Source organism: Arvicanthis niloticus, chromosome 24 (assembly GCF_011762505.2).
Source record: "Arvicanthis niloticus isolate mArvNil1 chromosome 24, mArvNil1.pat.X, whole genome shotgun sequence".
Lineage (NCBI taxonomy): Eukaryota > Metazoa > Chordata > Mammalia > Rodentia > Muridae > Arvicanthis > Arvicanthis niloticus.
The window spans coordinates 28,386,918-28,670,560 of NC_133432.1; the positions used below are offsets into that span (position 1 = coordinate 28,386,918).

At 43.5% G+C, this 283,643-nt stretch overlaps 13 protein-coding genes and 1 pseudogene across 29 annotated transcripts in view; 7 read left to right on the top strand and 7 right to left on the bottom strand.

Moving 5' to 3' along the window:
* Window positions 1–5,422, bottom strand: part of Mblac1 (metallo-beta-lactamase domain containing 1) — a 17,452-nt gene extending 12,030 nt beyond the window's left edge. The window contains exon 1 of the mRNA XM_076923378.1: window positions 3,435–5,422. Coding sequence (XP_076779493.1) covers window positions 4,214–4,969 — 756 coding nt within the window. The 5' untranslated portion in view covers window positions 4,970–5,422 and the 3' untranslated portion in view covers window positions 3,435–4,213. The remainder of the gene's footprint in view (window positions 1–3,434) is intronic.
* Window positions 5,423–10,144: 4,722 nt separating this feature from the next.
* Window positions 10,145–16,279, bottom strand: Cnpy4 (canopy FGF signaling regulator 4). Its single transcript, XM_076923379.1, has 6 exons — window positions 16,068–16,279; window positions 13,255–13,381; window positions 13,063–13,159; window positions 11,832–11,954; window positions 11,091–11,208; window positions 10,145–11,007 (listed from the first exon to the last, which is right to left on the bottom strand). Exons 1-6 carry the CDS (start codon window positions 16,201–16,203, stop codon window positions 10,874–10,876), a joined length of 735 nt encoding a protein of 244 aa, XP_076779494.1. The 5' UTR covers window positions 16,204–16,279; the 3' UTR covers window positions 10,145–10,873.
* A 233-nt stretch (window positions 16,280–16,512) lies between these two features.
* On the top strand, window positions 16,513–25,274 carry Taf6 (TATA-box binding protein associated factor 6). 3 transcript variants are annotated; one of them, XM_076923384.1, is made up of 15 exons: window positions 16,513–16,639; window positions 19,321–19,536; window positions 20,090–20,176; window positions 20,294–20,447; window positions 20,638–20,694; window positions 20,820–20,939; window positions 21,330–21,475; window positions 21,555–21,632; window positions 21,746–21,847; window positions 21,955–22,137; window positions 22,657–22,731; window positions 22,833–22,958; window positions 23,926–24,099; window positions 24,273–24,470; window positions 24,738–25,274. In XM_076923384.1, exons 2-15 carry the CDS (start codon window positions 19,381–19,383, stop codon window positions 25,116–25,118), a joined length of 2,037 nt encoding a protein of 678 aa, XP_076779499.1. In that variant the 5' UTR covers window positions 16,513–16,639; window positions 19,321–19,380; the 3' UTR covers window positions 25,119–25,274. The 3 variants fall into 3 exon arrangements, with proteins under 3 accessions (XP_076779499.1, XP_076779500.1, XP_076779501.1); XM_076923385.1 differs by having other exon boundaries at window positions 16,590–16,725; XM_076923386.1 differs by lacking the exon at window positions 16,513–16,639 and adding an exon at window positions 16,929–17,044.
* Ap4m1 (adaptor related protein complex 4 subunit mu 1) lies at window positions 25,205–31,828 on the bottom strand. The gene is made up of 15 exons (XM_076923387.1): window positions 31,585–31,828; window positions 31,396–31,484; window positions 30,938–31,044; window positions 30,765–30,861; window positions 28,973–29,083; window positions 28,809–28,889; window positions 27,906–27,968; window positions 27,759–27,825; window positions 27,614–27,667; window positions 27,402–27,508; window positions 27,210–27,304; window positions 26,742–26,786; window positions 25,947–25,997; window positions 25,740–25,851; window positions 25,205–25,639 (listed from the first exon to the last, which is right to left on the bottom strand). The coding sequence occupies exons 1-15, from the start codon at window positions 31,826–31,828 to the stop codon at window positions 25,415–25,417; spliced, it is 1,548 nt and encodes a 515-aa protein (XP_076779502.1). The 3' UTR covers window positions 25,205–25,414.
* A 24-nt stretch (window positions 31,829–31,852) lies between these two features.
* On the top strand, window positions 31,853–39,756 carry Mcm7 (minichromosome maintenance complex component 7). 3 transcript variants are annotated; one of them, XM_076923381.1, is made up of 15 exons: window positions 31,853–32,104; window positions 33,424–33,503; window positions 34,375–34,539; window positions 34,619–34,743; window positions 34,816–34,996; window positions 35,274–35,411; window positions 35,895–36,044; window positions 36,225–36,339; window positions 36,427–36,558; window positions 36,745–36,828; window positions 36,939–37,332; window positions 37,606–37,689; window positions 38,281–38,449; window positions 39,201–39,310; window positions 39,456–39,756. In XM_076923381.1, the coding sequence occupies exons 1-15, from the start codon at window positions 32,074–32,076 to the stop codon at window positions 39,655–39,657; spliced, it is 2,160 nt and encodes a 719-aa protein (XP_076779496.1). In that variant the 5' UTR covers window positions 31,853–32,073; the 3' UTR covers window positions 39,658–39,756. The 3 variants fall into 3 exon arrangements, with proteins under 3 accessions (XP_076779496.1, XP_076779498.1, XP_076779497.1); XM_076923383.1 differs by lacking the exon at window positions 31,853–32,104 and adding an exon at window positions 32,522–32,609; XM_076923382.1 differs by lacking the exon at window positions 31,853–32,104 and adding an exon at window positions 32,774–32,988.
* Window positions 39,757–40,340: 584 nt separating this feature from the next.
* Cops6 (COP9 signalosome subunit 6) lies at window positions 40,341–43,382 on the bottom strand. Its single transcript, XM_076923388.1, has 10 exons — window positions 43,235–43,382; window positions 42,904–43,026; window positions 42,588–42,719; window positions 42,130–42,218; window positions 41,972–42,034; window positions 41,531–41,578; window positions 41,064–41,178; window positions 40,889–40,981; window positions 40,693–40,793; window positions 40,341–40,594 (listed from the first exon to the last, which is right to left on the bottom strand). The coding sequence occupies exons 1-10, from the start codon at window positions 43,374–43,376 to the stop codon at window positions 40,454–40,456; spliced, it is 1,047 nt and encodes a 348-aa protein (XP_076779503.1). The 5' UTR covers window positions 43,377–43,382; the 3' UTR covers window positions 40,341–40,453.
* A 4,518-nt stretch (window positions 43,383–47,900) lies between these two features.
* Window positions 47,901–61,311, top strand: Znf3 (zinc finger protein 3). Of its 4 annotated transcripts, none has more exons than XM_076923411.1 (5): window positions 47,901–48,010; window positions 50,962–51,084; window positions 52,608–52,699; window positions 53,167–53,293; window positions 55,305–61,311. In XM_076923411.1, exons 2-5 carry the CDS (start codon window positions 51,030–51,032, stop codon window positions 56,348–56,350), a joined length of 1,320 nt encoding a protein of 439 aa, XP_076779526.1. In that variant the 5' UTR covers window positions 47,901–48,010; window positions 50,962–51,029; the 3' UTR covers window positions 56,351–61,311. The 4 variants fall into 4 exon arrangements, with proteins under 4 accessions (XP_076779526.1, XP_076779527.1, XP_076779529.1 ...); XM_076923412.1 differs by lacking the exon at window positions 47,901–48,010 and adding an exon at window positions 51,171–51,277 and having other exon boundaries at window positions 50,967–51,084; XM_076923414.1 differs by lacking the exons at window positions 47,901–48,010; window positions 53,167–53,293 and having other exon boundaries at window positions 51,049–51,084.
* Window positions 61,312–66,773: 5,462 nt separating this feature from the next.
* Zkscan1 (zinc finger with KRAB and SCAN domains 1) lies at window positions 66,774–112,232 on the bottom strand. 5 transcript variants are annotated; one of them, XM_076923403.1, is made up of 7 exons: window positions 112,080–112,232; window positions 104,414–104,926; window positions 103,846–103,996; window positions 101,022–101,113; window positions 100,614–100,740; window positions 96,719–97,550; window positions 66,774–67,757 (listed from the first exon to the last, which is right to left on the bottom strand). In XM_076923403.1, exons 2-7 carry the CDS (start codon window positions 104,837–104,839, stop codon window positions 67,142–67,144), a joined length of 2,244 nt encoding a protein of 747 aa, XP_076779518.1. In that variant the 5' UTR covers window positions 104,840–104,926; window positions 112,080–112,232; the 3' UTR covers window positions 66,774–67,141. The 5 variants fall into 5 exon arrangements, with proteins under 5 accessions (XP_076779518.1, XP_076779515.1, XP_076779514.1 ...); XM_076923400.1 differs by lacking the exons at window positions 96,719–97,550; window positions 100,614–100,740; window positions 101,022–101,113; ... (1 more) ...; window positions 104,414–104,926; window positions 112,080–112,232 and adding exons at window positions 74,318–74,510; window positions 75,272–75,986; window positions 80,616–80,708 and having other exon boundaries at window positions 66,774–67,986; XM_076923399.1 differs by lacking the exons at window positions 96,719–97,550; window positions 100,614–100,740; window positions 101,022–101,113; ... (1 more) ...; window positions 104,414–104,926; window positions 112,080–112,232 and adding exons at window positions 74,318–74,510; window positions 75,272–75,986; window positions 80,597–80,690 and having other exon boundaries at window positions 66,774–67,986.
* Window positions 112,233–138,514: 26,282 nt separating this feature from the next.
* Window positions 138,515–145,604, bottom strand: Azgp1 (alpha-2-glycoprotein 1, zinc-binding). Its single transcript, XM_076923416.1, has 4 exons — window positions 145,436–145,604; window positions 142,620–142,880; window positions 140,582–140,857; window positions 138,515–139,095 (listed from the first exon to the last, which is right to left on the bottom strand). Exons 1-4 carry the CDS (start codon window positions 145,494–145,496, stop codon window positions 138,752–138,754), a joined length of 942 nt encoding a protein of 313 aa, XP_076779531.1. The 5' UTR covers window positions 145,497–145,604; the 3' UTR covers window positions 138,515–138,751.
* Window positions 145,605–145,653: 49 nt separating this feature from the next.
* Window positions 145,654–170,827, top strand: Gjc3 (gap junction protein gamma 3). Of its 6 annotated transcripts, XM_076923420.1 has the most exons (5): window positions 152,339–152,806; window positions 153,830–153,905; window positions 167,172–167,264; window positions 167,350–168,134; window positions 168,923–170,827. In XM_076923420.1, the coding sequence occupies exon 4, from the start codon at window positions 167,351–167,353 to the stop codon at window positions 168,125–168,127; it is 777 nt and encodes a 258-aa protein (XP_076779535.1). In that variant the 5' UTR covers window positions 152,339–152,806; window positions 153,830–153,905; window positions 167,172–167,264; window position 167,350; the 3' UTR covers window positions 168,128–168,134; window positions 168,923–170,827. The 6 variants fall into 6 exon arrangements, with proteins under 6 accessions (XP_076779538.1, XP_076779535.1, XP_076779534.1 ...); XM_076923418.1 differs by lacking the exon at window positions 167,172–167,264 and having other exon boundaries at window positions 152,340–152,806; XM_076923422.1 differs by lacking the exons at window positions 152,339–152,806; window positions 167,172–167,264 and adding an exon at window positions 155,872–156,035.
* Window positions 170,828–188,212: 17,385 nt separating this feature from the next.
* Window positions 188,213–195,345, top strand: Or2ae1 (olfactory receptor family 2 subfamily AE member 1). The gene is made up of 3 exons (XM_076923417.1): window positions 188,213–189,286; window positions 190,978–191,137; window positions 191,533–195,345. The coding sequence occupies exon 3, from the start codon at window positions 191,549–191,551 to the stop codon at window positions 192,485–192,487; it is 939 nt and encodes a 312-aa protein (XP_076779532.1). The 5' UTR covers window positions 188,213–189,286; window positions 190,978–191,137; window positions 191,533–191,548; the 3' UTR covers window positions 192,488–195,345.
* A 14,011-nt stretch (window positions 195,346–209,356) lies between these two features.
* Window positions 209,357–242,118, top strand: LOC143437995 (cytochrome P450 3A13). The gene is made up of 13 exons (XM_076923404.1): window positions 209,357–209,650; window positions 211,807–211,900; window positions 213,345–213,397; window positions 215,308–215,407; window positions 219,395–219,508; window positions 219,724–219,812; window positions 221,221–221,369; window positions 230,562–230,689; window positions 231,960–232,026; window positions 236,360–236,520; window positions 237,756–237,982; window positions 240,733–240,895; window positions 241,720–242,118. Exons 1-13 carry the CDS (start codon window positions 209,580–209,582, stop codon window positions 241,813–241,815), a joined length of 1,512 nt encoding a protein of 503 aa, XP_076779519.1. The 5' UTR covers window positions 209,357–209,579; the 3' UTR covers window positions 241,816–242,118.
* A 14,057-nt stretch (window positions 242,119–256,175) lies between these two features.
* Window positions 256,176–259,898, bottom strand: LOC143437997 (serine/threonine-protein phosphatase 2B catalytic subunit beta isoform pseudogene; annotated as a pseudogene).
* Window positions 259,899–267,319: 7,421 nt separating this feature from the next.
* Window positions 267,320–277,390, top strand: LOC143438251 (cytochrome P450 3A25-like). The gene is made up of 5 exons (XM_076923946.1): window positions 267,320–267,345; window positions 268,594–268,693; window positions 275,449–275,562; window positions 275,787–275,875; window positions 277,258–277,390. Exons 1-5 carry the CDS (start codon window positions 267,320–267,322, stop codon window positions 277,388–277,390), a joined length of 462 nt encoding a protein of 153 aa, XP_076780061.1.
* Window positions 277,391–283,643: the final 6,253 nt, after the last annotated feature.

Here is a 283,643-nt window from a genome sequence, read left to right on the forward strand (position 1 = left end):
AGTCACTTTCAAGATGATCGTTAACTGGCGTGAGGAGTAAGGGGGACTGTGGAAGTAGACGACCATTTGTGAAGACATCTATAGAGCTAGCAGGGTGTTGAGAACATGCCTGCTCCTCTTCAGAGGACCCACATTCTATTCCCAGCATCCACATTTTTCTGCTCACAACCACCTCTGACTCACAATCCAGCAGTTCTAACAGCCTCTTCTGGTTTCCATGGGCACTGGTGAGCACATGCATGCACACAAAGACACATGCACAGGCACAGGCACAGAAATAATACATTCTTAGAGAATAAACAAATAAATAAACAAAAACAAATCAAAAAAAAAAAAAAAAAAAACAAAAAAAAACAAAAAAAAAACTAGCTGGGTGGTGGTGATGCGCCCTTTAATCCCAGCGCTTGGGAGGCAGAAGTAGGTTGTTTCTGTGACTTTGAGGCCAGCCTGGACTACAGAGTGAGTTCTAGGACAGCTAGGACTACATAGAGAGACCTTGTCTCAAAAACAAAGAAACAAAAAACAAACCCCAGAAAACTTCCTCTTGCTGATTCTAGGATAAGGAAGTGGACGATATAGGAGGGGGATTTCTTCTGGGTTTGGGAGTCCACAGGATTTACAGGGATGGGAAAACAGGACCAGCAGGGAACAAAGTTAAGAAAGTCTGCCCTCTAGTGGCAGTCTCTGTCTGCTCTGGCCAGTGACAGGGCTCTGGCCTGTGAGGTGTATTTGTACTTGTGCAGCACTGGGGGTTGAACCTAGGACTGTGCACATACTAAGCAAGCGTTCTACCAGTGAGCTTCGTCTCCAGATGAAGTGGCCCAGGCTGTCCTTGAACTCATTCTGTAAGGTGTGCAGCACATGGATGCTCTCAGATTCTTACCCGAGGATAACTCATTTCTCAAAGGAAGAAAACTGGCAGGTTTTTAGGGGTTTTCTTGTTTGCTGTTGCTGTTGTTTTTGACTTATCTAGCATGTACAAATCCCTGTGTTTGACTCCCAGAACCACTTTATTAGCAAAGTGAGGAGGCATACAACTAATTCCAGCACTCCAGCATGGAAGGTGTCTCAGGGTTTCATTGTTCTGAAGAGACACCATGACCAAGACAACTCTTATAAAACGTTTAATTGGGGCTGGATCACAGTGAGATCCTGACATGGGTGCTGGGTATCAAACTCCAGGGTCAGAGGTTTACTTCATTATCAACATGACAGCACACAGACATGCTGCTGAACTACGAGTTCTACATCTTGATCCTCAGGCACCAGAAGGAGACTATGTGCCACACTGGGCATAGCTTGAGCACAGGAGACCTCAAAGCCCACCCCACAGAGACACACTTCCACCAACAAGCCCACACTTGCTGCCTTTTGGGGAGAGACAATAATCTCACTGTGGAGCTCAGGCTGAATTTGAACACATGATCCTCATCCAGCCTCCTTAGAGCTGGGATTACAAGCATGAGACACCAGGTGCTCCTTATTCAGAAAAGGAGAATACGTCCTTTTTCCATTGGTTGATAGGAAGTAAATGTGTGGTCTTATCCAGAAGCCAACTCAACAGGTCCTGGCCTGGGAAACCCTCGGGAGCCAGGTTCCCTAGGTCTGGCTGACTCCCTACGTCAGTGGTCACTGTTTCTCGACTACTATTTAGTTCATTCCTGGCTTTCTTAACCTGTTGGGTTTTTGTTTTATTTTGTTTTCTCACCATAAAAAAGAGGTAACAATAGTGCTCTTATCATAGAGCTCACAGAAGGGGTGAAGGTTTGTATATGTTTGGCCCAGAGAGTGCACTATTAGGTGTGGCCCTGTTGGAGTAGGTGTGTCACTGTGGGTGTGGGCTTTAAGACCCTCATGCTAGCCGCCTGGAAATAAGTATTCTGCTAGCAGGGATGGAGAGATGGCTCAGAAGTTAAGAGCACTGACTGCTCCTCCAGAAGTCCTGAGTTCAATTCCCAGCAACCACATGGTGGCTCACAACCATCTGTAATGGGATCTGATGCCCTCTTCTGGTGTGTGTCTGAAGAAAGCAACAGTGTTCTCATATACATAAAATAAATAAATCTTAAAAAAAAAAAAAAAGTATTCTGCTATCAGCCTTGAGATGGAGATGTAGAACTCTCAGCTCCTCCTGCACCATGCCTGCCTGGATGTCTCTATAATCCTGCCTTAAAGATAATGGACTGACCTCTGAACCTGTAAGCCAGCCCAATTAAATGTTGTCCTTATAAGAGTTGCCTTGGTCATGGTGTCTGTTCACAGCAGTAAAACCCTAAGACAGAAATGGAAAACAAGAAGGGTTTCCTCTCTGTCTGTCCCCAAGTGCTCCAAAAAAAAGTGTTGACAAAGGGCCTGGAGGCAGGTTGGGACACCACTGTGAAGAGAATCACAGCCACAATGATAGGCCATGCTGGAAATTGAAACTAGTACTTTGTACTCACTGGGCAAGCACTGGATTGAGTTACCTCCCAAGGCCCTGTGGGTCTCCTTGCTGCTCAAATGGGTCACACTGTTGTGGCTCAGGGAATTACAGCTACTGTTCTGTCACCACGGCCACCCTTCTCTCAGATCCTCTGGGAGGCAGCCTTCTCCTCGTTCAGTTCTTTGGTCACACACCTCAAAAGCTGCATATGGTAGCTTACCCTGTAATCAGAGCCACCAGAGGATTGAGACCAGAGAATTGAGAATTTTGAGGCCAGGTGGGTTACACAGAGAGTTCTAGGCCAGCCTGGACTCAGAACAAGATGGTCTTGAAAGAAAAGGAAAAGAGAGAAAGAAAGAAAGAAAGAAAGAAAGAAAGAAAGAAAGAAAGAAAGAAAGAAAGAAAGAAAGAAAGAAAGGTGTGCTTAGTAGCACTCCTCTGTAATTCCAGCACTTAGGAGGTCGAGGCAGGAAGATCAATCAGGTCGTCCTCAGCCATATGGCAAGTTCAAGGCCAGCCCACTACAAAATACCCTAATCTAAAACGAAAACAAAAAACGAGGGACCAGAGAGATGGTTCAGCAGATAAAGGTAATTACTACCAAGCCTGATGACCTGAATGTACCTTCAGAACCCAAATGGTTGAGGGAGGAACCAACTCTTACAACTTGTCCTGACACCCACAGATGGATAAGCCACGGCTCCAATGTGCACGCACACACACACTGCGAAATACATGGATGTAAGAAATAAAGAAGCAAAGTCTTTCAGAGGTGTTCCATGCTCTCTCAGCATCAAGCAGCCGCTCTCTGCCCAGCTCTCTCCTCATCCTACATATATATATTATATGTCACAACCTATAATTATTTGGTTGCTACTATTATGGTTGTCTTGTCTGTCTCCTGAATGGAATGTGACTTGTGTAGGGGGTGAGGAACTTGTCATTTGCTCACTATAGTGGTATCACAAGATCTACATCCGTACTTGAGACATTACAGATGCTAATTACTCACCGAGTGAATCAATGAATGAATTAAACTCAGGTGACAGCCAGATGGGGCAGCACATGCCTGTAATTATGTAGTCCAGTATTTGGGAGGTGGGAGCATAAGAATCAAGAGTTCAAGGCCAGCTTCAAAGCCAGGCTGAAGTACATTGAGAATGTCTAAACAACAACAAAAAAAAAGTCAGGTTACTAAGGGGTTATCTCTTATGTCTAGAACCTTCTCGCCAGCGTGCATCCTAGGACAAACAAGCTATCGGCCACACTGTTCCTCTTTTGCAGCATCTGGTTACAATCCCAAAGATTACTGCAATCAGCATTTTGTATTTACATCAGTACGGTAAAACTTCCGGTCTACTTTTATTTTTGAAGGTCCTAACAAGAGTTTAAGTCAGGATGGCTCAGCAGGTAAAAGTGCCTGCCGCCGCGTCTGACAACCTGAACTTGATCGTGGGGACCCACAGGATGGAGGGAATCGACTCTTCCAAGGAGCCTTCAGTACTCCACACACACGCATATCCAAACAAATATTTTAACTATTTGTTTTCCTGCATTTTTACCAAGGCTCATGGAGGATGCAGAGCTGAGACAGTCCTTCGTCCTACGGTTGCAATGGTAAAGGTGACTGATGCAAGTCATTCTGTCCTGTTTGGAAGCTGCCTCCTGGAAAGCTGCACCTTGCTTGCTCTGACTGTCCTCTGAGTCTCCCGGACTAACCGACACCAGTTCCTCACTGAAAGGGCTTTGCTGATGAGAGTCCAGTCAAGCGACCTCCTTGCCTTCACATATCTAATCCTCCGAACTTTTCACTGCTTCCCTCACCACTCGAAAGGGAGCTCCGTGACCAGGCACCACCACATCAGCCACGCTCAGAATCCTCTCCCGGCTCCGCTGCTGAGCTACTGGGTCTTCGCTCAGGGCCTGCCAGGAGTCCTCGTCACCAAGGCGCTCGAACACATCGCCAGCCACCACCACAGTGCCCAGGCTGGTGCCCTCCACTACGACGCTCACGTCCCGCTGTCCCCCGTGGCCCGGCGTGGCCCACACCTGCAGTCCGGAGCCCAGTATCAAGGGCTGCGTTTCACACAGCCCATGGGGCAGATAGAGACCCCCGGGAAGGCAGAAGTCATGGGAGATTAACAGAGCTGCCTCGGGAAACAGCCCTAGGTTCCCGATATGATCCGAGTGCCCGTGGGTCCCCACCACCAGAGTCACGTCTCCGGGGGCCACGCCCTGAGCAGCCAGGGCTTCCAGCAGCGCATCCCGAGCCCAGGGTCCCCCGGTGTCCACGAGGATGGGGCCACGCACCGCCTCCTCCAGGGCAGTCTTAGCGCCGCGGTCTGCGGGTGGGGCCAATCGGTGGCTGGAGTCTGAGGCCCAGCCCCGAGGCAGGACGAGAGTCACCGTGCCATCCGCACGCACCGCGTCGCCGGCTCCCTGTGGCTCCGCGTAGCCGCGCAGCAGAACCGCCACCGAGTAGGAGCCGCTGGGCGCCAGCAGAGGGGTCTCATCGTGCAGCGGCTCAGTGCGCACCGGACCGCTCATGGCAAGGGAAGGAGATATACCCCGCCACGGGCGTCTGCCCAGTCGCTCCGAAATCCTACGGCAAGCCCCGCCACTCTTTCCAAGTCGCAACTCGTTGCCACCTTCCCCCAGCTCTTAAAGTGGTATCGCCCTCCACCCCTGCTGAAGATGGTGTCGCCCAACTGGCTTTCCCACTTCAAGACTTCCTAGATTCTTTTGGTCAGGGTCCCCCTTAGGTTTATAGTCCGTAAATCCTCACGCATCCACATTTTAAAGATATCTTTTCCTTCTTCATTCTACCTGTTGTCTACTTTGAAACTAAACTATCGCTCTCCTTAAATCTCTCTCTCTCTCTTTAAAACTCTGGGAAAACTCAAAAGGCGAAAAACCGCGAGAAATTTTGCCCTTTATGGGCTTCCGTACAAACTACGGCGCCTGAAGTACTAGCCACGTTGTCTAACCGTAATCTTAATCCTGTACAGTCCACGTGTGTTACACTAACTTCCGAGTTTTTTGTTTTCTATTTTTCAAATGCAGGGGCTCAAGAAGCCCAGGATGGTCATGAACTTGCTTGCTACATAGCCGAGGAAGACTTTGAGGTTTTTTTTTTTTTTTTTTTTTTTTTTTTTTTGGTTTTCCGAGACAGGGTTTCTCTGTGTAGCCCTGGCCATCCTGGAACTCACTCTGTAGACCAGGCTGGCCTCGAACTCGGAAATCCGCCTGCCTCTGCCTCCCAAGTGCTGGGATTAAAGGCGTTCGCCACCACCGCCCGGCTGGCTTTGAGTTCTTGATCCTCTTGCCCCGACCTCCAAGAGTTATAAACGTGTACCGCCACTCTGGATTTACAATCCTAGTGCCACAGAGGTTTTCCCAAACCCTGTGGGGAGCCCACAGAAGGCGCCTATCATCCTTACAGCCATCTTGAGCCATATACCCTGACAAAAGACTTGTTTACAACAGCTGAGCACACTCTGATAACATCTTGCTTTAGATACCCAGGATTTTCCCTTGGGTGTGTGAGACTTAAAGCTGTATGACTTAAGGGGGTGACTTAGAGATCAGATTTAGAGACAAGACCAGCCAGTGGTGGCGCACGCCTTTAATCCCAGCACTTGGGAGGCAGAGGCAGGCGGATTTCCGAGTTCGAGGCCAGCCTGGTCTACAGAGTGAGTTCCAGGACAGCCAGGGCTACACAGAGAAACCCTGTCTCGAAAAACAAACAAAAAAATAGAGACAAGACCTAAGGGCATGACTTAAAGGTGTGGCTTAGAGGCGTGGCTTAGAAGTGAGACATATAAAAGGCGAGAGGCAGACAGAAGAGATGATTATTAAGTATTAGGCCCAGGGAGTAGGCACTTGAGATTCGAGACAGGCAACTATTATTAGGCACTTAGCACTTGGAAGAAGTAACTTGAAACTTGGAGGCACTAGGGACTAGGAACTCAAGACTTGAGACTTGGACTAGGAAGAGAGACTGAAGAATAAACGGAATTGAATCACACTCTGTCTGGTCTCCATTCTTCACATATGTCCTCGCTCTCCTTGCTGAACCCAGATCCGCAGACCGGAGCTGCTTGGGGCAGTTCGGGATCTGAAAATTCAGAAGTGAAAAGAAAGTGATCACTGTGGGAATCTGCCACATCTAGAAAGGTATGTCATGTTAATGAAAATGGGGCAAGAAATAAGTCAGCCTGAACTCAACTCTGTTTTTATTTTGTTGTTTGCTGCTCATGTGTTAATTGTCTGCTTTTGTTTCATTGTTTGAATGCTGTCTTTCATGTTCAAAATAAAAAGAAATGTATATATCCGAAATTAGAATCTAAAATACAACCAAAGGTTAATGACGATTTGTCAGAGCCAGATTGTGCTGACCTAGAGGAAGAGGCAGCCGAACATTATAACCCTGAATGGCCCTCTTCCGGAAGACCCCCTCCCTATGCGCCTCCGCCTCCAAGTGATCCCACAATGGAGATGGTTATAGATCCCAGATGGGAGTTACAAGAAAAAATATCTGTTCTTAAACAACAAGTAGAGTTAGAAAAGGAGTATCAGGATTTAGTTAATCAGCTACAAAAATTAAAGACAGGGACGATGTCTTGAGAGGTAAACTGCGAAAATCCACCGGCTCCTTGTGTTCCTCAACCAGGAGTCCAAAGGCAGCCCCTATCACCTAGCTTAAGATTAGCCACAGATCATCCAGAGAAGGGAGACACTGAGGCTTTCCCTGTATCAGAGACCAGAGACAATCAAGGGATTGCTTGGAGACATCACACAGGATTTAATTTTCAAATTATTAAGGAATTTAAAAATGTAGTATCACAATACGGTGCCTCTGCTCCCTTTACTCTTGAAATTTTAGAGTCTGATGCAGAGGAGTGGCTGACTCCTAGTGATTGGAATACCTTAGTGAAAGCAGTTCTTAGCAGTGGTGACTATCTTATTTGGAAATCAGAGTATCATGAGAATTGTAAAGAGACAGCTAGGAGAAACATTCAGGCATGCAATGGTTGGTCCTTTGATGCCTTAGTAGGAGAAGGGCAATTTGCCTCTAGTGATAACCAGATGCAATACGACCCAGGCTTATTTGCTCAAATTCAAAATGCAGCCATGAAGGCTTGGCGTAAACTCCCAGCAAAGGGAAACCCTGGTGCATCTTTAACAGCAGTCAGACAAGGACCTGATGAATGATTTTCTTATTTTGTTCATTGATTAATGACAACAGCAGGGAGGATTTTTGGTAATGCAGAGGCAGGTTTAGATTATGTGAAACAACTTGCATATGAAAATGCCAATGCCTGCCAAGTGGCCATTAGACCCTACAGGAAAAAGACAGACCTTACAGTGTATATCAGATTCTGTTCTGATATAGGTCCCTCCTACCAACAGGGCTTAGCTATGGCTGCTGCCATGCAAGGACAATCAGTAAGAGATTTTTTGGCTAGTAGAAACCAAAAGGCCTGTTTTAAATGTGGCAAGCCTGGACACTTTGCAAGAGATTACAAGGCAGAAAATGAGTTAAGCCAGAGACAGCCCAGAAAACAGCCTGGGCTCTGCCCACGTTGCAAACGTGGAAGGCATTGGGCTAGTCATTGTATGTCTAAAAGAGACGCACAAGGTAACACCCTTTCCTATGATCAGGGAAACGGGAACAGGGGCCAGCTCCAGGCCCCGAACCGACACAAGCCAAAACAACAGGCTTATGGAGCAGTCAGTGTCCTATCAGCAAATACCAATCCCTTTCTGAACTTAGTCGAGCAACAGCAGGAAGCGCAGGACTGGACCTCAGTTCTGCCACCCACACAGTATTAACCCCAGAAATGGGACCTCAGGCTTTACCCACTGGAGTGTTTGGACCACTCTATCTAAATGTGTTTGGCCTGATAGTGGGAAGAAGCAGTACTACTATGCAGGGACTACAAATTTTTCCTGGAGTAATAGACCTAATGATTATCAGGGTGAGATTAAAATAATGTCCACGGCAATTCAGAATATAGTCACCATTCCTACAGGAAAGAGGATAGCTCAACTACTGTTACTTCCATTGTACCCTACTAATCACAAATATAAGAATCCTAAAAGAGGGAATCAAGGCTTTGGTTCCTCTGATGCATATTGGGTACAGCCTATAGTTAAACAAAAACCTATGATGAAAATTTGGCTGGACGGAAAGACATTCCAAGGCTTGGTTGACACAGGAGCTAATGTGACTATCCTAAAACAAAGCGATTGGCCTGCCACCTGGCCTCTGACCCCAACCTTAACCAATCTAAGGGGTATTGGCCAAAGTCAAAACCCATTACAAAGCTCTAAGGTGCTGACATGGAAAGATAAAGAAGGTAATATAGGGAATATACTACCCTAAGTTATTCTGGGCCTCCCCATTAATCTCTGGGGCAGAGATCTGTTATCCCAGTTGGGATTGATTATGTGCAGCCCTAATGAAGTAATCATGGCTCAAATGGTAAACTCTGAGCTTTCCCCAGGGAAAGGATTAGGAAACACTTTTACCAGTTCCTCATTTGGGCATAAATCCAAAGGGACTGATACCAAACAGTATATACTTTTTACTCCTCTGATAGAGGTAGTTATGTGTTGCCCTTAAAAAAGAGTATATACTTACGATTCAGGCATTGTTAAGTCTCTTGTCTCTCAGGTCCATGCTGTTCAACAAACTGATGGCTTTTGTCTATCTTGAGCCATATACCCTGACAAAAGACTTGTTTACAATAGCCTACAACAGCTGAGCACACTCTGATAACATCTTGTTTTAGATACCCAGGATTTTCCCTTGGGCGTGTGAGACTTAAAGGTGTGCGACTTAAGGGCGTGACTTAGAGATCAGATTTAGAGACAAGACCTAAGGGCATGACTTAAAGGCGTGACTTAGAGGTGTGGCTTAGAAGTGAGACATATAAAAGGTGAGAGGCAGAAGAAATCAGTAGGAATTAGGCATTGAGGAAGAAGACACTTGGACTAGAGAACTCAGAAGAAATTATTATTAGGTATTAGGCACTTGGAGGAAGAACTTGGAATTAGACATTAGGCACTTAGCACTTGGAAGAAGTAACTTGGAACTTGGAGGCACTAGGGACTAGGGACTAGGAACTCGAGACTTGGACTAGGAACAAGAGACTTGGAGAGAAGGAGACTGAAGAATAAATGGGATTGAATCACACCGTCTAGTCTCCATTCCTCCGTGTTCGTCCTCACTCTCTCTCTTGCCGAACCCCAACCCGCAGACAGGAGCTGCTTGGGGCAGGCTAACAAGTTAGTCCCCAAGGCTTTTGGCAGTGCGGGTCCCAACATTGACAGAGCGGTCCCCAACATTTTGGCCCCCCAACGTGGGGCAGCTTGGGCTGCAACATTCTTGACGCCCAACATGAGGCAGCTCGGACCACTACCAGCATCCTTGGGTTGCATAATTATAAGAACACCATTTAGCGGTGGTGCACGCCTTTAATCCCAGCACTTGGGAGGCAGAGGCAGGCAGATTTCTGAGTTTGAAGCCAGCCTGGTCTACAGAGTGAGTTCCAGGACAGCCAGGGCTACACAGAGAAACCCTGTCGGGGAAAAAAAAAAAAAAAGAAAGAAAGAAAAGAACACCATTTGCTACTAATAGAAAGCAGGCCAATAGCCCCACTGTCTGAGTGCTCTGTCATCTATAATATATGCATGTTTGAAATGGGACTCAGCTGATATACATATAAAAGGTTTAATAGCAATATAGAAAATATGGCACCCGTGAAATAGGAAATAGGCCACATGTCTACCCCACCTAACCCCCTCTCTTCCAGCATCCTGTTCTTGTTCACAGATTGATGTAAACAACCTCCTATTTGCAGTGTATATTGATTGGTTCTTGAGAGTTCCTTTTTGGCTTCTTATTTTGAGACGGAGTCTCATGTAGCTCCAGTTGGTCTTGAACTGCCACGTAGCTGGATGATATTCTGATATTCTGCCTCCGCTTTTCAGGTGCTGAGATTACAGGGGTATGCCACCATACCAGGTCCAACTCCCATCACTGTCCATATTAGGCAGGCATTCTACCAACTGAGCTACATTCTAGCCCTTCTCTGGCCTCTGGAAAGGATCTAAAATAGACCCTTTAAAAAAGCAAAGCAACTTTTCCACAGCCCATACCACCACTGACCAACTGATGCAGGTGAGGATGGGTGAGACGTAGAGAAAGGTTTCAATACTGTCACCACACACTTGCTCAATTAAGTGGCTGCAAGTGGCTCATCTCTGAAGGCAAAACTTGCTTCTGCTTCTCCCCCCTTCTCCTCTCATGTTGACATTCTGCGTCTCCAGGATCATGGCTGAGCTCATACAAAAAGGACAGTTAAAAGCCTTGGGATGGGGAAGGGAGAGCTCAAAAGTTTAGAAAACGCTCCATGACCCATCCTTGGGGTTCAAAAGTAAGGGTCAAAGATCTTCTGGGTCATGCTTGGAATTGCCTGAAGTCTTGGTTGTCTCCTCTTCCTCTTCCTCCTCCTCATCTGCCTCCTCCTGCCCATCACTGATCTTCTCCTTTCCAGTCCAAGTTTCCTGTAGACAAGCTAGGTAGAATGAGAAAAAAACAATCTCAGTGTTAATGCAGGGAGTCACTGGGAAGCTGGGAAGGGTCTACCGTTACACTTACCAGTTTCAGAGGCTGGGAGCACATGACGTTCGCAGAGAAAATGCTGTAGGGGCTGCTCCTGATGGTGGAAGTACCAGTCTCCCACAACATCTTCAAACTCTTCCAGCATCGTCTCACACTGGTAAAGAAGAGCAGGGGGAGTATCTGCTCTGAGGGCGTTGGAAGTCACCCCACCCCCTTAAGAACCTTTCAAGGGGCAGGGAGACGAAAGGTTACACTTGGCTTTCTAGACGTGTGATTCTCTTTATTCAACATTTACTAGTATCTGTTACTATCTAATATCTCGTATATCTACTCTGCTAGGTGGTAGATGCCTATAATTCCAGTTAGGAGGTAGAGACAAGAAAGATCCTGTACTTAAGCTCATTCCCAACCACACAATGAGTTACAGAGCCAGCCTGGGCTATGTGTAATAATCCTGTCTCAAAACCTCAGCACCTCTGAGATTCTAACCTGTAGAGTGGGAACTGGTATTCACACCTGTGACATGAGAATAAAACGAGGCAGTAGCTGGAAAGTGTGTGGCCCAGAATCCAGGTCACAGTAGGTGCCTTAGTATGCACTGGTAGATATTATGAGCCGTACAGTATTACTTCTTGATATGTTTTTGGGCCTGCTTTTATAAGGGGCATAGTCCTTAACTCTTTGTCTTCTCCCTGCTCATAGGTAGTCATCTGCTAACATCAAGTCCTGGGATTTAGGTCCTCTCACCTTCCTGGGCAAAGTGGTATCTTATCCTACCTGCTTCTTGAGGAATGTGACTTCCACGCTGGGCTCGTCCCACAGCTCCAAAGGGATTCCCAGATCCACTTTCACTCCCTTCTGTACCAGGCCTTTCAGTGTTGCCATGGTCTGACTTTGACCCTGAGGGATGGGAAATTTGATCTAAGTCCTCATCTCTTCCGGCATCACCACATCAGCCTCATGAACTACTGAAGACTCTGCAGTGTGTTCTATGAAAGAGTCCAGCCACAGTAAGGGGATACTCCAGATTTAGGAGACTAGCAGTTGTTCCTTGAGGATCTTGATTGATATAGATCTCTGTTTCTGAGAAACAGGGCCCTGGGCTTAGTTGGTAAAATGCTTGCGGACCTTAGTTAAATCCCCAGATCCACATTAAAAAACAAACAAACCGGGCACTGGAGAGATGGCTCAGTGGTTGAGAGCACTGGCTGTTTTTCCAGGGGATCTAGGTTCAATTCCCAGCATCCACATGGCAGCTCACACCTGCCTGTAACTCCAGTCCCAGGGAACCTGACACCCTCACACAGATATACATGCAGGGAAAACATCAATGCACATAAAATAAAAATAATTCAAAAAATTCAAATAATTCAAAAAGCAAAAACCAGGCACGGTGGCATGAATTTACAATTGCAACGCTGGGGAAGATGAATCAAAGCAGACACTGGGGTTCTCTGAGTAGCTGGCCTATCCTGCTTGGTAAGTCAGTAAGCCAGTGAGACCCTGTCTAAAACAACTTAGGTGGGAGTAGCAAGGTATCTCAGTGGGGAAAGCTGATTGCCACCAAGCCTTATGGCCTGAATTCAATCCCCAGGACCCACACTGAGAAAAGAGAGAACCAACTCTCACAAGCTATCCTCTGACTTCAGTAGGGCACTGTGACACATTCACACATAAAGTAATTATTGGGGGAGGAAAATAAAAAGGATCTCTGTGTTGTGATACACACCTTTAATCCCAACACTTGGGAGGGAAGACAGAGGTAGGCAGGATCTCTGAGTTTAAGGCCAGCCTGGTCTACAGAGGACAGGTCGGGCTACACAGAGAAACCTTGTCTTTAAAAAATGAAAACCAAACCTAACCACAAAACCAAGGTGGATGGCTCTGGGAAACAACACCCAATGTTGTTCTCTGTCCTCTCTACATGCACACATACACATAAAAGCATATATAAGGCTTTTGGTGCAAAAGGAAAACCAAGCAAAGCCCTTCCTGGGAACCATCTGACCTTGGCGTATCTCAGTGAGCCCTTGCGTTCAGCATGAACATTGTAATCCAGGATCCGCTCACACAAATTCTCCAAAGCCTCTTCCAGCCTCGTCTCACTGTGGGAAGGAGAGAAATAAGACTCCTTGATGTTTTTGGGAACCCTGCAGCTCCTCTGGGCTCGGTTAGGAGGTGGATCAGCACAAAGACTCACGAGAGGCTGTAAGGCACGTGTCTCTTCCTCTTGCCCGTGTCTAGCACCTGACCCAGCTCCAGCACTTCTCGGGATCGGCCAGTTCGACTCAACTCTTCCTGTAGCTCCATGCTCAGCAGCTTACACACTGTTAGTAAAGAGATACCCAAGGGGGATGAAAAAGACAGGCAACCACACCAGCATCCTTCTGCTCTTGACCAGAGGCAGCCAAGCACATAAACAAGTACTCTGGAGCCAGAATGGTTGGAAGAGAATACTGCCTCAGTCTCAGGAGCTGTGTGACACTTGCTGTGTCTTAGCTTCTTCAGCTCTGATATGGGGATAAGACTGTGTCCCTTATTGAGGTGTGATAAAGATTTAAGTGCATCAGTATATGTGAAACCTGAAATCCCTAGGGTCATGTCTGGTATATAGTGAGCACTGTGTAAGAACTTGGTATCACTCTGATTTTATTTATTGAGCTACTTTCTTATGGAACTAAGTGTATAGAGAGCATAAAACCCATCATGACTTGTCCGGGAAACGGTGCTAGTACAGTTTGGAACTGACAATGACCATACAGGGTTACAATCCAGAAACCTGTTTTCATGCTGGGTGGTGGTGGTTCACACCTTTAATCCCAGCACTTGGGAGGCAGAGGCAGGCCGATCTCTGAGTTTGAGGACAGCCAGGCTACACAGAGACCCTGTGTCTGAAAAACAAAGTAACACCTTGTTTCTAGGGCTGGGGAGACTACTCAGCAGGTAAAAGAACCTGCTACCAAGCCTGAAGGTCCATGATGGAAGGAGAGAACCAACTTCTCCAGACTCTCCTCTGACCTCCACTTAGTGTACTATGAACATGTTTACCTACACACATACACAACCACATACTACACCATGACACATGTACACAAATGTAGTTTTAGAATGAAAGCAACTCAATCATCAGGAAATGCAAAATTCATTCAAAGGTCACTTTCTCTACGGTAATTTCAAAAGGGTGAACATATCCACTGCCCTTCCCAGTATCTGACCTGACACATGGTAGTTTGTCAAAAGTCTCCTACAGAAATGACAAGTAGACAGGGATAAGTAACAAAAGTGCTTGCACTGCTATGACCTGAGACATGGGCAGGCCCTCTTCTTCCAGGGACTTACAACACAGCGGGTGACAGGAGACATTTAAACTGGGTCCAGGAGAATGGGTAGGAGCTTATCAAATATAGAAAGGAGGGAGGGGGAAACAGCCAAGAAAAAGACAAGGGACACTCACTGACTGCGAGAAGTTGGGTGTGTCTGAAGCACAGTCACTTTTAAGAATGGCGTATGAAAGCATAAGAGGGTACAGACAAAACAGCCTGATCTACAAATTCCAGGACTGCCAGAGCTACACAGAGAAATCCTGTCTCCACCACCGACCCCCTAAAAAGACTCCTAAAAAGGAGAAGAGTGGGGACACAGATGAGAAAGGAAGTAAGAGATGAAGTCATGACTAACAATGATAATAATATGTTGTTGGGTGTAAGGTGAAGCTATTGTGAGAATAAATTATAAAAATGAAATTTTAGGTCTCGACATAAAAGATTCTTAGGTTCAGCGTTTCAATTTACACTCAAGTGTTAGCTGCCCCTGGGGTGCATCCCAGGGACTCCAACAAAGATTTCAAAAGAACAAAGGCCCCAAGATAGAGGCAATAAAACACCTGGGTAAACAGTTACTTAAAAGAATTCTCCCAGAGAGAGATACAGATGTAAATTGGGAGTGAGATACAGATGTAAATAGGGACGGAGACTGGGAAGGAAACCAAGCTTGAGAACGGATGTTAAAAGTCAGCCTGGGCAGTGGCAGAGGCAGGCAGATTTCTGAGTTCGAGGCCAGCCTGGTCTACAGAGTGAGTTCCAGAACAGCCAAGGCTAACAGAGAAACCCTGTCTCAAAAAACAAAACAAAAAAGTCAGCCTTTGTAGTTATTGATTAAGAAGAGGTAAAACTGCCTTTATGAGCCTTGTGAATATTGGTATAAAAAACGGCCACAACTCTAATTCAGGACTCTCTTTTGTCTGTATACAGGGCAGTCCTGGTGCACCAGTATCAGTATGTGGGTTCTCTGGAGGAGCGCGTCACTTGGTTTTGGATACTTAGAGTCCAACACTATAATGAATACGAAGAAAAAGTTAAGGCAGGGGACCACAGGATATTTATTCAATGACCTGGCTTCCTCCCCATTGGGGGTAGGGTAGCGGGAGGACATTTACTAATGCAGCCAGAGGCCGTGCAGCTTGTTGTAAAATCTCTACAGTGCATCCCATCTGCAAAGCCTCACACGGGTGGACAACTTCTTAATGGTGTGGTGTCTCCATCTTTTGTTTATGAGCTTTAGCTGGAGACTTACTCACCTTTAAACCCCTGAAGGGGGTCATCAGGCCTGTAATTTGCGAGCGTCTCTGCCAGGGCGGGGCACAGTATGTCTATAAGGGTTGAACCTTACACCCCACCCATGCAGGTTGCCCAGATTTTTAACAAGGAGGGAAACGCACTGAGGAAGAGGCTCCGTAGAGGCAGCGTTACAGCGCTTGAACTACAATTCCCACAATACATTGGGGCCCGAGTCCGCAAGAAAAACCTAGCTCCTTCTCGATGCCGCCTGGGAAATGTAGTACCACTTTAACCCTGATTCCGTCCCTCATTCCCATTCAAGTGTTACCAAGCTCCAACAGAACCTCTTTCAAGACAGTAGAGTGAACCATCTATCCTAGTCCATTTGATTCAGCCTAGAGTTAGAGAGGCAGAAGGTAACAAAGAGATGTAAATAGCAACTGCTCTATTTCTGTACCTTCGCATTTGCTGGGCAAGCGTTCTGTGTCATCTTCCTCCTCTTTTGTCGTCCCAGACCAAGCACCGTACGCTGCCAGGATGAAAAGCAGTATTTCCAGCCGCACAGGTCCCATGACAAAACGCAGTCCACACATACAACCACCGTTTGCCTTCAGACCAACTTCTGGAAGGCAGCGGGCTCTTTAAATTTAGGCGCAGCCGGCAGCAAGCTTTAAAAAAAAAAAAAAAAAAAAAAAAATTGGACCAGTCAGCGCATGCTCAGTGATAGCCCAAAAGTGGGTGGAGCGTGATGGCTCCAAGGCCTCCCCGCCTCAGTTTTGTGGCGCCTCGTGAAGGTCCTGACAGCTGGGTAGTGAAGATACAAATTGAAGTAACTAGAATAGAGTAATATGATCTTTGCACATACACGTATAATGTAATTTTTATATAATTTCAAACTGTGAATCGATATGGCCTATTTTGATATAGGGAAGAGCAGTGATAAGTTCTTGGCTTCTTCCAGGACCTACTCCTGCCAGGGGGCGGGGCCAAGATGGCGCCGAGCGCCGGGTGAGCGGCGCTTTAGCAGCGGTGAGAGGCTTTTACTGCTCCCGATGCTTGGCTGGCGGGGGAAGGTCTGAGGTGTATCCGGGAGGAGACCCTTTGAAAGGGCCCATGTGAGGACTGGGAAGAGGACGGTTGGTTGTGTGTCCGTGCTCGTGGGGACCCTGTGCGTGATTGCACTGGAAGGATGTTGGGGAGATGTAGTGGATTGTGAACCTCCTGTAGCGCTGCCCGGGGAATCTTCGAATCACTTCCCTGCTGAGAAAAATGATACACAGATATAGTTCAAGTTATCCGTCCTCTGAGAAGTCTTCCTGTCGCTTCCACTGATCTGAGAAACTCCCGAGGCTGTTAGAGTGTTTTATGAACCCTTAGCGGCAAGGGTACCGCAGGGGACTGGGACCCGACTACTTCTTGTATACCTGGCACCAGGTACAGAGTATGTGCTGAATAATTGTATTTCCTGTAGACAAGATTTAACAAAAGCCTGAGAAGACTTGGGATGAAAAGAACCAGTCCCTAGCACTCAGTTCTGAACACTCTTGAGGTCGATCTTCTCATATCCAGTGTCAGGCAAGCTCCTTTCCTCTTGACCACAGAGTAAACTCCAAGCTTGAGTCTGTGTCTTTTTCATTTTGGTAATTGTTATACCATTTATTGAACACTTACACCTTTAAGACTTAAAATTCATATATTTAACAATGTCTTAGGTATCAATCTAGGCACCAGATAGGTCAGAGAACATAACAGACATATTCCTGTCTACTGGTGGGGTCAGGATGATAAACAGGAAGAAATGATAGCCCGGCTTAGTGGTAAACAGCTTATAAGGCAGGAGAATCTCCAAATCAAGGCCACAAAATGAGTTTCAGACAAGCCCGAGACCCAGTTGTAGAAGTGTTGCTTAACATGTGAAAGGCCTTAGATTTAATCTAGAGTGATTGGTATGTGCTTGTAATCCCAGCACTTGGGAGGTAGAGGCCAAAGGACCAGGAATTAAGACGAGTGTTTTCTACACGGTGAATTTGAAGCAGGGTTGGGGTGGGGGTGTGGGTGGGGAGGGTGCAGGAGACCTGCTCCTAAAGAGAGGTGGGTGGAATCAGGTAGTCAGCCAAACACATTTAGGAAAAACATAATAAAAACTATAAAGCATGTTCGTCAGATTTAAAGGACAGCAAGGAGGAGGATGTGGCAGGGTAAAGTGGGAGAAGGAGGGACGTGATCAGAGATATGAGAGAAAAGAAAGGAAAAAAACCACTAGACAGGAACTTATTGCATAGCTCAGACTGGCATTGGCATCAGACTTGCTATCTTCCACTTTAGCCTCCAGAGTGCTGGGATTACAAGCACATACCAATCACTCTAGATTAAATCTAAGGCCTTTCACATATTTAGCAACCCTTCTACAATTGGGTCTCAGGTCCATTAACTGAAGTTCATTGAAACTAGAAGTGTTGATCCCTACACCTGGACAACAGACAGATCTTGAAAGGAGGGCCTTGGAAAGGTTTTATGTCAAAGGGGAACCATGATAGGAAAGAACTAGTTACCCAGTTTGTATTTTGACAGACCACTTTGGTTTTAAGGAACAAATGCAAACAGGGTAAGAAGGAAATAGGAACGCCTTGTCCAGGGACTGAGTTCAGCAGGCGATAGGTGATGGGGTCTGGTTGTGCTGCCTAGTAAGTTTTAAAACAGTGCTGGGAATCAACCCCAGGCCCAGTGCATGCTATGTACCTCACCTGAGGCACATCTTCCAGCCCTTACCTGGTGGATTTGATTCAAGCATCCAGATAAGAATGAGTTATGCTGGATGTGGTGACACATGCCTAATAGTCCCAGCACTTGGGAAGTAGCAGTACCAGGAGTTCAGAGTCATTTTTAGCTACATATGGAGTAAGACACTAGCCTAGGCTACAAGAGGCCCTATTTCAGAGAAGGGAGGGGGGAATGCCTGCCAGAGAGAGAGAGAGAGCGCCTAAGCCTGGCAGTGGTGGTACATGCCTTTAATCCCATCATCCAGGAGGTAAGAGGCAGTCGGGGGATATCTGAATTTGAGTTCAGCCTGGCCTACACAGCAAGTTAGTTCCAGGTCAGCTGGGGTTACACAGCCTCTGGGCGGAAAGGTAGGGGACGAACTGGTCTGGAGGTGTAGCTCAGTTGTTAGAGGATTTCCCAGCACCACAAAACTGGAGGTACATGGCTATAATCGTATAATTAGGAAGGTAGAAGCAAAAGAATCCAGAGTCATTACAGAGATTAACGTGTGGCTACAGAAATCCTGTCCTCAAAATTAAGAGCAAACAGGTTTTTTTTTTTTTTTGGTTTTTTGAGACAATGTTTCTTTGTGTAAGCCTGGCTGTCCTGGAACTCACTCTGTAGACCAGGCTGGCCTCGAACTCAGAAATCCGCCTGCCTCTGCCTCCCAAGTGCTGGGATTAAAGGTGTGACCCACACTGCCTGGTGCAAACAGATTTTCATTGGGGATGTTAATACATGCCTATAATCCCAGTACTTGAAAGGCAGAAGCAGGAGGCTGGAATTGGAACTGTCAGGGCTACATAGTGAGCCCCCGTGTCTAAAAGAAAAAGGAAAGACCAAGCTGTTGTTTGGTAGCTTTGCTTTGAGGGTGAGCTGCAAGCAAGAAGGGAACTCAGACGTAGGCTTTGAATTGTTTTCCTTTTTATCTTCTTCCATCCCACTGTCAGGATCTCCGTCTCTCCACCCTGGGGAGGCATCCTTCCAGGGACAGGAGCTGGAATTCCAGCATGGCCGAGGAGAAGAAACTGAAACTCAGCAATACTGTGCTGCCCTCTGAGTCCATGAAGGTGGTGGCGGAATCCATGGGCATCGCTCAGATTCAGGAGGAGACTTGCCAGCTACTGACAGATGAGGTCAGCTACCGCATCAAGGAGATTGCTCAGGTAACTCTTTTGTCCAGCTTTGTGCCAACAATCCAGCCTACTGTGTAACTAAGGATAGCCTTAAACTTCTGACCCTCCTGCCTCCACCTCCCACTGCTGGGTCTGAGGTTCTAATAATACCGTGTCTTGTTTATGTGATGCTGGGGATTGAATTTCGGTCCCTGTGCATGCCAGGTGTATGCTTTACTCACTGACCTATATTCCTCAGGGTCTTAGTTTTTTTTTTTTTTTTTTTTTTGGTTTTTCGAGACAGGGTTTCTCTGTGTAGCCCTGGCTGTCCTGGAACTCACTCTGTAGACCAGGCTGGCCCCGAACTCAGAAATCAGCCTGCCTCTGCCTCCCAAATGCTGGGGTTAAAGGCGTGCGCCACCACTGGAAGTCTTAGATTAATATCTCTTCTCAGCCTTTAATCCCAGCACTTAGAGGCAGAGGCAGGAGGATCTCTTAAGTTGGAGGCCAGCCTGGTCTACATAGTGAGTTCCAGGAGAGCCAGGGCCACACAGAGAAAACCCTGTCTCCAAAAACAAAATCTTTTTTCCTCCCCACGTCCTAGGATGCTTTGAAGTTCATGCACATGGGGAAACGGCAGAAGCTCACGACCAGTGACATTGACTATGCATTGAAGTTAAAGAATGTGGAGGTGATTTGGAGGGGCTTAAAGGAGACAGGCGGTTTTAGAGTGGGGAGACAATGCATGCGTAGCCATGCCTCCCTTGAGCAGTTTCTCATGTCTTTCTCTGTCTCTCTCCTGTTGTAGCCACTGTATGGCTTCCATGCTCAGGAGTTCATCCCTTTCCGGTTTGCCTCTGGTGGAGGCCGGGAGCTGTACTTCTATGAAGAAAAGGAAGTGGACCTAAGTGATATCATCAACACCCCTCTGCCTCGGGTGCCTCTGGATGTCTGCCTCAAAGGTGGAGGGAGAGTAGAGCTGGGTGCCCAGGGAGGAGGGGAAGGTAGCATGTGACTGGGAGGAACTTGACAAGAGAAGAACCCTCCAGTGTGTGAGTGGCAAGGAGACCAGGAAGGGGCATACACCTTCCTTCCTACAGGGTCCCTCCCCAGTGTACACACCCAGAACTCAGCTTGACATCTTCCTTACAGCTCATTGGCTGAGCATTGAAGGCTGCCAGCCAGCTATACCAGAGAATCCACCCCCAGGTAAGATTTCCTTACCCAGATCTCTTATTCTCTTATTGCCCTTACTCTCCTTCCCCATCCCTGGTCTTCTAGGGCTCCTCCTACCTTCTCATCACTCCTGCTGTGACCACTTTCCTTCCCACCAGCTCCCAAAGAGCAGCAGAAGGCCGAGGCCACAGAACCCCTGAAGTCAGCAAAGCCAGGCCAAGAAGAAGATGGACCCTTGAAAGGCAAAGGTCAAGGGGCAGCTGCAGCTGACGGCAAAGGTCAGTACCCTGGCCAGGCTCCTCCCTGCTCTTGTCCCAAAGCAAGATGGTCCTCAGTGAAGTGGGTGAGGTCAGAGACAAAGGAACCTCAGAAAGGCCCAGAGCCTACAGAAGGCTTGCATGTTGTGGTGAGGGTTTGTCTTGTACAGAAGCCTCTTCTGAAGCTTATTATTATTTTTTTTGATATGAGTACAGTTGATATGTGTACAGGTGTTCGTGTGTGCAGGCATAGATATTTGTGCGTGTGTGTCTGTATAGGCTGGAGGATCGTCTTAGCACTCAGTCCTCATGTACTATCTACCTTGTATTTTTTAAGGCAAGCACTATACCGATTGCGCTGTCTCCCCAGGCTGAGTTTTCTTTTTCAAGTCTGTCTCCTATATCACACAGGAAAAGAGAAGAAGGCGCCTCCCTTGCTGGAGGGGGCCCCTTTCCGCCTGAAGCCCCGAAGCATCCATGAGCTATCTGTGGAGCAGCAGCTGTATTACAAGGAGATCACGGAAGCTTGTGTGGGATCCTGTGAGGCCAAGAGAGCGGTAAGCCCGCCCTCCAGCTTCCTGGAACAGTGTTTTTCTACAGTAAATGGTCCCAGCTAACTCATTGCCCCTCCCACAGGAAGCTCTGCAGAGCATTGCCACAGACCCGGGACTCTATCAGATGTTACCACGGTTCAGTACCTTCATCTCAGAGGGGGTGAGAGAACTGGGAAAGGCCGGACCCATGATGAGGCTGCAAGAGAGGGGGATGGCAAGGGAAGTTCACCTGAGGGGTCTCTCTGCACCCATCGTCAATTTTTCCTCTCCTAGGTCCGTGTGAATGTGGTTCAGAATAACCTGGCCTTGCTCATCTACCTGATGCGTATGGTGAAGGCTCTGATGGACAACCCCACACTGTATCTAGAGAAATACGTGAGTGTTCTTGCCTACCATCTTTTCCAGGGTCAGGGACCCTTCTGCCAACCTTACCACAGGAGGTCTGGTATCAGAACTGGCTGACGGAGCCTGGTCTCTCTCAGGTGCACGAGCTTATTCCAGCAGTAATGACCTGCATTGTGAGTAGACAGCTGTGCCTGCGGCCGGACGTGGACAATCACTGGGCACTCCGGGATTTTGCTGCCCGTCTCGTGGCCCAGATCTGTAAGCATTTCAGCACCACCACCAACAACATCCAATCCAGAATCACTAAGACCTTTACCAAGGTAAGCGCCAAAGGTGGATCAGATGATGCACATCACCCCTTTAGGGCTGTTCGCATGAAAGAGGGAGCGTCACCCATCTGGCGTGGAAATGCTACCTGGAACATGGGGCAGAGACTGGAGCCTTGGAGATTGGGCCCAAGGGACTTGAACCTCTATTTCTTAATGCTTTGTGTCTATAGATGATGTCAATCCTTCCCAGTTAGCCTTGCTCTCCCCGCCCCTTTTTTCCAGTTTTGGTTCTTTCCAGACAGAGTTTCTTTGTATAGCCCTGGATGTAGTCCTGGATCTACTCACTCTGGAGACCAGGCACTGGCCTCCTACTCAGAAATCCACCTGCCTCTGTCTCCCAAGTGCTGGGATTAAAGGCGTGTGCCACCACTGCCCGCTCTTGAGGATGGTTTTAAACTTCGAATCTTCCTATGTGCCAAGATCAGTCATGTACCACCAGTTATGTAACAGCCTGGTTTAGCCGTTAGCCTTTCTAAACTTTTTTATCTGGGATTTTCTTTTTCTCTACAGAGCTGGGTAGATGAGAAGACTCCTTGGACAACTCGATATGGCTCCATTGCAGGCCTGGCCGAACTGGGACACGATGTTAGTCTCCAGGAAGAGCTGGGAGAGGGGCAGTTACATGCGGTATGGGAGAGGCCTTGGGTGACTTTTTAGCCTCGGATTCTCCCCTTTCTTCTCACCAGGTGATTAAGACATTAATTCTGCCAAGGCTGCAGCAAGAAGGGGAACGAATCCGCAGTGTCTTGGATGGACCTGTGCTGAGCAACATCGACCGTATCGGGGCAGACCATGTGCAGAGCCTTCTCCTGGTGATGAACCTCCACCATACCTTCTCCTTCCCACCAGCCCACCCTCAGCTCCCACAAACACAGCTACAGTGTTTAGCAAGCACGAGGCACATCTTACTCTTTTACTCTTGAGAGGCTGGCACTATTGTGCATCCAGAAAGCTAGGCTCAAACAAAAGGTCTTGACATCCTGCTTGTCTCACTCTACGGCTCACTCTGCACAAGGTGAACACCATATATGACATGACGTATCTATGAACACCAGATATGTTGTCAGCAGACACAGCAAATCCTCTTCGCATCAGTTGATCATTATGGAAGGAAACAGTCTTTTATGTTGGAATTTGTTGACTCCTATAGATGGGATCTTGCTGTCTAGCCTTGGCTAGCCTGGAACCTGTAAGGTAGACCACACTGGCCTTGTGGCCATCCCGTTACCTGTCTTGAGTGCTGAGATTACAGGAATGCACCGCCACACCCACTGAAATCATTCCTTTTTATTTTTAAAATCTTTTTTATGCTTATGGATGTAAAACATGGGTACAGGTGCCCATGGAAGCCAGAGGAAGGTAACAGATCTGGAACTAGAGTCCTAGATGGTTCTGAGCAACTACCCTGTGAGCTCTAAACCTCTGAGCTACCTCTCCAGTCCCCCTATTCTTGAGCTGCTGAGAATTGAACCTAGGGCCCTATGCATGTTTATAAAGCTCTCTACCAATGAGCAGTTTCCTCCTTGGCCCTCTTTACTTTGAGATATGCCACCTGCTCAGGCTAGCCTGGAGTTCTCTATGTAGCTCTGGCTAGCCTAGTACTCAATGACCTTCCTGCTTCAGCTCAAGTGCTGGGACCACAGGCATGAACCACGACACCCAGCTCTGATACATTCATTCCCTTGTAGAACCGTGGCTCTTCACTGTGGCTCTGACAGTAGTGGAGGACTCCCCTCACCTTTGGGAGGGATACCAGCCCTTACTTTACCTTCTCTACAGAAACACTGTGCCCCAGTACTGGCGAAGCTGCGCCCTCCGCCTGACAATCAGGACGCCTACCGGGGAGAGTTTGGGTCCCTTGGGCCCCTTCTCTGCTCCCATGTGGTGAAAGCCAGGGCCCAGGCTGCTCTACAGGCTCAGCAGGTCAACAGGACCACACTCACCATCACACAGGTCAGCTGCTGAGGGAGGAGGCTGACAGGAAATGGACAGGGACCCAGGTTTGGGACAGGACTTGCCAGCAGTCTCAGGGAGCTGGACCTCACTCCTACTCCCAATGAAGAGCTACTAAGAGTGGCCGAGGTCTGCCTTCAATGTTAACATTTTCTTCCTGTGTCTCTTCATAGCCTCGGCCCACACTGACCCTCTCACAGGCCCCTCAGCCAGGCCCTCGCACCCCTGGCTTATTGAAGGTCCCTGGCTCCATTGCCTTGCCTGTCCAGACACTGGTGTCTGCAAGAGCTGCTGCCCCTCCTCAGCCTTCTCCTCCTCCAACCAAGTTTATCGTAATGTCCTCATCTTCCAGTGCCTCATCGACTCAGCAGGTATGTGGAGCCATGGTGAGGGATGTGAGGAGCACCCTGGGGAAACCTCCAAGTTGTGACCTAATCCCTTCAGGCTCAAACTCAGAAGGCACAAGAGCCACTTATCAGGATCTTGGAGGCCTCAAGCTAGCAGCAGTCTTGACCATTCATTCACTGGGGACTACAAGGGAAGGTGGGAGCAGAGGGCATGGGTCAACAGCAGGTACCTGGAAAAGGATTCTGGGGGAACTAAGAACCATGTGACCCCAGGCCCTCCTTTCTCCCTAGGTCCTGTCCCTCAGCACCTCAGCTCCTGGCTCAGGCTCTACCACTACCTCTCCTGTCACCACCACGGTTCCCAGTGTGCAGCCCATCGTCAAGCTGGTCTCTACTGCTACCACTGCACCCCCAAGCACAGCCCCTGCTGGTCCTGGCAGTGTTCAGAAATACATTGTGGTCTCTCTTCCCCCAACAGGGGAAGGCAAAGGAGGCCCTCCTTCTCATCCTTCTCCAGTCCCCCCTTCAGCATCTTCACCATCCCCACTTGGGGGCAGTGCCCTCTGTGGGGGGAAGCAGGAAGCTGGGGACAGTCCCCCTCCAGCTCCAGGGACTCCAAAGGCTAACGGCTCTCAGCCTACTGGACCTGGCTCTCCCCAGCCTGCTCTGTGATATTGTCACATGCGCTGACCTCTCTTCTGCAGATTCCTACACACACAAACAACATGTGAGGGATGAAGGAGGAAGAAGGAGGAAGATGTTTTCCCCAGTGACTTTTCTTTTTAGATACTGTACAGTAAGTTCCTCGAATAAAAGTTGGATTTGTAAGTTTGTGAGCCTCCCTGCATCACAGATGGGGTGAGTCCGTGGAACCTTCCTGTCTAGATCCAAAGTCACAAGAAAGAAAATGTCTTCTTCCCATTCAACTGCCTGCTAACGTTGCTGTCCATATCCTTGTTTGGGGAGCTTCAGATCCGAATTACATAGGCGTTGCTGTGGCTTAGATGTCGAACCCACTTGTGAGGGTTGGCATTACCACAGGCGCTAAAGGACAGTCTGAGGAATCGAACCTGGAGGCCAGAGCATGTGTGCCGAGGGAGTTCAAAGGAGAGGCTGGCAGGACCCAGCCCCAAGGGGGGTGCTGAGGGAGAAGGCCCATGCCTGGGAGGTCCCTGCGAGCCAGGGACATCCATCTGTAAGTGAAACAGTCAGAGAAGACGTGAGGCTAGACAGCTCCCCAGCAGCAGGAGGACTGGGCTGGAGAGAAGGGGTGTGAGGATCAACAGCACATACCTGGAAAAGGCCGGAGAGCTGAGAGCCTCCTTGTACCCGGGGCAGATCCCAGTGAAGGGCTCCTTCTCCCAGCTCTGCCTTCTGATCTGGGCTGCTCAGTTCCTGAGACAGGCTGGATGGTGGACAGGGAAGATGCTGAACTAAGTGGCTACTTCCTAGGTAGAGCGGAGGCTCTACCCAGGGAGTCTTCCCAGCAAGCATGCTGACCTGACGACCCCTCGAGGCAGGGGAAGGTGCAGATGAACGTTGAGAGCTTGGCTGTGAAGAGGAAAGGGAGAGTCAGCCCCAGGCTGGCAGTGTCTTACCCTGAACCTTTCTGTTTGCACTGTTCTTGAGACAGTCAAAACAGCTGAAGATGACTTTGAACTTCTGATTCTCCTGCCTCCGCTTCCTCCAATGCTAGGATTACAGGTGTGCAGCACCACACTGGCTATGTGTTGCTGAGGATCGAAGGCAGGGCTCTGTGCATGCTAAGCGAACACTCTGCACACTCACCAATATCCCCCAAGCCCCTTCTCTATTCCTCCTTAAGAGTTCAGCACAGATGCATTCCGACCTCTGACCCTTCCCCAAACACCACAACCTCTGACTCAACTGGAATTTAAAGTTGGTGGATGCAAATGACTGGTTGTTTTGAGATGGGGTCTCACTTCACTGTGAAGCTCAGACTGGCTTCACAACTGGTGAACCTTCTGTTTCAGTCTCCCATCTGCTGAGATTACAGGTACACACCACACACTACAAAGCTTTAGTGGACCCATCTGGAGGAAGAATTAGCAGGTCCTTGGGCCCATTTTCTGTCCCATACAGCTGAACTGGACTTGACTAACCCCCACTCTTTTTTGTGTTTTGTTTCCTGAGACAGGGTCTTATGGAGCCCAGCCTGGCCTCTCAACTCCCTACATATTTGAGGTTGGCCCTGATCTGACCCTTCTATCTCCCAAGGGCTGGGATTATAGGTGTGTGTCACCATGCCCAATTTAACCCAGCTCCAACCCTTACCTCTTTGGGGGCAGGTCACACCGTAACTTGAGGTAAACCTGGAGCCTGGAAAGGGTGGCATACAGTTACATCATATCCTATTGGCATCCCCTCACTGCTAATCCAGGGCCTCCATGGGACGAGACTGGGTAAATTGTACCCCAAGAAGGAAAAGGGCTGAGACCCATCCCAAACATCAGCCTAGACTTCCCAGCCTGTATCCCATCATCCTTACCACCACCCTTCAACCTGTATCCCATCATCCTTACCACCACCCTCCAACCTGTATCCCATCATCCTTACCACCACCCTCCAACCTGTATCCCATCATCCTTACCACCACCCTCCAACCTGTATCCCATCATCCTTACCACCACCCTCCAACCTGTATCCCATCATCTTTACCACCACCCTTCCACACTAAGCCCTGGGAATACCAATGGTGTTGTGTTAGTTGGAGTAGTTCTAAAACAAAGGAAATAGTCTCACCGGCCTGAGCCTTGGTCCCATTGTACAGAGGGAAAGAGCCGGAAAGGGAGTGGTGAGGGGAGGTCATCAGAGAGCTGGTATCTCATCACAGTCAGCTGAGGCCAGAGAGGGACAGGTCAGCTTGGTCTTGCATTGGTCCTGCCTCCCTCCCCTTGGTGGATGGAATACATCGGGATATACCCTGAACCTGACCTCGCCCTGAGGTGGCTGCAGGCGGAGGATCCGATGAGACTCAAACTCATCTAGATTGACAGAGCTATGGAATGACACCTCATCAACTCGAATCCCTGGCCCGTAACCTGCCAAGAGAAGGAGGCAGTTCTGGCCCATGTTTCAGGAAAGAGACGAGACATTTCCAACTTCTCTCTATATTTTTTGAAGGGAAAAACTCATGCTCTCCTTACCTCTCAGTTCTGACTTTCCAACGCAAAATTCTTCTGTCAAGCCAATGCATATCTCTGCGGGAGGAAAGGACATGAGAAAAGAGATAGCAAATACCACCATACACATCACAAGACGCCTGTACCACACCTAACCACTGGTCCTCACCAGAACCACTGGGAAGGAAGCTCTTGAGCCGTATCTCTCCTTGGACATCCACCTTCAGCAATGACCCCTGGAGGTGGAAAGAAAGTGAAGCTCAGCCTTCCCCAAGGAGCACAACCTTCAAGTCCAGGAGCAGGAGCCCACACTTACATTAGATGCAATCAGTACAGACAGCCTCTCCACCACATCCAAAAACACCTCATTCTTTTGGCTCTAAGAAAGAGAGAATTTGAGTTACGGAGCTGAACACCTGTTTTGTTTTGGTTTGGTTTTTTTTGTTTGTTTGGTTTGGTTTGGTTTGGTTTTTTGATTGAGACAGGGTTTCTCTGTGTAAAAGAGCCCTGGCTGTTCTGGACTTGCTTTGTGGACCATGCTTGCCTCGAACTCAGAGAACTCTACCTGCCTCTGCCTCCCAAGTGCTGGGATGAAAAGCATGAACCACCACACCCAGCCTGAAAACCTGTTTCTAAATGGACAGGCAATGACAAGCATGGTGACACATGCCTGTAATTTCAGCACCTGGGAAGCTGAGGCAGGAGGACTGCCATGAATTCAAGGTTGAAGGACCAAAGGAGAGCCTGTCTCAAGAACAGGAAAAAAGTGTCACATAAATATGATGATCTGAGTCTGATCCTCAAAATCCATGTGAATGCCAAGGTAATATAGGTTATTACAGGCAACCTATAACATACACACACTAGGGAGGTGAAGAGATGCAGACCCCTGAGGCTCACTGGTAGGCCAGCAGCCCCTCCTAGTCAGTGGGATCCAGGCTACTGAAAGATCCTGTTTCAAAGGAGGTGGATGGCAATCCTGAGGATGACATCAAAGGCCTGATCCTTTGGCCTCCACACAAAAGCATGTTCTACACATACACACATGCATAAAATAAGAGGCAGATGAAGAAACAGGAGAGTTGAAGTAGAGTCCTAGGATGGGAGCCCAGGGGTAAAGGAAAGAATACCATGTCAAAGGGCGTAGAAAGATAAGACGAATTCTTAGGGTCCTAGGACAAAAAAAATTCAAGTCTGGCTTCACCGATCCTTCCCTTACCTGGTCAGAACGACTGGACAAGACGGGGCGGCTAGCTGCACTGCTTGGAGCCACTCTGTTCTGCTGTGTCTCTGCCCCAAACTGTAAAGCACCCAAGGCAACCAATATTCAGCTTTGATGCTCACAGCCAACCATCCCACCCCTCTTCTTTCCCAGCTACTGACCAATCCAACACTGCTGAGGTCAAAGAGACTGAAGGGTTTGCTGACCACAGCTTCGGTTTGGATGAAGTTCCTCAGCATCTCTGTGGATGTAGTCTGCACATAGCCATAGTCCTAAAGGACGGAAGAGTTAAAATGGTGTGGATGTAGCCTCCCAACCACGAACTCCGTAAGAAAGGACATTTCTTCATGGTAGCACGGACTAAAAGAACAAAGGCCTTGGGGGCTAGGGAGATGGTTCAGTGGGTAAAAGGTTTGCTGATCACGTGTGTGGACCTGAACTCAATCCCTGAAACTTAAGTAAATAAGAAGGTGGACATGGCCGGGCAGCGGTGGCGCACGCCTTTAATCCTAGCACTTGGGAGGCAGAGGCAGGCAGATTTCTGAGTTCGAGGCCAGCCTGGTCTACAGAGAGTTCCAGGACAGCCAGAGCTATACAGAGAAACCCTGTCTCGAAAAACCAAAAAAAAAAAAAAAAAAAAAAAAAAAAGAAGGTGGACATGATATTCTGATATTCAGCATCTATAACTCCAGTGTTTCCATTCAGAGATGGGAAATAGAGACAGGAGAATCCCAGGAAGCTCGCAGGCTAGTTAGCTTAGTGTACATGCATTGGAGAACAAAGAGACCTTGCCTTTTTCTTTCTTTGTTGTTTTTGTTTGTTTGTTTTTATTTTTCTCAGGACAGGGTTTCACTGTATAGCCCCAGCTGTCCTGGAACTCACTCTGTAGATCAAGCTGGCCTTGAAGTCAAGAGATTCACTCACCTGCCTCTGCATCCTGAGTGTGCCACTATGGCAACCCTGGCTGGCCTCCAACTCATTATGTAGGCTGGGAATGCCTCAAAAATCAAAGTGATCCATCTACCTCTGGATGCTGGTATATTAAAGGCATGGACTTGTCTTGAACAAGGTGGAAGATTAGGACCAACACTGGATATTATCCAACAGGAAAGAAAAGGACACACACATGGAGACAGACAGACAGACAGACAGACAGACATCCTGTGAGATGGCTCTGCCGGTGCTTGCTACCAAGCCAGCCAAACTTAGTTCAATCCTAGGGACATAGACGGTATGCTAGTTGGGAACAAGCAAAAGAAATTTATTCTAAATACTATCATTTTATTCTCAGACTCCACTTAATCATAAGAAGAAACTAAATTCAAGGCCCTAGGGGAGCTGGGGACTTCCCAATAGCTGAACAGCTTCTGTTATATACAGTTGTCTGGGTCTAGACATCTTAGGGACAATTTGTACACAGTTGTCTGAGTCCAGCCATCTCAGGGACAGCGTGTAAGGGAACAGTTGTTTGTGTTCGGACACCTCAAGGACAGCTTCTCCATCTGCTGGCAAGATCAACTAAGCTCGTGTTCCCAAGCCCAGAAAACTACTCCTAATCTGATTGTCGAAAGCTCCCCTTGCTCAACCCCTTATGTCAAAATATGATTGGACAGTGATACAGCTCACCCACTCCCCTTCACTTTGAAGTGTCATTCTTTAATATGCTAGGCAATTTCTCTTCTGGGTCGTAGTTCATTTCCCGAGTCTGTTCTACAGTCCTGATCCTCCATCAGTATTGGCATGATTTCAATACGTTTTTGTTATTTGCATTGACCTAGTGCTTGAGTTATGGTAGATTTATGGTAGATTTAAGCAGACCCCACAAGTAGAAGAGATCTGACTCCAGCAAGTTGTTCTCTGAACTCCACACATGTGCAGTGGTGTGGGCAGATACATATATACACACACCAAAAATGTACACACTTTTAAAAAGAAGGAAGTTTTGAGGCTTACCAGCACTTCATCCAAGAGTTCGTAGACAAGCGCCACATTGCGTGAGATGGTTCCCTCATTGAGTGAGCCACAGTAGTCACCCAAGAGGGTGGCTAACCTAAGGAAACAGCAGATTATGTGTGAATAAACCTCACAGGCCCTCCTTCTTAAGTGCCTGTCCCAGCCCTACTCACCTGGAAAGTAGCTCCAGGAGGCTGAAAGGAGTGACGTTTTCTGAGGTTGTGGCCACCAAATAGAGACCACTGTGTCTGATGTGAATGAAATGACGATCATCGTGATACTAACGCAGAGTTGAGGACAGAGGCATTAGCAAAAGACCAGAATTGTAGTAATGTAGCCTGCAAGATGGCACCCTGAGGTTTCTACTAGTAACGGTAGGAAGTGTGACTCTGGGCGATCCCTGAGACCTAACGTGTAAAGGTAGTATCTATCTCTCAGAGTTGTTGACAGTCGAGAGATGGAGGTGCAAGGCTCTGTATCTGGCTCCTTGTTAGTACTCAATACATTTATCTTGGAGAAACGAATCCTCCCTCCCTTAAAGGTTCCTACCAAGCTGCCCTTGACAGGGAGAGATGAGGCACCCACCCACCTCCACATTTCTAAGCCCCTACTCGCCCGCCACAGTAGTTACCATGACAACCGGGGACTCGCCTCCAGGCAGTCCCGTCAGCTTCCGGTAGAAGAGCTCCGCCACATCACGACCACCACTGTCCCCTCGGACTAGCCAGGTGGAAAGATAGTTAAGGAGCAGGCGACACAGACTGATCTGGGCTCGATTTCTACCCAGCTACCTATCCCGTCTTCCCGGGTCAAAGGATACAGTCTTTATAGATGAGCGTATCCCCCTTGGAGGACAAAATGAAGAACTGGGAAATCATGGCCGTTCCGGAGGTTAGACGAGAAGACGGTGAAAGTTGAACCCACCCCGCCTTGCAGACACGGAACAAAAGGCCGCACGGAGGCTGGCGCTTTAAGAAACACTCCTCCCACACACACTCGCGAGCATTAATTTCGAACCGCGGGAAACCGGCTGTCCAACCCTCCAGGATCTGGCTATCTTTCATCGACCCGCCCTCTCGCCCCCTGTCATTCAATCTAGATTCGTCCAGTGATTGGTTAAAATTAGGGGCCCAGCGGTTGGGAACACCCGTCTCTGATTGGCCGGTTCTTAGCCGTATGGGTCACATGGGTGAGGACGTTTCGCGCCAATTTCGGTTGGACGGCTACATCCCGCCGCCCGCTCGTTTTCTGCTTCCCGGGAGTGAGCTTTCTGAGCCCTTTGAGTCCTGCCGCACCGTCCTCGGCAGCGATGGCACTTAAGGACTACGCGATCGAGAAAGGTGATGCTCGGGGGATGGGGACGGCGTCCTCGGAGGGAAACTTCTCTACCCACACCTGTTGAGGGGAGCTGGAGTCTTGGAGGGAGCCGGGATCTGTGACTCCGGGGACAGGCGAACGGAGCCTGGAATAGGCAGGGCATTAAGGGTGGAGGGAGCAATCCTGCTTGGAAAAGGTGATGTGGTGTCATGGAGAAAACCCAGTGGAGGGCACAAAGAGGGGCTGCGCTCGGGAGACACCGGATGGCGTGGAACCTTCTATACATGGCCTGAGGGACTGGGTTACTGGGCCAGACTCTGCGCCTTGGGGCGCCAGCGAATTCCCGCGTCCACTCGAGACGCGACGGAATCCAGAGGCGGGGCTTGCCAGACCGCTACGCGCCGCGATTGGCTGTTTTCGGCCGCCCTCCAAGCGGAAGTAGAGGCGGGCGGAAGTGGCGCTACCCGATCGAGGGACTGTGGTGTGTAAACAGTGTCCTTCCGCGCAGTGGCATCGGAGATAGCTGCTGTAGGTAGGGGCGTGCCTGGAACTGTGAGGCTGGGCGCCTGGCGGTGAGAGGTGGCAGTGTGGTGGACCCGAATGGCCCTTTGACGTTCTGGCCAATCCCCGCACGGCCACCGGTCTCGGGCGGAGGAATCCTGGGCTGTGAGGCGGTTGGAATCGGGGCCCATGTGCTTCTTTGTTTACTAAGAGCGGAAGCAGTGGCGGGAGCGGGGCGTGGGGTGCTGAGGAGGCCTAGTGGCGGACGTCCTGGCGGGAGCCGAAGAAAAAGAGTTGTGCTGGTAGAGACAGAGGCGAGAGTCTTACGTCGATTGTGAGCGAGCTGAGAGAATTGAAGAAACTTAGATTCCTAGCAGAGAGTGGAGTTCTCTTGGGGGAAGGTTGGGTAAGACTCTTGTAGCTGACCGGAGACCCATATTCTTCCCCTGTAAAAACAGACTTGTGAAAGGAACACTGCCTACTTTGGGGAGAACTTGGGAGACTTGTTTTGAATGTTCATTTAACTAACTAGTTCATAGGTCCCTGTCTTAAATGAAAGTGAGTTTCATAGGTTTCCGTTAAGAGTTTGAAATAAAGAATCCAAAAGGAAGAGTGATTGTTTTTTTTTTTAAATTTTTTTGTTACATCATTGTGTGTGTGAGCACGCACGCGTTTGCACGGGCATATCACAGCTTACAGGTGGGTGCTGGACATTCGCAGGACTCGGTTCTCTTCCCACCTGTGGTTGGGCCCCGGGGATTGAACGCAGATCGGTAGGCTTGGCAACAGTGGTCTTTACACATCACTGTCCACAGATTGGCCTTTTACTTTATATTTGTAGAAAAAGTTAAGAAGTTCCTGAAAGAGTTTTATTATGATGATGAGCTTGGAAAGAAGCAGTTCAAGTATGGGACCCAGTTGGTAAGTCTCAGGAGATGGGTTCTGGGGAGTGGAGTGGCGTGTAAGAACCTGTATACCGAGTTCTACCTTGTTACAGCAAGTGTGGCTCTCTGTGAATGGCTTGATTTTGATTGATTTTATGCAAAGGTTGGGTTTTTTTGTTTTTGTTGTTGGGTTTTTTGTTTTTTTTTTTTTCCTTTCGGGTTTTCTTGGCTGTTTTAGTTGTGTTTATTCCTGCATGTTTGTGCTCAAATGGGCATGCCATAGCATGTGTGGAGGTCAAAAAAGACAATGTGTAGGAGTCTGTTCTCCCACCATGGGTGTTCTGGAGAGCAAGCTCAGATCATCTGGCTAGATGGCAAGTGGTTTTGTTTTTTTGTTGTTGTTTTTTTTGTTGTTGTTTTGTTGTTTTTTTGTTTTTTTGTTCTGGTTTGGTTGGTTTTTTGTTTGTTTTTCGAGATAGGGTTTCTCTTTGTCCTGGCTGTCCTGGAACTCTCTGTAGACCAGGCTGGCCTCGAACTCAGAAATCCGCCTGCCTCTGCCTCCCAAGTGCTGGGATTAAAGGCGTGCGCCACACTGCCCTGCGATGGCAAGTGTCTTAACCTGCTGAGCCATCTTCCATTCCTAGCTCTTGGTTTTTAGGGGTAGTTTTTTTTGTGGCACAGACCAGCACCAAGAACACCTTATGTGGTTACATAGCTAAGGTTGGCTTTGAGCTCCTTGTTCTGTTGTCTTTCAAATCCTAAATGCTGGGATTATAAACACCTACCACAATGATGGACTGTGTTTTGTTCTTTTCCCCTCTGGAGGTTGGCCAGTGACTTAGAAGAGCTTTTGTGGGTGGGGTGAACTTGACCCTATAAAGGGTTACTATCTTTTCCTTCCCTTCCAGGTTCATCTGGCTCATCGGGAACAAGTGGCACTGTACGTGGACCTAGATGATGTAGCTGAAGATGATCCTGAGTTGGTCGACTCAATCTGCGAGAACGCCAAGCGCTACTCAAGGCTGTTCGCTGATGTTGTGCAGGAGCTTCTGCCTGAGTACAAGGAGAAGGAGGTGGGCGGCTGCTTTCTGAACTCCTGCCTAGTGCTGTTTTCTTTTCCTGGCTTGGCCCTCACTCTTCTCCTCTTTTTAGGTGGTGAATAAAGATGTTCTGGATGTTTACATTGAACACCGGCTGATGATGGAGCAGCGAAGCAGAGACCCTGGGGCAGTCCGGAACCCCCAAAACCAGTATCCTTCTGAGCTCATGCGTAGATTGTGAGTATCTTTGTGGGAAAAGGCGGGGACTTGCTCTCCAGGGCCTTGCTGACAAATGTTTCTTTCTCTTAGTGAGTTGTATTTCCAAGGCCCAAGTAGCAGCAAGCCTCGAGTGATCCGGGAAGTGCGAGCTGATTCTGTGGGGAAATTGTTAACTGTACGTGGGATTGTCACTCGTGTGTCTGAAGTCAAGCCCAGGATGGTGGTGGCCACATACACTTGCGATCAGTGTGGGGCAGAGACCTACCAGCCAGTAAGTATACAATAGGGAAAAGGAAAATACGCCTGTATTCTCTGCCCTTGAAATAAATAATCTGTTCCACTGATTACAATCTTAATCATTTTCTCCCAGGGTTTTGCAAAGGTTGTTTTCCGTATTGTTTTTTAATTCCTTGATAGTGATTTGATCTCTCTGGTGTTTTGAGAAAATTTCAAGGGGTTCCTAATACTTTCAAAATGCCTTGACACAACAGAAATGATTCCTGTGGTGATTATAAGACTTGATTTCCTGTTTCCTTTCTTGTTTCTAGATCCAGTCTCCCACCTTCATGCCTCTGATCATGTGCCCCAGCCAGGAGTGCCAGACCAACCGCTCAGGGGGCCGGCTGTACCTACAGACTCGTGGGTCCAAGTTTATTAAATTCCAGGAAATGAAGATTCAAGAACACGTGAGTTTGGGGGTTATGAGTTCTTCAGCTGGTTATGAAATTACAGGAAGATTTGGAGAGAGATTTGAGAGATTTACCTACAATGTTTTTATATTTGCTCTTTTTTTTTTTTTTTTTTTTTTTTTTTTTTTTTTTTTTTTTTTTTTTTTGGTTTGGTTTGGTTTGGTTTGGTTTTTCGAGACAGGGTTTCTCTGTGTAGCTCTGGCTGTCCTGGAACTCACTCTGTAGACCAGGCTGGCCTCAAACTTTATATTTGCTCTTAATCAGAGATTCAGGAAGTGGTTTAAATGAATTTTTTTCTAGCTGGGTTGGGAGGAGGGTAAGAACCCAGCTTCCTTCCTGAAGTCTTCCAGGTTGGGCTGGCTGAATCTTACCATAAAATGGGCCTCTTCCAAGTGATGGTCAGTAGGATCAGGTCTGCTCTGCCTCACTTTTCTCCTGTGTTCTGTCTTGCCGCCCTCCCCCGACCCCTCAATCTCTTAGAGTGACCAAGTTCCTGTGGGAAATATCCCTCGTAGCATCACAGTGGTTCTAGAAGGAGAGAACACGAGGATTGCCCAGCCTGGTGATCATGTCAGCGTCACTGGTATCTTCTTGCCAGTCCTGCGCACAGGTTTCCAACAGATGGCACAGGTGAGGGTGTTTTGAAGTGAGGAAATAGCTGCCTTTTACACCTCAGCCACCGACTCAATCTTCACACCCTCAGAAAAGTAAAACCAGTGAGATGGGACTTTTGGTTAAACAATTCTCAGGGAATCTGGTGATGGGGAATTTAAAGGGAATGCACCTGTATACCGGCATTCTTCTGCCCAGGGTTTACTCTCAGAAACTTACCTGGAAGCCCACCGGATTGTAAAGATGACGAAAAGTGAGGATGATGTCTCTGGGGCCGGAGAGCTAAGCACAGAGGAGCTGAAACAAATTGCAGGTGAGGGCCCATGAGCTCAAGTTGATAGTTGACTTTTTATCCTAGCTTTTGTCCTGAAGAAAATGCTAAGGCTTAATTTTTTTGTAGAGGAGGATTTCTATGAAAAGCTAGCTGCTTCTATTGCCCCGGAGATCTATGGTCATGAAGATGTGAAGAAGGCACTGTTGTTGCTCCTGGTGGGTGGTGTGGACCAATCTCCTCAAGGCATGAAGATAAGAGGTGAGAAGGACAAGTCTTAGGACGGCAGAATTCTCAGGAGGGTGAAAAGGTATCCCACAGATGTATAAGTGACAACTTAGGAGATGTGGTGTGGACTTTAGGAAGAGAACCAGCTCTCGAGTGCTCTTCCCTGTGGTGGACAACTTGGGTAGAGACTATCACTCAGTCGTCCTTCTTGTTTGCCAGGAAACATCCACATCTGCCTTATGGGAGATCCTGGGGTGGCCAAATCTCAGCTCCTGTCTTACATCGACCGTCTGGCGCCCCGAAGTAAGTATGGGCAGGCATGGACTTGGTATCTGATTACATACAGGGCCTCTGGAAGGCAGTTCTGGAGAAAGCAGTTCTTTTCTTCAGCAGTTTGCTATTTCTTTTTGCAGGTCAGTACACAACAGGCCGGGGTTCCTCTGGTGTAGGGCTCACAGCAGCTGTGTTGAGAGACCCTGTGAGTGGAGAACTGACCTTAGAGGGTGGTGCCCTGGTGCTGGCTGACCAGGGTGTGTGCTGCATTGATGAGTTTGACAAGATGGCTGAAGCTGACCGCACAGCCATCCATGAGGTTATGGAGCAGCAGACCATCTCCATTGCCAAGGCAGGAATTCTCACCACACTCAATGCCCGATGCTCTATCCTGGCTGCTGCCAATCCTGCCTATGGACGGTATAACCCTCGCCGCAGTTTGGAGCAGAACATACAGCTTCCTGCTGCTCTGCTTTCTCGATTCGACCTCCTCTGGCTGATTCAAGACCGGCCGGACAGAGACAATGACCTCCGGTGAATGAAGTATATAGCACCCATAGAGAGCCCATTTTAGTGACTTTGGGACAGGGAAGTAAAATCAGAAAGCCACCACCTTGTCTGTACAGACACATTAAACACCTTTCCTTGTCTGCAGTTCATAGGGGAGATAGAAGGTTGGAGCTGAGCTGTTGAGGGTTTCTGGGAGGCCTATTTGCCATGCTTTGGAGAAGAGGTGGGGCTAAAAGGGGATAGTCAAAATCTCAGGGTGTTAACAGCACTAAAGAGTGTTGCCTGTCTTCTCTCCAGGTTGGCCCAGCACATCACCTATGTCCACCAGCACAGCCGGCAGCCCCCTGCCCAATTTGAACCTTTGGACATGAAACTTATGAGGTAGGAGGGGTGAGGATGGGTGTGTCTTGGGAGTATTCATGTGTGGCATTGTCTTATGCCAAGTGTGTCTGCAAAGCTTTCAGTCTTGAAAGACAGTGTATTTACCAACTCTTTCAAAGTAGCTGAGCCTGAGAATAGTGAACCTGGATCTCACTTTGTAGCTTAGCCACACGAGGCAAGGAGCATCAGAAACTTTCTGGTTTGGGGTGACAGCAGCAGGCCTTATATAATCCCAGCTACTGTGGAGCCTGAGACAGGATATAGAGATGTCTCCCCTCACCCATATAAAAGAACCTTCCTCACCACCCTTGTCCTGTCCTAGGCCATGTTTGCTTCCGTGGCACAGATGACTCAGCACCTCGCTGATCTGCAGGTTTCTAAGTTGATTTTCACTTTGTCTCTGAAATCTGTCCCCTTGTGTGACAACTTCGGAGGAGTTAAGTTAAATCCTCTGAATGCAAAAGGGACTTTGGAGAAGTCCCTCAGTTATGCCTAAGCAAATAGCTGTCTACGTGTAGCATAGAGTATTTAGTGAGGCTCTCCTATAGAGCATGCCTGCCTTCCATTTTCCCATGAGCCTTGTTTCCACAGACGGTACATAGCCATGTGCCGCGAGAGGCAGCCCACAGTGCCTGAATCTCTGGCTGACTACATCACTGCAGCATATGTGGAGATGAGGCGAGAGGCCCGGGCCAGTAAGGATGCCACCTATACTTCTGCCCGGACCCTGCTGGCCATTCTCCGACTTTCCACTGCTCTGGTAAGTGCTGGGTCCCTGACAGCTGGAAGGCTGACCCTTGCCTGCCACCTCACCTAATGGCCCTCAAGCTGCCTCCTTCCCTCCCACCAGCCCTGCTGGGACTAAAGTGCTGACAGTGCAGATAGTGGTCCTCTCTGTGCTACCGCACTGTGGGTACTTGCTGCTCCAGCAGGGCACATGCAACGCCCACGGAGGGAAAGGTTGCTTGCTGCTTAAATCCATGAGGGGTGGAAGGACTTGAATTCCTGATGTCCTAGACATGATCTTAGAAATCTCGATTCTGTCCTCCCCTCTTGGACCTTAGTCATGGGGGCTCCAAAGTGCTGTTCGTGCAGGTAGTGTAATTACCTGACCTACTGCTGAGCTAGCACTTCCCGAGCCCCCAGGACACAACCTCTGGCAGTGGCCCTAGCTGAGCACCCCAGGCTCCATTTGTCACGATGGGATGGGAGCCTAGTGGAGTTCAGAAGGGTCTGGTCTCCCTCACAGGACAGCTGAACACCCACCGGGACTGGCCAGTGTTGAGAGGCGGAGACTTGGGCAATTGCTGGACGCTGCCCTGGGCATTGCACTTGTCTCGGTCTGACAGTGCCGGCCCAACACTGCAGATGTGGGGGGCAGGGAGGAGTCCCCATTTTTGTTCTATGAGTAGACAAATGTGGCTTGCCCGGGCTTGAAGCTGGAGCAAAGATCCTTTACTTCATCCCCCCCCTCCCCTCCTGTCCCCATCTTTTCCATGCCTTCCCCTTAGGCTCGCCTTCGGATGGTAGACATTGTGGAGAAGGAAGATGTCAATGAAGCCATAAGGTTGATGGAGATGTCAAAAGACTCCCTTCTAGGTGAAAAGGGACAAACAGCTAGGTGAGTTGGGCCACTAGACTTAATTGAGCTGGTCACTACCTTTTGGCTTCTACACACATACAAGCTTGCCCTCAGGATTTTGATGCTGATTGCTACTGTTGTTTGTAGCCTTGCACCTTAACCTTTTTCCATCCATGTCTTTCAGGACCCAGAGGCCAGCAGATGTGATATTTGCCACAGTCCGTGAATTGGTGTCAGGGGGGCGGAGTGTCCGCTTTTCTGAGGCTGAACAGCGCTGCATATCACGTGGCTTCACACCAGCCCAGTTCCAGGCAGCTCTGGATGAATATGAGGAGCTAAATGTCTGGCAGGTTAATACGTCAAAGACACGGATCACCTTTGTCTGACAGCCAGTCTTTAAAGCCCTGCTGGATGCCCCCAAGAGGAAGATCTCATTTTCCCATGCTGCACTTATTTTATTCTGCCAATAAAGTGTTTTGACTGCCTCTTGCTTGCGCTTGGGTTGTCAATAACTAAGGTGTGGCAAGGACTAGATGGAGTCTGTAGAGTTCCTGGTACTTTGTCTGTCTGTAGTGCTGAGCCTTACTATATGCTAGTTAAGCTGGGAGGTACAAGGCCTTGGGTCCACTCCTTGAGATGTTTCCATTATGGACATTTGGTTTGGTAGGCCCCCCACATCTATTGATGACATGGGAGGTGAAGGACACAGAAAGTTGCACCTGGCACAAGGCCTTGGTGGAAGGTCTAAGGGTGAGGCACACATCACCCCCCCTTGCTACCTTCAGGATACAGAAAAGCAAGTACTTGAGTTGTCTGTAATTATAAAGACGGCCTTGGAATCCCTCCCCTTCTATATGAAAAAACACTTGCCATTTCTGTGAAGTTGGCCTATGTAAGTTGATGATCACAGAACACGATGAACTGGAAGGCAGCAGGCTGTCCTATCACATCATTGAAAGGTGCATAGGTTGTTCAAAAGTGTTGATAAATGGGTCCTGCCTGAGTGAAGCTGCCTTGAAAGAGTTCAGGTTGAGAAAGCAGTGTGCCTGAGAGGACAAAGCCACGGAAGGGCTGCTAAGGGGCCGCTCCTTTATTAATGAGTAGTTTCTCTAAGGGGAATGTGGTGCTCAGGCCCAGGAACAGTTGCCTGAGCCCCATACATCATCCCTTCCAGAACCCTCATCAGAAAAACAGTCCCCGCATTCGCCTGCCGATGCCTTGTCGGTCGTAGAGGACGTTGAACTTGTTCACAAACTGGTTCATTGTGTTGCACGTTTTGGTGATGGTGCCGAGGTAGGCCATGAGCCCCACGTCATTGCATTGCTGAGGGAACAGAAAGAACCAGTTCCCCAGGGGTTCCTCATGTCAGCCAATGAGAGGTGGTGGGAGCCCCACCTCCCCATAAGGGTGTTAACACTCACATCATAAAAGTCTGTCTTGAACTTGTCAGTGCTGAGAACGGGAAGACAGTGACACAGGGCATAGGCCTCCCGCAGGATCTCATGGTTGAAGGGAACCTCGCCTAGGGGCACAATGAGGCTGCACTGATGTGGATGCTGTCACTTCTCCAGGAGGGAGGAAAAATGGTTAAAAGTGACTGAGAGGCCCCTCTCCTACCTGCTTCCGAGGCCTTGACGTATTCTAGAATGAGCTTCACACGGCTGTGCAGCATCTTGATAGCACTGTGCTGAGCTATCAGGTGTTCAGCCACTGCAGGGGAACAGGGCAAATGAAAGGCCGCATGTGGCCACACCCAACCCACACCTCCAAAGAATGAGTGCACCTCCCTTACCAGTGGAGTTCTCTCCACTGCCCGTTGCTGTCATCCGGGCCACATGGTCTACACCGATCCGTTCAGCTTCCTCGGTGGCCAGAGTGTAAGTAAGCTCAGCAAACAGCATTGTGGCCTGCAGAGTAAAGGGTTCTCATACAGGGAGAGTCAGGAAACAGGGCTGGGCAGATGACTCAGTAGGTAGAGCACTTGCTCCACAAGTCTGAGGATTTGAATTTAGAGCCTCAGAACCCACATTAAGTGAGATGTGGTAGCATGTGTCTATAATCCTGGAACTCCTAAAGCAACATGGGAAGTGGAGACAGAATCCCCAGAAGCTCACAGGCCAAACTGCCTGGCAAACAAGAGATCTGTCTCAAGGTAGAAAGCTAGAGTGGACACCAGGGTTGTTCCATGCCTGTGTACATGTGCACGGCATGCAGGAAACAGGCTAAAAGCAGGATTTAAAGGCTGCAGGTAAGCATTACCTCTCCATTGATTATATCGATGACAGACTCAAAAACGCTAACAGGAAGCTGTAAAAACAGACGAAGACAAGAGAACAGCTCTTACTAAAAGCAATGAATGCACTTGACCTTACAGGCTTGCCAGGCTGGCCTTGAACTCACAATCCTCAATGCACTTGACCTTACAGGCTGGCCAGGCTGGCCTTGAACTCACAATCCTCCCGCCTCAATCTCCTGAGTACTAAGATTACAAGTGTTATCACCACATTTAGCTCACAATCTTCTCCCTCTAATTTCCCCCAAGCCAACGTTACAAAAGGAAACACCACTGATGGGCGTAACCAGCATCGGGGAGCTTCAATTCAAGCGTGCTCTAATACACATGATGTCACAGAGTAAATCAGAGGGGAGGATAGTGGCAGATGATCATGACAAAGGGGACACAGGGTCAGCAACACTCACATCTGTGTGCTTGGTCATAGGGTTCAACTTCAGAAAGAGAGGACTCTCAATTATCTCGCAAACCTAGAAGATAAGGCAAGCCCAGAAAACGTCAGTACCTCCTCTTCCCTTAACCTTCTGTTCTCTTCCCAAACATGCACACATTTGAGCTTTCATACCTGCTTATGGACGTGGATGTCTGAGGGGTCAGGTGGCCCCCCTGTGGTATACCAACCCAGAAACTCCAGCTCCTTGAAAACCTGTTTAACTGAAGAAGAAGAAGGGGCCAGAGTAAATACTCCTTTAAACCTCTCTTCCTTAGTTTGACGGACCTGGTGTGTTTCCTTACTGGCTCTTCCCTCCCTCCTCAAATTTTGGGTCAGTTTAAAATAACTACACCTTTCTATTCTCTCGTCTTTCATCCTTTACTTGCCGAAAATAACCTTGAACTTCTGACCACCTGCCTCTATTTCCTGGGTTATATGGTACTGAGGACTCAACTCTGGGCTTCCTGAATGTTAGGGCAAGCACTCTACCCCACTGCCCTACATCTCCAGGCCTTTTATTCTTTAAGACCAAAACCAAACCAAACAAAAATCCTCCCACTTCTTCCCACCCACTTCTGTTGCCCTCTCACACTGCTCCTCCTTGGTATAATAATATTCTTTGTCGATGATAATCTTTTCTTCCACGGTGTGGGACAGCAGCTCAAAGGAGTTCATCACTTCGATATTTCGCCCCTCTTGCCTTCCGATTAATGCCCCAATCACTAAGGGGAGAGAGCAGAAGCACAATAGGTGAGGAACAAGCATCAAAAACCTTTCCGGAGACTCTGAAGTCAGTGTGAATCAATGACTGGGGAAACAGTTAATTTGAAAGAAAGGGGAGGAAAGGGAAAAGTGATTGGAGGAGATCTCCAAGAGGAGATTTTGAGATTTACACACAACACTCACCCTGCATAGGCCGCCCCTCCTGGGAGCGCATGCGGATCCAATGGTCTGAGATGTTGAGGATGACAAGGGGATGAAGAGCGACGGAAACACTCCCAGTCACTCCGGAGGCCATCACGCTGGGGACTGTTAAAGGTGAAAGAAAAACATAACGGGTGAGAGCTCGGGCCCACACATTCTCCCCCTAGACATGGGAGCAGGGGACCGGCAGAGCCGGGCCGTCCATCCCTACCCTCAAGTTATCCTGGGAGAGATGTCGCTTCTCCCAGGTTTAAGAGGTACTCAAGACACTCCGCAAGGGCGACTCCAGAAGTCGCTCCGAGCACCCCGTTACCTGCTGCATCCACCTCCATGCCGCTGCTGCCTCCGCTCCCGTTCGCCGCCGCCGCCGCCGCAGCCGCCGCCGCCATTTTCCCCGCGCCCGCCAGCCACGGCCCGCCCCTTTCCTTCCCGGCTTCCGTTGGCGAGGGGTGCATGCTCAGTGTGTACTTGCTGCCGCTAGTGGGCGGGGCGTCTGCCAGTACGTAATAGCCCAGGGTGCTCGGTGTGTTGTGTTGTGTTGTATTGCTGCTACCGGTTCTCAAACGCAGAGAAAACTGCGATCAAAAGGAGGAAACGCTGTAAAGGGAACGGGGAATGCAATTTATTCAGGACATAAAACTTTTCATGTTGCATATAATCTATAGGGACTCGGTCACTCGTTTGTTGAGATAGGGTCTTACTGTGTTGCCCAGCTGGCTGGGAACTTGCTATTCGTTTAGGCTGACTTTAAACTCACAGAGATCTACCTGCCTCTGCTTCCTGAGGGCTAAGTAAGATTAAAGGTGTGCACTATGCCCAGCATGCCTTGCTTTTAAACCGGTGTACTGAGGATCTAAACTCATGTCCTAACACAAGGCAGGCACTTTATCTGATGAGCCATCTCCCCAGCGGATTACTCTTTAATCTGTTCAGCTCCTTCAGTTGAAGAATAGCGACTGCTATTGGGAGGGCTTGTGGCCCACGCCTTTAATCCCAGCCCTGGGGAGGCAGAGGCAGGCATATCTCTTGAGTTCTGGTCTACAAAGTGAGTTCCATTACAGCCAAGGCTACACTGAGAAACCCTGTCTCAAGGAGGGGGGTTGGGGGAAAAGTTACCTTGGCCATGGTGTCTCTTTACAGCAATAGAACAGTGATCAAGACAATTATCTTTCCTACTTGGATCAATAACTGAGGATAAGTGACCTGCTTAAATAGCCAAGAAAGAGTATTTGGTTCACAGTCATTCATCTGGGGCCAATAACAGCCATTTGATTACTGGTCACAGTCACTGAAACGTGTGCACTGATTGACAGTAGTCCTTCCACTAGGGGAAGGGCTCCCTTCCTGTCAAGGTAGAAATGCTTTCAGTTTCGTTGACATTTCACAGAGGCACACGACAGCAAAACATCTGGTAGCAACTGTGTCAGACACACAGGGGAAGCTATGTCTTAGGAAGACTGGGAAACCAGCTTCAGTCTTTACACAGCTGTCTCAAGGCTTCTGTTGTGTGTCCCAGATTGCTGGTGTTGGTCTAAGGGTAGTCTGGCTAATTTTGAGACTGATAGTCCTTTTCCTCAGGGCAGCCTGGACAGTGAGAAGGATGGGTACAATAGATGAGACTTAGGGAGTCAAGTCTTCCTATTCCCAATATCTTTGGTTACTTATAGGAAGATAAACATTGAGAGCTTTTATACTAAAAACTTAAAATCCATTAGAGGAAAAACAAAACAAAGAAAACGTCATCATTAATGTTAATAGCAATTTACCAATATGTTTAAGATGCTAAAACACCTGTCTAGAGCTCAAGAAGAGAGCTTCTTGAGCTTCTTCTGTCTTTTTTGTTTTGTTTTGTTTTGTTTTTTGTTTTTTGTTTTTTGTTTTTTTTTTTTTTCGAGACAGGGTTTCTCTGTGTAGCCCTGGCTGTCCTGGAACTCACTCTGTAGACCAGGCTGGCCTCGGACTCAGAAATCTACCTGCCTCTGCCTCCCAAGTGCTGGGATTAAAGGCGTGCGCCACCACCGCCCGGCTTCTTCTGTCTTGAAATGATTTTTTTTCAGATTTTAATAATGTGTAGAAAAGTCAGGCAGTGATGGTACACACCTTTAATCCTAGCGCTCAGGAGGCAGAGGCAGGCAGATCTCATGAGTTTGAGGCCAGCCTGGTCTAGCAAATGCCAGGACAGCCAGAGGTACACAGGGAAACCCTGTCTCAAAAAACAAAATGATAATAATGTATAAGAGAACACTTTTGTTTTTTACTCTGTGTGTGTGTGTGTGTGTGTGTGTGTGTGTGTGTGTGTGTGTGGTGCATAGGTCAGAGGACAACTTGCAGGAGTTGGTTAGATGAAAGCTGTCAGCTGTTTATAGGCTTTCAAACTTGGAAGATGTGTCTGTAGAGTTTGACAGACTAACTAGAACCCTAGTAGTGTAGACAGTTTGAAATGTTCCTGGTCCAGAGTCTGATTACAAAAATAGCCCCCTAAACAGCCCACTTCTCTGTCAAAACATCTTGTGATTTAAAATCTAAACCTGTAGATTTAGAATCTATTACCTAACAGACTTAAAGCTTCTACCAACCAAAAGCTAAGAACATCATCAGATAGCATATGAGGGCCTGCAGAAAAGCTTGCTCCAGCTTTCTGTAGCCCTCTCTCCTTGATGTACCACCAATGTGTGTTTAACTTGCTATAATGTGTGACTTTCATTGTTCTGTAAAACTGTAGCAGTACATGAAACTGCTTTCATGTGGGAACATGGAATTTGGGGTAACCTAAATCTACACTCCTGGGATCATGATCACTCAAATAAGACTTAGAATAAATCACCTCTTATTCCCATTAAGTGAGAGATATGGTTGTGTGTACATCAGTAACAAAGGCTTCCATTCCTAGAGCCATCTCTCCAGTCCCACAAGGAGAGCATTCTGTGTCAATCAAAATGTTTGAGAGCCCAGCATGGTAGTGCACAGCACTAGGGAAGCAGAAGCAGAAGGCTCTTTGTGAATTCCAGGCCAGCCTGGTCCACATAGCAAGTTCCAGGCCAGCCAGAGTTTCAGAATGATACCCTGTTCAATGAATTAGTTGACTAATTAAAAGATTTTATTTGAAAATGTTAGACTTGGCTCAGGACTAGTCGGGCCATGCTGACTTGCAGAACCCCTTTCTCCACCCTCATAGCTGCTGTAAAGAAAAAAGACATGCACCATCCTGTGAGTCTGCAGTCCTCACTTCCCCTAAGGCAGTGCACCAAAACCCAGCAATCGGCAGTTACAGGTGGCATATCTCATATGATGGACACATATTAGCTAAGGAGCCAAACTGTTCCTCCTTCCCCTTGGAGCTAGAGTCATAGGTGGTTGTGAGCCTACAGACATTGGTAATGGGAAGTGAACTCCAGTCCTGGAATAACAGTACACGCTCTTTACTACTGAGCTATCTGTCTAGCAGGTACTATTGACTATTCTTCAATGACATGGAATGGGGTTACCTACCTCTCTACAACCTGTAAGATGCAATATCACCCCTCACTCCTGTCAGTGGTCTCCCTGGCTTGGAATCTCTTCGCAACTTCCAGCATGAACTCTGTAGCTTTTTTTTTTTTTATTTTTTTTTTATTTTTTTTTTATTTTTGAGACGGGGTTTCTCTGTGTAGCCCTGGCTGTCCTGGAACTCACTCTGTAGACCAGGCTGGCCTCAAACTCAGAAATCATCCTGCCTCTGCCTCCCAAGTGCTGGGTTTAAAGGGATGCGCCGCCACCACCCGGCGATCTCTGTAGCATTAATAAGTCTTAGAATAAATTGTTTACCTCCAAACCACAATCCGCCTCAGGGCTCCTCTTGAACCTCAAACGTGAGGCTTTATAGGAATTTCATTTTAAATGTGTGCTTGTTAATAAGGTAGTTAATTATTATCGTTTGTTTTGAGACTGAGTTTTAGTCTGTAATCAAGGCTGGCCTCAAACTTTTGACTATCCTTCTGCTTCAGGCTCTAAAGCACTGGAATCATAGGTGTGTACCTCCAGGGTCATAAGTGCTAAATCATTATGTGGGACATCTCATATAGCCCAAGCTGGCTTTGAACTTGGTATGTACTGAAGAATGAACTTGAATTCCTGATCACCACCTCCCAAATGCTAGGAATACAGTACCGAATCATATTGTCTGGTTTATGCAGCCCTGGGGATGGGGACCCAGGGCTTCAGCCAGGCTAGTCAAGCAATCTAAAAGCAAAGCCGAGGGCTGGAGAGTTGGCTTAGCAGTTAAGCGTACTGGCTGCTCTTCCAGAGGGCTCGGGTTCAATTCTCAGCACTCACACGGCCATTCGTTACAATAACTCCAGTTCCAGAAGATGTGACGGCTTCATGACCTACATCTGAGTCAGGTGTACATACATACATACATACATACATATATACATACAAGCATGGAAAACACTCACTAAAATATTCAATATTAAAATATTAAATATTTAAATAAATATTAAATCTATTAAAATAAATCTTTTAAAAACTGAGTACCCATGGTGCGCTTTTATTTTTTGTTTTGTTTTGTATTGTAGACCAGGCTGGCCTCGAACACCACAGAGATCCTCCTGACTCTGCCTCCCCAGTGCTGGGGTTAAAGGCATTCACCACCACCACACCCGGCCCATGGTGTACATTTATATTAATGGATTCTTCAAGTTTCTTATATTTGCTACGGAGGTTTGGGTGATGGTGTACTACTCTCAAAGCCACTAGAACTTGTGCCCGGAATTTCCTGGACCTCCCGCTTTTTCAAGGACTAAGCAGCGTCTCTTCCAAACCTGGCCAGCAGGCGGCGCAGTCTGGTGCGCTTGTTTTCCCAGCACGCCAATCTTCTTGGAGTCAGAGAACCATCGAGAGATGAAGACCTCCCATTTTCCTAGAGAGAGCAAGTGGGCGTTTGCCTTTCGGGTGTTGTAGTGGGTGGTGAGAAAGGTCGACCCGGAAACGATATGGGGAGGGGCAATTTCCGTTCTTTGTTCTGTTCTCGGTTGTGTAGGTCTGTGACAGGGTCCAACAGGACCTGTTTCGTGTCCGGCCCCCTAAGTCTTACGTCCCTGTCCCCAGGGTGAGTGGGGCCATCTCCCGGACTCGCGGTGAGGTGGAAGCTGTGGTCGCTGGGAAGGGGGTTGGTGTTCACACGTCCGCGGCCCGCGGGGATTCTGGGCCCACCTTCCTCCTGCAGTCGCTGTCCAGCTCCGCACCCCCAGCTGCACGCGCGCAGCGTGATCCCGAGTGTCGCATAGCGGGACTCCGGGTCTGCTTGTGTGTCTCCTACCGTCCCCAGCCCCAGTGCCTAAAATTCCCAGCGTCGCTACGGAGGTGTCCCTCTCTTTAAAACAGCCGATGACAGACTGCCACCATAACTTGGTACTCTCGGTGCACCGATTTCTGTGCTGGCGGCAGGAGAAGGAAGTTTTTCCTTAATTGGATCGGAGAACCGGAGAGTGACAGTAGTTCTGGGTAGCAGTGAGAACTCGGGCTTGGGAGGAGATACGAACCCTGTTTCTCGGGGACCTCACCAACATCTCATATCCTATGCATATGGATAGGTTTTTAGTTTACTGCCTGATATCCTTTCGTGGACAAGCTGGAGCAGGCTCCCTGCGGAAGTGGCTAAGTATGTCACTAGCCATACTAGTGAGAACCTAGATGAACACAGAGAACCTTCGGTTCTTTTCGGCTCTCTAGGATGTAGTGAAAAGACAATATGTGATGGTCTTTGATGGTAGTTACTAGCATATTCCTTTCACCTCCATACCTCTTATGTGTCTATATTAGAAATAAACTAAACATGATTTTTCCATTTTGACCCCTTAATCATTACAGCACCAGTAGCACCTAAAGCAGTAGTTCTCAACCTTCCTCATGCTGTGACGGTTTAATGCAGTTTCTCATGTGCTGACCCCCAACCATAAAGTTATTTTGTCGCTACTAAAAAAAGCTATTTTTTTTTTTTTTTTTTTTGCTACTGATATGACCCGTAATGTAAATATCTGTGTTTTCCAATGGTCTTAGGTAACCCCGGTGAAAGGGTCATTCAACTTCCAAATGGGTCGCGACCTACAAGTTTGAGAAACACTGACCTAATATGAATTTCCAGGAATTAGCCAAATTGGCTTACTCACATCGGTAATCCCAGCACAAAGGCAAATGAAACAGGGGTATGAATATAAATTTCGAGGCCGACTTGTACTATCCAGTGAATTCCAGGCTAGTCTGGGCTATACCCTGATTCCTACCCAATAAAGAAAGACCAAAACAAACAAACAAACCCCCCAGAACTGAACAAAAGGTGCTAAGTTTCCAGTCATTGCTGCTTTAATCTCACAGGCAGTTACTCCAAAGAAGAAGGAAAGGACCGAGGAGGCGAGGCCTCTCTTGACCTGTGCTTACAGTCAGGTGGTCTTTCTTGGTCCCCAGGAGCAGCTTGAGAGATTAGGGTTAACGACAGGGCATGGGGAAGGCCTGTCCACACCTGGATGGCAGGTGAACAATTTTATTGTTTGCTGTTTTTGAGACGGATCTAACTACATAGCCCCGGCTGTCTTTGAACTCTATGCAGACTAGGGTGGCTTTGAACTCAGATCTGTCTACTATGCCTCCTAAGTGCTAGGTTCAAAGTCATGCATCATCATGCCCAGCTTTTAAGTTGTATGTGTGTGTGCGTCTCTGTTCCTTCGAGATAGAGACTAGGCTGGCACTCAGAATCCTGTCTCAGCCTCTCAGGAGATAGAATTTCAGGCCTGTGCCACCCATGCCAAGTGGTTGGTTCACTTTTTTGTTGTTTCAAGACAGTTTATCTCTGTAGCCCTAGCTGTCCTGGAACTCTCTGTAGACCAGGGTGGCCCCCAAGTTACTGCCTGCTTCTGTCTCCTGGGTGCTGAGATTAAAGGTGTGTGCCACCACTACCCAGCAAAATATTTTAACGGCATACTTTTTTTGAATTTTTATTTTAAATGTATAGGTGAATTGCCTGCATGTATGTCTGTCCACCACTTGCATGCTGTGCCTGGTGCCTGAGAGGCCAGAGGAGGATATCATGTGCACCAGAGGGTGCGGGGAATTGAACTTTGTTCTTCTGGAAGTACAGCCAGCACTCTAAATCACTAAGCCATGTCTGCAGTCCCTCTGATTAACCTTTTTTGCTGTTGTTTGTTTTTTGAGACAAGAGTCTTCGTAATAGTCTAGCTGGTTGACCTTTAAAAGGAGTAATTTTGTTGTTTTTGTCCTTTTTGAGATGAGGTCTCATCTCAGGTTGTCCTATTTTATTTTATGTATATATCTGTGTACCATGTGCGTGTAGTGTCCCCATAGGACAGAAAATGGCATCAGATCCCCTGGGACTGGAGTTGCAGAAAGTTGTGAGCTACCAATGTGAATGGTGAGAGTCAACCCCTGGGTCCTCCGGAGGGTAGCCAGTGCTCTGAACCACTCGTCAGCACTCTGGCCCCTTGTGTCTTCTGTGAGGCAGGATCTCATATAGAGCTAGAGGAAGCACAGCTGGGGTTAGTTTTTTAAAACTGTCTTTTAAGATAAGGTTTCTTTTTGGAATTTGAAGTTCCAGATGTTATAAGTTGCAATTTAGGTGCTACGGATTGAACTTCCGTCTTCAGGAAGGGCACCAAGTATTATTTTTAACTGCTGAGCCATCCCTCTAGTCCCAAGGAAAAGTTTCTTATAGCACATGTTGGCCTTGAACTCCTGATCCTCCTGCCCCCGCCTCCCTAGTCTGAGATACCATACCGGGCTCGGATCCGTCATTTCATTATGTAGAATGATAGCCACCTCATTGTTAACACTTTTTACTCAAAATGTTGGGTGGGTGGGTGGAGCAAAATTTGGAAGTCTGGATTTCTTGTATGGCCTCCTAACAGGGAGGAGGTGCCATCACTCACAGGAATCTAAAGGAGTAGTCCTGTGTGTTTCTTTTCACTGTTCCTGGGTATGGAAGTTCAGTTCCCTCCTTCTGACATCAGGAGGCATTTTAAAATCCGTTTTGATTTCTTGCTTCTGCAGTCCTTCAAAACGTGCCTCCTGCTGAGCCTACAGCTAGCAGACCAGTGACTAGAGCATTTCCCCAGCCCATGGAAACCCAGGCAGACCATGCGTCTCAGGAACCTCTGCCCCTGTTAGAGAGCGGTAAGGCACGGGGTGGGGGCGGGGTGGGGGCATTCTCATCGCCTTCTGTTGTTTCCTTGTTTGTGTTTTGTTTTCCTTTGAGACAGGCTCTCACTTTGCTGCCATGACTGGCCAGAGACTCACTATGTATACTAGGATGGTCTGAATGTCAAAGAGATCTGCCTGCTGTGTATCCTGAGTGCTAGGATTAAAGGTGTGGGCCAGCACACTTGGTTTGCTTGTTTGATTTTTCAGACAGAGTCTCACTATATAGCCCAGGCTAGCCTTGAATTTTCCAGGTTCTTGATTTGTGTCTGGAGTGTTAGGCTTAAACTGTTGTGTTTTATGACATTTTCATACCTTTTTTTTTTTTTTAAACATTAAAGGGTTTTGGGGTTGGAAAGATGGCTGACTGGGTAAATGTCTTGCCACAGAAGCTTGAAGACATGAGCTTGCATCTCCAGAACCTACATTAAAGTCAGATGGATAGTAAGAATATAATCCCAGCATTCCTATGGGGAGATGGGAGCTAGATAGGAGGATTCTCAGAAGTTCACAGCATGGTATACATAGCAGCCAGCATGGTATACATAGCAGAAAAACCAAAGATACCCTGTCTCAAATAAGGTAGTAGACGGGGACTGACACCTGCGGTTGTCCTCTGACCTCCACAGGGCATGCGTGCATCCACACGCACACAGACATTGCCACCTCCATCCATATACAGAAAAAAATTCCCCAAACATTAGAGAGTCTTGTGGGAGATATGACATACTAGGTATGGACCCCAGGGCCTCCATGTTAGGTAAGCACTCAGCACTGAGCTACAGCCTCGGGTTTCAACTGTAATGTCTGCTGATCCCATGTTTCCCAGGAAACAGCTTGTAGGGTCCTTTTCATCAGATCTGGTTATACGTAGTGGGCTAGGCTCTAGAGACAAACACTAAACTTTCAGCTGATGAGGAAAGGCATGTGGTCAGGTTCAGAGCTAGGAAACATCTCTATTGTATAAAGATTTGATCTGCAGATGGAAAAAGAGGTGTGGCTGTCATGTTTTCTGTCAGAGCTTGAGGGAAGCTGCTTACTTTTCTCTGCTTAAGAATCCCTTAAAAGACTTTGCAGTAATGGAAGGGAAATGAGAACATAACTGGTTTCTGGCCCAGCTTGAAGAGAGGGGAGCAGTGGGTGGAGAGGGGAGCGGTGGGTGGAGAGGGGAGCGGTGGGTGGAGAGGGGAGCGGTGGGTGGAGAGGGGAGCGGTGGGTGGAGAGGGAGCGGTGGGTGGAGAGGGAGCGGTGGGTGGAGCTCAGGGAGCGGTGGGTGGAGAGGGAGCGGTGGGTGGAGCTCAGGGAGCGGTGGGTGGAGCTCAGGGATAGAACAAGTGCTTATCATGCACAAAGTGTGGGCTTGATCCCCAGACCCACCAAGAATTTAAAAAAGAAGAGTATGGCGCTCATGAAAGGAGAGACGGGGCGGTTTGGTGGGACATGTGACCATGGGTCAGAAAGCAGGTAGATTGACTCCTGGTCCTGGTATTGTACTTCAGCTCTTTCTTCTTCAAAAGTCCCTTCCTTTCCTGACAAGGACAGTCTGGGGGACGAGATGCTGGCTGCTGCACTTCTAAAGGCCAAGTCCCAGGTAAGTCATGGTTCCCTTCATTCTTCCCTTGTCCTTCTGGTGTCTCATCAAGTGCCCTAAATTCTAATTCTGTCCATCAAGACCACAGACCTGGGGCCAGTGAGATGATTTAGTGCATAAAGTGTCTGTTGCCATCCTGGGAATCCAAGTTCAATCCCTAGTAGCCACATGTTAGAGAGAACAGACTATCTCAGATTGACCTCTGACCTCCATATGTGTGCAGTAATACCCTTTCCCCAAATAAATAAATGTTAATAAAAATGTACTTCCGTTATGGACTCTTGGAAGGCAGTTACGTTCATCACTGTTCCTTCAGTGCTGCACCCTGTTGTGGAAGTTCATGCTGGCATTGCTGCAACCTCTGCCCACATCACAAAGAGTCTTATCAGCCCCTTCCCGGCTGTTGTTTGGTCTTACCAGTCCAGATACTTGCAATGTCAGCATGTGTGGCCATGTGGCTGTTTCAGGAGTTGGTGACATTTGAGGATGTAGCTCTGTACTACATCTGGAAAGAGTGGAAGCGTTTGGAGCCTGCACAGAGGGACCTCTACAGGGGTGTGATGCTGGAGAATTATGGGAACGTGTTCTCACTGGGTAAGCGCATGGGCATCTCAACAGAACACGCTGCCTCTCAGCTTCACGGTTGGCTAGTGGCAGTGTAGTCTTCAGTTTCTTTTACCCACATGGAGGCTCACAATTGTTTGTAACTCCATTTCAGGGGATCTGAAGCAATCTTCTGGGCTTCCAAGGGCAATGAACACACACTTGGTGTGTGTGTGTGTGTGTGTGTGTGTATACACACACACAAAGAATAATATTCATAGAATCATATACATTAGAAATGAATAAATCTTAAAAAAAAAAAAAAAAACTAGTAATGGTAAGAATAACTCACATTTATAGGGTAACTTGTAGTGTATTAGGAGGTCTCACAGATACCTTGCATTTACTCCTCACAGTAACTCCATAGCTGAGGAGTTAGTATTTTCCTCATTTTATAGGTGTGCAAAAGCAGGCCTGGAGGGTGGCTCGGTAGTTCAGAGCACAGCTGATCTTCTGGAGAGCTTGTGTTTGATTCCCTGCAGCCACGTGACAGCTCACAGCCTTCTGTAGCCCTAGATCCTGGGAACCTGATGCCCTCTCTGGCCTCTGCAGACACTAAGCATGCACATGATACACATACATACATGCAGGCAAAACACTCATATATGGAAAAAGCAAAAAGACCATTAGAAACCAGCTGGGTATGGTAGCATAAACTTGTCACCTCAGCACTTGAGAGGTAGAGGCAGGTGGACCAGCTGTTATATGTTCACCACGTAGTGGCTTTGAGACCACCCTGGGCTACGTGAGACCCTGCCTCCATCAAACAAGCAAACAATGAACTTAGATACCGTCTGCATGATGATAGAGCTGATGCATGACAAACCTTGAGCTCCAGTGTTTTTTCTTGTTATTTATGTCTACGTATGCATGCATGGAGGTATTCCTTTATCTGAGACAGGGTTTTACTGCACCCTAGGCCAGCCTGGAACTTATTAAGTAGCCCAGGATTACCTTACACTGTATAACCAATCCTTCCACATCTACCACTCTAGTGCTGCGGTTGTAGGTGTGAGCCACTACCTTTGCCTGAGCCTCATTCTATTAACACCAAACCTGGTGCTTTAGCCCTGTGTTTTCAGGACTTAACATGTCACAAACAGACTTGTAAAGGATTAGTATGTCGGCATTCTGGAACACGTAAGGGGTGCTCCATGTCTAAGTGAACACTAGAGCTTTCGGTTCCTCTGTTTTGTTAGATTATTCCAAGGATCCACTCTTTTGTTGATGAGCTTATGTGCCCCTTGTAGAAATGTATTGTTAATCAAACCTGGGTCCGCTGTAAGGGCAGCAAGTGCTCTTAACCTTTGAGCCAACTCCTTAGCTCCTCTTACCTAATATTTGTTCCCAATAAAGCAGGCCGTCTCCTCCCACCTCAGCATGTCCTTGACTTCCTCTGGGTTCACATCTTTTCTTGCCAACTTTGCCTTCTCCCTTTTTTTTTTTTTTTTTTTAAGATTTATTGCCAGGCAATGGTGACGCACACCTTTAATCCCAGCACTTGGGAGGCACAGGCAGGCAGATTTCTGAGTTCGAGGCCAGCCTGGTCTACAGAGTGAGTTCCAGGACAGCCAGGGCTACACAGAGAAACCCTGTCTCGAAAAACCAAAAAAAAAAAAAAAAAAAAGATTTATTTATTTATGACTACACTGTAGCTATATTCAGATGCACCAGTAGAGGGCATCAGATTCCATTACAGATGGTTGTGAGCCACCATGTGGTTGCTGGGAATTGAACTCAGGACCTCTGGAAGAATAGTCAGTGCTCTTATCCACTGAGCCACCTCTCCAGCCCTTTGCCTTCTCCCTTATTCCTTCTGTTTCTTTAGCCTATTTGTCTTAACTTTGCTTTAGTTATACAAACAACCTGAAAGGCCTCTCTTCAGGCCAGCAGAGGGACGTGTACTTTGGGCACTATAAATGTCAGTCACATGATTATCTGTCCTCTGACTTGTATTTTCTCACAAGTAACATATGATACATTTCTTTTTTAATTGTGCTAGATGGTGATTGCAAAGCTGGAACTGATCAAGTAATCTCTGAAGGTATGGCGTCATGTGAGATGATACTGGGGCCATTCCAAAAGGATGTTTCTCAGGGTCTTAAGTTTGAAGAAGCCTATGAACAAGAAGTCAGTCTGCAAAGGCAGCTAGGGAATTCCTCTGTTGGAAGACTGAATGGGAAAATCCAAGAGTTTCGCCAAGTGAGAGTTGAAGAAAAGCTCACCCATATGGGAGGAAGAAATGAGAAGTACAGTGAGTTTGGGAACAGCTTCACTGTGAATTCCAAACTTACTTCCCATCAAAGACTTCCCATGGGAGACAGACCGCATAAGTGTGATGAATGTAGCAAGAGTTTTAATCGAACTTCAGACCTCATTCAGCATCAGAGAATTCACACTGGAGAAAAACCATATGAATGTGGTGAGTGTGGAAAGGCCTTCAGCCAGAGCGCACATCTTATTCAGCACCAGAGGATCCACACTGGAGAGAAGCCTTATGAATGTAAGGATTGTGGGAAGAGCTTCAGTTGTAGCTCTGCCCTCATTCTCCATCAGAGGATCCACACCGGCGAGAAGCCCTACGAGTGTAGCGAGTGTGGGAAAGCCTTCAGCTGGAGTTCAACCCTTACTCACCATCAGAGGACCCACACCGGCGAGAAGCCCTACGCCTGCAATGACTGTGGGAAGGCCTTTAGCAGGAGCTCCACCCTCATTCACCATCAGAGGACCCACACTGGGGAGAAGCCCTACGAGTGTAGCGAGTGTGGGAAAGCCTTCAGCCAGAGCTCACACCTCTATCAGCACCAGAGAATCCACACTGGAGAGAAGCCCTATGAATGTATGGAATGTGGAGGGAAGTTTACCTACAGTTCTGGCCTTATTCAGCATCAGAGAATCCACACAGGGGAGAATCCCTATGAATGTAGCGAGTGTGGGAAAGCCTTCAGGTATAGCTCAGCGCTTGTTCGCCATCAGAGGATTCACACTGGAGAGAAGCCTTTGAATGTAATGGGTGTAAAGCAAAAATTCTCTCAGAGTCTCTGCTGAATTAAACACCAGAGAATCCACATGAGAGAGCCATGAACCACTTTCCTCACAGCCTGGGTCTAGAGTTCTTGCCTTACCTGTTTTAATAGGACCAATTTAGGGTCTGTCCCACCTCAAACAATTCACTTAAGGTGGAGCTGACTGAAAAAGCATCCTGGAAATCAGCAGGATTTCCCAGAAGTGGATACCAGTCTTAAAAAAAAAAATGTGAGGCAAGTAGTAAATTAAGCACTGGGAACAGAAGGAAGCTCGGCGACTGGTTACCCCCTTTTGGGAAGGGGTTTGCACTAAACCAGTTTTCTCATACCAGAAGAGCCTTTCTTTCCTAGGTAGGGATGGATGCTTATTTGCAACAAAATTCCAATGATTTCACTAGCTGGAGTCAGCCTGGTGAGCACAGAGGCAGAGGGAAGAATATTCTGAGACATCATATGCTCTGAGAAGAGAAGCAGAGGCTGCATTTCTCTTCCTTTTCTTTTTTGTATGTGAGACAGACTCTCACTGTAGCAGCCCTGGCTGTTCTTGAATTCACTATGTAGACCAGACTGGCTTTGAACTCAGAGAGACCTGCTTGCCTCTGCCTTTTGAGTGCTGGGATTAAAAGCGTGAAAAGCGCAAACAACTATTCTGAGCCCCCAGGGGCTGTATTTCAAAAGCACTCTTCCTAATCCAGCGTTAATACTGGACAAGGAATATGCTGCTTTGGTAAATGATTCCATGAATTCAGGAAAATTGGTGCTGATGGGCTTATTTTATTGGGGGGAAACAAAAAAAAAAAGACCCCATCAAAAGGGTTTCTGTAATGACTATCCTTTAGGCTCTTGGAACCTTGTAGGATGTTCTGAAGAGCAGTCAGGCAGTGCTGTAGCAGACCACGTATCTTCCCTGTGACATCACTGACAGGGAATCTCATAGGAGCAGTAAAGAACCTGAGGTAGATCAGAAGCATTTAGACTGGCCTGACTCCTGTCCTTTTTTAAACTTCCTATTCCTGTGGTGAAAAGTAATTTAATGTCAACCTCTAGTTACTAGATGCTCTCAGGGAACTCACCTCCCCCGCTTGTCCTGCCCTCTCACATATAACATCTGGCCTCAGTATCTGGACCTCTCTGTATTCCACCTCTGACTTCAGCTACTTCAAAGTACACAAACAGTAAAGTCAGAGAGGGACTGAGGTTTGAGCTTTGCAGCAGGGCTTCTCCTGGGTTTGGGTGGTGCTCCCTGAGTGTTCCCAACCCAACGGATGGCTTTCCATATTTCCCCATCCCTGCCCATCCTGTAGCATAAATGAAATGCACTACTGAACAGAATAGTTTTCAGAAGGGAGTGTTTTTGTATGGGAGTCACACTTGTGTCAGTTAAAACAGCACAGTGACTGTAAATGGAATCCTAAAGTGAACTTTGAAACTTCTCTTTGATAAACTTTTTTTTTTGTCACAAACTTGTCACACACAGCTCTCTCAATCTCTTGTAGACACTGTTGCAGACTATATAAATATATGTAGCCATCTTTATACCAAATTCAGGGCCTAGCTGTAGATTATCCTGTGTCACGGTGTAATGTCTAAGAATGATGCCGAAAACTAAAACGGTATCCTTGGCTCTTGTGTAGCAATGGGTAAATTTCTCCATCTTGGCTTGATGTTTTTGGAAGGATATTACAGTCATGGAAATCAGTAGGCTAGGAATGTTATGAAGAGATTAACATGAAGATGGCCATGAACTCATTTTTTTTTTGTAGGAAATTGTGCTGGATCATCTAATATTTGTTTTTAATTTCACAAAATTATAGAACCAACCATCCAGGTTCCTTTGTCATTTGTTGCCAGGCCTGGTGGTTCAGGCCCTCATCTCAGCTTGGGAGACTGACAGAGGAAGATCACAAGTTCAAGGCTTGCCGGCCTGGACTACCCTGAGTTCAAGGCCAGCTCGTAAGCAGTCCGTTTCACTGTTGGTCATTCTAATTACTAGAAATTAAACCGAGCCAAATTCTGCTTCCTTGTCAGTTTTACAATTAGCTTCTAGTTCTGTCTTTCCAAGCAACACAAATTTTTTTTATCAAATAAAAATTTAGAGAATATTTTTCATTCATAGCAAAATAAGGTGTATTTTTTCCCCTCTGCTGGAGATTAAACCGTGTCTCATGCTGGCAAAGAATTGTGTACCTGAGCCTAGATGTTTTTAACATTTATTTTTGGTGTATGTATACATGCATGCACACACATATCATGGCATGCATGTGGAGGTCGACTTGTAGGAGTTGGTTGTCTTGCCATGTAGGTTCCAGGGATGAAGCTGAGGTCACCAGGCTGGCAGGGGCAAGAGTCTTTGAGCCATGTCTCTGATCCAGGAAGGGTTTTTATTTTGTTTTTGTTTTTTGGGTGGGTTTTTTTTTTTGTTTGTTTGTTTTTGTTTTGTTTGTTTGGTTGTTTGGTTTTTTTTTTTTTTTTTTTTTTTTTTTGATTTGTAGAGACAGGGTTTCTCTGTGTAGCCCTGGCTGTCCTGGAACTCACTCTGTAGACCAGGCTGGCCTCGAACTCAGAAGTGCTGCCTCTGCCTCCCAAGTGCTGGGATTAAAGGCTGTTTTTTGTTTTGAGGTGTTTTTTTTGTTTTGTTTTGTTTTGTTTTGTTTTTGAGATACATTTTCTTTGTGTAGCCCTGGCTGTTATAGAACTCACTTTGTAGACCAGGCTGGGCTTCAATTCAGAGGTCTGCCTGCCTCTGCCTATTGAGTGCTGGGATTAGAGGGGTGCACCACCACCACCTGGGTGGTTTTTTTTTTTTTTTTTTTTTTTTTTTTTGGTTTTTTTTTTGAGACAGAGTTTCTCTTTGTAGTCCTGGCTGTCCTGGCCTCACTCTGTAGACCAGGCTGGCCTCGAACTTTTTAGCAAACAATACAAAAACAAAAAGAAGAAAAAAAGTTGTTTTACTTTGATTTGTGTTTGAGGTGGGGGTGGGTCTTGCTATGTAGCCCAGGCTAGCCTTGAACTCAATCATACTGCAACCTTTTCACATTCTGGTATTACAGGTTAATCCATCATGACCAGTTAAAAGATAGTTTTAAAAAGCTCTCCAAGGACCTATTTATGTAAATTACTTAGACAGTTGGGGTTCCCACCACCACCACTTTAAAAAAAAAAAAAAAAAAAGCCCAAAGGCCAGAGACATAGCTCAGTTTGTAGAGTCCTTGCTGAACTTGTTAAAGCCCTAGGTCTGAGCTCTGGCACTTGTGTCAATTGGGCATAGCTTACTTCTAACACTGAGGAAGGTCAGAAGTTCAAGGTTATCCTTAGTTACATGTGTTTGTAGCTAACTAGAGCTATGTAACCTCCTCCCCAACAAACCGTAGATTTTTGCTAGGTACATTATTTAAAATGTCAGTGATGAATCAGAAATTGTATAGGCTCAGAAATTGTATAGGCTATCCACACAAAGACGATTGTGGTTACCAGAATAGTTTGTCCTAAAATAATAATAATTTTGCTTTTTCTTAAAATTTTGTTTTTATTTATTTTCTGAATTATAGGCCTGAGGAAGCTGTACAGGGACACTCGATCCATGGAGCTGGAGTTATAGGCAGATGTGAACTATCTTACATGGGTTCCCAAATGCCAACTTGGATCTTGTAGAAGAACAGTATTTTAGTAATTGTTCTATTGCTGTAAGGAGACACCATGGCCAAAGCAACTGTTATAAAAGCAGGCACTTAATTGGGGCCTTACTTATAGTTTTAGAGGGTTAGACCATGACCATCATGGCAGGAAACAGACTGGAGCAGTAGTGAGAGCTTTGTATCTTGATCTACAGGCAGCAGCCAGAGAGGGGTTGGGGGTGGGGTACAGAGACAGAGACCAGAGATAGACAGAGAAGGGAGAGACTGGTCCTGGGATTTTGAAACTTCAAAGCCCATTTCCAGTGACACACCTCCTCCAACAAGGCCACACCTAATCCTTCCCAAACAGTTCACTGGGGGCTGGGCATGCAAGTATATGAACCTATGTTACTGGGGGCTGGGCATGCAAGTATATGAACCTATGTCACTGGGGGCTGGGCATGCAAGTATATGAACCTATGTCACTGGGGGCTGGGCATGCAAGTATATGAACCTATGTCACTGGGGGCTGGGCATGCAAGTATATGAACCTATGGGAGCCGTCTCATTCACATTCGACTATGAGCCACCTGTCCAGCTTGAGGAGGATAATGAGGACCAACTGCCCATTGAGGCAGGTTGCAAACATGGGAGTTATTCCAAATGTATTGTGTGAGTCCTTCTCATCCCTACAGCTTCTCAGTCAACATCTGATCCATGCCTTCTTCCATATTCTCATGACTCCTAAGTTGGCCTTAGCCTTTGGTTCCAGCTTCACAGTGAATCTCTGCAGTCTCCTTTCTCCATACACTCCCCTACCTACATGTATTAGTTACTGTATTGTCATCACAACCAAATAACTGACATGGATAAAACATTATCTGTGGGTGAGCATTAATCTTGGCTCACAGTTTCGCAGATTATAAAATCTGTGAAAGTGTACACACTCTGCTTTTCCAGGTTATTCATTTATTGTACAAATTGAGTATTACACAATGAATTGACATGACCTCTCCAGATGTGGAACTTAACAGATGAGGTCAGACATTTTATAGCTGGGGACTTTTTAGACTTTAACTTGCAGTATAAGACCATCAAAGTATTTCCTCTTGTCTGTGGTCAATACACAATTCATTCTAACTGTGACACTCTAAGAATCGAAATACAGGGGGTTTGAGATATGGCTTAGTGATTAAGAGTACTTGCTGTTCTTCCACAGGACTTGAGTTTGGTTCTCAGTACCAACTGGGCCGTTCACAATCACTTCTAACTCTAATGCTGGGGATCTGATGTCCTCTTCTGCCCTCTGTTGGTACCTGCACACATGTAGTGGACACATACACAAATAAATTTTAAAAGTTGAAACATCTTTTAAGAATTGGACTTGGATATCTGTTTCTGGCTCTGCCATGACTTCAATGACTTAAGGCTTCCACGAGAGGTGGTAGAAGATATCACTTACCGAGTACAGTTGATGTTAGTCCCTGGTGATCTCTGTGATGCTGGAATCTACTTCTCACATCTGAACAGGTAAGATTTCAATAAACAAAGTCCTTTGCCTAAACCACAGATCCACAGCTGATGACCTCAACAAACCCAATTACCTGTCCAGTGTGGCCAGAAACCAGTCGAGGCTGAACATCGTGGTGGTGGGAATGTGTGGAGAAGGCTGTTCCCTTCATGGCAGCCAGGGAAAAGACAAGGAGTCTGAGACTGGGTATCCTCTAGGGATGGATACTACTACCCAGCTAGGTTTTATCTCCTCCATGAGGAGCTCCAAGAAGAGGAGACCAGACATTGCAACACATGAGCCCATGGGGAGTTTTCACACTCATATTGTAACATTGTGTATGAACTGGATGGCAGTATGTCAGAATATTTCTGTGTCTCCTTCCCTGGAAGAAATGCACAAACTTCTTTAAATTTATGTATAATTATTTCTCGTGTATGTGAATCACGGGAGGTCCCTTTTAGAGGCTAGAGGACAAGTTTCAGAAGTCTTGGTCATGGAGTCCTTCACTGTCCAGAAGTCTAAACTCTATCATGCCACAGGGTTGTTACTTTTCTTCATTTCTCAGTCTTGCCTACTTGCCTGCTCTCTTTTTTTTCTCGCCTGTGTAGCCCTGGCTGTCCTTTGTAGACCAGGTTGGCCTCGAACCCAAGTCTCAAGAGATTGGACTGCCTCTGCGTCCACCTCCCACACTCTAGGACTAAAGGCCTGTGCCAGCACATCGCTGCCCAGCTCTACTTCCCTGCTCTTACTCTCTTGGCCCCCTTCCCTTCCTCACAGCCTTTATCCCCCCACCCCTCCCCTCCCTTCCACATTGCTTTGATGATACAAAAGCACCATAGTTACAGGAATACCATGTAACGCCTCTTCCTGGGCGTCCTCCCACTCTACCTACCCAAGGAATTCCTGTGAGAGCCTTACCATATGTTCATTTATTTTGTCTATGGGGACTGAACCCAGCCTCATGAATGCTAGGCAAGGGGGCTTCTACCGAGCCATAGAGCTTTCACCAGCCCCTTAGTGTTAACACAGGGTTTCTGGAACGGACTGGCCTTGAACTGTCCGGAAGATGACCTTGAACTGATCTCTCCTGCCTCTGCCTGGGCAAGCTTTGCTAGGTCCTGCGATTGCTAAGCAGGTACTCTTATCACCTGAGCCCTGGCACCATCACTCCCACCTCACACTTCTTCCAATTCACTGCGCACACCAGCCTCCATCTCTACCAAGTTAATAATGCCCCCCAAGCTGGCTCTGCAGTTACTGCATGGCAGTATGTGTCCTTGTGCTTCCCCCAAGAATGCCTATCCTGCAACCATGAAACCAGTATTCTATGTGTGACTCGGTCATTGTGCTGGGGTAATTTCCCCCTTGATCTTTAATACTGTCCTACATGACTGTGCATTACTTTCACAGTTGGAAAGGAATAGTGGTAGTGTGTACTTAGGATACGCATGACCTGGGTGCAACTCCCAGCACCCAAATTACATATCAAGAAGAACAGGGGCCACAAAGTGGGTGAAGCCACTTGCCATGCGGTTCTGACCTTAAGTTCAGTTCCATGAACCTGTGTAAAAGGTGCAGGAAGCAGTGTACATTTGGGACCCCAATAATCTTAAGGCAAGGCAGGCAGCGGTGACAGGGAGAGCTGCCTAGAAGCTCAGTCTGGAATAGAGACATCCTGCCTCGATGTAAGGCGGAAGGCTGGAACTGACTCCTGGAAGTTGTCCTCTGACTTCCTGACAAGTGCAAACCCTTACTCACACATACATACTTACAGGAAAGAATAGGGGCTGTAGCTCAGTTCACAAAAATGCTTGCTTTGCAACCATGAAACCAGGCTTCTATCTGTCTATCTGTCTCTAGCATAAACTAGGTTTGATGGTTCATGCCTGTAAGCCCAGCACTTGGGAGCTGAAGGCAAGAACTTGAGTCACCTTTGAACATAATAAGTTCAAGGCCAGTTTGGGCCATATAAGGTACTGCCAAGAAATTTTAATAACCTAGGCAGACATTAGTTTGTGAATTTTACATATCTGTATTATATGTTTATTAACCAGTTTCTGCAAAAAGTGTAATACATCTTACCACAATTGTGGATTTGTTACTCTTAGTTATCCTGTACTTTTTTTTTTTATTATATATATATGTGTCTGTGTGTACTACAACTCATGCTTGCAGGTGTCCATGTAAGCCACAAGAGGGCATCAGATCCCCTAAACCTGGACTTACATGCTGTATGAGTGTTAGGAACCTAACTCAGGCTCTCTGAAAAGGCAAGGAGTGGTCTTAACCCTTTAGCCATCCAGGACCTTTAATTTTATTTTTTAAATTATTGTATGTCAGGGGGACACATAAATCCTATGTGGAGGTCACAGTACAGCTTTCAGAAGTCAGTTTTCGCCTTTTGTCATGTGAGTCCCAGGGACTGAATTCAAGTTGTCAGACTCAGTAGATAAGCGCCACCTCACTGGCCTTCTGCCCATCTTAACTTCTGAATATATACTATTTTGTATATGTGTGCATGAGTGAAGGCATATGTGTAGTGGTCAGAGGACATGCTTTGCAAGTCAGTTCTTACCACCTTGTTGAGACCCCAGTGCCCATCCCCCACTCCCCCTTTAAGGTGAGGTTTCTCTTCTGTTTCTGCCCTAGGCTAGCTTGCATATGAGCTTCTGGACACTTTGTCTCTTTTTCCTATCTTGCTGTAGATACTGAAATTACAGATGGGTGTTACCCCATTAGACTCTCTACACAGGATTCTGGCTGTCAGAGTTGTACAGTGATTGTTTTTACCCAGAGTCAACTCCTTCACCACGTCTTGCTTATCTTTTGAGGCCAGCCTGCTAGATACGTGCTGCTCTAAAAGTAACATTTTCCTGCTGCACTGTCTTTGTCTTTGACATTGTCTTGTGATCATTTTGTGAGGTATTAATAGACCTGCAACAGCTTCCTTTGGCTAGTATTTATTGTGTGCGCCCACATATGCGTGCGCACGCGCGCGCGCGCGCACACACACACGCACACACGCACACACACCACTGCTTGAAGTTCAATTCCTCTGTGGGCCTCTTTTATCAGGAAATACAAACAAGAAAGGTCATCATTCAATGTACTGAGTTTAAGGGAGGATACCCAAATACACTTCTCCCAAGTTACTTTAACAGTAAGAAAAAGCCAGCTTTTATTTTCAGTGTCCCACTCTCCTTATTTGGCTGGTACATGACTTTGTGTGTGTCTTAACCTGCTCCTTGATTCAGAAGAAAAAGATGCCAAGTTCAGAGAATGGAAGCTGGGAGCTCTTCAGAAGAGCCTTATCAAGACAAGTGGTCATGGTACTGAGGTATGGGAGGTGTGGGAGTGACTAGAGAGCCTTCAGTTCTGCAGGACAAAGGGAATATGACAGACTTCTGGGGGAAGGAGAGCTAAGTACCACAGCCTGGTGGCATGACCTAGCCTACATATCAGGAGTCACAAGCTGAAAGGCTATTAGAGGAAAGTTAAGGGCGGAGATGATTTAGTGGCTAAGAACATGTGCTGCTCTTGACAGAAGACCCAAGTTTGGTTTCCAGAACCTCCATCAGGGAGCGCCGAACTGCAGTGGATCTCCATCAGGGAGCACCAAACTGCAGTGGGTCCCATACCTTTGGTTTCCATAAGCGCCTGCTCTCATGTGCACACAGATATACGCATAATTAAAAATGCAATTCTAAGAACAAAGTAATGTCAGACAGGGCATGGTGGTTCACACCTTTAGTATCTCAGAATTCAAGACGCAGAGGCAGGAGGATCTGTTGAGTTCAAAGCTAGCTATGGTTCAAAGCTATGGTTTACATAAGTTCCAGGTCAACTGGAGCTGCATGGATCCTGCCTCCTCAAATCATCACCACCACTACCACCAACAAATAATGATGGAGTTAAAATTTAATATTGTCAGAGATGGCTCAGTGGTTAAGAACACATACTGTTCTTACAGAGGACCCGAGTTCAGTTCCCATCACTCATGTCAGGGGGCTCACAGCCATCTGTAACTTTTCTTTAAAAAAAAGATTTATTTATGTATATGAGTACTCTATCTGCATTTATACCTGCATGTCAGAAGAGAGTATCAGATCCCATTATAGAGAGAGAGTTGTAAGCCAAAATGTGGTTGCTGGGAATTGAACTTAGAAAGAACCTCTGGAAGAGCAACCAGTGCTCTTAAATCACTGGAGCCATCTCTCCAGCCCCATCTGTAACTTTATTTCCATGGGGAATCTGACACCTCAAGCCTGCATAAGCACCTATATGTAAGTATGCTTAACCTGTGCGTGTATACACACATTAAAAATTCAATTGTCTTGGGCCTGGGTATAGGAGCATGGAGAGGGCTAGTGCCAGGCCACAGCAAGCGTATCAACTCTTGTCCACAGAAAGGTGATGGGAAGAGGCGTGGCTCGATTGCTGGGATGTAAGTAGAGGTATGTAGTAATTCTCAGGCCTGGCGCTCCACAGGAAACTCTTATTACCCAGTTCTTAGTATATCAAGGTTATCGATAGGGATAAGCAAAGTCACAATATGGAGACCAGCAAGCAGCAGAAGGAAGGAGAGCAGTTGGGTTTCTAGGCAGCAGTGGACACAGGAGCCAGGAGATGTTTACCACTGCACAGGCCACATTCAGATTTTTCGGGGAAAGATTTAAGGTAATCCTGTTGGGTTTCAATTTCTGGAGCTTTCAGAAGAAAGCTGACTGCGGAGAACTGATTTTCATAGACGCTGGCATAGACGGATTAACAAAACTCACAGGCTGACAAATGATCGCAATAATGAAAACGTGTGCTCCTTATGTCAAGACACAGCACAGTGCAACTGTTAGGCACCTGCTACCCACACTCTCTAATTTCTCACACACGCTCACAAGTGCCAGGCTGGACACAGTTGCTCTTTCCTTCTTTTCTCCGCCTTCCCCTCCCTTTTCTTTCTTTGAGACATCTGGCCAGCCTGGCACTTATGGCCCCTCTCAAGTGTTGAAGTGTACCTCCAAGCCTGGCCAATGCTTTACCCAAAAGAATGTTCAATAACTATGGCAGTGATAGCTTTAGTGAGTAAGAAGCCTGCCACTGGGCCTGACAACCTGAGTTTGATCCCTGGGACCCACATGCTGGATGGAAGGAGGAGACAATCTGCATCTTTAAAGCTTTAAATTTTGGGGGTGGAAGTTGTCCTCTGGCCTTCACACATGTGCTAGGGCATATACACACACTCATCCACTCACCCAATAAAATTTAAAAACAAAGTTCTATAACAACATTATTTATCACAATAATAGTCCTGAGGCATTACATGATGCTACACGTTTATTCTGAATCAGACTGTTCAAGGTGGCTCAATTCTTTACAAACTACAACTGTGAAATACATGTTAAAACAGTTAAACAATTTTAATGTTTCTTCCTTAACTATACTGGACACACAGTACACTGGGGCCTGGAGTGTGAGGAGGGACTGCTGGTCGAGGTGACCAGTGTGGAGCTCCTTGCTCTCTGTACACCTCCTGTCTGCTCTGTCCATCACTGTGGAGCTCTCCCTCCAAGGCACCCCTTGATGACTAGAGCAAAACCTACTATCAAACATCAAATGTATTACAGAGCTTCTTCCTAGCATTCACATTCTAACGTTTACAACAACGATAACAACAGACGGGAACAGACAGTTACTGTACTTCTCCCTCTCCAGTGTGGACTCTCTGATGCTTGGAAAGATTTGACTTGCTACAGAAGGTTTTCCCACAGTGGTTACACCAATAGGGTTTTTCGCCAGTATGAATTCTGTGATGCTTATTAAAATTTGAACTATGGTTGAAGGCTTTGCCACACTCCTTACACTTATAGGGTTTCTCCCCTGTATGCAGGCGTTGATGGGAACTGAGACCTGCGTGCTGACTGAAACTCTTCCCACACTCATTACACTGATAGGGCTTCTCCCCTGTGTGGATACGATAGTGTCGAATGAGGCTGCCCTTTCCACTGAAGGCTTTCCCACAGTCTTTACACTGATAGGGCGCCTCTTCTGTGTGCATCCTTTGATGTTTAAGGAGGTCTGAGCTCTGCCCAAAGGCTTTCCCACACTTACAGTCATAGGGCCGGTCCACGAGGTGTGTTCGGTAATGAAGGGTAAGGTTGGAGCTGTGGCTGAAAGCCTTCCCACACTTTGTACACACATAAGGCTTCTCCCCAGTGTGTGTTCTCCGGTGTTTAGTGAGGTTTGAGCTATTGCTAAAGGCCTTCCCACACTCTGCACATATGTAACGTTTCTCTCCTGGGGCAGGCCTAGTAGATGCTGGTTCTGCCCCTTTCTTGGAACCTGTGTCTTGAAGAGAGGCTTTTGTGCCTCTCTCCCTTTCCAGGTTGTTGGCCCACTGCCTTTCTGACCTCGATCCATACTTATTGGCAGTAATCATGGGGATGATGTTTCTTTTGAGTCCATCTGCATGAGACTCTTCTTCAGAACTTCTCTGCTCATCTGCTGAGTCCTCCTTCTGGGGATTCGACTTAAAACCTGCAAACAGGTGGGTTAAGGGTGTGTTAGTTGTTCCTGTTCTGAAGCAGCAGCTGTCCAGGGAAACAGGGCCACCAGGTGAGGTAGTAGAGGGGTCTGAAAGGATGATGGATGTGTGAATGGCTCTAACAGCAATAAAATAAAACCACTGTCTCATCTAGTTTATGGTCTCATTCACATGAGACCCCTGCCTCCAGTGTCAATCACCTGATTATTTTACAATTCACAGTCTCTAGAAAGGCTGTTCCCACTCTGTCCTCCTGTATGCTTGGAAACAATTACGCTGGAGTATTCTCTGTGACTTCACATTTGCTTCTGCAACATACTCAGAGAGAATTTCTGGTTTGAAGGGTTCCTCAGTCACGAAGATAAAAAAAAGAAAGTCAGAGCTCAAGTTCTAGCAGGGTAAAGACCAGGTTTCAATGCCTTAGGGATGACTGAGCTCCACTCAGAGCTCAGGCAGACTGGCCAGCTTGCCCCTGTGGCCCGTGCTACTGGCTCACTTCTTCCTGTCCAGCATACCTTCTCGGGGCATGTAAGTCTCTTTGAGACTTTAAGAAAGGCTGTTATTGCCAATTCCTCTCTCTTAAGAGCACTTAAAAGTCTTTTTTCCAAACTGCACACTAAAACTTTAGTGGTGCAGACCTTTTATCCTAGCACTTGGGAGCCACAGACAGGCAGATCTCTGGTTTTTGAGGCAGCCTAGTTTACATAGTTCCAGGCAGGTAGAGACCAAAACAAAAAAAACAAGACAAAAACAAACAAAATCAAGCCAAAACCAACTCACAAACACAAAACAAAATAACCAAAACAACCCCACGACAACACAACAACAAATAGCCTTATTTCCAGCTCTGGTAATATTTCTTGGCTCTCCACTTTGTGTAGAACTGACAAGTGACTAAGAAAAGGGCAATGAATGGAAGACAATTTACCCTATTTTAATTTTTTCTTCCGACTGTCATAATTTTATTAAGTCTTTACATTTAAATACAATTCCATTGTGTGTGTACACATTTTCTTTATCTGTTGACTCCTAGGCTGGTTCTGTACTTTGGATATATATTTGGGAACAGAGCTGCAGTAAAATTAGCCCAAGTCTCTGTGGTATCCTGACTTACAATCCTCCAGATAGGAAGCAGAGTATGGTGGTACACATCTCAAATCCCAGCACCTGGGAGGAAGTGGAAACAGGACCAGAAGTTCAAGGTCACCTTCTCTTACAAAGCACTTTTGAGGCCAGTAACCTTCTTTAGTTAAGAAAATAATTTTTTGTGTGTGTGGGTATTTTGTCTACACATATGTAAGTGTGTTGCACGAGCACCTGGTGTTTGTGGAGGCCAAAAATGGGTGCCAGATCACCTGGAACTACAGTTCTGGATTGTTTGAAGCTGCCATGTGGGTGCTGGGAACTGAATATGGTTCCTCTGCAAAAGGAGCAAGTGATTGTAACTGCAAAGCCAACTTTCCAGTCACAATTATCCTACTCTTTAAAAAGATTTATTTTTATTTATATGTGTGTCTCATTTATTATGCCCATGTATCTGCCACACATAAGTGGGTGCCTGCAGGGGTCAAAAGAGACCAGTAGGTCTCTTGAAGTGGGAGTCACAGGCAGTTGTGAGCAGCCTAATGTAGGCACTGGACTGAAGCTTTTATCCTCTGTAAGAGCAGCAATTGTTTATCTACTGAGCCATCTCACCATGAAGGAGGAAGGAGATACCATGGGTTAAGAGTCAAGAAAACATGGCCCTGAGGGCTGGCCAACTGGAGTTAAGAGCAGCCCAGATGAAATGTAGTAAGTAATAACTCAGGGTTATCAATAGGAAAGCAGATTCTAACAGCATGGAGGGTAGATATCTGCCCAGCTCTTGTGTGTTTTCCCTAGGAACTAAATGGTCAAAAGTGGGATAGAAATCGCTGGATTGGGATTAAAAATTTCTACAACACTCCAGCCTCTAATTCCTATCTATAAATGTGAAAATGTATCTTGGGTCCAAAATCTATTGACAGTGGTTCAAGGTGTGGTCGGTTAGGAGTATATGCCTATCAGCGATCTATAATCTTCGCTCACTCATGTGGTGTTGGCAAGAGCAGGGGTTTGAGTTGGGAGGTTGGCCATTCCAATCGGAATCAAGTTTCAAAGGGTCAGAATCTCAGAAGGAAGAGGGGACAGAAGTAAGTGGCACAGAAAAGAAAGGGAAAGAAGAGAACAGACTGAGGTAGAAGACAATGATTGTATTCTAAATGAAACTGGGGGCTGTGGGGTAATGATTTAACCTGCAAAAGGTTGGGTATCTTAGGGTTTCATTGCTGTGAAGGGACACCATGACCAAGGCAAATCTTAAAAACAAAAACATTTAATTGGGGCCAGTTTACAGTTTCAGAGGCTTGATCCATTATCATCATGGTGGAAGCATGGCAGTGTGCAGGCAGACATGGTGCTGGAAGACCCATGAGTTCTACATCTTAATCAGCAGTCAGTAAAAGGGGACTGTCTGCTGGAGGAGGCTGATTCCACACTGGGTGGAGTTTAGGCATAGGAGACCTCGGAGCCCACCGAGACAGTGACACACTTCCTCCAACAAGGCCACACCTACTCAAACAAGGCTACACCTCCTAATAGTGCCACTCCCTGTGGGCCAAGCCTATCAAACTATCACATTCCACTCCCTGGCTTCCATAGGCTTGTAGCTACAGCATAATGCAAAATACATTTAGTCCAACTTCAAAAGTCCCCATAGTCTAGCTCAACAATGTTTAGAAGTTCAAAGTTCAAAATCTCTTCTGAGACTCATGAAATTCTTTAACTGTAATCTCTTACAAAAATCAAAATCATAAAATAGATCACATACTTCCAACATCACAGGATACACATTACCATTCTAAAATGTCATAGTGAGAAAATACAGACCAAAGCAAGACCAAAGACCAGCTGGGCAAACTCCAAACTCTCCATCTCCATGTCTGATTTCCAACTCCGTTCCAGCTTTGTTGACCACAACACAATTCTTTCTCCTGGTCTGGTTCCACCGCCTCCATGTTAGCAGCTTTCCTTGACAGGTACCCCAAGGCTCTGGCATCTCTACATCACGGAGTCTCCAGTTCTGCCCTCTATAGCACTCTAGGCTCCGGCTGACTCCACCCCACTGCTGCTTTCGTCCTTGGTGGTCGTGCCATGCATGGTACTGGCATCTTGAATACACTAGGGTCTTCTGTTGCAACTAGGCATCACTTTGACCAATAGCCTCCCATAGGCTTTCTTCCTGGTGACAAACCTCAACTTGTGCATGTTCCCTTTAGTCCAGGGCCTTCAACTGCAACTCATGCTTCAGTTTCACCAATGGTCTTTCCTTTCTCAGTTTGCTATGCTTGATCAAGATGTTCTTCATAAGAGTGAATAACATGACAGAGCCTATGCTAGACTTTTTTGAGATATCCTTTGTCAGTCCAATTAATCTGGATCTCTTCACCTTAGCCTCTGGCAGACTCTTCAGACATGGGCAAAAGGCAGCTACATTCTTTACCAAAACATCACAAGAACAATCTCTAGGCAACATAGTAAAATTCTTTTTCTCCGAAACCTCTTGAGCTAGGCCCTCACAGTTCAAATCACCCAACCCCACTGTGTTCTATGTTCCTACTTGTATGACCCATTAAGCTCCACTTGAAGCATTCCACTGCTTTGCTAATCCAAAGTTCCAAAATCCACATTCCTCCAAACAAAAGCATGGTTAGGCCTATCACAGCAATACCCCAGTCCCTGGTACCAACTTCTGTCTTAGTTAGGGGTTCATTGCTGTGAAGGGACACCATGACCAAGGCAATTCTTATAATGGCAAACATATAGTCGAGGCTGGCTTATAGTTTCAGAGGTTCATTTTTCATCATGGCAGGAAGCATGGCAGTGTGAAGGCAGACATGGTGCTGGAAGACCCATGAGTTCTACAGCTTGATCAGCTAGCAGCAGAAAAGGACTGTCTTCTGGAGGAGGTTCTGATTCCACATTAGGTGGGACTTAAAGGCATAGGAGACCTCAAAGCCCACCAGACAGTGACACACTTCCTCCAACAAGGCCACACCTACTCAGATAAGGCCACAGCTCCTAATAGTGCCATTCCCTGGGCCAAGCATTCAAACACATGAGCCCATGGCGGGGGGGCGAGGGGGCTAACCTACTCATACCACCACAAAGGGTGTTCCTTCTTTTTTGAGGGGAGACAGGGTCTCACTCTGAAGACTCTCCTGGAACACACTAAGAATATAACAGTCACCCAGGCCTTAGTATAACTGATGCCATGATGGAAATACCATTCAGGCTTTAGAACTCAACACACATGCAGGAACACTTGCCAAAACAAGAACAAAGATGCAACCCATTAAAGTCTATAGTTCTGCCCAGCAGAGGTGGCGCACACCTTTAATCCCAGCACTTGGGAGGCAGAGGCAGGCAGATTTCTGAGTTTGCGGCCAGCCTGGTCTACAGAGTGAGTTCCAGGACAGCCAGGGCTACACAGAGAAACTCTGTCTCGAAAAACCAAAAGTCTAAAGTTCTAACAAAGTCCCTAAATGTACTAACCTTGTTTTTTGGCTGACTAACTGAGGGGTCAACCCAAGATGTGGGTTTTTTTTATGCTTAAAAGCATACCCTAAGAAAGGCTAGGGACTGCACTTGGGTCTGTACCTTAACATAAAGATGTTTTCTTGGCTTGAACCCACTTCTCAGTGGTCTTCTCTGGTGGATATCTCACAAAGATAGGTCTAGAGTGACTTTAAACTCATGGCAATCCTCCTGCTTCAGACTTCCAAGAGTTACCAGTTATGATTTTGGTTTTCTTCATGTATAATTACAGCCTATGGAAGCCCCAGATAACTAGGAGATGGTATTAACAATTCTACACAACGAATCTAAACAGTGAAAAAACAGCTTAGGGCTCAAAGACGCTTGCCCCCGCCAGCCTGGTGACCTCAGCTTCATCCCTGAGAGAGGATACTGCTCCTAACTGCTAAACCACATCTCCAGCCCTAAGAATAGCTTTTTGTCTGTTCTGTTCTTTTTGAGACAAGGTCTCTTTATACACCAGTGGCTGTTTTAAAACACACTCTATAGACCAGGCTGGCCTGCCTAGAAATCATACCTGCCTCTGCCTCCTGAGAGCTAGAACTTATGCCTGGCACAAGAACATATTTTCAACAGGGCTCAAAACAAGGGAATTTCAAGTATCTAAACCACTGTAAGCAACTCAGGCAATTTCTCAGGGCTATGGCTCTGCTCATGAACATACTGTATCCATGAAAACTGGTAATAACAAGATTTGAAACAACAAGATTTGAAACAATATATTTGAAACTATATTTTCATGAACATGTAAATCTGATTATTCTTTGCAGATATTTTTACTCCATGTAAATGAAACTATAAGAGCAAAAGAGCAGAAACTACCAGTCTAAAATAAGTCTGTTGTGCAAATCATAATTTGTGAAGATCTGAACTAGGGAACAGCTAGTTGCCCTAATGTCCTTTTTTTTTTTTTTTTTGAGACAAAGTTTCAAGAAACCCAGACTGGTCTTGAATTCTCCATGTAACCAAGGCTGACCCTGAATTTGAGTGCTAGGGTTGCAGGTGTGCACCACCACATATGATTTCAGTGGTACAGGGGTAGAACCCAGGGCCTCCTGCATGCTACTCCAGCCCTCTACAGAATGAGCTGCATTTCCAACCCCTAGCCTTTAACCTCTGAAGTCTGCAGAGGTTAGAAAAGGTTCAATCTTTTCCAGACCCAGTCTGTCCTGCTCTGTATCCCAGGAAACTACCTTTAGGCCTAAACACTTTTCATGTTGTCTAGCTGTGCTTGAGTCTGCTAGTGGGTACACCAAAAGATGTGAGGGCAGGGACAGTCTAACAATGAGGCTATTCCATTGTCTCTTTATCCAATGGCAAGACCTGGAGCAGGGCTCCTGGCATGTGACTCTTTCCTTCCCTAACAAGGCTCAGCTCTCGTCTGGTTCTGGTAATAACAGGTTTTCTTTTTGGGCCCTTCAGGCTCACAGGCAGCCACACCTGGCCACTGTCGTCCAGCTTAGTGCTACAGTGGTTCATCCAACCTGCCCATATCTCTCAATCCGTCTCATTCCTGTTTAAAACTGAGCTCACTCTGCTCAACCCTCTGCAAGCATGTTGTCTGGCCTAGTGCTGAGAAACTGTCTGAGGCAATAGGGTTTAGGAGAGGAAAGTGCATGCCTTCTGCCTCTACCAGCCAGGTCAATCTAGATAGAGGTTACCTCTCACCTAGAGTTATACATTTCTCTGAACACTCAGAGGGGTCCTTACCTTGGCGCTTTCTTGGATCCTGAGTGAAAACCTCCTCCTCACCAGTCTCCTGGATGTACAGGGGCCCCCAAAACTCATATTTAGGGCTGGCATCCACGGGCTGGGTCTCAGTACTGCTTAAGGACTCCATTGCAGTTCCTGAAGTTGACATTTTCTCCCAAGACTGCTTCTGTTCATTTGGAGGAGATGAGACCTAGAGACAGTAAGAAATGGCTAGGTGTGTGCACAGCTGATTCAAGAATGAGAAAAATCTCAGGCGAGCTATGCAGAACTTTTAGGAGAAGGAAAACACCCATCCCACTTGGTTCCCAAGGTTACTTCAGGATAAGAGCAGGCAATAGGGAGAAAGATGATCTAGCTCCCCAGAAACTTACTTCTGTCTGGTTAATCTTGTTGGACAGTGTTGAGTAAGTTTCTGCTTTCTATCCTATAGGAAGGTAAACAACTTAAACTAGCTTCAGGAAATCCCTGAAAACAGACCAGATTTACTAGGCCCCTTCCTGCCAGAATAAGCAGTAACAGCTAGAGTTCCTCTGGGACTAGGAACAGAGCTGCAAAGGAGATGCAGACCAGCTGATTCGCCTGAAACAGGATACTCTCCAACCTGTTGAGCTGTGCATATGCTCCAGTTATCCAGCTGATCTGTGCTCTGTCATAAATGCTGGGTAGGCTTTGATGATGCAGCTATCTTTGAGTCATTTCTGCTCCTGTAAGTAATCCTTCACCCATATTCCTGTTAAGTAACCCAAATAAACCCCCCCAAAAAGTCCAAGTTTACCAAGCTGGACTTCGGTGGTATCTGTTCAATCTGCCACGGATTCCCTATCTGGGGTGAGCAGATGTGTGTACTGCATCTCCCCAGGGACAGTTTTGCACACAAAGAAGAATAAGCCCCAATTCCTGCCTAGGATGTTATGTTCCAGGTCTCCTAGCATCTGATGGTCTCCCGCCCACCTGTAGTCCTGGCTCATCCAGTTCTTGTTCTAGGTCTTCCAGGAGAGTGACAGCCTCCTCTGCGCTCTCAGGGCAGTGCTGCTGTACCCAGGCCTGGAGCTCTCGAGGCAGGATGGTCAGGAACTGCTCCAGAACCAGTAGCTCTAGAATCTGCTCCTTGGTGTGGATCTCAGGCTGTAGCCACTCACAGCAGAGCACCCGAAGCTGGCTCAGTGCCTCTCGGGGCCCAGGAGTGTCATGGTACCCAAACTGTCTGAAGCGCTGTCGGGATAGCTCTAGGCTAGGGCGGCCTTTGTCCTTCTCTTCATCCTCTTCAGCTTTAATGGTTGAAGGTCCCAACTGCTCAAGAGTATCTCGGTACCCAAACTGCTTGAAGCTCTTACTGGATAGCTCTAGGCTAGGGCGGCACTTGTCCTTGTCTTCATCCTCTTCAGCTTTAATGGTCGAAGGTCCCACTGGCTCAAGAGTGTCATGGTTCCCAGACTGTCTGAAGCGCTTACGGGATAGCTCTAGGCTAGGGTGGCACTTGTCTTTCTCTTCATCCTCTTCAACTTTAATGGGTGAAGGTTCCATAGACTCCTGAGGTGGCCTGGGGCCCAGAACTGTGGCCATGCCCACCACCTTGGTCATCACACAGATTCCAGAACCAGCAGGACTCTTAGGAGTAGACCTGGTGCCTTTGGATTTCTGGTTCCTAATGTGCCACACTTCAAACCTACAAAAACATAGTTGCCATAAAATTATCAAAAAATAAAATATGTTTTTCTGGTCTTTATCACAGGGGCCACCAGACAACTACTAAGTATTGTCCAGAGGTGGTAGGATGGCTCAGTGGATCAAAGTGCTTGCTGCTAGGCCTGGTTTGGCCCTTGTGACCCACACAGTGGTATATGAAAAGAAACAACTTGTGCAAATTGTCCTCTGACCACCTATGCAACACACACAGATATATATATATATATATATATATATATATATATATATATATATATATATATATATATATATTTAAAAAAAACAGTTGTTCAATAATGTCATTTATAGGAAAATGGATGGAAATGGAGATTATTACATTAAGTAAGATAAACCAAACTCACCAAAACAAGCACATTCTCTCTCCTACGTAGAATGTGAAGAGTGGGACTAGACATCAAAATAAAGGGATGTGGAAAGGGCAAAAGGAGTATGAGGGTGACAAGAAAATGAACTGAGGACTGAGTATAATTAAAGCAGTTCTACGTGTTGTGATTATGTTAATAAGAATATATACTTATTCTTACAGAAGAATCAGAGCTCAGAGCTAGAAGCTCAGAGACTGTACTATTTGGAAGGATTAGAAGGATTAGGAAGTGTGGCCTTGTCGGTAGAAATGTGTCATTGGAGTGAACTTTGAGGTTTCAAAAGCCCACACGAGGCCCAGTGTTGCTCTCTGACTACAGATCAGAGTGTGGCTCCCAGCTACTGCTCCAGTGCCTGCCTACATGCCACCAAGCTTCCTGTCATGATGATAATGGACCTAACCTCTGAAACAGTAAGCCAGCTTTCAATTAAGTACTTTCTCTTATAAAAGTTGGCTTAGTCATGGTGTTTTTTACAGCAATACAAGAGACTAAGAAGGTATGCATGGAAATATCATAATGAAGCCTATTACTTTGTACAAGTAATACATACAAAATTAGTAAAGTATATATTGTTTGAAATCACTCTGGAGTCAGCTAAGTAGATCCTACTTTCACTTGACTGAGATATGTCCATTTTCCCTAAAAGTGGCGTAATTTTAAAATTAGATCTTCACCACAAATACTGTTTCACATCTTACTATATAGGTATATTCGTTTCTATGATTTCAATATCTAAAACTGTCTGAACATAAAAAAACTAGACTAGTCAAATGACTGTGGTTATCAGCATGAACATGTATGTTCTAGTCTGGAATTATCTAGCTTATTACAAATAATGGAGTATAAGAGTTGGGAAGATAGTTCAAAAGTAGAGTATTTGCTTTGTGGAGACAAAGCTTTGGGTTCTACCCCTAGCGCCAAATAAATAGATGAAAAAAATTTTAAAAACAAAAATAGTGGAAACCTAATTAGGATGCACACTGAACTTTACCTGACTTACTTTAAGAACAACATATTCTTTTTTTTTTCTTTTTGGGTTTGGGTTTATGTGTGTGTGTGTACACGTATGTACAGGTGAGCTTGCTTGTGTGTGCATATGTATGTAGGCCGAGGTCCTCCTCCATCATTACTCATCTCACTGTTTTGAGACTGGGTCTCTCACTGAACCTGGAGCGCATGGACCAGCTATGCTGGCTGACTGGCCAGTGAACTCAGGTATCTGCCAGTCTCTGCCCTTCTCGTACTGACATTTCAGGTACAAGCAGACATATCTGGGCTTTTTACCTGTGGGCTCAGTCACTCACACTTGTAAAGAAAACACTTTACCAACTAAGTCACTTCCCAAATCCCATATTCAAGTTTCTTTTATGTGTCTTTGGCTGAAATTAAATTTAAGTGTGTGTGTGTTGTGTGGTGCGTCACACACACACCATCGTGCATTTGAAGAGGTCAGTGTGGGAAACCCTAAAGCTACAGGCATTTGTGAACTGCCTGACATGAGTCCTGGGAACCAAATTTGAGTCCTTTGCCAAGAGCAATACATATTCTTAACCACTGAATCATGTCTCCAGTCTCTTCCCTTTGTAATTAATCAATTGTGCAGGGGTTTGTGTGGAGAGGTACGTATGGCATATGTACAGAGGTTAGAGGTCAAAGCTCTCAGTTCTCTCCTTCCACCATGTGGGTCCCAGGGATCAAACTCAGGCCAACATGCTTGGGGATAAGCACATTTACAGGTTGATCCATCTTTGTGGCCTTGCAGTTAGATTTTTTTTTTTTTTTTTTTTTAACCTATAAGAGTACCCTGTAGCTGTCTTCAGACAAACCAGAGGACATTGGATCCCATTACAGATGGTTGTGAGCCACCATGTGGGTGCTGGAACTGAACTCAGGACCTCTGGAAGAACAGTCAGTACTCTTAGCTGCTGAGTCATCTCTCCAGTCCTAGATTTTTAAAATTTATTTATTTATGTATGTGAGTACATTGTCACACTCTTCAGACACACCAGAAGAAGGCACTGGATCCCATTACAGATGATTATGAGCAACCATGTGGTTGCTGGGAATTGAAATCAGGTCCTCTGGAAGAGCAGCCAGTGCTCTTAACTGCTGAACCTCCCTAGATTTTTTTGTTTTTAACGGAAGAGTAGGTGGGAAAGACAGGGTCTCACTGCATAGCCTTGGCTGGCCTGGAAGGCACAAGAGATTGGCCTACCTCTCCTCCTGAGTGGTGGAATTAAAGCTGTGTCGCCAAGCCCAACATTGTATATGCTTAGAGTTATTTAGTCTAACAAAGACATATATTGCTGAAAAAAAATTGGGAGAAAATTTCAATCAAAATAAGTGATGCAAACAAAAAATGCTTGAAAATATTTTTCTTCTAAGTTTTGAACATTTGGTATCTCCCATTTGATACCTTAGAATATCTTCTGACTAACTGAACATCTGCTGCTTGACCATTGGGTGTGCCCTGCCTTCTTGGAGCTTTCTACTTAGTTGGAGAAGAGAAGCAAAGAAATGTTTCAGTCTCTCACTCGTGGGAGTCTAAAGATATTTAATAAGAGAATGCATAAATAAATTTTTTTTTGGTTTTTGTTTTTTCGAGACAAGGTTTCTCTGTGTAGCCCTGGCTGTCCTGGAACTCACTCTGTAAGACCATGCTGGCCTTGAACTCAGAAATCCGCCTGCCTCTGCCTCCCAAGTGCTGGGATTAAAGGCATGTGCCACCACGGCCTGGCTGTGGTATGCACACCTTAATTCCAGGGCATGGAAGGTAGAGGCGGGGGGAATCTCTGAGTTAGAAGCCAGCATAGTCTATGAAGAGTTCCAGGATAACCAGGGCTACACAGAAAAATCCTGTTTTGAAAAATAACGACAACAAAAACCCAAAAAACAAAGCCATCTAAAGGTTTAGCCCAGCTGGCAAGATGGCTCAGTGGGTAACAAACACAAACTGCTGCCGGGTTTGTATTTATATAATGGAAGGGAAGCACGCAGCTGTGCCAATTGTCCTTTGACTGACATACACAGAGTAAAAAATAAAAACCTAACTCTCACAGTCTAGCAGCAGAAGCATACAATCTATTCAAGACAGGGTCACTTCCCAATTTTCCCCTCCTTTATGCGAATTCTGCAAAGTTTATAAGCCCCTCCCCCCGACTCCCTTAATCTGCCTCAAATCCATTCTGTGCAAGACGAGGTATAAATAAAACTATCACAGATTGTAGCAAATGAACAGCAATTACTACCTAGACACTCTGCCCTTAGACACTCTGTACTTAGAAACTCCAAGGTGAAGTCGCGGTGGCGCATACCTGTAATTACAGCACTGAAGAGAACAGAGACAAGAGCATCACCAATTATACACCAGCCTAGGCTACACAGAAAGACCCCATCCCAAACTGGGCAAACTATTTTTTAAAATTAAAAAAAAAAAAAAGCTTCTAGGCAGGCCAATAATTCGGAGGAGCATTAACTACTGGGGAGATCTAATAGCTAAGAAATTCTCAAGAGTGAGCCAAATTCTGCATCATTTCAATAGCCCTGAACCAATACTCGGTTTCTCTTCAGAAGCCTTCCAGCACTTGAAAAAACAACTTTCGTGCGTTGATTTTGTTGTTGTTGCACAGTTCTTTTAAGTGTCCCCTTTCAACACAGATATCCAACTATATCATCCACCAGATAAATCAATCACCTTCCTATCCTATCTATACTCGGTTTACAAACGATAGTCTAAAAAAAATCTTTCCAGACTTGAGCAAATCCTTGTCCTGTGCACACAAAGCCCAACGGGACTAATTCCCGGCCTGGATTGGACATTACCCAAGATTAATGAGATTCGAGTTTTCACAGGAGATTTCTACCCTTGGGCTTATTCTTAACAATTAGTCCTGAGTTTAGATCTCAGGGCAAGAGCTCGGGAAGAAAGAAGGCAGTTTCCGTCGGGTAACAGACAATAACAGAGAGACCAGAAAAAGCGATTCCGGAAGCAAAAGAAACAGGGTTTTGTTCCAGGGAGCCCTCGGGGGTGGAAAAGCCTTTCCTTAGAGCGGCGCCTACAACGGCTGGGCTGGGCGGGGCGCTCCTCCTCAGACAATCTCCCAGAACCACCACGAAGGAATTCCCCGAACCAGAACCACAGCCGCTAAACCCGTCCCGCCCTCTCTAAACCTTTCGGCCAACGCTCCCCGACCGCTAGGCTAACCTGGGATTCGCAGGCTCACCGTGACTCAGAACCGCTTTGGAGCCTGGAATCCTCACAGCGGCTGAACGATAGCACAACCGGAAGTACGTCAGAGCCCCGCCCCGCGGGAGGGGCGTGGTCGCCCCTCTAGGAATCTTAGCGCTCTCGGTATCCCGATTCACCCTCGAGACTGCGAGTGTCCTAGTTGTGGTGTTTCCCCCTCCCCCTTTTTCTTTTTTATTCTCGTTCTCTCTTTCTCCTTTCCCCCTCTCCCTTTTCTTTCTTTCTTTCTTTCTTTCTTTCTTTCTTTCTTTCTTTCTTTCTTTCTTTCTTTCTTTCTTTCTTTCTTTCTTTCTTTCTTTCTTTCTTTCTTTCTTTCTTTCTTTTTTTGGGGTGGGTGGTTTTTGGAGTGTTATGTGGCCCTGGCTGCCCTGGAACTCACTCAGTAGACCAGGCTGGCCTCCATCTCAGGGATTCACCTGCTTCTGACTGTCGAGCTCTGGGATTAAAAGTATGAGCTCCTACTGCCTGGCTCCCTTTTTGTTTTTGAGACAAACATGTCATTATGTAGCCCTGGCTGGCCCACAGCTCTGTGTATACCAGGCTGGCCTTGAACTCTATAAACAATCCGCTTGCCTCTAGATCAATGAGTGAAGAGCTTGCTATACAAGCATGAGGACCTAAATTTGGATTTCCAGCACCACATAAAAAGACTATGGTACGTGTGACCGAGTGCTGGAAGGATCCCTGTAGCCTGTTGTCTGGGCAACCTACCTCAAGATCAGTGACAGTCTCAAAAACAAGGTAGAGAAGCAAGACACCTGACATTAACCTCTGGTCTTCACATGTTTGCACACACACACACACACACACACACACACACTTATGTACATAAGCACTGTATTAGTCAGGGTTCTCTAGAGTCGCAGAACCTAGGGGATGTCTCTCTCTACTGAGGGAATTTATTGAGATGACTTACAGTCTGCAGTCCAACTACCCCAACAATGGTCAGCTGTGAATGGGAACTCCAAGGATCTAGTAGTTGCTCAGTCCCACAAGGCTAGGTGTTTCAGCTGGTCTTCTGTAGAAGATTCCAGCAGATGTGCTGGCAAGTAAGTGCAAGCAGGGGAAGAAGAGAGACTTTCCTTCTTCCAATGTCCTTATGTAGGTCTCCAGCAGAAGGTATTGCCCAGATTTAAGGTGTGTATCACCGTGCCTGAATCTGGGACTTGTTTTGTTCCAGGCTGACCTTGAACTCAGAGATCCCCTTGCCTTAGTCTCCTGGGATTAAAGGTATGTGCTACCTTGCCTGGGCTTAAGTTTTTCATGGCCACTATGCCTCGAGATCTCCATGCCAAGATCCAGGTCAGAAATTTGTGTCTTCCAGCCTCAAGATCTGGATCACAGCTGAGCCCTCCAATTCTGGATTGTAGTTCATTCCAGATACAGTCAAGCTGAAAACCACGAACACAAACACAGAGAACAGTCTGCCTGACCTCCTGTTTATATATGAAGAAACCAGACACAAGCCAGTGCGTACTAGAGTGTTAATTCATAGCAAAGCTGAGACTAGATTTTTGATTCTCTATTTGTGTATGTTTGTTTTATCACTATAGATTTTTCTTTCAGATCTGGGGATGGAACCCAATGACTTATGCAAGCTAGCACTTCTCTCCACCACCATCATTTCCATATATATATATATATATATATATATATATATATATATATATATATTTTTAGAGCTGGGTGTGTGGGTACACAATTGTAGTTTTGGAGGTTGGGTGGCCAGATGTTTAAGGTCATGCTCAGTTACATAAATTCCAGGCCAGTTTGGCCTACATGAGACTCTGTTAAAAAAGAATTAAAACCAGGGCTAGAGTGATGGCTTAGTGCTTACCAGCACTGGCTGCTCTTCCAGAGGTGCTGAGTTCAATTCCTAGCCCCTGCAAGGTGGCTCACAACCATCTGTAATGAATTCTGATTCCCTCTTCTGGTGTGTCTGAAGACAGAGCACTTACATACATAAAATAAATCAACAAATAAAGGTAAAACCTAAAGCAGGGAAACAATGTGAGGTGTGACAATAAGCTGTTCATATCATGTTAAATCAAGTCGTTTCATGATGATCCGTTCTTTTTATTTTCCATTAGTACAACCACGACTGTATAACAAGAAAGGAAACAAGTAGAAATTAGTTACTGTGACATGCATTTCCTGTTCAGAAACAGTCTGATTTCCAGTGAGTCCACTGAACACATACTTCTCAAGGATGTGCACTGTATCAGGTATGTATTATGACACAAAAATTTACAAATGGCAAATACACAATTTGGGGAGCTGGGCAGATGACTCAGCGGGCAAAGTGCTTGACAAATATGTGAGTTACTTTTCCATTGATGTGATGAAACACCACAACTAAGGTAACTTACAGAAGGAAGGGTTTGTTTTGTTTTACAGTTCAGAGGGGTAAGGACCCATTATGGTTGAGAGGCAGCAGGCCAGGCTCGTCAGCTAGGGCAGCAAGCTGAGAGCTCACATCTTGAACCTCCAAGCAGGAAGCAACAGGGCACACTGCACATCATAAGTCGCTGGACTCTCAAAATCTATCTTCTCCAGCAAGCCCGCACATCTTAAGCCCCCCTAGCCTTTGCCACTAAACAAGGACCAAGTATTTAAATGCCCAAGATTATGGAATACATTTCATTCGAACCACCTCTAAGCAAGCCTGACCCTGACTTCATCTACCCAGAACCCACAGGAGAGCCAGATACAGTCACAAACATCTCTGTAATCTCAGCACTCCTATAGAGACTAGAGGGATGAAGTAGAGACTGGAGACTCTCTCAGTACTTTCTTGCGGGGTAGCCTTGATGTACTTATAAAAAGATAAAGAGAGGAGGGGATATGTTCTATGGAGGTGTGGTGAGGTATGGGGAAAGGAGTGCTTCAGCGGGCCCATGCAAAGGCATCCCTTCCCCCTGAGGGACCAGCCACACGACAGTATAGTATAGAATAGTTTATTCAGGGCATGGGGAGGGGAGTTAAGAGGATAGTAGAGGCAGAGAAAGGCAGAGAGAGAGAGAGTAGAGAAGTAGATGCCTGCCATGAGGATGTGGAGAGAGACGGGGAAGGGAATAGGGAGAGAGGGGGGAAGGGAAACAGGGAAAGAGCAAGAGAGGAACAAGAGATCTAGAGAGTGAGGTGGGGGGTGAGTAACTGTGGGGCGGAGCTTAGACAATGCTAATGTACAGTGGGAAATTTAAAAAGAGATCCTGTGTCTATGGAAGGTGAGGACCACCTTCCTTGACCTCTACACTTGCAGTTTGGTGTATGTTGGTATTTACACACAGACACACACACACACACACACACACAGGGGTGGAGAGAGAGAGAGAGAGAGAGAGAGATCTTAGCAGGCTTATAAATGAATGATTACAGATGCAGTCAGTGATGAGGAAGAGGAGCCAAACATTGCTGACTGAATGTGTTGTCTTGGGTATCACAGGCTAACCTCTTATATCATACCCTTATTCTTGCTACAGTGACCTTTTACTCCCGTTTCCTTGGCCAAGAGCTACTGGTTGTATTAGCTGCTTATCTTGTTGCTGTGTCAAAATACCTGACAAAAACAACTTAAAGAAGAAAGGCTTTTGTTTCTTCCTAGCTTTGCTGTTGTTGCTGCTGCTGCTGCTGTTTTTTGTTCAAGGGTTTCTCTCTGTTTAGTTTCTCCATGTATCCCTGGTTGTTCTGAAACTCTGTAGACTAGGCTGGCCTTGAACTCACAGAGATTCCGTCTGCCTCTCTTCCCCAGTGCTGAGATCAAAGGCATGTACCCTTCCACCCAGATGCAAGGGTTTTACTGTCATAGTTTGAGGTTGTGGTCACACTAAATTTACAGTTGAGAGACAGAGAGATGACTGGAAGAGCATAGTGCCTTTTTTCCTTTTCCAGCCTGTGAACCCAGCCCAGAGAAGGACTGCCCACATTTAGAGTGGGTAGTCCCATTTCAATTAATCTAATCTAGATAATCCCTCACAGAGAGGTTTGTTTCCATAGTAATTTAAAATCCCATGAAACTGACAATCATGATTTACTATCACACTAGTCTAGAAAAGAGTTCCTCAGTTGTAAAAATGTTCTTCAAATTAGGCAAAACCATGCTTTTTTATATTTTTAATTAACTACTCTTAATCTGTTTGTGCCATGAAAGGCATAGTTTTTGTTTTGAGATGGGGTCTTGACATGTAGTATGTGCCGGTTTCATGAGCTTCTCAGTGTCCTGCCTTAGTTTTAGGAGTCCTGGGATTTCTGGCTTGCACCACCACTCCAAACCAGACACCATTGGTAGGTTTTAAATGCCTGAGATGTTTTTTTAAATGCTTTAAAATGTCCGAGAAGGGTCTGTGGCTTAGTGGGTACCAGCGCTTGCTACAGAAGTATGAGGACCACAGTGTGACTCCTCAGCAGCCACATAAAAAGCCACAATGGCCATACAGGAGCCTGCAACCAGGTCGAGTGAGAGACTGTCTCAAGGGAATAAGGTGAAGAGCAGCAGAGCAGGACACCTGAAGTCCTTGTCTAGTCTCTGACTGCACACACTGGCACAAACATTGCACACACCACACTCACATTTACATTTGGAAAATTAGAATTACCCTAAAAATCCCCTAAAGCACTCCATGATAATGTCTGAAAATTGTTTCTCAGCCTTGGATTATAAAATGTAAAATGTGGACTGGAATGTGTTTGGAAGGCGAAGACACAACCAAACCTGATGGCCTAAGTTCGATCCCTTGGTCCCACTTCCTAGAAGAGAACCAATGTTTGCAAATTGTTCTCTCCGACCTACACACACACACACACACACACACACACACACACACACACTTGGGGATTTGATTTGTGATTACATGGGAATTTGCCTGGCCACTGCAGGTCCCTGTTCACAGTTGTTTTTTTGACTGGTCAATAAAGAGCCATCGGCCAATGGCTGAGCAGGGGGACTTTGAGGAAGCACAGGAGAGGGAGAAAGGAATCATCTGGGCAGAAGGAAGACAGGGGATACAAACATGAGAGCTATGGAAGCTAGAGGATCAGCCATGTAAGAAACAGGGAAAAGCCACCCCAGGGGCCACTCCCCCACTGGGTCTGGGTTTGTAGAGATAAAGTATAGGTTTTAGAAAGTAATAACTCAAGATACCAGAGGGGAGAGTGTGTCAGCCACTTGGAGGTTCAAGAGTGGCCCAGCCATTGAGTTAACTTAGGGCATATTAAAAATAACTCTAGCTGGGCAGTGGTGGCGCACGCCTTTAATCCCAGCACTTGGGAGGCAGAGGCAGGTGGATTTCTGAGTTCGAGGTCAGCCTGGTCTACAGAGTGAGTTCCAGGACAGCCAGGGCTACACAGAGAAACCCTGTCTCGAAAAAACAACAACAACCAAAAAAAGAAAAAAAAAAAGAAAAAAAGAAAAGAAAAGAAAAAAAAATAACTCTAAGCATTTGTGTCTTTCATTCAGGGACTCCAGAGTGTTGGGGTGGCTTCAGCCAGACAGTAAAGAGCAGATTAACAGTTTACCGCTACACACACACTTGTAATATAGTTTTAAAATGTGGTAAGCTTTGAAACTTGGACTCATTTCTATGACTTCTGGACTCTCCCACGGTTCTCTATATCACCCTGTTCTTTATTGTCTTCAGAGATTATTTAATTCAACAAAGAAGATGGATTCCCTTCCCTGTGTCACAGAATTCCAGATAGGGAAAACCCAGCAATGTTTACTGCAGTTCCTGACTCCCTTCTTTTCTACTGAGGTGAGTTCTAGCCTCTTCCTTTCCTCCTCCCCCACTCCAAAACAAGCCTTCTCTTCCCCCCCTCGTCTTCTGCTTTCCCTTCCAATCATCCATTCCCATATACTCCAGGTTCTCAGAATATAGTCCAGACTGCCTTCAAACTCACAGTTCTGTTCACCCTCTGAGGGCATGGATTGCAGGTGTGCTCCATCTCACACCCAATGGTGTTTTCATGTTGATCTCCAAGATGGTTGTCTGTCTGACTGTCTTCTTTCTCTTTCTTTCCTTTCTTCTTTTTTCCTCCTCACCCCTTGAGACAGGGTTTCTCTGTGTAACAGCTCTGGCTGTCCTGGAACTCACTTTGTAGACCAGGCTTCCTCAAACTCAGAGATAGATCTGCCCGACTCTGCCTCCCAGTGCTGGAATTAAAGCATGTGCCACCATACCTGGAAGTTAGTTGTGGTTATTTATTTGTTTATTTAATTTATATGAGTACACTGTAGCTGTCTTCAGACACACTAGAAGAGGGCATCGGATCTCATAACAGATGATTGTGAACCACCATGTGGTTGCTGGGACTTGAACTTAGGACCTCTGGAAGAGCAGCCAGTGCTCCTAACCTCTGAGACATCTCTCGTTTTTGTTTTTTGTTTTTGTTGTTTGTTTGTTTTTGCAGCCATATGAATGTTTGGTCAGTAGGGGTGATCAAGATTCAGTTTCTCTTAGATGACAGTAAGCTTCCCATTCATGATCACTCTGGTCTAGTCCGTCCTGTAGTTTCTAGGTGGGTGAACACAGGTGCTGGGAAGCTTCCTCAAAAAAGCATGACAGCCCACCTTATACCTTGCCCCATGCATGTCTTCACCTGGCTTGTTCACTTCCCTCCTGTGGTGCTAAGTAGTTTTATATCAACTTGACACAGACTAGAGTCATCTGAGGCTACGCCATTGCAGGTGGGTACACCCCTGGGCTGGTGGTTCTGTGTTCTATAAGAAAGCTGGCTGAGCAAGCAACTCTTCCATGGCTCCTGCTGCCTCCAGGCTCCTGTCCTGGCTTTCCTCCAATGGACTGTGATTTGGGACATGTAAGCCAAAGAAACCCTTTCCTTCCTAAGTTTCTTGTGGTCATTGTATCTCTTCATAGAAATAGAAATTAAGATATTTATATTTTTATTTTTTAAACAACTTATTTTTGTGTGGGTGTTTTGCCTAAATGTATGTTTGTGCACCTCATGTGTGCCTGATGACTTTGGAGGTTAGAAGAGGGTGTTGGAACCCTCCAAACTAGAGTTATGGATAGTTGTGAGCCACCATGTGGGTGCTGAGAATTGGACCTGTGTTGGTTTTGTTCATTTGTTGTTGTTAACTATTTTATTGGATTTTTTTAAATCTCTACCTCTCTTCCAACCTTTATTCCACCCTAACCCCTTCCAACCCCTCAACACTAGGTAGGAGAGAAACTAGGGGTTAGAGGAGAAAGGGGGCATAGATCTTTCAGTCAATAAAGTAACTGCTTCCTGCTGATTATGGATGTTGGGTTTCTTGGGGCAAGTCCAATCTTTGTCATCAGGGTATCTCCAACTTCTCTTTGCTCAGAAACACTTGACAAACCACAATAACAGCAAGGAGCAGCAGCCTCCACAGGCCTTCTTGGGGCTCTCCCATTTATACCCGTCTCCAGAGTTAAAAACTCTCTGAAGCTGGCAAATATCACTCCCCTGCTAGTGCACGAGGCAAATCATAATCACCTGCTGTGAAGCAGCCTCATATCCCACACCTGGGATTCAAACAAAAACATATTCATATAACACAACTGGATTTTTAAAGAAATCAAAATTCTCACTATAGACCTGTGTTCTCTGGAAGAGCGCCCGATACCAAATGAGTCATTTCTTTGAGCATTGTCTTATTATTTTAATAAGCCAGTAAGTAAAGCATTCTCTTGAGTGCTGTGAGCCATTCTAAGACAGAAATAATGGCTGGAGAAATCACTGGTTAACAGCTAAACAGCTAGCCAGAAATGCAGGTGTAAACTGGAGCCTCCTGTCTGGCATTTGAAGTAAGGACAGTTTTGTACTGAGCCCCTCAGCCTGTGGGGTCTACACTCTCTTCATGTTGTGTCAGAATTGACTTGACTTCCAGGACATTGTCATAGGTGTTCAGAGAACTGGGAAACCAAACCAATCAACCACCAAACCCGACATCTGGTGACAGAAGTGTCCTAAGTAGAAAGTCCCTCTTTTGAATTTGAGATGGCCGGTCTGGTCTAGAATCTGCTCTGTAGACCAGGCTGCTCTTGAACTTGCAATGAATCTTGGCCTCCTAAGTGCTGAGGTGTAATGCTCAACTTTTTTTTAAAGATGTTATTTTTGTTTTGCCTGTATGTATGTATGCATGCATGCATGTATGTATGTATACCACATGTGTGCCTGGTGCTGTTGGAGGCCAGAGAGGGCACTGGGTCCCTTGAAGCTAGAATTACAGGCAGTTGTGAACCTCCATGTTGGTCCTGGGAACCGAAATTAAGTCCTCTCTAAAAGCAGCAAGTGCATGTCACTTCTGAGCCATTTCTCCAATCCGTGTGTGTGTGTGTGTGTGTGTGTGTGTTTTGCCTTTTTGCTTACTCCATCACAGCCCTGAAAAGAAAGCAAAGCAGGAGCAGGTATACTGACTCAAGGAGTATGAAACCCATGCAAACCAAGATTGAAGTATGTTTATTTTTTATTTTTTTATTTTTTTGTTTTTTTTCGAGATAGGGTTTCTCTGTGTAGCCCTGGTTGTCCTGGAACTCACTCTGTAGACCAGGCTGGCCTCGAACTCAGAAATCCGCCTGCCTCTGCCTCCCAAGTGCTGGGATTAAAGGCGTGTGCCACCACCGCCTGGTGAAGTATGTTTAACCTCATTCAAAGTTTCTGAATAGGATGAACAAATCAATTATTTAAATAAGACAAAGTAAAAAAAAAAAAACCCAAATATTAATTTTGTATTAGAATTTAGTGGATTGTAGTTCTACTTTAAAAAGTATTTTCATTTGTGTGTTTGTGTGCACATACCCTGAGAGGCCAGAAGAGAGTGTGGGAACCCTGCAGAGCTGAAGTTATAAGTGACCATGAGTTGTCTACATTGGTCCTTTTAAAAAAAAAAAGCAAGCACTTTTAAATCAATGAGTCACTTCTCTATTTAAATGAGACAGTAAAAAAAAAAAAAAAAAAATCAAGATTGAATTTTACCCAAGGTTAGAGAGTAGAAGTTGTAGTTTTTAAACTTTGGGCCTGTACCCAACACCTGCATTGGGTATGTGCTCAGATACACTTGTGCTTGCTGATGTCAGACCACCTGGGCATCATTTCTCAAAAGCTGTCCACTTTTTTTTTTTTTAAATTTCTGACACTAGGTCCCTATCTTGGCTGGAACTATTAAGTAAGTCAGCTGGCTAGCCAATAAGTCCTAGGAATCTTCCTGTGTCTACCTTCCCACCCCACATCCTCTACTTCAGTTCTTCATGCGTGCATGGCAAGCACCGACTGAGCTATCTCCCCAGCCCTGAAAACCTACCTGTAACATACAAAAACCAATCACCAGTATTGCCTGTTGGAAATATCAAGTTATTATTAAGATTTATTTATTATGTATACAGCAGGCCGGAAGAGAGCACCAGATCTGATTATAGGTGGTTGTGAGCCACACCATGTGGTTGCTGGGAATTGAACTCAAGACCTCTGGAAGAGCAGCCAGTGCTCTTAACCTCTGAGCCATCTTGCCAGCACAGCAGGTTATTCTTTTACTGAGATCCAGAAGGCAACAAAACATTTGCTATGTATCTCCAGTTTTATTTTTTTTTTCCTAACTTTACTACTTTAACATCTCATTGGATCTTAGATGCACAAATTCTTTTTCCTCTTCTCTCTCCAGGATCTCACATAGCCCAGGCTGGCCTCAAACTTACCACATAGCCAAAGATGACCTTGGATTCCTGATGCTCTTGCCTCTACTGCTGCAGTGCTCAGATTACAGGTGTGTGCCAGCATACCTGGTTTAGATGGTACTGGGGATGGAACTCTGGATTAAAGCAGGCGCTCTACCAACTTCACTGCCAGCTGAGCCTTCCATTTCTCTCTTGAAATTGAGATCTCAGCAATGCTTACAGGTCTCTAGCTTTAAGGAAAACAAAACAAAAAACCCCAAAGACCCACTTTTTCTCCTAAACCCATTTACTAAAAGGAACCTTTGTAGAAAAACGAATGAGGATTTAATACAAATTCCACTTTAAAATTATTTATTGAACATCTACTAAGCATCTGGACTCTTCAGAAGCTGGTCAAATCAAAGATCCACTTTTTAACAGCAATGATTTTAATCCTGCTGGCATACAAAGTTTCTTCTTTGGGTCTAATTTATTCTAATATATGCCGGGAATAGACGAAACAGGATGGTTTATCTATAGCCTATGGACAAAAAGACAGTGCCTGAGTTAACTCTCTCTATAAATTTAGGCTAATCATGTTGACCTGGTTGTAATAATCCTTAACTGAAAGTTTATAAAAATACACTCAACTTAAAATTTTGCTTGCACAACCACCCTAACCCTTAACGCTCGCATTCTTAGGACATTTTTTTTTTCTGTTTAATCACAATATTCCTCCTGTGAGAACGTAAGAACTCTTTTTGGGTGGGGGCAGTGCAGAAGATTACACCCAAGGGACTTGCATATGCTAGGCGATCGCTCTCCACTCCTGAGACACAGCATAGCCACCCACTAGTAGGGTAGTCTACAAATGCTCTATCTACTGCTTAGGCACACTCCAACCCCTCACCAGAGCGTTCTAGGCAAGAGCTGCACCACGTCCTGGGGTCACTCACATTCATGAGGTACTCTATGTAAATGCTCTTAAGTGAGCCACACCCCTCACTGAGGGATTCCAGGTAAGTCTCACATCCCCAGTCCAGCTAGGGCAGACTGGAAACTTCAAGCTGTTACCAATTAAGATGGAGAGGAAAGTGAGCAAGCACCCGCCCAACCCGCAACCAAGCTTCTCTGGCCTCAGCAACCCTCTTAGATCACGAGGCTGCTAAACCTTCCTTGGCCATTCTCTTGTAACATGCTGGAGACTACAGGGTAAATAAGACTCAGTGTGGCTGGTTGTCCTTTTGTGGACCAACAGGACTCAGCCCCAGTGTCAACTGGAATGAAATCCAAGTTTTGGTCCAGCCTCTTCCAGTCCTTCAGAAACCTCAAGAGTGCTTGTGAACAGAGACCATTTCAAGGATCAATTAATTTGGCTAATGCTCAAGTAATTTGAGTCACTTTTTGTAAGTGGGTTTTATCACAACCTCCCAGATTAAACAAAGAAATCAACTCTTAATTTCACAGCAGACTGTGACTTTTTTCACAGCAGACTGTGACTTTTTTCACAGCAGACTGTGACTTTTTTCATTTGGAACCACAGCTTAGAGCTGAGTAAACTTCACTTGTCATTTTGCTGTTTAGAATATAGAATATTATAGGGAAACATGGGATTGGGGGTATCAACTAGGAAACAAAACCAGGTAATAAAAAACTACTAGAACATTAGTATTATGGGATATCAAAACAATTTCCCAAACTTATGTTTGACCTGCAGTACTGGTGATGGCTTACCTTACCTATAACTTCAAGTTTGTTTTAAGACAGGTATTTTCAGACATAAAAAAATATGAATAGCAAAACTAACAGTAGTGTTTCCATACTAAGAGCAAAGCCTGGATCTATGTTAGGAAAACTTGTCCAACAATGCTCATTGCTTCCAGTAGTAATTGAAATAAAAATCTACTCTGACTTCTATGAAGTGATCTATTTGTATCATTTAAGTTTGCCTCTCTGGTTCTATATTTCATACACAGGCCTTTGTTTCCCTAATGGGAAATAACTGCACATTCCTATTTCTTTGGAGACAGGCTGGCTGTGAACTTGTGATCTCCGTTTCAGCTTCCTAAGTGCTGGGATTAAAGGAATGTACCACCATGCCTGGATCCCTTACACATACACACATACATAGTTATGGGGGGGGGGTGTTTTTGATAGGATCACTTCAGTTCAGGCTGGTCTCAAATCTGCTATGTCACAGAGGATGAATTCCCAATCTTCTTGCCTCTACTTCCCCAGTGCTGAGATTACAGGCATGTGCCACTGTATCCTTTCCATGAAGTGCTGGGGGAACCACAGCCCTAGTCCTTCTTCAGACTTCTGAGAGTTGCTCATAGTGGGACACAGAAAATGGCTCTTGTGGCAAGCTTGCTGTCTTGAGTGTCTTAGCAATGTCACTGCAGTGACAAAAGGAGTCTTCCATGAGGATGGCAAGATGAGCCTGGTTAAGTTCCCTTTTGATAAGCAGGTCAGCATTGCCTGCTGGAAATAAAGCTGGAAATTCTAAGATAAAATCTTAAATCAACAAATATTCGCAGCTATGAATTTTCAAACACTGTCTCTTAAGCACAAATATACCAGAGATTAGGGAACAAGGAGAAGACCTTGCAGGAAAGCAAAAGCATATCTTGCAATGCTTTACAGACTCTGAGATAGCTCCTCTTCCCTGTAAGACTCACTTGTGTTTCCTGGAAAGTAGCCCTTCCTGTGGACAGAGTCCTTACTTGTCTAAGCACAGAGGATTTATGATTGGGAAAACAGAATTATGGCACCACGGTTCACAGAATCTGGGCAGACTAGCCTTTCTGGTATACTTCCTAGCCTCTGTTGATTATGTATTTCCCCAAATATATTAACAATGGAGAAGACCCTCAGTCCACCTCCAAGCCAGAGCCCGCCCATTCCCTTTGAGTGACAGAGACCAGGCAGCTTGGAAGGGGCATGTACAGTTCCACTTTAGTGTTCTAATGAGCTCTTTTCACAGACTTCTCAGTTCAACAAACACCAACCTAAGAAGTTTCCTCCACATCCCTAGTTCTGAGACCTAATCATGTTTATAACCACAGTTTCTTAATTAATCCAAAACTTCACTTTCTCCCCGCCTTCCCTGGTAATGGGTTCTGCTCAATGGACTGGAACACGTTTATGAGGAATATAAAGAATGACAGGAGGGGTGAGAAACAAAGACACACTGACGTTATGGCCTACAAAATACATCGAGGTACTGAATGTTTACGGTTTGTGAGAAGATGTACGTTTTTGCTGTTTCTTTAGCATTCCCCACACTTGGGTTCTCCTGTGGATCCTCTGGAGTTAAGATTGAGCTCTCCTGGCAGTTTCTGGAACTTATTGCATGACTGCAACAGACCAGATTTCCTGTCCAAAGCAATGAGTACTATGAAGCTGACCTCACATAAAGAGTTTATTTACAGTGTAACCTTTGCCAGGTGTCACACTCAGACTAGGTCGCATTCTGGAATCAATTCTCTGATGTATGTAAGGCATGGACTGCCCCACATATTCAACATGTCAGTCTCTCTACACACATTTAACAGTCTCACGTCTAAGCCTTTAATAGTAAGTGCTTTACATATAAGGTTGTCTCACATCTATGCTTGCCTTGCCTGCCAGGCTGAAGTAGAAAGTTCACAACTTGAAGAATCTGACTTTTGTCATAAAGTACATTTAGAAAGTCTTAAAAGTTCCATCATGTCAACTGGCATGCTGATGGTTAACTAGAAAGCACTCAGGCCATTCATTAGCCTGAGCACTAACCAACATGTCACCATGTTTGACCACGATGCAGTGACATTGCTGAGCATCTAAGAAATTTGGATAACCACCTATAGTCTGATTTCTAAGTAAAATATATCTTCAGATGGTTGCTGCCTCCAGGACTGCATCTGTAGAAGATCTGAAGCCATCCCAGTGACTAATAGTAAGATGTCCCAATAAAATGGGAATCAAATGAGGGATGGGAACACAGGTCTGTCTTAATTTCACTTAAGAACAAAGAGTAATGGCTGAAGTATGTCAGCATGTGGTTAATTGTCTGTGTATATAAGCAGCCAACAGGGAAATGACCAAAGTCCTTTCTTGGGATCAAAGTCAGTATCTGGATGTGCTCCTGGAGTCCTGTACCTTATTTCAGTGGCTTTTTTTTTTTTTTTTTTTTTTTTTTAAAGCAGGCCAGAGATCTCACACAAAAGTCTACCATCACTATGACTCAGTCCTTTAGGAAGAACCTTAAAGCATCTCTCTACCTCCACCTCACTCCAGAAAGTGAGTCAGGTGCAATCTTCAGAGTAGCTCTGCTGATTTTCAGCTGGTGGATAGAATACTCACAGGCAGCACTAAGCAAACAGCTCAGATGCCACCAGAGATGTATGATTGGTCTAAGAAATAAAGTCAAACGGGGACCAGTGATTGCTTGTAGGATTCTAGTTTGACCTGGAGCAGAGGCCACAGATGCCAACCTAATGAGACCTGCTGCTACTGTCTCTCACCAACTTTTGCTCCTGGCCAGCGAACAACTGGTGCGAGATGATTTTAGTTGTTTCTTGAGGGGAAAATCTCAAACCATATGTGGGGTATCCATGTCAAGTCTTCAAGTTTGTCTTTAGCTTATGTTTCTAGGGCTCTGTAGGGCTGTCCATACTATCTCAATGCTTTCTTGAATAAAGCTGTCTGTTCAAGTCCCCAGTACCTGCATAGTTTGATACTTGGGTTCTCCTGTACGTGTCATGTCTCCATCAAGAGCTTCTGGCAAGCCACCTGCAGAGATGACAGGAAAGGCTCAAGTCCCCTAACCTCACTTCCTCACTTTAGTCTTTCTTGAAAACTAGGAAAGACACTGTGTGTTATTAAATACACTGGCACAACCAACCACACCAGTGCGATGGTGAACTCAGCGCAACAGGACATCTTCAGTTACTGCCGGCTAATGATGACAGATGCTTCTGCAAGTTTCTGGTTAAACGTGGGGGAAAAATGCTCCCTTTAACTTTCCCTTTCTCTGAGAAATAAACAAAACAAACAAATTTTAAAAACCCAACAAAAAAAAAATCAAACAAAAGAACAACAACAAAAACCCATCACATCTTTTGAACAGCATTAGCTAAGTTTTGAACAACTCAGCAAGTGCTCAAAACACCACTATTCAGCAGCTAACTGAAAAGAACTCTGGCCAAGAACAAGGGCTTTGCTGTGGAATGATGTCACACAAACAAAAACTTTATAGTTAGTGTTCATAGTTTTCTTCTCTAAGTGCATGACAAGCATCACTTCTGACATTCTGTGGTATTTACTTACTGATCCATATTGCAGTCTCTGCAGGTAACTAACCAAGCTTTTATATTTAGGACAAAAATAACATTGACCTCAGAATACGTTATAGCATGGCCTATAGGTCTGAAGGTACCATAGTTCAGGTACTCACATGATTCACAGACTCTATCACAAATATGATAATTCTGTTAGAAGTCCGCCATAAGGAGTGCCTTGAGTGTGTTTACTACTACATCCAGTGCTGTGCTGTCAGGAACATAACTCTATTTCTTGACAACTGAAGCATCTTTTTTGGGGGTGGTGATTGATAAAAGCTTCCAACACTGAATGATGAAGGATGAAAACATAATATACAATCAAGTGCTAACTTGTGGAGAGCTCATTCAGGAGTGCTAGAGTGCTTTAAGGGATATTGAAGAGGCAGAGAAACATCCTGAATTGTTACTATTTCAGTAGGACTGATGTCACTGATGAGGGCAGGCTCATCCATATTTGTTACAGTCCTTGGAACTATAAACTGGTGCATATGCCCTCTTTCAGAAAGAGATAGAAATCTTTGGTTTGATTCTGACCAGCACAGTCCTAGATTTCTATAGCTTTGGCAGGCTACCAGTGATCAGATACACAACCTTCTGGATATATAACTTGCTCGAGCAGCATGTCCCAATGTAGTTTTTGTACTTAACTATCTCTCTTCATTGAGAAATACAGGTTGTCTAAGTAGGGTTTGTTTGCAGCAAGTGGCTTAACTTCAGTATATTATTCACAGAGCTAATCTTGACTCATTAACTACATGGTGTGGTTGCTGGGAAGCAACCTTAAAGGTATACCCATTATTAGAAAGCTTGACGTTTTACTGTGTGTGCTTCTATCTTGAGTGGAAGAATATCTACATGACCAGCTTTCTCTTGCAAGGACTTTAAGAATTACATGCCTACAGACCACCTGAAGGCAGGACACGGTAATGTAACTCTTAGGGATCCTGAAGTGTGACTTCTCAAACAATCTGATGGTGCTATTACTTTTCCCTCGATGGGCACATAGGTCTGACATAATTCCAGAAACAAAAGGGGGGAAATGGCTTGATGACTCACTCCTGCTTTACACACAACTTTTCAGGAATGCTCCAAAGGCATCCAGAGAGGCTGGGCTGTATTCTGACGCTCTTTCTCTGGCATGGATTCTATGGTGCAGTGTGAGGGTTGAGCTCCGGGTGAAGGCCTTGCCACACTTAGTGCACTTGTAGGGCTTTTCTCTGGTGTGAATTCTCCGATGCAAAATAAGATATGAGTTTCGGTTGAAAGCTTTTCCACATTCACTACATTCATAGGGCTTCTCCCCTGTATGGATTCTCTGGTGCTTCGTGAGGTCTGAGCTCTGGCTGAAGGCTTTGCCACACTCGTTACATTCGTAGGGCTTCTCTCCCGAGTGAATGCGCTGGTGCAGGATGAGATTCGAGCTATGACTGAAGGCTTTGCCACACTCACTACATTCATGAGGTTTCTCTCCCGTGTGGATTCGCTGATGAAGGACAAGGTTTGAATTGAGACTGAAGGCTTTGCCACACTCATTACATTCATAGGGTTTCTCTCCAGTGTGGATAATTTTATGGCGGATAAGGCTTGAGCTTCTTGTGAAACATTTCCCACACTCATCACATCTATGAGTCTTTGCTCCCGATGGAACCTCTTCTGTGGTATTATTAAAGTTTGCACTCAGGCTGAAGCTTCTTCCCAAACCTTTACCCTTCTCCCTTGGGCCCCTCTCTCCTGTGGTGGGCTTTTTTTCCTTGGCTGTAGGTGGCCCAGGCTCTTTCTTCTCTTTGCCAGTTTTCTCTTCAGGATTTTTCTGTTGCCTTTCGATTACTCTGCCCTGCTGTTCCCGCTTCTCTCCAAATTCCTTCTGGAATCTTCCTGCAATCTCCCCATGTGAGGTGGAATCTTCTTTGACTTCAGCCTTTGAGGTTGACTCATTCCCATTCCTGTTCTCAGAACCTGACATGATAAATAGAAAATAAAAATAGCATCATTATCTTTGAATGCAGGTGTTCATACAGTGACATTTTCTATGAAGCTTCTATATACCTGGGAGAATGCCTTCATAGTATTAAAGATAAAAGTAGAAAAGGGGAAAAATTTAACAATACCAGGAAGAAGAGCTGGGATGAAAGTGGAAAAAAATCATGGTATTGGTAAAGAGCACAGAGAAGGCCAGGCAGAGCGGTGCATCCACAGTGCTGCACAGCCAGCACTCAATAGTTAAGGCAGGAGAATCACCAGCGATGGACCAGTTTGGGCAACACAGCAAGACCCATCTCAAAAGAAAACGACAAGAGTCAGAAGAATTCGAATAAACAAGCATGGTGGGACTTGAACAGAGAGACTTACGGAAGGAGAGGATAAGGAATTGAGAGGCTTCTGGGGTTGTTCTATTATATGGCACCTGATAACTACTTTGAAATAAAACATATTTAGCAAGTCACAGCTTGGCATGGTGGTACATGCCTCTAATCGTAGCACTCTGGAGGCAGAAGCAGGCAGATCTCCTGAGTTCAAGGCCAGTCTGTTCTATATGGACTTCCAGGACAGCCAGGGCTACACAGAGACTCTGTGTCAAGAAAAAAAGGCAGCACCACTAAAGGTTTAATTCCAGCATGAGAGGAACAGGCAGACAGATCTCCATAAGTTCAAGACCAGCCAGAGCTACACTATGAGACCCTGTTACAAAAATAAATGCAATAAGAAATAAGTCATGTTGCATTTCCAGCAAATACTTGTATATATTACAAAAAGAGAACAGGCAAGTCATTCTGAGGAATTGGTTAGTGCTGTTCGCAGAAGGAAGGAAAAGCAGACCCTCCCAGTTCTGTCATATTTCCTCAACAAGGGCATAGTTAGCAGGTAACAAGGAGCCCTGCACCTGGTATTACAGGCCCCTTGACATGGAAGGCAGTGTTCCTTTACCAGAACAGTACAGAATGGCCTGAGTTCATGTAACAGGGAGGGGTGAAGGAGCTACCTGGGGATTCATTACCAAAATAGATAAAATCTTCACCAACTGACAGTTGAGGCTTACAGGAAAGAAACAATTCCCAAGACTATAATCAGAAGTACCAGCAAACAAATTTTACAATGTAGAGTTAATCTCTACATTTTAGTGACCAGCATATTAAAATACTAAATTTTCCTATTCCCTGCTATACCCCATTGGAAAAAAAAGAAGAAGAAAAGAAAACAAACCTCCTGGCATGGTGGCACATGCCTTTGATCTCAGCACTTGGCAGCCAGAGGCAGCCAGATCTCTGAGTTCAAGGCCAGCCTCATCTAAAAAAGAAGTTGAACCCTGTCTCAAAAACAAACAAAAAACCCAACAAATACAAATTTTTTGTGTGCATGGATTTTTTTTGCCTGCACACATATATGTGTATGTTAACATGCCTGGTGCCTGTAGAGGTCAGAAGAGGATACTGGATCTCTTGGATCTGAAGTTACAGATGCTTGTGAGATACCAAGTTGGTGTTGGGAACTGGATATGGGTCCATTGTTCTTCACTACTGAGCTATCTCTTACACCCCTCAGCAAAATCCTGAAACATTTATTTATTCATTTAGTATTTAGTGTGTGTGTGTGAGAACCATGATTGCATGTGTGGAGGCTAGAATACAACCCATGAGACTCGACTCCCTCCTTTCAACATATGGATCCTGGGGACAAAGTGGTTGCGGGGCTCGGCAGCAAATGTCTACACCTACTGAACCATCTCACTGGCCCTGCATTTTGGTTTTAAGAGAAGACTCTAAGAGGGTCTGCGACATCCCATTCAGTAGGCTCCCGAAGGCTGTGACCAGAGGAACTGGTTATAGCTAATGTTTGACTTATGGATGGGATCATCATAACTACTGAGCCACCTGCAGAGAAGAGAGAGCTGCTTGACTTCTTCTGAATTCCAAACAAAGGCCCTTGATCAGCTACCTGCTAGACAGTTGTTTTTTCTTTTTCTTTTTTCGAGACAGGGTTTCTCTGTGTAGTCCTGGCTGTCCTGGAACTCACTCTGTAGACCAGGCTGGCCTTGAACTCAGAAATCCGCCTGCCTCTGTCTCCCAAGTGCTGGGATTAAAGGTGTGCGAAACCACTGCCCGGCCAGACAGTTCTTAAGAGTGTTTAATCCATCTGTTTTTTTTTTTTTTTCTTCAAAGGTTATAGCAGTGATAGCTTAGAAGTGAAGACCAGTTCTTAATTTCTATTCAGTACAAAGCACAAGAACCTAAAAACCATCCCCCCCTTTTATGCCTCTTTCTAAACCAAACCCCAGCTTCTCCATGCCCGCGCTGCTCGTCCTCCCTCTGCCCACCCAAGGTGGAGTATTTCTTTGCTATGAAATTTTCTACTACTGCACATATCTTTGGGCTTCTTGGTGGCACTGTGTCCTAGGACTTAAGATCTAGGAGAGATCCATGCAACAGTTTCATAAGCTGGGTAGGATATTTATCTAGCTGATGTCCTTTGAGTTACTTCATTCTTCTTACACTCTCAGCACTAAGAGTTCTTCATAGAAGATCACCATTGGGTTTGGACCCGGGAACCAAGTGCAAGGCTATGGAATCACAAAGTGCACATTGAGCAATCTCTAACAGGATAAAGGCAGACATCCAAGGATATCTTGGTAGGTTTAGGAACATGGTAAAAAAAAAAAAAAAGGTATCTGTGTGTGTGAAGGGGAGCTGGAATTGGACTGGTGGCCAGTTTGCCTGGCTTTCTATCTCTACTAGGAAAAGGAGATTTCCCCCGACAGAGGTAAGCTGAAGTATAATGCACCAGAGCAGAAAGAATCCTCCCAGGTAACCAGATGGTTGGAGAGCTGAGAGAGACTTAGAGCAGAAGATCTGATTTCAAAGAGCAGAAATTACCTAGATACCACAAACCTGCCAGGAATCATAGAGTTGGAGTGCTATGCCTGGAAACTCAACAAACACAAATGTTTTCCCTTACTAACCAGCACAGAAGCAGGAAAAAAAAAAAAAAAAAATCTTAGCAGACAGAATTCTGCATCAGTCTTACCCTGGGAAAACACATTCCCCAAATTCATCTGCCTGCTGTCCCTATTCAGATTCCTCCGAGCCAGGTTCTGACATCCCCATTCCTCCAGGATGAGGGACACGGCCATGTCCTCGATCTTCACCATTGCCTGAAATAACAGGAGATCCCCATACTCAGCTCCCTGTAGCATCAGGGACAGTCTAAGGTCAAAGACAGAGCTGAGGGCAGGACTGTGGGACACTAGGAGAGAACATGTGACCAACCCTGATGGACTGAAGGGGTTATAGTGAAACAATCCTAACACTGAGAGGAGTGGGCTTTTTTGTGGGCTGGGTACCACAAGCAAGTGACCTGGCTGAGGTTCATAAAAGATGCTCCAGAAAGTGGCAAATCTAGGGTCACAGGAGGGAAGAGGGGCCCATGGCTCACCTGGGAATCTGCGGTCAATAGTGCAGATGCCATCGCCTGGTCTCTGGGATTCCCCTCATGATGAGGGGCAGGAACGTGGGTGGCAGGGAGAGCTGAGAAGGAGAAAGGGGCTGTGAGTAAAACCAGCTCTTCTCTGAGCTTCCCTCAGCGAAGAGTTCCGGCCATCTCCTTCCTACAGCAGTGTATCACTGCTTGATATAAGCTACTTAGAAAGATAGCTCCACAGGACACAGTTGACAGGAAGCGAGACTTGAGTTTCCTCAAGACCATTACTCTTCTATCTGAACCTCATGGAGCTCATAAAAGGGTCCTTAAGACCACCAGGTCCAAACTTTAAAAGGAGAAAGTGAGGCCCTGAAGAGGTTGATGACTGTGTACTGTCAGTTTAGAGTGCTAGGTAACTATTCTCAGCTTTAGAATCAGTAGCTGCGGCCTGGCTTGTACTTTATTTCAGTGCAGGAAGAGCATTGGACTCCCTTTTTTGCCGACACTTGTGAAGAAGATGTCTTTAAGCTCACAGAACACTGAGAATGACAGGGAAGAAGGGGATGGCCTTCATACTTCCACGTACATTTCTACCATTCTGACCCTTGTTTCCCTGTTTGGTCACAGTTATTGTTTAGTAAAACACACACTGTTCAAATGTTGATGAGACGTGCAGATGTAGAAAGGTTTGGGTCAACACACAAAAGGCAGCCATTAGCACTGCAAATGACTACCAACCATAGGCTACGAGTAACGAGAATAAAGAAACGCAACTGTAAAATTAAAATTTCTCCTTTTCCTTCCTTTGCCAAGCATCTTAGATTTGGAAATGTTAATGACAGACAGAGGATGGGTCCGAGCTGCCAAAAACCACAGAAACAGACCACTTAATCACTGCATCTTCTACCTGCTACTACCTGTGAGGCAAAACACAGACAAGAAGACCACCCTAGCACTTAGGCCTTCTCAGAGTTAGGAAACAAGATAGAACAAGATAGAGAGGAAATTGAGAACAAATCCATTCAATAACAATTTTGAAAATAACAACCCTATTTGTAGTCTTTAAAACCATTTCCCAAGCTACCTGAAGCAACAATATGGGGCTTAGATCCTGAGTGTCCTCTCCTCTCCAGCCAGCACCCAATGATACCACAGCAACTTGTGCTTGTGGAGAAGGAAATGGGCACAGGTGCAGTTAAACCTAGACAGTAGCTATACGTGTCTGCTGGCTGGCTTCCAGGGTGCCTGGGAGAGAGAACGCCACTGTAAGCTTGACCTCTAATATTCCTCTTCTAAATGATCTCACAAATAAAGACACTGGTGAAGGAACATACTTTAACTTTTTTGTAACTCTTTTAACAAACTTAAAAAGAAAATAGACTCTGTGTGTGTGTGTGTGTGTCTGTCTGTCTGTCTGTCTGTGTATTGGAGTCCAGAAAAAGGCACCCCTGAAGCAGGAGTTACAGGCAGATGTGAGTAGCCTGACATAGGTGAACCTCTGGTCCTCTGTAACAACAGCAAGATCTCAATTGCTGGGCCTTTTAGCAATTGTTCCCATATGCTATATAGCTGCTTCATTTTAAATTCTGATAAAATTATTGTCTATTTCTGTAAAGTGGCTGGAGAACCGACCTAATGCAACAGATTTTTATAGAAATGAAACCCGAACTATTACTCTTCTCATTTTCTGAGTCTAAAAGGGGGGTCGTTCTCATTCTCTTCCCTTTGGAAGCCTGAAAAGAATGGTATAAAACATTTTATGCCAGGAGGTGGTAGCGAACACCTTTATTCCCAGCACTCTGGAGGCCAAGGTGGGTGGATCTCTGAGTTCCAGGCCAGCCTGGTCTACAGAGTGAGGTCCAGGACAGTCAGGGCTACACAGAGAGACTATGTCTTGAAAAAAACCAAAAACCAATGATACGTATGAAATCTTTAGGAAGACTTAAGACTCCTACAAAAATAATTTAAGAAACGCTAGCTAAAGTGTTTCAGAACCCAGGCTGGAAGCTAGGCCTGGTGGTATACTCCTGTAATTCTCGTACTCTGGAAGCGGAAGCAGGAAGACTGTGAGTTTGAAGCCAGCCCTGGGATATGTAGCAAGATCTTGTCTCAAAAGAAATCATTCAAGTTGGAAATAATATACCACTTGTTCTAGTCCCCTCCATTCAGAACTCTGCGGGACATCTGGGCTGCACACAGCTTAACACAGGATATAATGTTCAGTGAGTACATGGTGCACAGTTCACTTACCTCCATAGTAAACACTCAGCCTAGTATTGCTCTGTGAGCATAAAACCAAACAAGTGTGCTGCTCTGTGGAGTTAGCTGGTGACACAGAAAGAGATACCTATACCCCTATCTTGGATCATTTACTTTCCCACCTTTTTTTTTTTTTTTTTTTTTTTTTTTTTTTTTTTTTTTTTTGGAGATATGGGCAAGGTCTCATCCCCTCACTGACCTGGGCTGCCTGGACTAACTTCAGACTTGCTGTGTAGATCAGGATGACCCTGAAATTCTGAACCTCTAATCACCAATGTCCTGAATGTTACAACTGTACACCACACTTGCCTTTCTGTTTTTCTTTTGAGTCAGAGCCTCACTATGTGGCCATGGCTATCCTAGAACACATTATGCATACTAGGCTGTCCTTAAACCCAAGAGACCTATCTGCTTCTGCCTCCAGAATGCTGGGATTAAAGGACTGTATCACTATGCTTCATTTTATGCAGTGTTGGGATAGAACCTAGTGCCTCATGTACAATAGGCAAGTGCCCTACCAACTAAGCCACCTCTAACCTTAACATTTACTTCTTTTCCATAAGTGAACCCAGCTTCTTACCTCGGGATGATAAGAGACGAGGCTTCCTAGATGAATGCTTGAAACGAGACTGGGCAGCTTTGTGATGGTCAAAGCTTGAGGACTCCTGAACTGGATCCAAAGGCACCACACCCCTGGCAAGCATCTCAGGCCCATGAACTTGTCCTGGAACCTGAGGAGAGAAAATGTTTTCTGAGTAAAACTTCTGATTGGCCTTGAACTCATAATCCTCCTGCTCTAGCAAGTGCACGGATTAGAGGCATGAAGCACTGAGTCTGCTCCAACAAATCACTTTTAAAATAGGAGTTAGAAATATTAAAGAAAAGCCTCTAAGTATTCCAGTGAATGCTGAAAGGAGGAACCCCACCACTCATCCTTTCTACGGTCAGCCACTGAACCTGAGCCTCACAAATGCGATGCACATGCTCTAGAAACGAGGGAGCTAGTTTGCCACGCCCCCAGAACTCTTTGAAAGAGTTCAGGAGAGCAATAGGCAAAATCAGCTGTTCCAAACACGCCCCACACTCCCCGCTGAGCCTACTCCTAAGTCTGTGGCCTTCTTACACTCACAGGTGTCATATCTTTTTACCTGTTGTCCAGACAGATCAAGTTCCAAATCTTCTAGAAGCGTCACAGCCTCTTCCCCACTGTCAGGCCGGTACTCCTGCAGCCAGACTTGCAGCTCTTTGGGCAGGATGGACAGGAACTGCTCCAGTACCAACAGCTCCAAGATCTGTTCCTTGGTGTTGACTTCGGGTCGAAGCCATTGATGACAAAGTTCCTTCAGTCGATTCAGAGCTTCTCGAGGCCCAAAAGTGTTCTGGTAACAGAAGCGCCTGAACCGTTGGCGGAATACCTCTGGGTCCGGTGGTGGCGTCTCCTGCCGGCTGGAGTCCTGTCCCCACACGTGGTCTTCCTCATCTTCTTCCTCTACCTTCACAATGACTATACCATCTTTCTCCTGTGCAGCCTGTGGAGACAGACCCGTGGCTTCCCTTGACTCAGCAGTCATCATTCAGGCTCAGTGAACTGGTGGGGTCCAACAGGGTCAGGGTGCAGTTTCTGTCCTAGCAACTGTCTTCTATTGGTTTCTGCACTATTCCTAAAGTTTAAAAAAAAAAAAAAAGTGGGGGGGGGGATAAGAATTAATAAAAATTGGCCAGGAAGCAGAGCAAAGTGGGTCCCTGGGCTCAAAGGTCTGCCAGTCTAGCATTCTCCGTAAACTCTAGGCTAGTGGTAGACAACACCTGAGGAACAACAAACACCCAAGGCTGTCTGCTGGCCCTGTATGCACCCACACGTACATGAGAATGTGCACATGTTGGGTACATGCAGTAACCCGGGCTACTAATCCTTCATATAAGGGAACACATGAAGACGCCAAGAATGCCTCTAAAAATAAAGGAGCAAACCACTATAGAGCTGCACTAGCCTTGATGTCACTTCTAATATTAAGTTGGAACTAGGGGCTGGAGAGATGTCTCTGTAGTTAAGAGTACCTGCTGTGCCATCGTGAGGACTGGGTTTAAATTTTGGCTGCCACATCACAAGATGTGAGTTGTAGTTATCTGGCATATACGTGGACAACAACAGGCACAAATAAGCCTTCAAAAAACAAACTTGGAACTCTTTTCTAGCTCGTTTAAAAATTCTTCCAAATGAAGAATACCAATGGAACTTTGTCTTTTATTTACGTTTAGCATACATGCACACATGCACTCCTCTACCATAAAAAGTGTCCTGGGGATTGCGCAGGCTGTCAGGGTTGGTGGCAGGTATGTTTACCTGCTGAGCTACCTCCCTGGCTTTGAACTAAAGTCTTTAGTAACAGCAAACTTCAACTTTTTGGTTACTCTGCAAAAACTAGTTAGGGTTTTTGGAAACCTTAAATGTTCCGTGACACTTTAAATCTTACACTGGAGGGGCTGGGAGATGGCTCTGTGGTTAAAGCTCTAATTGCCAAGCCTGAGGAGACGAGAAATCTTATACTTGTTAGGGGCACTGTGACTGGATTTGTCTCCTCTACGATTAAAAGTAGGGGCAATTAGGTGATTAGCAATCCCTATCACCACGTTTGTTGTAACACGATCGGAAGTATTCAATAAATGTTAGTCGCACTAAGTTTTAAAAAATCATGGAAAATGAAAATAAACTTGTGGAAATCTGAATTTGATAAATACCTAGCATGGAGCATGCTTCCTGAATTGCTGCATGAGAACTGCAATCCTCCCATCTGCACCTGCTGGGCTTCCAAAGCACTGTCTTTACTTCTACAGCCACCAAAACCAAGTGTCTTGGGGCCAGGAAGATGCTCAGCGGGTAAAGGCAGCCGCCATTAACCCTGATGATCTAACAAGATGCTTGGGACCCGCATGGTGGAAAGAACAGTTTCCTGAAAGCTGTTCTCTGACCTACTCCACACATTCACCTGCATGCACACAAATAAATAAATTAACATGACTTAAAAAAATTGAAAAGCCCAACAAAGCAAAAGGTTGACCATCTATCTAACTGTTTCACAGTGAGTTAAATCAAGAGCTTTTTAGGTTAAATTAATTTTTACGTTATAAAAGGCTGGGAACCAAACCCAGCGTACACGCTAGTGCTCTACTACTGACCTAGATCCTCAGAGCAAACCAATACTTTTAAACTAGGAAAGCATCTATAGTTTTACAGTTCTCACTTAAAAAATACTGATTAGATATGGTAGAAATGGGATCATGGACTGTAGTGTAGTGACAATTTTGGAGTTTTGGGTTATTTAAAAAACAGAAATATTGGGGCTGGAGAGATGGCTCAGAGGTTAAAAGTATGGCTGCACTTCCAGAGCTCAATTCCCAGCAACCATCTACAGTGAGATCTGGTGCCCTCTGCTGGCCTGCAGGCATGGATGCAGGCAGAATGCTGTATGTATAATAAGCAAATCTTTAAACAAGAAACAAGAATATTATGAGGATGGTTTTGTTTTAGTCCCAGGTATGGAATATGGGGCTGCTTTAGATTGTCTACAGCAGCTATGATTTGACTTATATTCAGCAGAAGTGTGACACTTTTCGCGGACTGTGTGATGTTTGGAATTCTGGGGACCTTTCAGAGGCCTTATAAATGCTAGGGCATAAAGAGGTGGTGTGGGCTGTTGGTTGTGGTTTGTTATTTAGTATTTGCAACAGAGAGACAAGAAGAAATCCTGACAGTGAAGATTGGCCCAGGGAACTTGATGCCCTAATCAGCGGGAAGTAGTGTAATTTTAATATTGTCCGCTTTTTCTCCTCTATTGTTTTTTCTCTCCTATCCAGTGTTAGGAGGTTGAAAAGGGTGGAAAAGGAGTGGAAGAAAAAAGAACCCACAAAGCAGCCAAAGTCTGGCTTCCAGTAGTAATATATAAAACATTCAGAACAAAAGAGGTATGCAAGTTTTTGTGACTAGGTTTAAACAATTTTATTTTAAATATTTATGGGTACTCATACATACTCATACCACAGTGAGCTACTGGAGGCTAAAGGTCAGCTCTTGAGATTTTCCTACTGTGTGGGTCTGGGGACTGACCTCAGGTCCACCAGGCTAAGGCAGCTGAGTCAAGGCACTAGCCCTCAGTGGCAGTTTAGACAGTCTCTTCCAGATGCTGTTGTTCTCAGTTGTTTCAGTTCAGTGGTGACCTCTTTGCAACCCCCCACCACCACCACCACCACACACACACAAAGGTCAGTGTAGCATGCTTTGAAGGTGACTCTGGTTTCTCTCAGTTACTGTCAACAAATCTCTGATACATACTATTTCAGCTCAAGGGTTCCCACCTTCAGGACACATTCTCTATTCCAGTTCTGCTGCATGCTTCCTGTTAGCGGTGAATTCCCCTTATTTCTAGTTACCTCAACCCAAGCGTGGGCCAGGACCAACGGACTTCACTCTTCCCGTGAACAACTCCCACTCCATTCATTAACTCTGTCGGTCAATGTTTTACTCACCCTTCAAGATGTGCATTGCCTTCTGATTAGTCTAGCTTAAACAAGGAGATGGGAAGGTGAACTATACACATGGGGAGAACCACTTCTGCTATTTCAGTTCTCCCTCCACTCTCTTCTTGAACACTGAGTAAGTAGCTCAGGAAGACATTCCTCTAACATCTCACCTGCACAGGCTTAAGGTAATACCTTGCCTTCTTTGACTCTCCCTCCTCATATGCACTGAGCCTCCAAACACCAGAGTGGATGATTAAGACAGGGTCATATTGTGTGGCTTGGCAGGCCTCCAACTCACTAGTGGCTAAGGATGATCTTTAACTTCTGATTCTCCTGTCTCCACCTCCTGAGTGCTGAGATTACAGGAGTGAGCCATCATACCTGTTACAAGCAGTGCTGGCCCAGGGCTTCATGGACGCCAGATGAACGCTCTACCCACTGCCACATCCACAACGTCCGAGTAAAGTAACTTTGTTCATACTTACTGTCCAATCTGAGCTCAAGTCTAGCTTCTTGGTTCCCCACCTCTATTTGATCCCTATTCACATAACAATCTACTCGCTACCTTACTCTCATTATTTCTCCTAAAACTTTATAGCCCCAATCAGTGGATTCCATTTCATTTCCACTTTCCCTTCAAGCTTCATTTCCCATCAACCTCTGCACTCCACAAACCCTTCCCCATTCAGCAAAATGACTCCAAACCCAGCACCCCAGTCATGCTCTGCCTTGGCAAACCTAAGCTAAAGTGCCATGTGTCCATCAATGCTCAAGAACATTGTAAAAGGAGAGTAAGAGCCAACATTTGCAGGTGCCAAATATTACACTCATCACTTCCCTGGACCACATACCAACAGTCAGTGCCTAGGATTATCATCTAGCTTTGTAAATGTTAAAACTGCAGTTAACAGACAGTAAATTATTTACTTAAGCTCTCAGAGCAAATAAATGCTAGACCAGGATCCAAAACTAAACTGTCACATCTCAGGGCAAGTTCTTTTTTTAATTTGTTTTTCTTTTCCCAGCATGAGTGTGGTGTGTTTGTGTGTGGAGGCCAGAGGTTGGCACTGGGTGTCTTTCTTGATTGCTCTCTACCTTACAGAGGCAGAATCTCTCACTTGAACTCAGGGCATGCTAACTGAGCTAGGCTAGCTGGTCAACTTGCTCTGGGGATCCTGTCTCCTTTTTCTTAAGGCCTGGTTGTAGGTGCATGCCCCTCACCTGGCTTTTTATCTGGGTGCTTGGGATCCAAACCCAGATCCTCATGCTTGTGTAGTAAACCCTTTACCAGCTGTGCTGTCGTATTAGGACTGTAATTATTTTGTGGGGACCAATCCATGCCATGCAAGTGCTCTCTACCTCCTGCCTAAACATTCTTCTAAGAAAAATGTATGATTGGAAGATCTAAAGTTCAAGATCTGTTTAGATTACAAAGTGAGTTCAAGGCCAACCTGGACAACTTAGATAGACCCTGTCTAAAAGCAAAACATGAGCCAGGTGTAGGAGCACAAACTTGTAATCCCAGCACTTGGAAGGTAGAAATAGGAAGATGAGGCTCTCACCGCCATCCCGGGCTATAAAAGACATCTTAAAAGCCAAAACCAAATCAAAACAACCAACAACAAAACCCCCAAACATCAACAAAACAAATACGAAACGCAAAAAAGTTGTTCACTGGCAGAGGGCATGAAGTCTAAGGCCCTGGCTTCAGTCAAACACCACTTGATTGAATTTACCAAGATACTGCCTTTGTGTGTGTGTGTGTGTGTGTGTGTGTGTTCACTGTTTCTTAAATTAAGCAAATTAGCTTACGAAACTCTGAAAAAAGTTTCTGGCACTTCGTAGGCACTGGGAAAGTCTTACTTTTTAAAAATGAACTTAAGGGTTGGGTGACATAGCTTAGTTGCAGTGCACTTGCCTAGCATGCATGAGGCCCTAGGTTCAACCTCAGCACAGCAGGACAGAAAACACAGACAAGCCAGGTGTGGTGGAGCATGTCTGTATTCCAGGCACCTCAGAGGTGGAGGCAGGGGTATCAAGACTATAGGGTCAGTCTTGGCTACATAGTGAATTCGAGGCTTAACAGGGCTACCTGAGGTCAGAAAATAGTACAAAAAAAATGTACAAAGTAAATTCAAGAGATATAATTGTACATTACAACTTTCAGCCTGCTTAAAAGATTAGCAGTGGAAGGAATCCTATAACAACAAAGGCAGTATGGGCTGGAACAAATGAATTATGTCTCCTGCAAATAAGTCACACATCCCTGAGTGGTTTCCAGTATTCTTATTTGCAACGGAGTAGGGACAGAGGAAGAGAGGCAGAAAACCACCTTTGGGGTCCCTCTAAAACGAAACACATTCTGACATACCATCTCCTTTAGAAAAGATCACTGCCCAGCAACCAGACCTCACAAAAAAAAAAAAAAAAAAAAAAAAAAAAAAAAAAAAAAAAAAAAAAAAAAACCAACAACAACAACCACAAACGACTTCTGACGAGAAAAGACTCCAGACTCCAGGCTCCAAGCATAGTTTATTTCAAAGAATGTTTCAAAATCCAGTCTTTCTTCTATGGCACAGTCTTGCAAGTTTAAATAAATGATCCTTTACTCCCCTTGTCAACAGAAATAAAATGCTTTATAATACAAAGAAGCGAGTCTTAAAAGATAGCTAGCAGTCTAGTGTTGTGGGGAGTGCCTCTAACCTCAGCACTCGGGAGGCAGTGGCTAGAACTAGAGAGATGACCCCACTTTTAAAAAAGATATCTAAAGAATATCAATACCACCACAGAATGAAAAGCTAAGATTTAAGACTTAGTACACTGGCCTGGTTGTATCTAAATAAAGTATAAGGCACTTGAAAAATTTCTAAATAGAGACATTAAATAGAGAATCAAAAAAAAAAAAAAAATAGTATATAGCTGGGCAGTGGTGGCGCACACCTTTAATCCCAGCACTTGGGAGGCAGAGGCAGGTGGATTTCTGAGTTGGAGGCCAGCTTGGTCTACAGAGTGAGTTCCAGGACAGCCAGGGCTACACAGAGAAACCCTGTCTCGAAAAACAAACAAAAAAAAAACAAAAAACAAAAAACAAAAAAGTATACAGTAGCAGCCGTTTCTGTATGTTAACAAGATGAGTCTGAGTAAAATAACAAGTAAGACTCTTGTATAGTAATTGAAAGAGGACACAGACCTGAAAAAAACCCATCTGGATAAAGCTTCACTATAGTTCCCTTGTAATAAAGCTATTTTCCCACATTTGGCCAGCTTTTCTAGTAACTTCACTTGTTGATGTGGTTACAATGAATTCTTCATAATTCCAACAAGTATTTATTGACTGCCTTCAATCCGCCTAGCACTGCCCTGTACAATAAATGCTTTCTTTGGTCCCAGGCCATGGGGAAGCCAGTCTCTATAATCTCTGTGTGTGTATGTGTGTGTGTTTGCACCACACGTGTGTGGGGAAGGGAGTCCCCACACACTTCAAACTAAATGAGCTGCTTTTTTTTTTTTTTTTTTTTAAATCACGTTTACCAACTCCACTTTATTTCAAGTTTGAAGAACCTTTTTGAACAAAGGTAGTTAATTGTATGGATAATAAAACTGACAGTTGGCAAACGTCTCGTCTCATCTAAAGTCCTTAAGCTAACGAATCTCCTGCTGGCCCAGTGTGGTTTCTCCCAGATGCCCTTCATGTCTCACCCACTGCAATCAAGCAAGGTGAACTAACACTCCATCTAATCTCTCAGATAGGACACTTAAACAGGCTTAAACCAGCAAGAGCTTTTGAAGCATTCCATAAAGCTGACAGCCGGCTGTTAATTTCTGCTACATCTTTTAACCACTGTCAAGCTTCCAGGGCTTTCGCTCAGCGCTGGGAGATGGAGAGACAGAATAGCAGGTGATCTGGAAATGTTTTCGGAACCTCAAAAGGTGTACAGAGCTCAAGGTCTTCTGCGTCGTTCATCTCAAGATCCTCAAGGACCCAGGAACGAGGACGGGCCCCGGGGAAGTGAAGGACGGCAATAAAACGAAAACCACACAAAACACTTTCCCCTGCAACCACAGCAAATGGCGACAAGAGGCGGGAGAGAAGAATCCAGACATGGGGATCACGTCCATTTGTGATCTTGTCCTCAGAAATGTTATACAAGGATGATGACAAGAAAGGGTCCCCCACTGACCCCCGAGATTCGAGCACCGCCGGGACCCCGCAGGGCTCCTTTCCAAGCCCCCCGGTGGTCACACGGCCCACCCTCGCGGCCCGCCCGTCCTCCGAGAGTCCGCCATGAGACTCACCGTGAGTCTCCGGAGCGGCCTGGGGACGCCGGGCGACCAAGCACGGCTGACTCGGGGTTCAACCCGGCCGAAGGGCACTGCACACCGACCTAGGCCCTCCCAACACCTCGCCACAGACACAATGAGTCACAAAGACCGGAAGTAGGTCAGCATCTCGTCTTCCGGGACCGAGCCGAGCTTCCGGGTCCCCTCTAGGAACGCGGGAGGACATTACATTTCGGTTTCCGAATCTCTTGCCCAGAGTCTCCCCCACTCAACACAACCCCCCGATCCAAGTCCCTGATTGCCTGTCTTCAGTTCCAGAGGTGACAGATAGAGATAAAGCGTTCCTGTTCAGGATGTTCGGTTTTTTTTCCTGATGTAGTGTTCTTCAGCTCTATATTTGTTACTCTCTCCATCAGTAATTACAGTTATTATCAAGCAATAATAATAGTAATTGTATGTCTGTGGCAGAGGAGCTGAAGCAAGGGTGTAGATAGAGGTAGATCAAAGCCAAGCCAGGGATGGCTGGTTACACAGATCAGCCTGGTGAGGTGTGCCAGTTGAGTACATTGTGTTTCCAAATATTTGGCCCGAGGACAAAAGACTATCTTTCTGTAAACAAGCTACTTAACACGGGTTCTGAGCTTTGTTCATGTAGAGCATGCTATTATAGCACTTTACAAGGATTTTTCAGATGAATCACAGACACTCAGCAATTACTGCCTTTATCTCTTTGCCTTGTGGGTAATACAGAAATGACGCTCCATTTTACAGAAGGTTCTGCATCCAAGGCAAGTCCACAGGAGAGAGACCAAACAGCATGGGGGAGATGGGGGAGGTAAAAAAAAAAAAAAAAAAAAAAAAAAATATATATATATATATATATATATATATATATATATATATATATTCAAAACTAAAAAGCAATTGCAGTATTGTTTCTTTTTTATTATTAACTAAGTAATTCACTTTACATCCCACTATCAGCCCTCCTCCTCCCAGTGATAGGTTGTTTCTCCGAAGGTGAAATGAGTCAATCCAGGCCAGATTATATTATATTATATTATATTATATTACACTATATTATAGGCAGGCTTATTGGGAAGTTGCTCTTGGTCCAGTTCACTGGCTCCAAGGATTGAGGCCAGGGGAATTGCCATGGGGGTGGAGGGGAGGCAGAAAGAGAAAAAAGGCTTGCAAGCAAAGAAAGAAGAGAAGGAGAAGGAGGAGGAGAGGGAGAGGGAGAGCAAAATGTCTGGGTTATATAGGGAAAGGCCTCTGTGGAAAGGGCAGCCCAGGCCCTGGGATGGAAAGTTCAAGGTTGGGGGCAGGGTATACTAGGTAGGGACTGAGGACTTCTGGGAAAACCTGAAGGCCAGGTATGTTTTGATATGTAAAATATTCACCTCAGTCCCTTGTCCTGGGGTCCAAAACCAAACACCCAGTACCCCCTCATGCAAGTCACCCCCCCCCCAATTCCACCTTCCCCTATTTGCAGTATTGTTAATAGAAAATTTCACCCAACAAGAAGCCAGCCATTCACTTGGAGAAGTAGGAGAAACCTTTATTCATGCATGGACTAGAAACCACGCTTGTGCTTTGAAGGGTCCAGTCCCCTTGGCAGTTTCTTATAGCATTTTAGGTCAGGTAGTGGGGTTGTCATCCCTGTCTTTGTGACAATCTTAGAGTGGAATCTGAGCCCCTTAATCGTTAAAGGGAATTTAGTTAGGCAAGTTTACAGGAACAGATAGCTAGGTAGGTAGATAATAACACACAAGCTGGCAGGTGGCAATAAAATACACAGCATTTGCAAATAACAACACATTTTGGCTGATAAAGGATTTTTCTCTTAGCAAACAGAAATGGTCTCTGCAGTATGGCCTTTGTCTGCTGTGACAAAATTCCTTTCAGGAAGCTTCTGGCAAGTGTTTGTTTTTCCCAGATGAGAAGTAAGGTGTTTTTTTTTTTTTTTTTTGTTTATAAGCAAACACAACTCCTCTAAGTAAAAGTTTAGCTTTTAGGCTATGGTTTTTGTTTGTTTGGTTTTTTGAGATAAGGGCTTTTCTGTGCAACCCTGGCTGTCCTGGAACTTACTCTGTAGACCAGGCTGGCCTGGAACCCACAGAGATCCTCCTGCCTCTGCCTCCAAAGGACTGGGATTAAAAGCGTAATATTTTTATTAAGCCAGCATAGCATGCTGTTGGGTGCATATTCACATCACTTATTATCAGTATCATTAAAGGAAATAGCAAAACAGAGAATGAAAACTCATTTTAGATTGATTTTATGTGTACGAGAGTTTTGCTGGCATGCACATATGCATGTGTACTGTGTGCATCCCTGGTGTCCATCGAGATCAGAAGAAGCAATCTAGATCCCTTGGAACTAGAGTTACAGATAATTGTGTCACCATATAGGTGCTGGGATTCAAACCTAGGTCTTTGGTAAGAGTGCTGTTTTAACCATGCGCTCATCTCTTTAGCTTAATGCATTGAATTTTGGGGGGAAGGTTTTGCTATGTAACTCAGGCTTGCCTGAAACTCAACTTTATCTCTTGATGTTGTTCCAGGTGAGAATCTTTCACATTTATCCAGAAACCAAGAATAAACTAAGTGCTGATTTTCTTCAGACTCCTTGTCCTCTTGATGTTCCTTGACCATATAACCTTACCCCAGTACACATCTCTCTCAGTTGCAAGCACTGGAAAGATGGCATTGCAGTCTCCTTTCCTCTAGGATATTATCTTAGTTAGGGTTTTCTATTGTTGTGTTAAAACACCATGACCAAAAGCAAGCTAGGGGTCAGGAGGAAAGAGTTTATTCAGCTGACACTTCCACAGCACTGTACATCACTGAAGGAAGTCAGGACAGGAACTCAAGCAGGGCAGGATCCTGGAGGCTGGAGCTGATGCAGAGGCCATGGAAAGGTGCTGCTTACTGGCTTGCTTTCTTTGGCTTGTTCAACCTGCTTTCTTATAAAGTCCAGGACCAACAGCCCAGGGACGGAGATGCTCATAATGGGCTGGACCCTCCACTAACAATCACCTATTTTAAAAAATGCCTTATGTCTACATCTTTTTACAAAATTATTATTTTTTTTTTACATTCCAGATTTTATTCCCCTCCATCGACCCTCCAACTGTTCCACATCCCATACCTCCTCCTCACCCACTGTCTCCACCAGGATGTTCCACCCCACCCTTCCTTACCCCTCCACCCTTCCTGACCTCTAAACTCCCTGGGGCCTCCAGTCTCTTGAGGGTTAGGTGCATCATCTCTGATTGAACACAGACCTGGCAATCCTCTGCTGTATATGTGTTAGGGGCCTCATATCAGCTGGTGAATGCTGCCTTTTTGGTGGTCCAGTGTTACATCTACTTATAGAGGCTTTTTTCTCAGTTGAGGCTCCCTCCTTTTAGATAACTCTAGTTTGTATGTCAAGTTGACATAGAACAGCACAGGTATTATGAGTGAAAGCACAGGTATTACCTGTGAAAGCTAACATCTCTAAGTGCTACTCAAATATTGGTTCATAGAGCACCTGGCAGGTAGGTGTGTGTGTGTTTAAATGTGCATCCCAGGCTTCAGATGTATATGCATTTGGGCACGGGTATCTGTGGAGGCCAGAAGAGGGCCTCAGATCCTCAGGAGCTAGAGTTACAGGCAATTGTGAGCCCTGACATGTATGCTGGGATCCAAACTCTAGTACTTTGCACAAGCAACAATGGCTCTTAACTGTTGAACTATTTCTCCAGTCTTCTCTGTCTCTCTCTGTTTCTGTTTCTTTCTGTCTGTGACACTCCCCTCAACCCTACCCTGACAATGTAGCTCTGATTGGCCTGAAAAAAGGGTCTGTCATGATCCTTTCTCTTCAACCTTTAGTATCTGTGTTTATAGGTTTCAGGTTATAGGTTATAGGTTCCCAGCATGCATGTTCATGGCTTGCAATTGTCTGTAACTCCAGGTCCAGGGATTTAATAGCCTCTTCTAGTCCCTGAGGAAAGCTGCATGCATGTAGTGTACTCAAACACAGACACACAGACACAGAGAAAGAGAGAGAGAGAGAGAAATATCCAGAAAATGGGTAACAAACACTGTGTAACTGTGTTTCCAGGGATGATTGGCATATGGGTCAGCAAAGTGAGAAGACCTGCCCTGAACACTTGTGATGCTGTCCAGTGTGTTGAAGGTCTAGATGGAACAAAGATGGAAGGAGAAGGAAACTCACATTCATGTGAAAGCTTAATAATAATAATAATAATAATAATAATAATAATAATAATAATAATAATAATAATAATTCTCCTCTTCCTCCTCCTGTTTGTCTTCCCTCTCCTCCTCCTCTGTGTGTGTGTGCATACACGTATGTGTACATGTGCATCTATATGTGTGGGTGCAGGTGTGTTCATTACAGTGTCTATATAAAGGTCAGAAGACAACCTCAGGTGTCCATCAGTGCCATTTTCCCTATTTAAGGTGTGGTCTTTTGTTTTCCACCTTTTTTTTTTTTTTTTTTTTTTTTTTTTTTTGCACAGATCTGCCTGTCCTGGAACTCATTCTATAGACCAGGTCTTGTTTCAAACTCACAGAGATCCACCTGCCTCTGCTTCCCACGTGCTGGATTAAAAGGCATGTGTCAACACCACCCAGCTAATGCAGGGAGAATGTTTTTTTAACTATTTATTACTGTTGTTATCGTAGATAGTGATGATAGCGGTGTGTGTACATAATATGTACATGCAGGGGCATGTGTGTCATGTCCAGAGGACTATCCTACGATAAGCTTCAGGAATGAACTTGGGTTACTGTTAGGCTTGTGTAGCAAACACTTTCATCTGCTGAGCCATCCTACTGGCCCCAGGCAGGTGGATTTTAAAATTCAAATCCCCTTCTACTGAGGAGAGTCTCTCTACTTGTACCATGGAGATGGGGTTTGGAAAGGAGGGGCTCTTCTTATATTTCTACCTTTTTGGTCATGGGAGTTGCTCTTGAAGTAAGTTCTTCATTCAAACTGGACACCATTAATCTGAGTCGCCTTGTGTTTTGTCGAATAGCTGTTCGTTCATGAAATTGAAGATGTGTCCTTCCTCCACATCTGGAGGCAGATGTAGCCGCAGTGAGAAAATAAAGCTAACCAAGAGAGAAAGAGAGGTAGGGCCAGTGACACCCGGTTGCTCCTTCCTCTATGTTACAGGTCACCTTTGCCCTTTCTGGTTATGTGAGTTAATGAGTTCTCATTTTCTCTGACTCTTTGGGCTATCGTTTGCGTGTTGGTTAATCTTCATTGTCAGCTTTGCTGTCTGGGGGATTACTAACGTTTACCTGCTGGGGCTTGCTTCAAACTGCTGAGGCAGGAGGATTGTTAAGTTCAAAGTGACTTCAAGGGCAGCTTGGGAAACCTAAAAAGGAGGTGGGGCTTTAGAGTTAAGTCTTCTTGCAGAGGATTGGAGTTCAGTTCCTAGAATCCACATTGAATAGGTCACAAACACCTGTAACTCCGGGTCCAGGGGAGCCAAAGCCCTCTTCTGACCTCTTTGGGCACCTATGTTCTCATGTGCATATACCATACATAGATGCATATACCATACATACATGTAGACATACATGCATACATGTAACAAAATTAAAATGAATCTTAGGAAAAAAAAAAGAGAGAGCTGTTGTCATAGCATCAGCTGTCAACTTGGCACAGCCATGAGTCACCTGGGAAGAGGGAGTCTCACCTGTGGAACTTGCATCCATCACATTGGCCTGTGGTAATGTCTGTGGGACATTATTTTTATTGATGTGGAAGGCTAGCCCACTGTGGATAGTGCTGTCTCTGGGCTGATGGGTCTGAGCTATGTAAGAAATGTAGTTGAGGACTGGGGAGATGGCTTAAAGGCTAGACTCACAAATAAAAAGAAAGCTAGCTCGGCAAGCCAGTAAGTAGTGTTGTAGGGTTATGGGTCCCATGTCTGCTCCGCCACAGGGCTCAGCTGCTCAGGGAGGCAGGACGTGGGAAGCTGACCTGCTCACCCCAAGCTGTCGCTGGGCTGGTGTTGGGCTGTAGGGGAGCCCAGGGACACTGTTCTGGGGATGGGGAACCACAGTCTGAGGTGCGGGACAGCCAGAGATGGCTTGGGGGTCCTTAGGGCTGCAAGGATTCCCGGGCTGTCTGGTTTTCAGGCTCGTGGGCACCCAGGAACCGCTGGATGCCACGGAAGAGCTGAGGGCCCGTGAGCTGGATCTAGCCCGGGGAAAAGGGAGGAGCTCCTTGGCTAGTCGGTAGCAGTTGGCTTGAGCTTAGCTTGGTGGTGGCCGAGGCTGGGAGCACAGAGAGGTCTTCTATGGGAGATTAGACAGGCGACTCTATAGGTGAAGACCTTCTCCATGGCTCCCCACAGCGGATCCTGGTGAAAAGAGGCTGTCCATGATTTTAAGGCATTTACTGTCATGGCGGAAAGTGGACGAGTAAAATCATACCCCACTTCTCAGGGTGGACCTGAGGTTAAATATCTTTTGCAGGGAGGAGGGTCTGGAAAGGAAAGGAGGCTAAGCCTCCAACCCTTGGGTACTTCATTAAAATGGAGATCTGTCTTGAGCCTATGTGACCTAGGTCACATCTTCCACCTGTGGAGGGGCTTGGGGCATTGCCCTTACGTGACTGATGGCTACAAATCTATGAGGGGTTGCGGCTTGTGACAGGGGCCTGGTGCCCGGGAACTGGTGAAATGCCTACTGTTCCTTCAAGTTTTCTGGGGTTTCGAGCCTTAGCTCAACTGAGAACCAAGCTGCCTTTCACAGTCCCACAGTTCCTCTGTCAGTTTATGCTTCAAGCTCCTGCTGTGAGCGCCTGCTTACCTATTCCTTTAGGTACAGTAAAATAAGCCGTTTCCTTCACAAGTTTCTTGTGGTTACTGTTTTATCACAACAGAAAAGTATATTAGAACAGCTGGAGATGTAGTTCAGTTACTGAGCACCAAGGTTTAATTCCCAGTAACAAATACTAACTACCACCACCACCACCAGCACCACCAGCACCACCATCACCACCACCACCACCACCACCACCACCACCACCACCACCACCACCACCACCAGCACCACCACCACCACCACCACCACCATCACCACCACCACCAGCAGAAGCACCACCACCACCACCATCACCACCACCACCACCATTACCACCACCACCATCACCACCACCACCACCACCACCACCACCACCATCACCACCACCACCACCATTACCACCACCACCACCACTACCACCACCATCACCACCACCACCACCACCACCACCACCATCACCACCACCACCACCACCACCACCACCACCACCACCACCATCACCACCACCACCACCACCAGCAATTCACTTCTGGATATCTCTGAGGGCTCTGACTTAATTAATGGGTTATCCACAGATAATTATCAACCAAGAATTTCATTGTTAATTAACTGCAACAGTTTATTAATATATCAATATGTATCCTTTATCACAATAATTATTCTCACTTACTCTTCCTAGCTGCTCAAGAAAACAATAGAGCTTATTTCTACATGGGAAGAAAAAACCACATTCCTGGGCCATTAAGATGGCTCCGTGGTAAAGGCACTTGATGCTAAGTCTGATGACCTGAGTTGATGCCAGGAACCCATGGTAAAAGGAAGGAAGCAACTCCTGCTGTCCTCTGAGTTTGACACTCATGCATAGGAATGCCTGCACCCCTCCCATACATAAGTAAAATAAACAAAAATTTTAAGAAACAATCATCCTGTAGATTACCAAGTGAAATAATTTCATACTGCTTTTTTCAAAGCAACATGTAAAAACATGTTTACACACGATTATTATTATTATTATTATTATTATTATTATTATTATTATTATTACCTATTCACTTTAGATCCCACTCACTGTCCCCTCCCAGTCACCCCCTCCCACAATCCTTCCCCCAACTCCCCCTCCCCTTTTCCTCTGAGTAGGTGGGCCTCCCTGGGTACTTCCCCCCACTCCTGGCACATGGAATCTCTGTGAGGCTTGGCACATCCTCTCCCACTGAGGCCAGACAAGGCAGCCCAGCTAGAAGAACATACCCCACGGGCAGTCAACAGCTTTTGGGGTATCCTCTGCTCTAGTTGTTCGGGCATATTGCACATGACTCTAAATGGCATTTCTGTTTCCTCAGGATAGACTCTAAGAGAATAAATTGCTTGGTCCTACAAATATGCAAGGTCCTGCAGGAAATAGTTGGTAACCCTGAGATTATGAAGCTGTTGGCAAAGAGGCTCAGCTGTGACATCATGAGGCTTCCACCCAATCGTGTAGAGCCATGAAACACAATGGTTTACAATCACTGGGGGATAATGATGAGAGTTTGGCTGGCACTCAAACAATCCCCAGTTCCTACAGGGCACTGTTGCAGGTGCCGGTGGAGGAACTACCAAAGGGAAGTATTCCTGGCTTGTGTGGTCAACACCATGATTCTCAGCTGTGTTTCCCCAAGTATCCGGTCACTTCTTACTCCATGAGTTCCTTGAGAGGTCTCTCCACAGAGCTAGTTGAGTTTTGGATTTAAGATGAGTTATATGGGGGAAAAATCTGTGTTTAATCTGCAGTAATCATAGAGACATGAAGTGTTACTCTTTTTTTTTTTTTTTTTTTTTTAATTACAGAGTTTCATGTTGTTCAAGCTAACCTTAAATTCCCTGTGGTATTTCAGCTAGTTCTCTGGCCTACACACACACACACACACACACCACACACACACACACACACACACACACACACACACACACACGTACGTGCCCAGACATACATAGAAACATACATAAACATAAGACAAAAAATAAAAAAGGAAGACTATTCGTGGTGTTTTGAATATGCTTGGCCCAGGGAATGGCACTGTTAGGAGGTGTGGCCTTGTTGGAGAAAATGTGTCACTGTCAGGGTGGGCTTTGAGACCCTCCTCTTAGCTACATGGGAGATAGTCTTCTGTTTGCCTTTGGAACAAGATGAAGAACTCTCAGCCCCTCCAGAACCATGCCTACTGGACGCTGCCTTGCTCCCGCCTTGGTGATAATAGACTGAACCTCTGAGCCTGTAAGCCAGCCTCAATTAAATGTTGTTGTTTTATAAGAGTTTCCTTGGTCATGGTGTGTCTTCACAGCAGTGGAGACCCTAACCAAGACACCGTGGCACTCTTCCAAGTTCCCATGGAATTCTGCCTTTTCCCTTTGCATAAAATCCTTATATAGGAACTTAAGGTTGGCATGCGATTTTGGTCCTGCTGTTCCTCACTCAGGAGCTGGAATACTTCCACTACTGCTGATTGTGATTCTTATAACGTCTCCTCTACTCCTTGAGCCTTCAAGTCACAGGCTAACCATTTATAGCAGCACCCCATCAGTTTTGCCGGTGGCACTTGCCAAATGGAGGAGGGGAGGGAGGCCATGGTGTAGGAACAAACGTGTGAGTCAAGCTAGAGTTGAGAGAGCCCCTCCATCAGCACAGAACATTTCTAAGCCGTGGAGTAGTTCATTACACAGCTAATTAATGGTCGTGACTTCATTGTAGAGTGAATGTGAGGGTCACAAATGTTTGATAGCAGTAAGGGTTTCTCAATGTGCATTGGGAAACACTTGCTCATATTGCAATTTTTTTTTTCCACCATGGCCCCTCTTCCTCTGAAACTAGGAACCAAAATAAATCTTCCCCCCCTTGAGTTGTTTTGTCTGGTATTTTGTTACAACACTGCAACAGTGACTGTTACACCGGGTTTCCCTAACAAGCTGCCTTCCTTATTTCTGGGATTCCAGCTGGTGAGAGATGGATGCTTCCTGTTCTACTTGGTTCTTGGGTATCAAGGCACATCTGTCCTTCAGAGAGTGCTCCATTAATGGTACCCATGGACGGTCTGCATTCTCCTCATAGATCAACCCCTTGGCTTTTGCTATGTCCCTGAAATATAAGAATGGCCCCAGGGAGCCATCTGCAAGTTGGTTATGCAGCAGAGCAGGCTTTCTGCTTGCTTTGCTACCCAACGGAGAAGGGTGGAAAGGACTTGAAACGCAGAGTCATCGCTCGGCCTTTGCCTCTTGCTGATTGTGTGGTTTTATGCAAGTGGATGGACCTCTCCAAGTCCCGGCTGCTGGTCTGTAGAAAGGCGTGATTTAGATGATAGTGTCCCAGTAATGAGAATCACACGAAAATTGCAGATGTTGTAATTGCTTGTAATTGCAAAGTGCTCCTTCATAAGTGCCAACCATCCCTCCGTGTCCCTTTCTCCCTTCTTCTCCTCTTCCTTTTCTTCTTCCACACCTTCTTTTTCTCCTTTCCTCCCCTTTACTTTTTAATTGTTTTTTTTAAAGACGGAGTCTCATTGTATATTCTGGCTGACCTAGAGCTCTCTATATAGACCAAGCTGGCCTCAAACTCACAAAGATTCACCTACTTTTTCTTTTACACTTTTTTGCTAGCTACACTGGGGCCCACACCAATGTCTTGTGCATGTTAGGTGAGTGCCGTATCATTGAACTTAACCTCCAGTCCAGCCCACATCAACGATTTCCTTTTATATTGTATTTTACTTGTATTTTAGAGGCAGGGTCTAGCTGTGTAGTTCAGCCTGGTCTTGAGCTCAGTATGTAGGCCAAGTCCTTGCCTTCCTTTCCAGGGTTCTGGGATCACACGTGCTGAAAGACCCCCGCAAGGGGACCCTCACCCAAGTCCGGACCTGCATGCCCCAAGGACACACGAGAGACCTTCTTGATGCAATTGCAGAGGAGGTTTAATGACGAGGGCACTCGGGCCGGAACATATCTCACGCAGGAGATAGAGGTTCCGACCCAGAACCCAGGAAACTTGGGATATTTATGGGTAGGGGTTGGGGAGAGCTGGAAAATTTGGCACGGTTACATATGATTAGATATTTCAAACATCAGCAACTTGCAGAAGCGGCTACGTGTGAGCTGGCAGGATGACTAGTTACTTTTGACCATGAAACCTTGGACTTCTTGAAAAGGGGGAGAGAAAAGTAAACACCAGATAGCCCATTACTCACTTGGGCTTGTCTGGGCACGTGTTAGCATGCCTTTTCATTTGGGTCACCCTGTCCCTGCAGGGGCTTAATATTTTTATTATGACTATATTTAACAAATTGTTGGTGGTCTTTGCTGACCATGAATTTTTGTTATTGTTACAATGCTGCTTTCAAATTTTGTTCTCACAGTGCCACTGCGGTCAGACCCTATCACTATCTTTTCTCTTTTTGTAACAGGGTCTCGTGGAACTCAGATTCGCCCTGAGTTCACTATGCAGCCAAGGATGCCTTTGAATTTCTGATCCTCCTGCCTCCACCTCTCAAGTGCTAGGATTATAGGCCTGTACTACCATGCCTGGCATCACACACACATACTGTGGTGTGTGGAATGTGGGTTTGTGTGTCAAAGTCAGAGGACAAGCTTGGGTGTCAATCCTCCCCCCCTCCCTTGTTTGAGATAGGATCTCATCGATGCTACATACACTGGCATAGCTGACCTTTGAACTTCTGGGGCTTCTAGACATCTTACATGGGTTCTGAGGATTCCAACTCAAGTCTTCACATTTGCAAGGCAAGTGATTGACCCACTGAGCCATCTCCCTAGTCCCCATTCTGTGAGCACAAAGTGGGCAAGACATCCTGCACATCTTAAAGATCCATACCTCTTAGTAAGAATTAGAGAGGAAAAACACAAAAGCAGCCGTGTTCTATAACACTGTTCTTGGAGCCCAACTGTTGGATCTCCCTAAGACCAGCTTTGTCTTCTTGTAAAAGATGGTATGTGAGCTTGCTCACTGTGGTTGATGTTTCCTTAGAGGTGTGTGTGTGTGTGTGTGTGTGTGTGTGTGTGTGTGTGTATATGAGTGAGTGATTGAATCCTCACTTGACTATCTAGTCATCCCTTCCAGCCATTTGTACGGAAATTTGCCCTAATTGTACATGGATTGGATTGTGCGGGGCAAAGGATGTCTCTGGGAAGGCTAGAGTATATGAGCTGGGCAGTCTAGAGGAACAAGGCTCCATCTATACTGCCAAAGAAGTCATTATTCATTCAGGGAAAAGACTATGGCTGCTTTGGGGTCACCCATGCCCCTGCCTGCAGCCCCTCACTCACGCTCTGTGAGTAAGCCAAATAAACTCTAAATTCACCCTGAGGTGAGCTTCAGCAGAGTGGAGCTTCAGTTTGTCATTGGGATCTTGGAGGAAGTGGTGGATGTTGTCCATCCCACCACCACCCAGGGAAGAAATTTTAGCAACAGCTATGTCATAACATTTTCTTCAAAACTGTCAAGGAAGAGAGGGACACTTGGAGGGCGTGCTGTCTCTCCAGGGCCTTAGAAAGACAGGAGGTTCCTGGCCTGCCTGCAAATGCTTGGTGCTCAGGCAGAGAACAGCCAGATGGTCGCTGCTAGCTCCCTCCTTGTGCAAACATCCCTCACCCTGCAGAGTAAACAGGCCTCCCTACACCCAGAGGTTCTCCTGCCCCACTTCTGTGTGGTGTAGCCTGCAAACAAGGAGGGTGAGGCTCTGGGATCTTGGCTTTGGTGACTTATTTAATCTTGGGCCCCTGGCAACAGGGTCATCTGTCTTGGCTCCCTTTCTCCTTGTGTAAACAGAGTGGGCCACAGGGTTCAGTAACAGCCAGGCCCAGGCTCTCCTTCTTTCTCTTCCAAACATTTTACAAAGAATCTTTTTTAACTGTCCAAGCAGAGCCTTCCTGCCTAGGCAGAGAGCTGCACAGGGAGATGGTGAGGTGGCCTGGTGATGGGAGAGATGTGTGAAGGGCGGAGTCTGCCAATCCTGTCAGATTTCTAAGAGAGGTCAGCTGTACCTACTGCCTGCAGAATTTTATCTCCTATAGGAATGAGGGGTGAATGGGTGTTAGAGAATGGAGACTGTTGTTTCTTAACACCCCACAGCCCTAGTGCTCAGCTTTCTCTGTACCTAAGCATGAACATATCAGTCCTTCTTTCTCCATCCATCTTTCTCTAGCCCAAACTGACATTGGACTCACAACTGTCTTGCCTTGGAGTCAGTCCTGAGTGCTGGGATCATAGGTGTGCTTTCTTCAGGCCTGGAAGGTCATGTGTGTGCATGTGACCAGAACAGTCCCTGGTGTCATTTTTCAGATGTCGTCTGTCTTATTTTTTGTTTTGAAACAGTCTATCCTTGGCTTGGAAGTTACCCAGTAGGCCGAACTGTCTCTCCAGAAGCCTCAAGTCCCTCCTGTCGTCTTCTTTCCAGCATTGCAATTACAAGCATGTGCCACCATGCTTAGCTTTTTTCTTTTCTTCCTCTTTTCTTTCTTTTTTGTTTTTTGTTTTTGTTTTTTTTCCTTTTGAGACAGGACCTCTCTATGTAGTCTTGGCTGTCCTGGAATTGACTCTATAGAGCAGGATGGTTTCAAACTCACAGCGCGCCACTGCCTCTCAAGTGCTGAGATTAAAGGCTTGTGCCATGACCATCCAGCTTTTTTCTTTTCTTAATGTGGGTTTGGGGGACTGAATTCATGCATGAATTCAAAGCAAACACTTCAGTAGCTGAGTTATCTCACCAGTTCACGCCGAGGGTTTGTGTTATATAATTAATTGACACAATTGCTTAATTAAAAGCAGGATTTATTCTCCCCCCTCTCTCTGTGTATGCATGTATGCATGCATGTATGTATGTGTGGTGTGTCCTGGGCTATGTAAGGAGGGTAGCTAAGTAATCTAGAGGAAACCAGACAGTAAGTGGCTCTCCTCCATGGTCCCTGCTCCTATTTCTGCTTGAGTTCCTACCCTGACTCCCTCAGTGGTGGGCTGTGAACCAAAAAGGTCCCCTTTCTCCTCAAGTTGCTTTGATCAATGTTTTATCACACCATCAGAGAAGCAATCTAGGACACCAAGTGATGTGTCCAACGACTGATAGATGGCTTTTAAAAAAGGTGACACACAGTCAGCCTTCAAAAAGGAAGGACATGGGGCTGGGACATGGCTCAGTGGTTAAGAGCTTATAAAGGATCTTTTAAAGGATCTGAGTTCTGTTTCCAGCACCCATCCTGGGTGGCCTACAACCACTTCTAACTCCAGTTCTTGGGCATCTGACACTGTTTTCTGGACTCTGAGCACCTCCACTCTCATGCTTGTGCATGTGTGTGCACGCATATACACACACATAAAATTTAAAAAAAAAATGCAAAAGGAAGGGCAGTCTGACACCTCACACAACATGGCTGAAGGGCAACTGCACTAAATGAAAGAAGCCACTCAGAAAAGGACAAAAAGTGTGTGACTCTATTTATCTATACGTAGCTAGAACAGACACGTTGGAGAGAGTGAAGAATGTGGCGCTCATGTCATAGTCAAGACAGCGGCCCTTTCTTGGAGGGAATTTATGCTAAGACTCAGGTGACTTCCTGCCTGGTACAGGCAGCGTTGATCATTTAAAAGCAATAGCAACGGTAACGTTAGCCAGTGCTGCTCATGGTGTGTAGTTCATGAAATACAGGCATCATTCTAAAAGTCAGGTGTTGCTCTACCCAAATAACCTGCACAAATCATCCTGGTGGTGGCCGCACAGCTTCTTGCTGCCCGCCCCAATGCTCCCAGTTCTCGATGAAAGTCGCATCGCACGCACGCACGCACGCACGCACGCACGCACGCACGCACGCACACAGCCTTATATTTCACTAAGCCATGCTCTTTCGGTCCTAGAACTGGTTTCTGTTAAAGAATATTAGAAGAGCTTTTAAATATTATTTTGGCAAGTGTACACAGATTCTTGTCTGTTCATTAATGGGGCAAGCACCAGTGAAAATCTCTCATGAACTGTGGCAACAACTTATATCAGTGCTACACAGCACTGATTTTTTTTTTTTTTTTCTGTTGCTTTAAAAAACAAGTTCTCAGGGCTGGAGAACTCTAGGTAAGAGAACTTAATGTTCTTCCTAAGGACTTGAGTTCAATTCCTAGGAACCATAGGTATTAGTAGTTTACAAATGCCTGTGATTCCAGCTCTAGGGCAGCTGATACCCTCTTTCGGCAAGAGGGACCTGTATACATGTGACTTAACACACACACACAGACACACACACCCCTAAGTAAAAAATATTTGCATATATATATGCAATTTTTTTTTTTTATGCAGGCCAAGGTACCCTGGAATTTACTATATAGTTTAGGCTGGCCTTCAGCTCACAATCTTTCTCCTGCCTCTTGAGAGCGTGGATTACAGTATGTATACCTACATTAGTATTGTATTAAGAATAGAGAGTCTTAGGCTGGAGAGATGGCTCAGCGGTTAAGAGCACTGACTGATCTTCCAGAGGTCCTGAGTTCAATTCCCAGTAACCACATGGTGGCTCATAACTATCTGTGATGGGATCTGATGCCCTCTTCTGGTGTATTTGAAGACAACTACAGTGTACTTATATAAACAAACAAGTTTTAACAACAACAACAAGAAGAATAGAGAGGTGGTGGTGGCACATGCCTTTAATCCCAGCACTTAGGAGGCAGAAACAGGTGGGTTTCTGTGAGTTCAAGTCCAGCCTGGTCGATAAATTGAGTTCCCAGGTTACACAGAAAAACTCTGTCTCAAAAAACAACAAAACAAAGCCGGGCAGTGGTGGCGCACGCCTTTAATCCCAGCACATGGGAGGCAGAGGCAGGCAGATTTCTGAGTTCAAAGCCAACCTGGTCTACAGAGTGAGTTCCAGGACAGCCAGGGCTACACAGAGAAACCCTGTCTCAAAAAAACAAAAAACAAAACAAACAAAAGAGAATAGAGAGACTTCTTTGATTAGTATAGACCAAGAGCAAGCCCCAATTTGAATTCTCTGCTTTTGTCTCTATGCCTGCCATCTGTTTGCAGCTTGTGGTCTGAGGCCTGTTGCGTGTGTCTGAAGTCTGTCTGTCTCTATCAAAGAACTTTGCTACACACTATGGGAAAGGAGTGAGGACTTTCAGTCTTTTTACACAGTAAGAAATTACTGTACGACTCCCTGCTGTTGCAGAATAGCACTCAAACTGCAAACAATTGTTTTTTGTTTTTTTTTTTTTACATCCACGTGTTGCTTTAAACACTTATGGGGTATTTATTTTGTTTAAAGTTGCTTTCAGCAAATGATTTTTCACCCCCATCGTCATCATTCTGGGTCAGGGACATGGGAGAGTACATAATTTAAGACTGAAGTTATGCATTTAGCTTAGGTCGTAAAAGCTGATTACATGGGAAGTGTAAGTTTGTTCTCTTAAAGACAAGTTAAACAGGCTGAATACACAGTAAGACAGCACGCTAAGTATATTGTTTTGAATGATCCAAAGGCATATTATTAACTTTTGCAAGGTCCAGCAAAAGTTCAGCATCTAAAGAAAAGAAGGATTTTCAGAAAAAGATATTTTCACATGTATCATGCATGGCTAATAAACTGGAAAGTTAATCCCATTCTAACAGAAAGCAACGTGCCCTGCAAGGCCCTCTTGAGTCTCACCTGCTCATGATTAGCTGTTGAGCACGGGAAGTTGTCGGTCCAAAAGTGTGACGTGTTAGATGTGATGAGGAAACTCGGAAGCATTGTGACTGTAGTTTGCAATCATGTATAGAGTACCTGAAAGCCGATGACTGATCACCCATAATCCCAGGATTTGGGAGGTGGAGGTGGTAGGAGGACCTCAAGTTCAAGGTCATCCTTGGCTACATTGTGACTTAGAGGCCAGCCTGGATTTTATAGAGCCTGTCTCAAAGATACCCCCCAAACCCAAACAACAACAACCACCACCCTCAAAACAATAGTAAAAAACTTCCCAAAACAAGATCAAAAAGTCACCTTTAATAAAAAAATCTGAAAAAACAAAACAAAAACAAAACAAAACAAAACAAAACAAAACAAACAAAAAAAGCCAGGCGGTGGTGGCGCACGCCTTTAATCCCAGCACTTGGGAGGCAGAGGCAGGAGGATTTTCTAAGTTTGAGGCCAGCCTGGTCTACAGAGTGAGTTCCAGGACAGCCAGGGCTACACAGAGAGAAACCCTGTCTTGAAAAACCGAACCCCCCCCCCCCCAAAAAAAAAACCCCAAATAAACCCAAGACCTAAGCTAACTCAAACCACTACTGCTACTGCTGCACCACCACCATGGCCACCGCCAGAAGCAGAGGGAACGTGCTGCCCTATCTTCTTTCTTCCTCTTCCCCTTTGTGCTTTTACCTTTTCTGACCTAGAAGTAGATTCTAGGACCCAGATTGTGCCCAGGCTCCCTGGCCAGCTTCCCAGATCCCCAGAGCCTCATATCTAGGTAGGCTTTCAACCAAGGAGCCCCCCAGCCTCACTGCACTTTAAACAGCGTTTCTCCATATGGTTACTTTAAAGTAGTGTTGCTTGGGTCAACTTTCATCCCCCTGGTTCACTGAAGGTAATTGCTTCTTGCTCTAGTAAATAAGCCCTGTTGTGTACAGTTTCTTTCGAAACGGAAACATTCCACTCTATAGGGAAGCTCTTAGCGCAGGGAATTTAAACAACTCAATCTAGCCCTGGAAGTCCTTGAACTGACCAGATGCACTAATATTTCCCCCGGACCCCCTTTGCCAGAGCAAGTGATCAAAGCTGAGAGTCCCTTCCAGAGAAGTGAAGCCGAGCTCCAAAGAAGATTCTCAGGCAATCAAAGGTGTAAAGAAGACTCTGAGCCGAGCTGTCTGGAAGAGGTTTATGTCAATGAGGCACCTGGAAAGGACACTTCAATTTGAGCTCCCTGAAGGCTGGGCAGTGAGCTCCAGGCCCTCAGCTTTTGTGAGCTGTGCTTGGGTGGGCTTTGGTGATGCAGCTGTCTTTGAGTCATTTCTGCTCCAGGAAGAATCCCCACCCATATTCCTGTAAGTAACCCTAGTAAAACTCACTGGTTCACCAAGTTGGACTTTGGTGGTATTTGTACTTTGATCTGACGCGGGTTCCCAATCTGAGCTAAATAAATAGACATTATGTTTGGTCTCCCCAGGAATAGTTTTGTCACACAAGTCCACACTCATGCTCAATCAACCCTAGTTAAACGCAAAGAGTCATAGGTTAAAAGAAACACTTGCTGATAGAAAGAACGACAAGGAAAAGAAATCGCCAGATAGATATTTTAAATATTTTCAGCCTATTAGAAACCTGTTAAATCTTTGGGAATCCACGGCAGGACCCATATTGCCACCTAGTGGTAATAATCTGAAACTGCAGTTGAACTTCTAAGAACCATCTTTCCCAAAAAACGTGTTTGAGGCTTGAAGAGGTGTCTGATGAGACTGCCTGAGGTATTCGTTATTTGCATTTAGGAACATCCTGGGGTAGAAGGACTTGTCTCCCAACGGGGATGTATCAGTTACTTTTCTAGTTGTTGTTGTGAAAACTTCCTGGCAAAAACCAACTGACGGAAAGAAGGGTTTATTTGGGTTCAGTTTGGAAGGTACAGTTTGGTGGGAAGACGTGGCAGCAGGAGCTTGAAGCAGCTGGTCCTCTTGCATCCGCGATCAAAAAGCAGATGGGGAGGGGTCGGGACAGGGGTGGGGAGGAAAAGGTGGGTTAGGGGAAGGGGAGGGGAGGGGAGGGAGGAATGCTGGTGCTTCGCTTGCCTTGTCAGTCTGGGACATAAGGTAGCACTGCCCACATTTAGGGTGGGCCTTTCCATCACAATTTACATAGTCTGGGTAATCTTTCACAGACAAGTTCAAAGTATCTTAAATGATTTCTAGATCCTGTCAGTCAAATCAACAATATTAACCACCACAGGAAATATGGGAGAAAGTACAGTTATAGCTCTTTAGTTCCGACCACTGGGTCCATTTCTCTTTCTGTCAGATCTTCTTATTTTTCTCTTTTTTTTTTAAACATTGAAACGAGATTCTTCTCTCGTACACTACATCTTGACCACTGTTCCAGATAGACTCTAGAGAGAGTCAAGGCCAGACCAAGGGTGTTAGGGGTTAGCTGCATGGTGGTTGCACTCACTTTTAATCCCAGCGCTCTGGAGGCAGAAGCAGACGGATCTCTGTGAGTTCAAGGTCAGCCTGATTTACAGAACTAGTTCTAGGATACCTAGGGCTACACAGAGAAACCCTGTCTCGAAAAACAAACAAACAAACAAACAAAAAATAAATCACCAAAGGGGGATAGGACTGGACTAGTGGTTTTCAACATTCCTCATGCTTTGACTCTTTAAAAATACAGTTCCTCATGTTGTGGTGACCCCCAACCATAGAGTTATTTTGTTGCTACTGCACAACTGTAATTCTGCTACTGTTGAAAAGCATATGGTAAACATTTGGAATGCAGGATATCTGATATACGACTCCTGTGAAAGGGCTATTAGACCCCAAAGGGGTCTTGACCCACAGGTTGAGAACCACTGGGCTGGAGTGATGGTTCCGCCACTGAGAGTACTGGTTTCTCTTTCGGGGACCCAGGTTCGATTCCTAGCACCCACATGGCAGCTAACAGCTATCTGCATCTCTAGTATTTGGGGATCATTGCCCTGCATGTATGCTGGGGGCCAGCCCCAGAGTGGGGGTTCTTCTTGAGGCAGTGGAGGGGGAAGAGCGTTGGTGGAGGGTAAGACTTTGTCTTACGAGATATTTAGGGTTGCTGTATAATAAAAAGTTTACTTATCTAAGTCTAAGTTACTATGCTACTGTAGCTGACCTGCCTTCTCTGTTCCTCTGAGGCTGGAGACTGGAATCTCTGGCACTTAGCACCTCATCCTAAAACAGCAGGAGAGTAAGTAAAGGATTAATTGCTAGAGCCTTTTCTCTTTTGTCCAGATGCCTCTTGCTTGTCCGGCTAGGGGGAAGTTTGGAACAATAAACTTCTATTGAACCAGAAGAAGAGAATAACACTTGCAGAAGGAAAAACTTTTACCCAGGCAAATATGCATAAATTCACATAAGTTCATATACAGATTCGTGATTCAAGCATGCTCATTATGAACTTCCACTCAAACCAGTTGGGCCCAGCTTACATGCATTCTCAATTACATACTTACAAACACACATGCATACATTCTCACAGTTACATACTTACACACACATGATACATTCTCACAGTTACATACTTTTTTTTTTTTTTTTTTTTTTTGGTTTTTCGAGACAGGGTTTCTCTGTATAGCCTTGGCTGTCCTGGAACTCACTCGGTAGACCAGGCTGGCCTCGAACTCAGAAATCCACCTGCCTCTGCCTCTGCCTCTGCCTCCCAAGTGCTGGGATTAAAGGCATGCGCCACCACTGCCCGGCTCACAGTTACATACTTACACACACATGATACATCCTCACAATTACTTACAGACACATCCATACTTACATATGCATATGGAGCAAAAGACCAAGCACCTGTGCAGAAAGAATTCACTCATTCAAGATAAAAAATGAGCTCCAATCTTTATTGAATAGAGAAAGAAAAAGCTTCTACCCTTTTAATGCTAAATGAATTAAACCAATATTTGTAATAGAAAAAGCTATTTTCTTTTTAATAAGACTAAGCCTGCTTTGTATTAAGAAAGGACCTGTTCTGGTCCTTTCTTATGTGTTCTGGTAAGAAGAAGTTGCCTGCTCCTTCTGCCCTTTGCAGCTTCTTTTGTCTTCTTTCCCTCTGCATTCTGCACATTGCTGTCTTAGGTTTTTTGTGTTACCTATAGTTTCTAAGTTATTCCACGCTGTATTCTCCTTCTAATCTTGCTCTCTTCTCCTGCTGTGAAGTTACTATGATGTTCTTATTCTCAATGTCTTTTCTCCCAAAGCTATGCCTATACTTCGAAGTTCTCCTTGAGTTCAGTTCTGCCTAAAAAGTGTTCTGTCTAAAAACTCAGCTCAGTTCCCTCTCACATTCATTTCTCCCCAGCTCAGTTCTTCTCAGCTCAGTTCTGACTCTTCTCCTCGTCCTCAGCACTTAAACATCTTTCAGAATAAATGATCATGTTACAAAATTCATCACAAGGTCACACAAAAATCAAATCATAAATTGAAATAGAAGTTTACAACAGAGAATGTTTACATGCATATCCATTAGGATTAATTATCTGGGTAAACATCCATCACCTGTCTAGCTCCACAGGTTCACTGAAGGTTTAAAACCATAACTAAGTTATTAGTGAAGTTTTGTGTGGATAATCCCAGTCAATATTTTATCTTCTGTCCTAGCACCTATAATAAATCCTTAGTTCCCTTTTATGACCTTTGGTTAATTGTTTTACAACCTTTTGGAATGTGCTCTGAGTAGGAGAAAGTCTGGTTACTATCTAAGAGCAATTAACTGGTGACTTGAGAGACCGGCAGAGTTCTCATTGCAGTTTTGACTATCAGAAAGGGACCTAATAGCAGTCCCGTTATAAAAGAGCCCAATAATCACTGATATAATTTAGGAATTCTTATCATCATTAAGACCTAAGAATTCATCTATATGTCTATATGGCATCACTACAAGACAGTACATCTTTGTAGATCTGCAGAGATCTGCTCCAAAGGGGTAGGCTATTACTAGTGATTGTTATATATGTATAATAATAACAGGAAAAGTATATTAATAGCAGGAATCTTTCCTAAAATGAATCCCTTTCAGCCTTGCTGAATCAGCACAAACCTGTCACAGATTATATAATAACCCAAAGCAGGCCATCTCAGGATGATCACCTGCTAGTTATTAGCTTGTCCCATTATGGCTCCTGCCACACGTACATTTTGCACAGATATATATGCAAGCAGAACCCTTTTGCACATAAGACACACACACACACACACACACACACACACACACACACACACACCACTGAAGGAGGCCCTCCCAAGCTGGGGCACTCTCCAGTTGCACTTGAAGTTAGCTTTGTCCAGAGAAGAATTTGTGGGTGTTACTTTTTCCTTTGGCTGCCCTTAAACTCTCCAGTCTTTTTGCCTCCATTCCCCAAGTCTTGGGACTACAGTTTTGCACCAGCATGCCTGTCTTGCTCATGGTACTTAGCACAGTAGTGCAGGAGGTGATGCATCTGGTTCTTAGGACACTTTTGTCTTCCAAGTGTTCCCAATGTGTGCCTACTGCCCCTCCTCCACTTGGCATTCTTTCTCTTGCCAGACTTGTGTAACTCTCCCTTCTCAATGATCTCATTCCCAGATGGTTAGGAACAACCTAACCATCTAACTTTGACTCTTAAGCTGCATGAATACTTCATACCTCCTGTGAAACCTGACTCCCCCAGGAAGTTTGATCTGGGCTTCTGAGTGGATCTGTGGCTCTCTCTTCCTCTAAGATATTTGTCAAGAATGTAGTCTCCCGAGGTCCTGCCTCTGCTCACCTGTCAGGACCCCGCACACCTGTCAAAATGGCCTGATGTCATATTTCAATCTCCCCTCAGTTCCAGCTTGCTTATGCTGACTCTGTCTTTGTCTCTGTCTCTGTTTCTGTCTCTCTCTTTCACCTGCTTCTCATGTTTCATGTAACCCACGTGGTTCTCAAAGTTGATATGTAACGAAGGATGCCCTTGAACTTCTGAACCTTCAGCTTATTACTACAGGTGTGCACCAGCATACCCAGTTTTGTGTGGTCCTTGGATGAAATCCAAGACTTTGTGCATATGAGACAAATACTCTAGCAGCCCAGGATGACAGTACAGGTCCTTAAGCTTCTTCTTCTTCTTCTTCTTCTTCTTCTTCTTCTTCTTCTTCTTCTTCTTCTTCTTCTTCTTCTTCTTCTTCTTCTTCTCCTTCTCCTTCTCCTTCTCCTTCTCCTTCTCCTTCTCCTTCTCCTTCTCCTTCTCCTTCTCCTTCTCCTTCTCCTTCTCCTTCTCCTTCTCCTCCTCCTCCTCCTCCTCCTCCTCCTCCTCCTCCTCCTCCTCCTCCTCCTCCTCCCCCCCCTCTCTCTCTCTCTCTCTCTCTCTCTCTCTCTTTGGTTTTATAGGACAAGGTCTCTCTGTGTAGCCCTGGCTGTCCTAAAACTCTCTATAGACCAGGCTGGCCTTGAACTCAGAGATCTCTCTGCCTCTGCCTCCTGATTAAAGGTGTGTGTGTCACCACCACTTGGCTTTTTTCCCCCTTGGGACAAGGCCTTACTACCCATAATCCAGTCTGACCTCAAACTTGCAGCAATCCTCCTACAGCAACCTTCCATGTGCTGAGAGTATAGGTGAGTGCTACAATGTCCGATTATGAAGGGTATCCTTGCTATACATGGAAAAACACAGCACAGGCAAGTTAGACTTAATAAGACATCCACTAAGGTTCAGCTCTGCCTTTGAGCTTTGTTTATTCAAGGATGGCAGTCGGTGACTCAGTTGAGAAAATAGGCTTAAATGGACTTGGGAAGGAGTCCAGGAAAATCAAAACCTGTTTCCTGATTCTGAAAATGCCTGGGTATGCTCTGGAGAGAACAGGCCTCCTTAGTGTGTGTCCTAAGGCTATACTGGTGTGTGGAAGACTGAAAGTGGAGATTGGTGTCTCACAGTGGTGAAAGATTGTTAAGGAAACTGAGGTGCAAATGTTTGTTCATGCACATTTCTTTTCTTCTTTTTTCTCTTTTCTCTTTCTTTTTCCCCTTTTCTTTCTTTTTTTTTTATTTTTATTTATGAGGCAGGGTCTTACTATGTAGCCTTGGCTCACCTGGAGCTCACTGTGTAGACCAGTCTGGCCTTGAACTCATAGAGCATTGCCTGCCACAAGTGTATAGATTCTTCAGTGCCATAGTCATCAGGGCTATGGGCATATCTGTGGCTACCAGCTGTAGTAATTCGATTCATGTTCAAAGGGCTGAGTGATCCAAGCCATGTAATACCCCAAGGTAAAGATGCTCAAAGTTTTAAAAATGTTGTTGTTGTGTTTTTTTTTTTGTTTTTATTTTTTTCCCAGTGGACTGGAGAGATGGCTCAGTGGTTAAAGGCACTTTTTGCTCTTGCAGAGGACCTGGGTTCAGTTCCCAGCATCCTCATAGTGATTTACAACCACCCATAACTCCAATTCCATGAGATCTGATACCTTCTTTTGACCTCTGTGGGTATCAGGAATGCATGATGGTGCCCAGACAAAGATGCAGGGGAAATAATTGTACACACAAAATACAAATAAAAATGAAGAAATCAAAAAAGGTTCTTTTAAAAATTTATCGAGATAAAATTGAGAGATAGCATAGAGAGACAGAGGGAGGAGAGAGACAGAGAGAGAGAGAGAGAGAGAGAGAGAGAGAGAGAGAATATACATGTGCAGGTTACAGGAGTTGGTTCTCTCCTTCTGACATACGGGTCCTGGGGATTGAATGTAGGTCATAACCTTGGCAGCAAGCACCTTTACTTCTCAAGCCACCTCAACAGCCTTGATAATTAATTTTTTTTATTTTTTTAAAGATTTATTTCTTTTATTTATATGAGCACACTGTAGCTGTGTTCAGACACAGCAGAAGAGGGCATCAGATCCCATGACAGATGGTTTTAAGTTACCATGTGGTTGCTGGAAATTGAACGCAGGACCACTTGAAGAGCAGTCAGTGCTCTTAACCAGTGAGCCGTCTATCCAGTCCCCTGATGATTAGTTTTAACTGCCAATTTGGCACAACCTAGAGTCACCGAGGAAGAGTCTCAATGAGGGATTGTATAGATTATGTTGGCCTATGAGCATATCTGTGGCAGATTATCTCAATTATGTTAATTGAGCTGAGAAGACCTGCCCACTGTGGGTGGCATTATCCCCTAGGCAGGAGATCCTGAACTGTATAAATGCAGAGAGGGGATTGAACACTTGTAGGCGTGAATGCATTCATTTTTCTCTTCGTTCTTGACTAGGACATGACGAGTTGCTTCAAGTTTCTGAGTTGGCTTCTCCACAATGATGGACTATAACTGTTGTTTAGTAATTTCTTTCAAGATTACATGCTTCCATATTGGAGAGAAGCTTTGTTAAGACATAAAGGGAGGTGGAGCAACAGGATGGTCTAAGGCAGTGGTTCTCAACCACTTAATGCTGTGACCACTACAGCATATTTCCTCATGCTGTAGTGACCCCATCATAAAATTATTTTTGTTGCTACTTCAAAACTAATTTTGGTACTGTTATGACTTGTAATGTAAATATCTGACATGCAGGATATCTGATATGCAACCATGTGACAGGGCCATTTGACCCCTAAAGGGGTCAATACGCATAGGTTTGGGACCTCTGGTCTATGGGTATGTGAAATATTCCATTCTGCAGGGAATCTCATTAAGCTCAGGAAATAAACAACTCCATAGCTTCAGGAAGTCACTGAAACTGATGATAGTCACTAGGCCCCACCTTTTCCAAGCAAATATAGCAATAAAGACTGACAAGAGACAGTCTCAGACTAGCTGAACTTCTTGCAAGAAGTGTAGACCAGCCTTGCTGCCAGGACAGGCTCAGGCTAGCTGAGATGACTGAAATGGACACTGTTTGACTACTGAGCTGCCTATAGGTTATGTAGTAGGCTCCAAGTTTCCAGCTTTCATGAGCTGTTGAGCTGTCACCCATGCGATTGTCATGGACTTCACTAATAAAACTGTCTTTGAGTAATTTCTGCTCTTGTATGTAACCCTTTACCCATATTTATGCAAATTATACCAATAAAACTATTGGAGGATGCTTTCATGCACTATGTATTCAGATCCTGATTTCTATGTTCAGATGTCTGGTTGCAGACCTGAAGATGGCATGGTTGACGTCAAGCATCTTGGGTCTCAGAGTTATGTAAAAATTGTGTTCCATTATCTCTGATTGGTTAGTAAAAGAGACAATCGGTCAATAGGCTTGGTGGAAAAGATGGGGTGGGTCTTCCTCAGGGGGTCCCAGAGGAGACAAGAGTAGAGAAGGACCATGAGTAGTAGAAGGTATGGAGAGACAATGAGGAGGTGCCATGAGGGAGTCGCTATGGGAGTCTTCATGAGGACACATGTGGACCAGATCGAGCCAGGGCAAAACTCAGATTGAATGTAAAAGACCACGAGGTTGGGAAATAGGTAGGCTTACAAGGTTCAAATAGCTCAGAACCTGCCCAGCTTCTTGTCTGTAGCTTGTTAATAAAAACACCAGGTCTCTGTGTCATCTATTTGGGAGACAGAATGGGCTAGAGTGGGTATAGAAATGCCATGCAGTTATTTGGGTACAAAAGGGACATAAGAAAACCCCACAAGAATTACAGTTCACCAAACTGGACTTTGGTGGGATCCATCCTTTGATCTGCCGTTGGTTCCCTAGCTGAGGTGAGTAGATATTTGTTCTCATCTTCCCAGGACTAGAGCTACACAACAGAGACCTGGAAAGACACGTCTGACCAATCTCCCCTCTTGAAGTTGCTTTTGTTTGAGGGTATTTTCTCACAGTGCCAGAAATAAAACACTAGGACAACATCTTGGAGTGAATACGAAGACATCATATGAATCAACTATGTGGGGGCAGGACACATGATAAAATCAACTCACACTTCTGTAACATCTCAGAGTTTAAAATGCCTTTATGTGCTATGCTAGGCTTGAGGGCAGTTGCAAGGGTTTACAGATTAATCGAGGAGGAGTTTTACAAGGCAAGGTGATTGGTTTGAAATTGAGAGTGAACTCGGTGGGTGGTATTCAAGTCTTCTGCGCACACCCCTGTTCCCTGGATTCTTGCTGGCTATTGTACTGTTGTATTGTATTGTTGGTGACAGTGACTTCTGAAGTTCGACTCTCTCATGTCAGGCAGAGAGGGTAGCTGACTGAGGCTGAGCCACAGCATTATTTTCAGCTTTTACTTTTCTTGTCTCATCCCACTGCACTGAGAGAGATTGGGATATTCCCTTGTGTTCTATGAGGCAGAAGAAGGGGTCTCTGTCTTGTGGCGGGATTTCCACCTCCACCCAGGAGAGGTAAGTGCCATTTCCATTGGGAAAAACACCTCTTTCTGGTTCAGATGTCAGCTTCTTGCTGGCCCGGCTCCAGTGTAGACTAATTCTTTGTGGGTAGAAGTCATAGGCCAGACATCTGAATATTCTGTTTCTTCCTGGGGCCATACGGCTGGTGACTATCACAGTGGGAGGATCTGTGGAGGGAGAAAGTGTGCACATACAGAGCCTAAGGTGGGCTTTTCCCTGCCATGCCTCTTTTGTTTCTAACTCCCTGGATGACTATCCAGTCTGACTTCTCCAAGAGACCTTTGTGAAGTCCAGAGGAAGGGCTTTCCCTGTTGGGTTATCTGGTATGTCCAGAGCTACTCTCTTACTCCTTTCCTTTTGTTATGGTTTATTGACTTCTGATGGCAACTGATTGAGACAGGGGATTGGGTAGCTAGCTCAGTGGGTAAAGGGCTTGGCGCATAAACATGGGAAATACCTGGAATCTGGCTGGCAGGCAAACTTGGTGTCTCAGACAAGGTGGAAAGTCAGTACCAATAGCTGAGGTTGTCTTCCGATCTCCACAAATGCACCATCATACATATATACCCTCATACATACATACACATCATACATACACACAGATAATAAAACAGAGACAGAATACATACATATACACACATACATAAACACATCATAAACACACACAGATAACAAAACATAGAGGCAGAATACATACATACATACAAACATCATACATACACACAGACTACAAAACAGATTACATAGCCCAGGGTGGCCTTGAACTTGTGATATCCCTGCCCTGAGTGCTGGATTACTGGCATGTACTACCGTGCCCAGATTTTGAGTGTCTTGAGTGTGCTTTATAGCTCACTCCACTGCGCTCTACTACCAAAACGTCAGCCCAGCTCCTTGGTTCTGTCTGCAAGAGGCCGAACTGTATGAAAGAACTGCTATGGAATTTGGAGTCTGAACTATGGAGTTTAGAGGGCCTGCTGAAACTGAGTCTCAATTTATTCTTTTTTTGTCCCTCCCTCCTGATTTCTGAGACAGGGTTTAACTGGCATGACATTTGTCATGTAGTGTGGCCTTGAATTCATCACAATCCTCTAGCTTCTGCTTTCTGATTACAGCACGTGCTGCAAAGTGGAGGTTACTTAGGGAACCTTGCCATCGAGCCAGTTTTGTTCCTGACTTTTTTTTTTTTTTTTTTTTTTTTTTTTTAAGTGCTAAGGATCCTGACTCCTGTATATGACAGACAGTGCTCTACCACTGAGCCACGTCCCCAGCCCCTCACTGGGGGATTCTAGGCAGGGACTCTACCACTGAGCCACGCCCCCAGCCCCTCACTGGGGGATTCTAGGCAGGGGCTCTACCACTGAGCCACGCCCCAGCCCCTCACTGGGGGATTCTAGGCAGGGACTCTAGCACTGAGCCACGCCCCAGCCCCTCACTGGGGGATTCTAGACAGGTGTTCTACCATTGAGCTTGGCTTTTTTGACCTAAAATTTTGATGAACGTTTATTTTGGCTCTCATGTCATGTGTTCAAAAGGAAAGACTCCTAGTATATGAAACCTGGAGGATGAAGGGACTAGTAGGGGTTGATGGGGACAACCTGCCATTGTTCCCTGCGCTGAGATGACCTTGGAGTAGATCATAAAAACAGTGTGTACCTGTTCGGTCCAGGTGAGATCTACTGTAGTTCAGGTACCTCTTCAGCATTGCAGGACATTCCTCCTCTAGGTATGCCTTGGCTCGCTCCACGTAGGCCTTTTCCGCCTCCCACTTTAGCTTGGTGTTTGTAGCTGCTGGGTCTAAGGGGATCCAGGCTGGGATTTCTTTGTTGAATTCGATGAAATCCTTTCCGTCGTAGGCATACCTCCAGACTGCTCCACTACTTCTGTTATTTGTGATCTCACAACCAAACATTCCCTGAAAGGTGTGAGACCCTGAAGCCTCCCCGATCCCACAGGGAGTCAGTCAGATGGATGCCAACTCCAGCTGAGCGACTTTCAATTCCTGTATGCTTGGGACATCTAAACACTCAATTCTTTATCTTGGCAAACAGGTTGCTAGCCAGGCACACAGCAGAGGAGGAAACTACTTGGCTGGGCGTTTCTGGCCACTCTGAGAGGGGACACATTCTTTATAGTTGGAGAATTTCATAAATTATGGATAGATTCCAAGCCTAGTTCTGTCTAACAGGGTCTCATGTAATAGCGTCAGATACTCTAGGCACCAAGGATGACTTTAAACTCCTGAGGCTCATGTCTTCATTTCCCTAGTGCTAAGATTATAGGTGTGTGACACTGTACCCAGTTTTATGCGGTGCTGGGAACTGAACCCAGGACCTCTTGTATGCTAGGTAAGCTCTCAGATTTGAAGCATTTTCACATCATCTTATCTGATGAACATGTGTTTTAGTGGGTGGCGAATTCTTCAGAATTAAACACAATCACACTGGATTCCATTGCTAAGTTAAGTAAGGAGTCATTTGTGGTTCTTATAGACTATTGGAATTCCTACTTGTCAGGCCCATATTGCGTTCAAATCACTGCTCTACACATAATTGGGTCATTTCCCTCCTTATTTATTGATTTCTTTGTTTATTTTTGAGACACGGTCACATGTTATAGCCCAGGCTGGCCAGAATCTCATTATGTAGCCCAGCTACTACAAAACAGCAATCTCTTGTCTCAAGTTTTCTGGATACTGGAATTACTGATAAGCCATCACCCTCCAAACCTATTTGGTGTTTATTCCAAATCACTAAAGATCTTCTCCTCCCTGTCCAAGAACAATGACTCTTACACAAAGTAACCAGCCTACCACAGGTCAGTCTGATTACAACACTGGATGTTTACTCTGTTTTGGGTGGTGTTGGCCGCACAGGCTCTAAAAGCTCTTAAGCTGTCTGGATTTAAATTCCAGATCTCTCTCTGTTTTGTTGAATGAACTATGAAATATAGTTAAATTTAAGTGAAATACTTAAAAAAAAATCCCTGAAATGAGAAGAGTAATAATCTTTGAAGATGTTATTTTGACTATTAAATATGCTCACAGCTGAGCCTGGCACAGAGTTAAGTGCAAGTTACTATTTTTTATTTTATTAATTAAGTAATTGTGTGTGCGTAGTGTAAGCACATGGTTGTGTATGCACATATATGTACCCATGAGTGCACAGTCAGAGGCCAGAGGAGGATGCTGGGAGTGCTTCTCTGTTGCTTTCCACTTGGGTAGAGTTGAATCTGATTCCTTCTCAAGTGGGTCGGGGCATGGAGATGAAAGGTCAGTGGTGCCTGGGTAGGAAGGGACTCTGATACCACTACCTTGTAGTGGTTCTCAACCTTTCTAATAAGTGCGACCCTTTAACACAGTTCCTCATGGTGTTGTAACCCCAACCACAACATTATCTCGTTGCTATTTCGTAACTGTAAATTTGCTACTGTTATGACTTGTGATGTAAATATCTGATATTGAGGATGTCTGATATGCAACCTTCAAAGGGGTCACAGTCATAGGTTGAGAACCGCTGCTGGAGGGGGGTTGATGTCTGGGGGGAGAGTGGAGGAAGCCACGGGAAAGGAGGAGGTAGATGTGATTGTGTGTGTGTGTGTGTCTTGTCCCATCGAGTGGAATCCTTCCCACTCATACTCTCGGACGGCATCAGGTAAGACACACACACTCATTGGGCTATAGCAGCTCACTGACCTGTGCTGTCCTCGTAATAGTCCATGATGTCTTTCAGGGTCACGAGGAAGATCTCCTCCCTGGCCCTCTGAAGCTGGCTTTCCTTCTCCCAGTCCTCCATTCCTTCCACCTGGCTCCAGGGTCCCACGGGCTCCGCCTTCCCGCTGTTGCTGTTGTAGTGGAAGAAGGCCTGATCATTGAGAAATGCGGTGGCCTGAAACCTCGGAAAGCCTTTGCTGGGCCTGGACAACCCAGTGTAGAGGAAGATCAGAGAATAAGACCCTGCAGAAGGAGAGAAGATTCTGAGGGCTGGGGCTTATGCATAGGGGGCCCACTGCAAAACTGCAGGGCCCCAGGAGGAAGGCCCTGGCCTTGGAGCCTCTTCCTCTCCCGCTCTTGTTGCCAGCTGTATACCATGGGAGGTTCACTCATGTGAAGGGAGGTTCACTCTGCCTTTCATCAGGATGACATGTCAGAGATTGTTCTGTGTTGTCTCTACATTGTATCCCTTACTTTGCATATAAAATTGTGTGTGTGTGTGTGTGTGTGTGTGCGCGTGCGTAGTGTATGTACGGTTCTTGTGGGTGTGAGCACATGTGCATGGTGTAGAGGTCAGAGGTCAAGTTGGGAGATCATCTATCATTCTCCATCTTATTTTTTAAAAATTATATTTATTTGCACTCCTGTGTGTGTGTGTGTGTGTGTGTGTGTGTGTGTGTGTGTGATTTGTGCATATGCCATGGTGTGTATAGCAGTCAGAGGACAACTTGTAGGAGTTAGTTCTATCATGTGGGTCCCAGGGATCAAACTTAGTTATCAGGCTTGGTGGTAAGTACCATTACTGCTGAGCGGTCTCTCTGGTCTGACACCTCAGTCTTTTTGAGGTAGGGTCTCTCACTGGATCTCAAGTTCATCAGTCCTGCCAGGCTGGTCCATAAATAATTTCTAGAGATCTGCCTGTATCTATTTGTCTATAATCTATCTATCTATCTATCTATCTATCAATCATACTGGCTGGTTTTGTATCAGCTTGACACAAGCTAGAGTCATCAGAGAGGAAGGAGCCTGGTTGAGGAAATGTCTCCACATGAGGGATTTTTCTCAATTAGTGATCAATGGGGGAGGGCTCAGCCCATGGTGGGCGGGGCCATCCTTGGGATAATGACCCTGGATTCTATAAGAAAGCAGGCTGAGCAAGCTAGTAACCAGCACCCCTCCACGGCCTCTGCATTAGCTCCTGCCTCCAGGATCCTGCCCTGTTTGAGTTCCTGTCTTGACTTTCTCCAATGATCGACTGTGATCTAGAAGTGTAAGTCAAATAAACCCTTTCCTCCCCGACTTGCTTTTTGGTCGTCTTGTTTTGTTGCAGCAGTAGAAACTCTAACTAAGACACTATCTATTGTTCTTTCTTTTTGTTATATATCCACCCATCAACTCATTACCTGTCCATATCTTTCCATCTATTATCCCTCCCTCCCTCCCTCCCTCCCTCTCTTCATCTGTGTATCTACCCTACACAAGCATATGCTGTGTACTGGACTTCTATTTCTTTAAAGGCACCTTACTAATGCAGAATTTTGGTATAGAATATACTTAACATTTTAAATATATATCTAGTTTTAAAATATTATATACACATACATCTGTGCATCATATGTGTGGAGTGTCACATGAGGCCAGAAGAGGGCGACAGATCCCCTGACACTAGAGTTCTAGGTAATTATAAGCTGCCACAAACACAGGTTCTCTTCAAGAGCAGTAAGTATTCTTAACCATTAAGCTGTCTCTCCAGGCCCTTTAGAAAATACCATTCAAGAACACAATGCTTCATTATAAAACAGGTATAAATAGATACTTACATAGCATTCTGTGAATTTACCCATGTTTTTAAACTGGCTTGGTTTAGGAATCTTCACCCAGAAATTTATGTGCAGTGAACAGACTCATACCCCATCCTGGAACTGATGTGGCTTCCCCAGATTCCCTGCTGTCTTCTCTCCTAGAGGCTCTTGCTGTACCTCACTATAGAGGAAAGTCCTGGTTTCCTCATAGAGTCTTCTAACCTGGCTCTGCATTTCCCCATGGGGCCTCTTCCATTTTCCTCCAGAGTCAGACAAGTGTGTCCAGCCCATGGAAGAAGTGGAGGGGAGAGAGTAGAGGAAACCGTATGGTCCATATCCAATTCCACTGTCTGACTCCACTGTTAGAATAACACACCTTCCAGGCATCTACCATTTACTATACAGACTTCCACCCCACTGATGGTAGTAATGGGTTTGCAAAGTTGCCAGTTACCATAGTTCACCCTTCTAGAAGCATTCAGGAAGTCACTGGACTTGTGTTAAGTAAGACCTTAAAGAATGTGGATCTGAGGACTAGCAGTGTAGTTCAGTTGACACGGTGCTTACTATGCATGCATGAAGCCTACAATAAAGGAAGATAAAAAAAATATCCGGCACACAGCATATGCTTGCCTTGAACTTTTGAACCTCTTGCCTCCAGCTCCCTCGTGTTGGGATTATAGGCATGAGACACTCGGTTTATGTGGTGCTGAGGGAATTGAACCTAAGGCTTCCTGCATGTATAACAAACATCCTATCAAATGAGCCACACCAGTAGCTCTCAGACTCATGCTCTTTAAGGTCTTATCTAACACAAGTTCAGTGACTTCCTTAATACTCCTAGGTGAAGTAAGTTAATTGGCAACTTTACAAACCCATTAGTACTGGATATATGGGAATCTCAGGTACACAAAGGGTCCTTCTTGTGGCCCAACATTTTTGTCTTTTGCCTTCCCATTGTTTCTCTCCCAATCTTCCTTTGTTTTGCCCACTCACCAGTCTCGTGAAGTACTGTAGGACCCAGAAGGAGAGGCAGGGTCAGCAGGACAGGCACCATTGCTACTGTAGTGGTCGGGAGAAACGTCTACACAGGAAATGAGGCTCTTGCCTTGAGGCCTGGCATCCTGCCCAGGGGTGGTGATTCCACAGCCAATGAGAGCGGCTAAAGAAATTCCTCTCCAGAGAGTGATGAACAGAGCCACATAAACCGGCTGGGCAGAGGTTTGGTCACCGGGTTTCATGTGCAGGAGCTGCTAACTGAGAGCAGAGAAAGCCAAGTCTAAGGATCACGTGTGTCCCTCAGATGAAAGTCCATCAGTGGGGTGGAGGTATGTATAGTAAGTGGTAGATGTCTGAAAGGTGTGTTACACTGTGACCTTCCTACCCTGGTGTCAGCAGGGAGACTTAGGTGTTGTAAGACCATGTTATAAGAAATGAGTTCTTCCTTCTAGAAAAGTTTTGAACATGTCAAAGCACAGGCCTGGTAGACTACTACATCTTGGGAAATCAAGGGGAAACCTAAGTGAACCCTCCAGCTTCCCTTGCTTTTAGTAGACTTCATTGATAGACTAAGTGAGACAGGATCTTACGTGTCCTAGGCTGGCCTTCAACTTCCTGTGTAGCTGATAATGATCCTTCTACTTCCCAGTACCTGGGATTACAGGCATGTGCCACCACGCTTGGTTTATGCTGTGCTGGGGCTGGAACCTAGGGCTTCACGAATGCTAGGCGAGTGATTTGCCAACTGAGCCACTTCCCAACCTCTTAGCTGACTGTAAAGATCACTAATTTTGGGACTCACATGGTTGAACAGCGTATTCTCCCACTAGCTTTGTTATGAGAGCTAGAAAGCCATAGACAGCGGAGGCTCCGGTTGGCAAAGACCACCCAGACTAAGAGCTTTAGGGAAGAAAGCAGTTAGCCACTTTACTCTAGATAACGGGAAGACTGTGGGACATAGAGAAGAGCCACTTCCCCCTGGAGGACAAGAAGGAGACATCCTCTGGTGGCTTCAGTTAAAGGGTCATCTACAGAAAACTAGTAGTGTATTGCCACTGTGTGAGCAGTCAAACCAGGGAGTTTATTCAGGTTTTCTCTTGGTAGCAGGTTTGTTTCATTGAGCACGAGGATTCCTCGAATCCTTTGGATGATATTAAGGTTAATATGACTGTCAGCTTGACAATGTCTAGAATCACAGAGATAGGCCTCTGTTATCTCTCTAAAGGATTTTCTAGACCAGGTCAATTGAGATGTGAAGCCCCACCCTGGATGTCAATGGTACCATCCTCTGGGGCTCTGGTCTCTGACTAGAGGAGAAGGGAGAAAGTGAGCTGAATGCCAGTCTGTCTTTCTCTGCTTCCTGACCGCCGGTGCAATGTGGCCAACTGCTTCACATTCTTGCCACCGTTCCTTCTTTACCACCATGGAGTGTGTCCTTGAACTTTGAGTCAAAATAAACCTTTCTTTCCTCAAGTTGCATTTGTCAAGTATTTTGTCATACCAATAAATAATTAATACCATGTTTAATCTATGTATAAATATATATATGTATATACATATATATATATATACATATATATATATATATATATAATCTACCTATAATATCTTCCTGTCTATTTATAGCTATTATCTCTTTCTCTATATGTATGTATATATATATGTATGAATCTATCTATTTATCTATCTATCATATATGTATGTACGAATCTATCTATCTATCTATCTATCTATCTATCTATCTATCTATCTATTTATCTATCATCTATCTCTATGTACAATCTGTCATCCTCCTCTCTCTCCTCTCTCTCTGTCTCTCTGTCTGTGTCTGTCTGTCTCTGTCTGTGTCTGTCTGCGTCTGTCTCTGTCTGTCTCTGTCTCTCTGTCTGTCTGTCTCTCTCTCTCTGTCTCTCTCTGTCTCTCTGTCTCTCTGTCTCTCTGTCTCTGTCTCTCTCTCTCTCTCTCTCTGTGTGTGTGTGTGTCTACATCCCACTGTATCAGAAGACAGTTTGCAGGAGTCAGTTCTTTCCTTCTACTATGTGTGTCCTGGATATCAAACTAAGGTTCTCAGGTTTGCAGCAAAGGCCTCTATCTGCTGAGCCATCTGACTGATTTTTTTTTTCTTTTTTCTTTTAGAGATTTGGTCTAACTTTGTAGCCCTGGTCAGACTGGAACTCTCTGTGTTGACCAGACTGGCCTCAAAACCTCTGCCTCCCTACTGTTGGGATTAAAGGAATATACTACCACACTCTGCTGAAATACATTTAATTTTTTTTATTACATATATTTGTATGGTGTATATGTGCGTATGTGTGTTTGTAAGTAGAGCCAGAGAACAACGTTCAGGCTCAGTTCTCCCCTTTAATCATGTAGTTCTCAGGTACTGAACTTTGGTCACCAGGCTTGGTAGCAAGCCCCTTTATTCCCTACGCCATTTTTCAGGTCCTCAACTCTGCGTTATTTAAAGAATCAATGTGAACATTTCTCAGATGAAGCTAATTTGACTTTCAGACTTTGGAATGTCTTTTTACTCAGAGCGTTTGATGAACTAAATACAGCACTGTGTTTACAGTGTTGAAAGAATGGGAATCTCAGAGTTATTAACCAGGATGGGGCTCACTGACTCATGCCCATAGCCCCACACTTTATAGTTTTGTGTTTGTGAGATTTTTGCTGATCCTCTTTGGAGTCTGCATCACATAAAATGTTTCTGATCCTGCACGACAGTAAAGACAAATGTCCTTTCAGTAATATGTTTCATTAAGGCTGTGTATGTGTGTGTGTGTTTGTGTGTGTGTGTCTGTGTGTGTGTCCACATGTGTGTGTGTCCACATGTGTGTGTGTGCACATGTGTGTGTGTGTGCACATGTGTGTGTGTGTGTGCAGGAGTTGATTCTCTTTTTTTCCTTCTACCAGGTGGGTCCTTAGGTATGGCAGCACAGGTACCTGTATCAGAGAGCTATCTCTCTGATCCTTCACAGGTTATTTTTAGAAGGCGTGTATGGTAAAACAGAGTACACTCCCAGAGTGAAGAGTGCACCTCCAGAATGAAGGGTCCTCAGTCAAGATGCAGTAGCTAAGGCTACCCTCGGTATGTGAAACCAAAAGTCTCACTCTGCTGCTTCCCCTTCCTTGTCCAGCCTTGAGGTGGTCTCCTCTTGGAATAGGAGGGAGACTCTTTCTTTCTATAGTTATTTCTGTGTATAAGTGTGTGGGTGTCAGAAGCCATCTAGGAGAGGTAAAAACTAACAAGTGATTTTCTGGAGATGACCCATTATTTTTGCATGGCTGCAATGGGTAAACTCTGAACTGTAGAGCCTTCAGAGATCTCAAGATTTATTCTTGCTATTGTTATGTCTTTCCTATCATTATTACATAGTCTAGTAATTCCTGTGCATTAGCACACCGTATTGGGCAGATTTTCTGCAGATCTACAAAGATCTACTATCTTGTAGAAATGCTATGTAGACAAATTGATGATTTCATAATTCCTAATAATGACTCTATAGAATTCCTAAATTTATACAAATAATTTTGAGCCCTCTATATGAAAGCTGCAATTAGAGTTCTGTAAACCTTCATGTGTCATCTAATTGCACCAGGAAAAAGAAGTGGTCTTGGAACAAATTATGATCAGGGAAAAACATTTCTTCTAGGTCGGTTGTGAAACCATTATCTGTTAACTAAAGGCCATAAATTGGAAATGAACAGTTCATTGTAGGTGCAAGGACAAAATATTGGCAGGATTTAGCTATACAAAACTTCAAAATGAGACACAAGGCAGATGATTTGCCTTTTGACAAAACCGAGTTGAATTGTAACATAATTATTGCTTTAAACTTTTAATGAACTTACAGAGTTAGAAGATAACGAGTGTTCAGTTAGGTACCAATCTAAATGGAAACACATGTAGACATATTTTTGCTGTAACTCCTTATTCAATTTATGATTTGAATTTATGTTTTAAACCTGCTATGAACCTTTGGAAAAAAGATGCTTGGAATACCATGCGATCATTTATCCTGAGAAAGTATAAAAAAACAAAAAAAAAAATCAAGAGGAAAGACTCCCCCTTTTTTCTTTCTCTTAGCAATAAAGATTCAAGCCTCTTTTTAAAGTGGTTTTTTTTTTTTTTTCATGACTTTTTTTCTGGCTCACAAGGAGTTAATAAACTCTGTCACTTGGGGACCTTCAAGAAAAGAACAAAGTGCCAGAGTAGTCCCCCCTCCCCCTTAACAGCAGGTGTTAATCACCAAAAGCCAGTGGTTTCTGGCCCTAGAATAGCCAAGAGTTAAGAAAATACTACAAAAGTTAAGCAATATTTTGCCTCTTGGGAAACTCAGTTTTGCTTCCCAAAATTTCCAATGCTTCCCAACCCCCATCTCTGCTTTCCAGAGAGAACTGGTGCCAAGCAGGCTCTGGCAGGTTGGTAATCAGCTCTCTCCTGCCACTGTTTGGGGGATTGAATTCCGGTCATCAGGTCATCAGGCTTAGCCTCTCCAACTGAACCCTCTTACTTGCCCACAGTTGGGGGATTCTTAGAGATTGTCCTTACCTACAATTCAGTTGTTATTCTGAGTTATATTAGACACAAGAATATGTAAAAGGGCTGGGTGGTGGTGGCTCACACCTTTAATCCCAGCACCCAGGAGCCAGAGGCACGCTTTGAGGTCAAGGCTGGCTTGGTCTACAAAACAAGTTCCAGGGAAGCCAGGGCTACACAGAGAAAAAAAAAACAACTAACCAACCAAACCCAAAACAAACAAGAATATGTATAAGGTATGAACACACACACACACACAAGTTTACTAAGGGAAAGGCCAAGCATGCTTCTCTCATGGGTTACTCCCTAAGGGAGCCTTCAGGAGCCTGCAACAGGGGTTGTGATTTTTTTTTTCTAGAGCCCTGTCCCTCCCTTTTTCTAGTTAGTTCAGCTAGCTCACACTTAGCCTTAAGCCTTCTTATCTGATTTAGTGTTTCCAAACATGTTCTTTTAATCCAAACATTTAAAATCTGCCCCCCACTCCCACCTCTCTCTCTTTCTCCATCACCCTCCCTCTCATGCTTTCATGTGGGTGAGTGGGTGGTGTGCACGTGCTCACATGTGTGTGTGTGAGGACAATCTTGAGTGTTGGTTCTTGGTTTCTACCTTGTTTGAAGTAGTCTGTCTTGTTAGCCAGTATATGTACCAGGCTAGCTGGCCTCTGTGGGAGCTTCTGAGGCATCTCCTGTCTGACTCCAATCTCTCTGTAAGTAACTCAGTATAACAACTGAATTGTAGGTAAGGACAACCTCTAAGAATCCCCCAACTGTGGGCAGGTGAGAGGGTTTAGTTGGAAAGGCTACCAAGCCTGATGACTGGAATTCAATCCCCTCAAAGGGTGGCAGGAGCGAACTGAACCCCACGAAGTGTCTTCTGACGAGAGTATGTTGAGGCACGTGCACACACCACACACACGCACACAGAAATAACTACAGAAAGAAAGACTCCTCTTTCTATCCCAAGGGGAGACCATCTCAAGGTAGGGCAGTGAAAGGGGAAATAGTGAAGTGAGACTTTATTACTGCATCTGGCTTTCTGTGGATTCTGGGAATGTGAAGCCAGGACCTTGCAATTGTGCAGTGAGCACCTTATCTACTAAGCCATCTCCCCCATGCCCTAACAACTACTTCGGGGGCAGCCCTCTCCACTTCCTTAGAGAAAAGGGAGAACTAAGGACTGTATAAATAAGAAACCACAGCCAATTCTTTTTCCTTGGAGAAATTTTCCTTTCACATATCCATGCCCTGTTACCAATCAGACAGACTTTGATGCTATCTGCCTTAGCTTCCCTTTACACAGAAGTCAGGATTTCTTTTGGAATCCAGGGCTGGACTGAAGACAAGTGGCTGGTGTTTCTTCTTCACCAGTAGATACCACAAGCGCCACAACACTTTTTTTTTCTTCTATTGACTTTTGATGTTGCAAGTGTTGTTTCTTCCATGTTTGTTTGCACTAGCTAGTCTGCATAGCTGTTTATTTCAGGAGGGTGTCTGGGTTACACTGTCAGCACTGAGGACTGCAGGTTCTGTCTCTCTGTCTGTCTCTGTCTCCCTTTCTCTTTCTCTCTTTGTTTTATATATATATATATATATATATATATATATATATATATATATATATATATATTATATATAGTGACCAGATGTTGATGTCTTGTGTCTGCCTCAGTGGCTGCCCACTTTATATAGAGGCAGGATCTCTCACTGAACCTGAAGCTCACAGGTTTGTCTTGACTGGTTGGCCACCAAGCCAAGCATCTTTCTGTCTTTGCCTCCCCAGCCCTGGGATTACAGATATGTGCTGTCTTGCTTGGCTTTTAAAAATTGTTTTTATTTTTAACATTAAAAAAAAAAATCCAATTTGGGCCCCATTATGTGCACAGCAAGCACTTTACTGACTGAACCGACTCCCTAGGTGACAGTTTGTGCTTTAATGCATCTTTCTGTGCCCACAAACCCATCCACTCTGTGGCTGGGCTGGAGGAATTCATCTTTTCTACCTCCCAGCCTTGGCCAAAGTGCTTCAGAGACAGAACAAATCACACTGCCTAGACTCTGGTTCTACCACCTGATGGGCCACCCAAAGCTTCCAGGGTCAGCAGGATAGCACATATCACCCTGTTCCTTGGAGGGCACACTGAGATCTTGTCTGTAAATCTAACCTCGGAAGTCTTCTGCCACACCTGGTCCATGGCACAGAGTTGGAAGTTGGTGTTGGTGAGGGTGCCTCCTCCGGAATTTAACTGTGGATCAAAGAAAGGAGACATTAAAGTTCAAGGTTAGTTACATTCTGATGCAACTCTGCTTCAATCAATGGGAACAACTGATTTGCCAAGGCCTTCCTCCCCTCATTTAGATAATGGATCCACCCAGCACAAAAGTGAAAGTCTGAGGGGAAGGCAATTTGCCGTGGGTCTCATGCACGCTTCATGTTCTTGCTGAACACCTCAAGAATGCAGGGCCTGGAGTGGTTGCTCAGTGGGTGAAGTACTTGGGAACCTGAGTTTGCACTCCCAGCACCCATATAAAAGTTGGATGTGGCTGGGCACACCTGTAATCCAGCAGTAGGGGCTGAGTGAGTGCCACCCCAGGAATGGAGATGGGTGGCTAGGGGCTGTTGGGGGCTTTCCAGGCAGCCAGGTTAGCTGGTTAGCTCCTGTGACAGACCCTGGCCTAAAAACAAAAGCCCACTTTACATAGCAAGTGATAGGCCAGCCAAGGCTACTTAGTGACACCCTGTTGACAAAACCAAAACAATAAGGTGGAGAAGTGATTGAGGAAGAAGTTCTGAAGCTGACCTCTGGCTTCTATAAATGCCTGCATGGGGTGAGTACACCTACACACACACACACACACACACACACACACACACACACACACACACACACACACACATTGCATACACAGACTCACACATGAATGTCAGGCCCTGTCCTTCATCCAGTCATTTTTCTGGAGAATTGGATTTGCACAAACCCCAATTCTTCTGTAACAGCTACAAGTGGTCGCTAGGTGGCGACAGATCCTGGGTGGGACCAGTACAACTCCCAAGGCCTGATCAAGAATATTGGTTGTATCAGTCATTCTGGATTTCTGATGGGGTTGAAACTTATAGTCTCATAGCCAATCCTTGCTATTTACTTTGAGAGAAAAGATTTGAGAGGATGGTTTTCAGCTGACATTCATTCTAAAGCCAAGAAAAAAAAAAGCCAGGTTCAGAACTAAGTCAACGAAATGATGGACTGGGTATTAGGTCTTTCTTGCACCTTACTGACATAAATTGGTATAGTTATGCTCTAACTGTATTTTGAGAAAAAAGTTTTATTTAAACAGGAAGGGTGATATGTAGGAGGAGCTAAGGTGGGAGGAGTACAGAGAGGAGGAGTAAGGAGAGGAGAAGGAGAAGGAGAGGAGGAGCTAGGTGATGAGAGAGAAAGAGAGAGGGGGGCCAGACATGGAGGCGGATATTCACATGTCTCCGCCAGTCAACGATAGTTGATACATCTAGATTGGGTATTAGGTTACACTTCTGATTGATATTGAGCATTACCAAACTTATAAAGCCTTTGGTTGACATTAAAAAAATTGTATAAAAGCAAAAAGGAAAAGGGGGCATAGGATAGGGGTTTTCTAGGGAGGGGAAATGGGGAAAGGGGATGGCATCTGAAATGTAAATAAAATATCCAATAAAAAATAATAAAAAAAGAATATTGGTTGTGGTGCAGTTCACCTCAACTGATGTTATCAGGGTGCACCTGGGCTACCTTGGGCAAAAGCCTTCTTGAGAAAGTAGGGTGGTTCAGGGCCTTACTTTTGCCAGGATTTCTGCTTCCTGATTTTACATTTCAGAAAATAACCATAGACTAGTGCAGAACCTTTCCATGTCTGGCCACTCTGATGGAACCAAAGGCCTCATACAAGCAAGGTAAGTGCCCACTACCACCGAGTTACACCTGTAACCTCTTTTCTCCTTCCTCCTCCTCCTCTTCCAATTCTTCCTCCCCCCTCAGTCTGCTCACACTCCCTTCTTCTTGCTTCTTTTTCTCCCTTTCTCTTTCTCCTCTTTGTTTTATGTAGTTCGGGCTAGTCTCCAGCTTGTACTGATCCCCCTGCCTCAGCTTCCCGAGCTGCTGGGTTACAGGCCGGCACCACCAGGCTCTCTTGGATCCTCCTTGTCAGTTTGCCTATCCAAAAACGTGTCATAAAGGTTTTTGGTCATGGGTCTCAAGGCTTCCATGCTAGACTCTACTCAGTGTGGGAAAAGGAGAGCCAGGACCCTGGATTCCTCTTGCATCTCTGATGTAGTTTTATTAGAGGAACCATCCGTCAGTATCCTTGTGGAATCCACCCTAAAGCCCACCTTTTAGCCTCCAAGGGGTTTGGTTAGAACTGAGGTGGGAGAGGAGCATCTTGTCATTCTTCCTCCACTGTCTAGCCCAGTTCTCCTCAGCTCTAGCCACTGCAGCGCACTTTATAGCCAAACTGGGAGGCAGGCTTAAAAAATACAGCTTTTTCCTCAAACATTTATAAAACTGCTGGAGCTGGGGATGTACTGTGCTTGGGCCTGGGTACCATCTCCCTGCACACCTGTACTGTATAAAATTGGGTATGGTTGTGCACGCTGGGGAAATAGAAGGAGTGTGTGTGTGTGTGTGTGTGTGTGTGTGTGTGTGTGTGTATTGCGTAAGTGCACATGTGTGTAGATGCTAATGCCTGTGCATGTGAACACATTTCCTAGAAACAGGGTTTCTTACTGAACTTCAAGCCAGGTTGGCAGCCAGAAAGCCTGAATCTCTTTCCTCCACTCACCCCCAAGACTGTTGAGGCTATAAGAATGTACAACCACACCTAGTTTTTTTTTTTTTTTTTTTTTTTTTTCATGTACTCCTGGCTGTCCTGGAATTCACCTCTGTAGATCAGGCTGGCCTTAAATTCACAGAGATCTGCTTGCCTCTGCCTGTCAAGTGCACTACTGCCTGGCCTACACCTAGTTGGGGATTCAAACACGAGTCCTCATGCTCACACAATGAACACTTTTGCCCTTTGAGCCCCCCCACCCTGACACTACATACTTATTTGGTGTGTGTATCTCTCTCTCTCTCTCTCTCTCTCTCTCTCTCTCTCTCTCTCTCTCTCTCCCTCTCCCTCTCTCTCCCTCTCTGTGTATGTCTCTCTGTGTGTATGTCTCTTTGTGTGTGTCTCTCTCTTTCTCTCTTTCTGTGTCTCTGTCTCTCTCTGTGTGGATGTATCTCTGTGTGTATGTCTCTCTGTGTGTGGATATGTTTCTGTGTGTCTGTGTGTGTCTATGTGTGTGTATGTGTCTTTCTCTGTATGGGTGTATGTATCTCTATATATGCATGTCTGCTGTCTGTCTGTCTGTCTGTCTGTCTCTCTCTCTCTCTGTGTCTCTCTGTGTGTGTATGTATCTCTGTGTACACATCTCTCTCTCTCTCTCTGTGTCTCTGTGTGTGTATGTATCTCTGTGTACCTCTCTCTCTCTCTCTCTCTCTCTCTCTCTCTCTCTCTCTCTCTCTCTCTCTCTCTGTGTTTGTGTGTGCTGGCCAGAGGTTGACACCTGTGGGGCCATCAAAGGATAGCTTGGTTCTTGGCTGGGCACAGGCCTCGAAACCGACCCTGATGGGACAATGGCAGGTGTTCGGCCACGCCCCTAGAACCCAGGCTCCTGACATGCGGCCAAGATCTCCATTGACCTGCGCCTTGCAGTCACTCATAGGGCAATGCAGCCCCTCCCAAAGAGGTGTCACCTAACACAGGTAGAGGGTGTGATTACAGGCCTCAGCCTCAAGAGATTTTCATATTAATGAGATACCTAAAGGCCAGAGGGCGTAGCTAATTAAGTGACCCTCCTTCCCTCTTCCTTCCTATTTAAGTCAGGTCCACCCTGACCTAAGGAGAGGTGCATCCAGACCATCTATCATCCTCCATGTCAATAAAGCTCTAGGAACCCTTATGTCATTGGGGCCTGCCGTTGTGGAAAGCTTCTCTGTGTTTTCTGCCATGGGGGGCATCTTTAAACAAGCAGCCTTTCAGCCAAGTGAGTATAACAAACGAGCGCTTCCTGCGGGGCACCATCAGGGCCTCCCTCTCTCTCCCTCGTTTCAGCTGCGGGCCAGTCACCCACTAGTACACTCCTCGTCTTCTCATCTCCATTCTGCCGGGCATCCCTGAATAGATGCCAGTTGGTCCTGGGCCGCCTCCTGGCCCGGGGATCCCCCACTTGAGAGACCTGCCCACCCGTGGAACTCCAGACTGAGTTCGCTCCCTGCCCGGGGGTGCTCTGGTGGCTTCTCATAGCCCAGTGCCCTCCCTGTGCTGCGTGGAAGGGGACCAGTGGAACTTTCCACAAGCGCTTCTGCTTCTCTACGGAGGACCGAATCCCTGAGGTGCTCACCCTGGGCAGAGGACACGTGGGAACTACAACTCAATGCAACAGAGAACTCATGCCCACATGTGCTCGCGTGCGGGCCATCAGTTTTTTCCCTCACAGACACCTATCCCTTTTCATCTAATTTTTAAAGTCTAGGTCTCTCACTGACCGCAGTGTTCTGTCTCATGGCTAGTCTGACTGGTGAGCGAGCCCCCAGGGATTCTCCTGTATTTTCCTCTTCAGTTTTGGGACTGTAGACTTGCACTGCCATGCTTAGCTTTTTATGTAGGTGCGGTGGGATCTGAACTCAGGCCCTCATGCTCTCATGGCAAGCACTTTACCAATGAAGTCTTCAAGGTCCTTTCCTCCTTAACTGTCTGAAGTAAGCATATATAGCAACATAGTTGGCTACGGTGTTTAATCACAGAACTTGCTTCTGTTGATCCCCCAGTCTTTCTGTCCACCCTTCGGCTCCTCCCGTGCTCTGGAGTTCCCTTTGCACCTTCTTGTCACCAAATTCTCTCACCTCCTTCTTCTCTTCCCCAAACCTCCTTTTCTACCCTTGTGGTCTCTTTTCTAGTTTCATGACCTATACCAACACTCACATCCACATAGGCATACACACATGGGATAGCATGTAAGAAAGAACACAGCATGTTTGTCTTTTACTTTGGGCTATTTTGCTTCATTTAAGACTTTCCAGATTTCTGTGTGAGGATAGGATGGGGTCTCACGGGAGTCTTTTCCAGGGCTAAGCCTGGGACAATTGTATGTATGTATGGGGCATTGTTCTGTATGTAGACATTTGTGTTTGTTCTGCCACTTGACTATAGCTGACTGACGCTCTACACTTTTCTCTCCATGTGTCAATCACTCTCCCTGAGTGAAAACTTACTCCCAGCTTGAAGAAGAAAGGGAAGCAGAGAAGATCCCTCCTGCCATTTTCCATTAATTAATCAATTTATTTATTCACTTTACATCTCAATTGCAGCTCCTCTCTCCTCCCAGTTCCCTCCCCTTCTCTTTTGAGAATGGGGAGGTCCTCCTGGGTACCAACCCACCTTGGCACATCAAATCACTGCAGGACTAGGCACACCCTTTCCCACTGAAGCCAGACAAGGCAGCCCAATTAGGGGAATGAGATCCACAGTCAGGCAACAGAGTTAGGGACAGCTCCTGCTCTACTTGTTGGGGAACCCACATGAAGTCCAAGCTGTACATCTGTTACATATGTGTGTGTGTGTGTGTGGGGGGGGCTAAGTCCAGCCCATGTTTGCTCTTTGGTTGGTGGTTCAGTCTCTGGAGCTCTTAAGGGTCCAGGTTAGTTGACTCTGTTGGTCTTCCTGTGGAGTTCCTATCACCTCTGTGTCCCTCAATACTTCTTCCACATCTTCCACAAGACTCCCTAAGCCCCATCTAATGTTTGGCTGTGGTAATTTTCGGGGGTCAGGGGGAGTTGTGCGGATTCTAGGCCAGTGGTTTTCAACCTCCCTATTTTTTGCTACTCTTTAATACAGTTTGTCATGTTGTGGTGAAATTCCAAGCATAAAATTCTTTTCATTGCTACTTCATAATTGTATTTTTGCTATTTTTATGAATTGTAATGTAACTATCTGTGTTTTTTGACGGTCTGAGATGCCCCTTTTGCACCCCTACCCCTGTGAAAAGGTCATGACCCACAGGCTTCTGTTCTAGACTGTTGCATTTCTTTCCACTCCCTACCTTTGGGTGATGCTGCTCCCTGAGTACCCAGCGACTCAGATCCTGGCATACATCACTAACATCTGGCTGTGGGAGGAGGCTGGTCTCATCTGGTGGGACGAGAAGGGACAGGGAGGACATTGTTGGTGGCATAAAGCAGTGCAGTGAGTGCTTCCTGGCACCAAGCCTAAGAAAGTTGCTATGAAAGAGAAGTTTGTCTTGATGTTTTAATATCTCGACAGCAGCTTAGAAATAAATAGGCGGAATGTCCCTCCCTCCAGCCCTCAGTGCCAACTGTATGTAGCCTCCTCGTCTGATACCCACACTGACCTGGACCATGGACATTTATAAATAGAGCTATTGAAGAATCAGGAGAAATTCATGCATCACTGAAAAACATTCTTATTGGGCATCTTAGTGGGCACCTCCCCACTGCCCCCCAGTGCAGACATTGAAACTCTCTGGCTGAACCATCTGTGTAACCCCAAATAGTGGGGTCACAGCTCTTGGTTTCCAAGTGCTAACTTACCATGAGCAGAGATGTAGATGTACTTGATCCAGTGGACTCTTCCAAAGAAGTGGCTTAGCAAATGGGGAAAACATGATTCCTGAATCTTTCTTTGTTTCCATTTTACTTCTTCCATTGACTGTTTTAATGACATCTTCAGGTAATTTTTAAAACTTCTTTGTATTTGAATTTTCTATAACCCAACGATCACTTTCTAGGCTTGGAATGAGGGTCAAATGAGGTCACATTTGTGACTGACTAGAATGGTATCTAGTAAATACATCTTACAGCCTGCTCCTCGAACTCCTTCCCTTCCTTGTAATTTCTTTCCCCTTCCCTCCTCATATTTCCTCTTCCCTTCCCTTTTCCCCCCTCCCTTCCCCTCTTCTCCTATCCTTCCTTCTTCTCCCCCTCCTTCCTCCTTCTCCTTCTGTTTTTTACCGTTTCCTGCCTCGACTATCCAAATTCTGGGATTATGTGCAAGAACACACTTGACTTAAGCTTTCTTCTCATTCATTCATTCATTCATTCACGTATGTGTGCTCGTGCACATGTGCATAGGTGCACTGGCATGAACGTGGAGCTCAGAGAGCAACATTCAGCAATCACTTCTCTCCTTCCACCATGTGCAATTTACAGTCATCAAGACTTAGGTACACCAGACTCACTAACATTATTTATCACAGAGAAACAACCCAGTCCTGTAGGAGATGGAGAAATAAATAGGGACACAGCAACAAAATCAGACTACAATCTATCCTTCTCAGTCTGTGGGCATTCAAAAAGAAGGGTGAGCGATGGAAGATATAACTGATGTCAGTGTTAGCTCATTCATACATGTGCACATAGCAGACATGATGTGTTAGCTAACACACCTGGTACTCATTCACACATGTGCTCATAACTGACATGATGTGTTAGCTAACACACCTGGTGCTCATTCACACATGTGCTCATAACTGACATGATATCAGAGTTAGCTCATTCACACACGTGCTCATAACTGACGTGATGTCAGCATCAGCTAACAGACCTGGTGCTCATTCACACATGTGCACATGTACGTGTGCACCTTTGAGAGAATGTAGCGCAATCACATTACTTCTCAGGGTATCTTCCTCAGAATGGCTGCCCTAGTGACGATGAGCATAGTTAAAGCTTATGATTAATATGTCTCAAGTGTTCATCAAAGGGTCAGACCAATTTGCAATAAAATTGACTATACATTTATTTATTTTGCGTGTATGGGATAATACAGTCTCATCAGACTTAGGAAAATGTTTGTGACTCAAAGATATTTGTGAGCCAGGCATGGTGGCTCATGCCTGTAATCCCAGTACTTGGGAGGCAGAGGCAGGAGGATCAGTTCTGTGAATGTGAAGCCAAACCAAACTACAGGAGGACAAACAAACAACAAACAAACAAAACAAAAAAGGGGGCTGGGGCGGTGGCTTCATCAGTAGAACGATTGCCTTGCAAGTGTGAGTGCTAAGGCCTTGATCTCCAGAACTCTCATAAAAAACAAAATGAACAAACAAATAAAAACAAAAAATCAAACAAACAAACGGACAAACAGACACAACAAAAGCAAGAAAACAAACAAAAACTGGCCATGGAGTCTGTACAAGTTTAAGTCAGATGGGGTCCCAGCTCCATGATGGGAAAGTGAACATGGGCTTCCACCCCTAACTACGAATCTATCAACAACAGATAATGGCAAAGGAAAAATTAGTTTCCTTTAATGGAGTCTCACTGAATATATTAACCATCTTCAGGATAGACCTCATACTCAGATGCAACTGACCAACACACAATTTCCATGTTTTTTTTTTTTTCTGTGTGTGTGTGTGTGTGTGTTTGGGGGAGAGAGAGAGAGAGAGAGAGAGAGAGAGAGAGAGAGAGAGAGAGAGAGAGAGAGAATAAAGTTGGGTGGCTCGGTAGACTAGGTTGGCCTTGGACTCAGAGATACACCTGTTGCTGTCTCCTGAGTGCTGGAATTAAAGGCATGCGCCACCACAAATGGCTAAAATAAATAAATGTCAAAAAATAACCTTGAGCGTGGTGGGTGTGTTCATAATCTCAGTACTGGGGATGCAGAGATTTCTAGATCCAGCGAGCCTACTGGGTAAATTACAGCCCTGTCTCAGAAAACATTCGACCTTCTGAGGAATGACTGCTAAAGTTGACCTCTTACTTCTACACTCAAACACACGCATGCACACATATATGCATCTATACACACATAAGCATGTACATAATACACCCCCACAATATTTGTAGTTTATATGGGTATGTTGGATAAGAATTGCCTTAGAATACTAATACCCAACCAGACATTTCAATGGCATAAAATCAGATATGTTCATTCTCTTTCCTACAAAGGAAGTTCAGGAACGAGGCTCCCTGCATGTCCAGCTTCGCCTTCTGGTTCTTAGCTGAATTTATGGAGGGGAGCCTGGCTGGAGTGGTGGAGGAAGGGACCGGAGTGGGCTGAGTGTCTCAACTCTCACTGGGGCTGGTGGAGAGCGGTTCAGCTTTCTATGCTGCCAGGGTAGGGGTGGGCATGGAGTACATTCTCATGATGCTTTAAGAGTTACTCTATTCTTCCAACCAAGAGACTATTGTGAAGTCACCATGAAATCTGGGATTAGGACTACCCGAGGGCTTGAAGCAAATCTCTCTCTCTCTCTCTCTCTCTCTCTCACACACACACACACACACACACACACACATGCACAATACATGCACACATGCATGCTATATCCTGATTATAGTTTTCCTTCTCTCTATCTCCCAGATCCTCCTCTCCTTCCCTGCCCTCCTCTTCCCTCTCCTGTCCTCCCCTCCCCTCTCCTCCCTTTCCTTCTGGGTCTACTTCCTTTCTGTCTCTCTTTTTTTTCTAATAAAAAGAATGGGGTTCTAAGATATATCAACCGAACATGATAAAATAAAAACATAATGAGATAGAGCAAAGCCATCACATTGACGCTGGACAAGGCAACCCAACAGAAGGAAAGAGCCCTAAGGCAGGGAGGCACAAGGATCAGAGACCCACCTGTTCACACTCTGAGGAATATTCCTTCCAATACATAGGCACACTCTTATGTGAATAAACTTATTCCTGGGGGATACTTTGTTTTGAATGAGTGAATTTACTAAGCACATAGTTTGTTATACTTTTAGTTCTGAATGAGTGAGTTTATTAAGCACAAGTCAAGATAAAGGAATAAATAAAAAGTGACAGGTTAACGGAGATGAACATCACCATATTGGGGCTTATGAACATCCAGCAGGAAATGACTAGAGAGAGACAGTCAGATGGAGTTTCCCCACAGAGAAATTCCTGGGCAGAGCCGGTGTTCCCTCCAGTGAACCTTTTAAGTAAACAAATAATAAGCAACTTGTAAGTAAACGAATAACAGGCAACTTGGTAAAGCTGGGAGTGGGAGACGTGGTCCTCCCCAGGGAAGAGTGCTCCAAATGGTTGTTTGATGCCAAATAGTCAACCCTGAAAACATACATACAAATAGCTTTATATGGTCTCAACAGTTACATTTAACAATATATATGTACACACAAGCATGCAATAACAATTGCATTAAAAAACGGGCCATGAGTTTGAAGGAGATCACGGAGAGGTACATGCGACATTTGGGAGGGAGGAAAAAGAAGGGCAAAATGCAATTAAAATACCATTTCCAAAGGAAAAATTAAAAGAGGAACAGTAGATAATAAATAATAGACAGAGGCGGCCTCATCGAATTGGGGGCTCCCGAGATCCTGAGAAGCCGGAGCAGTCAGCTGGAGTTCTCCACTGAGCTTTCTGTCCGATGAGCGCCCATGGCTGCACTCTCAGCCCCTCTTCTCCTCCAGGTAGTTTTGTATTATGGGACACACAACGCAGGACACACAGCGGCAGCTTCTGCTCTGCTTTCTCACAGCTCGTTTTCCTTCTAGCTGTTTTCAAGGATACAATGTTTTTATTCTTTGGAGGTTTGCTGTTCCTTTTCCTCTGTGTCAGAGTCTGGGAGGCAACTAACCCATCACTAGACAAGGGATCCTTAGAGGATCCTCTGAGACAAACATACTTGGGTCTGAAAATGGGAGAGGACAGCCCTACTTCCAGAGCCAGCTTCTCAGTGAGCTCAATCATCCCAAGACAATTAACCAATAGAATGTACAGAATAAACCTTCATTTCCTTTCAAATGTTCTCAAAGCCTCCATTCACTTAGAGAATACATCCCGTGACCTGGACGCCAGAGTCACTCTCCAGAGATCGTGCCTGGAGGGCAGGGTCCTTTGGTCCTTCAATTGGAATTCTTTTGCAGCGAGCCTGCCAGGAATGAAAAGGAGAAGGCGAAAGGGTGGGTGGCTGCAGGAGGCAGGGCCATCGCAAGGTCCCAGACCCCGCAGGCTCCAGTGTGAGGATTCCTTTTGGCTTCTTTCTTCTGTGGTTGATGCTTCTGCTTGGAGCTGCCGGGCAAGTGCAGGTAAATTCATGGGCAGAGGGGAGTGGCTCTGGCTGAGATTATCCTGAACTTTGAAGGGGTGTCTGTGGGTGGACACATTCATGATTACGTAGAGATAGCTTTGACTTTGATGTAAGATCTACAAGTCAGGGATATGGTCCAGGATCCTGTGTCTCTGCTGCTGCTCATTTTACCTTTTCATGGCCAGGCTTTGAAGAGAAACATCTAGAATGCTTTCCGGGCCAGGCAGAGGAAGGTGGGAGCAATGTGTTTAGATCTGCACTGCCAAGTTCCTCCTTCTTCATGGGTTCTTTTCTCTGCCTCTCCTTAACTTTCTGCGATGGATTCAGTCACTGATAAAATCCTGACATGCTTCCCCCCCCCCTCAAAAGTATGTGAGATGCTTTGAAAAATTCTCATTAAAATTATGATGGTATTTCAAATAATCTGTTTAGGTGCTTGAAAATCTGCTCAACTCTGGGATTTCCTTTCTTAATTTTGAATGTGTTTGTTGCTACATTTATACTTTATCTACCTACCTACCTATCATCTATCTATCTACCTATCATCTACCTACTTACCTATCATCTATCTATCTATCTATCTATCTATCTATCTATCTATCTATCATCTATCTATTTATCTGTCTATCACCTATCTAGCTCTCTAATTATCTCTTTATTATCAATCATCTATCTATGTATCATCTATTTATCTATCACCTATTATCTATCAATCTACCAATCATCTATCTATCTATCTATCTATCATCTATTATCTATCATCTATCTTTCTATCATCTGTCTATTTATCATCTATTTATCTATCACCTATCTATTATCTATCTATCTATCTATCTATCTATCTATCTATCTATCTATCATCTATCTATCTATCATCTATCTTCTATCATTTATCTATTTATTCATTCATCTGTTTATCGAGGCACAGTCTCATATAGGCCTGCCCAGCCCTAAACTCATTGTCTGAAAATGACCCTGAACTTCTGATCCTCCTGCCCCCACCTCCCTAGTGCTAGAATTACAGGTGTGTATCACCACACCTGGTTTATGCCGTGCTGTGGATCAAACCCAGGGACTTGAGCATGTGAGGCAAGCATTCTACCAACTGAGCTACAGTCTCTGTCTATTTGTGTTTTGAAAATAAACTTACAGAGCAATGCATTACATTACAGCATTTTCATGCATACTTTCATTTGTTTTTTCTCTCCCCATCCTCTCTCATGCCCTTTCTTCTAGGTTAGTTCCTTTCTTCTCTCTTCAGCCTCCATTCTTCTCGTGCATCACAGCTATTCTGTCCACCTCTCTTTCCTTATCTCTTAAAACCTCTCTCCCCTGTGCTGTCTGGTTTCTAAATATAGTCCCATTTCTACTTTAATGATCACACATATGTACATACATGTAAAAATTAAAATCTGGGACCTGGCTTTGAAGGACAACATACAGTATATGTCTTTTTGGGTCCTGGTTACTTTGTTTAGTATGATAATTTCCTGTTCCATCCATTTTCTGGTTGTTTCAGTGAGCTAGTGGTTGGATTAAAGGCATGCGCCACCACCGCCCGGCGCTTTCTTTCTTTTCTTTCTTTCTTTCTTTCTTTCTTTCTTTCTTTCTTTCTTTCTTTCCTTCTTTCTTTCATCTTTCCTTCTTAGTTATGGGCTGAATCTAGGACCTCTTGCATGCTGGGCAGGTACCCATCTGCAGCTTCTCACTGGGGAATTTTAGTTAAGTTCTGTACTACCGAGCCTGAGCCACATCCCCAACTCATCACCAGGACCCAGCCACTGACCTTGGGGAAGACACCAACAGTTAGATCACAGCACACGATCATTTGGGAGTGAGGAAAGGAGATGTGTAAAGTTTTCAGATAAAAAGCCATGGTTGGGAGCCACTGCTAGGCATGGAAGAAGGTACCTATTAGGGTAGAGATAAAGATAGCATGCTTGGTATTATGGCCAGACAACTGGGAAATTTCTGAAATTTGTCCTTGAAAGTGGTTACTCCTCATCATGAGGGAGATAAACACTCAAAGAGCAGAGATTAGAAATTTGAATTTCTACCCTCATCTTAGTTTGTCCCCGAACCCTATGGCATTTAATTATGCCAAATTTTTGTTCCTAAGCTGGTAAGGTATAAAGAACATTGGAGTAGAGTAAGCACTGAAATTCAAATTGCTTTCTAAGTCACCAATTTATACATGTTGTGATAGTTTTAGTTTTATCTTTTAAAGATTTATTTTATTTTATGAGTGTGAGTCCAAACTCGCATGCATGTGGGTATGTGCACCTCAGGCATGCCACCACGGAGGCCAGAAGAGGTCATTGGATCTGCTAGAACTGGATTTACAGATGGTTGAGACTCACCATTGTGGGTGCTGGGAATTGACCCAGGTCCTCTACAAGAGCAACAAGTACTCTTAACCATTGAGCCATCTTTCCAGTCCCCTGTGGTGATGACTTTAATTGTTAATTTGACACAAACTAGAGTCACTTGGTAAGGGAGTCTCAATGAGGGATTGTCTAGATCAGGTTGGCCTGTGAGCATGTCTCTGTGTGTGGGAGGCAGTTTGTCCTCGTTGCTTTAATTGATTTGGGAAGACTTGGCTTGAAAGTGGGTGGCACCATTCTCTGGGTTTCTGGACTGTACAAGTATAGAGAAGACAAGCCGATCACTAAGCACACTTTCCTTCTGTTTTAGTGAGGATTTCCTTTGTTGTGAAGAGACATCATGACCAAGACAACTCTTATAAGGGACATTTAATTTAGGTTGGATTACAGTTTCAGAGGTTCAGTCCATTGTCATCATGGCAGGAGGCATAGCATCATCCAGGCAGACATGATACTGGAAAAAAGACTGAGAGTTCTGGCATCTTGATCAGAAGGCAGCCAGAAGCTGACTGTTCTACGCTGGGTAGAGCTTCAAAGCCCACTCCCACAGGGACATACTTCCTCCAACAAGGCCACACCTCCTAACAGTACCACTCCTTAGGGGCCAAGAATATTCAAACCACCACATTTTCCTTTCTCTCTGCTCTTGAGTGTGGATGTAATGTGACCAAATGTTTTAAGTTCCTGTCACCTTCACTTTCCTGCTATGATGGACTATATCCTGGAATTGTAAGCTGGAATAAATCTTTTCTTCCTTAAGTTTTTTTTTTTCAGCATCAGAAATTAAACTAGAACACCTACGTAAATTCGTATTATTCACTTACATTTCTTTAACTGGTAAATAAGGAGAGTCAGAGACTTGGTATTAATTATGGTTTGGCTGAGTGTCCTCACAGGTGTCTATACATAAAGACTTGACCTTTAGGGTAGTGTTATTAGAATGTGTTGTGGACCCAAAAGAGCTTTCACATGGGGCTAGAGAGATGGTGTTGTGGTTGAGTGCTTGCTGCTCTTCTAGAGGACCTGAGTTTGGTTCCCACTGTCCATGTCCGGTGATTCACAACCACTTGTAACTCCAACACACACACACACACACACACACACACACACACACACACACACAGAGCATACACAGAGAAAGACACACCCACATATGCATTAAAATAAACGTAAGAGGTGGAGCCTTATGGGAGGTCTTTAGTTCTCTCTCTCTTCCTCTCCTTCCCTCCCTCCCTCCTTCCCTTCTTCCCTCCTTCTCTCCCTCTTTTTCTCTGTAAGTAATATAGACTGAAGTTCAATGTCATGTGTCATTCTCTGGGAGTCATCCGCCTTGTGTTTGAGACAGGATTTTATGTTGGTTGGAGGCTCTCCAATTGGCTAGGATCTTCCTGTCCCTGCCTCCTCTGAAGTGGGGTTTCAACCGTGCACCACCAGACAGCATTTTTACACGGTTTTGAGGATTAAACAGGCTTTATGCTTGCGTGGCACTTTGCTGATTGAGCCAACCCTTCATTTACAAAAATGTGCTCTTGAAAGAGCTTGTGGGATCTGTCCATCTTCCTGTCTCCTTGGGTTGTGGCTTTTTGCTCCAATCTTCTCATTGCTATCCAAGACATGGTATGTTCATTCAATGAGTGACCTTCACCAAATCTGTGCTGTGCCATTTTGAGTTCAAACCTACACAATTGTGCGCTAACTAAACCTTTTGTGTCCTCAGCTCAGTTATTACATCGTAGGCAAGTAAAGATGGCTAAACGGTGTTTGACCAACTTTGGAGAGGAGCAAAAAGGCTTGCTTTGCAGATCCGTGGGTTAGTAGTGAACTCGACAGACTGAAGCCTCCTGTAAAAGGGAGTGAGACATCTGCACTGATAACTGTTCTCTGCTTGGTGGCAGGATGTGCAGCAGGTTCCTGAGACAGCTATTGGCTCAGGAGAGCCAGCACTCCACCCCCGTGGGGCGCTTCCTTCTTCCCGTGCTCATGGGATTCCGTCTCCTGATCCTGGTTTCCAGTGGTCCTGGGGTTTTCGGCGATGATGAGAACGAATTCATATGTCATTTAGGGCAGCCAGGCTGCAAGACCATTTGCTATGATGTCTTCCGCCCTCTTTCTCCGTTGCGCTTCTGGGCCTTCCAAGTCATCCTGATGGCCATTCCCAGTGCCATTTATGTGGCTTTCACTCTGTATCATGTAATTGGTTACTGGGAGGTACCAGGAAAGGAGAACAAGGAGCAAGAGGCACGGATTTGCACAGGGGACCATAGCAAGGATATCTCAGGGGCTAAAAGCCTCAAGCTTCTCTGGGCCTATGTGGCACACCTTGGGGTGCGGCTGATCCTTGAGGGAGCAGCTCTAGGAGTTCAGTACCATCTGTATGGCTTCAAGATGCCCAGCACTTTTACATGTCGTGAGGATCCTTGCATTGGCAGCACAACCTGTTTCCAGTCTCACCCTTCTGAGAAGACCATCTTTCTCAATACCATGTTTGGGATCAGCGGGGCCTGTCTCGTATTTATTTTCTTGGAGCTTGTGCTTTTGGGTTTAGGGAGGTTTTGGAGGATGTACAAGCACAAACTTCCCTTCTTAAAGAACTTGCCAACCTCAGAGAGCTCTGTAAGACGCAAGGACACAACCGACGACTTGTCAGTGGTGGAGACAAAAGAGCCATTTTAAGGAGCAGGTGAGTACCTTAGTGACAGTCATCTGTCCCTGCTTCTGATGTCTCTGTGTTGGCAGTCCCCACCCAGGGTAGGCCCCTCATCCTTTGGGGTGTACAGCTCCCCATGTTACAAAGTGTAGACAACCAGTTTCCAAGCAGATACATTCTAAAAATAATTTACTTTTTACTTTAAATTGTGTGTGTGTGTGTGTGTGTGTGTGTGTGTGTGTGTGTGAGAGAGAGAGAGAGAGAGAGAGAGAGAGAGAGAGAGAGAGAGAGAGAGAGAGAATTCAGGTGCTTGTGGAGGCCAGAGCGGGCAGTAGATCTCTTGGAGCTGGAATTACAGGTAGCTGTCCAATGTGGGAACTGGGAAGCAAACTTTGGTTTCTTTGCAAGAGTAGTATATACTCTTAACCACTCGGACGTCTCTCCAGATCCCAGATGTATTTTTTTTTAAAGGGATGAAATGTTTACTTTGGTTCACAGTTTGAGGGTACAGTCTCTCATGGTGGAGAAGGCATTCATATATGTATATGAAACAGGCAGCCCTGGCTGGCCTGGAACTTGCTATGTAGATCAGGCTGGCTTTGAACTCACGGAGAACCACCTGCCACTGGCTCCCAGGTTCTAAGATTAAAAGCACAAGCCTCCATGCATGGCTGAGGCAGATGTATTTTGATTACTATCCCCCAAACCATTTTCCTACACCTAACCCTATCAGTTGCATGACTCCTTGTAGTAAACCATGTGTACTGCCTGCCCTTTCATTTGGTGAAGTCTTCAGCTTATGCTTGATTTCTACTTTGCAGAGTTGTAAAGTTGTCTGGCTTGTCTGCAGAAAACTCTGGGACTTGATCTTCTTCAGTAAATCCAACGAGGTGGCCGGGGAGATGGTGCAGTGGGTAAAGGTGTTTGCCATCAAGCCTCGTGGTCTGAGACTGATCTCCAGAACCCACATGGAGAAGGGAAAAAACAAACTCCCACAAATTGTCCACATACATGCCACAGAGAGTGCACACATGCACACACACACACACACACACACACACACACTCACACACACACACACACCAAAACCAAACCTCCTGCATCAATTAGCTGTCACTTCTAACTTATCTCTCCTGTCTCTCTACTAAACATAAGCAAACACCAGCCTACTTTCTGTTCTAATGGGTTATCTATCCCACTCTGGAATTTTATAGAAATGGAATCATACAATATGTTTATTAATCACTTGTGTATCTTTGTAAAAAATACCAATTTTTTGCCAATTAAAATTAGATTATTTATTTCTTTGAGTTGTAAAAACTCTTTATATGTTATTATTGTTAGATACTTATCGAGTGACTCATTTCAAAACATTCTCTTCTATTCCATGGATCATCTTCATTTTTTTCTTGAGTAGCATTTCTTTAAAATTATTTATTCTTTGATAATTTCCTACATGTATACAGTGTATTTTGATCATGTCTATCTCCACATCCCTGTATAATTGCTCTTGGATCTCCTGTCATGTCCCTATCTTAACTTCTTGTTCTCTTCTTTTCTTTATAACCCACTGAGAACAAAAGTTAGTATTACTCAAATGTGCATTGGCGTGAAGCCATCAACCAGAACGTGGTCAACCTACTTGATGCCTTACCTCTGAAGAAGATGGAGTCTTCCTCCCCCAGCATTGATCAACTGCCACCAGTTCCTCAGCTGTGGGTAGTCCCTCACTCATTCATGCTGTAATGCTGAGTGTCTTGAGCTTGTGCAGGCAACCACTGCTTCTGTGAGTTTATGAGTGCAACTCCCTACTGTGTTCAGAAGACGTTGTTTCATAGCAGATCTCCCAGAGCACTGGCCCTTTAAAATTTTCTTTCCCATTTCCCTATCTTCTCTGATGTTCCCTTGAGCTTTAGGGGAAAGGGTGTGATAGAAATGTCTCATTTGGGTCTGAATATTCTATAGACACCTGTTTCTGCATTCACAAATTGTAAGTCTGTATATCGGCCACTGTCCACTGTAAAAAGAAATTTCTGTGGTCAGTGTTGAAAACTGACTTAATCTATGAGTATGGAGAAGCATTTAGAAAACAATTCGATAATATGTCAATTTATTAAACTAATAGTAACTTTTCTTTAGGGCCTTTGAACTCCACGGATGGGTTCTTGGCCAGATTTGTAGTACCAGGCACGGATTTCCTCCTGTGGAGTGGATCCTGAATCTAATCAGAAAGCAGCTGGTTATTCCTGTAGCATCTACATCACTGTTGCACCCATTGGTGTGTCTTGTGAGGCTGGTTGTTGGAAGTCACTGGATTCATGCATGAAAAAGAGTTTTGATGACTAGGAAGGCCAGCCTGCAGGGAGTTGGCAATATTTTTTTGATGTACAAAAACTTTACATTTTGATAAAATCTAATTACTTATTTTTCTTTTGGTGTTTGCGAATTTGGTGCTACATTTAAGTGACCATTGTTTGACACAAAACTATGAATTTACACTTGTGTTTCCATCTAAGAATTTTATACTTTTAACTTGTGTTTGTGTCTCTGATCTCTTATGGAGTAGGAAGAAAAAGACAAAGATGATATTATCTTTCTCATTGGAAGCAGTGTAAATGAGTAAAATATTTGAAGTGTAAGAAGGAAAAAATCCTGTTAATCTAGAGTCTCATGATTGGCAGAAATAACTCTCAAAAGTAAAGGCAAAAGAAAGGCATCTGTCTTCATGTGATGGTATGAGCTTGGTCTTTTTTTTATGTGTCTGGTCTTATTGTAGCTTGTTGTACAGTGTTTGGTTGATGTCCCTGGAAGGACTGCACTTTTCTGAGGGGAAGTGGAGGGGTTAAGTCTGGGGCAGGGAGTGGGGAGGAGTTGGGGAGAGATTGGTGGGAAGAGAGGAAGGTGAAACTGCAGTTGGGATATGAAATATGAGAGAAGAATAAAAATAATTTTGAATAAAAACCAACCAAACAAAAACCCAACCCCCAAATGTAAATAAACTTAACATCATTAGATGAGTTCACTAAAAACAAAATTAATAATGTAACTGTCCACCAGATGGATCAGGGAAAATGTGTACATGGTGGAATATTGTTCAGTCTCAAAGGAAGAAGGAGGACGAGGAGGAGGAAGAGGAGGGGGAGGAGGAGGAGGAGAAGGAGGAAGAGGAGGAGAAGGAGGAGGAGGAGAAGGAGGAGGAGGAGGAAGAGGAGGAGGGGGAGGAGGAGGAGGAGAAGGAGGAAGAGGAGGAAGAGGAGGAAGAGGAGGAGAAGGAGGAGGAGGAGGAGAAGGAGGAGGAGGAGGAGAAGGAGGAGGAGGAGGAGGAGGAAGAAGAGAAGGAGGAGGAAGAGGAGAAGGAGGAGGAGGAGGAGGAAGAAGAGAAGGAGGAGGAGGAGAAGGAGGAGGAGGAGGAGGAGGAGGAGGAGGAGGAGGAGGAGAAGGAGAAGGAGAAGGAGAAGGAGAAGGAGAAGGAGAAGGAGAAGGAGAAGGAGAAGGAGAAGGAGAAGGAGAAGAAGAAGAGCCGGGCGGTGGTGGTGCACGCCTTTAGTCCCAGAACTTGGGAGGCAAAGGCAGGCAGATTTCTGAGTTCGAGGCCAGCCTGGTCTATAGAGTTCCAGGACAGCCAGGGCTACACAGAGAAATCCTGTCTTGAAAAACCAAAAAGAAGAAGAAAAAGAGGGGGAAGGAGAAGGAGAAGGAGAAGAAGGAGAAGCAGAAGGAGAAGGGGAAGAAGAAGAAAAGAAAAAATAGGAAATTCTGTGATATCATGGATGACCCTAAAAGGCATATGTTATGTGAAATAATCCAGACACAAGAGCAGATATGAAGGCAAACATACATGTAGACCACTGAAAATTCAAACTCATAGAAAGAAAGAATAGAATGTTTATTATCTGAGGCTGGACCATGGAAGGATTGGGGAAATGTTAGTCAAATGACACAAAATTTCAGTGAAACAAGAAGAAAAATTCAGGCCCACAGAGACCAAATCCATGTTGAGGATTGTTAGGTGTTTTGACCACAACAATAAGTGTAAGTAAATTAGGTTAATGGATTAAGTAAGTTTGTTCCACTATCCTACATGTGTACTCACATCAAAACCTCATGTTTTTTAAAAAAGATATATTTATTTATTATATGTATATGAGTACATTGTTGCTGTCTTCAGACACACCAGAAGAGGGCATTGGATTCCATTAGAGACGGTTGTGAGGCACCATGTAGGTGCTCGGAATTGAACTCAGGACCTCTGGAAGAATAGTCAGTGCTCTCAGCCACTGAGTCATCTCTTCAGCCTCCTCCCCCCAAACCTCAGGTTTTTTTTTTTTTTTTTTTCAGAGCTGAGGACCCAACCCAGGGCCTTGTGCTTGCTAGACAAGCTCTCTATCGCTGAGCTAAACCCCCAACCAAACCTCATGTTTTATGTACTAAATCTTTACTTGTCAGTTAAAAAAAATTCAGACAGAACAACTTTGTTACTTTCTTTTTTACCACAACGAAACGATACATTTATAAAAATAAAGGAATGCATTTGTAAGTAAAATCAAAAGCTAAATGCTTGCAGATGACCAGTATTTCAGTAAGTGTTGGTGACCTACTGTTTCAGTTACTTTTCCTATTGCTGTGATAAAACACTGGCTTCAGCGAAAGAAGATGCACCTAAACCTGCAGAAGCTTGATGTGCCAGTGTTGAGGGAAACCCTGGATGGGGCACCCTCTCAGACGGAAAAACGAAGGGGGGATGGGAAAGAGATTCTGTGAGGGAGGGATGAGGTCAGAGGGCAGCATTTGGGAAGTAAATAAATAAATAAACCACCATGATCAAGCAATTTGTGAAATAAAGTGTTTTATCAAGGATTCACAGTTCTAGAGGAGTGGAGCCCAAAACCATCACCAAATTGTGTTGCCCTTAACTATGCCTAAAATAAACCACTCAGGATCAGACTCTCAAAGTTTGAGCCGTTACCAGCTACTGAGCCATGTTGAACTGAACTGCCTTCTTGCCTTCTACAAATAACCTCTCTGCAGGCCCATGAAGGTGCCAGTTTGGTTCAATATTTTCCTGGTGATGATCAATCCTGTGTGCACAATAAAGCACAAAGTAAGCTAAATGAAGATGGAGTGTGACTACATCCAAACTCTCTGTAAAGTGTATGTGATGCTTTCCCTAAAAATAGGTTCTATAGATTGACTGAGAAAAACAAGCTTAAGATAAGGGTCTGGGGGAGGGTCAGTGTTGTCTCTGGTCACACAGATTACCAAAGCTATTAAAGGCCACCAGATTAGAAAGCAAGTCTTCTCCCAGACTTCAGAAAGGATAACAGGTATTGCATTCTTTCCCTTGAAGAACAACCCTGTGTTCTTAACATTCCAGCCCCATCCAACCCCTGTACTTATCTGTGAGCATAGAAATCCCTGTGTCCCCACACATCATACACAAGTGAAGCAATTCCTTATGATGAACCTCATGTAGGTGCAAGCATGGAAGTACATATAGAGATGATGTATTGGTTCTGTTTCTATTGGATGTAGGACCGTGAAAGGACAGCCTGGTTTCTGGTCGAGCACTGGCTAGAGATGGCTGGAGACCCAGCAAGTTTCCCTGCAAGAGACAGCATGCATTTCACCACACTCCCAGACTTCAGGCTCCTGACATGAGGACAATGCCCCTACTAGCTCCTCCACAGGTAGAGGGTGTGACTACAGGCTGCAGAGCCTCAAGACATCCCCATATTCATGAGATACCCAAAGGCCAGAGGGCATAGCCAATTAAGCATTCCTTCCCAGACCCTCCTCCTCCTCTCAAAAGGTGTTTAGCCTCAGGCCTGCCCTGAGAAGATGGGGTACAGCTTCATCTACTTTCTGCCATGACAGTAAATGTTTTAAAACCATGGACTACCTCTCATCTTTGTGGCCTGCAGTGGGGGACCGTGGAGAAGGTCTTCAACTACTGAGCTGCCACCTAACCTCCCTCCAAACACCCCTCTGCATTCCAGCCACAGAGGCTGCTCACTCAAGGGATCTAGCCAAGGCAGCCATGACCCAGTTGCTGTGACCAAGAGTCTCATTCCCTACAGGGTGCTACCAGAGCTCATCTTGTCCCCCCTCGCTCCTTCTCAGTCCTTCCTCAGCTTCTCAGTGGCATCTGAGAGCCCAAGGATCTGAGACCAGCCAATCCCCATCCGCCTCCTTACCCAGGGATGCCCAACCCAAGAGCTCCGGCCCACGCAGGGTTTCAGACTGTGATCTCCCCATGCCTGGAGCGGAGCCCTGTGACTTTCCACAGCCTGGCATCCTCCTGGCACTGCATGGAGTGAGCACTCCTGCTTCTGCCCTCCTGAGCTGTGGCCCCAGCCCTTTGGGGCAGCAGAAACATGGGATCCACAACTCAGTCCAACATGACCCACACCTGCGTGTGCACCACAGCCCCACAACTGATGGAGGGTGTGGACAAAACTAGCTCCAAGTGTATCCCCGATGGCTCCACAAAGATCCGCTCCATGGAACTCAAGGACAGTGAGTAACTCCCGGCCTTGTTCAAAAGACTAGGTCTCTCTCTCTCTCTCTCTCTCTCTCTCTCTCTCTCTCTCTCTCTCTCTCCCTCCCTCCCTCCCTCCCTCCCTCCCTCCCTCCCTCCCTCCTTCTGCCCCTCCCTCCCTCCCTCTCTCTCTCTTTCTTTCTTTCCCTTTCTATGTGTTCCTGGCCAGCTTCTTCCCTTTGACCTTTAGCTACAGCCTCCAACTCAATGGCAAGATGGCTGCAACCCCCTAGCCTCCACTCTTCCCATTCCCCAGCCCCACAGAGAGGACTCCTTCACAACTAACAAGTATCTTTCAGGCAGCAGCTCCTGCCCTGACTCTTGTTCTAGGACTCCTTCCCTTTCCTTTTGAGACAGTTTTCTTTCTTGTGGCCGAGAACTCCAGGCTGGGTCTGGAGGAACTGCTCTCAGAATCACTGGCTCCAACCCAGACACCTCACCTGACTGAAGACTTCTGAAACACACTCTGAGATCCGGAGACACGCACTGAGTCCCACAGAAGACAGACTTAGACCTTCTAGAGTTACTCAGTGTCCTTGAGTTCTGTGGAATGGATCTTTGGGTGCCAGTGGGGGTACACTTGGAGCTGGTTTTGCCCACCTCCTCCATCAGTTGCAGGGCTGAGGCTTGCACGTGGGTGTGGGTTCTATTGGGCTGAGTTGTGGGTCCTGTGTGTCTGTCGCCCCTGGCAGCTGGAGCAGTGGCTCAGGAGGCAGAAGCATGGGAAGTTGACTGAGTTCACTCAACGTGTGCTGGGCAGTCGGGTTGTGAGGAGCCATGGGACTCCACCCTGGGCTTGGGGAGAACACAGTCTGAGACTCCTCGTGGACTCTTGGGTTGGGGATCTCTGGGCCAGGCAGCTGCCAGAGACCCGCTGGTCTCATTACTTGGGCTCCCAAGGCACTGCTGAGAGGAAGGGCCGAGAATGGGTACACGGGCTGGACCCACCCACAGCTGAAAGGGGTGAGGGGGAGAAGATGAGATCCAGCAGTGCCTCGCAGGGAATAAGACTCTTGGTCACGGCAACTCACTTGGCTAGGTCATGGCTGCCTCGGCTAGCTGCTCCCTTGAATTGGCAGGCCTCTGTGGCTGGAATGCAGAGAGGTTGGTGGGCGATTAGGCAGCAGCTGGGTAGTTGAAGACTTCTCCACGGTCCCCCACTGCAGGCCACAAAGATGAGAGGTAGTCCATGGTTTTAAAACATTTATTGTCATGGCAGAAAGTAGATGAAGCTGTACCCCATCTTCTCAGGGCAGGCCTGAGGTTAAACACCTTTTGAGAGGAGGAGGAGGGTCTGGGAAGGAATGCTTAATTGGCTATGCCCTCTGGCCTTTGGGTATCTCATGAATATGGGGATATCTTGAGGCTCTGCAGCCTGTAGTCACACCCTCTACCTGTGGAGGAGCCAGTAGGGGCATTGTCCTCATGTCAGGAGCCTGAAGTCTGGGAGTGTGGTGAAATGCATGCTGTTCCTTGCAGGGAAACCTGCTGGGTCTCCAGCCATCTCTCTAGCCAGTGCTCGACCAGAAACCATGCTGTTCTTTCACGGTCCTACATTTGGAGAGCCATAGACTACTTAATTCATTGATTATATAAATAACCAGAAATAAGGCATGTGGAATTTGCAATGTACTTACAAGTAAAGTCCACAACAACAATAGCTTTCTTTGTCATTAGGAAATGACTTTATTTCTTGCTATTAAATCCACTTTGAGGGTTCTTAGTAAGATGGCAGTGTAAAAGGTGGTTCCAGGGGACCTAGTAAGAGAAAAAGAGTCAGAACAAGAAAAAAAAAACCTTTAATACAGAAAGAAGGAGAGAAATAGCTTCAGAAATTTGCAAAGGTAGTATTAGGATATGTGAGAACTACAAGAAAAACCATAGGGTGACATATTGATAAGAAGTAACCTAAGGGCTGCTGGTACAAGGGCTACTGCTTCAGTGGCTAAGAGCGTTTGCTATTCTTGCAGAGCACCAGAGTTGGGAGGCTCACCGCTGCCTGCAACTCCAATTCTAGAAACCTGACACCCTCTTCTGGCCTGTGTTGAGAACTGCACTACCCCACGTTTGGGGGCCAAAATGTCACCGCTCTGTCAATGTTGGAACCCGCACTGCCAAAAGCCTTGGGGGCTAAATTGTTAGAGCCCGTACTGCCCCAAGCTGCGGGTCGGGGTTCAGCAAGAGAGAGAGTGAGGGCGGACATGAAGAATGGAGACCAGACAGAGTGTGATTCAATCCCGTTTATTCTCTTCCTAGTCCAAGTCCCAAGTCCCTAGTTCCTAGTCCCTAGTGCCTCCAAGTTCCAAGTTCCAAGTGCTAAGTGCCTAATGCCTACTAATCATCTGTTAGTCCAAGTGTCTTCTTCCTCAATGCCTAATTCCTACTCCAAGTTGTACTCCCTAACCTAATTCCTAGTTCCAAGTTGTACTGAACTCTTCTGTCTGCCTCTCTCCTTTTATATGTCTCACTTCTAAGCCACGCCTCTAAGTCATGCCTTTAAGTCATGCCCTTAGGTCTTGTCTCTAAATCTGATCTCTAAGTCATGCCCTTAAGTCTCAGCTCTAAATCACAGCTTTAAGTCTCACATACCCAAGGGAAGATCCTGGGTATCTAAAGCAAGATGTTATCAGAGTGTGCTCAGCTGTTGTAGGCTATTGTAATCAAATTTCTTATCAGGGTATATGGCTCAAGATAGCTAGCTGCAAGGATGATAGCTGTTTTCTCTTGGCTCCCCACTGTGTGGTCACTAGGCTTGTATGCACCACATAGCCTTCCACAGGTGACTCCCTCCCACAGGGTGATTAATACACAGATCCTCTGTTCAGTCTTCAGTGCAGTGGCTACTTCTCACAACTTCAGTACATCAGGAGGCACTCCCACTTCCAAGCGCCAACTAGAATAACAGTTAACTCAGTGGGTGGGATCTGATGAGTTAGAGAACCTACCAAGATTGTGGAAAGCTAAGTGTGGCCAGCAGAGGTCACTGACGTGTGAAGAAGAAAAGCTACTGAAGTGAACGGAGCTCTTGTGGGACACAGCATTCTGTGAAAGACAGCACATGTCTTTACACACAGACTCAGTAGCATCATGAACCAGAGGAAAGACAAGATTCCACACATCGCCAGACCCTTTCCTTCATTCCATGCACGTAGTAAGCCAGGGCTGCACAGAGAAACCCTGTCTTGAAAAACCAACCAACGAACTAAAGAAACAAAAAAGAAATTCTTTTGGGTGTGTGCCTGAAGAAATCAACACACCTAAAGAGACGCTTGCTCGTTCTTGTCGTCTGCTGCACTATTACTAGGAAATGGTACCATTCTATGTATCTATCGATAGATGAGCTGATAAATGTAATCCTTATGCAGAATGGAATTTTATTTAGATGCGCAGAAGATGAATTCATGGTACTAGTAGAAAAATGTATGCATCCATGGTCAGTGTGCCAAACAAAATAATGTGGATTCAGAAACACAAATTCCACACCTTCTTGGGATGTTTCTTTTTATTTTCAGGGCTGGGGATTAAATCTAGGCATCTTGAACACTAGGTAGGTGCTTTATTGCTAAACTATGCCCCAGTTTATTCTAGAGTGATCAATGTGATCTCTCAAGTCCTTGGCAACTTATTTCTCTATTAAGGAAAATACTGTATGTTTGTTAAATATGCCATAAATGCTGAACAGTAATACAGAGCTGGGAACAGAACATTCATCAGATGCTTATCCAATAAATGAGCGAATGATACAGATGTAATAGCTGCTTCAGCTAGAGAGATACTGTATTCTAGTGTAAAGTAGAGCAACAGATCAAAGAACTAAAAGTTATTTGAACAAGCTTGGTAGTGGTGTCACATGCCTTTAATCCCAGCACTTGGGTGTCAGAGGCAGGTGGATCTCTGAGTTCGAGGCCAGTCTGGTCTACCTAAGTTCCAGGACAGCCAGGGTTACGGAGAGAAACCATCTTGAAAAACTGGGAAAAAAAAAAAGAGAGAAATTCCCCAAACGAAGTGATAGTGCCTTTAATCTATTCGAAGAATAAGTAACAATATGGGGTCAATCCACACATTTGATAACTCCTTCCTACAATCCTTCACCCATCCTTTGTTCTTTTTTGATCAGGTGGGGTACCCCCTGGGTATCCCCCTACCCTGGCACTTCAAGTGTCTGTGGGGCTAGGCTCTCCCTCTCCCAGTGAGGCCAGACGAGGAACCCCAGTAGAACATATTCCATGTACAGGCAGCAGCTATTGGGATAGCTCTGCTCCAGTTGTTCGCAACCCACATGAAAACCAAGCTGCACATCTGCTAGGATACATATCTGCAGGGAAACCTAGGTCCAGCTTGTGTTCGTCCTTTGGTTGGTGGTTCAAACTCTGAAAGCCCCAAAGGTCCAGGCTAGTTGACTCTGTTGATCTTCCTGTGGAGTTTCTATCCTCCTTGAGGCCCACAATCCTTCCTTTTATTCTTTCACAAGAGTCCTCAAGTTCCATCCACTGTTTGGCTGTGGGTGTCTGTGGGGAGCCGACAGAAGGCGGCTATCATCCTTGCAGCCATCTTGAGCCATATACCCTGACAAGAGACTTGTTTTCAACAGCCTACAACAGCTGAGCACACTCTGATAACATCTTGTTTTATATACCCAGGATTTTCCCTTGGGTGTGTGTGACTTAAAGGCATGACTTAAGAAGTGAGACTTATAAAAGGCGAGAGGCAGACAGAGGAGGACTGGGAACTTGGGACTGGAAACTTAGTACTGAAAGCTTGGAACTTGGAGGCACTAAGGACTAGGAACTTGGAACTTGGGACTTGGGATAGGAAGAGAGACTTGAGAATAAATGGGACTGAATCACACTCTGTCTGGTCTCCATTCTTCTCTTCTGCCCTCACTCTCTCTCTTCCTGAACCCTGACCCTCGGACCGCAGCAGCAGTATGAGCTGGAACAATTTAGCCCCCAAAGCTTGGGGCAGTGTGGGTTCCAACATCTGGCAGAGTGGTCCCTGACAGGTGTCTGCATCTGTGTAAGTCAGCTTCTGGGTGGAACTTCTCAGAAGACAACTTGTACCTGACTGCAAGCATAACAGAGTATCATTAATAGTGTCAGGGATTGGTGCTTGCTCATGGTATAGGTCCCAAGTTCGGCCATTTATTGGTTGGCTATTTTCTCAGTTTCTGCTCCATCCATTTTGCCTGCGTTTTTTGTTGACAGGATATTGGGTTGAAAGTTTTATGTGTAGGATGGTGTCTCTATCACTCCACTGAGGTTCCTCCCTGGCTGTAGGAGGTGGCCTCATCAGGTTCCATGTCCCCAGTGTAGTGAGTCACAGCTAGGGTCACTCCCCATTGATTCTGAGTGCTGCTAGGAGTGAGGCAATGAGAAACAGACAATAAAGCTGCCTGTCTCTAGCCACCAGATAAATAAAAAATAGAGACTTATAAATCTGATTTAACTGTTTTTAAGGAAAAAAAAGGAATATATGAATTCTGCCCAAGTCACGTTGGGATTTCTTCCCATGGTTGGTGGCTGATACAAAGAGCTTAAGATGAAAGGCAGAGAGCCAGATGGTAGAAGCAACAGGTATTAAGCTCCAAAGAAGAGAGAAGTTAGGGAAAATGAATGAACAAATGGTTTAAAGACACACAAAAGTCTTGCCAGGACAATTTCTCTGTATCTTTGAACATGGTTGACACAGGATTTCTGGAATTGTCAGCTTAGTATAATAAAAATTAGAGACTATAAATAGGCTTATAAGTAAGTAGAAGAGAATTTAATTAAAGTTAAATGCAGAGATATATAAATATTGTGGCTTTTGATCTTAAAAAAATAGGTTGAAAGCAGGAGGTAGGGAGCCTATCCTATCTCAGACAGTAGAAACTTAGGCCTTGAGAATTATATATAGAGAAAGGAACACACAGCAATATGTACCCACAGAGATGTTAATCTCCATAGTTGAAAGGATTCAAGTTTGCACAGATGTATAAATAATTTAGGCCTTAATCTCATGAAGGGCAGGGCAGGGGACAGTAAAAGCACTGTCTCAATGGTTATTATTTCTTTAGATTGCTTCAATTGTTTTAGGTTATTTTAATTATCAAAATAAATGTGATTATTAGTTTGATGGGACAGAGGTCAAGCTATACCTTTAATGAATTCTGGTTACTGGATGATTCTGGTTATGCTATTTTGGGAGAAAGGCACTGTATTTGTGTTGATAGGAAAGGAGAAAAGGCTCTGGTCCCTTCCAGAGTGATATGGATCAGTTGTGACAGGAGAAGACAGCTAAAGATCTTGAAAAATTAGAGAAAATCAAACAAGACAGGTAAATTGATCTGCTGATGACTGGACATAGGAATAGCCCAGTAACTGGCTTAGACATAAAAATGTCTCTAGGCAAAACTGCAGTTAAAATGAGACAATTAATCTTATTGATTATGGAATCCCTAAGATTCTTCATACCCTCCTTCATATGGGTTTATATGGAATGAAGATTTATTACATTTGGTTATTGATAAAATTAACTTATAAAAAAGACAGTCCCCCATTCAAATATCTTATTGGTACTAAAATTTTTGTTGTGAGATTCATATATTACAAAATGTACAGCTCTGACAAGATTCATCTGCTGGGACACTGAACTGACCTGCTGTTCCAGGCCCCTGCTTCCTGATGCTGTCCAGAGACTTGCTTCCAGGGCAGCTTTAAGATTGCTGCTGATTCCAGATGACCTCATTTCATCCAACCTTTCAGATGAATCTAATCAGAACTTCAGTCAAGCCCTGAGCCTTCTAAGCATACAGAGACTGGACAACACATGCTAAAGCTAGCTTTCTTAAGTCTAACCAAATTTTCTGATTTTTCTACCCCTCCTCACCCCTTTAAAGAATTTTTGTCACCTCCATTCAGCAGGAAGAAGTTATGGAGAGTTGTCATCCCTATCCCTTGGGTCTGGTTATGGTTATTTTATAAATTATAGATAGGTTGTCATTTTAAGGGATAAATTGGAAATGCTCATAATTTTGAACAAGAAGGAAATAGATGGGATGGATTACTAATTTTATTCTTGAACAAAGCATTGTAAAGCCATAATCTTACATTGATATAAATCTTTATTGATACAAATTGAAGTTATAATTTCTTATATTGGTACAGAATTTATATTGATACATGTTTAAAGTTTTCATTGGTATGCATTTCTATATTGATACAAAGTGTAAGATTAATATTGCTACTCTTAGATAGGCATTGTGCCTATACAACTCATTTAAGAATACAAGGCTTAGACCCAGTCCTTCTAATAGCTGTTGTTACAAACTATTTAGAATGATTAAGTGACACAAGTTAAGGGCCAGATAGTAAAGTTATATAAGATTATAATTTAATTATAATAAAATGTTTTCAATATTACTCAAATAAAAATAGTTGAGAATAATTAAGGTTTAACAGTTCAAATATCCTTTACATAGATAGTCTTCAAAAACACCAGAAATCTGCAAAATATTACGTTTAATGTTATTTAATTATTAAAGATCATTTGACAATGATACATGTCTGCTCCTAAGAGTTTCCCCATTCTCCTTCAAAGAAGAATTCAACATCTTCACCTCCAGGTGAGGTTTCTTACTGTGGCAAGGTAGTCATGGGGAAAAATTGATTATTTCATCTACAGACAAAATACTAGTCAGGAAAAGGACACACTACATGAATAGTCAACTGATAACTCTGCCAATACAGGGTAAACAGTCCTTTGTAATTCTTCTTTACACAGGTCTGTCAGATGATCCTGGACCAGAAAGCTGATGACAGATGCTCCAACATTATAAAAAATTAGGGGGCTGCTCAGGCAGTCAACTGTCTCTATAATTTGTTTAATTTTTAGAAGCTGTGTTTTGTGCTTCCTATATTCTCAGGTTGTATTTAATCTGTACTCAGATTTTTGATGGGGTTCAAGACTAATTATAGTCCCATAATAAAACTCAAGTTGTTTAACATTAAAGACATGATACAGAAGTAAAAACATGGTTTTCAGATGGTGTTACAGGCTAAAATCTAATTCATAATTAGGGATAGAATTATAGCCCTTTAAGTTAGGAATGATGGACTGAAAGTTAATTGTATATCATAGTTTGTAATTTACATGATTGTTATTGATCTGCTCAATTTATGTCTGAAGAAGAGTTTTTTTTTTTTTAAATTGGACAGAAAAGGTGAGATGTATGGGGGTGGTTCAGATGCCTCTTGATTGGAATCTGTGTTTACTGATGCTGAACCCCCAATTAGGTTTTGGTCTATTAATAAAGATGCCAGTGGCCAATGGTTGGGTGGAAATAAAGAAACAGGACTTCCAGGTTACTGCAGGCTATGAGAGAGGAGGAGAATTGAGAGACCTGGGGGAGAGAGATGGGATGGACTTGGAGCTACAGGGGAGATCTTCCAGAATGTAGGTGGAAAGAGAAAGTGGCAGGAAAGAGTCTAGGACAACAAGACCAATGGGCTTCACAGAAGGTAACTGGCAGATAAGCTGAGGGAAGATTTAGAGGTGTTGGGCTAGAAGTGAAGGTAAGGGCTGCACAAGGCTTAGAAGAGTCCAGACACAGAACCAATAAGCCAGTTTAAAAATGAGTGTGTGTGTGTTTTATCCACAGATCTGAGATAGTGCCTGGGAAGGTGCATGTGTGCAACCAGCTGGGAACACAAAGTGGTGTAGACAAAACTACACTCTATACGTATATATTATATAGATATAAAAATCTAGATTCTTCATATAAAAGAAGGCATTTTGCTCCTAAGTTAGGTTTATTTTACTTACCTTGATCTGAAGTTCATTCATTTTTCTGCAAATGACATTCATTTGTATTTTTTTTTTGTGGCTGAATAAACCTCCATTGTGTTTATATACCACAGTTCCTTTAGTCTTATCCTACATGGCTTCTTCAGCATATTTTTATAATGAGAAATAGGTCAATATATGGAAAATAGATTAAAGTAAATAAAGAGATGAAGGGATATGATGCTTTCTTGTTTTACCTCTAGACAACACATCAAGACATATTTGATTCATGTGTCCTATGCATCTGGAATATAATTAATAATGAGGGTGAAAATGAATTGTGTCCACCATATGACTTCTTTTCTATAATAGAAACCCTGGAGAAACCCTCAAGATGATCCATGAGGGAAGAGAGACTAGATCTCTCAAACTGTTCTTAAAGGGTTGAATGTCAAGTTACAAGAAAGGCCTGTAATTAAAAATAAAAAACAAGTCAGAGATTCTAGAATTGTTTGTCTGTGCAGTTAATTGGCCCTCAGAGAGAATATTCCCATATTATCATCAAAGTCTATATCCCCAAAATGTATCACTCCCCTGACCCCAACGTACCAACTTTGAGTAAAATCTTTAGGGGTGTTTATCTCTATGTGTGGGACATAAATTAATTGGTATCTTGGGTGATATTTCCTAGAAGAGATCCAAGATGTGTCATTTGGGTGAAAATCCTTTTGCCATTTACCCAATGTCTGTTTGTCTCAGCTGAAATCATAGGTCCTTCAGGACAGGGGACATTTTATTTCTCATAGATGGCGTTCCCTCTTCCCTTGTACTTGGCTCATGTCAGGCCAACTCTTTTTTGATTACTATTGAGGAAATAGTTGTCAGTCAGGAGGAGGATCCCTGACAGAAAAATAAAAATTAAGATTTTTGTTCCATGAGAATGAATACAAAACAATGAAGAAGGTTAACCGTGATCCATGAGACAGCAGAAAATATGAATCAGATTTCCTTTTGACTTTGGAAACATTGATGATGGAGCTGATATGTTAAGCATCTGTTATAGTTAGGGCTTTACTACTGTGAACAGATACCATGACCAAGACAACGCTTACAAAGGTCAACATTTAATTGGGGCTGGCTTACAGGTTCAGAGGTTAAGTCCATTATCATCAAGGCAGGAGCATAGCAGTGTCCAGGCAGACATGAGGCTGAAGGAGCTGAGGGTTGTACATCTTCAACCAACAGCAGATAGGAGAAGACTAGCTTTAGGCAGCTAGGAGGAGGGTCTCTAAAGCCCACTCCCACAGTGGCACACTTTCTCCAACAAGGACACACCTACTCCAACAAGGCCAGATCTCCTAATAGTGTCATTCCCTGGGCCAAGCATATCGAAACCACCACAGCATCTTAATAAAGAAATACTAATGAGAAGTCCTGTTGAATAGGCTCAGAAATTGGGGTGGAAAGGTGCATGAGCTACATATTTAAAACCAGAGGCAACATCTGGATGCTTCCAAGACTAACTTAGCAGAGGTGAATGCAGTTCAGTTGTAGAATCTGCCTTGCTGTGGGCTGAGTGGGCTCAGAATCTGAGCAGGGGCTGAAAAGTCTCATGGGGTCACACGTCTTGTTGGTCCTGGAAGGCTGTGACACACGACGTGATTGATGCAATGATAAGTGTGTTGTATCCGCATCTTCTATTCCATTTCAATAGCAAATAGAAATTCCAGGGTTGAAGAAGGAAGTCCAAAGAACACCTCAGATGAAGCTTCCTGGTATGATCAATAGGCAACGTACATGCCTGTGAGGACCCACCTTCCTTTTCCATTTTTCTTCCATGCTTCTTCTATCCACCAGTACCTGCAGAAGAAACTCCAGCTAAGATAATACTGAGGCTTGAAGCACACTGGAAAGCATTGCTAGCTTATGGTTTAAGTCAAAGGGTGACATTAGGTCAGAATCCAAAGAAGACTTCCCAAGAAGAAAGGAAAAAGCTTACTTGTGGGTTACACACAGGAATTGAAATTTATTCAGAAAAGTTCCTAAGGTAGGAAGAAAGACAAGAGGCAGATGAAAAATGTCTGCTGAGAGATTTTGTAGAGATTATGTGTAGACATTTGGACTGTGTTGGACCAATCAGGATAAAGGTAGGGAAAGAGGGTTTCATTTTTTCTTTATTTACCTCTCGTGTGTGTGTGTGTGTGTGTGTGTGTGTGTGTGTGTGTGTGTGTGTGTGTATGAGAGACAGAGAGAGAGAGAGAGAGACAGACAGACAGACAGACAGACAGACTTATTATATAGTCCCAGAACTCAGTATGTAGAACCAGATTTCTAATCATAGAAATAGGCTTGCCTCTGCCCCAGAAGTGAGAGACCAAAGGCCTGTGCCACCCCACCTGGATGCTGTGACTTTGATTACAACGGCTGCATCATGCCCTGAAGATAGCCTTTGTAGAACTTTCCCTTATCTTCTGTCTCTTTCACCCCCTTCCCCGACCTTTCTTCCATGATGTTTCCCGAGTCTTAGGAGTGGCATAAATGTTCTCTTTAGAAGTGAGCACGGAACTACCACTCATTCTTAGCCTTTTGAGCATCCAGGAGTCTCTGTATTCACTGCCATTTGTGGCAAAAGTGTCTTTGATTAAGGTGAAGAGTATTGTTTCTCTATGGCTATAAATATTTAGAAGGCAGTTTGGGGACAGAAGTTGTATTTTATTTGATTGTTTTCCCTCTTTCACATCCAGTTTCTTTAGTACAGGAAACTATCTTAACTAATTATTATTCAAATCACCTATGTTTGATAAGAGAATGACAAGCTGAGTAAGGTATACATGGCTTGAATTTCAACAGGTAGATCTCTGTGGGTTCTAGCCTGGTCTACATAGCACATACCAGGTCAGGCAAGGATACATAGTGAGACCTTGTTTCAAAAAAAAGATGACAAAGGAGATGAAATAAACATAAAAGAATTTACAGTACTGACATATGGCATTCATAAAGAATTGTGAAGGCATGCTTATAGTATTGCAGTTTTTATTCTTATGTATGTTTGTATGCATGTGTGTAGATAAGAGGATCCTTGGGGCTTGCTGGGAAATCAATCTAGCCAAATCAGCAAGCTACAGGTTTATCTAAAAATATGGTGGAGAGTGATTGCAGAAGACACATGATGTTGAACTTTGGCTTTCATATGTGCTTGCATGCACATGAGTACACATGAGCAAACAAATGCATGCACATGTCAGCCAAAGATAAATAAAAGCAATTTATGTAAATATATTTACACACACACACACACACACACACACACACACACACACACACACACACACCCAAATCCCATAAAAACGACAAACCAGAAAGCATAGACACAAGCAAAAGATCATCAGGATATCAGGACAAAAAATGCACAAATAGAGCAATACGAGACAAAAAGTCTATCGTCTGCCACTGAGTTCATGTTGAGTAGGGCATCTACTGCTGGGCATGGGGTCTGCCCTCAAGTGTGGTTCATATACCCAGTGAGACTCAAGTAGAGATAACTAACTTTTATTTTGCAGTTGCAGGTTGCTTCTTGTGTAGGAGTGAGAACCCATGTTTAGTTCCCCCTTCAGGTCTGGGACCCCATCTGACTAGAACCTGTGCAGGCCCAGTACATGCTGGCACAGTCTCTGTGAGTTCATAGGTGCATCAGTCCTGTTGTGTCTGGAGGACAGTTTCCTTGTTATTATCAATAAAGACATTGAGTGTCTTTATTAGTCACTTGACACCTAATATTTTGACACAGGGTCTTTCACGGAGCCTAGAGCTGACCGGTTGAGCTTGGCCAGCTTGCTGGCAAATTGCAGATGTTCTCTTGCTTTCTCCTCTGTAGCTGGATATCTAGGACATGCTTTTACATTAGGGGCTGGACATCACACCAAGGTCCACTTGCTTTCTGTTTTTTTGTTTTTTTTTTTTTTTGAGACAGGGTTTCTCTGTTCTGGAACTCACTCTGTAGACCAGGCTGGCCTAGAACTCAGAAATCCACCTGCCTCTGGCCTCCCAAGTGCTGGGATTAAAGGCATGCACCACCACTGCCTGGCCACTTGCTTTCTGTTGACCAGAAATTGTTCTGAAAAGAAGTTTACGGAGCTTTATAGGGTTGTGTAGGGTACAGTCTTCTGAGGAGAGTGGAGTTCCATTACCTGTACACTCTTATGGAAAATTAGAGCTAAAAACCTGTGGTTGGCTAATTGCCAAGTGCTCTACCTTCCCTCTGAAGTTTATAGCTACTCAGGATGAAGAGCTCTGAACCTATCTAATAGACCGAGTTATGGCCAAACTTCCTTCCTCCCACAGGATGCCTTACAGAGAGAGCAGCAGTATCTGCCAGCGTTAAGGGTTGCAGGCATAGTGACTGATTGATTCTCTTGGGTCTTTCAATACAGAGATCAGTGCTGTTTGTCTCTGGACACTCCAGGGACTCCCTCCTTTGTTTGTTTGGATTAGATGTTTGTTTAGATTTTGTCAAAAGGGTTGGATGGAAAGAGGCAAGTAAGATCTGTATTTCAAAAACAAGAAAACATGACTCTAGCAATGGCTCATCATGGTTAATTGATCCCTAGTGAGAATATTCAAGCATTATCCCCAGGGCTAACTCTTCCCATTTACCTTATTCCTCTGATCCCACCAACAAACTCCAAGTAAATAAGGTCTTAGGGAATTAATTTCTCAATGGGCAGAGCACATAATATTTGGTGTCTGTGCTAAGTGTTCCCAGGAGATACCCAGGGTGTGTGCTATGTGGGAAAGTCCCTATACTGTCAATTTAGAGATGCCAACTTAGCTCAGCTGGCATCACATGTTGTCTGGGTTTGGAGAGGTTTTATTTTTCACAGATGGTACTCTTCTTCCCTCATGACTGGCTCATGCCAGGGCAAATCCATTCTGGTGTCTTTAGTTACTGTTGAGGGAACACTTGTGCCGTCAGAGAGGGGCTTCTTCACTGGATATACTGAATTCAATCTTAATAACAGAAGACGAGGATGCCTATAAAAAGAGAGCTTTAGTTATCCAAAACAGCAGGGAAATCCAAATCATGTTTTTTCTTAGGTTTGGGAATGTGATAATTGAAACTATATCATATCCCTGCAAATTCCTGTTGCCTAAATTCTTGAGCTGGAATAGAAAGGTGACTAAAATAGACGTTCAGAGTCAGAGAGAACATTCTGCAGGATTGCACTGCCCAACTAGCATGGGTGAAGAAGCCCTATTGTTCAGTCCATCCTGCCAATAGGCTGATGAGGATACAGATCTGAGCTAGACTGTCCTGCTGCTTGCTGGAGGGCTTCAGAATATGAATGCAGGCCGTGAAAGTGCTACAGAATCATATGTCCTGTTGCTCCTGTCCTGCTGCTCCTGGAATAATTAATGCAACTTCACTAGTTAAAGAAGATCTCCAAAGTTAGAGAGCCAAGTATGGTGTGCAATTCAGAAAAGACTTGTTAGTGGGTGATAGTAGCCAATGAGTGTTCCTATGAGGACTCTCTTGCCATCTACATTGCACACATATGCTTGTTTAAAGCCCATGTCTCTGCTGAGGAAATTCTGAATATGATAACGTTAGGCTTGAGGCATCCTGGAAATGCTTATTAGTAATTTGTCCATTGTCAGCTATCCGTTATGTCACAGGGTATTATGGAGGCAACACAGGAAGACAGTCTCCTGAGAAGGCAGAGGAAAAGGTCATTGAAAGGCTAGAAGAAGAATGGGGAATTGCTAGAAAATTCCTAAGAGATAAATAAAGCAAAGAACCAGATAATGATGTACCTCTGGCACGGGTACCCACTGAGACCACTGGATGGACAAGAATGAGGAATGAGATTAAGAACTATATGGCTAAGTATGTGTGCATGTACATCTCTCAACTGTGGAAATAATTAGAGGCAGCATGGGAGAACCACATGTCTCTAAAAATTGCTTTATGTATGTATATGTGTATGTATGTATATATTAATTTACATGTGTGTGTATGTTTGTGTGCATGACCTGCCTGTGATTTGTGTATGGAGGTCAGAGGACAACATGTAGGAGTTCGTTTTCTTCTCCCATCATTTGGACCCTGGGCATTGAATTCAGGTTGCCAAGCTTGGAGGGAGATTCCTTCAACCAATGAACCACCTTCTAGACTTAAGGTTCATATGTTAATCCACATAGGATTAGATTGGAATAGCTTTGTAACTGATAGGTGTAAAGATGAGATGTTTCGCTGCCATTGTTAGCATACAGCATAAGAAACAGGACTCTTCAATGGTTAAGCCACACTTTGAAGAGTGCATTTAGCTCTCAGTTCTTTGCTTGGAAATATAAACAATCTGGAATGTATGATGATCTTACGAGATCTTTCGTAAGCGTTGTGTGAGACTTTTCCCCAGGGAGACATGACATACATAGCATCTACTCACTCCAGAATCCATGACAGACCAAAGCAATGATTATACCAAGGTTCAATTTGGTGAGCCAATGAGATTATTGGAGTGTGGGAGATTGGCTACTTGCAGGAGCAAGGAGAACTGAAAAGTAGCTGCATGACAGAAAAGCCCATCCCAACAGTTGTGAAGATCCTAAAGTTCTCTGCATGATCTGCAGGCTGCCCTGGTGGTAGGATAGTTTCTTCTGAGCAGTTTGGTTGGTCAGAGTCTCCTGGCCCAGGAACTGTTTCTACATCCTTGGGAAGGGATCCTCAAGACTCTCATGAGTTTCAGCTTTTCTAGATGTGTGAAGTTGTTGATCTCCTGAGTTTCTCCTTCATGGAGGTAGTTTTCAATTAAAAGAAAATTGCTATACAATTATAGGGAGAGAAAAAAACCAAAATAAAGATAGGGTAATACTTGTAAAGATCAATTGAGATCTTCTCTGTTTCTGTCTCTCTCTGTCTCTCTGTCTCTGTCTCTCTCTGAGTCATGCTTCACTATGGAAATTAAGTAGCCAATCTTATTCAGATGAGATCTGGATAAAGTATAGATAGGGAACCTTGGCTGATGAGATGCTACAATCCTAGTCTCCTGTCCATGATTCACAATTTGATGGGTACAAATACATGCAGGAGATAGCTCTGGCTCATTGTCTGGGAGCATGGATTTAGCTTCTTTGTTATGTTTTATCTTATCACTCACGTGTTTCTTTAAGCCAACAGTTCTCAACCTGTGGGTTGTGATAAAAATATTTACAGTATGATTCATAACAGTAGCTCAATTATAGTTATGAAGTAGCAACGAGAATACTTTCACAGTTGGAGGTCACCACACATGAGGGTTGCAGCATTAGGAAGGTTGAGAATTGCTGCTTTAAACTTTAGTTGATTTCAACATAAGAAAAATGTGAAATACAGTGATTCTCATGACTCTCTTGTACAGAACCAAAACTTGCTAATCTTTTAAGAAAAGAAGGAGGTTGAAACACCAACTTCCCCTCCAGACAATTCCATGTGTGTGGATAATGTATCTTGATCATATCCATGCTGACTCCTTCCTTCCCTTCCCCCCACATGCCCCTCTCCCACCTTTATGTCCTCATCCTCTCTTTTATTTATAGCTTAGTCTGGTTTACACTCCTTGGTGGAATGCTGCTTGCTTTTGTTGGCTTGAACTTGTGAAGTTAACCATGACTGCAGTGAGTTCATGAGTGCAGCCACCATACATGTCCAAAAGACAGCCTGTCACAGCACTTTCCATCCATACCTGACAATTTACATGTAAGTCTTGGGGATCAACCTTGGGTGGGTAGTCAGGCTTGCATGGTACTTTACATTATACTTGTGGAGATATTGTCTCAGCTCTCTAGCTGGGCTTTCAATAGCCTGTAGATATTCTGGAATTTCACAGTGATGATCATTTTCAAGAGAGTTTTTTTGTTTCTCTTTAAAAATGCCATTTGGATAATTAGAGTTGTTGGACAATTAGGAGTAGATATACACTTGTGCAAAAATGTTCATGTGTGACCCACTATCATGCCGAATGAATCTATACAAAATTAAAAACAATTTAAAATAAAGAGAAAAAAATTCTTCACATTTTCCTGAAAAAGAAAATGCTTATTGTGAAGTGATGGTTCTTGCATCACATCTCTGTCTTCTCTTTGTTCACTCAGGGGCTGAGAAGGAAGCATGTGTTGGTGGAACCAGACCTCTCTGCAAGACTTCATCCTTCAAGGGCTCTTTGATGACTCCTTCAGCCACCTTTGTCTTTTCCTCTTGATCATGCTGGTCTTTCTTACTGCAGTGAGTGGCAACAGCCTCACCATCCTCCTCATCTGTGCTGACCCTCGTCTTCACACACCAATGTATTTCCTGCTCAGTCAGCTATCCCTCATGGATCTGATGCACGTTTCTACAACCATCCCCAAGATGGCTAGCAACTACCTGTCTGGCAAGAAGTCCATCTCATTTGTGGGTTGTGCCACCCAGCACTTCCTGTACCTGTCTCTGGGTGGTGCAGAGTCTCTCCTCTTGGCCCTCATGTCCTATGACCGCTATGTTGCCATCTGCCACCCTTTACGTTACACTGTGCTCATGAGCACACGAGTGGGTGTGATGATGGCTGTCATGTCATGGTTGAGTGCATCTGTGAACTCCCTAATCCACACGGCCATCTTGATGAGCTTCCCTTTCTGTGGGTCGAGAATCATTTACCACTTCTACTGTGAATTTCCAGCGGTTTTGAAGCTGGTGTGTGGGGACATCACTGTGTATGAGAACACAGTCTACATCAGCTCCATTATACTTCTTCTTCTCCCCATAATTCTCGTCTCTACCTCCTATGGATTCATTCTCCACAGTGTCATTCAGATGCATTCAACTGGGAGTAAGAGAAATGCTTTTGCCACATGTAGCTCTCACTTTATTGTGGTTTCTCTCTGGTATGGTGCTTGCATATTCTCCTATATGAGACCCAGGTCCCAGCGCACCCCATTGCAAGACAAAGTTGGTTCTGTTTTCTACAGTATCATTACTCCCACACTGAATCCCTTGATTTATACTCTTCGGAATAAAGATGTTGCTAAGGCTCTGAAGAAAATATTGAGGAGGGATCTTCTCACCTGGTGACTGCAACTGTAGTTTGTCAGAATGTATATTTGAATAGTATTTGCGTGCAACTGATTTGAGTAAACTTCTGATACTTTTCTGACTAGTGCACAAATAACATGGATAATGTGGAATTCTACTATGATTTCCATCATCTAAACTGATAAAGTAATTACAGTCATCTTAGACCCTTAATCTGAATTTCTGGTTCTAAGAATGGTACAGAGTATTCTACAAAATATCCCAAGTTCTTGAAAATTGACCAAACCACAACAACCAATCAATCTCTTCTCAGAAAGAGGAGACTTGGCCACATGGACACACACACACAGTCCCCTTCTCACCTTTTAACTTCATAAAATTTCCCTAGCCTTTAGGAGAAGCACTCTCACTAATAGCATAGTGTGAGCCCTTCTTAGATTTTCCGAAATAAGCTTGTAACTTCTGTTGAACAGGCTTATGACTTCAGATTCTTTTGTTTTGCCTTCTATTTTCTATCAGAAACACCAGTGGGTACAAGTGCTTGAAGAACTAAGGAAAAAGTACAACCCAAACCCAAACCCAAAAAACCTTTTGGTAGTAAGTATGGGAATGCAGGTTAGTTGGTAGAGTGTTTGCTAAACATTCATGAAATCCGTTACTGGATCTCCAGGAGTGCATGGAATTGGGCATGGTCATCTGTGATCTCGGAACTCATGAGGATCAGAAGTTCATGGTCATCTTTAGGTACATAGTGAGTTCTAGTCTCAAAGTTGATCCATCTAAACAAAACTAATCAACCAACCAACCTCCAAGAAGACATACAAAGGCCAATGAGACTCCTCAAAATATTAAGAAAAAAACTACAATGGGTTCTAGATAAGACTTCAGGTACTGTACTGAATAAGTGTGGGGAGAGTGGACAGACATCTTGCCTTGTTCCTCCTTTTATCCAAAAATGCTTTGAGATTTTTTTCTGTTTAGGATGATGTTGGTTTTGGCTTGTTGTAACCGGTCTTTATTGTGTTGAGATATCTTCCTTGTATCCCTAGTCTCTCCAGAACGTTTGTTGTGAAGGATGTTGTATTTGTCTACATCTTACGAGATAGTCATGTGGCTTTTTTTTTTGTCTTTTAGTGTACTTATGTGGTGGATAATGCTTGTGTGTGTTGAACTAACTGTCCCTGCGTCTTTGGCACGACGCTAGTCATGATGGGTAAATGATGAGCCTCATTATTGGTTGTGCAGTGCAGAGTGGTCAGCCTTGAAACTATACACAGACAAGTAGCATTAATGGACTCAGTAGGTTGTATTTATTAATGTATGCATATTCCAAATATAATAAAAGAAAAATTCTATCAACTTGAGAGTAAGGAACATGGTAGGGCATTTCAAGGGAGGGTCACTGGTGGGAGTTAAGGAAAGAAAAAGGAGGGAGGAGTGATTATAATTCTATTTAAATAAAAAAAATAAAAATTCATATCTTTATTTTAGGTTTTGTAGTTTGGTGGTATACAGATTTCTATAGAATTCTCTGTACTGCTTTGTTTTTATTTTACTAATTTTAGCCCCGAGTTTGTTTCTTCCAATCTACTCTTTTTAGGTATTATTTTTTCTTGAGCTTTCAAGTGTGTCATTAAGCTATTGATACAAAACTTGCTAGTGTTTTGATGTATGTACATAGTACCATGAACTTGTTTTTTAGAATTGTCGTTATCATGTCCCATAAGTTTGGGTATGCTGTATTTTTCTCTTCCTTCCTTCTTTCCTTTCTTCCTCTCCTCCCTCCCTCTCTCTCTTTTCTTTTTGTTTTGTTTTCGAGACAGGGTTCCTGTTTTTAACAGTCCCTGGCTGTCCTGGTTGATTCACAAACCAGGCTGGTCTGGAACTCACAGAATCCACCTGCCTCTGTCTCCTGAGTGCTGGGACTAAAGGCATGCTCCACCACTCCCAGCTGTATTTTCACTTTTGTTCAATTCTAAAATGTTTTAAATTTCCTTCTTGATTTTTACCTTGACCCAATTTTCATCCAGTAGTGTAGAAGCTATGTGAAGCTGAGGGTTCTCACTGAAGTGTAGGGTAGTGAGTTGTTCAGTTTCTATGAATTTGTATATTTTCTAATTACCTACCACAAGTCAATTCTACAAACTTGTGAATCCTAGTGTTAGATAAAGAGATGGTAACTACCTTATTTCTCAGCTGTTTCTGTTAGTTTTCTGTTGCTAAGAGACCCGAGAAAAATAAGCTTAAAGGAAGAAACATTTTGGCTCATTTGTCAGGACTTCAGTCCCAGTCATTTGGAATCTGTAGATTTTAGATCTGTAGTGAGTCAGGAATAGGTGGTGGACCATAGCTGCTCACTCCATGGCAGTCAGGAAGAGACACAAGAAGGAGTTAGGAAAGAAAATATGTCCTTCAAGAGCTTGGCCCCAGTAACCAATCCATGAGAGGATGAAAGCTTGCCATCTAAATTTTGTATCTTCAGTTTCATGTTGAATTCTTGCTCAACTCTGCATGCGCACATGGTAATCACTTAAGAGGCCCCCAGATAAATAAATAATAATCCTTTTTATTCAAGACGGAAGAAGCCAAGGTATTTTCAAGATTTATGCAAACAGAATAATGAGCATGTTGTCATCATGTCACAATGAATCATCCTGTTCTCAATCAGTGGAGCACAGCCCAGAATTCTCTAATCATTGTGCTAACCCTAAAGGAACCAGCTCCGCCTTGTTGTTTCAACTTGTTCTTTTCTGTGACTCATGTTATCTTCCAGTCACCTTGGATTCCAAGAATAGCAGCCGTGATGAATCTGTCAAAAGGTGAAACCATCTCCAGGCAACAACTGCTATTTTATTGCTATCAATCATGCATGGCCAATCCAGAAAAAAACCCATTAAACAGATCAAAATGACTCGACTGTGCACACTCCATTCCCCACATTTTTTATTGTTCCTTCTGTATGTTAGGTCCTGAGAGACAGTACTGAGGATGGTTGGCATCCCTCCTGCTCCTTTTTGGTAGTACTATACTGAACATGCTACTTCCCTATTTCACCTTCCCCATTCTTGTTTTCAAGTCCAGACTTGGACTTTTAGCAACTCCCCAAAACAGATCTTCTCAGTAGGGGATAGAAGCAATTCCACCACTTCCCAGTAGTCTGTGAAACTATGGATTCATTGGTGGGTTGACCCACATTGTTGAGGTCAGAGGCCTCATGTCACTCACTTCCCCACAGCTCTTTGTCTAAATACTCACAGTGGGAACCAAGTGTTTGATTTTTTGAGCATTTGCTGTTGTTTATTGTAGTCCTAATGATACCAACCCAAAAGCAGAAGAGGGATTATCAGAGATAAAGAGTGGGTGATGGGAGCAAACTGAATGGAGGTAGAAGGAGGATGGCTAGAGTTGTTCAGTTATTTGTATATTGTGGTATCAGAAAAAAAAAAACCTTATCAATCTGTACAAATTAAAGAAAACAACCAGGGCCGTGGAGATGACTGGAGTTGAGATCCTCAAAACTCCTGTGGGTGTGGCAGCCGTCCAGTCATTCTGTCCTTGGAAGGCAGAGACGGGGCTGCCTAGAGCTATCTGGCTTACGAGACTAGTTGTATATAGTTGGTTCGCTCTGGGTTCAACTGAGAGCCCTTGTTTCAATATACGAGCTGATGCTGGTTAGCCTTACTTTTTAAAATTAATTTAATTCTTCTTTCATATCTTATGTCCAGATGGAAGTACCCCCTCCCCAGTCCCTTACCCCACCCCGATCCATTCCTCTTTTCTTTTCAGAAAAGGGCAAGCTTCCCAGGGATATCAACCAAACATGGCATATCAAGTTGCAATAAGACTAGGCACCACCCCTCTTTTTAAGGCTGAATGAGGCAACCCAGTAGGAGGAAAAGAGTTCCAAAAGCAGACACGGTTAAGAGACCCACAAGAACACCAAGCTACACAACCAGAACATATATGCAGAGAACCTAGGTCAGACTCACGAAAGCTCCCTGATTGTTGTTCAGTCTCTGTGAACCTCTATGGGTCCAGATTAGGGGACTCTGTAGGTTTTCTTGTGGTGTCCTTGACCCCTCTGGCTCTTTCAATCCTTTCTCCCCTTCTTCTGCAAGATTCCCCAACAGCTGTGGATCTCTGGATCTGTTTCCATCAGCTGATGGATGAAGCCTCTCTGATGATGACTATGCTAGGCTAGTCTACAAGTATAGGAGAAGATAGATCGTCAGGAATCATTTCATTGACTTTTTGTTTGTTTATTTTTGTTTTCGCTTGTGATGTTTGGTTCTATCTTAGGTCTCTGGGCTGTCCTACCTCTGATTCCTGGTCCTCCAGGGAGTGTCATATGTGGGATTCTGCTCTTGGTATGTGTCTTAAGTTGGACCGGTCATTGGTTAGCTATTCCCACAAGTTCTGTACCATCTTTACTCCTCACATCTTGTAAGCAGGGCAAATGAAACTGTAGGTTGAAGGTTTTGTGGCTGGGTTGGTGTCCCAACCCCTCCACTGGAAGTCTTGCCTAGTTATAGGAGATGGCTTGTTCAGGTTCCATATTCCCCCATAGAAGTCATATTAGCTTTAATTTTCAACCTGGAGTGGTATGAGAGGGAAAAAAAAAATCTCAATTGAGGAGTTTCTAGATACTATTGGCCTGTAGGTACATGTGTGTGTATGGGTGAGTGTGTGTGTGTGTGTGTGTGTGTGTGTGTGTGTGTGTGTGTGACAGAGAGAGAGAGAGAGAGAGAGAGAGAGAGAGATAGAGAGAGAGAGAGATTGTCTTGATTATTAATAAGTGTAGGACTCATCTCCTTGTAGACAGCACCATTCGTTGGACAGGTGGTCCTGGGCTATATACAACTAGTGAAGCATGGGTCTGCAAGCAAGCCTGTGAGGAAGCCAGCAAAAAGTATCCCTTCCACAGTTTCTGCCTTAAGTTTCCTGGTTGACGTCTTTTCCTGACTTTCCTTAAAGGTGGACTGTGGTCTGGAAGTATAAGCCAAGCAACCTTTTCCTCCCCTAAGTTGCTTTTGGTCGAAGTTTTTAACTACAGCAAGAGAAAGCAAATTAGAACCAGCGGAGAGCAATGAAAGCAGACCCTCAGTGCCAACCGTGGGCCTCCATAGGCACACGCACACGTGCACATGGATCCATGCCCCTCATGCGCACCTCTGCACATTCAAATATGTGCGCATACACGCATCGTGGGAGAACCCTGCCATCAAGGTCACAGTCCTTCCATATCTAGATGGCTTTCTGAGCTCTGCATAAAATGGAGGACTCCCTTTCTCAGTGGGCCTTCTCTTTCTCTGCCTGTGTCTGGAGAACGTCTCTTAGCACGGGTGGCTGACCTTGTCTGAAAAAGCGACCTACTTGTAAGAGGTGTCTGCAATCGCTGTGTAACACAGAGCACAAGTTCCATTCCGACTTCTTGCCACATGATAATTAGTTGCTATGTTATAACCAATCAGCTCCTCCTGCCCACATGATGTAATGCCCGATTAGCCCTTTTTCACCTGTACACCTAGAAGCCCTTATATACCCCATCCTTGAAACAATAAAGTAGATTTGTCTCACCGTAGCAGTCCCAGTAGGAGGAAAAGGGTCCCAGGAGCAGGCAAAAAAAGTCAGTGACACCCCTACTCCCACTGTTAGGATTCCTACAAAATCTCCAACCTAAACAACCATATCTATATATGCAGAGGACCTAGTGCAGACCCGTGTAGGATCCATGATCGCTGCTTCAGTCTCTGTGAGCCCCTATGAACCTTCCTGTATATGCATACATGTTAAATATGGGTGAAGTACTAGAGAGGTGGATCAGTTGTTAAGAGTACTTCTTGTTCTTGCAGGGCACTTGGGCTCTGTTTCCAGTGCCCACATGGTGGTTCACAACCATCTGTAACTCCAGTTTGAGGGTATTCAGTACTCCTTGGGCACTAAGCATGTATTCGGTGTGCATACAGAGATGCAGGCAAAACACTCATGCACATAAAAAAAGAATATATCTAAAAAAAAAAAAAGGAAAGGGTGGGACTGGAGCAATGGCTCAGTGGTTAAGAATGTGTATTTCTCTTTTAGGGGACCTAATTCCCAGCATCTGTTTCTGACTGCAGATAACTACCTGTAATTACAGCTACAGGGTATTTGTCTCCCTCTTCTGGCCTGCATGAGCAACTGCATGCATGTGCCCCCTTACAGCACCCCATCATACGCAAGATTAAAAATAAATATTAAAAAAAGATTTTGACGTATAAAACTTGAATCTAATATGTTCAGCGGGTAAAGGCACTTGAGGCTAAGTCTGAAGACTTGAGTTCCATCCGTGGGAACTACACAGTGAAAGGAGAGAACATATTTTATTATGAGTTGTCTTCTGATATCCATACACGTGCTGTAACACACACACACACACACACACACACACACACACACACACACACCCCAAAAGCTCCTGTTAACCCTTAGAAGACAGACTTGGAGTCAATGAATTCTTTTATCTGTTCTTATGGCCTCAGGGACGAACTCTCCCTCCTTTGTCTTCACCTCTATCCATCTCAATTATTGTGTAGGGGATGGGTGGCCCAGCCTCTTCTTATGGGATTCCCAGAGTCCAGGCTTTTGTACTAGAACTGGTAAGAGATCAATAAGCATGATTATATTTATGTCTAAGCCCAATACATTCTTTACTGCTATTAAAAATTGAACTTTGACTTGTTAGGAACAAGGAAAAGATTAGCAAATTCATTATTGATAATGTTGTATGTTTTCAATACTTGTGTGATTAATTTCAGTTCAATGTCCTATAGTTATCATCTGTTCCTATCTCCTACCACGGCTGCATTTGCTGTTATCCATCTATGTCTTATGCCTGGCTGTGAGTCATCTGTCTCCTCTAAGTACTTGTAGCTGCCAGTTAAAGGTAGGCAGTGAATGCACCAATGAACGTCAGAGGTCAGGATGTACATCTGGTACATAGTATCTGCCTTCACATTTCAGCTCCGTTTTTTTTTTTTTTCTGTACTTGTTTCTTCATGTTGAAAGTTTTTACCTTATGTAGCACAAGGTTCACAAAAGCGTTCTTCCTTTTATAGCCTCAGACTTTACACATTGGCTTAGCCTTAATGCTGTCTGGGTTTTAGTCTCAAGAAATGGCTAGGCTATCCCACACCGTTAGAGTATAGGCCTATAGTTGGATAGGGCAGGAAAGGTCATATTACATATAATTACAAGATCCTCTTAATTAACTTCTGTTTTTCACAGCAAAACATGGTTAGTTCCAGAAAGGATTTTACATCTTATATGTATTTGTATGTATGGATTTGTGTGTCTGTTTGCACTTGTGTGTGTGTGTGTGTGTGTGCATGTTTGGGGCCCAGAGTCAATATCAAGTGTCCTCCTCAATTTCTCCCCACCTCACTTTTTGAGGCAGGGTTTCTCACTGGATCTGGAGCTTGCTGATTTGGCTATACTGACAGGCCAATAACTCCAAGGGATCCCCCTGTCTCTGTCTCCCCATCCCCTGGTCTTTTGTGCTTGGCTCTTAGGAGTTCTGATTTATATTCTCAAATTCACATGGTGAGCATTTCATTCATTGAAGTTTTCCTCTAGCCTTGGCTTTACGTTTTAAAAGTATAAAAAAGGCTTGAATTTGGATGCGCTAATTCAGTTGTCAACATCTAGGACACGGTAGTCTCCTAACATTTTCATGTAGCCTGTGTTCTGTGGTTGGGAGCATAGAAAGGGAGCTAGTACGTCCTATCCTTTACAGTGCTTGACTTGACTTGACTGACTCTTCATTTGTCCCCACTTCAAGATGAAACTGTGTATCGGTTCTGGAAGACATGTGTAAGATCTGCCGAAGGGGGAGTCACAGGAAACAATTTGAACTTCAAGCAAATCGCTGCTGTAATCTTGAATATTTAGCTGCTTCCTGCAGTGATCTTCACGAGCGAGCAAGTGGGGCATGCTGTTAGAGTGCCACAGCAATTCTCTGTGTGTGCGTGTTGTATGTGCATGCATGTGTGAGAACACGTGTGTGTGTGGAGTCCTTAGGTCAACATCAGTCACCCTTCCCAATCATTTTCCACCTTTACTTTTGAAAGATTATTTTATTATTACTTATCTGTATGCTTATGTCCATGTGCACATGCCACATGTATGCTTGGGAGGCAGAGGTGGGTAGATTTCTGTGTGTTAGACATCAGTCAGCCTTCTGGTCTATATGATATGTTGAGGACAGTCAGGGCTGCAAAGTGAGATCATGTCTAATAATAATGATGATGATGATGATGATGATACCAGTAAATGCTCTTACCCACTCAATCTTCTCTCCATATTCTTCATCTTTATTTTTTGAAATAGTATCTTTCACTCCATCTGAGGCTTACTGGTTAGGCTCAGCAGATCCCCAGAGATCTGCCTGTCTTCACAAGGCTGGGACTACAGGCACACAGCTACATGTGGCTTTTACATGTGTGATGAACATCTGAATGCATCTTGATGCTTGTGTGGCAGCCATTTTATTGACTGAGCCATCACTCAACCTCCATTTTTTTTAAAGTCAGAGTCTCACGTATGCCATGTTAGCCTCAAACTTACTATATAGCAAAGGGTGACTCCTGATCCTTTACTTCCTCCAAGGATTACAGGTTTGTGCCCTCAGGCCAGGTTATATGTACTGCTTGAATCAGATCCAGGGCCTTGGGCATGACAGGCAAGCATTCTATCAATTGAATCATACTTCAACCACTCTCAACTAGAGAAATTCTTAATCTCCTTCCATGTTCACTTAATCTATGAGGTTTTCGTGGCCATAAAAGTTGGTATGTGGGGTTGCGGAGACGACTCAGAAGAATGCCTGTTGCTCTTACAGAGGACCCAGGTTCAGTTTCCAGCATCCACGTGGTGGCTCAAAACGTCCTGTGATTCCGAAACCACCTGTGATTCTGATTCTGCTGGATCTGATTTCCGAGGTCATCAGGCATGCTCTTGCTGGAAATGCACACATATGGGATAAAACACTCACATACGCACAACGAAAATAGTCTAAAAAATTAATGATTAAAAATTGCTACTGCAAAGCCGCTGATGGTCTCCAAAACTCAGTTTTAATACCTGTAAAATGGGTATGGCAGCACGCCTCTACTTGACATTGGATAGTGAAGTAAAAAAAAAAAAAGTGACAGAAATACATGAGAATTAAATGGGGGTTTCAACTCTCAATCACCTGATGTCCTCCGATCCCTGTGTATGCCTTTAAATCCAAGCTCACCTCCATTTCTTTCCTTAATTATCTTTGTGTAGGACTCTGCCATCCCAGTGGTTCCAGAGGTGGACCACATGTGCAATTTTAATCCAGCTCCCCTTCCTCTACAGTGATACTGCTCCTTGAAAGAGGACATCAGTTCACCTCGTCAACTCCCGGAAAAGAACAGTCACATGACATTCAGATACTGAACCTTGAGTCAAGTCCTCTGGCTCCATATCTGTCATTCAGGTAACATGGCAGCATACACAACCCTGTCCTTAGGCTGTAGGGCATCCATGATGTCCATCCGTGTCGACCTCTGCTGACTGCCCATGTCTGTTCTCAGCCAATGTTGCGGACACTCATCTCTAGCTTCTGTGGGTCTCTACTACAGCATTATCGTTATTCTCACAGCAGTTTCACCTGTTGTTGCCTTTCCAGGAGCTGCCCTTAAGGATCATGACTGGAACGCAATCCCTGACCTCTCAGCTTTCCTGTGAAGGATCATGGGAACCTCTGTGTCCCCACGCCTGGACCCAATTCCTACAATCTGCATTCCTATGAAATTCAGATGCTGACAGGTTTTGCTAACTGACACAGCAGTTAAATTTTCATCAGAGCTGTGGCATCCTATCCAGATAATTGAAAGCAGAGAGACACTTGCTTGGGTTGTCTGTGTAGCAGTTTTCTCTGAGTCATTCTATCCTGGAAGGAAACACCTTAAAATTCGGGCTCAGAAAATTCTAAAGGGAGGCTCATTAAGTCTCAGAAAGTAAACGACTCAAAAGTCTCAGTCCTTGAAACTGATCAGATGAACGAGGTCTCCCCTTCTCAAAGCTTTATAAACACTAAGAATTATTGAGGACAGGAGATTCCCTGACCTATTATGTTGCCTGAAAAATGTACAGAGAGTTTCAGAGTTCAAGCTTTTTATTTTTATGCTATGGGTGATTTTTGCTATAGGTGACATCCTAGAGCTATCCAGGCTTGTATAAGGAACTTCTCACCCCGACTCCTGCAAGAAATCCCAATAAACTAGCTGGTTTCCCCAGGTTGAACTTTGGTGTAATTGTTAGAATTGTCTGCCATCAGTTCGTTATCTGGGGTTAATAGGTGCTTGTGTTTATGTTCCATCTATGTTACACATTTATGTTGTGTAACAGAAAAACTGTTACACAACAAGGTTGCTTTAGGTGAGCAGACTGCCTTGAAGCTCTCAAAGCAATCTTTCAAATGACCTTATAGTTTTACACCATTGAGCCCGTCCTGATGGGTGAGGTGCAGTCCAAACTCAAGTTACCCTAAAGACAGTTTTCCTACTGTCCCAATACAAATTACTTGGCTTTAAAAGAATTAGTGTATGTAGGTTGTGCAAAAATATAAGGGAGTTTGGCATGAAAATTTTACAGGATCCTTTCATCATATTTCCTCTCATTACTCAAACTTGTTACCCTCCTGCTGGTCCCCTATTTATTCCTTTATAACTATTTTTTCTCTATTTAGGCCTTTTGTTTGTAAGGTTCAATGTGTGGGGCCTGGAGAGATGACTAAGAGGTTAAGAGCACTTTCTACTCTTACTGGGGTTTGGTGGCCCGGAGGTTGGTGCCCAGGATCCATATTGGGTGTCTCATAACTGCCTGCAACTCCAGTTCTAGGGGACCCAATGTATTCTTCTGTCTTCTGCAGGTACCTATACATGGGTGTGTAATACAACCACCACAGTGTGACTGAAAATAAAGTAAAAACCAGGAAAAACCCATTTGCAATGTTTCTGAGTCTGGTTTGTTTTGGTTGACATGATGACCTCTGGTTCCACCCGTTTTACTCACAATGGTAGGAACACAGGAAAGGGCGTAGCAGAACAGAAGAGAAGGAGGATCCAGAGGCACTAAGATTGACATATGGAAAAACCAATGATAAAATGATGGAACCCCCTCTTTCTTAGTTACTGTTTGACTACTATGAAGAGACACCATGGCCAAGGCAACTTATAAAAGAAAAGAAAGTGTTTAACTGGGAACTTGCTTACAATTTCAGAGAATGAGTCCATGACCATCATGGTGGGGATCATGGCAGCAGGTAGTCATGGCGCTGGAGCAGTAGCTGAGAATTTACACCTGATCCAAAGTCAAGAGAAAGTCAAGAGGCAACATGAGAGATAGATAGATAGATAGATAGATAGATAGATAGATAGATAGATAGAACTCTGTGTGTGTGTGAGAGAGAGAGAGAGAGAAAGAGAGAGAACTCTGTGTTTGTGTGTGTGTGTGTGAGAGAGAGAGAGAGAGAGAGAGAGAGAAAGAGAGAGAACTCTGTGTGTGTGTGTGTGTGTGTGTGTGTGTGTGTGAGAGAGAGAGAGAGAGAGAGAGAGAGAGAGAGAGAGAGAGAGAGAGAAAGAGAGAGAACTGTGAATGATTGTTGAGGCCCACACTGCCCAGCTTGGGGGCCACTGTGTCCCACCTGAGCTGCTGCTCTGGTCTGAGGGTCAGGGTCTAGCAAGAGAGATAGTGGGAATGAAGGGGAAGAGACACAAAGAATGGAGACAAGACAGAGGTTCTGATCAAGTCTCAAGTCTCATTTATTGAAGGGAAGTCCGGGGTATTTATACAATTTGCCACATACCTTGCAGGCGTGGATACCGCGCGTACCTTACAGGTATGTATAGTGTGGATACCACATGCGCCTTGCAGCTGGGGGCACTAAACAGCAAAAACAAGATATGTGGGATAAACAAGATATTTATCAGAGTGTGCTCAGCTGTTGTAGGCTGTTGAAAAACAAGTCTCTTGTCAGGGTATATGGCTCGAGATGGCTGCAAAGATGATAGCCGCTTTCTGCTATGAGCCGGCTCCCAACAAATGGTGTGGGTTTTAGGCAACTAAAAGTTCACTCCAGTGACAAATCTCCTCTAATAAGGATATACCTCCTAATCCTTCCCAACTGTGGATTAAGCATTCAAATACATGAGTCTACAGGGACCATTCTCATCCAAAGCACCACATCCTTTGGCCATGGGCTGCATGCAACAAAACAGAATGTGAGCACACACACACACACACACACACACACACACACACACACACACTTCCACAAAAATCCAGAAAGCATCTGTAAAGGAGGGGAACGTTCATGTCCTTTGAGCCTTGGGCCCTTCCTTTCCATCTCTTGGAGCCATTTTCATTCTTGACCGTCTTTTCCTTTCTTATCACACTGTCTATATTTTTATCACTATCTATGTGTCTCTAATCCAATTCCAGGACATAGTAAGTCTTGGAGGGCGCCCTTTGCTCTTTGATCCATGCATAGAACACATCCACCTGATTTTTGATAAAGGTGACAATAAAGTTCACATTGGAGAAAAGACATCCTTTTTAGCAAATGGCTCTAGGAAAGAGTGAAAGTTTTTTTCCCCCTATTATTGTGGGATTTGGGGGGGCAGCTTTAATGCTTTAAAGTGTTTATTATGCACACTTGTTATATATGATACAGGGTTACACAGACACTTTCATATAAGTATACATTGTATTTTGAGTCCATCCCATCCTCACTTTCTCCCTTCTCGGCCACCTTCATTCCCGTTAGTTCCCACTGTCCCTCTGGTTTGGCTTTCCAGTTTGTTGGGAAAGACTTGATTCTTGTCTCTTACCTTGTACAAAAGTTAAAAAAATGACCAGAAATTTCAGTGTCTAAATTAAATATCTTTTTTTATAATGAAAACTTTATCATAAAGAACTTACAAATAAAAAATAATCCACATGCCCCAAATTAAACAGACCCAAAGTCTACACATCTATGTGAATTTCTAGACAGTTAGAACAGCCATTCTGTTGTAGCACCAGATCCTGAAAGATCAGTGACAAAGCTGAGATTATAAAAACAATTAGCTTTTAATCTCTTATGGTTTGAGGGTCCTGTACCTGTGTTCAGTCCTTATCTACAGCTCAGTTCCTTCTTTACCACCTAGTGTTTACCTTTTCTTGTTATCCTTTCTAGATGTTATATGGCACCCACATGTACATTTGTTTACATATGTATGGATTAGGCGGGGATCTGTTGATGATATATGTCGTTTCTTTTTCCCTCTGAGAGAGTGAGACCTCACCTACTATTATACATTTTAAGTTCTTATATTTTCTGTGAATTTTGTGATTTCATTTTTCTTTACAGCTGACTAGTATTCCATTTTATATATGTGCTACTTTTTCATTATCCACCCATTTATTTATGGGTAGCTATGCTGTCCCAGTTCTTTGCTATAGTGGATGAAGCAGCAGTAAATAAGGAGGTGCAAATATCTCTATGGTAGAGAATTGAGTTGTCTGGTATATGTCCAAGAGTGAAAGAGCTGGGTAGTGTGGTAGTTGTAGTTTTAATGTTTTAAGACCCCTCCAAAGTGATTTCTGTAATGGTTGTACTAATTTGTATTTCAGCTGTACAGATTCCTTTCTCCCCATATCTCCAATACTTATCTAATTTGTTGATGATACCATTCTGACTAGGGCTAGGTGTTTAGTTTTAATTTGCATGTCCCTGATGGTTAGAGATACTGAATTCTTTTAAAAATAGTTATTGTCCATTTTGTGTTTCCCTTTTTAAAAAAACATATATTTATTTTAGTTGCCCATTTGTTGGTTGACAATTTTATGTCTTTAGTATTTACTTTCTGTAGTTCTTTGTATATTCTATTCTGGTTATTAGCCTCTTGTCTGTAGTATTGATGGTAAAAATTTTCTTCCACTTTGTAGGCTGTCTGTTTTCTCTGATAATAGTTTCCTTTGATGTGTAGAAACTTTAAATTTCGTGTAGTCCTATCTGTTGATATTTTGGGTTAGTCCTTGTCTTGCTATGTTCCGTTCAGAAAATTGTTGTGTACCCCAATGTTTCAAAGAGTATTATCTATGTTTTCTTCTAGAAGTTTTAATTTTGAATTGATTTTTTGTACAATGTAAAACATATGGATCTAATTTTATTCTTCTGCAGTTGGACACCTGGTTTTACCAACAGCATTTGTCAAATGGGTTGTTATTTCCCCACATATATTTTTGCTCCATTTGTCAAAAATTAAGTAGACATAGCTTTGTTGGTTTCTTTCTTGGATCTCTATTCTATTCCATTAGATTTTCTGTCAATGTTTATGTCAGCACTAGACTGTGTTTATTACTATTGCTTTTTAGTATAGCATATCAGACTTTGGATATTGTAATACCTCCAACAGTGTTAGTACTCTTTAGAATTGTTTTGGATATTCATTGTCGTTTGTGGTTCCATATACATGCTTATATTGTTCCCCACCCCCCAAATCTGTGAAATAAGACTTTAAAATTTTGATAGCTATTGCATCAAATCTGTAAATTATTTTTTATAGTGTGGCCATTTTTACTATATGTATTCTGCCAATTCAGGGGGTAGTGGAAGATTTTACTATTGCCTACTATATTCTGTGATTTCCTTTTTCAGTGTCTTGAAGTCTTCATTGTAGAGGCATTTTTTCTTTTGGTTAGATGTATTCCCAGAATCTTATTTTTTGGGGGAGTTATTTTGAAAGGATAATTTTTCATTTTTTTTTCTCAAGAGTACATTGTTGGTATATCTTAAGGCTATTGTTTTCTCATATTGATTTTGTATATTGTAACTTTACTGTACTTATTAGTGTTAAAGGGTTTGTAGACTCTGCAGAATATTTTAAGTAAACAATCATGTAACCTCCAAATAGGGACAGTTTGACATCTCCCTTTTCTGTTTTTTTTAAATTCCTTTTGTGTTTTTCTCTTGTGTAGTTGCTATAGCCAAGACTTCAAGCACTGTATTAATTGAAGGGGAAAGTGGGCATTCTTGTCTTGTAACTGATGTTAGAAGAAATGCTCTCAGTTTGTTTCCATTAGTATAATGTTGGCTACAGTTTTGTTTTATATTGGCTTTATTATTTTAAGGTATGTTTCATCTATTCCTAAAATGTCCAGACTAGAACTTTAATCAAGAAGTCATTTTGAACTTTGTTAAGTGTATTTTAGGATCAATTGGAATGATTATAGTTTCCGTCCTTAAGTCTATTTATACAGTGTCTTACACTTATTGAGAATTGTGTATATTGAACCAATCTTGCATCTGAGATGATTTCCACTTGTTTATAAGGTATACTCTTCTTAATGTGTTCTTGAACTCATTTTGAAAGCATTTTGTCCAGAATCTTTGCACTTATGCTCAAGAAATAAATTAGTCTGTAGTTTGCTTTTAATGTGTGTCTTTACATGGTTTTTGTATCAGAATAATACTGACTTTATACAATGGATTTGGTAGTGGGCCTTCACTTTCTACTTCATGGCACAAGTTTAGAGGAATGGTATGAGACTGTTGAAAATTAATCTGTTTAGTCCTGTGATTTTCTTTGATGGAAGGATTTTGATTAGGATCTCATGGCTTGTAATGTGTCTGGTAGATGATATGCATTTAGAAATTCTTCTATTTCTTGTGGGTTATCCAGATTTCCTGAGTACAGTTTTTCCATAGCAATCCCTAATGAACTTCTGGGTTTCTTTGGAGTCAGTTGTAATGATTCATTTTCATCTCTAATTCTTAAAATTTGGGTCTTCCCCCTCTCTCTTTTTGTCAGATTGTCTAAGAATTTCTCAAATTAATTTGCCTTTTTAAAAAAAGAATCAATTATTTTTGGTTGATTTTGTGTGTTTATTTGGATGGGTTCCAAGTTTTTGGAAATCAAAGTAGCTTGGGACCAAAGGACAGCTTTGGTTAGCTTTTGGTTAGCTTTTTTTTCAAGTTGACACAAACCTAATTAGGAAGAGAGAATCACAGTTAAGAAATTGCTTCCACCAGAAGCACCTCTGTGGGGCAATATTTTTGATTAATGATTAATGTGGGAGGGTTCAGATCACAGTGGGCAGTGTCACCTCTAGGCAAGTGCTTCTGGGTTTGATAAGAAAGAAAGCCTAAAGGCTGGAGAAAAGGCTCAGTGGTTAAAAGAGCATTCTGCCCTTCCAGAGCACTTAAGTTAGAAAAAAAAAAAAAGAAAAGAAAAAAGAAAGAAAAAAGGCTGACTGAGCCACAAGGAGGAAGAAGGAAGCAATATTCAGCCATGGGCTCGACTTCAGTTTCTGTCTTCAGATATGTACCTTTACTTTCTGTCCTAACTTCCCTTCATGATGGACTTTAAGTTGTAATACAAAATGAACCTTTCCCCAAGTTGTTTTTGGTCATCTTGTTTTTTTCTATTTCTTTTCTTCTTCTTCTTTTATTTTTTAACCAAAATGACAGAAAGCAAACTAGAACAGAATTTCACCCGAGTTTCTGATAAGAAGCAATAACCTTTGTACCCAGTGATAATGATAACACTGGCTGCATTTTGGTCAATATTTCTTACCAAATGATTTCAAAGATCAAAATGGGCACATCCATGATTCTTTGCCAACTGCTAGAGTAGAGAGTACACTTGACTCAGAACTGTAGGCGTCTCCATTGGCTGCAAGTTCAGCCCCACCTCCTTTCCTTGTACTTGAGCACTACAGGGTGGCTTGAGTCACAACAGCTGGGCAGGGAAGGAAGAATGGTAGGTGACTCAGAACTGTAGGTGTCTCCATTGGCTGCAAGTTCAGCCCCACCTCCTTTCCCTGTACTTGAGCACTACAGGGTGGCTTGAGTCACAACAGCTGGGCAGGGAAGGAAGAATGGTAGGTGACTCAGAACTGTAGGTGTCTCCATTGGCTGCAAGTTCAGCCCCACCTTTTTTTCTGTACTTAAGCACTACAGGGTGGCTTCCTTGAGTCACAACAGCTGGGCAGGGAAGGAAGCTCAGCAGTCTCAGCCCTGCGAGGTACAGCACACAAAATTGAGAGTAAAACTTGGAGAGACTCGCTAAGGAAAGCAGCAATGGACCTGATCCCAAACTTTTCCATGGAAACCTGGATGCTCCTGGCTACCAGCCTGGTGCTCCTCTACCTGTGAGTAAACGGCCCAGGCTCCTCTCCTCAGTGATCAGGATTTGGAGGATTCGAATCAGACGATTCTTTCCTTTACTGGCTTGGAAAAATCCAAGGAGAAAATAAAGGGGACATTTCTTGAGTGTGGGATGTACAAAGACCTAAGGTTTTGCTTTTGGTCTTATGCAAATTCCTCCTAGGGAATAAATATAAATTCCTCTTCCACTAAACTCCTATTTTTGTGGATAGGTGAATCGAGTGGGTATTGTGGAGATGAGGGAGCCTTTGTGTTCTCTTCACCTCTGTTTTCTCTGATGCAAGAGACTTAGAGTGTTGCTCCATAGGCACTTGCCTAGTTTCTGCTTCCTTGTCCCACCTCTAAGACCATTTTAACAATGTCCCTAGTATATTACATTTGAACATTTTATTCTTGTGAGTGTTTTGCCTGCATGTACATGTACACTACATGTGAGCTTGGTGCCCATGGATGTTGCAGAGGACACTGTTTCCCTTGGAACTGGAGTTACAAATGGCTCTGAGCCACCATGTGGCTGCTGGAAATTGAACCCTGTTCCGCTGAAGAACAAGAAGTGCTCTTAACCACTGAACTACCTCTCTAGCCTCCATAAATGATGCATCTTTAGAGCAAAGAAGCCCTGACTTTGATTTTTTCACTTCACCATTGTCAAATTCCCTAGCATAAGTATAGGAAGTCCCTTCTTTCCTGGTATGAAATCAACTGGCATTCTCAAAGAGCAGGAACTTTGAAACAATTAGGATGTTAAATATTTTTCTCTAAGTTCCACTGGGAGCAGCAGTGAAAACATCCATCTCAGGACTACCTTTCAGTGAATGAATTCCTGCGTAATAGTACAAGTGAGGGAGGAGAAAGGTTATCTTAAGTTCTAGGATTAAAAGCATAGGTGTCTACCCCATCCAGCTCATTCTACGGCAGTGTTTCTCAAACTTGTAAGGTCTGAATCCTTTGGGGTCAACAAACTCTTTCACAAGAGTCACATGTCAGATATCCTGCACATTAGATATTTACATCATGATTCATAACAGTAGCAAAATTACAGCTATGGAATTACAATAAAATAATTTTATAATTGTAGATTAAAACAATAGGAGGAACTGTATTAAAGGCTCACAACATTAGGAAAGTTGAGAACCACTGTTCTAATCACCCCCACGTGTGTGTGTGCCTATAAGTCTGTGGGTAGTAGATGCTCTCCTTTACACACACACACACACACCTCATCTTTGATTTCTTTCACCATTTGGCTTTAAGAAAAGGTACACATTCACAATAATGTGAACATAAAAAATTTAAACTTGGTTTTATTCTTTAAAGGAATAGTAAGTATTTAAGATATTATGGCAACACCTTTTCCATCTGATGATATTTTACAATTAACTAAAATCTTTTATTGCCTTCTATTCAGCCTTAGAATTTCTTTAAGATAATTCCAGGACCTTCTTTCAAAAGGTTAAAGTGGGTTTGTTGCTTTCAATATTTGTGACAATTTTACAATAACTTCATCTGTTTATAATAGTGACAGGAATGTGAGCATAATGCATAAACAAATATATATTATAGATTGCATGTATGCCTTGAAATACACTTGGTTATCAGGCTTTAAAATTTTATCAGTGCTTGATATACCGGTTTGTCAGGTCACACAAATCCCTTAGTATAGGTGGGTAAGGAAGAGGATGGGTCAGTGATGAAATAGAATACCTTCAGGTATGAGTTGCCAGGAAGTGGAGAATATTCTTTTCTCAGGAGAAACTCTCACATACCCTTGTTGGGTGTGGCTCCCACTGGAGATCACTAGAAGGACAGATGAATTGCATCCAATTAATTCCCTAAATAAAAGCAAGTGAAAGAAACGACAGATAAGAATTCACATGGACACCCAAACTCAAGTTACAGGCATTTATTAATGATTAACTTTAGGATTTAGAGCACAAAGGTTTTATTCTCCTTTTAAGATACCCTTTGTGGTCTTTGGGAATTCCACAGAGGATCCAAGAGAAGTGAAGACCAAAAAATAGTAATTGTTGTTGGCTACGTGTTGCCTCCTCTGTTTGAATTTTGTAGTGCCTGTATCCATGACTGGTGAGCCACGACAGTATACAATCCCAATGTTCTAGCTTTCTCTTTTGCTTCATAGATATGGAACTCATTCACATGGAATTTTTAAAAAGTTGGGAATTCCTGGGCCCAAACCTCTGCCTTTCTTGGGGACAATTCTTGCTTACCAGAAGGTGAGTGACTGTTCCTTGAGCCCCCTATCTTGCTTCTTGTGGTTACCAAGACTGGCTTAGTTTCATCAATAAAAAGGCAACAATCTCTTGAGTAGAAACTGAGGTAGAATTTCAGAAACTAAACTAGAATTTCAGAAATTATTTGGCTTCCGCCTGAAGCAAGATCAATTTCCTCAAGGCTTTGCTGTTGTTCTCTGGAGAATCCTGTTTGGCACAGTTGACCAGCTCAGCTCTCTGACATGCCAACACTCATGTTGAGGACTTGATGTTCAGATTTGTGATCCTTTAAAAGCAATATCCTTTTATTCCACTCTTCCAATTTTCCCTTCTGTGGACCCCTCTAATAACATATGATGAATCACTTGAGACCTTTTAATACGTGCCTGTATATGCCTCATGCTTATTTATTTGCCCTAGCAAGGGGAAGTTAGGCTTTTAGAATTTTTATTTGCATATTTAAATTTTATGACTGAAACTTAGCGGAAGTTTTCTTTTTTTATGTTTCAGAAGTGAAGACTCAAAGCAAGTACCTAATTCTCAATGTTATGTGTACAGGAGAAATATTATCCTTTGCTGGGTTATGTGTAGAGGTGGCATCTCCCCCATCTTTCTGTGTTGACAGGGAGCCACAAAGACAAATTCTCTTTATTAAATTTTTAAAAATATTTTTTGACATGTATGGCCTGCATACATGTTTGTATGTGAGTGCCTGGTGCCCATAAAGGTGTCCCTCTGGAACTGGAGTTACAGAGAGCTGCCATGTGGGCACTAGGATTTGAACCATGGTCCCCTGGAATAGGAGGCAATGCTCTTAACCACTGAGCCCATTTTTCAGCCCTCTCTGTCATTCTTATTCACTTGCCTTCTCACTCAGCAACTTACCTGAGACTAAATGCTCTAAATGAAAAGAGGCCAGTGGTTTCTTCAGTGTCCTCAAGCTATTAGTCCTCTAGGGAGGGGTCGTGAGATACATGGAAAAGAGGCTGAATAAGGAGATGAACGGATCTTAATTGGCTTTCCCTTGGCTTCTGTTCACCCCCTGTGCCTATGGCAGGAACAATTCAGAGAGTGAGGGTTTAAAGGACGATGCGTAGAGAAGCAAAAGCTTTCGAGAGAGAGACAGGGTGGTAGCTATTATCATAGTGAAGAGTGAAGGCTGAGCATGTGCAATGCAGTTGGCAATCATTCACAACCAAGGGTGAGGTGTTTGTGCATGCGCAATGTTGAGAGAAAATTCAGGAAGCTTGAATAACTCCATTTCAAATACCTCCAGAACTTAACCTCCCTTCTACTCAAACACTCATGAATAAGAATGTCTCTCCCACTGCCATTGAGGGACAGTAAGCCTAAATTTTTTAAGAGTCAAACCATTCGTGCCCCAGTTAGAGATAAGAACACTATATTTAAAATAGTCATGGATTTTTCATTTTCTTTACCTTTCCAGGGCTTCTGGGAATGTGATATACAATGTCATAAAAAATATGGGAAAATATGGGGGTAAGTATTATAGCAACTTCCACTGGGTAGATTTGAAATGTTTACAAAAGCCAGAGGATCTTGAGTGGAAGCTATGTATTATAAACATTTGTAGAGGCTTTTCCTACCAAAGACCACATATGTCTTCCAGTGTTATGATTAACAGGTGGAATTTGGTTAAAAAGTTGCATGTTTTTATTTTCTCCTGGACTTGATGGTTCAGGAATGATTCACTTGAATTTTAGTCCAGTGTCCAGATATTCCACTCTTCCAATGTTCTCTTCTGTGTACCCCTCTCATAACATATAATGGATCACCTGAGACCTTTAATTATATGTCTCTCTGTATTTCATATTTATTTGTTTGGACTTTAGAGCCAAATTTATTTAAAAACTGAATTTAATATATGCTTTAAAGAAAGACTGTGAGCCATCACAAAACAGTGAAAACACAGGTATGTTTTAAAAAGCCATCTAAAAATGTATGTAGATTTTTCTTTCATTCAAAAGTCTCATCATGTGAAGACTGCACAGTATAAATATGCATGAGTTTGTCCTCTGCTGACTCTTGCTGTTTTATTTGTCCTGGAGTCAGAGTCTTATGTAACCCAAGACAGTCTTGCTAGATATTAGCTGCTTAAGTATGTCCTGGGGGTGTGGGGATAATCTCTCTGTATAGTTGAAGCTGGCTTTGAACTCCTGATCATTACGCCTCTACTTCTTGAATGCTGGAATTATAATATGTTGGGTGGTAGCCATAATAGGTACATACACACCACCATGTCCAGCTCATGATACTAACTTTAAAATTCTATTTATTTTTATTTTATGTGTATGAGTGTCTTACCTGCATGCATGTTTGTACACTAGGTGCATGCATGCATGCATTGCCTTAGAGGCCAAGTGTCAGATCCATTGGAACTGGAGTGACAGACAGTTGTGAACTACCATGTGGGATCTGGGAATCAAACCCAGGACCTCTAGAAGCACAACCATGATCTTAACCACTGAGTCATCTCCTTATCCTCCTCATAATACTGAGTAATTTACAGTAAGTGTGGGACATAGTCACAGGACCACATTTCCTGTAGACTAAAGGAGTTTTTGATCTTGGAACTTGGCTAACTGCTGCAAAAAATGATTATTATCTATTATTAGTAATAGTAATTACTAATAGGAGACACTTAAGCTGTACCACTTTCTTCTTTCTTCTTTGCTTCTCCTTCTGGAGAAACTGTTGCTCATACTTCAGCAACACAATTCTAACAAATTCTAAGAAATTATTCCATTTCAGGGCCACTGGAAGTTGGTTGAGAACATCGCAAGATGTGCCAGTTTTGTGCTCTGTGTCACACACAAGAGGAAGTTGGCCTCTTCGTGCCTCTTTAACTTCTCTCACACATCTTTAGACAACTAAGGGCTGGCCACAGGGTTTGCTGAGTAAACATAGCCCACAAAGGCCTTGCAATCCTGCTCAGAGCACACAGCAGTGGACAGCCTTCAGTGCATCCATTTGCACTTAAATTTCTCACCTTCAGTTTTCTATTGACTCTTTATCCTCTTAAGTAATGTAATATTTCGATCACACAAAATTATGAAAAACATTGTGTACAGGCAATACTCATGTATGCACCAACCAGACTTAACAAATGTTCCAATTTAATTCTAATTATCATCTCTTTGTAGAACTGTTTTGTGTTTGCCTCTTCCCTGCATGAGCTATATCACACTTCCTTTCATGAGATGGCAGTGATCTGGAATCAGAATCCCCGACTTGAACTAGGTGCTCATGTTGCTGTATAATTAAGCATGTCGTTGTATAACTAAGATATGGATTATGTAACGTCTGGATCAGATTCTGTGTTCCCGGGCATGCTTCCAGCTATAACATCCATCTGTTTGGGTTTAATCCTCTCTGCTTTGCCTATGCAGGTTGTACGATGGTCGGCAGCCTGTGCTGGCTGTCACAGATCCAGACATAATCAAGACAGTGCTGGTGAAGGAGTGTTACTCTACCTTCACAAACCGGCGGGTAGGCATCTATGTACAATACCTTCACCTCTGTTTAAACATTAGGGTCTTTTTGACGTGTGCTTACGTGCACGTGGTATATGCACACATGTGCAGATGCACATACCTACACACATACAGGCCAGAGGAGAACGCTGAACCTATCATTCACAGTCATGTTCTATCATTCTCCATGTTCCCTTGAGACAGGGTCTTGGACTGAACCTGGAGCTAAGTTGTTAGTCAGCAAGTACTGCCACTTTTCCTGTTTCTACTCCCCAAAGAGCTGGGGTTACAGGTGCTCAGAGCCGCAGCTAGCTTTTTAGTTGTGTGTTTTATATTAGAACTCAGTTCTTGATGTTTATACAGCAAATATTCTTTCTTACTGAGCCATCTTTCTAGAGCCCCATTTATATGGTAGTTTTTCTTTTACCATTAATTAATTATAATTTTATAGGGCATTGGCCCAAACGTACAACAAGCACCCACGGGTTCTTCACATTCTTTGACTCAACGGTGATGTTTTGCATAATTGTAAATTTAGTATATTTTTGTGGCAGAAATTTGCATGACCCATACATTTTATTCACTATCAAATTTTTGGTAGTGAGTGTGCACACAGGTGTTTAACTCCGTGCGTATTTATTTGCACAGCTATGTAAGCCACAGAATTGTTCCTTCACCACAGTCTATTTGAGTTGCCACATGTAGCTTGACTTTTCTTCTGAAGTGGAAAATATTTTATCTTTAATTTCTATATCATTGGCATATATTTATTATACAGGAGTGGGCTTTCTTGTGTTATTTTAAATTGTTTAAAGTTATTTTATATTTGTTTATGTGCGTGTGTGTGTGTGTGTGTGTGTGTGTGTGTGCTTATACATATGTGTGTGGGTGCCCACAGAGGCCAGAAGAGGGTGCAGGATCCCTTAGAGCTGTAGTTACTGGTATTTATGAACTGAAAACCAAATTCCATTACTCTGCAAGAACGAAAAAGTCTTAATTGCCGAGCCTTCTCTTCAGTTCCTGTTTTGTTATGTGTCTGTAGTTAACAATCTATTATCAGTACTGATAGGTTGATACTCATGTGTCTGAATTTGTCTTCATTTAACATGATGATTTCCAGCTCTATCTGCTTTTCTGCAAATGATGTAATAATGATATAATGATATAATTTTATTCTTCTTTACGGTTGAACCAAACTCCATTCTCCTGCTCTGTCGTCTCTGTCTCTGTCTCTCTCTCTCTCTCTCTCCTCTCTCTCTCACTCTTTCTCTCTCTCTGTATCACACATAGCTTTAGTATTTGGAGTCTTGTGTTTGAGAGACTTGTACATATGTATCTGTATACGTGTGTGCCTAAATGAAACTGTGGAGGCCAGAGGATGTCAGATGCCTTACTCTATTACTCTGCTGTTTTGGCTAGTCTCGGGGGGCCAGTGAGCTATTGGTATCTGCTTGTCTCTGTTTCCTGACAATGGGCTATAGGCTCCTATGGCCACGGCCAACATGTTCTAAAATGTGCCTGCTGCAGATTGAAGCCCAGGTTCTCATGCTTGAATCTTACTTTCTGAGCCATCTCCCCAGCAGAGTGTATGGACCTGTGAATGTTTTATGCTTCTCCATTCCTTCAAACTTTCATTGATTTATTTTATGAACATTTTTATTTATGTTGTTAAATTCATATCTAAAGTATGTCGTTTTCTTTGGAATGATTGTGAGACTCATTGTGCATTTAATGTGGGTTTTCATGTTTTTCACATGCTTTACTAGTGTGCCTGAATTTTCGTGAATTGACTCATTTGTAAGCTCCAGATGTTGGCTTGCTCATGTACTTTATGAATTCTCTAACTTGACACTATCTTTCCGATCTACATACTTTTTATTTTATTTTTCTTAGCTTACTCTGTTAGCTGTGGGCTCCAATACAATGTTGAACTTTACTTTAAAAGCATATAAGCTTTAATCTTCCACAATTGGGCGCAATTTATTTTATTAAAGATTTTTTAATTTATTTACAATCTATCCATTCTCTCCTTCCTGGTCCCTCTCATCCCATCCCTCATCCACAGTTCCTCATTCAATCCCTCCTTCCCCTATCCCCAAGAGGGTGCTCCCCCAACAGGCCTCCCTACTCTGTGAAACCTCAAACCTCTCGAGGGTTAGGCACGTCTTCTTTCACCAAAGCCAGACCAGGCAGTCCTCTGCTATATATGTGTCTGTGGCCTCAGAGCAGCTTGTGTGTGCTGCCTGGTTGGTGGCTTAGTCTCTGGAAGTGCCCAGAGGTCCAGGTTAGGTGAGACTGCTGGTTTTTCTATGAGATCACCATCCTCCTCAGCTTCCTCCATTCTTCCCTTAATTCAACCACAGGGGTCCCAGACTTTAGTTCTATGGTTGAGTGTACTTATCTGCTTCTGTCTCAGACAACTGTTGGTTGGGCCTCTCAGAGGGCAGCCCTGCTAGGCTCTTGTCTGTAAGCACATCATAGCATCAGTAATAGTGTCAGGCCTTGGTGTCTCCCATGAGGTGGATCCCCAGTTGGATGGGTAACTGGACTGCCTTTCCTTCAGTCTCTTCTCCTTTTTTTGGCCCTGCAATTCTTTTAGACAGGAACAATTCTGGGCCAGAGTTTTTGACTGTGGATTGGTAACACCATTTCTCCTACTGAGGCTCTGTCTGTCTACTGGAGGTGGACCCTTCAAGTTCCTTCTCCCCACTGTCAGGCATTTCATCTAAGGTCCCTCTCTTTGGGTCCTGAGAGCATCTTACCTCCTAGGTCTCTGGTACTTTCTAGAGGGTCTCCTTACCTCTAGTTTCTGAGGCTACATATTTCCATTCATTCTGATGGCCCTCTGGGCTTCTCTCCTGGCCCCCTCATGTTCCTCTTTTACCCTCCCCTCCCCTCTCCCACTCAGATCCCTCCCTCCCTCTGCCTCACATGATCATTTTCTTTTCCCTACTAAGTGGGATTGGAGCATCCTCACTTGGCATTTCTGCTTGTTACAGTCTTAAAATCTGTGGGTTGTGTCCTAGGTATTCTGTACTTTTTGGCTAATATGCATTTATTAGTGAGTACATACCACATATGTCCTTTGGGGTCTGGGTTACCTAACCCAGGATGATATTTTCTAGTTCCATCCATTTGGATGCCTGCAAAATTCATGATGTCCTCGTTTTAAATAGCTGAATAGTATTCCATTGTGTAAATGAAGCACATTTTTCTGTATCTATTCTTCCACTGTGGAACATTCGGGTTGTTTCTAGATTTTGGCTATTACAAATAAGGCTGCTATGAACATGTGTCTTTGCATGTGTCCTTGTTATATATTGTTATATATTGGGGCATCTTTTGGGTATATGCCTATGAGTGGTATAGCTGGGTCTTCAGGTAGGCCTATTTCCAGCTTTCTGAGGAACTGCCAGATTAATTTCCAGAGTGTTTGTACCAGTTTGCAATTCTACTGGCAATGGAGGAATGTTTCTCTTTCTCTACATCCTCAACAGCATGTGCTGTCTCTTGAGGTTTTTTTTTTTTTTTTTATCTTAGCCATTCTGATTGGTGTAAAGTGGAATATCAGGGTCATTTTGATTTGCATGTCCCTCCCTGATGACTAAGGACTTTGAACAATTTTAACTGCTGCTTCTAAGTTTTTATGACATTCTGTGTAACACATACACTTAAAATTTTTCATTGAATCTATTAACTGTACATGTTAGAGGAGTTAGGCATTATATTGAAATGCATACATATCTATATTGATGAACTCAAGCCAACTTTTATCAAACCTCCACAACTGAAACCACCTCCTCTGTCTGTCTCCAGCCCCCTAGGTAGTGAGTCTTTTGAAACATACATTTTTCTGGACCATTTTAATGACATTATAATTCTAAAGCATTTGTAAGTAGGTCATGCTTTTCAACATTTTTTCACAACTGTGAAGTTTTCTAAACCTTTATGTGGTAACATCTTTTTTTTTTTTTTTTTTTTTTTTTTTTGCTTTGGATTCTAGATCTTTGGTCCAGTGGGGATTTTGAAAAAAGCTATCTCTGTCTCTGAAAATGAAGAATGGAAGAGAATCCGAGCCCTGCTGTCTCCAACCTTCACCAGTGGGAAGCTCAAGGAGGTAATGAAGTAATAAACTTTTTGTTGGAAACATAAATAACAGATTTTGGGAAGGTGGAAGATCACAGCCCCTTTACAAGCAGTGTCCTCTGAGTCGAAACTTCCTAACAATGGCCTTATGTGTTAATGTGACTTGTTGCTTTTTCCTTGGGAAAGCCGTTTCCACTGAGAATTGAGTTCCTCACTCAGTATGCATGGATTTTGTTTTGTGTGCAGATGTTCCCCATCATTAACCAGTATACAGATGTGTTGGTGAAAAACATGAGGCAGGGATTAGAGGAAGGCAAGCCCACCAGCATGAAAGAGTAAGTACTAGCACAGTTGTTGGGTGCTGGGTTGTTGTATTAGTTACTTTCCTGTTGCTGTGACAGACTACTCTGACAAAAGCAACTGAAGGAAGAAATGTTTCATTTTGACTATGGTTCCAGGGAGATGCAGTCCATCATGGTAGCAGGAGCAGGAGGCTACCTGATCACACTGCATCTACAATCAAAAGGAAGGAAGTATGGCCAGGCTATATCAAGACCTGCCCAAAATGACTTGCTTCCAATGAGTCTCTACCTCTACAAATTGCCACACTTTCCCCAGGCAGTGGTACAGCTTGGGACTAAGTGTTCAAGCACACAATCCTCTGGTGGCATATTCACATTCAAATCCTAACAGCAGTGCTAGGAGACTCCATAACTACCTACTGGGAAGTTGAAGTTCCCATTGTTAAGTCATTAATTGAAGTTACTTCAGGACTAGTTAAAAATGGGTTGTACAGTGTTACCACCAATTACAACAGCTCAGACTGTGGCTGGAGTTGAAACCAAAGGAAGCTGGAGACATCCCTGTAGCAGCATTAGGACTGTAATGGAAACACTCTGGAAAGGAGTGTCTCCTATGAGAAAGTAGGGTGCCCAATAGAGAATGAGCCTCATCTCTGTATTCAAGATTCATTATTAACTTGTCTATTCCATTATAATTGTTGAAATTCTAGAAGAAGATAGCTTAGAAAAAAGGAACACAGTTCCTAACACAGTTGATAATGTGGCTTCAATAGAAAAGAGTGGAGAAAGTACTCAGTACATATTAGGATGCTGTGTATATAACAAACAGGAAAGTTAAAACATCAAATCACTTATATTTCATCATAGATTTTTTGAGACTATGAGTGAAATAGAAAATATTTCTTTGGGCTGTCAAGATAGTTTTGTGGGTTAGGGTATTTGCGACTTGAGTTAGATCTCTGGGAGTGGGAGAGAATTGATATCCACAGTGAAGAACAAAATAAAATGAGCACACATATGCTTAGTATTTAGCTTATCTTTCCCACACTTCCACAGTGCAGACCAAACCCAGGGAATGCTGCCACCCACAGTGGAGAACTGTGTCTTTCCACAGCAATTAACACAACTAAAGCAACCCCTTCATAGGCCTGTCCAATTGGTAGAAACAATTCCTCTTCCCCAGTGACTGAAAATCATGTAATTTTGATAATTAAAACTAACAGTCATAGATAGTATACATGTCATCCCACATCACAAAGATAGGCACAACACTGTCACCTGACAAACGTCTCACAAGTGAGTGTGACAGAAGCAAGGACAGGGTTTGTATATGACATTCTGACTGTCTTGGCTGGACATGTGAATTTACTCCTGCTTCACACTTTATGTATCTTAGCTAGACTAAAAAGATGTTTAACTGTTATTTTCCATCTTTCTTCAGCATCTTCGGGGCCTACAGCATGGATGTGATCACAGCCACCTCATTTGGAGTAAACATTGATTCCCTCAACAACCCACAGGATCCTTTTGTGGAAAAAATCAAGAAGCTCTTAAAATTTGATATCTTTGATCCACTGTTCCTCTCAGTGAGTAAGTAACCTAATGTTTCAGTCTTTCTGTCTTTTTAAGCAACAGTGTAGTAAGAGATAATCCACATATGTTGTCAGTAGCCCACTTAAACAGGCAAGTATTTGGTTTTTCAGTATATTTAAAGTATTTCCAGCCATCACTGTTGTCAGCTGTGGAACATCTTTGTCATCCTAGAAACTCTACTTTTTTCTGTTTATATTAGTAACTCATTTTATTTTATTTTTTATTGGGTATTATATTTACATTTCAGATTTTATTCCCTTTACCCTACTTCCCTCCACCACCCAGAAACCTCCTATCCCATCCCCTTTCCTCATGCTTCTATGTAGCTGTGCCCCCACCTACCCCCTGCCCCTACTCCCCCTCCCCACCCTAACACCCCCCCCCCCACTCTGTGTTCATCTTTCATGGGACCAAGAATCTCCTCTCCCACCTACGCCAGACAAGGCCATCCTCCCCTACATATACAGCTGGAGTCATGGGTCCCTCCCTATGTGCTCCCAGGCTGGTGGTTTAGACCCTGGGGAGCTCTGGTTGGTTGGTATTGTTGCTCTCCTCATGGGGTCACAAACCCTTTCTGCTCCTTCAATCTTCTCTCTAACTCCTCCATTGAGAAACCCTTGATCATATCAGTGGTTAGCTGTGAGCATCGTCCTCTGAATGTGTTAGTCTTTGGCAGACCTCTAAGGAAACAACTATATCATGTTCTTGACAGCATGCACTTCCAGCCATCCACATCAGTATCTAGCTTAGGTGACTGTACATGGGATGGATACCCAAGTGGAATGGTCTCCAGACGACCCCTCCTTCAGTTTCTGTCCCACATTTTGTTTCCATATTTGCTCCCTTGAGTATTTTTGTTACACCTTCTAAGTAGGACTGAGGCATCCCCACTTGGTCTTCATTCTTCATGAGCTTCATGTGGTCTGTGAGTTGAGTCTTCGCTATTCCAAGCTTTTGGGCTAACATCTGCTTAGTGAGTAAATACCATGTGTGTTCTTTTGTGATTGGGTTACCTCACTCAGGATGATAATTTCTAGTTCTATCCATTTACCTAAGAATTTCTCAAATTCATTATTTTTAATAGCTGAGTAATACTCCATTGTGTAAATATACCACATATTTTTGTGTCCATTCCTCTGTTGAGGGACACCTGGGTTCTTTCCAGCTTCTGACTGTTATAAATAAGGCTGCTATGAACACAGTGGAGCATATGTCCTTGTTATATGTTGGAGCATCTTCTGGGTATATGCCCAGGAGTAGTATAGCGGAGTCCTCAGGTAATGCTACGTCCAGTTTTCTGAGGAACCGCCAGACTGATTTCCATAGTGGTTGTACCAGCTTGCAATCCCACCAACAATGAAGGAGTGTTCCTCTTTCTCCACATCCTTGCCAGTATCTACTATCACCCGAGTTTTTGATCTTAGCCATTCTGACTGGTGTGAGGTGGTATCTCAGGGTTGTTTTGATTTGCATTTCCCTGATGACTAAGGATGTTGAGCATTTCTTAAGATGTTTCTCAGCCATTCGAGTTTCCTCTGTTGAGAATTATTTGTTTAGCTCTGCATCCTATTTTCTAATAGGGTTATTTGGTAGTCTGAAGTCTAATTTCTTGAATTCTTTATATATATTGGATATTAGCCCTCTATCAGATGTAGGATTGGTAAAGATCTTTTCCCAATCTGTTGGTTGCTGTTTTGTCTTATTGACAGTATCCTTTGCCTTACAGAAGCTTTGCAATTTATGAGGTCCCATTTATTAAGTCTTGATCTTAGAGCAAAAGCCATTGGTGTTCTGTTCAGGAACTTTCTCCCTGTGCCTAGGTATTTGAGTGTCTTCCCCACCTTCTCTTCTATTAGTTTCAGTGTATCTGGTTTTATGTGAAGGTCTTTTATCCACTTGAAGTTGAGCTTTGTACAAGAAGATAAGAATGGATTGATTTGCATCCTTCTACATGTTGACCTCCAGTTGAACCAGCACCATTTGCTGAAAATGCTGTCCTTTTCCCACTGGATGGTTTTAGCTCCCTTGTCAAAGATCAAGTGATCATAGGTGTGTGGGTTCATTTCTGGATCTTCAATTTTATTCCACTGATCCGCCTGCCTGTCTCTGTACCAATACCATGCAGTTTTTATTACCATTGCCCTGTAGTACAGTTTGAGGTCAGGGACTGTGATTCCCTCAGAAGTTCTTTTATTGTTGAGAATAGTTTTCACTATCCTGGGTTTTTTTGTTTTTCCAAATGAATTTGCAAATTGCTCTATCTCTATGAAGAACTGATTTGGAATTTTGATGGGGATTGCATTGAATCTATAGATTGCTTTTGGCAAGATGGTCATTTTTACTAAATTAATCCTGCCAATCGAGGAGCATGGGAGATCTTTCCATCTTCTGAGATCTTCTTCTATTTCTTTCTTCAGAGACTTGAAGTTCTTGTCATACAGATCTTTTACTTGCTTGGTTAGATTCACTCCAAGGTATTTTATATTGTTTGTAACTATTGTGAAGGGTGTCATTTCCCTAATTTCTTTTTCAGCCTGTTTATCCTTTGAGTAGAGGAAGGCTACTGATTTGTTTGAGTTGATTTTATATCCAGCCACTTTGCTGAAGTTGTTTATCAGGTTTAGGAGTTCTCTGGTGGAAGTTTTAGGGTCACTTAAGTTTACTATCATATCATCTGCAAATAGTGAAATTTTGACTTCTTCCTTTCCTATTTGTATCCCTTTGACTTCCTTTTGTTGTCTAATTGCTCTAGCTAGGACTTCCAGTACTATATTGAATAGGTAGGGTGAGAGTGGGCAGCCTGTCTAGTCCCTGATCTTAGTGGGATTGCTTCAAGTTTCTCTCCATTTAGCTTGATGTTGGCTACTGGCTTGCTGTATATTGCTTTTACTATGTTAGGTATGGGCCTTGAATTTCTGATCTTTCCAAGACTTTTAACATGAAGGGATGTTGAATTTTGTCAAATGCTTTCTCAGCATCTAGTGAGATGATCATGCAGATTTTTTCTTTGAGTTTATTTATTTAGTGGATTAAATTGGTGAATTTTCAAATATTGAACCATCCCTGCATTCCTGGGGTAAAGCTTACTTGATCATGATGGATGATTGTTTTGATGTGTTCTTGGATTCGGTTTGTAAGAATTTTATTGAGTATTTTTGCATCAATATTCATAAGTGAGATTGGTCTGTAGTTCTCTTTCTTTGTTGGGTCTTTCTGTGGTTTAGGTATGAGTGTAATTGTAGCTTCATAGAATGAATTGGGTATTGTTCCTTCTGTTTCTATTCTGTGGAATAGTTTGAAGAGAATTGGCTTTAGGTCTTCCTGGAAGGTCTGATAGAATTCTGCACTAAAACCATCTGGCTCCGTACTTTTTTTGTGGGGAGACTTTTAATGACTGCTTCTATTTCTTTAGGGGTTATGGGACTGTTTAGATGGTTTATCTGCTCCTGTTTTAATTTTGATACTTGGTATCTGTCTAGAAAATTGTGTATTTCATACAGATTTTCCAATTTTGTTGAGTATAGGCCTTTGTAGTAAGATCTGATGATTTTTTTAATTTCCTCAGTTTCTGTTGTTATGTCTCCCTTTTCAGTTCTGATTTTATTAATTTGAGTACTGTCTCTGCGCCCTTTGGTTAGTCTGGCTAAGGGTTTGTCTATCTTGTTGATTTTCTCAAAGAACCAGCTCCTGGTTTCGTTGGTATTTTCTATAGTTCTTTTTGTTTCAACTTGGTTGATTTCAGCCCTGAGTTTGATTATTTCCTGCCATCTACTCCTCTTGGGTATATTAGCTTCTTTTTGTTCTAACTCTTTCAGGTGTGCTGTCAATTTATTAATGTACGTTCTTTCCATTTTCTTTTTGTGGGCACTTAGAGCTATGATTTTTCCTCTTAGTACTGCTTTCATGGAGTCCCACAAATTTTGATATGATGTGTCCTCATTTTCATTTAAATCTAAAAAGTCTTTAATTTCTTTCTTTGTTTCTTCCTTGACCAAGTCATCATTGAGTAGTGCATTGTTCAGTTTCCACGAGTATGTGAGCTTTCCGTTGTTTTTGTCCATATTAAAGATGAGTCTTAGTCCATGGTGGTTTGATAGGGTACACAAGATTATTTCAATCTTTTTGTATCTGTTGAGGCCTGTTTTGTGACCAATTATATGGTCTATTTTGGAGAAGGTACCATGAGGTGCTGAGAAAAAGGTATATTCTTTTGTTGTAGCATGAAATGTTCTATAGATGTCAGTTAAGTCCAATTGGTTCATAACTCCTGTCAGTTTCATTGTGTCTCAGTTTAGTTTTTGTTTCCATGATCTGTCCATTTCTGAGAGTGGGGTGCTGAAATCTCCCACTTTTATTGTGTGAGGTGCAATGTGTGCTTTAAGCATTAGTAAAGTTTCTTTTATGTATGTGGGTGCCCTTGCATTTGGTGCATAGATGTTCAGAATTGTGAGTTCCTCTTGGTACATTTTTCCTTTGATGAATATGAAGTGTCCTTCTTTATCTTTTTTGATTACTTTTGGTTCAAAATCGATTTTATTTGATATTAGAATTGCTACTCCAGATTGTTTCTTGGGACCATTTGCTTGGAAGATTGTTTTCCATCCTTTTACTCTGAGGTAGTGTCTGTCTTTGTCACAGAGGTGTGTTTTCTGTATGCAGCAAAATGCTGGGTCATGTTTATGTATCCAGTCTGGTCATCTATGTATTTTTATTGGAGAATTGAATCCATTGATATTAAGTGATATTAAGGAAAAATTAATGTTGTTTTCTGTTATTTTTGTTATTGGCGCTGGAGTTATGTGTGTGTAGCTATCTTCTTTTAGGGTTGTTGGAAGATTACTTTCTTGCTTTTTCTAGGTTGTAGTTTCCCTCCTAGTGTTGGAGTTTTCCACCAATTATCCTTTGAAGTGCTGGATTTGTGGGAAGATATTGTGTAAATTTGGATTTGTCATGGAATATTTTGTTTTCTCCATCAATAGTGATTGAGAGTTTTGCTGGGTATAGTAGTCAGGGCTGGCATTTGTGTTCTCTTATGGTCTGTATGATATCAGTCCAGGATCTTCTTGCTTTTATAGTCTCTTGTGAGAATTCTGGTGTAATTCTTATAGGTCTGCCTTTATATGTTACTTTGCCTTTTTCCCTTACTGCTTTTAGTATTTTTTTCTTTGTTTTGTACATTTGATGTTTTGATTATTATGTGCTGGGAGGTAATTCTTTTCTGGTCTAAACTATTTGGAGTTCTGTAGGCTTCTTGTATATTTATGGATATCTCTTTATTTAGGTTAGGAAAGTTTTCATCTATAATTTTGTTGAAGATATTTACTGGTCTTTTAAGTTGGGAGTCTTCACCCTCATCTATACTTATTATCCTTAGGTTTGGCTTTCTCATTGTGTCCTGGATTTCCTGTATGTTTTGGATTAGTAGCTTTTTGTATTTTTCATTTTCTTTGACAGTTGTGTCAATGTTTTCCATGGTATCTTCTGCACCTGAGATTCTCTCTTCTATCTCGTGTATTCTGTTGGTGATAGTTGTGTCTATGACTCCTGATCTTTTTCCTAGGTTTTCTATCTTCAAGGTAGTCTCTTTTTGTGATTTCTTTATTGTTTCTACTTCCATTTTTAGATCTTGGATGGCTTTGTTTAGTTCCTTCACTTGTTTGGTTGTGTTTTCTTGCAATTAATTAAAGGATTTTTATGTTTTCTCTTTAAGGGCTTCTATCTGTCTACCTGTGTTCTCCTTAAATTCTTTGAGAGTGTTATTTATGTCCTTCTTAAAGTCCTCTATCATTGTCATAAGAAGTGATTTTAATTCTGAATCCTGTTTTTCCGGTGTGATCTGGTGTTCAGGGCTTGCTATGATGGGGGAACTGGATTCTGATGATGCCATGTAACTTTGGATTCTGTTGCTTATGTTCTGGCGCTTGCCTTTGCCATCTGGTTAATTCTAGTGCTACCTGTACTTGCTGTCTTGGACTGAAGCCTGTATTTCCAGTTATCTTGCTTGTGTCTGATCTCCTTGGGGTCCAGATGTCTCTGTGATCTTCTCCAGCTGCTCTGAGTACAGTGGTACCTCTAGGATGACTCAGGATATGGTGTCTCCAAGGTAGCAGACCAGCTAGGTGTCTGCTGTTCTGGGTGCAGTGTCTCCTTAGGATGTCTCAGGAGAAGGTGTCCACTGCTCTGAGTGCAGTGGCTCCTCTAGGATGTCTCAGGAGAAGGTGTCCAGTGCTCTGAGTGCAGTGGCTCCTCTAGGATGTCTCGGGATATGTTGTCTGTCACTCTGAGTTCAGTTGTTCCTCTGCCGCTCTGGGTTCAGTGGACCCTCTAGGATGTCTTGGGAGGAATCCGGTATCCACATGGGAGCAGACCAGGCGGGGGTCTGCGCCAGGCCTCAGATCCGGGAGGGGGCGGAAGGGCGAAACTCTACTTTTAATGACCATTTTCTTACCTCCATCATGAATAAACAACAAGTAAGTCTACTTTCTAACTGTGTAGATTTGCCTATTCTGAACACTTTATATGAATAAAATTGTGCAATCTATCACCTTTTGTGTCTAGATTCCAAATTAGCATGCTTTAAAAGTTTATGCATCTTGAAGTGTATATTAGTACTTATTTTTCTCTATGGCAGAATCTCATCCCATGGTAAGGACATGACAAGTTCTATTTATTTGTGACTGGTGGATATTTGGAATGTTTTGACTCTTTGGCTGTTGAGAACAGTGCTGCTATGAGCACTTGTACACACATTTGTGTCTGAACATGTTTTAAGTTGTTTTGGATGTATACTTGAGAAGTGCTGAGTTGTATAGTAATGCCTAATATAGAGTGCTGAAGAAACTGTGTTTTGTCACAAAAGGATGTTGGCTTTTCTCAAAGACTGTTTGCATTTGTTCATCTGTTTTGCTCATTTTTCATTTGCATTGATATGCTTGGTTGTACAGTAGAGCAACCTTGAGATTAATCCTACCTAGTTAGAGTAATATAGCTATTTTATAGTCACTTGGTTCAGTATACTAATATTGTGTTGGAAATCTTTTTATGTATGTATAAGTATTGTTTATTTGTAGTTTGCATGTGAGATTTCTGTCTGGTCTTAATATTAGGGGCACTAGTTGTCTTATGGAGAATTTTGGAGATACTTTCATGTCTTTCTATATTTTGGAAGTGTTTGGGAAGAAAAGGTATATCCTTTTCTTTATGCATTTGGTAAGAGTTAGCATGGAAATCTTCTGGTCTTAGGCTTTCCTTGTAGACAGCATTTTTTTTTTTTTTTTTTTAAACCAGGGATACTTTTAATTCTGTCCATAAGGCAAGGTAGGAGGAGATAAAGAGTCAATATGATCCAGGAACACATTTATAAGATAGTTTCCTTTTATCATAGTTTTCCATTTACTCTGTGTAGGTAATGTGGCTGGAGAACTCAGGGTTCCTCACCCAAGCTGTGGGTAGTTGGCTGGGAACACTCTGGGTTCCTACAGGGTGAAGTTAGGCCTGGCTGCTATGGCTCCATGGTTCCTCACGTCGTGGCCCCAAACACGAGAAAGTCCTTGGGTTTCTGAAACGGGTTTATTGACATGATGGATGGTGGATGGATCTAGATGCACTCCCCCCCCACCCCCCCAAACCCACCCTGAGTTAAATAGCAGGGAGAGGGGGGAGGGGCTAGGGAAGTATGCTTAATTGACTCCACCCTCTGGCCTTCAGGTACCTCATTAGTATGTAAATCTGTCTAGGGCCTGAGGCCTGTTAATCATGCCCTCTACCTCTGCCCTACCTGTGTCCTACCCTACGTGACTGAAGGGTGCAGGTTGAATGGAGATTAGACCTCCTGTCAGGAGCCTGGGTTCTGGGGGCATGACTGAACACCCACAACCCAAGAACCAGGATACCCTTCCACGGCCTGACAACTGTAGACTGAGAGAGATGCTAGGGGTCTTTGTATTTACTGTGCGACATACAACCTCTCATGCCCCAGGCCTATTATGCATGGTATGCATTTCTTTTTTGAGTCAGCTTCCATGGTTTGTAAACTTGTAGGAATCTGTACATTCTAGCTAAGTTACATAATTTAGGCTATTTTTCTAGCCCTCCATCTATTAATAGAATTCCTTTATATGCCCTTATGTTTTTCATAACATTATTCCCCTCCCACTTGACTCTGTGTGCTAGTAAGCTGAGTCATCACTTTTTCTAGAACAGTTCCAGCTAACACTTTGCTAACTCTGAAGATGTTTTCACAGAAGAATCTTTGTTTTCATTGATTTCTTCATGCTTTTTATTGCATTAGTTTGCACTTTTTTTGGTAGTATCTAGTCTCTCTGCCTGAATTGTGTTTTCTCTTTTCTTTTAGTGGCACATGCTAGAAAGCGTTATCATATGAGACCAACTTTTCTTCAACAATCATAAACTCTCTTTGAGTATTGTTTTGCCTTCATCTTACAAAATCCCTTTCTTTGTGTGTGTTTTTGGTTAAAGTTATTGTCATCATCATCATCATTATTTTTGTGTGTATATATTCATGCGTGGGTAGGTACTTGTATATATGGGTGCACATAAATATACAGAGGTAAACCTCAGAAGAAAACCTCAGGTGTCTGAATGAGGTTCTCTCACTGGCCTGGAACTTCTCCAGGTAGGCTGACCTAAGTGGCCATCAAACTTACAGAATTCATTCTCTCCCTCTCATGGTGCCACTCTGAGCCACTGCACTTGCCCTTAACATGGGTTGTAGGAACTGAACACAGATTCTCACATTTGAAAGGCAAGCACATTACCCATTGAGCCATCTCTCTGCCCATAAAAGCTCTTTCTTTATCACCTTGATTAAGTATAGCACTGGGCTAAATCCTAATTTGTCAAAAAACCAAACCAAACCAAACCAAACCAAACCAAACCAAACCAACAACAAAAGTCACAATCCCCAGTCCCCTTAGTCCAAAATGTAAAAGATGAGAAGAAAAGAATTTAACCCTGAAACTATGTAGCAAGAATGATTTATATCACTTCTATGTTGGTGGCCATGCACTGACATACACTTTTCCAGCAAGTGTTCTGGAACCTGAGCAAGAGGGAATGTGTCTCAGTGGGGATCCTGAGGACTTACTGTCTTGCTTGGCAGAATGTGTGTAACTTCTCCAGATAGATTTTTGTATTTTCACCATGGTTTCTCTTTTTTCCCTTCTCTAGCACTCTTCCCATTCCTTACCCCAGTATTTGAAGCACTAAATGTCTCCTTGTTTCCAAGAGATGTCATAACCTTTTTTAAAACTTCAGTAGAACGAATGAAAGAGAGTCGCATGAAAGAGAAAGAAAAGGTAATAACTGATCACGTGAGGACTAATGTGTTTCCAAATCTCTTTATGAGACAAATACGCATGTATACACACACACACACACACACACACACACACACTTTCTCTGTATCTTTAAAAGTTAGATGGAGGATTGCAGGTTAAGGATAGGAACATTTGGATGTTTTGAAGAGTGAAGAGTGTAGAGATTGGGAATAGAGAAATAAAATGAGTCAGAGAAAGTATTTACAATTAAATGATATGCCTGGCACAGAATAAATATTTTTTTCAATTTATTTTTTTTTGTCTTTTTTAAAATTTTATTTTATATTTTATTTACATTTAAGATGCCATCCCCTTAAGGCAAGAACTTCACCACATGCCAGGAAAAAGAGTTTTTTTTTGCAAACAATTTCTGGGGAGTAAGGGGAATTACGAAAACTCTATGGATGTATGTCAAAAAATTAAAGTTTGTTATTTTCTCAGTGTCGGGGATAAAACCAAGACCCTTGCACATGATTAACAAGTGTGTCATCCTTGAATAATGGTCCAAGTTGCCCTGCATACTGCTTAATCTTATTCTAGAGTTGCATATTGAGAACTGTCCCAGGTTAGTCTGCTTCATTTTTAATTTTTTTATTGTTTTGAGACACAGTCTTGCTATGGAGCCTATGAAGGTATGATTACAGGCATATGCTAATAAATCTGGCTCGTCTGAATTAAGTTTGAGCTCCTCATGACCTGGAGAGCCGTAGTGCTTCTCTCAGTAGTCAGACTTTGTTTCACACAAATGGACTAGGGAGTGATGAAGGGGAGCAGGACTGGGTACCCCACTATTGCTGAGAATCATAGCGTTCTAGCTTGGTGCATAGGACATTTAAAGATCTTCTCCCCTAAACTACTGATGGGATCTGGAAATGGAATGACTTTCATCTATAAAGACAATAGTTTAAGACTGAGATAGAAAGATACAAGATTGGAGCCCACTTTTTCCTGTGTAAACATACATGTGAAGGTAAGGGGCTGACCAGGACTGTTCAGAACCCAGAGAACTCAGGTTCTATCAAAGACAGGAGGGACCAAAGTCATTGAACACAGAGCCAGTGTTCACTCAGGAAAGTGTTCTGTTCCCCAAAGTGTATATATGTACATTTTTATCTTTGACTTTGGGAACACTAGCCAGACTTCTGGACTTTAAATAAGCATTATTCTCAGAATGGTTGTTAGTTCTGAACTTGTGACTCACCCTGACCTCTCAGCTGACCTTGCATCTCTCAAAATTATTTTCTTTCAGCAAAGAGTGGATTTTCTTCAGCTGATGATAAACTCCCAGAATTCCCAAATCAAAGAATCGCATAAAGGTAAGCAAGGATGTTTCATGTTTAATGATGGGAAACCCGAGTCAGGAGTCTGTTCTAGAAATATGAAGGAGGCTTTTAAAATAGATTAATGTGTTTCAAAACTGAAAACAAGCAATTACAACTTTCCCCAACCCAACCCAACCCAACCCAACCCAACCCAACTCAACCCAACCCAATCCAACCCAACCCATAGATGTAGCCAGCAGCCAGAAGAACTTTACAGAAGCACAGGACAATTACTGTGTTCAAAGCCTGAAGGGCAGCCATAGCATGTGCTTCAGGCCTGGAGGTCATCAGTGGTCTGGATCTTGTACCACAGAACAAATACCATCTTAGCCTCATCTAGACTCACTGAGTCAGAAGCTGTCCCTAGAGATTTACATTTAGATATCCAGTGAGCAGGCATAGCTCCACAGTGGTGATGGTCACTGGAAATACAGGGTTATAGTCTATCCAGTACTAGATTTACAGTCAAGCTTTGGTTTCTTGTCTAGTTGATAAGGAATTCGTACAGAAAGACTTGGTACTAAGCACGAATACAACTCCTCTTTATAGTTTTTCCCCTGCTCGTTTCCCATCATGGATGGCTTTTGAGGAAACCATTGCTGTGTGATAGTTGAAGAAAGATGGCTTTCTAATTCCACCATATCTCATGTAGCTATGAGTTATGTTCCATGTAAGAGTGGGACAAGTTGCCCACTTTCTTGGTTTCACTTAAAAAGTAGTTAACAAGGTTTAGAGAAATTATAGGCATATAGTCATTTTCAGCTGAATGTACACAAGCTTTTATATATTCCCACTCCCTTATGTGCACGACCTCACAGTCTTTTTAGAATATATCTTAGAAATTCACTTATTTTGTTTGCGTTTGTATATGGGCATGTACATGCAATGGTGTGAATGTGAAGCTTAGAGGACAACTTGCATGAGACTGTCCTCTCCTTCCACCCTTATGGGTTCATGGAATTGAAGTCAGTTCATTGGGTTTGGCCCTTTATCTGCTGAGCCATCTTGCTGGACCATCATGCTCTCCCTTGTTATTAACTAACTAACTAACTAACTAATTAATTAATTCACTTTACATCCCAATATCAGCTCTCCTCTCCCAGCTCCTCCCCCCAATTCCCCCTCCTTTTCTTTTGAGAATGGAGAGCACGCCCCCTAATGGTGAGCACCCTCACCTTGGCACATCAAGTCATTGTATGAGTAGGTGTACCCTCTCCCACTGAGGCCAGACAAGATAGCTCAGTTAGGGGAATAGGATGTACAGGCAGGAAACAGATTTATAAATAGCCCCTGCTCTAGTTGTTGGGAGATTCACATGAAGACCAAGCTGCATCTCTGCTACATATTTGCAGTGTGTGTGTGTGTGTGTGTGTGTGTGTGTGTGTGTGTGTGTGTGATAGGTCCAGCCCATGCTTGCTCTTTGGTTGGTGGTTCAGTCTCTGGGAGCCCCCAAGGGTTCAGCTTAGTTGACTCTGTTGGTCTTCCTGTGGAGTCCCTAACCTCTTTGGGTCCCTCAGTCCTTCCCCTACCTCTTCCATAAAACTCCCTGAGCTTCTTTTATTGTGGGTCTCTGCATCTGTTTTGGTCAGCTGTTGAGTGGACCTCTCAGGGAACAGTTATGCTAGGATCCTGCCTGCAAGCATAACAGTATCATTAATAGTGTCAAGAATTAGTTCTTGTCCATGGGATAGGTTTCAAGGTGGGCCAGTCATTGATTGGACATTTCCTTCCTCTTTGCTCCATCTTTGTCTCTGCACATCTTGAAGTCAGGACACACTTATGGTAGAAGGTTTTGTGGATGGGTTGCTGTCCTTATCTCTCCACTGGGAGTCCTGCCTGGCTACAGGAAGTGGCATCTTTAGGATCCATATCCCCAACTTCTAGGAGTTTCATCTAGACTCACCCTGGGGTCTCCCCCACTGTAATCTTGGGTTTCTGGCATGTCCTAGAAATGCCTCATCCCTACCAATTTTCATTCTTTCTCCCCTGCTCTCCCAAAATTCGATCCCCCTATCTACTCTGCTTTCCTCCCCATCCACTTTCCCACCCAGTTCCTTCCCTCCATTTACCTCTTATATTTATTTTATTCCTCCTTCTGAGAAAGATTCAACCAGCCTCCCTTGGGCACTCCTTGTTATTTGGCTTCTTTGGGTCTGTGGTTTGTAGCATGGCTATCCTGTACTTTGTGGCTAATATCCACTTATAAGTGTCTACATACTATGCTTGTCTTTTTTTGGTATGGGTTACCTTACTCAGAATGATATTTTCTAGTTCCATCCATATGCTTACAAAATCAATGATAGCTTTGTTTTTAATAGCTGAGTAATATTCCAGTGTGTATCACATTTTCTTTATGTATTCTTTAGTTGAGGGGCATCTAGGTAGTTTCCGGTTTCTGGCTATTATGAATTACGCTGCTTTGAACATGGTTGAGCAAGTATACTTGTGGATGGTGCAGTATCTTTTGGGTACATGCCCAGGAGCAGTATAGCTTGGTCTTGAGGTAGAACTATTTGCAAATTTATCAGAAACCATCAGATTAATTTCCAGAGTGATTATACATGTTTATACTCCCACCAGCAATGGAGGAGTGTTTCCCTTCATTCACATTCTTGCCAGCATGTACTGTCCCTTGAGATTTTGATCTTAGACATTCTGACTACTGTAAGGTGGAATCTCAGGGTCATTTTGATTTGTATTTTACTGATGACAAATCTAAGGATGTTGAACATTTAAGTGTTTTTTGGTCATTAGCGATTCCTTTGTTGAGAATTCTGTTTATTCCTGTATCTCATTTTAAAAATTATGTTATTTAGATTGTTGGTGTCTACCTTCTTGAGTTCTTTATATATTTTGGATATTAGTCCTCTGTCAGATGTAGGGCTAGTGAAAATCTTAATCTGTAGGCTGCCATTTTATCCTATTGACAGTGTCCTCTGACTTACAGAAGCCTTTAGTTTCATGAGGTTCCATTTATTTATCATTAATCTTAGTGCCTGTGAAACTGATGTTCTTTTCAGGAAGTTGTTTCCTGTACCAATGCGTTCAAGGCTATTTTTCACTTTCTGTTTTATTAGAGTTAGTGTATCTGGTTTTACATTGAGGTCTTTGATTCACATGGACTTGAGTTTTGTGCAGGGTGGTAAATATTGATCTATTTGTATTTTTCTACATGCAGACATCCAGTTAGACCAGCACCATTTGTTGAAGATGCTTTCTTTTTTTATTGTATGATTTTACATTCTTTGTCAAAAATCAAGTGTCTATAGGTATGTGGGTTTATTTCTGGGTCTTAAATTCTATTCCATTGATCAATCTGTTTGTTTCTGTATCAATACCATGCAGTTTTTTTATTACTATTGCTTTGTAGTACAGCTTGAAGACAGGGATGGTGATACTTCTAGAAGTTTTTTTTGTACAGGATTGTTTTAGCTATCCTGGGTTTTTGTTTTTTAATATGAGATTGAGAATTGTCCTTTCAAGGTCTGTAAGACTTGTGTTGGAATTTTGATGGGAATTGCATTGAATCTCTAGATTGTTTTTGGTAAGATGGCCATTGTCACTATGTTAATCCCATGATCCATGGACATGGGCTACCTTTCCATCTTTTGATATCTTCTTCCATTTCTTTCTTTAGAGACTTTAAGTTCTTTCATACAGGTCTTTCAGTTGCTTGGTTAGAGTTACTCCAAGATATTTTATATTATTTGTGTTTATTGTGAAGGGTATTGTTTCCTATTTTCTTTCTCAGCTCATTTGTTGTTTGTATAAAGAAGGGCTACTGAGTTTTTGGTACTCTCCCATTTTTAATGTTCATCAACAGAGTATGCTTTTTACGAGTACTGAACTTACATGTTCATATTATCACTGAAAGATCATAGTTACAGTTAGAGTTTGTTCTTGGCCTTGTCCATTTTGTGGATTTGACAAATGTGTACTGATATAGTACACACAAAGTATTCTGTGTCATTTCCACATCTTTATAAACTATCTAGTTCCATCCATTTGCTTAAGAATTTCATGAATTCATTGTTTTTAATAACTGAGTAATACCTAAAACGTATTTAGTGGGCCAGCAATATTGGTAAGCTATATTCATAAGATAAAGACACTTGCTGCCAAACCAAAGACCTGAGTTCAAACCCCAGGACCCAAATGTTCCAAGGAGAGAACTCACTCCTGCAAGTTGTCTTTTGACCCCAAAAGAATGCTATAGTATCCTCTCTCTCCCTCTCTTTCTCTCTCTCTGATACACACACACATAAAATAAAATAAAATAAAATAAAATAAAATAAAATAAAATAAAATAAGTTCTCTTTCCCATTAGCATTATCCGATGTGGAGATTGTGGCTCAGTCAGTTATCTTCATTTTTGCTGGCTATGAGACCACTAGCAGTGCTCTTTCCTTTGCTTTGTATTTGCTGGCCATTCACCCTGATGTACAGAAGAAACTGCAGGATGAAATTGATGCCACTCTGCCCAATAAGGTGAGTGGATGGGACCTAGGGAGGGAGGATGGGAAGAGGAGAAACATTGGCATGAATGGCTACTTAACTCACACAGGGAGAAATTTTCAACAAAATTTTAAGCATTGAATCCCTCACCATCTTTATTTAGGGTTTCTGAAAAGAGAAAAACATGAGAAGCAGACATCGGATGATGCCTTTTATGAAAATAACATTGTAGACAAATGTTGGGATAGATTGTCACAAAAACTTCCAAGAAACACCCACAAAAGCATAGAGATATGAAAGTGTGAGCACTGATTAGTCAAGTGTCTGGAGAGTAAGCTCTGTTGTATTCATGCACTGTACTGTTTGTAGCCTGAGTGTGACTGGCCTTGGCTAGACTGGGCGAGGCAGATTGATTTACTGTTACCCCACACACCTCTCTCAACTCATATCTGACCCCTGAGTCATACTATATTTTGGTCTGTCCAAAAATCTAATATAGTAATAGTCACAAATTTTACACATTTGTCTTTATAATTCTGCCCAAACTGGGCTGTGAGGTTATCCTGTTTATGGGGTGGTCTATCTGGCTTATCACTCTCTTCAGAGCTCATAGGCAAGCCCTGAATGAACAACCAGAAGGCTGGACCAGTGATAGAGAGTGGGGTTGAATGATGGACCCTGTTCTCACTGTGACTTTTACCAAGGTTGAAATTGAGCACTATGGTAGCATTGATTTGTATTTGTCTTTTGTCACCTTTAATATGGAAGAGACTATTATCTCCTCAGATCATTTAAAATTTTATCCTATCAGTGCTTCCAAACTTTATATATAATTAAAAGAATGGCCATACAGGATAATTTCAAATAAATACAATAAGGATTTTTTCTCTTCCTATGTTGTATATAATACTTTCAAGTATACATGTGTGACCTCTCTGTGGAATTGTAACCACGTGTGTTAAATTTTTGTGACTCTAATTATCATGATATGTTAGTTATGGTTCCTCAAATTAAAATGTAGTATATAGTAAGGCTGATGTTTTCAGGTCCTGGGTTTGGGATTGTCACAAAGTCTTTTAGTATTTCATAATTATCCTACATTTATTAAAGATGCATCAAGCATGTTAAAGTATGTCAGCTATTAAAGTACTTTGTAAATGCTAAAATCCTTCATCAATGTGAGTTTTTCTTGGGAAGTGCAATAACTTAGTTCTCCATAGATGAAAGTCACTTTACTTAATTTATGAAAACTCTGTCTCTTTTTGCAGACACCTGCCACCTATGATACCCTGCTACAGATGGAGTATCTAGACATGGTGGTGAATGAGACTCTCAGATTATATCCAATTGCTGGAAGACTTGAGAGGGTCTGTAAGAAGGATGTTGAAATCAATGGAGTGTCCATTCCCAAAGGGACTGTGGTGATGGTACCAACCTTTGCTCTTCACAAAGACCCGAAGTACTGGTCAGAGCCTGAAGAATTCCGCCCTGAAAGGTACAAGAATGTGGGAAAGAGAAACTACCCAGACCCAGACTAGTCCAGTCTTGATGTGTTGTATTTTGGTGTTGAAGACACATAAGTAGCAATAACAATCTGTGCTTCTGGTTATCATCTATCCATCCATCAATCTACCTATTCAAACTTTTAAGACAAGAGTAGCATCTATCACAGTGTTCTCATTATTATTTTATTTTATGCATTAGGCTTTTCATCCCTAGATTTTCTTTGCTTTTTCTTCAGCCAATCCTATTATCTTTTGTTTTTTGTTTTCTGAGACAGGGTTTCTCTGTGTAGCCCTTGCTGTCCTGGAACTCACTCTGTAGACCAGGCTGGCCTCCAACTCAGAAATCCACCTGCCTCTGTCTCCCAAGTGCTGGGATTAAAGGTGTGTGCCACCACTGCCCGGCCTATTATCTTTAGAGAACATTTACCTTTTCTTTTTGACTAGACTGCCCCCTGGGTCCTCCAGCGTGGTTGTAATTGTATCATCTAAGGGCATGGTTTGAGCAGCCCTGAGGACAGAGTTCTTTCCACTCCTGTCTCTGTTGTTGTCCTGGACAACTATTTTACCCTATCTGACTTTTCCAAGACCATGTCTCTTGGTGTCTAGAAGTCTGAGACATCCTGCTTCAGAGATAGTTCAAGTTGGCTCTTCTGGAAAACTGGAGCCATGTTCAAGCTTCAGTCACAGCTTTACTAGAATGTTGTTTTATTGGCAAACAAAATAAAGAATGGTGTTTTTTTAGGGCAAAGGCTGGCAAGCCTAAAGGCTCAGGATCTATGCAGTCATTGCTTCTAACTGTGCAGCTCCTGATTTCTGGTACCTTATGTTGTTGGCCAGGATGTGCAATTTGGAGATATATATATATATATATATATATGTGTGTGTGTGTGTGTGTGTGTGTGTATACATATATATATATATATATATATATATATATATATATATATATATAATATATTATTTACTGAAGAAGTTAGGTAGAGCTTATCAGTTCTTCTGTCTTCTAGACCAGGTGGCTTCTGTGTTCCTTCCAGTTTCAGCATTCCCACTTTCTATATTTTTTATGACACACATGATTGTACTTCTGTTACATTCATTTAATAATGAAACAACACAATAAGTGTTTACTGTACACTTTGGAGGGACTACTCCAAACACTGATAAATCATTATTTTGTGATAAATTTCTACAATGAGAATATTTGACAAAATAACAAATCAGTACACAGAGCACTTTTAAGGGAATTCTATGTGACCAGCAACCATTCACCTGTACATGGTGTTAATTCACATACACCCACAACCCTCATTAAGTTTTTGAAAATACAATACTCTACTACATATCAGAATTTTCAAAATTGACTCAGTCAGGGAAGATACACCTAACCCTCAAGAGACTGGAGGCTCCAGGGACTGGGTAGGTCTGTGGGGGTAGGGGTGGGGAGTGGGGACATCCTTGTGGAGATGGGAAGAGGAGGTATAGATATGGAACAGTCAGAGGGTGGACTGGGAGGGGAATAAAATATGGACTATAAAAAAGATTAGATTAAAATATTTAAAAAAACGAAAAAAATACATGGTCACATTTGAAATTGCCACTTTTCCATAAAGCAGAATTTTTCTCTTAAGTATCATTTACATGTATCTAATTTGAATAAAAATTTTCTGTCCACTCAGATTTTTATACCCAAAGGAACACACAGAGAGATAAATTAATGATTATGAGTAGCATTGTATATCTTTGTATATTACCTAACTTAAACTATCCAGCTAAGAAGGAAGGAAAGAGCAAGAAAAAAAGAAGGGAGAGGAGAAGGAAGAAAGGAAAAGGATCAGGAAGAAAGAAGGAAGAGAGGGAGGAAAGAGAAGGGTGGAGGCGGGAAGATGGGAAGGTGGAAGGAACAGAATGAAAGATGGAGAGAAGTGGGGAGAAAGGGAAGGGAAGCACCATGGGAAAGAAATAAGATGAAGAAAGTAGAAAGCAAAAAAAAAAAAAAAATAAACAGAGAAGAGAAAAGAGAATAACAGAGAGAAGAGAAAGGAAAACAATTTCAGTATTGGCACTGAATCCTCTGACTTTATCCTCTGACTTCTGTGAGTATTGGTTAGGGCAATCACATACTTTTCCTCAATTGGCCTCATTTCTTATATCTCATAGGATAATCATATCACACTACATACAATGATCGAGTTTTAAGATAAATGTTCTTTTGAACAGTACTCATATCACCTCAACATGATTGAAAAGTCCCTCTATGGTAAAACAAGAGGAAGACTTGTAATGTATAATTCCTATGACATATCACCTACTTTGAGTTCCTGGGAACATCATGGATGAAAGAATGGCAAAAAACTGTGGGTGCTAAAGAATTGTGGAGGTGTTCTAATAGTGGCTCCTAGCTAGAACGTGGCCATCGCCATCATGAACACACAGAATCTGTGACCGCCTGTGAAAGACTCATACAAAATAGACATGAGACCGAGTGAGGGACAAGTTGGAAAGAAGATAGTGTTGTTGAGGGCATGCATATGAGAAGATTATATGAGAAAGGGAAATGACCACCTTGTATTGTATACAAGCAAGAAACTCTAAAAGTCAGAATTTTCACAACCAGTCCATGCAAACGTCCAGTCTACTACTGCTTGTGGGTGTCTAAGAGATACCACACAAGTGGCTGTTGTGGGTTTTATATTTCATTAACACCTAATTAATGTGCTTTCATCTACTTCTGTGGGACAAGGTTCAGCAAGACGAATCAGGACAGCATCAATCCTTACACGTACCTGCCCTTTGGGAATGGACCCAGGAACTGCATTGGCATGAGGTTTGCTCTCATGAACATGAAAGTTGCTCTTGTCAGAGTCCTGCAGAACTTCTGCTTCCAACCTTGTAAGGAAACTCAGGTCAGTGTGAATTTTCAGTAAGTTATGTTTTTATGGGAGTTTTGCTTTTTAAATCAGGGTATTGATTTGCAGAAAAGCATTTTGATTTAAAGATATTGAAGAGTTTAACTATTTCAGTTTTAGAGTTGTATACTTTGCTTTAAAGAGACCTAAGTATAAAACTGCCTAAACTTGTATCCAGGAAGCCTCCACCCTCCGAGAGGAAAAGAGGAGGGGAGATGGGAGGAGGGACTCTGTGAGGTGGGGACTGGAAGGGGTGGGCTGCTATTGGGATGTAAAATGAAAGAATAAATAAATTAATGGAAAAAACTTTCTAAACTAAGTGGCTTTAGGGGACAGGTCAGTCAGCAAGGTTCTTGCCTTTAAAGCACATGGACTTGAGTTTAATCACCATAACCCATGCGAACCAAAGCAAGCAAGCAAGCAAGCAAGCAAGCAAGCAAGCAAGCAAGCAAGCAAGCAAGCAAGCAAGCAACCTATCCAACCAACTACCAACCAATAAACCCAGCTACCAAACAATCAACCATTCGACTTATTACCAACTAGGTGTGTTGACACGCACTCTTATTCCCAGCTCCCAAAACTGAAAAGGCAAAGACCAGCAGATTCCTGGAGCTCACTAAGCAGCCAGCCTAGAGTAGTTTCTGAGTTCCAGGCCAGTGAGAAACCCTGTCTGCAAAAAGGTAGACAGCACCTAAGGAAGGACTCTGATAGTAAAAGTAGTGTTTGTGTACTTAAAACACTTTCAGTAGTTGTGGGTCTCTTCTTTGCATTTGTGGCTGTCACTTCATTGATTGCTTTCTTTACTTGCTTAATTGCTGCAGATTCCTTTAAAATTAAACAAACAAGGACTTCTTCAACCAGAAAAGCCACTCCTTCTAAAAGTTGTGTCCAGAGATGTGACCGTAAGTGGAGCTTGATGTATAATGGTATGTTATGTTGTATCCTGTGGACCAGAAACCAATTCATATTGTGAATGAATCCAGATATGAAGATTGCAGTAATTTCATGCACTCCTGCAGGATTCTGGGTGTTCTTTGAGCTTGCTCAGGCCCTGTGCAGGTCATCTTCTGTGGAACATAAGAATGTAATGACACAAATCTAAGATAAATATATTTAACTCCCTGGTTCATGTGGGATTGCCTATGTCCACTTCATTGTTATCACCAAATACCCTGATTTCTGATGAGAAAATAAACACCAATTACTAGTTTTATCAACAATTATTACTGAAAATGAGCATTTTTATAGTTATGCCAATGACCAAGTTTTTACCAAACTTTTTTATTTGCTGCTACAATAAAGTACTAAGCCGAGAAGTCAATAAACATGGTGGTATTGACTTTTTGTAGAGAGTTGTGAAAGAACAACTATTTACTTCTATTTGAGGTCCTCTACTGTTACTGTGTTGCGTTCAATGTGTAATTTGAGGTTGTAAAGTTTATTTTATGAATGTGGGTGCCCTTGCATTTGGGACATAGATGTTCAGAATTCAGACTTCATTCTGGTAGATTTTTCCTTTGATGAGTATGAGGTGTTCTTCCCCATGTCTTTTGACTATTTTTGGTTAAAAGTCTATTTTATTAGCTATTAGAATGAGTATTCCAGCTTGTTTCTTGGGTCCATTTGCTTGGAAAATCTTTTTTCAGCCCTGAGCTAGTGTTTATCTTTGTTGCCTTGGAGCTAGTGTCTCTCTTTGTTGCTGTATTGTGTGTGTGTGTGTGTGTGTGTGTGTGTGTGTGTGTGTGTGTGTAGTAAAATGATAGGTCCTGTCTACATATCCAGTTTATTAGTCTGTGTCAATTGGTGAATTGAATCAATTGATGTTGAGAGTGATTGTTAGTGCCTGTTTTTTTTTTTTTTTTTTTTTTTTTTTTTTTTTTTTTTTTTTTTATGTTGGATATGGTACTGTGTGTGTGCCTCACTAGTTCTTGTTCTTGTTCTTCTTCTTCTCGTTCTTCTTGTTCTTCTTCTCGTTCTTCTTCTTCTTGTTGTTGTTGTTCTTCTTCTTCCTCTTCTTCCTCTTCTTCCTCTTCTTCCTCTTCTTCCTCTTCTTCCTCTTCTTCCTCTTCTTCCTCTTCTTCCTCTTCTTCCTCTTCTTCCTCTTCTTCCTCTTCTTCCTCTTCTTCCTCTTCTTCCTCTTCTTCCTCTTCCTCTTCCTCTTCCTCTTCCTCTTCCTCTTCCTCTTCCTCTTCCTCTTCTTCTTCTTCTTCTTCTTCTTCTTCTTCTTCTTCTTCTCTGTGAGATGACTAATTTTGCGTGTTTCATTGGGTGTAATTATTCTCTTTTTGTTTTAATCTTCCTTCTAGTATCCCCTTTAGGGGTGGATTCATAGTAAGATATTGTTTAAATTTAGTTTTGTCATGGAATATCATAGTTTCTCCATCTATGGTGATTGAGAGTTTTGCTGGGTATATAGTCTAGACTGACATCTGTCTCTTATGGTCTGAAAGATATCTGTCCAGTGTCTTCTGGTTTTTACAGTCTCTGTTCTGAAGTCAGGTGTGATTCTGATAGATCTGCCTTTATATGTTACTTGGCCTTTTACCTTTGCAGCTTTTAATTGTCATTCTTTGTTGTGTATATATAGTATTTTAATTATTATGTGGTGGGAGGATTTTCTTTTGCTGTCCAATCTATTTGATGTAAGCTTCTTGTAAGTTTATAGGCATCTCTTTTGTTTTTTATTGGATATATCTACATTTCAAATTTTATCCCCTTACCCCATTCCCCCCACCACCCAGGAACCCCTTATCCCATCCCCCTTCCTCCTGCTTCTATGAGGCTGTGCCCCCACCTACCCCCTACTCCCACCTCCCCACCCTCAAATTCCCCCCCGCCCCCACTTAGTGTTCAGCCTTCCTGGGACCAAAGATATCCTCTCCCACCTATGCCCAACAAGGCCATCCTCCCCTATATATACAGCTGGAGTAATGGGTCCCTCCCTATGTGCAACTAGGCTGGTGGTTTAGACCCTGGAGAGCTCTGGTTGGTTGGTATTGTTGCTCTCCTCATGGGGCCACCAACCCTTTCAGCTCCTTCAGTTTTCTCTCTAACTTCTCCATTGGGAACTCTTGATCAGATTAATGGTTAGCTGTGAGTATCTGCCTCTGGGTATGTCAGACTCTAGCAGACCTCTAAGGAGACAGCCATATGAGGCTCCTGTCGCACGCACTTCCTGACATCCATATCAGCGTCTATCTTTGGTGACTGCACATAGGATGGATACCCAGATGGAATGGTCTCCAGACGACCCCTCCAGTTTCTGTCCCACACTTTGTCTCCATATTTGCTCCCTTGGGTATTTTGTTACTCCTTCTAAGTAAGACCTAGGCATCCACCCTTATTCTTTCTTCTTCATGAGCTTCATGTGGTCTGTTAGTTGAATCTTGGCTGTTTCAAGCTTTTTATCAGTGAGTAAATACCATGTGTGTTCTTTTGTGATTGAGTTACCTCACTCAGGATGATATTTTCTAGTTCCATCCATTTACCTAAGAATTTCTCAAATTCATTATTTTTAATAGCTGAGTAATATTCCATTGTGTAAATGTACCACATTTTTTGTATCCATTCCTCTGTTGAAGGACATCTGGGTTCTTTCCAGGTTCTGGCTATTATAAATAAGGCTGAAATGAGCATAGTGGAGCATATGTCCTTGTTATATGTTGGAACATCTTCTGGGTATATGCCCAGGAGTGGTATAGCTGAGTCCTCAGGTACGTTATGTCCAATTTTCTGAGGAACCGCCAGACTGATTTCCAGAGTGGTTGTACCAGCTTGCATTCCCACAAACAATGGAGGAGTGTTCTTTCTCCACATCCTCGACAGCATTTACTATCACTTGAGTTTTTGATCTTAGTCATTCTGACTGGTGTGAGGTGGTATCTCAGGGTTGTTTTGATTTGCATTTCCCTGATGACTAAGGATGTTGAGCATTTCTTAAGGTGCTTCTTGGCCACTTGAGTTTCCTCAGTAGAGAATTATTTGTTTAGCTTTTGTTTTTCAATGGGGTCATTTGGTAGTCTGGAGTCTAAATTTCTTGAGTTCTTTGTATATATTGGATATTAGCCCTCTATCAGATGTAGGATTGGTAAAGATCTTTTCCCAATCTGTTGGTTGCTGTTTTGTCTTATTGACAGTGTCCTTTGCCTTACAGAAGATTTGCAATTTGATGAGGTCCCATTTGTTGATTCTTGATCTTAGAGCATAAGCCATTGGTGTTCTGTTCAGGAACTTTTCCCCTGTGCCTAGGTATTTGAGTGTCTTCCCCACCTTCTCTTCTATTAGTTTCAGTGTTTCTGGTTTTATGTGAAGGTCTTTTATTCACTTGGACTTGAGCTTTGTACAAGGGGATAAGAATGGATTGATTTGCATTCTTCTACATGCTGACCTCCAGTTGATCTAGCACCATTTGTTGAAAATGCTGTCTTTTTTCCACTGGATGGTTTTAGCTCCTTTGTCAAAGATCAAGTGACCATAGGTGTGTGGGTTCATTTCTGGATCTTCAATTTTATTCCACTGATCCGCCTGCCTGTCTCTGTACCAATACCATGCAGTTTTTATCACTACTGCTCTGTAGTACAGTTTGAGGTCAGGGATGGTGATTCCCCCAGAAGTTCTTTTATTGTTGAGAATGGTTCTTGTTATCCTGGCTTTTTTGTTATACCAAATGAATTTGCAAATTGCTCTTTCTATCTCTATGAAGAATTAATTTGGAACTTTGATGAGGATTGCATTGAATCTATAGATTGCTTTTGGCAAGATGGTCATTTTTACTAAGTTAATCCTGTCAGTCTAGGAGCATGGAAGATCTTTCCATCTTCTGAGATCTTCTTTGATTTCTTTCCTCAGAGACTTGAAGTTCTTGTCATACAGATCTTTTACTTGCTTGGTTAGATTCACTCCAAGATATTTTATATTATTTGTCGCTATTGTGAGGGTGTTATTTCCCTAATTTCTTTTTCAGCCTGTTTATCTTTTGAGTAGAGGAAAGCTACTGATTTGTTTGAGTTGATTTTATATCCAGCCACTTTGCTGAAGTTGTTTATCAGGTTTAGGAGTTCTCTGGTGGAAATTTTAGGGTCACTTAAGTATACTATCATATCATCTGCAAATAGTGAAAATTTGACTTTTTCTTTTCCTATTTGTATCCCTTTGACTTCCTTTTGTTGTCTAATTGCTCTAGCTAGGACTTCCAGTACTATATTGAATAGGTAGGGTAAGAGTGGGCAGCCTTGTTTAGTCACTGATCTTAGTATGATTGCTTCAAGTTTCTCTCTATTTAGTTTGATGTTGGCTACTGGCTTGCTGTATATTGCTTTACTATGTTAGGTATGGGCCTTGAATTCCTGATCTTTCCAAGACTTTTAACTTGAAGGGATGTTGAACTTTGTCAAATGCTTTCTCAGCATCTAGTGAGATGATCATGTAGATTTTTTTCTTTGAGTTTATTTATGTAGTGGATTAAATTGATGGATTTTTGAATATTGAACCATCCCTGCATTCCTGGGATAAAGCCTACTTGATTATGATGGATGATTGTTTTGATGTGTTCTTGGATTTGGTTTGCAAGAATTTTATTGAGTATTTTTTCATCAATATTTATAAGAGAGATTGGTTTGTAGTTCTCTTTCTTTGTTGGGTCTTTCTGTGGTTTAGGTATGAGTGTAATTGTAGCTTTATAGAATGAATTGGGTAGTGTTCCTTCTGTTTCTATTCCATGGAATAGTTTGAAGAGAGTTGGTATTAGGTCTTCCTTGAAGGTCTGATAGAATTTTGCACTAAAACCATCTGGTCCCAGACTTTTTTTTGTGGGGAGACTTTTAATGACTGCTTCTATTTCTTTAGGGTTCATAGGACTGTTTAGATGGTTTATCCGCTCATGATTTAATTTTGGTATCTGGTATCTATCTGTAAAATTGTCCATTTCCTCCAGATTTTCCAATTTTGTTGAGTATAGGCCTTTGTAGTAGGATCTGATAATTTCCTCAGTTTCTGTTGTTATGTCTCCCTTTTCAGTTCTGATTTTATTAATTTGGATACTGTCTCTGTGCCCTTTGGTTAGTCTGGCTAAGGATTTATCTATCTTGTTGATCTTCTCAAAGAACCAGCTCCTGGTTTTGTTGATATTTTGTATAGTTCTTTCTGTTTCTACTTGGATGATATCAGCTCTGAGTTTGATTATTTCCTACCATCTACTCCTCTTGGGTATATTTGCTTCTTTTTGTTCTAAGGCTTTCAGTTGTCAAGTTGTTAATGTATGCTCTCTCCAGTTTCTTTTTGTAGGTACTTAGAGCTATGAGTTTTCCTCTTAGTATTGCTTTCATGGAGCCCCACAAGTTTTGGTATGATGTGTCCTCCTTTTCATTAAATTCTAAAATGTCTTTAATTTATTTCTTTACTTTTTCTTTGACCAAGTCGTCCTTGAGTAGAGGGTTGTTCAGTTTCCACATGTATGTGGGCTTTCCATTGTTTTTGTCACTATTAAAGACCAGCCTTAGGCCATGGTGGTCTGATAGGATGCAAGGGATTATTTCAATTTTTTTGTATCTGTTGAGGCCTGTTTTGTGACCAATTATATGATCTATTTTGGAGAAGGTACCATGAGGTGCTGAGAAAAAGGTATATTCTTTTGTTTTAGGATGAAATGTTCTATAGATATCAGTTAAATCCATTTGGTTCATAACTTCTGTTAGTTTCATTGTGTCTCTGTTTAGTTTCTGTTTCCATGATTTGTCCATTGCTGAGAGTGGGGTGTTGAAATCCCTCACTATTATTGTGTGAGGTGTAATGTATCCTTTGAGCTTTAGTAAAGTTTCCTTTATGTATGTGGGTGCCCTTGCATTTGGGGCATAGATGTTCAGAATTGAGAGTTCCTCTTGGTACATTTTTCCTTTGATGTGTATGAGTGTCCTTCCTTACGTTTTTTGATTATGTTTTGTTGAAAATCAATTTTATTTGATATTAGAATTGCTATTCCAGCTTGTTTCTTGGGGCCATTTGCTTGGAAGATTGTTTTCCATCCTTTTACTCTGAGGTAGTGTCTGTCTTTGTCACAGAGGTGTGTTTTCTGTATGCAGCAAAATTCTGGGTCTTGTTTATGTGTTCAGTCTGCTAGTCTCTGTCTTTTTATTGGAGAATTGAGTCCATTGATATTAAGAGATATTAAGAAAAAATGATTGTTGCTTCCTGTCACTCTTGTTATTGGAGGTGGAATTATGTTTGTGTCTTCTTTTGGAGTTGTTGGAAGACTACTTTCTTACTTTTTCTAGGTTGTAATTTCCCTCCTTGTGTTGGAGTTTTCCATCAGTTATCCTTTGAAGTACTGGATTTGTGGGAAGATATTGTGTAAATTTGGTTTTGTCATGGAGTATCTTGGTTTCTCCATCAATAGTGATTGAGAGTTTTGCTGGGTATAGTAGTCAGGGCTGGTATTTGTGTTCTCTTAGGGTCTGTATGATATCAGTCCAGGATCTTCTGACTTTTATAATCTCTGGTGAGAAATCTGGTGTAATTCTTATAGGTCTGCCTTTATATATTACTTTACCTTTTTCTCTTACTGCTTTTAGTATTTTTCTTTGTTTTGTATATTTGATGTTTTGATTATTATGTGAAGGGAGGAATTTCTTTTCTGGTCTAGTCTACTTGGGGTTCTGTAGGTTTCTTGTACATTTAAGGTCATCTCTTTCTTTATGTTAGGGAAGTTTTCCTCTATAATTTTGTTGAAGATATTTACTGGTCCTTTAAGTTGGGAGTCTTCACCTTCATCTATACCTATCATCCTTAGGTTTGGTCTTCTCATTGTGTCCTGGATTTCCTGCATGTTTTGTGTTAGGCAAGTTTTACATTTCACATTTTCTTTGACCGTTGTGTCTATGTTTTCCATGGTATCTTCTGTGCATGAAATTTTCTATCTCTTGTATTCTGTTGGTGATAGTTGTGTCTATGACTCCTGGTCTTTTTCTTAGGTTTTTCTCTCTCCAGGGTAGTCTCCCTTTGAGATTTCTTTATTGTTTCTACTTCCATTTTAGATCCTGGACTTTTTTTTTTTTTTTTTAAATTCCTTCACTTGTTTGGTTGTGTTTTCTTGAAATTTTTAAGGGATTTTTTTTTTTGGTTTCCTCTTTAAGGGTTTCTACCTGTTTACCTGTGTTCTCCTCAAATTCTTTGAGAGTGTTATTTATGACCTTCTTAAAGTCCTCTAACATCATCATGAGAAGCGATTTTAATTCTGTACCCTGCTTTTCTGGTGTGATGTGGTGTTCAGGGCTTGCTATGGTGGGAGAACTGGGTTCTGGTGATGCCAAGTAACTCTGGTTTCTGTTGTTTACATTCTTGCACTTGCCTTTCGCCATCTGGTTAACTCTAGTACTACCTGCACTCACTGGTTCTGACTGGAGTCTGTCTTTCCAGTTTTCTTGCTTGTGTCAGAACTCTTCAGGGTCCAGATGTCTCTGTGATCCTGTGATCCTGAGCTCCAGCTGCTCTGAGTGCAGTGTCTCCTCTAGGATGTCTCAGGATAAAGAGTCTTATTGAGAGCAGACCCGCTAGGTGTTCACTGCTCTGAGTTCAGTGACTCCTCTAGAATGTCTCAGGATATGGTGTCTGCTGCTCTGAGTCCCGTGGCTCCTCTAGCATGTCTCGGGGTATGGTATCCCCTGCTCTGAGGTCAGTGGCCTCTCTAGGAAATCTCATGATACGGTTTCCACATGGGAGCAGACCCACTGGGTGTCCGCTCCAGCCACAGGGACCTGCCTCTCTGAGGTCAGTGTCCTCTCTGGCATGCCTCAGGATAAGTTTTTCACATGGAAGCAGACACCCAGCAGGTCTGCAAGGGATCCAGAGAGGGGAGGCATCTCTTTTGTTAGGTTAGGGCCATTTTTTCTATAATTTTGTTGAAGATATTTTCTGGCCCTTTTAACTAGGAATCCTCACCCTGTTCTTTTCCTATTATTGTTGGGTTTGGTCTTTTCATAGTGTCCCAAATGTCTTTGATGCTTTTAGTTATTAAAATTTTTTTTGACCAATGTAACAATTTCTTCTATGGTATTTTCTATGCCTGAGATTCTCTCTTCTATCTCTTGTATTCTGTTAATGATGCCTATGTCTGTAGTTCTTGTTTCTCAGGTTTTCTATCTCCAGGATTGCCTCCATTTGTGCTTTTTTTTTATTACTTCTATTTTAATTTTTAGGTCTTGGACCTATTTATTTCTTTCATATATTTGATTATATTTTCTTATATTTTTTAAAGGTCTGTTTGACTGTGTTTTCCTTTCTTTCTTTAAGGGAATCACTTATATTCCCTTTAAAAGCCTCTATCATCTTCAAGAAATGAGATTTACTGTTACAATCTTTCCCTTCAGGTGTGTCAGGATATCCTGGGCTTGCTGTAGCAGGAGAGCTGTGTTCTGATGGTGCCATATTGCATTGGCTTCTGTTGATTATGTTTTTGGGCTTGCCTTTGCCATCTGGTTGTTTCTGGTGTTTGCTGGCCTGGGTGTCCCTGGCTTGAGTAGCTTTCCTGGGAAGCAGGTGTAACCATGTGTTCCTGGTTGGAGAAGGTCTCCTGGGAGGCAGGTGGAGCTGAGAGGTGGGGTCAATGTTCTGATCTGAGACTGCTGAAACTGAGTTTTTAATATATTTCTGCATCATGGACTGGTAAGATTATTTAGTGATTAGGAACACTGGCTGGTCCTGCAAAAGGCCTGAATTTGATTCCCTTTTCTCAAATTGGGGCTTACTACGTTGTAATATCATAGGATGATTGGAGTCATATGAGCTTAATTGCTCCCTTTACTGATATAGTGAACTTTATTTAGGGAATCTGAAGAAGATAAACACAATAATATCAATAAAGCTTTTATTTGTTTTGTGGTTAGTTTTTTTTTCTTAAAATATTATCACATTTCTCTATTTGCAACCAAAAATAAAAATCTCAGTGTGTTCTCTGTCAGTCTGAGTCATTTGTTTACACCATGTTGCTGGGGGCCAGCCCCAGCGTGGATGAGTGTTGGGCCTTGGACGAGGTAACTCCATTTAACCTGTTACTTTCAGTCACATAGGACAGGTAGAGGGCGTGATTAACAAGTCTCTACCTCCAGAGATTTAAATATTAATGAATTATCAAAAGGCCAGGGGCGTAGCTAATTAAGTTATTCCCTCCCCCTTCTCCCTTCCCTATAAGACTGGTCTCCCCTGGCCTTTGGCGGGGGGAAGCGCACAACACCTGCATCCATTCACCATGCCATGAACAATAAAAGCTTTGGAAAACCGGACTCCACGTGTCCATGGTCTCTCCGCCTGATTCCCAGCTTTTGGAACCCTGGAACCTTGCCGATGCAGCCGCCGGCCAGCCCACCGACAGCTGCGTGAATGTGGGATCCTCCGCTGGCGACGCGGGAAGCCCTGGTGCCGGACCGCCCTGAGACTCTGTCGCCGGACTCCCTCCCTTCCCCCCCGCCAGCGAGATTTTTGCCTCACAGATGAGAGGGGAGAAGCAGCTTCTTCTTTCTTCTCCTCCTCCAGTTCTTCTTGAGGCAGCCCCAGGGGGTGGGGGGATGGAAGTGGAAGAGCATTAACGGTGGTGGTGGTGGTGGTAAGACTTAGGTCTTATGGGGTAAGGCCTTGGGCCTTATAAGATTTTTAGGGTTGCTGTAATAACAGTTTACTTATCTATGCTAGAAAAGTTCACTTCCTATGATACTGTAGCTGACCTGCTGCCCATGATCCTGTGGCCAGAAACTACTGTTTTTGGCACTTGCATCTCAGCCCTAAAACCAGCAAGGGGTTAAGTAAATGCCCCATACTATCCTAAACACTTCTTCTGAGGGTAAAAGACTGCAGGCTTAGGTGATTAACACTTGTAGCCTAACAGCAGAGGATTAGGTGAACAGCCTTTATATTCTCGCAGAGGAACTGCTGGGCTCTTAACTTATGTCTGCTAGTCTGAGGTCGCAGGAAGAAAAGACACTTAGAAAAATTGCTATAGAGTTTATTAAGTGTAAAAAATATCCTATGAGAGCCATCTGAGGGGGAAGGTGGAAAGGTCCTAAGTGGGGAAAAGGAAAAATTCTAACAAAGTAAAAATTCTAAGGGAGAAACATTCTAGGCAGGGGGAAAGGAAAGGACGAATGGCTCCTAACAAATGTCTACATCTACGACTGCTCTACTGCTACTGCTAATGACTACTACTCTCTTTGTCTTCAGTACTGTGCATCTCTCAGAGTACATGGTCACATGTTACAAAGTTCATCACAAGTTCACACCAAAATTCAAATCATAAATTGAAATAGAAGTTGACAACACAGAATGTTTACATGCATATCCATTAGGAGCAATTATCTAGCTAAACATCTATCACCTGTCTAGCTTCACAGGTTCACCAAAAATTTAAAACTATAACTAAGAAATTAGTGAGTTTTGTATAGATAAACTCAGGCAATATTTTCTCTTCTGTCCTGGTACCTATAATAAATCATGAGTTTCCCTTTTAGTGACCCTTGATTAATTGTTTTACGACCTCTTGGAATGTGCTCTGAGCAAGAGAAGAAGGTCTGGTTACTATCTAAGGGCAATAAACTGACAACACTCTGGAGACTGTCAGAGTTCTCATTGCAGTTTTGAGTATCAGAGAGGGACCTAATAACAGTCCCATTATAAAAGAGCTTAATAATCATTGATATAATTTTAGGAATTCTTATAGGATCATCATTAAGACTTAAGAAGTCATCTAATTGTCTATATAGCATCACTACAAGACAGTACATCTTCGTGAATCTTCAGAGATCTGCTCCAAAGGGGTGTGCTATTGCTTAGTGATTGTTACATATGTTTAATAATAATGATGATGATGACGATAATAATAATAATGATAATAGGAAAAGCATATTAATAGCAGGAATCTTTCCTAAAATATGTCTGCCACAGCCTTGCTAATGGGGCACACTCATCGCAGATTATATAATAATCCGAGCAAGTATTTCAGGATGATCATCTGCTAGTTATTAGCTTGTCCCATTATGGCTCCTGACACCATGTATTTATAGAAGTGCACTGAAGGCAGACAGTGTATGCAGACAAGAGCACAGAGGTCATCTGAAGTAGTAGTCAACTTGCTCTAAACTTCCCAGTGGGTGCACGTGTGCTTCTTGCCAACCACCCAAATGTTTTGGATCCATGAATGAAAGACATACACATGCAGCTTTATTTTTAATATGCCATAAGTAGGTCAATAGCTGTGCCACTGTCTAACTCAATATGACTAACACATTCTTCCCTCTGATATCCTTGAGTTAACACTTACTAAATCTATATATTTGCTGCCCTGGACCCTGATGGGCAGCCCTTCTAGGACCACATTCTCTCTGTACCTACATGTCAGCTATATCTCCCTCCTGTACCTTTCTGGTGTGGTCCATCTCCTACAGCCTTGTCATGGAGGAATCCCCTTTTCCTCCTTCCTCAGTCCCTTCTGGGGAATCTTTTATTTTTAAATTTTTAAATTTTTAATTTTTTATGTTTTTTTTAATTGGATATTTTATTTAGTTATAATACAGATGTCATCCCCTCCCCCTTTCCCCTCCCTAGGACCCCCATCCTATACCCCCTCTTCCTTTATGCTTTTATACCATTTTGATTACATGCCTGTATTAAGGTCAGTTCTAGGTTGAGGGTCTAGCAATACAATAGATGCAAATAGTCAAGAAACAAGCAATAAAATAAACACAAATAGCAAAAAAAAGCAAGGCATTAAATACAGTTATGTGAACACTCCCATGAACATAGTTTCTAAAGGCTTATCAGGATGACCAAAGTATCTGAGCTTCGTTCCCTATCCTAGCCCAAGGTCAGTTTCATGTCTGAAGCCTACTTCCTTGTTCTAGCCTAAAATTTACATTTCTGTCTGAAATTACTTCTTTGTTTTGGCTTAATATTTAGATTCCTGCCTGAGATTACTTCTTTGTTGTAGCCTATGATTTAGACTCCTACCTGAAATTACTTCTTTGTTCTAGCCTAATGTCAGATTTCTGCCTGAAGCCCACTTCCTTGTCCTTGGCCAATGTCATATTCCTGCCAAGCAGCCCATTTCCTTGTCCTTGGCCCATGTCAGCTTCTTGCCCTTCTGGGGAATCCTAAAAGTCCCATCTCTGTCTCCCTGTCCAGCCATAGGCCATCAGTAACTTTATTGGCCAGTCAAAACCCAAGTGGGGACAGGCTTCCTTTAGTCTTATGTGCTACGGTACACTGCAAACAGGTTTTTGGATAACATAATTAGCATGAGAACACAAGCCACTACATTTCCCCATTTTTGTCCTTGAAAAAAGCCTTTTCTTTCAGATATTCACTGAACAATAGTATAAGTTATGTAAACTATGAGGTATGATATACACTAATAGCATTCTGCCCATTAGTTTTGTCAATTTAGATACATTATTTGGTAGATCTCTAGTCTCTCCTCCCCATCCATGCCAGCAGCACATGGAAGGCAGGGGCACAGCCTTGTGGCCCGAATGCCGACCCTTGAGCACTCCTCCTGCCTAGGAGCCTCGCCCTCTGCCACAATGATGCCAAGGTGCTGCTGCTGGGGGACAGAGAGGAGACGTGGGTCGGAGCCCTGAACAGCCACTAGGGTGTGCATTGGCCTGTGTGGAGTTGCCTGGGATGCTGAGGGACACTGTTGAGATGCTTTGAGCACATGACTGCCTTCCTGTTGCTCAGGGGCGGTTGCTAGGCCAGGGTGGCAATTTGAGTGCTGAGTGCCAATTTGGGTGCCTGGTGTAAGAGGACTGTCACTTGAGGTCTCTGCTTTTGCAATTAGTCTCTCCTTGTCCCATGAAGCTCCTTGTTGGGCCCCATTTTGGCCCTGGTTTGGGCGTTGAAGATAAACTCGAGCCTGGATCAAGTTTGAGACCTGTCTTAGTCACTTCCAGACTGGAGTGACTCAACAGGACCTGTTTGGCCCTGCCTCTGCTCAGCTATTGCTGATGTAGAGCTTTGCAATTGGCCGTGTCAGTCACTCATACTCTCCGTCACCCTTTCCAGCCCCCTAAGTCATCTCGCTCCACCAAAACTCCTCCCTATGCTCTAAGTGTATATAAAAAAGAGATTGTTACATTAAAGTTGAGTTCCTTCCTTGAGAAGATCCCTACCTGGTGTATTTCTTTTCTTTGGGCCACTGACATTCATCATCCTGCTAAGCCCAGGAGAGACACTTGGCTAGACTGGGACCTCTCTCCTCTCGCCTGGACCTGCCAGCAAGGAGCCAACAATTATTGTATCATCTATGCTAACTTAAAGAGTCTACAGTTCTATACCTGAATTATGTTTTGATTTTAATTTGGATCACCTTCTGAAAACCATCCTTTTAAACCTAGGTCTTCCTTAATGCTAAACAATTTACATTTGATTATGAGATTATAACTAGTCTTCAACATCATCAGAGATTATTAACTGAATATGTAGGAAGCACAAGGACCTAGCTTCCAAAATTATACAATTTGGAGAGAGAGCTGGATGCCTGGAGGGTCCCTTAGTTTCTTACAACTTTGGAACATCTGTCTTCAGCTTTCTGGCCTAGAACCATATCTTACCCTGTCTTGGCAGAGCTAAGCTATTGCCTATCTTGCATGTGTGTCCTTTCCAGGATAGTACTCTTTGTCTGCAGATGAATTAGGGCAATTCTGGCTCAGTGGCTACATTGCCACAATAAGCAACTCCACCTGGAAGCAATGATGTTCAATATCTTCTTTGAATTGTGTAGCAGGTACTGTCAGGAGCAAAGATGTCTCATAGTCAAATGATCTTTAATAATGAAATAACATTAAATGTCATTTTATGTGTATTTTGATGTTTTTGAAGACTATATGAAGCATAGCTGAATTGTTAAACCTTGACTACTCTTAGCTATTTCTATTTGAATACTATTGAAAACATTTTATTATAATTAAATCAGAATCCAAAATAACCATGAGTCTACTTTCTGGCCCTTAACTTGCATTACTTGATCATCCTAAACAGTTTGTAAAAGCAACTATAGAAAGACCGGGTCAAGGCCTTATTTTCTTAAATGATTTGCATAGTTACAATGCCTGTCTAAGAGTAACAACATTAATTTAAAATTTTGCATCAATATATAAAGACTTATACTAATGAAATCCTTAAATCTATATCAATATATAAATTCTGTAATAATGTAAGAAATTATAACTTTTTATAATTTCTTATAATTATAAAATTATAACAATTTTACATCAATTATAAAGATTTCTATGTAAGATTATGGCTATACAATGCTTTGTTCAAGAATAAATTTAGCAATCCATACCATCTGTTTCTTCCCTGTTCAAAATTATGACCATTTCCAAAATTTCCCATAAAATAACAACCTATCTATAATTTATAAAATAACCATAACCAGACACCCAAACTCAAGTTATTGAGATGATGACTCTCCACAACTCCACAGAATCTTGCTGAATAGGGATGGCACAATTTTTTTTAAAGGGGTAAGGATGAGTAGAAAAATAAGAAAAATTTGTTAGACTTAAGAAAGCTAGCTTTACCATCTGTTATCCAGTCTCTGTATAGTTAGAAGGCTCAGGACACGATTGAAGTTCAGACTTCGTCTGTCTGAAAAGCTGGATGAACTGAGTCCATTGAGAATCAGCAGCTATTCTTGAAGCTGTTTTGGGAGACAAATAACTCAAACAGAAGGTCATTTCAGTGTCCCTGTGGATGAATCTTGGCAGAGCTGTACATTCTGTAATATATGAATCTTACAACTAATATTTTAGTACTATTCAGATATTTGTATGGATTATACAAGGTGCACAGATCAGTTAAGGATGAATTTTTTGTTCCTCGTTTGAGTAGGTGAAGAAAGTCTTTTCTTCTTTCCTGTTAACACAAATACAGAACCTCTCTCTCACAATAGCATGTTCTTGGTCCAGTAGCCTGAAATCATCAAAGGTATAGATTGAGTCAATTTAGTAGCTTGACCTCTCTTCCAGAGGATTTTTTTTGGAGCAGCAGCCCATGCATGGAATTTATTGTGTGCTACTGTTTATAAAATACTTGATAGTCCTGCACATGCATAATATTTTCAGCTTAGACAGAAGACCATACAGGGTGCACTTTCTGGCAAACAAAACAAGAGATGGTTCCGCTGCCTGGTGCTATAAGCTGTATTCCAGGGCATGAGGGAAACAGGCCACCAAAGTAAAGGGAAATACCAAACTACAGTGGCAATCAACACAGGTCAGTAACTGTAAAATTAGCACATGGTTCCATTTAGTTTAACCAAGCAGTTCTGTAACTATCAAAAGTAAAATTTTGACATGCAGTCTTGACTTTTATGCTTCCACTAACATCTGAAGGGTTGAAGAGAACCATTGCTTCTAGGCTGCATTACTTAGTCAAAAACATTTCCAGACATTTTTAATTTTAATTTTAATTTTAATTTTAAACGATAGAAAGCCAGCAGCAAATCACCCTGGTGGTTTTTTAAGCAACTGGAGTACTCACAATAAACTAAAATTTCTCATAATATCTACATAAACTATACATGTTGTACCTGTACATCATAGGTCTATATATTAAATATTTGCAAAATGAAAACATGCATACACAAAATAAGTCAAGTTTTACAGACATGATTTGAATTAAAATTTACTTTGACAATGTACAAACTTCTTTTAAAGTACCTTAAATGAGTAATTCTGTAATTCTTAATAATTTTAAAATTTACATTTTTTCCCCTTAAATCTCTGGCGTGTAAATCTCAAAAGATATGGGCAAGAAAGAATCTAAGTTGGTTTTTGGATTTTGTTCAAGTAAGAGTCTTCTTAGGAATAGTTTATGCATTCATAATTGAAAAATACCAAGACTATGTTACAGAATTAGCCACATTTAAGAACTATGACCTGAGGTCAGCATTTTATATGAACACCAGCTGGGTTTCTCAGATTTGTCTACAATTCAAAATACATCTAGTAACCTCAGAAATATGTTTTAAGACCATGCTAATCCATCCTTTTAAAGACATTTCATGGGGTGGGGGTTGGGGGGTTCCACATTAACTCTGAAGACTGCATTTAAAGTCATGGTTGAAAAAAATCTAATTCTACTGAGGGGAAAAACAAAGGAAATCTCATTTGTAAACGAAAATGTGTGAACCACAAGCATAAATGGAGGTGTAGATATCCTCCACTGGAAATTGCCCCAAGCCACTGCTCACTGCTCTCTGTGGCAGCGATTACCCAATCTTATAGACAGCACAAGTCCCAGGGCCCTCAAGCCTCCATCCAGGAAGGGGCAAGGGTCTCAAAAAGCACAATGGTTTCTTCAGAGAGATTATGACATTAATCACCAGCTTGGTCAACCCCTCCAAGCTCCTTGAGTGATCTGTCCATTTGGGGCCCAAGATGTGAGAGTCCCTGGGAAGCCGCTGGGCACTGGGCACTATGGTTGCCACCCCCGTGGTTCTCAGTGGTATGTGCGGTGTTCAGGGAATTGAAACCATCTTACTGCACAGCATCTTTCGGGGTGGCATTCTCTCATTGATCCTATCCAAACCCTTTGCCTCTTCAAAACTGAAGATTCTATGTGGTGGAGAGAATCCTCGTATTGCACTTTGCAAGGTCTGCCGTCCTCCAGCCAACACTTCACTAGGCAACATCCCTGTGGGAGTCAGGCCCTTGAGTGTCAGCACGCTTTCACTCTTCTCACTGAGAACGGAGAAGACTCTTGCCATCTTGCCAATTGCTCAGATCTTGTTTCTTATGATTTCTTTCCGGGCTGCAGCTGAACCATCAAACTGGTCTTCACCTTCTGTCATTAGTTCATCATCAGAGCAAATACTCAGAACATTTACCAACATTTCTGTCACTTTTTCTCCAACAAATGGTAAAGACCATGTAAAGACATCCATAAAATTGGGCAACCAGTAAGGATGAGGAGAACAATTAAACTGTCGGATGTTCACATTATTTTCATACTTTAGTAAAGCAGCTTTATTATTTTAGACATCTAAGTAATTAGGTGCCAAAAAATTGTTATTAATGAAGTTTGACTTCATTTTGACTTTTTCAGTTTGACTTTTTCTGTACATTCTATAGCCTGCATCGTGAGCTTCATGAGCTCTAATAATCGATAACAAATTATTGTTTTGCAAAAATTCACACACTGCTGGATAGTTATAAAAATAAGAACATCCTCGAACCGTATTACGACTAAAATGTTCTTGTGATTTCCAAAGTCTTTAGAAGGATCAGACCATAGCAAGTCACACATTGGTCCAAATGCAGGTGGCTGTTTAAGTCTGTCTATTCTCCTAATATCATCCGGTGTGTGTATTTCTGGTGAAAGTCCACCATGAACACAAAGAAATTGTTGGTTTAGAAGTGCAGCAAGGAGCAAGCTGCCAAAAGCCTCCATACAAGCTTCATAGACTCTTTCTGAATATTTAATTTTACATTCCTGTTTAAAGGTAAGATATTCAGTAAGGTGTCTGCATTCATGGTGCCTCTCAGAAGGAATAATGTGCTTGGGTATAGAATCTTCAAGACCCATAAATACAAGACACACTCGATGCTAAAATAACGTCTGTCCACATAATCACCAAGAAAAAGGTGTCGTGTATTAGCAGGTGATCCTCCTACTTCAAAAAGTTTCATCAGATCAAAAAATTGGCCTTGGATGTCACCACACACTGTAATTGGAGCTTCTACTTCTATCATGGTTTTCTCCCGCCGAAGTATGGCAGCACCCTCATTAATAATTCTTAGTGCAATTTCTTCATCTACCCGACCTTCTTTTACCAGGTGGTTCTTCAGAACATCAACCTTGGGTATCCCATCCATATCAAACACTTCTTCAGATGTCAGCCGATGAGTTGGGGGAAAAGGAACAGCTTTGAAGACCCGGTCAGCCCCGAGTGGAGGCGGCGGGGGCGGGGGTGAAGGCGGCGCGCGGCCGGCCGGCTCCCGGGCGGCCATGCTGGGTCCTGGGCTAGGTACCCGGCGGGCGGGGTTGGGGACGGGGTTGGGGGCGGGGTTGGGGGCGGGGTTGGGGGCGGGGTTGGGGACGGGGTTGGGGACGGGGTTGGGGGCGGGGTTGGGGGCGGGGTTGGGGGCGGGGTTGGGGGCGGCGTCTACCAGAGCCAAGAGGCGGCGCCCAGAGGATTTTTTTTTTTTAAACATCATAACCACATGCATTTTGATAATGAAAACAATTCAAAGCAATTAAAGTAACCTAAACAAATATCAGGCCGCGTTTCTTAACTGTCTCCTGCCTTGTTGTTACATGAGATCAAGGCCTAAGAGTGGCAGAAATTTCCTTGCCCAATCTATTTGCAGTGGGATGCCTATGATTGGACGAAAAAAGGGAGGCGGAGATAAAGGGTGGGGGGGGGAGAGAGAGAGAGAGAGAGAGAGAGAGAGAGAGAGAGAGAGAGAGAGAGAGAGAGAGAGAAAGAGAGAGAAGAGAGAAGAGAGAGAGACACAGAGAGAGACAGAGAGGGATGCAGAGACCTATGTGATTTAAGTAATAGGAAGATATGAAATCTGAAGGTTAGGCATGTTTTTAATCTGTGTGGCCATCTTGTGTATTGAGATTTTATTGATATATATAAATCCATTGGTTAACTTTAAGCATCTAGAGTTTTGATTTACTGGGTTATTGGAAGGTGGGTTCACTGACAACCGGGTGCTTATGGCTGTGAAGGAACTAGCGGCTCCAGGGATGAGCTAACCTGAGTTGGAAGCACAGGGACTGGTCACAATGAGGGGTAGGGGCTAGCTAGAGAGAGTAGCTTGGAGGACACCCAGTGGGGACCAGGTGGCTTGCAGGTAGCTGGCATTAGTGTGGGAGCCACTCAGACATCTCCTTTCTAATATCTCCTGCAACACTTAAGTTTCTACTATTTGGCTGAGATAAGGTTATTATCTTTATCTCCTCTTGATCTACAATTTAAGATCAAAAGCCACAATTTATTTATTCATCTATGTATACTTAAATTCTCCATTCTATGGAGATTAATATCTCTTTCTCATTATATAACTTGAATTAACATTCTTCCCTATGTATTTACCTTTAATTAAATTCCCTCCCGTATTTCTTTTTTTTTTATTGGTTATTTTCTTTAATTACATTTCAAATGTTATCCCCTTTCCTGGTTTCCCCCCAGAAACTCCCTATTCCATTTCCCCTCCCCCTGCTTCTATGAGGGTGTTCCCCCACCCACCCACCTACTCCCACCTCCCCGCCCTCACAATCCTCTACACTGGGGCATTGAGCCTTCATAGGACCAAGGGCCTCTCCTCTCACTGATGCCTGACAAGGCCACCCTTTGCTACAAATGCAGCTGGAGCCTTCCTCCTTCCTCAGTCCCTTCCTGGGAATCCTAAAAGTCCTGTCTCTGTCTCCTTGCCCAGCCATTGGCCATCGGTAACTTTACTGACCAGCTCAAAACCAACTGAGACAGACTTCCATTACCTATGTGAGGGACACTGCAATCAGTTTTTTAAAAAATGTAACATAATTACCATAAGAACACAAGCCACTACAGTCATCAGGACAAACCTTCAGGACAGAGTGTCTTCATCGATGCCTGCAGCTCAATTCTTTGTGTATTGAAAAAAGATATTACCTAAGAGAACAAATTTCACAAAAGGATGCCTCCTTATAAGACCCTAGGTAGACTAAGACCTTTTGCTTTTGATTGGCCATGATCCTGGCTGGGTTTTGGTCTCAAGAAATGACAAGTCTCTTTCACCCAGATAGACTAGAGGCCTGCTGGTGCATAGGACAGGTCAGAGTCATATTATACCTCATTACAGGAGGTGTAATCAACCAAATTAAGCTTTTCAAAGTAAAATGTGTTAGTTCCAGAAAAGTTTTATATTTTATTATGTGCATGCTTATATGTCTATTACACGCATGTGAGTGTGTGTGTGTCCCCACAGGCACAAATTGTAATTCTTGACTTTTTATATAGGTCTTTCAGATACAAAATCATGTCTTTATACTTACATGACAGACATTTTACCAACTGAGAAATTTACTTAGCATTTTCCCCATGTATCCCACTGAGCTGTTCTCTAATTTAGTCTGTAACCTGTGGTGACCTTGAATCTTTTTTCTCTTACTCATCAAGTGTTGAGGTTTCAGACATGAACTACAACTAGTATTGTGGAACACCCAGATCAGACTCAGTGCCTCACCCACATTAAGCAAGCCTTCTACCAACTGAGCCACATCCCTAGTCCCAATTGAAGCAATTCTTAATTTCCCTTCACATTTGCTTTACAGAAAATAATTAAAAGGCATTGCCATAGTTACTTTGCTATTGCTGTGAAGAGACACCATAACCAAGGCAACCTGTAAAAGAAAGAGTTTATTGGGGGCTTGCTTAAAATTTTAGAGTGTTAGTCCATGACCATCATGGCAGGGAACATGGAAGTGGGTAGGCAGCACATGATGCAGTAATAGTACCTGGAAGCAGCTTATATGGTGAGAAATTTTGAAACCTCAAAATATACCTCCAGTGACACACCTCTTCCAATATGACCACACCTTCTAATCCTTCCAAGTGTGTGTGTGTGTTCACAATTGTAGGAATGAGTTACTAGGGATTATGCAAAGCCCTGATAGGAATACAGATAGAGAAAGACGTCACAGACAGATGCTAAAAATGGCAAGCTCTAAACTCTTGAGACACCTCTCCAGCTTCAAGTGATGGAGCAATCAGCTCCATGACAGATCAGCCTGCTTATGTGAGGAAGGAGACTGTGTCTAACTAACACTCTTGTTTTTATGACCCTCAAATATAAAGTGGTCAGTTCATAAGAAATGAACACAGAGAAGACAAATGTCACCTAAACTTTCTAGGTGCCACATTTCTTAAAGCATTCTGCTAGACAGACATGAAAGATAGTGATAGACTATGACTTGCATGAGCTTATAATCTGATATTGAAAACACATGTAGAAATCAACAATGTTCTTGGAGATAGAAAATTAGGATTGTTTCCTGGCCATAATAAAGGCTTTTCAGGAGACTGTTTCTATCTTTTGATGAGGTTAGTGAGAAAGGATTCTACTAGATGGAATTTTAAAAGATGGATTTGAAGGATGAATAAGAGTCCTCTCTGAGGCAGAGGGTATTGTAGGCAGAGGGAAGTGAATGAAAATAATACTTGTGGGTGGAGCTCACAAGTATTATTTATCCCTCCAAGGGGATAAATAAATATTATTGGATGAATTTCCAGTATTACAAAATAAAAGCAGCCTTGGGCAAAAGGACGGACTAGAGTAAGTCAATGACAATAACGTCACCTGAGCTTCTGATAAGAAACTTTTGGATTCAATGATAACACAGGTTGTATTTTTTTTGCTGATATTTCTATGAAATGAATTAAAATATCAAAGTGGGCACATCCATGATTCTCGGCCAACAGCGGAGGTGGAGAATGCACTGAACACTTGGAACTGTGGGTGGAAACGATAGTGTTTCTATTGAATGCAAGGCCAGCCCCACCCCCTTTCCAGTATTTAAGCACTGAAGGCTCACTGCCTTGAATCACAGCTGGGCAGGGAAGGGAGCTCACTTGGCTCAGCCCTGCAAGGTGTAGCACACACAGCTAAGAATAAAGCACAGAGGCGAGACTTGATTAAAGAAAACAGTGATGAACCTGATCCCAAACTTTTCCATGGAAACCTGGATGCTCCTGGCTACCATCTTGGTGTTCCTCTATCTGTGAGTAAACTGCCCAGGCTCCTCTCCTCAGTGATCAGGATTTGGAGGATATAAACCAGACAGTTTTTCCTTTACTTGTTTGGAAAATCCAAAGAGAAAATGAAGGGGACTTTGCTTGAGCATGGGATGTACAAAAACTTAAGGTGTTGTTTTTGGTCTGATGCAAATTCCTCCAAGGGGATAAATATCCATTCCTCTTCTGCTAAACTTCACATTTTGTGGAAAGGAGGATTGAGTGACCTCAGGCTTGGGTCTTCTGGTTGAGTCTCAGTTTTCCCCCAGATTAACCATCCAGGGCTAAGGAAGTAGATTAAACATAGTTGATCACTGTGTTTGATGGGAGTCCTCTTCTTCTTTTTTGATTAGATATTTTATTTACATTTCAGATGTTATCCCCTTTCCCCATTCCTCCCACCCAGAAACCCCCTATCCCTTGCTCCCTCTTCCTGCTTCCATGAGGATGTGCCCTCACTCACCCATCCACTCCCACCTCCCTGTCCTCAAATTCCCCCACACTGGGGAACCCAGCCTTCATGGGATAAAGGACCTTTTCTCCCACCTATGCCCCACAAGGCCATCCTCCCCTACATATGCAGCTGGAGCCATGGATCTCTCCCTGTGTGCTCCCAGGCCAGTGGTTTAGACCCTGGGAGCTCTGGTTGGTTGGTATTGTTGCTCTCCCCATGGGGCTGCAATCCCCTTCAGCTCCTTCAGTCTTCTCTCTAACTCCTCCATTGGGGTTCACGTGATCAGTTCAATGGTTAGCTGTGAGCATGGGAGTCCTCTTCTGCAAGATCTCAGGATTTTGGGTATTGTGGGGATGGAAGGAGTTTTTGTGTTGTCTTCACTTCTGTTTTCTCAGATGTAGGAGACATGGAGTGTTGCCCCATACGCACATGGCTAGGTTCTGCTCCCTTGTCCCACCTCTAGGACCATTTATACCTAGTATACCACAAGTTATATGATATCCTCAGATTTTCTCTCCTTTTGTTCCTCATCCCTGGAGCACTCTGCCTCCCCAAGCTTAGTTCTTCTATCTATATAATATGCATTTACATCTAAATAATGAATCTTTTGAGCAAGGAACACCTGATTTTTTTCTTCACTATTTACTGTTAAATCCACTGGCATCAATATAAGGAGTTATCCCTCCCCTGCTATGGAATCTACTGATCTACTGGCATCCTCAAAGGGCAGGCACTCTGAAACAGTTTGGATTTTAAATATTTTCCAAGTTCCACTGGCAGCATCAGTCCAATCATCAATTTCAGTACTTCCTTTCCATGTTAGCATGCTTTCATAATGGTATACAGAAAGAAAGAAGTTATACTGAGTTCCAGGATAACAAATGTTATTGCCATGGATAGCTCATTCTTCTGCCTTTCTGAGTGTGTGTGTGTGTGTGTGTATTTACATCTTTGAATCTATGGATAGTAGATGCTCTCCCATTGCCAAACACAACACATTTCACTTCTGTCACCATTTTATATTAATAAAAGATACTCATGGTAGTGTGAAAATAGGAATCTCAAACATGTTTTTTTTTTTTTTTTTTTTTTTTTTTTAAAGGAAAGGCTTAGTATTCAAGGTGTTGTGGCAACATCTTTTCTGTCTGATCATGTTTTACAGTTAATTGAAAAGGTTTCATCTCATTATATTTGGTCCTAAAACTTCTATGAGATAAGATTGCAGCCGTTTTTCAGAAGGTTAAAGTAAAAGCAAATGCCATTACTCTTAGTATTTATGACAACAGCTATGTGTAAAATGACATCATCTGTTTATAAGTGTCAGGGATGTAAGCCTATTGCATAAAAAATACATAAGCTAGATTGTATTATGCTTTGAAATAAACCTGCTTAGCAGGTTTTTAACTTCAACAGTTTTATCTGGGCCTGTCCATCAGGTCATGTGAATCTCTCAGAGTAGGTGGATAAGGAAGAGAATGGGCCAGTGATGACATAAATTCTAGACAGGCACAGATCAGGACAGTAGCTCTCAACCTGTGTATCTCAATTCTTTCACAGGGGTCACATACCAAATATCCTGCATATCCAATATTTACATTATTATTGTAAGCAGTAGCAAAATTACAGTTATGAAGTCATGGTTGGGGGGGTCACCATAACATAAGGAACTGTATTAAAGGGTCGTAGCATTAGAAAGACTGAGAACCACTGAGTTAGGCATAAATAAGAAAATATTCCTTTCCTCTCAGGGAAGAACTCTCAGATACACTTGTATGTGGCAGCCCCCACTAAAGATCACTACAGGAGCACACTCATCAGTATTCAATCAGTTTCCTAAATGACACTATGTAAAAACTATTCTATCCTGAATCTCACATTAACAGTGAAGTTGTGGGACATTTGGAAATAATTTACTTTGGGATTTACAGCCAAAATAATCATCTACTTTTTAGCTAACCTTTGTGGGTTAAGGGTATCTCTCAGAGAATGTGAGGATAAAAATGAAGCTCAAAGGTAAATGCTGCAGTTGTAGCTTTTGTTCTTACTTGTTGCTTACATGTTATGGTCTCTCCAGCTTGAATGTTAAGGTTCCTGTGTCTGTCACTGGTAAGCCTACACAATGCTCAAGAACAATCCTTAAGAATCTCTCATTTTACAGGTATGGAACCTCCACACATAGAAATTTTAAGAATTTGGGGATTTCTGGACCCAAACCACTGCCTTTTGTGGGAAATATTCTTGCATACCGCAACGTAAGTATTGCTTGAGCTCCCTACTGGTCTTGTTGTTTTCAAAACTGGCTTACTTCCTGCAATTAGAAAGGCTAGCTCTAGGCTTCTCAGATCATGGTGTTTATTTTATCTTACTGGCTGGGATTCTTCATGGAGAGATATCAGGGCTGGAGCCTGAGGAGGAGACCATAGAGGAATGCTGCTTTCTGTCTCTTGGGCTCTTGTTAGCTTCCTTTCTTAGACAGTACTTGCCCACGGATTAGTTAGCTGGGTCTCTTACTTCAACTAATCACCAAGATAAATTCCCACAGACACTGACTCCACAGGCCAATCTGATCTCGAAAATTGTTCAGTAGAGACTTCTTTCTCATCTTATTGGCTCTGTCAAGTTGATAATTGAAACAAACTAGGACAGAAAGTAAAAGGTTAAAGAAAATGCCTAATTTGTGTCTCAGGCTTTTATTGCTATAAAGAGAGATGATGATCATAACAACTCTTATAAAGGAAAATATTTAATAGGGGCTTGACAACAGTTCAGAGGTTTATCTGCCCCGGCCCGGGGGGATTTGACGAGACCCTAGGGAAGGGGGTGAAAGAATGATAGGACAAGAGACACAAAGAAGAAGCACCTGTCTGAATGTCTGATCAAGTGCTTAAACTTTATTGTTCAGGCTGCAGTTATATAAAGGCAAGCAGTCAGGGTCTAGGGTCATCCCTTAATTGCAAAGCTCTCTAAGCCCACAAGAATTCCTAGCCCAAATTACTTATCTAAATATTTTTCTCACAAGCAAGAAGGCAATTAAAACATTTCTCAGCTTGAGTTGCTTATCTGATTAATATTTTCTCCCTGGCAGGAGTGCAATAAAGTATTCCTTAACTCGGTCAATTTACTTAACTAACATTTGCTCCCAGGGAGAAGGGAGTCTTGGCTCCCAATATTAGTCTATTATTACTATGGCAGGAAGCGTGTCAGCATGCAGGCAGACATGGTGCTGGACAGGTAGCTAAGGGCTCTGCATCTTGATCTGCAGGCAGTAGGAAGTGACTACTATACTGAATGGCTTGAGCATCTGAGACCTCAAAGCCAGCTCCCAGTGACCACTTCCTATAAGGCCACACCTACTAGTGGCACCCTGTATGGGCCTAAGGGGACACTTTTCTTTCAAACCACCATAATTTGTAAGGTTTCATGTTGTTGTGCTATCTCTCCTCTTTCTGTGCTCAGTAAAACACATGACAAGAGAGTTCTCTGTCATTCTTTGCTTACCTGTTTTCTCTCTCATCTATGTGCCTGACACTCACACACACACACACACACACACACACACACACACACACACACACACACTAGATTAAAAGAGGGCCTGAGTTTGTTCCATCTCCCAATTCCTCTGGTATTCTAGGGAGAACTTATGAGGTGACTAAAAAGGACTTTAAATATAGAGACACACAATGATGTCTGTCCCTGGGATTCTCCCTTGTGTTCACTTAGTTCTTGTTTCCTCTTGTGTCTATGAAAGGAATAACTCAGAGTCCTCAAGCATTTAGGGAGGACATGGAGGGAAACACACTTCAGAAAGACACTGTGTTAACCGTTATTCATAAATAAATGTAAAAGTATTAATAATGAGTTTTCATTTTTTTCTTCCCAGGGATTTTGGGAGTTTGATAGACAATGCCATAAAAAATATGGAAAAATATGGGGGTAAGCATTCTGGAAACTTCCATTGGTTTACACATTTCCATGCCTGGAAAACAACTATAGACTGTAGTTTCTTGAGCTGAAGGTATGATTATAATTATCTTATAGGCTTTTACTACCTCTGGTCATATGTCTACTGCTATCATGGTTCATGGACTGAATTTGTTGAAGAAAGTAGCCTTTTCTCTTAGACTTGATGTTTCAGAGATGGCTCACCTGATTTTCTGCCCAGCGTTTGGCTACTCAAACTCAGTATTCATGAATGCACCACCCAGATTTAACAAATGTTCCTATTTATTTCTATTGAAATCTCTTTGTAGAACTACTTTGTATTTGCCTGTCCTTGAACAAGCTACATTTTATTTTATTTCACGAGACTTCTGTGGTATAGGGTCAGAATTATTAACTAGGAGCTTATATAGTTGTGTATTGCAAAATTCGGATTATGGGTCTTGTAACATCTGAATCAACATCCGGGTTCCTGGGCATTCCTCCAGCTGCAAAATCTAGCTAGTTGGTTAAATCCTCTCTGCTTTCCCAATGCAGGTTTTATGAAGGCCGACAACCCATTTTGGCTATAATGGATCCAGACATAATAAAAACAGTGCTGGTGAAGGAATGTTACTCTACCTTCACAAACCATCAGGTAGGCACCCGTTTTTAAAATTACTTCAACATTTATTTATATATTTATACATTTGGTAGGTGTTTTGATGTGTGTGTGATATTTTCTTTATCCATTCACCTATTGATAGGCACCTATGATGATTACTATTGGTTGTCAACTTGACATACCTAGAAAAGGGAACCTCAGTTGAAGAATTTCCTCTGTTGAATAGGCCTACCATCATGTCTACGAGGCATTTTCCTGATTGTTAAATGGTGTAGAAGTGCCCAGCCCACTATGTGTGGTACCATTCCTAGGCGGAATGGCCTGGACTGTATAAGAAAGGTTGCTGAAAAAGAGGCTGGGATCAAGCTGGGAACCAGCATGCCTCTGTTGATTTCTGCTTCACGCTCTTGCCTGGAGTCCCTGCCTTGGCTTTCCATATTGATAGATTACAACTTGTGAAGTAAAACAAACCCTTTCCTCTAAAACCTGCTCTGGTCATGGAGTTTATTACAGTAGCAGAAAAAAAAAAAACTAGAACAATATCTAAGATGATTCTGCAGCATAGCTTTTGTGAGTAGATCCACCAAAAATACACCGTGTACAGGTGTGTTTGATATGCTGGGTTCAATTCCTTTCCACTTATACCCAGCATTAGTGAAGTGAATTATGTGGTAGTTAAAAAACATTTAGGCTTATAAGGATAAGCTGCTTTCTATGGTGTCTGCAGAAATTAACACTCCCATCAGTAATGTAATACAATAGTTCATTTTCCCATATATCTTTACTAACATTTGTTGTTTAACAGGAGTCTTTCCAGAAGAGGGGGAAACTCGGTTTTTTTTTTTTTTTTTTTTTTTTTTTTTTGAAAATTGTATTTGAAGGATGCTCACACACCTACTTTTCCTTTTGTGAATTATGCTTTGGCAGCATGTCAGAAAATAAACCTCCTTGTTGGTTGATTGTTTTTCTTTGATAAACTTTACAGTTTTATTTAAATCTAAGTCTGCAATCTATTTTGTGTTAAGTTTTATTTTTTTATTTTATTTTTTTTCGAGACAGAGTTTCTCTGTGTAGTCCCGGCTGTCCTGGAACTCACTCTGTAGACCAGGCTGGCCTCGAACTCAGAAATCCGCCTGCCTCTGCCTCCCAAGTGCTGGGATTAAAGGTGTGTGCCACCACCGCCCGGCTGTGTTAAGTTTTATGTGAAGTATTAGATTTAAGGCAAGATTCTTTTTCCTCTTTTTTTCTTCCATCTTTCCAGTTTATCTGACACAATTAAGTCACTTTTACACCTGTGGGAGAAAAATACCTAGGGTCTGGGAAGATGGCTCAGTGTATAAAAGCATTTAGAACCCAAGCTCTTAGTGGTGTTAAGCTCCATAGAACTTATGTAAAAGCTGAACACAGTAGCACATACATCTGTACCCCGAGTACACACCTCTGAGGAAATGGATGTAAAGACAGAATTTCTGAAAGACTACAGGCTAAATGTCCTGGCCAAAGTGCTGGGAAACCATAGACCCCGTCTCAAACAAGACTGAAAAGTGAAAACCAGCATCCAAAGGTTGTCGTCTGATCACTACACATGTCATAGCACACACACCTATACTCATATGAAAATGTACACACATTCACAAAAAACACAAACAAATCAGTGAAGGAAACATTCTGGTGTGGAATTGTAGCAGATTAGAATTCAAAGAGTCCATTCATTAGGGTAATAGTTTAATGGTTGTATTGAAGGTCCTAGAAAAAATTAAAATCATTTGTAGCTGTGTCTGTGGATGGGCCACTCGTTTACTGTTGTATACCATAGAAGAGCTGTGTTTCTCCATCCTACAATGGTACAAATTCTTTTTTTTTTCCTTTTAAAAAAATTATTTATTCACTTTACATCCTGTCCCCTCCTGGTCCTGCTTCCACAGTTCCTCTCCCCATCCCCCATTCTCTTCTCCTCTGAGAGGGTGGAGGACCCCTGTGGGTATCCCTCCACTCTGGCACATCAAGTCTCTGTGGGGCTAGGTGCATCCTCTCCCACTAAGGCCAAACAAGGCAGCCTGTCTAGAAGGATGTATTCTATAGACAGGCAACAGCTTTAGGGAAGGACCTCATTCCAATCGTTTAGGACCCACATGAAGACTGAGTTGCACATCTGTTACATATGTGCAAGAGGTCCTAGGTCCAGCTCGTGTGTGCTCTTTGGTTGGTGGTTCAGCCTGTGAAAGCCTCCAAGGGTCCAGGTTAGTTGATTCTGTTTGTCTTTCTGCAGAATTTTTGTCCTTTTTGTGGCCCTCAATCTTTCCTCCAACTCTTCTATAAAGGTTCCCAAGATCCATCCAATGTTTAGGTGTGAGTCTCTGCATCCCTCTGAATCAGCTGCTGGGCAGAGCCACTTAGAGGACAGCTATTCTAGATTCCTGTCTGCAAGCATAACAGTATCATTAATAATGTTAGGGATTGGCACTTGCCTATAGGATAGGTCTCTAGTTTGGTGGGTTATTACTTGGCCATCCCCACAGACTCTGTTTCATCCCTTGTTCCTGCAATTTTTGTAGACAGGATAAATTTTGGGTCAAAAGTTTTGTGGGTGGGTTGGTGTCCTTATTACTTCACCAAAGTTCCTGCCAGGTTACAGAAGGTGGCCTCTTCAGGTTCCATATCCCCAGTGCTGTGAGTTACAGCTAAGGTCACTCCCATTAATTCTTGGGAGCCTCCACTTCCCAGGTCTCTGGCATGTCCTTGAGGTGTTCCCCACACACATCAATCAGTAGCATATTTCCATTCATTCTTATGGCTATATGACCATCTTTTCTGTCTCTCCCCATTCTAGATTCTGAACCTTTCCATCTCCTTCCCATCCCCTCTCCCACCCAGGTTCCTCCCTTCATCTGCCTACTATGACTATTTTATTCCCTTTTCTAAGTGAGATTAAAGTATCCTTGCTTGGGCCTTCCTTCTTGGTTAACTTCTTGGGGGTCTGTGGAGTGTAGTATGGGTATCCTGTATTTTATGGCTAATATCCACTTATAAATGAGTGCATACAATGCATGTCATTTTGGGTCTGGGTTACCTCACTCAGGATGATATTCTCAAATTCCATCCATTTGCTCACAAAATTCATAGCTCTAGTTGGGTGGGTTATTACCTGGCTATTCCCACAGACTCTGTTCCAAAGATGTCTTTGTCTTTAATATCTGGACAGTATTGCATTGTGTACATGTACCACATTTTCTTTATTCATCCTTCAGTTGAGGGACATCTAGGTTTTTTCCAGTTTCTGGCTTTCATGCATAAAGCTTCTTTGAGCATAGTTGAGCAAGTGTCCTTGTGCTATAGTAGGACATCTTTTGGGTATATGCCCAGAAGTGGTATAGCTGGGCCTTGAGATAAAACTATTCCAAGTTTTCGGAGAAACAATCAAATTGATTACAAGGTGGTTGTAAAAGTTTGCACTCCCATCAGCAATGGAGGAGTGTTTCCCTGGCTCCACATCCTTGCCAGCATGTGCCATCAGTTGAGTTTTGATCTTAGCCATTCTGATGAGTGCAAGATGGAATCTCAGACTTGTTTTGATTTGCATTTCTCTGATGACTAAGGACTTTGAACATTTCTTTAAGTGATTCTCAGTCATTCGAGATTTCTCTGTTGTGAATTCTCTGTTTAGCTTTATACCACATTTTAAAACTTGTTATTTGGCTTGTTGGTGTCTAACTTCTTGAGTTCTTTTTAAATTTTGGATATTAGCTCTCTGTCGGATGGAGGGTTGGTGAAGATCTTTTCCTAATCTGTGGGTTGCCATTTTGTCCTATTGACATTGCCCTTTGCTTTATGTAAGCTTTTCAGTTTTGTGAGATCCTATTTATCAATTGTTGATCTAAGAGCCTGAGCTATTGGTTTTCTGTTCAGGAAGTTGTCTTCTGTACCAATGAGTTCAAGGCTATTCCCCTTGATTAGATTTAGTGTGTCTGGTTTTACATAGAGGTCTTTGATCCACTTGGACTTGAGTTTTGTAGCACAAAGTCTGTACCTGCATTGTGACTCTACATGAAATGGAACAATTGGTTGCTCCTTATTTTCAGCACCATTTCTATGTATCTCTTTCACTTAAATCTTATTTCATTGTCCTTTCATGCAAACTCAGAATGAGTTTATTGATGTCTACACATGAAAAACCCACTCACCTATGCTATGAGAATGGATTTTTTTGATAAATTTGGAGAAAAGAACTGTTGTTAGTATTTTGAATTTTATGTTGCCTGCATACTTGTGTCTAAGTGTGCATGTACCAAGGCAAGTAGAGGACTTTGGGTGTCCTGTTTTATCACTCTGCTTTAATCCCTTGAGATGGAACCTCAAGTCCGATGTTTCATCCTGGCTAAATTGCCAGTGAGCTCTTGAGATCTGTATGTAACACTTTAGTTATGACAGCTGTAGCTGGGGATTCAAATTTAGAGAAAAAAGTGCTTTTATTTAGTGAGGCATCTCCCTGGCAGTGTTATCTGGTCTAAAAACATATGCTTTTCCATTCCTTCAAAATTTTTTTCACCATAATTTTTACAGCTTTCAGCATAATGTATGTTTTTTTGTTAGATACACCAAAAGTATATCATCTTCTTTTATTTATTTACTTTTATTGTATTATTTTGTTTTTATGGGTGTTTTGCTTACATTTAAGTCTGTGTAAGATGTGCATGCTGCATCCCTATGGAACTAGATAAGGCCATCAAACCCTCAGGAACTGGAGTTACAGGTGATTTAAGTTGCCATGAGGGTGCTGACAACCAAACCCTGGTTCTCTGGAAGAGCAGCTACTTCTTAGATTTTGAGTCATCTTTCTAACCCCTAGTATTTTATTTCTTTGGAATGATTGTGAAAGTGACTGTGTGTTTTATGTGGACTTACCTACTCTTACTTACCTTAGAAATGTACCCAAATCTTTGTTTATTTTTCTTGTATCTTACAAAGGTTTTTGCATTAACACAAAAAAGTTGGGCATGGCCACAGGTGCAATAACTCCAGCACTGGAGACAGAGAGAGGAAGACTCCAGGAGCTCTCTAGCCAGTCAGTCTAGACATAACAGGGAGCTTTAGGTTCTAAAAGAAATCCTGTCTCGAAATAATAAGGTACAGCAAGAAATCAGGACGCCTGATGTCCACCTGTTGCCTCTGCTGATGCACACATTGCATACTTCTAGTGAAAACACTAAAAACCATGATTTTCATTTAAAAATTTTAAATCACATTCAATTTTGATATCATACATAAGTTATTTTAATATAGAGACATCAAATGCAAAATGTACTCATTTTAAAATTCAGAATGACAAAATATCTATTTTTGTGCAAAATGTGTGTTTTTATGGTAGACATAATATTCAAGGAGGTAGTCCAAGACTACAATAAAGAGGGAAGTATAATCATCTACACCTAAAGAAAATCAGTAAGAAAAAAGAGTTTACATAGAGTTGCATCATGTTTTCCAAATAATACTTAGATTTTTAAAGTACTGTTATTGTTTTCTCAAACCACTTTTTTTTCACAGCCTTATCAAGAAGCTCACCCTATGAATATATGTAAATACATAACTGACCTGTCTCTACAAGGCTACCAGTTTAAATTAGTTCCTGTCTGCTTTTCACAGACTGGAAGTATTGTTGCTATCTAGTCCCCCTGAAACAGTGGTTCTTCATCTGTGCGGAAATGCTATAGAAAGAGAAGGCTAGATAATAAAGTCTTAAGCCACATGCATTGGCTGTGTGCCACCTCCACCCTCCTATAGGGTTAGGCATTTGAGACAAATATTCATTGAACACATTACATTAACTAACTATATGGTCATATGTGGGGCACTGAGCTGAGAGACAACCAGGTGTCTTGTCGAACGAGCTTCTGAACCCCAGAGAACCCTTTAGGGACGGTAGGATGTTCAGCTCTGTTCCTGGCCCCCTGGCTCTCTCAGCTTCCGCCCTTCACAGCCCCTCCCACAGAGAGATTGAGAGGTCTACGCCCAGACCATCGGGTCACGTAGGAATGGTGCCCCAGGCTCTCCTCACATGCATATAAGGCATCCCCAAAAACCTCAGACTAAGCCAATGAGGTTACCTGTTGCTAAAACCTTCACCCACCCCAAACTGTATATATTGAGCTTAATTGAGAAGTAAAGGGCACACAAGAACCATCCTGTTGTCTGAGAGCTTCCATCGTGGACCCTCCCCTCTTCGACAGCTAGCCAGCTCCAGAGCTGTTAACACTGGGCAAGGGATCTACCACCTTTCCCGGCTACCTGGCCAGCACTTCCCAGCTTAGCAAAGAGCTGTAACACTTCAGAACCCGCCAGTTCCCCAAGAGAATCTTCGGAGCACTCCTTTTTCTGCTACCTAGCCAGCACTTCCCGGCCTAGCAAAGAGCTGTAACACTTCGGAACCCGCCGGCTCTCCCGGAACCTGCCTGGGACGCCAGGCTGCCTCCTTGTCAGCTAGTTGGCTCCTTATAGGCCTAGCCCGAGCCTGGACCGGTTCATCGGTTCATTGTGGAGAGACAGGGGCAACACCTGGGAGAGACCAGTCAGCGACAGGGCACCAGAGGCAGCAGCAGGGGCAGTCAATCTCCCCCCCTGCTAGCACCCTGTCCCTAGCCGGGAGATTGTCATGGGACACCCTCCAGAATAAGGGTTCTACAGTCATAAATATTTTAAAATAAATGATACCATTTATTTATTTGTTTAATTATTACAACTGTAGAGTTCTCCAAATTTGTATATGGCAATATCTCTTTTATGTTGGATTCTAGAGCATTGTTCCAGTGGGAATTTTGAAAAAAGCTATCACCTTTTCTGCGAATGAAGAATGGAAGAGATTAAGAACACTGTTGTCTCCAACTTTCACCAGTAGGAAGCTCAAGGAGGTAATGAAGTAATAAGCTTTTCATTGGAAACATGAGGAACAGATATGGGGACAGGTAGAATGGAGAATCACAGTCCTTTTCCAGTCAGTGTCCTCTGAGTTGAAACCTCCTAACAATGGCATTTTGTGTTAATGTGACTTCTTGATTCATCCTTGGGAAGGTTGTGTTCAATGGGAATTAAACCTTCTTATCTCACAACAGATAATATTTTGTTTTGCATGCAGATGTTCCCCATCATTAACCAGTATGCAGATTTGTTGGTGAAAAACATAAGGCACGAAGCAGAAAAAGGCAATCCCATCACCATGAAAGAGTAAGTACCAGCACAGTTGTTGGGTGCTAGGCTGTTGCATTAGTTATTTTTCTGTTGCTTTGATAAAATTCTCCAAGAACGGCAACTGAAAAGAGAAAGGCCCTATTTTGACTTACATTTCCAGGGAGATACAGTCCCTAATGGCAAGAAAACATATTGTCAGAAACAGGAGGCTAGCTGATCACACTGCGTCTAACACTCAAGAAACAGGAATCCCAGCCTATAAAGATTCAAGATCTAGTTGTAGCAACCTACTTCCTCTAGAGAGGCTCTGCCTCCTAAAGTTCAGAACTTTCCCAGAAAGTACCATGTGCTCAGAACCAAGCCTCAAACATGTGAATCTATGGGGGACATTTTATATTCAAGTAACCCCATAACTGCCTGCTTGGAATCTGGAGTTCACAATGTTAAGTCACCTCAGGAACCAGATAGGAGTGAGATGTTGGTGTTACAATTGATTACAACAACTTGGGCTTCTGCTGGGGTTGAGACCAGAGGAAAGTGGAGACTTTCTTGTATCAATGTTATGACTGCAATAGGCTATCCAAAAAAAGCATCTCCTTGGAAAAAGTAGGGTGATGTCTAAGTTTGGGTTTTATGGCTTTGAGGAGACATACTGTGGTACTGTGAAAGGCAGCCTGGTTCCTGGTTGAGCTAATGCTAGAAACCCCAGAAACCCTGAAGGGACGGTAGGTGTTTTGCCTGTTCTTAGGCACCAGGCCCCCGTCACTAGCCTCAGCCCTCCATAGCTTTGTGGCCGTCAGTGATGTAAGGACAATGCCCTTACATGGAGGATGTGACCTGAGGTCCAGTAGGCTCAAGAAAGATCTCCATTTTAATGAGGTACTTAAAGGCCTGGAGGCTTAGCCAATAAGCTTTCCTTCCCAGACACTCCTCCCTGAAAAAGGTATTTAACCTCAGGACTACCCTGAGAAGTGAGGTATGCTTTTACTCATCCACTTTCTGCACTGACAATAAATGCCTTAAAATCAGGGACTGCCTCTTTTCATCGAGAACCCCCGTGGGGAGCCATGGAGAAGGCCTTTGCCTATGGAGCTACCATCTGGTCTCCCATAGAAGGCCTCTTTCGTGCTCCCAGCCATGGCCATCACCAAGCCCAAGCCAAGACAACCATCACTGACAAGCCAAAGACTATCCCTGTGGAACCAGCTGGAGTGCCCCTCCTCCACCCTTTAGCCCCTGGGCCAGATCCAGCCCACTGGCCGCCACTTCATTCTCAGCTTTTCTGCGGCTCCCAGTGACACCTGGGTGTCTGAGAGCCTGAGAACCAGGCAGCCTTGGCCTTGTCACAGGCCCAGGGATGCCCCTGACCCCAAGTCGACTTCGGCTGTCCCATGTCAGACTGTGCTTCCAACCACTAGAGCAGTGTCCCGTGGCTTACTTATGGCCCAACACCCGCCTGGCCACAATGTGGAGAAAACATGGTCAACTTCCCGTGTCCTGCCTCCTGAGTGGCTGAGCCCTATGGCAGAGCAGACGCGGGACCCCAATTAACCTTACAGACCATGGCAACTCCTTTTTTTGAATTTCTCTCCCTTTTTATTGATTATTTTATTTATTTATATTTCAAATGTTTCTTCCTGGTTTCTCCTCTGCAGCCCCCTATGACATCCCCCTTCCCCTGCCTCTATGAGGGTGCTCCCCTACCAACCCAATCCTGCCTTACCTTTCTAGCATTCCCCTATTCTGGGCCATTAAGCATCCACAGAACCAAAGGCCTCCCATTGATGCTACATACATAAGAAGTTGGAGCCATGGGTCCCTCCATGTGTATTCTTTGGTTGGTGGTTTAGTCCCTGGGAGCTCTGGGGGTTCCAGTTAGTTAATATTGTTGTTCTTCTTATGGGGTTGCAATCCCCTTAAGCTCCTTCAATCCTTCCCCTAACTCCTCCATTAGGGTCCCAGTGCTCAATCCAATGGTTTCTTTCGAGCATCTGCATTGGTGTTGGTCAGGCTCTGGCAGAGCCTGTCAGGGAACAGCTATGCAAGGCTCCTGTCTGCAAACACTTCTTGGCATCAGCAATAGTGTCTGGGTTTGGTGTCTGCAGATGGGATGGATCCCCATGTGGGACAGTCTCTGGATGGTCTTCCTTCAGTCTCTGTTCCAATGGTTGTCCCTGTATTTCCTTTAAACAGGAACAATTCTGGGTTAAAATTTTTGGGATGAGTGGGTGGCTTCATCTCTCAACCTGGGGCCATGCCTATCCACTGGTTATGGTCTCTACAGGTTCTCTCTCCCCTTTGTTAGGTATTTTGTCTAATATCCCATTTGGCTCCTGGGAACCTCTTGCTTCCCTGGCACCTGGGACTTTCTAGTGGCTATCCCAAGTTCCTCATCGCCCCACTGTTACACACTTCCATTCAATTTCCTGACTCTTTGTACTTCTCCCCTGTCTCCTCTCACACCTGTTCCTTCCCCCCTCCTTTATCCCTCACAGATTCCTTCCTCCCTCTACCTTCCATGATTATTTTGTTCCCCCTTCTAAGTAGGACTGAAGCATCCATACTTTATTCTTCCATCTTCTTGAGCTTCATATATGGCTTGTGAGTTATGTCCTGGGTATTCTGAGCTTGTCAGTGAGTACATACCATATGTGTTCTTTTGTGACTGGGTTCCCTCATTCAGGATGATATTTTCTAGTTTTATCCATTTGCCTGTGAATATCATGATGTCATTGTTTCTAATAGCTGAGTACATTATGTAAATGTAACACATCTTCTGTATTCAGTCCTCTGTTGAGGGACATCTGGGTTGTTTCCAGCTTCTGGCTATTATAAATAAGGCTGTTAGGAACACAATGGAGCACGTGTCCTTGTTATATGTTGTAGCATCTTTTGGGTATATGCCCAGGAGTGATATAATTGGGTCCTCAGGTAGAATTATTTCCAGTTTTCTGAGGAACTGCCAGACTCATTTTCAGAGTGGTTGTACAAGCTTGCAATCCTACCAATGATGGAGGAGTGTTCCTCTTTTTCCACATCCTTGCCAGCATCTGCTGTCACCTGAGTTTTTGATCTTAGCCATTCTGACTGGTGTGAGGTAGAATCTCAGGGTTGTTTTGATTTGCATTTCCCTCATGACTAAGGATGTTGAACATTTCTTTAGGTGCTTCTTATACATTTGATATTCCTCAGTTGAGAATTCTTTGTTTAGTACTGTATCCCAGTTTTATTTAGTTTTTATTTCTATTTTTTCAATTTTTAAAAAATTTATTTATTTATCTATTAGAAAGAGTTTATTTCATTTTATATCTTATAGTACATTAGGAATGGTAGTCAGGAGAGAAAATCAAACATGAACTTGGAGGCAGGCACTGAAGAAGAGGTCATGAAGGAATTGAATTACTATCTTGTGCAGACTGATTTCTTATTCCAGCTGTACAGGGATGGCACTTGCAATAGCAAATCATCAGTCAAAAAAATACTCAATGATTATTTGCCTACTAGACAATCTAAAGTTTCCTTTTTCAGTTTGACACCTGCTAGACTATATTTGATAAAAAAAATGAGGAACGAAAGAAAGAAAAAAGAAAGGAACAAAGGAAAGAAAGAGAGAAAGAAGGGAGGAAGGAACAAAGGAAAATATTTTTTCAAAGAACTAGATCCTGGTTTTATTGATTCTTTGTATAGTTCTTTTTGTTTCTACTTGGTTGATTTCAGCCCTGAGTCTGATTATTTCTTGCTGTCCACTCCTCTTGGATGTATTTATTTCTTTTTATTATAGAGCTTTCAGGTGTGCTGTCAAGCTGCTACTGTATGCTCTTTCCAGTTTCTTTTTGGAGGCACTCAGAGGTATGAGTTTTCCTCTTAGCACTGCTTTCATTGTGTCCCATAAATTTAGGTATGTTGTGCCTTCATTTTCATTAAATTCTAAAAAGTCTTTAATTTCATTCTTTATTTCTTCCTTGACAAAGTTATTGAGTAGAACATTGTTCAGTTTCCATGTGTACGTGGGCTTTCCGTTGTTTTTGTTGTTTTCAAAGTCTAGCTTTAGTCCATGGTGATCTGATAGGATGCATTGGATTATTTCAATCTTCTTGTATCTGTTGAGGCCTGTTTTGTGACCAATTATGTGGTCAGTTTTGGAGAAGGTACCATGAGGTATTGAGAAGATGGTATATTCTTTTGTTTTAGGATAAAATGGTCTATAGATATCTGATAAGCCCATTTAGTGCATAACTTCTGATGGTTTCATTGTGACTCTGTTTAGTTTCTGTTTCCATTATCTGTCCATTGCTGAGAGTGGGGTGTTGAAGATGCCTACTATTTTTTTTTTTTTTTTTTTTGATTTTTCAAGACAGGGTTTCTCTGTGTAGCCCTGGCTGTCCTGGAACTCACTCTGTAGACCAGGCTGGCCTTGAACTCAGAAATCCGCCTGCCTCTGCCTCCCAAGTGCTGGAATTAAAGGCGTGTGCCACCACCGCCCGGCTTGCGCCACTACTGCCTGGCTAGACTCCTACTATTATTGTGTGAGGTGCAATGTGTGCTTTGAGCTTTAGTAAAGTTTCTTTTATGAATTTGGGTGCCCTTGCATTTGGAACATAGATGTTCAAAATTGAGAGTTCTTCTTATTAGAAGTACTCCTGTGAGATCAGTTCTCCCTGGGATGAATTTGCATATGGAGAGCTGTGGCACAGGGTCAGCTCTGGGGTGCAGATAGAAACCTGAAGGATCCTGTCCCTAGCTGTTCCTGACTGTGCTGGTCTCTCTTGAGCCAGGAATTTGAGCAGAAGTTGTGGGGCTACCTGTCCTTCCAGGTGTGCCTGGGAAACCAGGTCTCTCCTGGTGATATTTGGGTGTGGAGTGCTGTGGCACAGGAACAGCTCTGGGAGGGGATGGAAACCAGAAGGATTGTATTTCATTTTTAAATAGGGTCATTTGGTTCTTTGGAGTCTAACTTCTTGAGTTCTTTGTATACATTGGATATTAGCCCTCTATCAGATGTAGGGTTGGTAAAGATCTTTTCCAAGTCTATAGGCTGCAGATTTGTCTTATTGACAGTGTCCTTCGCCTTACAGAATCTTTCATTTTGTGAGATCCCATTTGTCAATAGTTTATCTCAGAGCTTGAGCCATTGGTGTTATGTTCAAGAAATTATCCCCTGTGCTCCTGTATTTGAAGTTCTTTCCCACTTTCTCCTTTATTAGTTTCAATGTATCTGGTTTTATGTGGAGGTCCTTGATTTACTTGGACTTGAGATTTGTACAAGGAGATAAGAATGGATCCATTTGCATTCTTCTACATGCCAACCATCAGTTGAACCAGCACCATTTGTTGAAAATGCTGTCTTTTTTCCACTGGATGGTTTTGGCTCCTTTGTCACAGGTCAAGTGACCATAGGTGTGTAGGTTCATTTCTGAATTTTCAATTCTATTTCACTGATCTTCTTGCCTGTCTCTGTACCAGTATCATTCAGTTTTTATCACTGTTGTTCTGTAATACAGCTTGAGGTGAGGGATGGTGATTTCCCCAGACGTTCTTTTATTGTTGAGAATATTTTTTGCTATCCTGGATTTTTGGTTATTCCAAATGAAATTGCAAATTGTCCTTTCTAACTCTATGAAGAATTGAGTTGAAATTTTGATGGGGATTGTAATGAATCTGTAGATTGCTTTTGGCAAGATGGCCATTTTTACTAAATTAATCCTGCCAATCCAGGAGCATGGGAGATCTTTCCATCTTCTGAGATCTTCAATTTCTTTCTGAAGATACTTGAAATTCTTGTCATACAGGTTTTTCACTTGCTTGGTTAGAGTCACCCCAAGGTATTTTATGTTATTTGTGACAATTGTGAAGGGTGTTATTTCCCTAATTTCTTCCTCACCCTGTTTATCTTTTGAGTAGAGAAAGGCTACTGATTTGTTTAAATTAATTTTATATCCAGCCACTTTGCAGAAGTTGTTTATCAAGATTAGGAGTTATCTGGTGAAATATTTTGGGTCCCTAAAGTGTACTATTATATCATCTGCAAATAGTGATATTTTGACTTATTCCTTTCCAATTTGTATCCCCTTGACATCCTCTTATTATCTAATTGCTTTGGCTAGGACTTTGAGTACAATATTGAATAGGTAGGGAGAGAATAAAAGCAGTGCTAAGAAGAAAACTCATAGCACTAAGTGCCTCTAAGAAGAAACTGGAAAGAGCCTAAACTAGCTTCTTGACTGCACACCTGAAAGCTCTAGAACAAAAAGAAACAAATACATTCAAGAGGAGTAGATGGCAAGACATAATCAGAGTCAGGGCTGAAATCAACCAAGTAGAAACAAAAAGAACTATACAAAGAATTAACAAAACCAGGAGCTGGTTCTCTGAGAAAATCAACAAGATAGATAAACCCTTAGATAGACTAGCCAGAGGGCACAGAGACAGTGTCCAAACTAACAAAATCAGAAATGGAAAGGCCGATATAACAACAGAAACTGAAGAAATTCAAAAGATCATCAGATCTTACTACAAAAGCCTATACTCAACAAAACTGAAAAATCTGGTTGAAATGGACAATTTTCTAGACAGATACCAGGTACCAAACTTAAATCAGGATCAGATAAACCATCTAAACATTTCCATAACCCTTAATAAAATAGAAGCAGTCTGGTGTAATTCTTATAGGTCTGCCTTTATATGTTACTTTACCTTTTCCCCTTACTGCTTTTAGTATTTTTCTTTGTTTTGTACATTTGATATTTTGATTATTATGTGCTGGGAGGTATTTCTTTTCTGGTCTACACTATTTGGAGTTCTGTAGGCTTCTTGTATATTTATGGACATCTCTTTCTGTAGGTTAGGAAAGTTTTCCTCTATAATTTTGTTGAAGATATTTACTGGCCCTTTAAGTTGGGAGTCTTCACCCTCATCTATACCTATTATCCTTAGGTTTGGCCTTCTCATTGTGTTCTGGATTTCTTGGATGTTTTGGGTTAGTAGCTTTTTGTATTTTGCATTTTCTTTGACAGTTGTGTCAATGTTTTCCATGGTACCGTCTGCACATGAGCTTCTCTCTTCTATCTCTTGTATTCTGTTGGTGATACTTGTGTCTGTGACTCCTGATCTTTTTCCTTGGTTTTCTACCTCCAGGGTAGTCTCCCTTTGAGATTTCTTTATTGTTTCTACTTCCATTTTTAGATCCTGGATGGTTTTGTTTAATTCTTTCACTTGTTTGGTTGTGTTTTCTTGCAATTCTTTAAGGGATTTTTGTGTTTCCTCTTTAAGGGCTTCTACCTGTTTACCTGTGTTCTCCTCGAATTCTTTGAGAGTGTTATTTATGTTTTTCTTAAAGTCCTCTATCATCATCATGAGAAGTGATTTTAATTCTGAATCCTGCTTTTCCAGTGTGATGAGGTGTTCAGGGCTTGCTATGATGGGGGAACTGGGTTCTGATGATGCCAAGTAACTTTGGATTCTTTTGCTTACATTCTTGTGCTTGCTTTTCACCATCTGGTTAACTCTAGTGCTACCTGCACTCACTGTCTGTGACTGAAGCCTGCCTTTCCAGTTATCTTGCTTTTGTCTGAACTCCTCAGGGTCCAGATGTTTCTGTGATCTTTTAATCTTGAGCTCCAGCTGCTCTGAGTACAGTGGCTCCTCTAGGATGTCTCAGGATAAGGTGTCCACTGCTTTGAGTGCAGTGGCTCCTCTTGGATGTCTCAGGATATGGGTACCCACTGCTCTGGGTTCAGTTGCTCCTTTAGGATGTCTTCAGGTATGATGTCTGTCGCTCTGAGTTCAGTGGCTCTTCTAGGATGTC

What these genes read in the sequence shown, in the direction of transcription:
- Cnpy4 (XM_076923379.1), bottom strand. Translation starts at nt 16,203, where the DNA reads ATGTGTGGACTGCGTTTTGTCATGGGACCTGTGCGGCTGGAAATACTG. An exon ending in CTTGCCCAGCAAATGCGAAG is followed by an intron (nt 13,382 to 16,067) that starts GTACAGAAATAG and finishes CTTTACTAACAG; the next exon opens with TGTGTAAGCTGCTGAGCATG. An exon ending in GCTCACTGAGATACGCCAAG is followed by an intron (nt 11,955 to 13,062) that starts GTCAGATGGTTC and finishes CCCATCCCTCAG; the next exon opens with GGTCAAAGTCAGACCATGGC.
- Znf3 (XM_076923411.1), top strand. Translation starts at nt 51,030, where the DNA reads ATGGAAACCCAGGCAGACCATGCGTCTCAGGAACCTCTGCCCCTGTTA. An exon ending in TTCTAAAGGCCAAGTCCCAG is followed by an intron (nt 52,700 to 53,166) that starts GTAAGTCATGGT and finishes TGGCTGTTTCAG; the next exon opens with GAGTTGGTGACATTTGAGGA. An exon ending in TGGGAACGTGTTCTCACTGG is followed by an intron (nt 53,294 to 55,304) that starts GTAAGCGCATGG and finishes TAATTGTGCTAG; the next exon opens with ATGGTGATTGCAAAGCTGGA.
- Gjc3 (XM_076923418.1), top strand. An exon ending in AAAGGCCTCATACAAGCAAG is followed by an intron (nt 153,906 to 167,349) that starts GTAAGTGCCCAC and finishes GCTTGGTGGCAG; the next exon opens with GATGTGCAGCAGGTTCCTGA.
- LOC143437995 (XM_076923404.1), top strand. Translation starts at nt 209,580, where the DNA reads ATGGACCTGATCCCAAACTTTTCCATGGAAACCTGGATGCTCCTGGCT. An exon ending in CTACCTTCACAAACCGGCGG is followed by an intron (nt 215,408 to 219,394) that starts GTAGGCATCTAT and finishes TTTGGATTCTAG; the next exon opens with ATCTTTGGTCCAGTGGGGAT. An exon ending in GAAGAATTCCGCCCTGAAAG is followed by an intron (nt 237,983 to 240,732) that starts GTACAAGAATGT and finishes CTGTGGGACAAG; the next exon opens with GTTCAGCAAGACGAATCAGG.
- Taf6 (XM_076923384.1), top strand. Translation starts at nt 19,381, where the DNA reads ATGGCCGAGGAGAAGAAACTGAAACTCAGCAATACTGTGCTGCCCTCT. An exon ending in ACCAGAGAATCCACCCCCAG is followed by an intron (nt 20,695 to 20,819) that starts GTAAGATTTCCT and finishes CCTTCCCACCAG; the next exon opens with CTCCCAAAGAGCAGCAGAAG. An exon ending in CACTGTATCTAGAGAAATAC is followed by an intron (nt 21,848 to 21,954) that starts GTGAGTGTTCTT and finishes GGTCTCTCTCAG; the next exon opens with GTGCACGAGCTTATTCCAGC.
- Azgp1 (XM_076923416.1), bottom strand. Translation starts at nt 145,496, where the DNA reads ATGGTGCCTGTCCTGCTGACCCTGCCTCTCCTTCTGGGTCCTACAGTA. An exon ending in CTATTACGAGGACAGCACAG is followed by an intron (nt 140,858 to 142,619) that starts GTCAGTGAGCTG and finishes GGGAGGCTTCAG; the next exon opens with GGTCTCACACCTTTCAGGGA. An exon ending in ATCTCACCTGGACCGAACAG is followed by an intron (nt 139,096 to 140,581) that starts GTACACACTGTT and finishes CTCCCTCCACAG; the next exon opens with ATCCTCCCACTGTGATAGTC.
- Zkscan1 (XM_076923403.1), bottom strand. Translation starts at nt 104,839, where the DNA reads ATGATGACTGCTGAGTCAAGGGAAGCCACGGGTCTGTCTCCACAGGCT. An exon ending in TTGATCTGTCTGGACAACAG is followed by an intron (nt 103,997 to 104,413) that starts GTAAAAAGATAT and finishes TTCTCTCCTCAG; the next exon opens with GTTCCAGGACAAGTTCATGG. An exon ending in TATTGACCGCAGATTCCCAG is followed by an intron (nt 100,741 to 101,021) that starts GTGAGCCATGGG and finishes CTGTTATTTCAG; the next exon opens with GCAATGGTGAAGATCGAGGA.
- LOC143438251 (XM_076923946.1), top strand. Translation starts at nt 267,320, where the DNA reads ATGCAGGCAGACATGGTGCTGGACAG. An exon ending in GCAGACATGGTGCTGGACAG is followed by an intron (nt 267,346 to 268,593) that starts GTAGCTAAGGGC and finishes TTCCCAATGCAG; the next exon opens with GTTTTATGAAGGCCGACAAC. An exon ending in AATCCCATCACCATGAAAGA is followed by an intron (nt 275,876 to 277,257) that starts GTAAGTACCAGC and finishes TCCAACCACTAG; the next exon opens with AGCAGTGTCCCGTGGCTTAC.
- Or2ae1 (XM_076923417.1), top strand. Translation starts at nt 191,549, where the DNA reads ATGTGTTGGTGGAACCAGACCTCTCTGCAAGACTTCATCCTTCAAGGG.
- Mcm7 (XM_076923381.1), top strand. Translation starts at nt 32,074, where the DNA reads ATGGCACTTAAGGACTACGCGATCGAGAAAG. An exon ending in AAATGAAGATTCAAGAACAC is followed by an intron (nt 35,412 to 35,894) that starts GTGAGTTTGGGG and finishes TCAATCTCTTAG; the next exon opens with AGTGACCAAGTTCCTGTGGG. An exon ending in GACAGAGACAATGACCTCCG is followed by an intron (nt 37,333 to 37,605) that starts GTGAATGAAGTA and finishes TCTTCTCTCCAG; the next exon opens with GTTGGCCCAGCACATCACCT.
- Cops6 (XM_076923388.1), bottom strand. Translation starts at nt 43,376, where the DNA reads ATGCACCCCTCGCCAACGGAAGCCGGGAAGGAAAGGGGCGGGCCGTGG. An exon ending in TTATACCAAGGAGGAGCAGT is followed by an intron (nt 42,219 to 42,587) that starts GTGAGAGGGCAA and finishes CTTCTTCTTCAG; the next exon opens with TTAAACAGGTTTTCAAGGAG. An exon ending in CTATGACCAAGCACACAGAT is followed by an intron (nt 41,579 to 41,971) that starts GTGAGTGTTGCT and finishes CTGTTTTTACAG; the next exon opens with CTTCCTGTTAGCGTTTTTGA.
- Ap4m1 (XM_076923387.1), bottom strand. Translation starts at nt 31,828, where the DNA reads ATGAAAGATAGCCAGATCCTGGAGGGTTGGACAGCCGGTTTCCCGCGG. An exon ending in GCGAGTCCCCGGTTGTCATG is followed by an intron (nt 31,045 to 31,395) that starts GTAACTACTGTG and finishes ACTCTGCGTTAG; the next exon opens with TATCACGATGATCGTCATTT. An exon ending in AACTCTTGGATGAAGTGCTG is followed by an intron (nt 29,084 to 30,764) that starts GTAAGCCTCAAA and finishes TCCGTCCTTTAG; the next exon opens with GACTATGGCTATGTGCAGAC.